Genomic DNA, 246,780 nt, shown 5'->3' on the forward strand with positions numbered 1-246,780 from the left:
TTGTCATAAAACCAATCATTCTTCAAATAGATGCTTCAAAAACAAGCCTCCTGCAAGAACAAAGATTCATCTTGGATGGATCACTTCTTGGCAATGGGCATCAATAACCAAGAAGATATTTCAGTCATATGTCTGAACTTGTTCTAGAGTATTGAACAGTCTTGCAGTTGAGTTTTCTCCATCATCTCACCTTGTATCTGACAGGGGAGGAGTGATGGTCATCTACAAGCTTCAAAGCCACATCAAGTGACCCTGAGCCACAACTTGCCATACCAGATTCAGAGTTGTAGCCAGAGACAAAGATGCCCTTGAGCATGCCTTCAGTTGGTGATGCCTCTTCAAAGAATTGGAGACACTTCCTCTAGTAGAAGACTTTAACTTCTTTCCAGTTTTGGAAGAGTTCCAGGAATTGCATTAAGTATTCCAGTGTTGGTGGTAATCCTTAAACCATCACAGGTTGAGACCTCCCTTTTCAGGTTGAGGTTCTCCCTTTTTATGCGGGGTGAGACCTCCCTTTTAAGGTTGAAGGTTTCCCTCTTCGAAACAACAAGAGCACTTCCTATAGCAGAATATCTTAGCTTCTTGCCAGACTTGGAAGAGTTCCGGGAACTGCACTAAGCGTTCCAGAGTTGGTGGTCATCCTTAAACCACCTCCCTTGATACCAACATTTCAGAGAGCACATTCAACCTAGTGTTGCCATGCATTTTGCACGTTTTGTATTACAACTCTCTTCTTGGACTCATACATAACCCTTCGGATTAAGGGGGGGAATGTTGGACACCTAATCCTCTAATGGTTGGTGTAAAAGCTGAATAGACAAAGGGAGTCCAAGAGACCACTTGGAATATGAATCCAAGGGTCACACTATGTACTATAAATGTATATCATTGTCAATAATAGATATACTCTCATGCTTATCATTCACATTCTGTCTTTTGCATGTAATGTGTTTAACAATACTAAATACTTCTTTGCAATACAATAGGATCTAAATTGATAGTCACTCAACACTATTGTGATTGCTTCACAGAATGAACGCAGAGATTGACCTTATAAATCGTCTCTTATGCTCAAATTTTGATGCCCTAGAGGGCCGAAACTGTTGCACCTTCAAATGAGTTGAGACTTGGAGAATTTGATGAACCAGGTCTTGATTGTTTCAACAAACTTCACTTATGTTTCTTCTATTAGGCTATGACCAAGTCACAGTTGTAGGCCCACAAGCATCACCTTTCGGACTTAAGAGGATAGACCTTAAGAAGAGTCAAAAGTATCTGCAAAGATTAAGGCAACAAAAATCTGATTTCGTTGTGTTCAGCTCATAACTTAAACATCATCAAGGATCCACAAATAAATTTAGGTAACCAAGCCGTATAAGTGATGAGGTTTCTTCACTATATAAGCACAAAATGAGGGTTGAATAGGTGTGTAGCTCCTTGAACCAAACCCTTGATAGATACCTATTACCAACCCATAAATCTCAAATGCCTCTCGTATGATCTATCACTGTCTCCATAGGGCCGAGATAGTTTATGAGCAAGATCAATCAAAAGATGTTAATTAAGTTCATACTTTGTGAGGACTAATTGAATGCCCTTATATAGTTTTACTCATGGATAGAAAGGGGCTTCCAAAGGAGAGTCAGAGGAATTTTAGGAGGGTATGCCTTTTGAAATTTGAATTCTATTTAAGTTGAAGCCCAAAGATAGGTCGTCTACTCTTTTGGAGATGAGAATTTAAATTTTACTTGAAGTCAAAGACCCTTTCATGATTTGATAATTCAAAAATAATCATTTAGACCTTCTGTGAAATAGTTTGAACATAGAAATTTTGATGAAAATCCCATCTTCATGATTTGACTAATGATAGGGAGCCACATCATCATCTTTTGTGGTTTTACCCACAACTTGGGTTCCTCATCTTTGGACTAGCATAGCTCACAAACCGTGAAGACTCTCGTGGTGTGCCACATACCACTGGAATTAGCTCAATGAGGAGAATCCAACAAGAATGATCTAGACTCGAAGAACCAAGAATTGCCATGTCATTTTGGTCAATAAAGGCGGGGCATCTCCTAGTGCTACTTGGGTTGACATCAATGACAACCACATATCAATAGGAGTCACATGCTGCCCAAGAGCCTTTTTTAGTCATGATACATGAAGTACATTGCGAATCTTGCTTGTAGAAGGCAGCTCCAACTCATACGCTACTTCACCAATTCTCCTGATCACCTTGAAAGGCCTGTAAAATTGGGGTTTAAGCTTTTCCGCTCCATTGATCTTCAATGAAGGTTGCCTATAAGGTTGAAGATGGAAAAATACCATATCTTCCACCTCGAAAGACCTCTCGAGTTGATGGTGATTTGCATATTTCTTTTGTTGTTCTTGTGCAATCGAATATTCTTCTTGAGTGTATTGAGTATATCTTGGTTCTCTTTAGCCCACTCAAGAGTTTTTGGAGCTCTGGAATCATAAATGACCAAATCCACAAATGTAGAGACTTCATAACCATACAAGGCTTTGAAAATGAGTCATGCCAATGCTCATGTGATATGTAGTGTTGTAACAAAATTATGCTAAATGTAACAATGTTTCCCATGTTTTTGGTTGGGGGAGGGGATGAGGTTTCGGGGGGGGGGTGAATCAATATTACTTAAATTTAAATTCTTTTCACTTAAAATAGAAGTCACACCACCACATCAATCATTAACACAATGCATGAACACAAACATTAATGTGTAAACCCAAACTGGGAGAAAACTTGTAATGCTTGTCTAACTATCTTCAATTTGTTACAATGTTACATGCAACCACCTGTGAGGACACCAATCCTCTATAAGCACCAACTTACAATGTTGCAAGCTTCAACCTACCAAAAAGATGAGGACATCTATCCTCTGTAAACACCAATTTATAGTTGCTCAAGCTCCATCCTGTTAATAGATGACAACACTCCTCTTCTGCAATTCAATTCAATCTAGCACTTTGTTGTTCATTGTTCAATTGTCAATATTTAGGCTTATAGACTGGTCAAAAAGTAGATTTTCCCACCTAGCAGATTGTACCCAACACTAAATTTGTTCCAACACTTAGCTTTTACAACCCTTATAATTTTGTTGTCACTTCTCTTTAAGTTGTCCTATAGCCCTATGACCTAGAGAGACCAAGGCTTGTCCTTCTCTAGAAATAAACAAGGATAAAAACGTAGAAAATTACAAGAGAATATGCAAAAATCACCTCTTGCAAACCTTCCTTAAAAACTTGGCATTCAACAAAATTCAGCCTCAACTTCCAACAATTTCGGCCTCTTCAATAGAACTCGACCTACTCAACGAAACTCGAGCTCCTCTTCTTGGTTCACAAGTTGTGAACCCTTGTTTTGTTGCCCTCTTCCTTTGCTAAAGACTTTTAGAATAAATCTAAATTGTTCAATTGATAGTTAACCTCTCCCACACATACCGCCTATTTATAAGCTTTTGGCCATTTAGGACAAGGCAAACTTATGTTCGCAATATTGACATTGATGTCAAATTAAGTTGATTGATTAATGTCAATGAATGTTATTGATGTCATTGAGCACATTGGTGATAATTTATGTTGAATGGGAAGTGTACATAAATGTTGAATGTTGAATATAAAAGGTTGTAAGTGATGTGAAGTGCAAAGACTGTGCTAATCAATGTGAAGGCTAAACATTGAGACAAAATTTGAAATGCATATATTTCTTTGAACATAAAATGTAGATAATACAAATGTGATTTGTCTCTTGTAATTATTACTGAATGAGTTGTTAGTTTAGCTCTATTTTATATTACAAATAATTTTCAGAACTGAAAGTGAAAAGACAAGCTTGTGAGTAGTTTTTGGAAGTCCAAGAGACTATGCTTCATCTCATATTCCTGCAAAGAATACAAATAGCCAAGATGGCTTGCTTATAAAATATACAATGTGGAATGAAAAATAGTATTTTCTTTTTGAGTGGAAGGAGTCTGCATCAAAGAGTTGATGAGCAGTAGCAGAAGAGAAAAAGAGTGAAAAGAAGAAGCAGTTCAGCAGTAAACTTGACAGCAAAATTGTATATGAGGTAACCAACATTTGTGACTTGATGTTGTGATTGAGAAATTTATGTTCTTTTCTATGTTGCAGCTTGAAAAAAAACAGGTTGTAGCCTGTTGAGGTAGGAGCCTCCTGTGGGTTGTAGCCTACAGAAAACTTGTGGGAGTTGGAGCTTCCTTTGAGGTAGGAGCCTCTTGTAGGTTGGAGCCTACAAAAATCTAATGTAATAAGGAGTAGCAGCTTTCCTTCACATCACTTTCAACTTAAGATTCGTGGTTTTCTCCCTTTGGGCTTTCCACTTATATATGGTGTCTTCGTGTGTTTGTTCTTGTTGTGTGAATGTTTTGAATTCTTGATAAATAAATCTACAAATTTCTCTCTTTGACACCTGCAAAAGGAATTCAATAATGATTGAGCACAAAAATAAACCATTAGCTGCATAAGAAGAAAATTAAGTTGAGCAAAAATAATGAATTTGAATAAATGATTCACCCCCCGTCCGCCCCTCTCCCCTGCCCCCTCTCAGTAATTCTCAATCATAAATATCATTGATAACTCTATAAACCTAACTTTTATTAAGAAGGTCATCAATATATACATATAGGAGTAAGACTCTTTGGATTCACATTCCAAGGTCTCCTCATATTCTCATTTTGTATTTACATATTTACAAAATATTTTCCCAATCCCGAAGGATTAGGTGTCAACATTCCCTCCTTTAATCTGAAGGGGTGTTTGTAAGTCCAAGCATCATTATGAATCTTTCAAACTTTTCTCTTCCAAGCACTTTGGTGAAGATGTCTGCAATCTGCTCATTTGTGGAACAATGGCATAGGTGAATAGTCTTGGCCTCAACATGATGTCGAATCAAATGATACTTTGTATTGATATGCTTGGTTTGATCATGGAACTTTGGATTCTTGGCCAATTTTATTGTAGAAGTATTTTCAATTAAAAGAGTAGAATGCACTTGTTTCTCCTACAAATCTTCAAGAATTTTCTTGAGCTGCACAATCTCCTTGGTTTCTTTTGTATCTGCCACATATTCTATCTTTGTTGTGGAATTTGTTGGAGTTGGCTGCTTTTGTGACCTCCAAGGTATAGCTCATGATCCAAAACTCATAACATTACCTGAAGTAGATACTCCATTTTCCTTATCTCCATCAAAGTATCCAATCAAGTTGAAGTCATCAACTTATGTATATTTGATTCCAAAGTCTTGACTTCCCTTCAAGTACCTTAGAACTCTTTTTGTAGCAGACCAATGACCCTCACAAGGTTTTTGCATAAACTTGGAAAGGATTCCAACAACAAATGAAATGTTTGGTCCAGTATTAGTGAGGTAGTTAAGACTTCCTATGAGCTATATGTACTTAGTTGCATCCTCAAATTCATTTCCCGCTTTGGATGTGAGCTTTAAATTTTGTTCCATTGTAGTGGACAAATGATTGCATTCAGTCATGCCAAATTTGTTTAACAAATCTTCAATGTTGAGAGAGCAATATAAATTTTTGATATTGGGTAAATTCAATACCCAAATAATAGTGAACATATCCCAAATCTATCATCTCAAATCCTTTCCTCAATTCTTTCTTTATGGATGCAATATAATTTTCATTGTTCCCTGTCATCAGTAGATCATCTACATACACCACAAGATAGACAACAATTTTGCCAACTTTCTTGACAAATAAAGTTGCATCATCAAGATCATAGTGTTTGAAATTTAGTTTTAGAATATGCTTAGTCAATTTTTCATACCAAGCTCGCGGTGCTTGTTTGAGGCCATACAAGGATTTGATAAGCTTGCATACTTTGTGCTCTTGTCCCTTCACAACAAATCCTTTTGGTTGAGACATAAAAACATTTTCTTTCAGATCTCCATTCAAAAAGACAATTTTTACATCCATTTGATGGACTTTCCATCCATTTTGAACCAAGACAAAGAGAGTCCAGATGGTAGCCCATTTTGCTATGGAGGCAAAAGTCTCTTCATAATCGACCCCTTCTTTCTGTGCAAATCCTTTTGCCACAAACCTTGCTTTGTGCTTGTCAAGAGAGCCATCTTATTTATACTTGTTTTTGATGACCCACTTGTAGCCAATTGGTTTGGTTCCAACTGAAGGTCCACTCGCGTCCAAGTTCCATTCTTTATAAGATCATTACACTCTTTCTGCGTTGCTTCTTTCCATTCATCATAGGAGCTATTTCTTTAAAGGAAGTTGGTTCAAAATTAGTAGACAAATTTAATTCACAATTATAAGAGGCATCCATATCAACAATTGAATTAGAATCATCTACATCACCCCCATTTTTTCGAGTGGAACTTGTCGTTCTTGTCTTTCCAACCTCATTAGGATGAACACTTTCAAGTGTCTTAATGAGCCATTTTGGAGGACCTTTCTAAGATGGCCTAGATTGTTCTGTTGATTGAGATGGGGTTGAATCAAGATTTAACCTTCCAATTCTCTCAATCACATCACTCAAAGTGTCTTCTTGAGAGCAATGTGGCTCGAGCATCATGAGGGGGAGCGAGTGTTTCAAAAGGAGATTCCATAGATTGATCCGGGATAGGGATCCCTTCTTCAAGATGTGGAATCTCATTATCAACTTAAAAGATTTTACATTCTTGAATCTATCTAAGCGATCAAGCTACTGCTCAACAACATTCTCAGTCTTGGAAGATTTAAGAAAAATCACATCTCTAGACATTATAAACTTCTTATTTACTTCATTGTAGAAACAATATGCTTTGGAGGTATCTGAGTACCCCAAGAAGATACACTTTTGACTCCTTGTACCAAGTTTGTTTCTTTGTTCCTTAGGAATCAAGGCATAATAGGGTAAACCAAAAAGCTTGTGATGCCTTACCGAAGGAATGTGGCCATACCACATTTCATAAGCAGTCTTCTTTTTTAGAGCATGAGATGGACATTTGTTTATAATGTACAATGCACATAGAACTGCATCAACCTAGAACATTACTTTACATTTTTGAAAAACATCATTGAACAAACCATATTTAATAGTGTGGTTCATTCTTTCAGCTACACCATTCTGTTGAGGATTATAAGGCACCGTTGTTTTATGTCGAATCCCATGCTAGTGAAGATAGTTTTCAAATCCATTTGAAGTATATTCTTTTCCATTATCAGTACAAATAGATCCAATATGAGATTGTGTATCATTTTGAATCCTTGGATGAAAGCTTTTGAAAGTTTCAAAAGCTTTATATTTATTCTTCAATAGATATACCCAACACATTTTGTTGTAGTCATCAATAAAAGTCATCATATGTTTATTTCCATTTGCAAAAGGAACAGGGATAGGGCCACACATGTCAAAATGAATCAGTTCAAGTTTTCTACGTGCTCTGGAAAGAGAATCATGAAATGGTTGTTTGCTATGTTTTCCTAAGATGCAAGCATCACATTGTTTCAGTTTCCCAGGAATGGTTGGCAAACCAATAACACCATTTATCTTTAATAAACAACGATTGTCATAATTCAAATGTCCAAATCTAGCATGCCATGAGAAACTGTATGGAAATGTACCTTCATTATACTGAGAATTGAATGCATAGTTTTGTGCATGAGCAGACATTCCATGCAACTTCAAGAGTCTTTCTTCTTTTATTCCCGCCATGAAAAGTGATTTGTCTAATGTTTTTATCACCTCAACTTTGCCATCAAACATGTGAATGGAGTGTCCTTAACGACGGATGTGAACCAAAAACAACAAGTTTCTCTGTAGCTCTGGGAGTTAGAGCACATCATGTAGAAGAAATTGAGGGAGTCCAGGCAGTTTGAGCCTAATGGTTCCAAGTTTGGATGGTTTGAGTTTCCACTTGTCTGCAAAGTAGACTGCTCCATCTACATTGTCACTAAAATCTTCAAAGAAATCTTTTTGAAAGGTCATGTGGCATGTTGCACTTGTATCAAGCAACCATGCATCTTTCCATGAAGCAAATGAAGTATTAAACAAGTCTTCAGTTACTCCAATATTTCAATGTGCCACAACATAATAAGCGGATTCAAGTGCTTTAGCTTTCCCTAGATCTGGTGTTTTACCTTTCTCTTTATTTCTTTCTTGCTTGATTATGTCCCAAGAGAGCTTTCATGTGGATGCATCATGTCCATCTTTGTTGCAGCATATACAATGAAGATCAAGTCTTCCTCCTTGGTAATGTTTGCCCCCCTTGTCTTTGTTATTTCTCTTTCCACATCCTCTTCTGCCACCTCTTCCTCTAGAAGAACCTTGTTTTTGATTCTTCTCTTTTTGTTCAAGGCAAAAAAACTTCTTCAGAAGACTAAGCAATTGTCTTCCATTTCCCAAAAACTTTTTCTCTTTTTGCAAACTTCTCCACAAGAGAGTCAAAAGTAATCTCTTTAAGTTTGCCACTAGCTTGTAATGATTCAAGATAGTGAGAATATGTGGGATATAATGCTTTGAATAAAATTGTGAGAGGAAAAGCCATTTTAACTCCAATGGCTTCTACATCGTGTATAATATTTCTGAATTCGAAGGCATGGAGAGGGAATCGTGATCTTTGAATTCAAGATTGAATAATTTGATCATTAGTTGGACTACTTCAAGCTCTAAGTGTGAGTTATATGTATTTTAGCTTCTTTAAAGCAGTAAAGGCATTAGTAATTGATGAAATGTGACAATTCACCTCTTCGTCTACTAATGCAACAATCAAGGCATATGCCTTATTGTTCATTTTATCCCATATGGCAAGCTCTTTGTTTGATGTAGGCTTTGCAGGTGGATTTCCATCTTCTCCTTCTTCGTTGAAAATGAGGGTATGCTTTATATTTATGGACCATTCATGGTAGTTCTCTTTACCAGTGAGAACTACTCCAACTATTGAGATAAGAGAATGCATTATTAAATAAAATTCTAAGCTGGTCTTGAATGGTCAAAATTCTTGCACCAATAGTCTTTGATAAAAAAATCTCAACAAAGATTCATCATACAAGTATGCCTTCAAAAATTAATCATAATAACCCAAAAAAACTTTGTTGGAATTAGGCTTCAAGTTCTCTACTTTGATACACACCAACACTATTGGTATATATACTCCAACTCATAATCTCATGCAAATCACTTGTATATGATAAACCAATTCACATACATTATATAACAACAACCCTTATTTTATAAACAATGGCATCTCTTTTATATACAACGCATATAACTCACATATACCAATGCATGAATCGGTATGAGAGTTCACAACCAGCATATGAACCAATGCATATAAGCTATGGAGAATCATACCATTCATGGTAGTTCTCTTTACCAGTGAGAACTACTCCAACTATTGAGATAAGAGAATGAATTATTAAATAAAATTCTAAGCTGGTCTTGAATGGTCAAAATTCTTGCACCAATAGTCTTTGATAAAAAAATCTCAACAAAGATTCATCATACAAGTATGCCTTCAAAAATTAATCATAATAACCCAAAAAAACTTTGTTGGAATTAGGCTTCAAGTTCTCTACTTTGATACACACCAACATTATTGGTATATATACTCCAACTCATAATCTCATGCAAATCACTTGTATATGATAAACCAATTCACATACATTATATAACAACAACCCTTATTTTATAAACAATGGCATCTCTTTTATATACAACGGATATAACTCACATATACCAATGCATGAATCGGTATGAGAGTTCACAACCAGCATATGAACCAATGCATATAAGCTATGGAGAAGCATACATGACCTTCAAACAAATGCACAAAGAGTATACACAGCTCTCAAACAAACGCACAAAGAGTATACCTCAAACAAATGCACAAAGAATAAACCAGGTTGCACATATATATAATCAACTCAAAACCAGGATAGAATATAATTGAATTTGGAAGCCAATTGGACCTCATAAAATATCTCAATCTCATCAAATATTGGGCAATTCCAGACTCTGTGCTCCTTGAATTTACAAGGTGAAGGCGTTATGGAAAAACATGACTAATCCGCATTTACAATGCTATATCCTTCCCAAAGATTGAAGGTCACTTTTCTTGTGACTATTTTCCTAGCAGACACATATTTTATAGTACACACCTTCTCTAGACATTTGACAGGGAAATCATTAGTGAGAACGCATCCTAGTTCTCTCCTTTTGCGTAATCCATGACAAGGTTGTTCTCATACAAAGCCACCAGAATATCGTTGTAACCTTCAATGCAAAAAGAGACCATTGTTATATACTGTGACAAAGTGGCAGATATACATGATTGAACGCCTCGGGACATTGAGTATGCATAGAGAGTGTTACATATATGAAATCGGTTGGGTTGTGTAGTAGGCAGCGAATTTAACATAGTAGAGGGGCTGATACCAATGCGTAGCAAGCAACAGACTTAACAGAGCAGAGGAGCTGCATAAGGAAGAACTCAGATTGAGTTTTCAGGCATTCGCAAGGACAACTCTCACCAAGGGAAGAAAAAATAGTAGAGGAGTTACAGGGCAGAGAAATTCCAGGTTGAAACCTGTGCTCTGATACCATGTTAGGTCGGGTATTTGGTAACTCCAAGAACTTAAATTTTATTAAGAATATCATCAATATATACATATAGGAGTGAGACCCTTGGGATTCACATTTCAAGGTCTCTTCGTATTTTGATTTTGTATTTACGTATTTACAAAATATTTTCCCAATCTCTAAGGATTAGGTGTCAACATATATATATATATATATATATATATGCACAACTTTCTCTTTCATTTAGACAACCTTTGACATGAAAAACAACCATTTTCAACAATATCTCTGTTTATTGTTGATGGAAATACTTTAATATTTGCTTCTTTTGACAACTTCTCCCCTTGTCTGTATTCTCTCCATACTTATTGTCAGATGCTCCCCCTATCTGCATTATCTCCCCCTTTGACATCAATAGCAAAGTGTGTTGGAAAATGTAACTAGTTTCGGTCTTCATAATTGTTATTGTACTCATGTCAATATGTATATATTATGTAACAAACAAAAGAAGAAAGAAAAATTATTATTTTAGAGCATGTGTTTCATGCTTCTTATTGATCGTCTTCTAAGTAAAAGCATGTTCTTCATGGTTCTAGGGTTTGTTAAATCATAGGCTCTATTATCGTTAGTCAAGAGAGTCAACATCATAATTATAAGACCCTTATGGATAAGATGTATCTTGTAAGAAAATTATGCTTTTTCCTCAGAAAAAAAGATGTATCTTGTAAAAGTATTTATTTTGAGTCTAGAAAGTCTTGGAAACCTTAAAAGTCCATGTCGGCCCTGGCAGCGTCAAGTCGGTCTAAAGGAAGGTACTTGAACCCTTTAGATGTGTATAAATAGAAGCATATTCGACCTCATTTGGCACTCACTCACTCACAAGTTCGATCTCTCAAGAAGTAGTTTGATTTGAAGCTAGGAAGACCTAGAAGGCTAGAACTAAGACCAAGGAAGCAAGAGGAAGTCTTGGAGATCTGTTTTTGGGCTCTATCTCTCTCACATGTGTGAAGAATGAGGGTTTCTGCAACTTCAAAGAAAGTTGAAATTGTACGTTCGAATTGCTGGGAATTGTATTGTAGTATCAAGTCGCTGGAAGGTCGCATATCCTAATTTGTCCTAGTTGATTGTCCTGATCAAAGTAGGAACCCTTGAAGAATTGTTTCATGGCAGAATTAGGGTTTCTATAACAACTACATCGCTGAAGTTGTAGGTCAAAGTTGCAGGTTGAAGCTGGGGGTTGAAGTTGAAGCTGGAAGCTAGTTGAAGCATGGATGAGCCTTGTTGATCTGATCTACTTGGAAAGGCTTCTTGGAGGATTTACTTGGTACTTAGAGGAGGACTTGGTCTAGGGTTTGGGTCTTGGTTGTCTCATTTGAAAGAGATTCTATAAGAAGAGGATTTTTTTTGGGTTTTCCCCTTGGACAGGTTTTTCCCTGGCTTGGAGCCTAATTTCTGTGTCCATAGTCTTTATTGTTTTGCTCTTGATAATTGTTTGATGAAGAAGATCTAATAAGAGAAACAAAAGAAGATAAATAAAGTTCACAAGCAATATTTACGATTAAGGATATTTTGAATTAATAACTAACCTATTGCATTCACCAACACAATATTAGAGCTAAGGTGAACAAGAGAAGGTGGCTTGAAGGACACAAAGAAGGGTTTTCTAGTCAAGGGGAATGAAGAAGACCTATTGACCTAGGAGGAGGTTTACTACATTGAAGAAGACCTCATCATCTTGATAAATGAATAAAGCAACAAGGAGTCTTGGGATCATCATTCCCTCTTTGAAGCTATGTGAAAGAACTTATTGTTGAATACATCCTAGAACACATCTAGGGCATCTTTGAAGTCTCCTTGGAGGTCTTGAAAACTTCAAGATAGTTGGAGACATTGTCTAAAAGGACTCTTGGTTGAAAACGTACCATCTTATATTTCTCAATCTACATATAACATGGCTTCATTTCGCAAGGAGAGAAACAAGTTTATTGGATCAATAAATTTCCTAGCATGGAAGAAAAGAATTGAATTGGAACTCACAAAAAATGAGGCCATGGAGTATGTTCTTTATGAAGTTGCTTAACCAAGCAAAGATAAGACTCAAGAACTAGCAAAGTACAAGAAAGGGGAAGTAAGAGCACAAAGAATCATTGTGGAATCAATAAAAGATCATCTTGTTCCTTTTGTTGCTAGTTGAAGACATCAAAGGATATGTATGATAAGTTGGTGCAGTTGTACTCTATAAGTACATCAGGTCAAAAGGTTTTCTTGAGAGATCAACTATATAGAATAAGAAAATCCAAGGATGAAGACATGACCACCTATTTGATGAAGATCTTCCAAATAAGGGATCAACTTGTAATAGACTAGGGCAATTTGGTCTAGGGTTTACATAATCTTTTTATTTTTATTTTCGGTCGATGTCAAAGATTGGGATAGTGTCGTTGACGATAACAAGTTACTTATGAGCAGTGGAAGTACCTCCCTCACAAGAGGGAGTGTTGGAATGTGTTGCTTGGTAGGTACTCCCACAACTCCTTGGGTATTGGGTTTGTGAGGAGTTGACCCACAAAATGTGGTTTGTGGGCAATGTACCCAAGTGGTGGGATTTGTACCCAAATTCATGGTTGAAAGACCAAGGATAAAATTATTTGTTTAATCATTGGATGCATGAGGGGCATCCTTGAAGGGCTAAGGGGCACCTAAGGCTTCAATGTAGTGGTGAAAAAGTCAAATGAAAGGATGTTATCTCTTATGATGATTGGGGTTTTTATGTGTGGGCTCAAGTCGACTTGGCGTACAAGACACAACCCTTGGTGAAGAATGACACCACCTAAGACACTATAAGAAGAGATGATGTTGAGACCATTTGACATCCATAAAAGCTAACATTTCTTATATTATTTATATCCAGGAGAAGGTTGGATACCTTAGTGAGCCGTGGATCCAAAGGAGGGACGAAATTGGAGCATGTGTGGTTTGGTCCAATTTTGGAATGGCGGTTGAGTTTGCTCAGGTTAGTGGAGGTTTATCTTTGTGAATTTTGGCCCTTGTTGGAGCTCCGTTCTAGCAAGTTTTGAGGTCATTCTTTGTGTGGTTTGTGCCCTAGATTAGGGCTTCTTTAATGTAGGTTTAGCCATCCTAAGATTTGTCCCGAAAGTTTGGTATTGCAGTTTGTTCCTCTGCATGAAAGAGAGGATTGAGACCATAAAATAAGTGGACGTATATCTCTGTGTTAGGGCCACATTTCTTAGGAGTGTTGTGCATGTGTTATAGTGGGTAAAAGAGGTTGCAATCTAACTCAGATAGCAGTGCGAGGAGGGCAAAGTTGGGACAAAGTGTAGGGTTTTCTTGACATGAAGGAATGAGGTTAGAATCATTGGAGAAGTGTTGAAGGTTGATGGTGTGAAGTTTGTCTTGCTCTGACGTGTTAGGACACATGCAATATGCCATAGGTCAGTCTCTTTAAAGTGTGTTAATGGACTTTGTGAGGGCTAGGTGTTAATGCCCTAAGTACATCGAATGCAAGACGTTATTCATTGTTGTGAGGGCTACTTCGTGAAGCCCTAATTTCTGTCATCTTTGGAGCAACAGAGAGATAGTTTGAGGGAAAACTTATTGAGCCCTAAGTTTAATGAATTTAGGATGGAATTCATTAATGTGAGGGCAGCGTGTTGAAGACCCTAAGAGCATAAATCTTTGGAGTAGAAAAGGACTGTTAGAGGGTATCCTATGTCCAATCTTCTTGGAGCGGCAAGAGGAATGATAAAAGGTAGTTTGTGGAGCTGAAGATACAAGAGAATTTGAAGTTACAAACCTTCTTGTGAGTAGTAGTGGTAGAGGCATTAGAGCAGTAGTACCTTCTGCAAGATAGGTAGCAAAGGACCTACCAGGTGTTCAAGTTACGTGGACTAAAAGGGTTGGTGTGAACGTTCCTTCAACAAGTCAACTGTGTCTTGTTCAAGGGTAGATTGATAGTCATGTGTTGTTGACATCAAACCCTAGCCTTTTCCTTGTATCAGGGCTAATTGTAAGGGCCATGATCCCTGGTATGGGAGCCCTATGTTTGTTGTATTAAAGTTGTAATTTAACAAGTTTTAGGTTGAAAAAGTTCTTGTGTACTTCATTGGTTCACTTGTGTACATTTTCCGTTGTGCAATGTGCTTGTATTGTGGCATTTTAGTGTGTTTTTTATCGTGTTTTAGCCAGACCTGATTCTGAAGTGATGAGGAAAAATTAACAATCCACATAAACACGTGTATTTAATAAGCTATCATTTTCCATCCTAATGTAGATATTGTTGTCAGGAACCCCTCTTTAAAGCCTAGTTGTTGAAGATAGTGGCCCAGCGTGGCATACCAAGCCCTTGGAGCTTGTTTTAACCCATAAAGAGATTTTTTCAATTTCACACAGTATTTATTTTCATACAAGTCAAAACCTCTTGTTGTTCAATGTATGCTTCTTCCTTTAAATATCCATTTGGAAAGGTTGATTTAACACCCATCTAATACAATTTGAAGTCTTTAGAACATGCAAATGTCAAAAACATTCTTATTGCTTCTAATCTAGCAACTGGAGCAAAGGTTTCTTCAAATTCAGTTCCTTCAATTTGTGCATAGCTTTTACAAACAAGTATTGCCTTGCTTTTGATAATTTGTTCATCTTCATCTTCAATTTATTTATTATTATATATTATATATATATATATATTTTTATTTTTTTTTTTTCTTTAGGTTTGTATACTTGCATCAACATCTCCAATAATTTTTTTCTCGAGGTGATGATTTTACACAAATTTAAAAGTTGTCTTGAATGAAGACTATTCTTCTTTTTCTTGTTCTTCCTTTGTAGTAATCTCGTCTTGGTCCACATAGATAGCATCTTGTGAATTCTCAATTATTTGTTCTGCTTCTTTCTCTAGCCATGCTTCATATATTCTCACATTAATAAATTTCACAAATTTGCGTAGTTTTTTTTTTAGCACTTGTTTGCTTTATTTCTAGTTGAGTATCCAAGGAAGATTCCCTCGTCAACTCTAAAATCAAATTTTCTCAATTTATCATTATTTATCTTCATGCAACACATGCTCATGGCCACGTATTCAAGTAATCAGGTGGAAAGCAGCTTAATCATGGATGAGAATATTATTTATACCTCTGTATAGAAGGGGATGAATCTAACCTTCAACAACAAGAAAAGAATGAAATGACCAAACTCTTCCTAATAAAGATACAGGTCAAGAAATTAAAAATTGATGCTCTATTTGACTTAGGATCACAAGCAATCTCATAGTAGCACATTTGGTCAAGAAACTGGGACTGGAGACTCATGACCATCCTAGCCCATATTGATCCAGGAGATTAAAAATATGCAAAAAAATCAAAGTGCTCAAAATCTTCTGAAACTAGTGCCAAATCGTAGATCTCATCGTTATGATTCCAACGACGCTTCAATTGCCTCAATCTGACACTGTATGTGAAAGTTATTACGTTCTGAAGTTTTTGGCAAACAACTAAAAAGTCAACTTGCAGGGTTGATTGGCCAAGGAATACGATCACGTGGTGTTGATGTCAGTAGGCTGACTGGGTAGTATGGATGTCAAACGGGCCAATCTTGTGTTGACACGTGGCATGGTCATACAGGTCGGATTGGAAAAAAATTATTGGTTTTGTTTTGGATCGGCCAATCAGGAGGTGCCACGTGGCGCTGGAGTCCCATGCAAAATTTTGTTAAGGGTGTGACCAACCCTATTAGGGGTCATCCCGCGACTACCATCAGAACAGCATAACGACTTACCGTTAGACCACCTAGCTAGTTCTTAACCATATAGATGAGCGCTTTGTAATAAGGTGTAACAGTCCGACAATTTGCCGCGTGTTATATGGAACGACACATGACCATGGAGTATGGTGGAGGTGGAGAGGTTGGGCAGATAGCCAAGCCCCCGATCCCAAAAGTTAACATAATCGTTGACTATTACAACAGAGGGGTGGGGCATGTGGCACCCTCCCCGCACCCCAGCCCACGGTCCTATCACATGTCACATGACCAGGAGCACAAAAGTCGGCAAATGCGTGGCCTCTGTCCTGCACCCCTTGCAACATTGGGTACCACATGACCGTTAAAAGGGGCAGAAGCTAGGGTCGTGGTGCCCAACTAGCGGTCCGACAAAACGCACCAATTTCGAAGCAATTTCCACTGCCCCTACGTCGGATTGTCGCCTAACAAAGACACCAAAGGAGGATTTCGTTGCCAATTTTGGTCATTTTGCAGGACATATAGTAGAGAAATGGAGGAGGAGGCCTAACTTAGCCATTTTTAAGCCTTTTTAAGCCCAAGAAGAGCCTACACAGGGGTTTTTAGGTGTTCTCGACACAATGGTAGCATCATTTTTGTGATTTGAGCATTATGTGTTGATGTAATTGACATTTTGAGCATATAATTTAAAGGGTCAACATTGGAAGCTGGACCTGGAGACGTAGCCTAGGAGGGGTGAATTCTTTCATCAAATTGTTGTTTTGTGATGTTGCATGTTGTTTATTTTTCTCTGATTAAATCTATAAAACTTGACTAAAATTACTAAGTTTATGTGCTTTTGCAATTTCAATCCATTGCCCACAAGATATATACTAACTTGCAAACTTTTTCAAGAAACCTTCAATATTTAATTTCAAATCAGTTTGGTATTATAGCATGGTTTTTTGAAGGTTTGACAATTTTTGCAAGTGTTTTCTTGAATGATTAAAGGTCTAAGTTGAGAAGAGGAGGAGTGTTTGAAGAACCAAACCTTCAAATTGGTTCAAGGAGGTCTCAAACTCTAAAAAATCCACTAGTCAAGACACATGAATAAGGATAAGAGACGATGTATGAGGATGAGAGAGATTTCAGAAAGGATTCTATGATATGTTTAAGATGGTGAAGGTGTTGTACAATGAAAAGGAAACAAGGTTGCAAGGAGAAAGTTCTACTCAACAAAAAGGTAATGGTGGTGATGGGAGCAAGCCTCCACCTTCACCTCCATCTTCACCTCCTTAAACACCTAGACATACTACTCCTAGATCTCCAAAAGGACATGCTAAGTCTCCTTTGCTTAAGCTTGATGTCAAGTTTGAATTGCCTATGTACAATGGGGAAGTATATGCTGAAAAGCTGGATAATTGGGTTCGTCATATTGAAGTATATTGCAGGATTCCAAAGATTTTTGATGATGTTACAAACATATAGCTTGCTTCTCTTCGTTTGGAAAGTGCAAACCTCATCTGGTGGGAGGCCAAAACTCAAGAAGATTTGAAGAAAAGTGGTAAAATTATCTCTTCTTGGAATGATTTTATGGTTGCATTAAGAAAGCAACTTTATCCATTAGCTTACATACAAAAAACAATTATGGATTGGCAAAATTTTAGACAAGCTAAAGGTTAGAGTGTCCAAAGTTACACACAAGAATTTAGAAGAAGATCTTTAATCTTGGATGTTGATTTATCTTCACAAGAGACTCTCCTTAAATACATAGGTGGATTACATAGTTATTTGAGACATACCATATGTTTAATCCCAACAATCTAGATGAAGTATGTGTTCAAGCGACTCATTTAGAATCAAAAGGCAAGAATGTTCCTCAAGAGACTAGCAAGAAACCATCCAAATCTGGAGACGAAGGAAAGGGGCAAAAGGAATGCTATAGTCAAGAAAGAGGGAGATAAACTTACCTGTAAACATTGCTCAAAAGAAGGCCACGATGAATACCTTTGTTGGAAATTACATCCAAACATGAGAGCAAAGAAGTTCAATAACAAGGTGAAGCAAAATATTGTTGCAACAACTCAACAAGATCTAAGATCTTACTCAAGTGATGAAACCAAAATCACAACCATGGGAGTAAAAGGTAAATTTTCTAATGCAAGTACTAGTTCTTCTAGTAAACCTATTAAGTCTCAAAACGATAAAGAAAGAAGTGAGCTTTTCCATATTAGGGTCATTACAAAACATACAAAAGTTGATACATTGTTTGATAGTGGATCCCAAGTCAATCTTATCGCTGAAGCAATTGCCAAGAAACTAAATCTAGAAATCATACCTCATACTAAACCTTACCCTTTGCGTTGGGTACGTGATAATGCCAAATTGCAAGTGGCAAGAAAGTGTAAACTGAAATTCACCATCACTGCAAATTTTATAGATGAGGTAGAGCTTGATGTTGTACCACTTGACATATCTGGAATTGTTTTAGGGAGTCCATACTTGTATGACCGGAAAGCCATATTCTATCGTCATGAGAAAAAATATCATCTTTTTAAAGATGGAATTGGGTATATTGTTAGAGCACATCGCAAGAAGATGAACTTATCTCTTGTAAGTGTTCGTCAGATGAAAAGTCTTGTAATGCTAGTAAGAATTTTATGTTGTTGATTATTAGAGCTAAAGATATTGTTGAATCTAAAGCTTTCACAGGATGTGATTCTAAACTCAAGCATAAAATGGTTGAAGTTGTTAATACTTGTGACAAGATGTTCCAGGAACCTGAAGGTTTTCCTCCTAAAAGGGGAATCCAACATGATTTCCACTTGCATAAGGATGCACCACTTCCAAATATTGGCATGTATAGAATGCCTATTTTGGAGAATGCAGAAATCAAGAAACAAAGTCAGGAGTTGCTTGACAAAGGGGTCATCAAGCCTATCACATCTCCTTGTGGGTCTCCTATTTTCTTGGTTCCAAAGAAGGAAGGTACATGGCGCATGTGTGTGGATTTTAGAGCTTTGAACAAGATCACTGTAAATAATCGTTATCCTCTTCATCGCATTGATGATTTGCGAGATCAGTTAAAGGATGTCATTTACTTTACTAAGTTAGATTTGAGAAGTGGTTATCATCAGATAAGGATTGTTGATGATGGTATTTGGAAAAGTACTTTTAAGACAAAGCAAGGTTTGTTTGAATGGGTTAGTTATGTCGTTTAGGCTTTGCAATGCACCTGCAACATTCATGAGAGTTATGAATGATGTATTGAGACCATTCCTCGATGATTTTGTCTTAGTCTACTTAGATGATATTCTAAAACTTGTTTCATTGTGAATTGGCTTAAACCCAACAATGTAACAGAAGTTAGGAGCTTTGTGGGAGCAACCCAATATTGGAGAAAATTTATAGCTGCCTTCTTATTCATTGCAACACCATTACATGCTCTAACAAGCGTGAAACAAGTCTTTTAGTGGGGAGGCAAGCAGCAAAAAGCCTTCGACACATTGAAAGAGAAAATCAATACAACACCAGTTCTATCACTTCCAGATGTTGAGAAGCCATTTGAGATTCAAACCGATGCAAGCAATTATGCTATGGGAGCAGGTTTGGTGCAACATGGTAAGCCTATTTGTTATCATTTTGAAACCTTTACTGATGTAGTAATTAACCATCCAACTTATGATAAAGAGTTTTTTTCTTTGATACAAAGTGTGAAGAAATGGAAGCATTATTTGATGGGTAAAGAAATGATTATTCATACTAACCATCAACCTTTGCAATATTTACAATCGCAAACCAAGCTACAACAAGCTAGACATTTTAGGTGGATGGGATTCCTACAACAATTTCATTTGGTAATCATGTACAAGAAAGGTATATACAACAAAGTTGTTGATATGTTATCAAGGCCTATTGTTAATGCATATGTTATTCTTAAGCATAACTCAATCATGCATGAAAGTTATATTGAACAGTATGCTCAAGATGAATATTTTAAAGATGTTTATGCAACTTTGAGTGAAGGAAATCATGTTGAAGAGTTGGATTATCATGTTCATAACAAGTTGTTGTATCATCTTGGCAAGTTATGTGTTCCACAGGGTGAAAGAGTCAATGTCATAAAGGAGTCCCACGCTTCTCTTATTTTTAGTCACTTTGGTGTAGGCAAAACAATTGCACAAATTCAGAGGTATTGTTATTGGCCTCGCATGAATGAAATTGTTTCAAGATATGTAAAAGGATGTTCCATGTGTGCTACTAGCAAGCCTAGCAATAGGAAATTGGGTTTATACACTCCACTTTTTATTCCTTCTAGTCCCTGGGAAAGTATTTCTATGGATTTTGTAGGGGGACTACCAATGTCTATGAAAGGTAATCATTATCTATACGTTGTTGTGGATCGTCTCAACAAAATGTGTGTGTTGATGCCATGTAAAAAACAGGTTACAACTGAACATACCGCAAAGATGTTCTTCCAAAATGTATGGGTGCACTTTGGGTTGCTCACTTCTATTATTTTTTATTGAGATTCTCAAATTTTCAGGAAATTTTGGTCAATTTTATGGGAACTCAAGGACACAAAGTTGAAGAAGAGCACCACATTTCATCCACATACCGATGGCTAAACAGAAGTAGTGAACAGGACTTTAGTGCATCTCCTTAGAGAATATTGTGGTGAGCATCCTAAACTTTGGGATGAGCATTTTCATTACATCTAGCATGCCTACAATCGTGCCAAACACTCATCTACGCAAGTATCTCCATTTGAAGCTTGTTTGGGTTATTTGCCAGAGTCTTCTTTGGATTTCATCTTTGGTACAGATATTGCAGTAGATGGACATATTGATGTGGACAAAGCCAAGCATTTCATTGAACAAATTCAGCTAGTGCATCAAGGAGTACAAGACTAGCGTGATAAAATCAAAGCAAAGTAAAAGCAAGGCATGACAATCATCGAGTTGATAATGATTTCCAAGTGAGAGATCAAGTTTGGTTTTATATCAGCGAGGAAAGAATTCAAGGTGAAGGTAAAAAGCTCAAGCCAATCAGATATGGTCCTTTCAAAATCTTGGAGAAGATTGGTAACAATGCTTTCCGATTAGATTTTCCACCTTACATGCAAATTTATTTAATTTCTTGTGAATGTCGAAAACTTGAGATTGTATGAGCCTCTAATTATTGATGATCATGAATAGAATCTTCAAATTCCATATATTGAAGATTTTTCTCTTGAATATTTAGATGAGTCGTAGGAAGACTCAATTCTTGACAGGTGCATCAGGACTTCACGTAGAGGCAATGTGGAGTATCTTTGAGTGGGGCTCAAAGGTGCCAATCCAACTAAAGTAAGGTGGATTGAGATGAGGAAAGTGAGGGAGTTTTTGGTAAACAGTTAAAAAGTCAACTTGCAGGGTTGACTGGGAAGCTGACTAGGAAGGTCGTACGATGTTGTGGCACTAAATTAGCAGGTTGAATATGCAGTACGGATGTCAGATGAGTCAATCCCATGCTGACACATGGCATGGTCATATAGGTCGAGTTGACAATTTTTTTATTGGTGTTTGTGTTTTGGATCGACTAATCAGGAGGTGTCGCTAATGGCAAGGTGCCACGTGGCCCTCAGGGCCTGTTCAAAACTTTTTTAAGGGTCCGACCGACTCCGCGACCACTGGAAGAACAGTGGAACAACTTACCGTTAGACCACGCAATTAGTTCTTAACCGTATGGATGACCACTTTGTAATGATGTGTAATGGTTTGACGGTTATACGGAACAACACGTGACCACGAAATATAGGAGAGGTGGTGGGGCAGGCGGATAGCCCAGCCCCTGATCCCAACAATTAACATAATTGTCGGCTATTACAATGGAGGGGCAAGGCGTGTTGCACCCTACACGCACCCCATCTCGTGGTCCTATCGCATGTCACATGACCAGGAGCACACAAGTTAGCGGGGGCGTGGCCTCTGGCTCACACCCTTGGCCACTTGACCATTAAAAGGGGCGGAAGTTGGGGTTGCATTGCCCAACAATAGTCCAACAAATTGCACTAATCTCAATGTAATTTTTTCCATCACTGCGCCGGATTGTCGCCTAGCGGAGACACCAAAGGAGGAATTCGTTATCAATTTACCCAGTTTTGGTCATTTTGCAGGGTAGATAGCAAAGAAATGGAGAAGGAGGCCTAACTTAGCCATTTTCAGCCTTTTTTAGCCCAAGAAGAGCCTACACGGGGTTTTGGGTGTTCTGGACACAATGGCAGCATTATTTTTGTGATTTGAGCATTGTATGTTGATGTAATTGACATTTTGAGCATATAATTTAAAAGGCCAACAGTGGAAGTTGGACCCGGGGACATAGCCTAGGAGGGGTGAACTCCATCATCAAATTGTTGTTTTATGATGTTGCATGTTGTCTATTTTTCTCTAATTAAATCTGCAAAACATAACTAAAGTTACTAAATTTTGTGCTTTTGCAATTTCGATCCATTGCACACAAGACATAAACTAGTTTGCAAAAAAATTCAAGAAACCTTCAATTTTTAATTTTAGATCACATATCCATCGGGATGGATCAAGAAGGAGGCAATGATAAAGGTAACCAAGAAATGCCAAATCAAATTCGCTATTAGTGTTGACTTTATTGATGAAGTAGAATTGGATGCAGTACCACTATATGTATGTGGTGATGTGTTAGGGAATCCTTATATACACATACAGGGTGTGATATTCTTACATAGGGCCAACCAGTGTCCCTTCATCAAGGATGAAAAATCCTTCATCATCAATGCACAAGGGCAAGTCAAAGATCTCACTGGTAAGTTCCAACCATGCCAAAAAGTTGATTAGTTCTAGCAAGATATATGATTTGTTATTTTTAAGAGAAAATTAGTCTATAAAAGAGTCCATGAGAGTTAAGCCATCCCTTGAGGGGTGTCCTAAAGAACGAAAAAAACAACTGGAAGAGTTGCTACAAGCATACAGGGGTGCGTTCTAGGAGCTCAAAGGGCTACCACCAAAGAGGGAATTGAAGCATGAGATTCAGCTATTGACAAACTGTCCATTGCTAAACATTGGTTTGTATAGGAAGTTTGTTATAGAGGCAATTTAAGTGAAGAAGCAGTTTCAACAACTAATGTAATAGGGTGTCATTTTGCCAAGTACCTCAAGATGTGGGTCATCCATCATCATTGTGCCAAAGAAGGATGGGACTTGGAAAATGTATATTGATTAAAGGGTATTAAACAAAATTACGCTCAAGAGCAACTACCCCTTGCATAAGATAGATGATTTGTTGGATCAGTTGCAACAAGACAAATACTTCATCGAATTGGACTTAAAGTGAGGCTATCACTAGGTTTGGTAAGAGAAGAAGATAATTATAAGACTACCTTCAAAACGAGGCAAGGTTTGTATGAGTGGTTATTCATATTGTTTGGCCTATGTAATGCACCAGTTAATTAGGTTAATTAATGATATAGTTCACTCTTTTATAGATCCATTTGTTATTGTTTTTTTGGATGATATATTGTTATACAATGCGACCTAGGAATATCACATCTCACATTTGATGTACGTGTTAGATACACTAAACAAGCACCTATTGTTAGAAAATATCAAGAAGTGTGAGTTTGCACAATGGTCTTTGGTGTATTTGGGATATGTGATACGTGTCGAGAATTCAAGATAGACCCTACCAAGATGGAGACCATCATGAAGTGGTTGGATCCTGCTAATGTTTCTCAAGTCAAGCGTTGGCTTGGGGTAGCATGGCACCTGAGGGATTCATAACCTCATTTTCAGCAGTAGCAACACCACTCCACGATATATCAATGACTGGCAAGAGTTTCTAGTGGGGGAAAGGTCAAAAAAGGGCTTTGAGGAGTTGAAGATCAGTCGAGCATTGGTTCTATCATTACCAAACATGCAACGTCCCTTCAAAGTGAAGACAAACGTGAATGGATGTGCTATGGGAGCAGTGTTGATACAGAGAGGAAGGCTTCTATGCTGCCATTTTGAAGTACTTCATGGGGTGGTTCTTAACTTCCCTACTTACAACAAGGAGTTTTATGCCCTCGTGCAAGTTGTGAAGAAGTGGAAACACTATTTGATGGGAAAGGATACAGTAATCCACGCATATTACCAACCACTACAATACCCGCAAGCCCAAAGTAAGCTAAACTAGTCTAGGAATTACAAGTGGATGGGGTTTCTACAAAAAAATCATTTAGTGATCAAGTATAAGAAGGAGAACACAAACAAGCTAGCCAACATGCTTTCAGGGCCACTCACATCAACAATCACAACTTTCGCAACTCTTATGCACATGGAGCCTTTTACCCATGATACATACAAAGAGGCATATATACAAAAGATGAGGATTTCAAGGAATTGTTTCAACGATTGCAAAGCCAATTTCATGTGCATGATGGTGCTAGCATAGTTGACTACCATCTCTAAAACAGGTTGTTATATAGGTTAGATAAGTTATTTGTTCTTAAAGATGAATGATTACAGTTGATCAATGAGGCTCACACCTCCAAAGTTCTAGGGAATTTTGGTGTAGAGAAGACAATGGCCAACTTCCAGTGATATGTGTATTGGTCCAACATGCAAGAAGAGGTAGTTAAGTTCATAAGAGGATGTATGATTTGTTGTACCAACAACCATAGTAACATGAAACATGGTCTATACCATCCCTTGCATGTACCTACTCATCCTTGGAAAAGCATTTACATGGCTTTGTGTGAGGTTTACCAACAACTAGGCACGGGCATGACTACTTGTTCGTGCTAGTTGACAGGTTCAACAAGATGTGTGTCCCTATAAAAAGACCATCAATGGGAAAGAAGGAGCAAACTTGTTATTTTGACAGGTTTGACTGCACTTTGGGATGCCAAGGAGCATTATTTTAGATAGGGACATAAGTTTTTTGTATTACATTGTGGGAGAAGATAGACATGAAGTTGAAGAGGTCTAAAACATTCCATCCATAGATAGATGGGAAAACAAAAGTATTCAATTGGACTTTGATGCATCTTTTGAGGGGTTACAATCAAAAGCATCCAAAGGCTTGAGGTGTAAATCTAGTACATATATATATAACACTCTTATAATAAAACAATCCACACTTTTACTGGTAAGTCCATAAGTTTAAACTCATTTTAGATGTTTCCACCTTCACCATTGGATATTGCATATGGAAAGGAAGATTCAGGAGGGATCTTATAGGGGATTCGTTAAGGGTAGAAAAATTTGTTGAGAAAATCAAGAAAATCCATACAAGTATAGGAGACAATGTAAAAGTCATTGGAAAACTACAAAGGCAGGCATGATCGAAATAAAACAAAGAAGTCATTTAAGGTGGGAGACAAAATATGGTTACAGATGAAATAGGAAGGTCTATAGGGTCATGGTAAGAAAATCAAGGCTCTATGATATGTTCCCTTTGAGATATTGAAAAATATTGGAGATAGTGCCTATAGACTCAATATATGCCCATACATGTGCATTTACTCAGTGTTGAATGTAAAGAATTTGAAACTCTATGAGTTTTCCATACTGGACCAAGAAAAGAACAAGTCCTAGCTTTTGTAGAGGATTTAGCATCAAATTCTGAAGCAAAGTTGACAGATGATACAGTTTTACAAAATAGGTCTAGAATTACAAGACATGAGCAACATGGCCTTTGGTAGATTAGGTTCAAAGGACAACTTCCTAACAAGGCTAAATGGTATTCTAGGGAGAAGGTAGAGGAAAAATTTCCTCCCCTCATTCATTAAAAGATTTTGTGGACCAAAATCCCCCTAAAATGGGGAAGTATGATCCAAATTGGATCAATATATTATTTATCATCTATCTTAATGCTTTTAAAGCGGAAAATTTTGAGGAATCTGTCAGGGCAGAAGTAACTCCAGTTTGGCAGAAAACTCAGAAAAACTGATTCAGTTTATTACATTAGGTAGCTATTGTTATATACAAGAATGTGACTGCTCAGTTCATCTTCTGATGACTGTTCACATTCCAGGTTCACCCAACCGCAGAGGATTAGGTGTCAACGTTCCCCCCCTTAATCTGAAGGGATGTTGGTGAGTCCAAGCATCATTCTGAATCTTTCAAGCTTTTCTCTTCCAAGCGCTTTGGTGAAGATGTCTGCAATTTGCTCATTTGTGGAACAATGACGGAGATGGATTTTTTTGGCCTCAACATGATGTTGGATCAGATGATATTTAGTATTGATGTGCTTTGTACGATCATGGAACTTTGGATTCTTGGCCAACTTTATTGCAGAGGTGTTGTCAATCATGAGTGGAGTTGATTGTACTTGTTTTACCTGCAAATCTTCAAGAATTTTCCTAAGCCACACAATTTCTTTCGTTGCTTCAGCTGCTGCCACGTATTCTGCTTCTGTTGTGGAATCTGCTGGAATTGATTGTTTGCGTGATCTCCAAGAGACAACTCCTGATCCAAGACTAATAGCATATCCTGAAGTAGATACCCCAGTTTCTTTGTCTCCATCGAAGTCTGAATCAGAGTATCCAATCAAGCTGAAGTCGTCCACCTGTGTATACTTGATTCCAAGGTCTTGAGTTCCCTTCAAGTACCTTAGAACTCTTTTTGCAGCAGACCAATGTCCCTCACAAGGCTTTTGCATAAACCTGGAGAGGATTCCAACAGCAAATGAAATGTCTGGTCTGGTAGTAGTGAGGTAGATGAGACTTCCTACAAGCTGTTTATACTTTGTTGCATCCTCAAATTCCTTTCCTTCAATAGATGTGAGCTTTAAGTTTTGTTCCATTGGAGTAGAAAGAGGATTGCACTCTGTCATGCCAAATATGTTTAACAAATCTCCAATGTATTTCTTTTGAGAAAGAAATATGGATTTTGGATGTTGGGTTACTTCAATGCCAAGATAGTAATGAACATAGCCCAAATCAGTCATTTCAAAACTTTTCCCCAATTCCTTCTTTATGGATGCAATGTAGCTTTCATTGTTCCCTGTCATTAAAAAATCATCTACATATACCACAAGATATACAACTGTTTTGCCAACTTTCTTGACAAATAAAGTTGCATCATCAAGATCAAAATTATTGAAGTTGAGTTTCAGAAGATGCTCAGTTAGTTTTTCATACCAGGCTCGCGGTGCTTGTTTGAGGCCATACAAAGACTTCACAAGTTTGCATACTTTTTTTTCATGTCCTTTCACAGCAAATCCTTCAGGCTAGGACATAAAAACATTCTCTTTTAGATCTCCATTCAAGAATGCAGTTTTTACATCCATTTGATGGACTTTCCAACCGTTCTGAGCTGCTAGTGCAAAGAGTGTCCGGATGGTGGCCCATTTTGCTGTGGGGGAAGAAGTTTCCTCATAATCGACCCCTTCCTTCTGTGCAGAACCTTTTGCCACAAGCCTAGCTTTGTGCTTGTCAAGTGAGCCATCAGCTTTGTATTTGTTCTTGTAGACCCACTTGTAGCCAATTGGTTTGGTTCCAAATGGAGGATCAACCAGCGTCCAAGTGCCATTCTTTATGAGGGCATCATACTCCTTTTTCATCGCTTCTTTCCATTCATCATGAGAAGCAGCTTCTTTGAAGGAAGTTGGTTCAAAATATGTAGACAAGTTCAATTCACAATCATAAGTAACATCCATATCAACAGGTGAATTAGAGTCATCTACATCACATCCATCTTGTCGGTTTGAATTTCTGGTTCTGTTTTTCCAATTTCATCAGGATGAACACTTTCAAGTGTCTTTGTCAGCCACTTTGGGGGACCTTTCTGAGATGGTCCAGACTGCTCTGTTGATTGAGTTGGGTCTTAATCAAGATTGAGTCTCCAATTCTATCAATTACATCACTTAAAGCATCATCCGTTGTTGGAGTTTCATGCAGAGGAGATTGTTCTTCAGAAGAAGATTCCACATGTTGTTCTAGTATAGGAATCCCCCCTTCAAGATGTGGAATCTGATTATCAAATTCTTGAAATGATTTCGTTTTTGCGAATCTATCCAAGCGATCAAGTTGCCGCTCAACAACATTGTCAGATTTGGATGATTCAAGAAAAATGACATCTCTAGATACAACAAACTTTTTATTTACTTCATCATAGAGGCGGTATGCTTTAGAGGTGTTTGAATACCCTAGGAAGATACACTTACGACTTCTAGCACCAAGTTTGTTTCTATGTACCTTTGGTATCAAAGCATAACAGGTGGAACCAAAGATCCTGAGATGTTTTACCGAAGGAACATGTCCATACCACAATTCATAAGGAGTCTTGTTTCTTATAGCATTAGATGGACATCTATTCTTTATATATGCAGCACATAGAACAGCATCAGCCCAAAACATTATCTTTACATTTTTGAAGAAAAGCATGGATCGTACCATATTCAAGATTGTTCTATTCATTCTTTCAGCTACACCATTCTGTTGGGGATTATAAGGCACAGTTGTTTGATGTTTGATCCCATGTTGGCGAAGATAGTTTTCAAATTCATTTGATGTATATTCTTTTCCATTATCAGTGCGAATAGACCCAATATGAGATTGTGCATCATTTTCAATCCATTTATGAAAATTCTTGAATGTTTGAAAAGCATCAGATTTGTTCTTCAATAAATAAACCCAACACATTCTGGTGTAATCATCAATAAATGTCATGATATATTTATTTCCATTTGCAGAAGGAACAGGCATTGGACCACATAAATCTGAATGAATGAGTTCAAGCTTCCTATGTGCTCTTGAATGTGAATCATGAAAAGACTGTTTGCTATGCTTTCCTAGAATGCAAGCATCACATTGCTTATGTTTCCTAGGAATTGTAGGCAAACCAGCAACACCATTTTTCTTCAATAAGCGGAGATTGTCATAGTTTAAATGTCCAAATCTAGCATGCCATAATAAACTTGATGGAAGTGTACCTTCTTCATGATAAGAAATATATGAGAAATGTTGTGCATGAGCAGAGGTTTCTTGCAGTTTGAGAAATCTTTCTTCTTCTATTCCCCTCATGACAAGTGAGTGGTCAGATGCTTTTCCTACCTCAAGCTTGCCATCAAACATATGAATGGAGTGACCTTGCTGGCGGATATGGACCAAGGACAGCAAGTTTTTCTTGAGCTGTGGGAGATATAGAACATGATCCAGAAGAAAGTCAGGAAGACCAGGCAGTTTAAGCCTGATTGTGCCAAGCCCTGATGGCTTGATTTTTGACTGATCTGCAAAGTATACTGCTCCATCAACATTGTCAGTGAAATCTTCAAAAAAATCTTTTCTATGAGTCATATGACAGGTTGCTCCTGAATCAAGCAACCAATCATTTTTCGAAGAAGCAAGTGGAGCATTAAACAAATCTTCATTTACTCCAATGTTACATTGTGCCTCAATATAGTGAGCGGATTCAGGTGCTTTACCTTTGTCTGTATCATCAGTTTTACCTTTCTGCTGGTTTCTTTTCTGCTAAATTTTGTCCCATGGTAGCTTGCATGTAGAAGCATCATGTGATCCATTTCGTTTGCAGCGAATGCAATGCAGATCTGCCTTTTCTCCTTGAGAATGTCTGCCCCCCTTGCCTCTGAAGTATCTTCCTCTTCTTCTTCGTCCACCTCTTCCTCTTGTAGAATCTTAAGCAGGATGCTTTTCTTTATGAGCAAGGCACACAGTCTCTTCAGAAGATTCAGAAGCTGTCTTCTTTCCAAAGGCTTTCTCTCTTTCAACAAACTTTTTCACAAGAGAGTCAAAGGTTATATCTTTAAGATTTCCATTTGCTTGTAAAGACTCAAGATAATTGGAGTAGGTAGGATAGAGTGTCTTGATAAAAGCAATAAGAGGGATATCCGGCTCAACCTTAGTGGATTTAATATCATGCATTATAGACTTTACTTCAGATGCAAGAGCAAGAGGATCATTATTTTTCAGTTCAAGAGTGAAGAGTTTAATCATGAGTTGAACAACTTCAAGTGCAGAATGTGAGTCATAGAGTTCTTTCAGCTTTTGTAAATCTTCAAAGGCAGTTGAATATGATGAAATATGGAGACTTACTTCTTCATTTACAGATGCTGCGATTAATGCATAGGCTTTGCTGTTCTTGTTTTCCCAAATGACGAGCTCTTTGTCTGATGTAGGTTGCACTAGGTCATTGTCTCCTTCTCTGACACACACTCCCTTCCACAACTCATTGAAGATGAGGGTGTGTTTTATCATCCGGGACCATTCAGGATAGTTCTCCTTGCCAGTGAGAACTATTCCTACCATAGAGATGATTGAATGCATTCTGTAAAAAATACTTCTGCTGATAAAAAAAAAAAACTTCTGCTGATAAAAAAAACTTCTGCTAATAAATAACTTCTGCTGATAAAAAAAACTTTCTGCTGATATACAGTGAAGTTGTACTCAAAAGGGCAACAAATTTCAAATTCTTTATGCACTAAGTTTTCTTCAAATGTCTCCAAAATTTTATAAAATATCCTCCATATTCCATATCCACAAACTATTCAAACAGCGTCCAAAACTTATTGAAACATCGTCCAAAACGCATTCAAAACTTATTCAAACAGCTTATTGAAACAGCGTCCAAAACGCATTTAAAACTTATTCAAACCGCGGGTCAATATATATATGCTGGTCAATCATTAACAAGGCATATACAAGCGGTTTAATACCAAACTTTATGGAAACGTATACCACTCGGGCGGTGCCAATAGTTCTCTGACAGGAGCTTTCAGGCCTTGTCTTCTCTCTCTCCGATTCTGTAAAGCCTCCGAAAAGAACCCCAATGTGGATGAAGACCCACGTTGAAGAAGCGCCTTCCCACTGGGTAACACTGAGAGCCACAATACAATTAGTGCGAGCAAACCACAATATATGAAAGACTGTCGTTTCCATGGTTTATACATTATACAGTCCACGGTTTTATGCACAATATACAGGCCACGGTTTAATACACTACGAGGTTTTTATCATGGCAGATGATCAAGCGACCCTCCACTACATAGGGAGATGCAAACAACATCTAGTCCTGGGATGCAAAGTCCTCCAGTCTTCCACCATTCATGACAGTCATGGCCCTTCAAATGCACAACACACCACGGTAATTCAACGCACAGTTATATTTGACCAACTGGCTTGAATCAAGGCACGACAATCCCCCATAGAACAACGTTCAACGCACAGGTATATCGGCCTCAGCGTTAGGTAGACAACATTCAGTGTTCGATCAATTAGGACAGAGAAGAATGACAGAGATTTGACAGAGAATAATGGTAGTAGAGAGGAGTTACAACACAGAAAATGTCAAAAATGGGGTGGCCTCTCATACCGTGACAAACGAGAAGTAATTCCGAATGAAATACAAAGCCTGCGTGCCACCTTAACCAGAGAGGGCGAGGAAGAAATTATGGCATGGTCTGACTGCTCAGAGAGCGACAGAGGCAGAGGCAGAGTAGCGCTCTGGACAGAGGCAGTGGCAGCAATGATCAGGACAGAGGCAGTGGCAGAAATGATCAGGAGTTACAACAATTTTTAAACCTGGCTCTGATACCATGTCAGGCTAGGAGTAACTCCAGTTTGGCAGAAAACTCAGAAAAACTGATTCGGTTTATTACATTAGGTAGCTATTGTTATATACAAGAATGTGACTACTCATTTCATCTTCTGATGATTGTTCACATTCCAGGTTCACCCAACCGCAGAGGATTAGGTGTCAACAGAATCATCTTGGCAGGGTAATTTTGACTAATGGTCCTAGTTTGGAAAATTTTGGATAAAAAACTTTAGGGGCCATTTTGAGTCCTTAAATGACCAATTTTTTTTGTCTATGGACCTAAGCTTCCATAATATACCCATCAATATCTTTCCAACAGTGAAAGAACTGCCTCAATCGAAGCTCGTATGAGAAATATATGCCTACCGAAATTGACCACCATAATTTGAGAGGATGCCACATCATCCCCGTTTACTCATGGAGAAGGGGCTAGCCACATGGACACTGAAGAATACTATAGAAGGGTCAAGTTGTAAATCATATTGAGGGTTGAATGGGCCAAATTTAAACCCTAATTATCTATTGGGTTGTGTTATAATTGGGCCACTAGGAGGAAAATGGATGCCATTCTATTTGAGTGCATTTTTCCCATAGATGAGAAGAGTAGTTGAGAGTGGATAGAGAGAGAGAAAACAAATATGGTTTGTATATTGTAGCAACCCACGGTCCATAGGTCTCACTCCTTTGTACTTGAACCATTTCCATTCGAAGAAAGAAAGTAGAGGAGCCTCACCTTCCAACTAGGTGTTAATATCAAAAGAAGCCTATCCAAAAGCAAGAAAGAGAAGGAAAGGCCCAACGAAGAAGGAAGAAGCCTAAAAAAATTCTATTCTATCACACTTGTGAAAGGATTAAAGGCTTGCAGGACGAAGGTACAAGATTATGATTACATAATGAATTACAGAAGGACCGAAGCCCTAATTGACTAGTTGGATGGATGGTTTGAGGTTTGACTTGATGGATGGAGGTAAGGTCTTTGTCTTAGGTCAAGATTGTCTCAATTTGATTTGGCTCTACTAGTGGAAGAGTTTCACTGGGTTTTCACCTTCATAGGGGTTTTGCCCTGGGTGAGTGCCTACATCTTGTGTTCTCTTTTGTGTTTGTGATCTAACATTATTTGGCATTTGTCTTAATGATAAGAACTTAATAATCAAAAAGAAGAATAATAAACTTCACAATAAAATGTCAAGATAAGATAAATCATCATAATAAAACTCTATCTCTAATGCCCTAAAGGATTTCTCAACAACATATACGAAAAATTTTCTTCTGAGTTGAGATATACATAGTCATCAACTTGAATTTTGACAAATCCCAATTCTTGGATATATATGTCAAATTTTTAGTACCACATCTTCGGTGACTACTTTAGACCAAAAATAGATTTCCTCGTAGAATAGCTTCTTCCTACCCTTTATTACAAATACTTTGAGCTACTTCATGTAGATTTATTCTTCCAAATCACCATGCATAAATGTTGTCTCTACATCTATTTTCTCTATCTCTAGATAAAATGTTACAAGTAGAGATATAAGTGCTCTAAATTAAGTTAAATTTTCTAGGATATTGCAAAAAGTGAAACTTGGTACATATTGAGGAGAAATCTCGATGAACATCTGGTTCAAATTTTAGATCTTGGTTTGCTATAATTTCATATATATGCTCTAAGCAAATTAGGGTTCCTAAATGCTCTTAAAATCAGTTTCAAATAGGTCACATTTGCATTTTCGCAATAACATTTTTTGTGAGGTTTTAGATAGTGAAACTTGGTTCATGTTAAGAAGAAATCTCATGGAACATCTATTTGAAATTTCGGAATTTGTTTCACTATGCTTTTGGAGTTATACCCTTTGGAAGTCAAGGTTTGTGAATAATCCTAAAATAGATTTTAACATGTCAACATATAATTTTTGCTATATCTTCTTTTCTGGGACTTTTTAGGCTATGGAATCTTTAATGATCTCAGGGGACATACAAAAGTACTTCACGTACAAATTTTAAAATTATATTTGAAGAATTGGACATGCAGAACGCTATACAAGTTTATTTGCGGGTAGATGCCAAAAATCAACAAATTTTGGGAAAGTTACTATAACTTTCACTTGGCTCAAATCCAAAATGACTTGAATCGCAGATATATATCAAGAAAATTTTCAACCATTAAGATATTCTCCAAATTAATTTTTTAAAGGTATGTAACTTACAAGTGACCTAATTGTTGATTAAAAGATTCTTTTTTTTTTTACTAAAAGTTGTGATAAGGAAGAGTATCCTACATGCCTCTAAAGAAAGCTACTATACCAATTAAACCTACCAAAGGCTCATATTGGACTTATGAAAAAAGTCTTGGAATTTAGGTTATCTCAATTAGACAAGAAAGTTAATGAAATGGATGGTAATATGTTGAAAAAGGTGGATTTATCAAGCTCTCAAAAAAATAAATGAGAAATTGAAAGGAAGGTGAATGAAAATAAAGAAGAAATGGAAAATGTCAAGGAAGATATACAAAAATCCATGAGGGAAGAAATAAAATAATTACAAAACATTTTATTAAAATCTCACCCAAAAAGGGATGTGGACATCCAAGGAAAACATGAACATAAAGAGAAGCATGGTGTTGAGACTCAACCTCATATGGGGAGTATTGTATCACAATGGGAGAACACAAATATCAATCGCATAACCATAATAATGAATTTTCAATCCAAGATCCATGTTATCAGGGCATTAAGTCAACATCAAGGAACTACGACATTCCAAATATTGATATGAGGAAGTTTGATAGTAATGATCTTGTAACTCAAATATTTCACATGGAGCAGTACTTTTATTTACACCAAGTGGCATCCTTACAAAAGTTAAATAGTGCATCCATGTTTTTAGAACAAGACCAATGTGTATGGTATCAATGGATTTGTGAAAGGAAAATTGATTATGTCGTATCTTGGTCCATTTTTACAAAGGAATTGATATTATGAGGATATTCAGAGCAATATGTTCTTTAGTCAATTTGTAAATCTTCAAAAAAAGGTTCAGTTATAAAGCACATTCAACAATTCCAAATGTTAGAGTAAAAAATATTTCATAGGATAATTTAAAGGAAAGCATCCAACATGAGGTGCATCTCTTTGAACCTAAATCTCTAGAACATGCTTTCAGTCTAGCAAGGAAAGTCAAAAGTAAAAACATGGCCACTAGAAAATTGGTCACTAATAACTCTAGAGAAAATCATGCTCCCTCTCCTAAATCAACAAGGTTAACTCCTCAACAAATGGATGAAATAAGAGTAAAGGGAGTTGTGACAACAATTATATTAAGGGGTATAAATGCAATGAGAAGAAAGTAATCTGCATAGACTATGAAGATCAAGAAGATCAAGAAGTGGAAAATTCACAAGATCTAGAGCTAGAAGAGACTACTTCAACAATTTCTTATCATGCATTGACTGACATCAATACTCCACAAACTGTCAGGATAGAAGGATATCTAAAAAAGAAAAAGGTAAAAATATTTATCGATTCAGGTAGCACCCATAACTTCCTCAATTACAAACTAGCAAACTTTATTTATATATCCAACACCAAAATTTTAAGTGATGATTATAGATGGAGGTACCATAAATTGCTTAGGGAAGTGCCATAATATTAAGCTAAATATGGGGGAGTATTTGTTGGTTAGTCCCATGATTGCAATCCAAATGGATGGTGTTGATGTTGTATTATGGGTCTAATGATTACAATCATTGGGAATAATGGCCCTTAATTTTCAAGATATTTTCATAAAAAAATTCTCAAAAGGAAAGGAAATTGAGCTTAGAGGTATCCAAGGGAAACTCAGTAAAGTGATAAAGCTCTAATAACATGACAAAATTTCTAAAAAAGAGATACCAATGTGTAATTTCACAATTGTGTCAATTAAATGTTTATATATATATATATATATATATATCCTCTGCTCCAATGGATCTCCAAAAAGTTATCAACAACCGTTCTAAGGTATTTGAAGAGATGTCTAAGGGTCTCCCACCTACCTGAGATCATGATCATGATATTCATTTGCAACCTAGAAGTATACAACCTATCATTAGGCCTTCTAGGTATCCACATGCACAAGATAATGAGATTGAGTGTATGGTTCAAGAAATGTTATAGGTTGGCATCATTCAACCCATCCAAAGTGCTTTCTCTTCACCAATGGTGATGGTTGTAAAAAATGATGGTTCATGGCATATGTGTCTAGATTACAGATAACTCAACAAAATAACAATCAAAGATAAGTTTCCTAATCTTGTCATTGATAAATTTCATGGGGAAATTTTCTTTATTAAGTTAGATCTTTGTTGTAGATAGCATCAAATGAGAATGAGGCAAGAAGACATTGTCACATTCCCAAAACAACCTTTAGAAAACATGAAGGTTATTATGATTTTTTGGTTATTCCATTAGGACATACAAATGCTCCTTCAACATTTCAAAGATTGATGAATTCTATTTTCAAACCCTTCCTTAAAAAAATGTGTTAGTATTTTTTAATGAGATATTGATCTACAACAAATATTGGGAAGAACAATGTTGAGTTCCAAACCTGCATCTTCCCTATACCCTTTTCAACATTTTTTCCATTTACTTGACCCACCAAGCTGTCAAATCATTGCATATTAGTTTCAAAAGAGCTTATAAAATGGTTTCCTAACTATGTTTGTGACTACTGTTTGATTTAGATTTTTGTTCAAGTAGCTGCGGACACTTGTCACTTTCTGCAGCCAGCCCAAGTTTCCGCAGCCATTTTGTTAAAGACTATGTTACAGGTGTCCAATGGAGAATCCGGCCACATGGCAAGCTGCAAATGACATGTACATGGAGCGTGTCCCCTTGGTTCAGCCGAATCACTCACAAACAACCATGGTCAAAGACGATCAAAGGAGTGGTCAAACCAAGAGTTTTGCGGTGGCACGGCTCTGTTTTGCCCACGTGAAGTTTTGCGTGGCAAGATCCTCAATCTCCGGAGGTATTCCAACACCTGTGGATCAATTCGTGAACCAAATCGAGCGGCCACCACTCCATGGATTTACTTGTCATGATTACCATACCGCTAGATCTCAGGCCATGGAGATTTACGTGTCTGTTTGGCAGCGTAGAATCTAGGAATCAGTTATAGCATTTTCACTTATAAATAACGCGTTATCATACGCTTGATAGTTTGCTTTTACATGTAATCTTGACTGTGTTTACGAGCCCATTGTGTCGTGCTCTATTTCTATGTTTTTACTGCACTTTAATATATGAGAAGACAACATTCTTGAGTTCAATCTGTGACTGAGTATTGACTGGCCGAGGTTGCAGAGGGCCCCTGTACACCAAGGCTCTGTATCTACTGTATAGTTTCTCGCTTTCTTTCATTATGTTATTGCTTTTATAATCACTTGCTTGTATATATTACGTTGTCATGATATTTATACTAACTGTTGTTCATCCTTTCTCTTATGCTTTTTCATGATTGCTAGCTGATCAGTGTTTTTCTTTCAGGTTCTTGTAGGCAGCTTGGGCAGATTACATAGTTTTAATGACTAATGACATGAGATCATCTTGTCCTTTCTGCTGATTCATTTACTGAGTTTTAATTCCAGCATTGTCATTTCTTTCAGTTTTGCTTTGCTTATTTACTTTTCTGCCACTTAGATATCATATTACTCATTTGTTTATGATTTCCTTCCTATAGTCAAGCGACTCAAGTAGTGAGGAATCAGAATATTACTTGATGTAGTATAATTTAGTTTCCTTTCCTGCAAGTTAGAGATTAAATTACTTATGTCATTTTCAGAAATTGAAATATGAATGAGTAGTTACATCTTAGTTTCAATTTATGCGATTTCATTTCCTGCAATTTAGATATCATGTTACTCAACTTGTTTATGATTACTTCCTATAGCCGGAGCGAGTCGAAAGGTGAAGGGTCAGAATATGGGTTGAAGTAGTGTGATTTAGTTTGCTTTGCTTTCAGTCTTTGAATTGCTTTAAGTTTAGTTTTTATTTTTCTTTTTATACAACAGTAAGGATACTGGGCTTCATTGTCACTAGTTCACTGTTTTGATACATTTTTATTTTTTTTTTAGAGTTGATTTCATCACAGTCAGTTTGAAACCTTCTTTTTGATAACTTTAAAGTTTGGAAAATCATTGTAGAAATCACCATTACCATCCATACTTGACCTTCAATTTTGCCATCTCACACTAGGGAATCCACAAAAGATAAACCCAAAAACAAACCAAAAACTCAAAAACGACAAAGAACTAAGGAATCGGTTATCTTGCATATACAATGCACTTCACTTCAGAGTTTACGACTCTCGGATTGACATTTTAAATAGCAATTTAGGACACACTAAATTGACCAAACATTTTGGAGCCGTTGCCAGAGAAGTGAAACTAGGTAGCCAATTTCTTAAAAAAAAAAAACAAGAAAATTTCAAGGAATGAAAATTGATAACTTCTCAAAGTATGCTCTCCTCTTGCACCTAGTGTGATCTGGAGGATCAGAAAAGAGAGAGTTATTGGTTTAATAATTTCTTGAGTATGCTCTCTTCTTGCACCTAGAGTGACATGGAAGATCAAAAAGGGAATTATTAGCCCGACTTGAAGAAAAAAAATGACATGCATAGAGAAAGAGATTTGAGGGGAAGGTTTTTAGCTAGGGCCAAGAGTTCGATTTTTACAACTCCATCTACTTTAAGGAATAGACAAGAGACACCTCCATCATCTCCAACTCACACTCCTAGCCTTAGGATTCCTGGAATTCAAGAGGCAGTGGTTGAATTAGGAGACTCTCCCACACCATCCATCGAATCTGAATTAGGAAAAGACCCTTTCTTTACTTCTACAGGAAAACACATTGTAATTGAAGAAGTAGAATCACCTGAAGAAGAAGAGGGGGAAATTCCTCCTCGTTCGCCATTAGTAGAAGAACCAGAGGACTCTGAAGTCTTTGAGGAAACTATCATGACAGAGGAAGTAGTAAACAAATTTGGTAGAGGTAGAGGTAGAGGAGGAGGAGGAGGAAACAATGGAGGAGGAGGAGGAAACAATGGAGGAGGTAGAGGTAACAATGGGGGAAATAGGGATGGGATAACTCATTCGGATTTCCTATAGTTGATGAGGATTCTCGAGCAACAATGAAAAATGTCTCACCATCTATCCTCCCAAACTTTCATGGGTTAAGAAATGAGGATCCTGAAACATTTCTATTTGAGTTTGAAGTCGTGTGTCGAACTTATGATTATTTAGAAGACTCTCAAAAACTCAAATTGTTTCCTTCAACATTGAAAGGAGATGCTTTGAAATGGTTCGTGGGATTAGTCACTCAATCCATTAGGACTTGGAATGATATGAAACAAACATTTTTGGATAGATACCTGGACTATTGTATGCCCACCAATCACAAGGATGAGGTATTCAAAATGGTGCAAAGAGAAGATGAAAACTTAGAGGATTTACTTGAAAGATTTCAATACAACCTGAAAAGAGAAAAAATGAATAACTTAGATGAGGAAACCTTGAAAGCCCTTCTATTAAAAGCCATTAGAGATGAATGGATAGATATTTTGAACATGATGGGAAAAGGAGATATATCTCAACTTCCACTTCATGATATAGCAGAGCTATGTGTCCATCTCTCAAGGGGAAAATCTAAAACTGGAAAAGGGCCTAGAGATCCTTCTCTCATTAGAGCAAACAAATCTGCAACTGGATTAGTAAGTAGGGCTGAGATTGGCAACATGCTTGATGAATTAAAAACTGATATCTTAGGGAGTCTTAGTGAGCAACTAGACACCTTTAAAATACAAACCAAGCAGAAAGCAGAAGCTAAAGCTTTGGCCATCTTTTGCTTGAAATGTAGAAAGAAACATGCTCTAAGGGAATGTCCCTTGGATGCAAAAGTTGTAGAAACATGTGTGATTTGCTTAGAAAACCATGAGACCAAGGATTGTCCTTCAATTCCTGGGCTCAAAGTTGTCTTTCAAGAAGATCCAAATTCAATTGAGTCTCTCTGTTTTGTTGCAAGGAGACCTTGGCAGGGGCAACAAAACCAAGGGTTTAATAACTCTATGAACTTTCAGCCCCCACCAAATTGGAATCCTTGGCAACAACCTTGGTCCCAACCTCAAAATTCTTTTCAATCATGGGTACAAGGTATGCAAAATCCTTATGGGAGATTTGCTCAATTTTATCAATATCCTCCATCTTTTCAAAATCAACAAGCTCCACAACTTCCAAATCAAAATCCAAAACTATCATTGCCATTTCCACAACAACAACAATCTTCTCAACAGAATCCAAATTCTCAACTCTTGCTTCCATCCCAACAAAATACAAATCAATTACCTTCCCAGCCATTGCTGAACCCCAACAATAAAAACCCTCAAAATGCTTATATGGTAGAAGGACAACAATTTCCTACCTATATGATTGTTCCTCTCAGTGATGTACAACTCAGATCTGGTAGAGTTTTAGATAAGCCTTCTATAGATGCTCAAAAGCAAAGCATTTCTGAGGAAGATTCTCTTGAAGTCAATAAAGGTTCTGAAACATCTCTTTAAAACCCAAGCACTCAAAAAGAAAAAGAAAAAGAGTCAACCCCCACAACTCCTATAGTTGAGCAACCTGCATCTTCATCCACACCTCCTTTTCCTGAAAGATTACAAATTGACAAAGGGGTGGAAAAACAAATCTTGTTGCCTGACTATGATTTTCTAGATGAATTAAAGAATGTCTGTATCAAGATTCCCTTGTTACAAGCCATTAGGGAGATTCCTATTCTAGCAAAAACAATAAAGGAGTTGAGTCTTAAAAGACCAGGAAGGAAACCGAGAGATACAAGAAGAATCCACTTGGTAGGAAAAATTGCAGATATCATGATGGGAAAAATTACTATGCAGAAGAATGTAGATCCCGGTAGTCCAATTGTCAAAACACATATCAATGGGATAGAAATTCCAAATACTTTGATTGATTTAGGGGCTGCTATCAACATTATGAGTAGACAGACTATGGAACAGCTGAAACTTCCTAATATTCTTTTTACACCTACTTTACTGCAACTTGCAAATCGATCAATTATCAAACTAGATGGTGTATTAGAAGACATTTCTGTCTCCTTAGACTCTTGGGAATATCCAATAGATTTCATGATTTTAACTCCCAAGAGTAATTTAGGAGGACACCCTCTCATCTTAGGAAGACCTTGGCTAGCCACAACTAATGCTTTTATCAGTTGTAGGTCTGGGGATATGTATATTTCTGATGGTAATTCGACAAAGAAATTCAATCTGTATCCTCCAGCAAAAGCAATTACAGAAATAGGAAATAATGAGTGGGTTGATGATGAGGATACTATACAACCTGTCTTTACCATTTCTGAAATCAGTGAAGATAGTGAAATTCTGAACACATTAGAAAACTTTGAAACATCTTCAGAATATGACCACACACAATTTCAATTAGATTCTGACATTGAGTATCTATCATATAGACAAATGTCTCTTTTCTCTATGGAAGAGTTTGGTAGTTCCGCCATTGAGATCTTTCCAAGTAAAACATTGAATATCAACAAAAACTTGGAAAAATCACAATAGGGAGAGCTAACCAAAATCTTGCAAAAACATTCTACTGCATTTGCATGGGAGTATACCGATATGAAAGGTATTGACCCTAAGACTTGCATTCATCACATCTATATTGAGGAAAACAGTAGACCAATCAGACAACCTCAGAGAAGGATGAATCCAAACCTTATGGAGATAGTGAAAGAAGAGCTCCAAAAACTACTCAATGTAAACTTCATTTATCCAATTTCAGATAGCCGATGGGTTTCTCCTTTGGTTATAGTACCTAAAAAGAATGGTAAATGAAGGGTATGCATTGATTATAGGGAATTGAACAAAGCAACTTTGAAGGATCATTTTCCTTTACCCTTTATCGATCAGGTATTAGATACTTTAGCAAGCAAAAAGTAATTTTCATTTTTGGATGGTTTTAGTGGCTATAATCAGATTCAGGTAGCACCTAAAGATCAAGATAAGACCACCTTTACCTGTCCATGGGGAAATTTTGCTTACCGAGTACTTCATTTTGGATTATGTAATGCACCCGCAACATTTCAAAGGGCAGTACTAGGAATCTTTTCTGATTTAATCCATGATTGTGTAGAGGTTTATATGGATGATTTTACAGTTTATGGTAATTCATTTGAAGAGGCATTAGAGAATTTAGAAAAATTCCTTATAAGGTGTAAAGAAACAAACCTTTCATTGAGTCATGAAAAATGCTTTATGATATTTACTGAAGGTATTGTTTTGGGACATCATATTTCGGGGGATGGGATTAAAGTTGATAATCAAAAGTTGAAGTCATCTCCAAGTTGCCTATTCCAAATTGTCAAAAAGATGCTAGAAGTTTTCTTGGATTTACTTGGATACTATGGAAATGGTCATACGTTTGAATGACTGACTTAACGCAGTTGAATCCCAAAAATGATAATATAGAAGATTTATCGAAAACTTCACCAAAATAGCATCTCCACTCTTCAAATTACTTACAAAAGGCTGTGAATTCAAATGGGATCCTGATTGTCAATCTGCATTTGAAACTTTGAAAACAAGAATATCTGAAACACCCATTTTGAGAGGGCCAAATTAGAAACTTCCTTTCCATATTTCTACAGATGCTTCAGATACAGCTACAGGAGTTGTGTTGGGTCAAAAGGATTTAGTTCCTTATGCCATCTACTACACCAGTAAAAATTTGACTCCCACCGAGTTGAACTATACTATAACTGAAAAAGAGTTCTTAGCTGTTGTTCATGAAATCAATAAGTTTAGACATTATATAACAGGCTATGAAACTTTTGTCCATACTGATCATTCTGCAATTAGATATCTAATGAACAAACCTGTTACTAATGGCAGAGTTACAAGATGACTCTTACTTTTACAAGAATTCAATATTACTGTGTTGGATAGACTAGGGAAACAAAATACAGTAGCTGATTTCTTGTTTATGATCCAAAATACTAACGAAGATTCTCCTGTAGAGGATAAGTTTTCAGATGAATATTTATTTGCAGTAACTACCAAGACTCCTTGGTATGCAGATATTGCTAACTATTTGGTTACAGGGAAGCTACCTCCACATTTATTTCCTTGTGAAAAAAGAAGAATCATTCAGAGAATTCGAATTATTCATGGATTTCTAACGAATTGTTTAAAATAGGGCTAAATTGTGTGATCAGAAGATGTGTTCGGGAAGATGAAATGCCTGACATCCTCAAGGCATGTCATGATGAACCATGCGGTAGACACTTTGCTGACAAAAGGACGGCCTATAAAATCCATTATTTAGGATATTATTGGCCTTCCCTCTTCAAATATACAAAACAATATGTCAGAAGGTGTGACAGCTGCCAAAGAGTTGGGAGACTGACTCTTTCAAATGAAATGCCACTACAACCACAGGTACTCATCGAACCCTTTGAAAAATGGGCTTTAGATTTTTATTGGACCCATTAATCCACCATCTAAATAGAAGAAGTCTATATTGGTATGCACTGATTATGTCACTAAATGGGTAGAAGCCAAAGCATTGCCTTCTGCCACTGAAAATTCAGTTGTTAATTTTCTTTATGAGGATATTTTTACTCGTTTTGGTGTCCCAAGAGAAATTGTGACAGATCAGGGAAGTCAATTTACATCTAACTTGACGAAGAAGCTGATGGAAGAATACAAAATCAAGCACAGAAAATCTACTCCTTACCATCCGCAAGCAAATGGCCAAGTGGAGTCTACAAACAAAGTTCTTGAGAGCATCATCACCAAAACTGTCCATCTACACAGAAGAGATTGGGCAGAAAGGCTTCCTGAAGCCTTGTGGGCCTACAGAACTACATGGAGGAATACAACAAGACATTCTTCCTATGAACTTGTTTATGGGAAAGAAGTTCTGCTCCCCATTGAGTTTCAAGTCAAGACTTTCAAGATGGCAGTTCAGTTGAGGATGAATCTATCAGAAGCCCAAAAGCACATAATGGAGCAGCTGAATGAGCTAGATGAGATCAGACAAGAAGCAATTTTAAGAACCGATCTAGTTCAACATCAAAGAGCCAAGTGGCATGACAGATACATCAAAGAGAAAAAGTTTCAAGAGGGAGATTGGGCACTACTGTTTGATTCCAAGTTTAAAGACTTCAAAGGTAAATTTCAGACCCATTGGCTTGGGCCATATGAGATTGAAAAAGTCTTTAACAATGGAGCGGTAAGAATCAAGACCATTGATGAATTTCAAACTCCTCTCATTGTGAATGGCCACCGATTGAAAATTTATCATAAGCCACTCTCAAAAGAGAAATTTGTCAAAATGTTTCAAGAGAATTCTGCAATAAGGCTGGTGAAGAAGAATCCTTCTTCCCCACCAGCCTAGCCTTTGTTTCTTTCAGTTAAAAAAAAATAATAATAATAAAAATAAAAATAAAAATTGTATAAGACTAAAAACCAATCACAAATTGGCGGTCTTATACAGAAAATGTAGAGTGAAAATCAGGGACACCGGACACTCTATATTTTCCAAAAAAAAAAATTCTCTCCTTCTTTTTCCATCTTCACTCCACCACATTTGCCATTCCACTCCATCTCCATCTCATTTTCATTTCACTTCACTCCGCTTCATTTCACTCCATTTCATTCATTTCATTTCATTTCATCAATAAAGGTCTTTTTCAGGACCATTTTCATTCAGTTAGCTATTATCTAACTATCTTTGTTCAGCTAAGTGGGTGCTGTGTCAGTTTCCACAGCTGGTAGCAGTTTCCGCAGCCAGAAGCAGTTTCCGCAGCCACCACTCTGTTTTTCAAATCCACAGTGAAAATGTTAGTGCAATAATCATGAAAATGCAGGTGTGATTGAGCATATGCTATGAAGACATGGGCATCTCCAGACATCAATGAAGAGCAGTTGGTTAAAAAGCTAATGAGCAACAAATGACAAGGTTTCCAAAGGTATGAGCAAAATTATTTTTTTCAAATAGCAATTAAAGTCACGATTATGCATAGTTATCAAACCATAAAGGCTCTACTATGTGCAATGATCGTCACGATCGCTCCATTAACCACTACCATCCCACGATATTATTCCGCACACCATGCATTCATTTCTTAACGGTCTCATAATTGATTTTTGGGTTTAAACTCATAGTCGGCTGCACTTTCATTCACCACCTGTAATCATGAGATGTGACCTATCTCATTACGGCTCCTCTCCACCGCATTTTCCGTAGCCATCCATTAAAACGTGTAACATTTCATACGCAGCCGTTTAATCCAAAATCTCGACTTCACTCCATTCCCTTACCATTCTATTAAGACCATGTTCTTCACATACGTTTGCACTTCATCTTGTGAACTCATTACGGCTGCTCATCCTCTGTTCCGCCTGTAATCCCGAAGCACCCCCGTTACCTGCTATCTATCTACTGATTGCAGCCACTGTATTTTGCCATAAACCCTGCAACCAAGCCAACTTCCCTCTGCTAAACCCTCATACACAATTGAATTTTCAGTTGAAATTCAAAACAGAGGAAGGAATGGGACGATTACTAACGGCAGAACCAGAAGGACCTAAATATTTAGAAGGTTACCCTCAAGCAAAAGATTTGCTGAAGAAAGCAAAATGGTTACGCTTCATCCAAAAATGCAAGGGCCATAATAAAGAGGTAACCAAAGCCTTTGCACGGTCTTTCGATGGCCAGATGGTAGAAATTGGAGACTTAAAGTTCACGGTGACTGAAACAACAGTAGCAGCTGCGACAGGCTTACCCCAGGAAGGTGAGCGATGGTTTAAAAACGAAAGCGTGGATGAACAGGCATGGAGAATTATGCTACGAAACCCAGGTATGGACACCACTGTGTTTACAAAAGGAATTCTTGTTTATGCATTGAAAGAAGAATGGGCCAGCCTGCTGTTAGTTATCCAAAAATTTATCACTTGCGAAGGACGCTTTGGTTCAATGTACATGTACCATGCTAGATTGTTGATGAATTTCTTAGAGAGTCAAACTCTTAATTTGCCTTATTTCTTATTACTGAGTTTGAAAAAGATGAGTATCACAGTCCAAAAGCACATAGAAAATATAGAACCTCATCTATATCATCATAGACTTGTAAAGATTCTCATTGAGGACCAACTAAAGAAAAACAAAGATACCTGGGAACAATTCTTAATAAGAAACTACTTTCAAGAGCCATCTGAGGCATCTGAAAGTAGTACACCAAAGACACCGAGAAGGAGTAGGAGAAAATAAAAGAGTGCCATAGTCCAAGACTCTCCTACTACTGAAACTCAAGAAGTTGGTCAAAAAGAAAAAGAGAACAGAACTAAGGACAAGAAACAAAGAAAAGTGAAAGGCAAAAGAAACATACAAGAAGTCTACCAATCACTTGAGCCATCTATAGAAGAAGATTATCAAACATTGTCAGAGAGACTAGTACATCTTCAAGAACAAGTTGTTACAGCAAAGAAAAAGGAAAAAGGGAAACAGAGCATACAAGAAGGGAGTACTAGTCCACCATATTTAAGGAGAAGCACCAGGCTTAGAGGAAAGGGGAGTAAAACACAAGTAAAACGGCCCCACTTCATTGACTTGGGTGGGGAAACACCCGAGAAACCTCCAGCTGGCCGTAGTCCACCTCGTCCTCAACCAAGTATTGAAACTAGTCCTCCACATGTTGATGAAAGCCCTTCTCGGCCAAAGCTAGAAAGCAGTCCTCCTCCTCCACAAGACTTTGAACTCAGTCCAAGAAAGACACCTGAAATAGATCCCAGTCAACAGGAGGTATATGACTACCTTGAATCTTTAGAAAAAACAGTTGCAGGTCGGAGTACCACTCTGCCCCACATGACACCAGATGCACAAGTTCAATCCTTAAAGCAAGAGGTGTTTGAATTAGAGGTTCTAAACAGGGATATCAAGCAAGAAAATGAAGCACTTAAGGAGCAGAGCAAAGTAGATAAAATTATTCATGATAATACTATGCTTCATCTGGGACTATGGCAAAAGAAGAACAAGAAACTAAAGAAAAAGTGCAGAAAGTTGAGCAGAGAATTGATCAATCTCAAATTCAGATGTCTAATAAGGAAACCTAGGATGGTGGTAGCACCAAGGAAGAATAAAAGAGGATTAGATGTCCTAGCAGAAGCTTCAGAACATATGGATTAAAGGGGAATGACTAAAATTTTGGTTGCATGAGGACATGCAACACCTTCACAGTGGGGGTATGTTGAGTCCCAAACCTGCATCTTCCCTATACCCTTTTCAGCCTTCTTTTCCATTTATTTGACCCACCAAGCTGTCAAATCATTGCATATTAGTTTCAAAAGAGCTTATAAAATGGTTTCCTAACTATGTTTGTGACTACTGTTTGATTTAGATTTTTGTTTAAATAGCTGCGGACACTTGTCACTTTCTGCAGCCAGCCTAAGTTTCCGCAGCCATTTTGTTAAAGACTATGTTACAGGTGTCCAATGCAGAATCCGGCCACATGGGCAAGCTGCAAATGACATGTACATGGAGCGTGTCCCCTTGGTTCAGCCGAATCACTCACAAACATCCATGGTCAAAGACGACCAAAGGAGTGGTCAAACCAAGTGTTTTGCGGTGGCACGGCTCTGTTTTGCCCACGTGAAGTTTTGCGTGGCAAGATCCTCAATCTCCGGAGGTATTCCAACACCTGTGGATCAATTCGTGAACCAAATCGAGCAGCCACCACTCCATGGATTTACTTGTCATGATTACCACACCGCTAGATCTCAGGCCATGGAAATTTACATGTCTGTTTGGCAACGTAGAATCTAGGAATCAGTTATAGAATTTTCACTTATAAATAACGCGTTATCATACGCTTGATAGTTTGCTTTTACATGTAATCTTGACTGTGTTTACAAGCCCATTGTGTCGTGCTCTATTTCTATGTTTTTACTGCACTTTAATATATGAGAAGACAACATTCTTGAGTTCAATTTGTGACTGAGTATTGACTGGCCGAGGTTGCAGAGGGCCCCTGTACACCAAGGCTCTGTATCTACTGTATAATTTCTCGCTTTCTTTCATTATGTTATTGCTTTTATAATCACTTGCTTGTATATATTACGCTGTCATGATATTTATACTAACTGTTATTCATCCTTTCTCTTATGCTTTTTCATGATTGCTAGCTGATCAGTGTTTTTCTTTCATGTTCTTGTAGGCAGCCCGGGCAGATTACATAGTTTTAATGACTAATGACATGAGATCATCTTGTCCTTTCTGCTGATTCATTTACTGAGTTTTAATTCCAGCATTGTCATTTCTTTCAGTTTTGCTTTGCTTATATACTTTTCTGCCACTTAGATATCATATTACTCATTTGTTTATGATTTCCTTCCTATAGCCAAGCGACTCAAGTAGTGAGGAATCAGAATATTACTTGATGTAGTATGATTTAGTTTCCTTTCCTGCAAGTTAGAGATTAAATTACTTATGTCATTTTCAGAAATTGAAATATGAATGAGTAGTTACATCTTAGTTTCAATTTATGCAATTTCATTTCCTACAATTTAGATATCATGTTACTCAACTTGTTTATGATTACTTCCTATAGCCGGAGCGAGTCGAAAGGTGAAGGGTCAGAATATGGGTTGAAGTAGTGTGATTTAGTTTGCTTTGCTTTCAGTCTTTGAATTGCTTTAAGTTCAGTTTTTATTTTTCTTTTTATACAACAGTAAGGATACTGGGCTTCATTGTCACTAGTTCATTGTTTTGATACATTTTTATTTTCTTTTGAGAGTTGATTTCATCACAGTCAGTTTGAAACCTTCTTTTTGATAACTTTAAAGTTTGGAAAATCATTGTAGAAATCACCATTACCATCCATACTTGACCTTCAATTTTGCCATCTCACACTAGGGAATCCACAGAAGATAAACCCAAAAACAAACCAAAAACTCAAAAACGACAAATAACTAAGGAATCGGTTATCTTGCATATACAGTGCACTTCACTTCAGCAGTTTACGACTCTCGGATTGACATTTTAAATAGTAATTTAGGACACACTAAATTGACCAAACAAACAAGTACAACATTCAGAGTATTAACACTATTGGAAGACCAACAACTATATGGAAAGCCTTCTATGTGTGCCTTTGGGGTTCAAGAAGTAAATTATTTGGGTCATGTTGTATCACATGGCGGTGTCAAGGTGGATCCTAATAAAATTGAAGCTATGAGGGAATGGCCAATCACCAATATCTTAAAGAAACTCAAAGGATTTTTAGGATATTACCGCAAGTTTGTCAGAATTATGGTCAAATAAGCATTTTTATTGAACTAAAGAAGTAATCAAAGCCTTTGAAGAAATTAAAGAGGCTATGTGTACAACTCATGTCATGGTGACAACTGGGTTCATAGTTCTTCATTGTGGAGTGCGATGCCCAGGCAATGGCATTAGTGTGGTTCTAATGCAAGAAAGAAGGCCACTTGCCTTTGAAAGTTGTGGACTTAAAGGAAAGAACATACTCAAACCCATATCTGAAAAAGAAATGTCGGTGTTACTACATGCAATTAAGAAATGGTGTCCATACCTACTAGTAAGGCACTTCAAAGTAAAACCAAATCATTACATTCTAATGTATTTATTGGAGTAAAGATTATCTTCAAAAGAGCAACAAAAATAGGTCACATAGATTTTGGGTTATGATATTGAAATTGTCTACAAAAAGGGGAAAAATATTGTGGCAGATCCACTCTCAAGGAATGAAGAAGACACGAATGGTTTACTATGCACTATTTCCATTCCACAATCTGACTAGGTGAAGGACGCAAGATGAGAATATATGCAAGATCATTTAATATGAAAACCCATTTTTCTATCCCTCTTGTAAATATTGCTATGAATTACAATTCATGCAAATAATGAGGAAATGTAAAACTTTGACTTGTTGAGGAAGTGGACACAGAATCAGAGATCTAAGGAAGAGGAGTTTCTTGTAAATGCAAGCCACTGCATTTATTCCACCACCTATCTCCTTGGTGGATTAATTGAGCCCATGTTGTATTGGTTCTTATGCAAATCATGGGCATGGTCAACACAAATGGAAAAACTATGTGAAGAAAAGCCCGACGAGAGACAAGCTATAGAGGGGGGCGGGTGTGACAGAGATATTAGAACGTAGACAGACTTCGTAGTGGTATCGAGCAAGAGATAACTGGCAAAAACAAGAATAGCGAATATGTAAGGCAAGAGAATACAGACCGTAGAACTAGAAGTGGATGTGGATCTGCTGGAGATAAATAACTTTTCTCTAGCATGTGTTCTATGTTTGGGATAACATTCCCTGTGTTTTGCTAACATCAGTGTGTTCATATGAATTGGTTGACGAGGGATATTTCGGTGGAGTTTAAACACTCAGTGCTAGCCTTCGAGCTAATAAAACAATGTGATGTTATTTGGGGTTGATAAACCACTTGATAGGTTGACACCCAGGTACTAGCTAAAAGGACTGATAAAACACTAAGTGTTAGCCTTGGGGCTAATAAACCACTTATGTACTTTTCAGTAACCCAATAAACCATATGGATAGTGGACTCTTGACTCCTGTAGTACTAGCTTAGAAAATCTAGCTAATAAACCTCTCAAATAATGTATTCATTCTCCTAGAATTGAGTTATAACTCACTAAGCCTTTGATGAACTCTTGTGGTTGATTTCCTACTGGGGGAGAGAGTCATTATGGTGTCACTATTGGAGGTAGTTAATAAACACCTGGAAAGTCGACTCCTCTTTTTACCATATGATGACTAGTTGTTGGTGAGAATTCTCTCGAGCAACTAACTCCTCAGACTCTGAATCAAGCTTGGGGGTGGTCTGATGCAAGAAAGATTGTAGTGTAGTTGGCTTATGATTGGGTGGAGATTTGAAGTCCCTCTTTTAACTACTAGACACTCAAGAAAAAAAAAGTATATTTACTTGTACACGTGTGGCACAATGAATGATGAATGATGTGTTGTGAAAGGAGACAATGAATGTATCATCTTGTGAATGGAGGAATGTGATATTTCTGGTTGTTTATAAGGGAATCTTGATATGAGTGTTCTCATGGTTGAAGGCTTGTAGACCCTGTATTTGTTGATATATATATATTCTTGTGTTGTAGTTTAATTTATACATTTATGCCTAATTCTCTAACCTGATCAGTTGACTGTCACTGTGTGAGACTTCTCATGGTTTAGTATGCTATGTGTGCCATAGATTTCTAACCTATAGATTGTTAAAAGTTTTTAATTGATGTTGTAACTGATATATAGTATAATATATCAATGGATTTGGTTGTGTTGCTTTGGACCCATTCAATGGGTTAATATGATGTTGTTGTGCTTGATATTACAAAAAAATGTTAGTTATGGTTTAGCTGGTTTCAACGTCTGATAACATGCATGTGTATAATTCCTTTGATTGCGTTATAGTCACATATAATGTTTGGAATGATCATGTTGGAGTGAAGGTCTCATTCCTATTTTAATAATGGTGTTGAGCATTTCTCATCATTGAAAATGGCTTCACAAGCCATTGAAGTCCTTAAGACTTCTAAGCCTGGTTGGCATTGAACAATAAGCTTGTGCTTGGGAAGAATGAGCCCTTTTTGACTTGCAATAGAGTCTGAGTCTACAAAGACTGAGAAATGTTTGTTTGTAGACAAATACATGTATGTCCTGATGAATGGAGATGTGCCTCAGTGGGATGGGAATTCTCAATGTCTGTGGATGGATACGTGTATGTACCAAGGAATGGAGATGTGCCTCTATGAGATGTTAATCTTGACATCTATTAACGGGAAACCATGACGTTCAAAGAACAAAGATATTCATGTCCCGGGGAACATAAATATGTTGGTTAACATAAAGTGTCACAAGTGACCATAAATTATATAACTTAAAAATGTGAACTAACTCAGGGGGCCTGGCCCTATAGGAACCTCTCTCGACCTAAGTTGAGGTGGACGCCATGTGGAAGTTCAGAGGACGTGACAAGTGACGTGGGTGGTTGCTAATGTAGCACCATTGTGGCAGTGAACTTGAGGTGCCAGTGGCTTGGGAGTGCCACTAGGAGCTTGTGTGGACTCTATGTGGATGGGCCCATGTCATCGAGGAGCCCAGCCTCCTAGAGATGTTTTATGGTGCCATTTCATAGCAGGGTGCAATGTTGAAAAAATTCACAGAATAGACAAAAGGCATGGGATAGAGATATCTTTGTTACCTAGTGGAAACATTTATGTCACGCTGCAAAGGTTGGAATGGAGCACACATGAAAAGTAGTGGCATAGACTAATGAAGGTGCTAGACATGGATTTCTTTGCCAGTTACCATGAATATGTTTGTCACAACACAAGTGTTTTGGAGCAGGATGCTCTTAGAGGTAGGCACTATGGGATGATGCCATCATGGTGTAATGTTGGACTAGGGGTATTGTGGTAGAGCCACATAGGCACTCATATTGCCACATGGCAGTACTTGCTAACATGGTAAGGAATTAAGAGGCCAAACTTTAAATAATTATAACTTTTGATTCAGGTATCGGATCGAGGTAAAATTTATATCACGAAAAAGCTCTCTAGGAGCTAGATGCAATGGTGATATCCAACGTTAATTTGACTATCTTTAGGAAAGGGGGATTTTATAACCCCATCTTCATAAGGATACCATGGAGTTCGGGTTAACTGAAAGCAACACCTCCTATAAGACTACGGAAGTCCAGTAGGTGGGAGGGAGCGTTATAAAGTGGTATCAGAGTGCCCCGATTTAGCACTCATTGAATGGGCCTAGAAGGATAAAATATAAAGCTTTGTTATAGGGTGTGGTGTTTTCTAATGATTGTTTGTTGTGCACAAATGGGTGCTAGTTGTAGCACTTTTACTGATGATTGTGTGTTGATTGCAGATTGTGTGTTGTATGCATGTCAATGTTAATATCAGAAATTTGAAAAGATAGAGATACCAATTTTTTGTATGTTAGTTGTTTTCTAACAACCCTGCTAACTTAGAATTTCGTTTTTCATATAGCCTTACATCAGCATGCATATTACAGATAAGCCAATGGTGGGTAAATTTGTTTAAGTATGTGTTGATTGGCTAATAGTTATGTGTGTGTAATAACACATAAGAAGACACCAAAGGACACCAATAGGGTGAGAGGATGAGCAACAAAATGGTGTGGCATAACACTGATAAATTCCAGCGTTGTCAGGAACAAGAGCCAATTGGAAAAAGGATTGAGGAAGACTCCCTTTACTAGATGAACACCCTTAGAAGTATAAGAGTTGGGCTTAGAAGTTATAAGGCTTCCAATGAAAGGATTTTCATGGCTCGGGAATAATAAGAAAGAGTAAACATAATTATACTATGGAATTTATCATACTTGCAAACAAAAAGGTATCATGATCTAAGTGCCAACTACCTACAAAAGGATAAAGGTCATCACAATCCATCAGGACTTGGAAGGCATGAATTAAGGACTAATGGTGTAGAATTAAATAGGTTTAAGAAAAGACGTAGGCAGGAAAATGAGGATACGGTGAGGGGTGAAACTCGACTAAGTACTCCAGAGAGGAGGATAGGTAGTCATGAGAAACTATCTAGTGATGCAACTAAGAGGCACTGCCAACATAAAAGGAAAGAAAAATGATTGTTTCCAAAAGAATTTATGAATGCAAGACTTCCTACATGTGATGGAGAGGTGGCTGAGGAAGGAGAAGCATGGTTACTGAGAATGAAGAAATATTTCAAGGTGCATGATTACTCTAAAAATATGAAGGCAGGTGATGGGAATGTTGAAGAATCTAGGGCAATTAGTATTATTCATAGTTTTAAAATTCGGCCGATTCGAAACGGAAACGGCCGAGTTGATCCGTTTCATTGCCCAGAAATGTGACTCGGTGGAGGAAACGGTTCAGTAGGCCGAGTCATGGCTGACTCGGCCAACTCGGCCGTTTCTGTATTGACTCGGCCGAGTCATAACCAGTGGCCTGTAACCCCATCAAAACAGCGATTTGACATTTTTTTAATGAAATTTTGAAGTGTTTGCTGATTGGTTTGAACTCCAATGTGTTTTATGAATTAGTTAAATGTTATTTGGGGTCCATTTCCCCCTCCCAAACCCTATTTAACACACTCAAATGCTCTCTACTATTGATATGCTATTCAAATTTCATGGTAATGTTAAATTCTTAAAGTAAAAGTGACATTCTCCTTAATCTTCATTTTCATCCTTTTACTTAAATTTTTAACATTACCATGAAATGACTCAGGATGTTTGAGAGTGGTTTCGACCTCATTGGATTTCATATGGAGAAAGTAGAATTTTAGATTTCATTCAAAATCCAGCAGACTTATCAGTTTTTCAGGATTTCAGGATTGGAGGATTGCAATGTTTCCATTGAATTTTGTCATGTATTAGGGTATGGAACTCGTATTTAATCAAGAGCACCAATCCCTCTATGTACCTTGATGTTAGTGACATTGGTTGTCGAACTCCTCTGGGATTCGCTCCCAAACCAGGAGCTTCTGAAAATGTCGCTCCCGCTCCCGTTTTTGCTCTCGCTCCCCACTTTTGCTCCTGCTCCCAACTTCCAAGTAACACTGAGCTAGATGACGTTGGCAACTCTAGCAGTAGCCAGTAGTACTGGTCATGGACTTTTGTTGTAGAGGCCATTTATAGCCTCCTTGGTTATGTGTTTTTGTTTTGATCTCTATATCATCATCGTGTATTTATTGGACAATGCATTGGGTGCCATTTTGATATAATGGATATATTCATGAGCCTACTTTGATCATATGTTGCCTTCTATCTATATTCTAATGCTGTGTGTTTGGAAACATGAATGAAAATCTTTAAAATTATGTGTTTTTATAAAAAATAAATATTTAATGTATTTTTTACAATGACCGAGTCATTGAAATCGAGCCGGCCGAGTCGATACCGAGTCGGAGTCGGAGTTGGAGTCGACCCTCGGCCGAGTCGGAGTCGAGTCAGAGTTTTAAAACATTGGTATTATTAGGATTCTTCTAGGCTTGATAACAATTTGTGAAGTGCTTTTACAATTTATCTTAGCTTGATATTCTTCATATTTATTAGTGTGTGTTTACTTCATCAAACTGCTACCAAAAACAAAGAGACAAGAACACAAGATGTTGGCTTTTTGCTAGGGCCAAAACCTCTGCCTCTTGGAGAGGAAAACCCACTCAAAATTCTTCTTATAGAGATTCCAATTGATGAATACCAAGACCCTTGACAAGAGTGTTTTCTTCAAGATTACCTCTAAGATACTTGTTACTATCCCCTGCAGTCTTCGGCCTTCAAGTTACAGACTTCTTTTTTCGCACTATGTTGCTTCAGAACTCTTCCTTCGCATTGTTATATCATTTTGTTGCTTCAGACCTTGGTCTCCTTTTTCCTTTGCTGTCTAGGTACATTCCTCAACTTCTATTATTCTCTTCTTCCTCAGCTTTTACAGTTCCATGATGAGAGTATCACTAACCTGTTGTGACATTGTCTTATAGAAATTTGTAAACCTTCATTGAGATGATAGAGATAGGATAGACTTCACCCAAAAACTTCTTAAGACATGTATCACCTTGCTTCTTGTAATGTGTTCTTCCTTCTTCGTTGTATTAATCAGAGAAGTCTGAGATTCCTTGATGATTATGAGGTGAAGTCACTCCATATATATAGTGAATAGCGTTATCATATTAGGCCGACATATGAATCTAGAACTAGGCCGAGATTACCTTGAGGAGATCACTATCTATATTTTAGCCGACTGCAAGAGGGATAGTGACAATAATTTTGGAGCATAGACTTTTACTTTGACTTCTAGAATATTTATGACAAGACAATAAATCCTAGAGACATCAAGAAGAAGTCTTTGGCCTATGGTAAACATATCTTGCTCATGAAACCCATGATGCAAGGAATAATAAATTCATTTGATTCTTCTTTACATAAAATTTTAATTACAAGTCATAATGAAAACCGAACCTAGTTACATTTTCTTCAACACTCCCTCTTAACTAGGGAGGTATTCATAAGGGTACTTGGTCAATCTCAAACTGAAGAATTTCTCATAAGAAGAATCAGATTGGTAATCCCATTTGTATAGCATCATATCAATCAACATTGTCATAGTGCAAGGCCTTGACTAACAACTCCATCTCTCTACGAGACCATGAGCTACAATGCTGATGAGACCAATGATTTATAGACACCTTCATCATTGTCTCTCAAGGTTCATACCCACCCAGGTGTTCATTGAGTATGACCTTCTAGGACTATTCTTATCTTGGGTTCCTAACCCTCAAAGAATATCGGTCCTCTTTCCTACTGTTATCTTAGATGCCCTACACATCCTCAAAGAGTATCAGATGCCAGATGATTATCCAACCCTCCATTCTTTCTTCCCAGGTGAAGACAAGAATGACGTGTCTACATTTCTCTTCATGGCCTTCATCTAGATTTACAATTGTTAGTCTTAGTCTAGTGCATGACAAATGAAATAGAAAAACACAATTGTCACTCCTTTGTAATCAGGGGTGATTTAATTCAAACTCCCTCTTGATTAGGGACCTGTCAGAGCTCCCTCTTAGCTAGGGACTCTTCTATATGTCAACAATTTCTTCTTCGTGGGTCCTTCAGCTGCTTGATCAACTTCTCTCCTTGATGTCATGAAATTTAGTTGAGTTTATTCCTTGTAGGGTATTATCCATCCATCACTTTCCTTCTTGGTTCGTTATGTCATTCCTTTCTTCATGGAAAGTGGCCTTCTTGATACATATATGGAACCTTCATCATATGGATACTTCTTCCTCATCATGTTTCTTTCAAGAGCTTTCATCCACCACATGAATGCTAGTTGTACTTGTACTTACAACTCTTGTGCCAGTAGCCCTACATGAACTCATCCAGATATTATTCAAATTGTACCTTTTGAGATGGCTATTCATCATGATATCTTCCTGTAGGTATCATCATCCTGCATACATGTTGACACATCTCCCAAATATATCCATTGTCAAGGGTCTTCATCTTTTTCATACTTTCATCAGAGTCCTCATATCTTTCCAGGAGATTTTATAGTCAAATCTTCTTGGTCTTTTGGATGTTGATTGCCTTCATCATGGTTCAATATCTCATGATCTCTTCCTTCCTCACACATTCCATTTCCAGGAGCTTTCAATCAGATTTTCTTATTCAAATACCTCATACTTCATATTAGGACATATTATGTTGATTTCATTTTGTGTGACTTATGCCTCCTTGCATTCTTTCAGAGGAGAAGATCCCTTTTCTCTTGATCATGCTTCTCAAGATAGAAGTAATGATCCATGTTACCTGCAACCATATTACATAACATTTTAATATTAAATACAAATATACATACCTCATTTTACCTTTAGGTCACCTAGGCTTCTTCCAACAACTTCCTTTATTGAAAAGATCCTCAATCCCTTGATTTGCTTCATGTTATCACACCATCATCCCATGAATTCCATAATTTGGAGTTCCCAATGAAACACTTGCTTCCTCTCTAGATTAGTGAACCCTCTGATGAGGATTCCATCATAGAACCATGAGGATCTTGCATATCCCCATCTAGCATATGTTTCCTTTTTGCCTTGATGTATGATGAGCCTTATCCTGGATGACATCTGTATTTCCTTAAATGTTCAATGATATTCCCAAGAGCTATATCCTTCATGTTTGACTGTCATGGATTTTGTCCCTTTTGTCCTTCATGATTCCCATGGTGATGTCACGAGCTCTTTCTTCTAATGCTTCCATGATGCCATGATGCATCTTATTATCATTGTCATATCTTATAATACAAGATCTAGGAGCTTATGATAGGACCTTTTTGTGAGGGATACTATCTTACTCATAGTAGAGATTTGTTACTCCCTCTTTCCTTGGCCATTTTCTTCAGCTTCCTCCATCTTTCAGTGATATGATATTCCAAAACCTTTCTATAGCATTGAATCTTAACTATACTTATTTTTTCTTGCTTGAGGACCAACCTTGCCTTCCTTTTCTGTGCATGGCCGAGTTCTTTTAACCGTCAATATTTTTGCCATCAACTTGTCATTCTCTATCGTGGATAGAGACTACAAGTTGTTGAATGAGGTAACCTTCTTGTTCATGGATATTTGTTACCTTGCCATTACATCAATGATGGTTGTCTTCATTCCTAGATCTTATATATAAGGCCTTGTGAAGATATACTACATCCTTTGATGCCTTTTTTCTTTCATGTAGATCAGATTTCATTTTACCTTCTTTATTACACCTTTAACAGAATGAGTTTATCATCTACATCAATTTGATGTCTCCAATTTTTCTATGTGAGAGAATCTTTCAGAAATATCCCTTTTCATAAATTCAAAGGAGACCTTTTGATGACTTCGGCTACTTAGAGGACTATGTCTATTCTCCTTCTTCGTGCAAGGAATTTTGATAACCCATCCAATTCATAGATGTCCTTGCAATCATGAAGTCATTTAACTAAACTTGAATATAGAATGAAAATATACTTACTTGTCATGTGAAGACGAAATCTTCACCTTGATGCTTTCTTCAGTGGTCTCCTTCAATGAAATTCTTGCTTGAGCTGCCTGGTACACTATAATTCCAGAACCTTTCTTGAGCCTTCTTTGCATTGTTCAACACCAAGCACTACTGCCTTTTATGATATGTTGAGATTATTTGATTCCTTGATTGTGAGGCTAGCACTGAGACTATGAAAGGTACTACGTTTTCTTCTTGTTGCAGTGTAGATTAGGACTGCTTCTCAGGTTTTCCACCTTCTCCAAGATGATAATCTGTCTTTCAGTTATCTTGCTTTGTAGTCATATTGATAAGGTTCTTGGTGACCTTTTTGATAATGATTGTGGAGAAAAGGTTCTTTGTTGATGTAGACTGCTTGTTTTAGACTTGATCCTTTATTCTTGACAAAACCCTTAACCTTACTTTGATGCCCTTCTTGAGGATTGATCCCTGTATGTCTCTTTTGTTGCCCTTCCTTTGACTTCTGCACCTTAGCTCTGAAACCATGTTGAAGAATCTAGGGCAATTAGTATTATTAGGATTCTTCTAGGCTTGATAACAACTTGTGAAGTGCTTTTACAATTTATCTTAGCTTGATTTTCTTTATCTTTATTAGTGTGTGTGTTTACTTCATCAAATTACTACCAAAAGCAAAGAGACAAGAACACAAGATGTTGGCTTTCTGCCAGGGCCAAAACCTCTCCCTCTTGGAGATGAAAACCCGCTCAAAATTCTTCTTATAGAGCTTCCAATTGATGAATACCAAGACCCTTGACAAGAGTGTTTGATTCAAGATTACCTCCAAGATACTTGTTACTATACCCTTCATTCTTCGGCCTTCAAGTTATAGACTTCTATTTTCACACTGTGTTGCTTCAAAACTCTTCCTTCACACTATTATATCACTGTGTTACTTCAAACCTCGGTGTCCTTTTTCCTTCGTTGTCTAGGTACAGTCCTCGGCTTCTAGTATTCTCTTCTTCCTCAGCTTTTATAGTTCAACGATGAGAGTATCACTATACTATTGTGACATTGTCTTATATCAATCTTCAAACCTTCACTAAGATGACAGAGATAGGACAGACTTCACCCGAAAACTTCTTAAGACATGTATCACCTTCTTGCTTCTTGTAATGCGTTCTTCCTTCTTCGTTGTATTAATCAGAGAAGTCTGAGATTCCTTGATGATTGTGAGGTGAAGTCACTCCATATATATAGTGACTAGCGTTATCATATTAGGCCAACATATGAATCTAGAACTAGGCCGACATTACCTTGAGGAGATCATTATCTATATTTTAGCCGACTGCAAGATGGATAGTGACAATCGTTTTGGAGCACAGACTTTGACTTTGACTTCTAGAATATTTATGATAAGACAATAAATCCTAAAGACATTAAGAAGAAGTCTTTGACCTATGGTAAACACATCTTGCTCATGAAACCCATGATGTAAGGAATAATAAATTCATTTGATTCTTCTTTACATAAAATTATAATTACAAGTCATAATGAAAACCGAACCTAGTTATATTTTCTTCAACGGGGAACACCTGAGGGATGTCAAGAATATTAAAGAGGAGGAGCTATCCTGGAGGAGATTGGAGAGATATTTTTAAGAAAAGTACTTGTTTGAAAGGTGCTATGATAGCAAGGCCAAAGAGTTTTATGAGCACAAATCAGGGCAACTGACAACTAATGAATATATAACTAGATTCTTGGAGTTGTTGAGGTATGTGTCTTACCTTAAGGATGAGAAGGAAAAGATTCAAAGGTATCTCAATGGGTCTCCACAATAATTTAGGGAAAAAATAAAGTTTGGTGAGCCATAAACTCTAGAGGATACCATTAGGAAAATGAAGTATTTCTATGAGCCATCCAAGCACAAGTTTGAATTCAGGGTTGATTAGAAAGTAAAAGGCAAGCCCAACTTTAAAGGGAAAGGCCAAAAACTATAGGACATCATCTAGGTACGAATGTGAGGTTCACCACTCCTCAAAGGGGCGAGGCTCAATTGAAATCCATTATTGTTAATCAATACTAACTCTCTAATCCTGCAAGACATGAAACAAACTTGGTCCAGGAGAAAACACATAGAGTGTTGGAAATGCGGGGAAGACCACTTATGGAGGGATTGCCCTCAGCTGCAGAGGAATTATCCAAGATTGTACATTATGCATGAAGTGGAGACAATGAATGATGTGGCTCAAAGTGTACCACACATCTATGCAACATTGGAAAAGAGGCAGGCTTACCACCAAGCATCAATATTTGAGATGGAAGGTATGATCAGTAATCAACTTGTTTCAATTTTGACAACCTCGGGTTCTAATTTCAACTATATTAGTCCAAAGATTGCAGAGAAATGTGCATTTAAAGATATCGCCCACAAAAAATCATGGTTGGTGCAACTAGTAATGGGGACTAAGAGGCGAGTCAAAAACGTCGTGAGGTCATGCCTAATAGAAATAAATGATATGCCCACACAAGTAGTCTTGAATTTATTACTGTTGGGCTCATACAATGTGTTAGTCACCATGGATTGGCTGGCAGGCCATAAGAGCAAAATCAATTGTTTTAATAGGTCAATTAAATGTGTCAATGACAAGGGGGAAAAGGTGATGCTAGAAGCAAAAATAAAATAAGTGATAGTGTTGTCACTCACTGCATTATGAATTTTCAGTTGTCCCAGGTGCCAAATAGCAATGAATTTTGAAGCCATTTTTCAAACCTCAAATGATCTCAAAGCTAAATTGGACCCTCTCCATTACATAGTGTTTGGAACGAGCTTTCCAAACGTATATGGAAGTCTGAAAATGGACTTTTGGATCAGAAGATATGGCATGTTAACGTTCAGAGGTTTTGTTGCCTTTAAAGTGAAGAAGAAAAGCATATTGGAGGTCTGGGAGCTCATTAAGATCGCAAATCGACGATTTTTTTACCGAAGTAGCAATGGGGAAGAGCAGTGAGATCAGTGATCGTTGATATCGCAAATTGCAATCGGAGTTCCTGCGATCCAGGCATATCGGCAATCGGTGTGACGACGGTGTTACAACTTTAAAACATTGTGATATCACAATGTTGCGATATGATAGTGGAAAGCATCGGGAGGGCTAAAAAATATTTAACAAAGGATTGTTGTGAAAACCCAAAGGTAGGTGGGCTCTTTCTCTCCCCTCTAGTAGGGCTACGTGCCAACACAGGATTGGTCCCAAGAAAGACACATGGCCGCTGACATCAGCATGATGTGGTGGTACAGAGGACATGTGGCATGCAAATCCGACTTTTTCAGGGGTCCTGTGGGGGTATATCGAGGCGACATGTGTCACCACTCAAGAAGCGACACGTGGCACCGATGACATCATCATTCCCGCAAATCGGTGATTGACGATCTCACAAGTCAAAATTCCAGTCCATATATGATATTTTATACAATAGATTTAAAGGGTTGTCGGGTCCGTCCCTTTTCAAAGGTCGCATATTGATTAAACACCCCCCATCTCTGATGACCCAGATTGACTCCGCCCAGATCGACGACTCCCAGGCCTTTTTGCCCCCTCTCCCTCGCCATGTTTCCCTTTATCGGCGAGGGGGGGGGTCCAAAAAAGCGGTTTGCCCACTGGGCCTCGCTGCTATGTGTCCCTCTCATATTATTTCGTACCCCCCCTCTCCTCACTCACCACTTACGACTCACGCCCCCCTCCGAAAGCCACTCATCCTCACACTCCTCCATATTACACCATAATTGCATCACCAGGCATATTAGGGTACCGATAGTGTTTTACAAGGATTATAGGAGGGTGGATGAGTTGGAAACCGTGTTCAGAGTCTGTTATCACCATGATGGGTAAGATCTTGCTTCGTGAAAGAGAAGGAACAATATTGTTAAAGGCTGAAAGTGACAAGGAACCAACAAAGAAGAGTGGCGTGGAGATATTTTCAGAACCATCATTTCAATTTTGTTGGTTAATTCTGTTTCTGTTGTTGCTATTATTCTGTTTTATTTTCAGGAAAGGTATCTTACAATTGTAATAATTAGAGGCTTCACTCTGTGACACTTAGTCATACAGACAACTGTAAACTCTAGCCAGGAGATATTTTTGTAATTGATTTCCTTACTCCCCCTTTCCTTATAAAAGGGAGGAAGAAACACTTAGAAAGGGTTCTGAATTCTATGGAAAAACAGGTGTAATTTCTTAAACTGTGTTAATTCCATATTTGTATCTTTCAAATTATAAATGAAATAGTGGTGATTCCAACCTTTGAGTATTACAATATGTTATTTCTTTGTTAAACTTCCATTATGTTCACATTTCCTCTCTGATTTCATGCAATGGTAGCTACCAGAAATATCTCATATGTTCTTACGGATTCATTTGTGTTGACTAGTTAATGCACATGCCTGTATGTAATTATGAGATTATATCTTTAAATTTGTGCTCCATGAATCATAGCATCCAATTCTCTTACATCCATATGTCTATCTTTAACTCAGATAAGTATAGAACTCTTGAGGTTTCAAGCTCTATGTGATGAGTTAGTCTTCTCCCTCTCTTCTTTCATTACTCTGCAAAAGCTGATTAAACTATAAGTCCTCGAATTACTTGACCTCCACTAGTTTTTACCTATATTCCTGTGAGTTGTATATGTGAAAGGATACCAGAAATACATGGCTTATATCCTTTGATGAAGGAACCAATCCATGTTATTTGTATATTTGTAATTACTATGTGTTTAAGATGTATATGATGTCTCTGGTTTCCTGAAGATCATATAAGACACATAAAGATAAATGTTACCAGAAACTGGTCTTGTAAGTAATCCAAGGTTGTCTCTGGAAGCGACAACAGATAGTTCGACAAATTTTAGTGCAGCCTGAAGGGGTGTGAACTATACATTGTCCAAGTGACCAGTGAATTAGAGTTAAATAACAAGAGTTTGGAAGAGCACCCAATTTTAAGATAATTCAAGGATGTGTTTCTTGAAGAAATCCTGGGATTGCCACCAAGGAGGGAAATCAATTTCTCAATAGAATTGTTTCCAGGAATGTCACCAGTGTTAAGAGCCTCTTATTGCATGAACACATTGTAGTTGGTGGAATTAAAATTGTAGTTAAAAGAGACGTTGGGCAGAGGATACATCAAACCCATCGAATCACCCTAGGAAGCACCTATATTATTTGTAAAGAATAAAGATGTCACGTTGAGACTTTGTATTGAATACAAACAATTGAATAAAGCCACCATAAAGAACAGGTAGCCCTTTCCAAGGATTGATGACCTGTTTGATCAGTTGAGAGGGGTTGTCATATATTCAAATATTGACTTGAAGTCTAGGTACCATCACGTACGAATCAAAGATGAGCGTATTCATAAGACGACATTTAGAACCAGATATGGGTACCATGAATTTGTGGTTGTGTCGTTTGGACTCACAAATGCCCCAACAACATTTATGTGTTTAATGAATAATGTTCTCAATCCATATTTGGACAAGTTTGTGTTGGATTTTTTTGATGACATCTTGGTTTATTCAAAAACCAAGGAGGAGCATGAAAAACATTTAACAATAGTGTTGCAATTGTTGAGAGAGCACAAGCTCTATACCAAACTCAACAAGTGTGAATTCTTCCAGTCGCAGATTCAATATTTGGGACATGTTCTTTCCAAGGAAGGAGTGGCAGTAGACCTAGAGAAGATCAAAACCATTATGGAGTGGCTTATTCCTTAGAATGTGACAAAAGCCAGATCCTTCGGGGAATTGTTCAGTTATTACCGAAGGTTCATCTGCAATTTCTCAAAAACTGGGCACCCAATCACAACATTGCAAAAGAAAGGAATTGGGTTTTAGTGGGAAACAAAATGTGCAACCAACTTTGAGCAATTAAGATATCTGCTCACACATGCACCAATAGTGAGAATGACAATCCTAAACAAAGATTGCGTGGTGTGCACGAATGCTTGCAAGGAAAGGTTCAGTGGATTCATAATACAAGAAGGACAGATGGCTTGTTATGAATCAAGAAATCTAAATGAACATGAGTGAAATTATGTCACTCATGAGTCAGAGTTGGCAACGATAGTACATGCACCAAAAATGTCGAGGCATTACCTGTTTGGAAGGAAGTTTATCTTGATGTCAAATCATTGAGGGATAAGGTATCTCTTTGATCAACCAAATCTTAATGCGATATAGGTAAGGTGGCTAGCCTTGATTATTGAATTTGATTTTGAAATCAAGTACATCAAGGCTAGTGTAAACAAAGTAGTTGATGCGCTTAGAAAAAAGCTACAATTGACTCATGTGACAACTATAAGTACTTGTGAAGTTGATATCCAAGAAAAAATTAAAGAGGCAAGGCAACAAGATGAGCATTACCAACAAGTAAAATAATTCTCCAGAAGGAACATTGAGCAAGAATTACTCACTTGTAGATGATGGGTTGCTGAAATTTAAAGGCAGGTGGTATAAACCTTGCATGGGCGACTTGAAGAAGCTCATATTGGATGAATTTCATAAAATACCATATTCTGGTCATCTAGGCTATCACAAGATGATAACAACTGTTGTAGCATCCATTGTTATTTCAGTTTTATTTTCAGTTTTATCACAAAATGAAAGAAAATTTAAAAAAATGAAAGAAATGGTTAATTTTATATTATTAATGGCTTTGAAAGTGATAAACTCGCGAAAATATCTGGGTCATTCGATCATCAGGCTATAGATCCGACGACAATCGCGTAGTTAACTAGAATGGGGTTTATTTTGGAGACCGGACGCGATGGTGTATCAAATACAACTTAATTCGCTTAAGTCCAGGCTAAATGTCGGGTCGGAAAATCCAATCAGGTTCTATCTTTAACATCGGACCCGATAAATAATTCACTGGCAATTTTTATTTCCTATCAGGTCCATATATTGGGTCGGCAAGTAATCAGGTTTTATCTTCCAAATCGGACCCGATAAATCATTAACTAGTAGTTTTTATTTCCTATCGGGTCCGTATGGGAGTGAAAGAGGCGTTGAAAAGGTAGACGCGACAGGTTATGAACCAGAGTGTTAATTCTTTTGAGTTTCGTGGTAACCAAAGGTTTCCCATTGTCTAAAATTCATGCAGGTTCAAGAGGCGCGATCAAGCGATAGCTTGATGAGTACATTGAGGTGCGTTGTGGGGAAGTAATGAGCATGAAGGTTAATTAAAGCTCAACCCCTATAGTTGACCGTGACGTTAGCACAGTTGATGGCAATGTGTGGCCTGGAATTACTACGGGAGTTCAATCTCGTCGAAGCTCCTGTACATTCTTTACCCCCGTGGTGGGCTACCAAAGCTTTCTGCCCCACGTCGCTCATTCCACATCTTCCACCGTTTTCATCTGTTAATTGCCCACGTCACTCACCATACCCCGCCACTTCATCCACTACTCCATTAATGCACAACATTTATTTCACAGCATTCATTACAATTTTTTCCCCCGTTCAGCTATTATATGTAAATAAAGTAAAGGAGAACGTTGTATTGATCATTTGCTTGTAGAATGAAGCAGTTTTCTTCCTAATTTGAATTTTTGAGTTAGCAATTATCTTCAGCAACTGTATTCTGAGTCAGCAACTGTCACCCACCAGACGCCATGACTAAGCAAGTAAGTTCTTCCTCAATCATTCATACCCCATTAATGGATGTTGAGCACGATATTTCTGATACCCCTTGTACCATTAAACACCTTCCATTGTATCAAGAGGTCATGCTGAACCACAAGAAATCTCTTGTAGCCATGGCAATGGTTAGGTCAGGTGTCCTAGCCGCTTTTGTTCCCAAAACTCATTTATTTCCTAAATTTGTCCAATGGTTAGCCTCAGCAATGTACCCTAAGAAATGTTTTGTAATGAACCAGTCAGGGGAAAATGTTTTCCAGGTAACTTCACAGCTAATTCACCAAGCCTTGAATTATCCTGTGTCAGGAAACGACACTGCTTTTATTGAAGAATCCCTAATTTCTTATTATGAAAACATGTCTCCTCAGGAGCTTTCCCATGTCACTTCTTTTTTAGCTCCTAAATATGGTCAATTCTCCCTTGATGGAAATCTTTTCTCTTTAGAGATGTTTGCAGTTGATATAAGACCTGTGTTGCAAATAATTGCTAAAATTATAGGAAAGGAAGACTCCAAGCAAGTAGACAAAGTTGTGTTGGGATTCTTCTCCTTAATGATGAGGCCTGAGACAGTGCTAGACATCCCAGCTTTCTAGGTAGAGGTTATCAATACTCAATTTATGACTTTACCTCTCACTGGTTCTTTCAAATTTCCTTCAGTCATCACTTATTTATTTTTGTATCAAAATGTTGATCATTTCTCTGGTTTAGGGTTGAATATGGTTGATATCAATAAAAAGAAGCAGTCAGTAGTGTTCTGGACAAACCTAATAAGAGGTGATCCAGAAGATGGTGGTTTATTTGAGTTTGTTTCTTTATTTCTTCCAGTGGCTTATAAGATTCTGAATGGAAGCCTACCCCCAACTTTCTTTCCTAAAGCTCAGGAGTATCTTCAGTTGAGTAAGGATGTGAGATGTGGAGATTGGTTTATTTTTGAAGAACATGCAGAGATTAGGCTTTATGGGGCCTCTGTCAAGCCATACAGGTTACCTAAGTTCGTGCCAATGAGGCTTTTTGCTCTTGAATTCATAAGGCAGAGCTTAGATGTTGATCAAGTTCATTTTGTTCCTATGAAGAAAGGCTTCTTTTTCAAGTTGCCTAAAGCAGTGGGACCCTTCATTGTAAATACTAGACAAGCCGCTCTAGAAGTTGAAAAATTGTTGAATGATATGGGTTTTCAACAGGAGGTTGAGTGGGCTTATGACCCTCACCAAATTATTTCAAAGAGAAGATTGGAGAATGGCTATTCAGCTTTTCTACATGAAAGCAGACCTGAAACTGAACAATTGGCAAATGGAGGTTTAGAGAAGAATCTTCGGCGAAAATCACATAGAGAATTTTTTGTCGACGCGTTTCGAACCAACCAGTGTGTTTCATCGTCTTGGTTCGAAACGCGTCGACAAAAAAATATCTCTATGTGATTTTCGCCGAAGATTCTTCTCTAAATTGATATGGATCACAGAAGCCTAAATTCAATAAATGGAGGTTTGCAAAAAATTCAGGGAACAAAGGTTGAAACCCCTAGCAAGAGAGCTAGAGAAGAAGTCATTGATCTGGATGAGGAAGAGTCTGAAACAACAAAGAGGATCAAGCTGCAGGATGCAGTGTCTTTGTCACAACCTGGTTTGGTCATTCAGTTGGGAGAGACAGAAGGTGCTCCTGCTTCCCCATCTTCTAGAGAACCTGTTCATGATCAGGTTCCTTTAATACAAAATATGTTTGCTCAAATAGCTGAAAGAAATTTGAAGATAAAGCTGAATATGGAGGCTCAAGCTGAGTCTCAAGTAACCCCTGAGCAAACCAGATTGCTATCCACCATGGATTTGGAGAAGAGCCAACTAAAAATTGCTTTCTCTCACCCTACAGAAATATCAATGGGATCTTCAAGCAGTTTTAAGACTGTGAATTTGATTGTTGACACTCACAAGCTCCCAATGCTTGACAAGGTCAATCTACATATGCAAACTGGGCAGTTAATTGTAAATGATCTATATAAGACAAATGCAGCAATAGTCAAGGTAGAAAAAATGCTTAATAAGGTAATTCAACAGTTGAAATTGGAAAAGGCCAACTCTAGAGCTTTGAATGCTCAGGTTGAAGAGTTAAAGAAGATTATCATTAAAGTAGGGGTCAATCCTGATGACCAACCTGTTGTTCAAAAGTTATTGCAATCTGCTAAGTCAGAGATTGGGATCCTGAAAAAGAAATTGAATTTACCTACAGGTGAGCATCCCATAGCTGCAGGGATAGCTGAAGTGGAAAATGAAAAAGAAAAGCTTTTGCAGGATGTGTTACAGAAAACTGAGGAAGTTTCTTTACTTAAAGAAACTCTTGACAAGTTGCAAAAATAGTTGGACACTCATGTTTGTATGGTAGTAGTGCCATCCAACACAGATGATCCAGCAACACAGGTTTTACAACTGGAAACAGAGCTTAAAATGGCTGAGATTGATGCTAAGAAAGCCCAAAGAGAGCTGGAAACAACTTGGAAACTATTGAATTTAAGTGAAGAGGAATCAAGAAGGGAAAAAGATAATGCAAAGAAGTACAGAGAGGATCTCTTGAGGGCTGAAGATGAAATCAAAAGATTAAAAGAGAAAATGAAAGGTAATGTGTCCTTAATTCAAGCCAGAGAAATCTTATGGGATGAGATTATTGAAGTTATCAAAGGCATCTGGGGATTTCTAGTGATTATTTCAGAAGAAAAGACACTCATTCGGGATATGGAAGAGGTGGTCACTAAAAATAAGCAGAAGGATCTAGATAGATCAAAGTTTGCAAAGAAAATGATAGATTTCATTAATTCTAAGTCTACTGCAGAATTGAAGGAACATGAAATGCCTGACAGAATATCATGTGCTATTGATTTTAATAAAATGATTGTTAGAAATATCTGCAGGGTTACAGCTTGCAAGATAGCACTTAACAAGTTAGAAGAAGCACCAAAATCACATGTGCCATTATGGAGAAAGTGCAAGGAATGGATGATAGAGCAACACAAAGATACACCAGCAGAACCACAGGCTCAAGCTATAGATTCAAACAACGAGCAACAATCTCCCATCATTCTCTGATTTCTATTACTTCTTATTATCTTGTTTTCTCGAAATGAATGAGGTGTTTTTACCCTCAAATGTAACATTTTGTAATGATCTTTACTTTAAAGCAGTTAGAGGATAGTTAGGTAGTTTGACAGTTTTGGGTGGTTATTAACTATCCTATAATGTATAAAAGAGGAAGATTATAGAAAAAAAGGGGCCAAATTTTGGAGAACCTGGAGACAACACTATTTTGTACTTGATGAATAGATGATTAATAAAAGAATCAAGAGTTTCCATACATGTTGGGTACGATTTTGTTATTTCTCAATTGTGCATCATTTATGTTTATTCATCTCTTTAAATATGGTAATGAAGCAGCAGGTCTTTATTTGTTGATGTAAATGAAGTTAAAATCCTTAAAGGCGCTCCCATATTTAAAACCTCCTTTCATATGTTTCCTCTAAATTATAGAGAATAGTTCTTGTTAAACACAACATATTGTCTTTAATTTCCTTACATATTCTTCTCATCACATTCATATTCAGCATCACATGGCATTTTGAAACTTTCTAAGTCATCTAAATATTGAGAATTTAAGGTCAAGTCCTTCAAACTCTTCAAATAAGGAATTGAATAGAGATATAAGTGACAAGCATAATAAATTATTAATGTCTTAGGCACAATTTCTACACAGCCAGGAAATTGGTTTCCTAAGGGACAACAACAACCATGAAAAATAGATATTATTGGCTAGGCATAAAAAAGGATGTGGACAAGTATATTGTTGAGGGCTTGGAGTGCCAACAAGTAAAAGTGGAGTGTAGGCACCCAACGAGATTGCTACAACCAATCCACATTCCTAAGTGGAAGTGGGAAGTCATTTCAGTGGACTTCATCACCAAGTTGCCAAGGATGTTTAGGCAACATGATCACATAATGGTGGTGGTAGATAACTTGAGCAAGGTAGCTCATTTTGTAGCTATCAAATTCACCTACAAGGCAATTGATATTGCACAAAAGATAAGATATTTAGATTGCATGGTATACCTAAGAAGATCATCTTGGATCAGGGTGCCAAATTTACCTTGAAGTTTTGAAAGCATTGTTTGATGGTATTGGGATATAGTTAGCTTTCAACACAGTGTACCATCCTCAAACAAATTGGTAGACTAAAATAGTTAAGAGTTAAGAGTGTTGGAAGACATGCTCTGAATTTATGTTACGCATCAACCTAAAATGTGGGAAGAGTTTATTCCTTTGTAGAGTTTTCCTATAACAATGGTTACCAAGAATCATTGAAAATGAGTCCCTTTAAGGCTCTATATGACAAGAAATGTAACACATCCATGAGTTAAAATGATCTAGTGTACAAAGTACTTCTTAGGCTGATATGTTGAAGGAAATGGAGCAAGAAATAGTTGATTAGGCAGAATTTAAAAGCAACTCAAGATAAGGAAAAGAGATATGTAGATCAATAGAGAATTCATAAGGAGTTCCAAGTGGGGGAACATATTTACCTCCACATCAGGCCAAGGAAAAGTTCACTAAAAATTGGATCTTATGCAAAGCTAGCACCCAAAATGCTGTTCACCATTTCAAAATATCGAAAGAGTGGGGCCAATGGCCTATAGGTTGGCCTTGCCACCCACAATGACGACACATGATGTTTTCCACATTTCTTTGCTCAAAAGGTATGTGCATGATGCTAATTATGTTGTTGAATGGTTTGTGATATATGTGGAATATGAGGGAGAATTTCAGCTAGATCCATAATGCATTATGGATCAGAGGTAGAACATGCTCCAGATTAGAGTAATCAAGCAGGTCAAGGTATAGTAGATGCAATTTGGACTAAATGAAGCCACTTGGGAAATGGCTGATTAGACGAGGGTATTACACCCATTTTTGTTTGTTGGGTAAGCAAATGTAAATATAAATGTAAAAAGAGTTGTGTATAAAAATCTCACTATAAATTCTATGTTTGGGTATAGAACACTAAGGACAATGTTCCTCTAAGGGGATGGGGTCTGTGGTAGCCCTTTTTGTTATCCCTCTTCTAAATATTGTTATGAATTGTATGTCATGTAAATAACAAGGAAATGTAAAACAATATTTGGTTGAGCGAAGTGGACATGGATTCAAAGGTTCGAGGAGGAGGAGTTACTTGTAAACTCAATCCATTATATTTATTTCACCACCTATCTCCCTGATGGATTTATGACATTGCTGGTGCAAGCATTGAATTCATGAATGGTCTTCCTAAGTGAAGGACAAGCCTATGTAGTCTTGGTTCTTGTGGGAAGCATGGGCGTGGTCAACACACATGGAAAAAAACATGTGAAGAAAATCTTGATGAGAGACAAGGTGTGGAGTGGGGGGGCGGGGTAGGAGGCAAAGATGCTAGAGCACAGACATACTACTTAGTGGTATAGAGCAAGAGATAACTCGTAGAAAGAAAAACAAGAAACGTGTAAGGAAAGAGAATGCAAAGCATGGAAATGGCAGTGGATATGGATATTCCTTAGAGAAATAACTTTTCTCTAGCCTGTATTCTATTCTTGGGATAACATTCCCTATTTTGCCAATGTTAATGTGTGTGCCTGTGAATTGGTTGGCCAAGGAGAATTCAGTGGAGTTAAAACACTTGGTGCTAGCCTTGGGGCTGACAAAACACTAGGATGATAGATTGGGTTGATAAACTACTTGACAGACCGAGACACCTAGGTACTAGCTCAAACGATTGATAAACCACTTATGTACTTGCTCAATAAGTTGATAAATCACTTGAATAGTGTACTCTTGACTTCTGTATTGCTAGCTTAGATAATCTAGATGACAAACCTCCCATATTCTGGGAAAGGAGGATAAACCTCCCATGCAATACACTACATAACATTATACTCCAAATGTCCTTTAGTATTAGTCAAACTTGACCTCGATCAACTATCTCAGTTTTCAAGTCATCCCCTAGGTAGACATCCCCTCCATATTTTTCATACTCGTAGAACCACTTCCTATGGAGTGTCATGTGATAGGATGCTCCTGATTTGATCAATCATGCCTCATGATCTAACTATGCACTTGTAATGCCCCCAAGCACCTGTTGGGGCATATCAATACCGTTATCAACTACTTTTTTTATTTAAATAACGGGATCAAGATGCCCAAGTCCACAAATAACAACATCCATAAATAACTCTTCATTTCAAGAATCACAATGTCTATCCAAAAATAGAAGTTATGATTTTTCATAAGAATAGGAATATTCGAAAAATTGCAGAGTGTTATTCTTAGAATAGCCACATCCATAATAACATTTCTAAAATATATGCCCCAAAATAGCAACATCTCCTTGTGAGAGTCTTTGGCACCATGCATACCCAAATCTAAAGTTGGGGTGAAGAATCTCACCCTTGTTCCATCCTTTATGATTGCACCAACTTCAGAGCACATAAAAAGATATATCTCATTCCATGTATTGATGAGGTGATAATAGTAAATAGATCTTCCCCGTCTTGAAATTACCTTGGATTTTGACAAAATTATTTCCTCTGGATGGATTTTAATCTTAAAGGCAATAATAAATAAGATTCTCAATAGAGATGTTAGGGGCTTGACATGCATTGAAGAAGCATACCCATAAAAGCTTTAGTCTTGATTTACGTATATGTCAACTTCACAACTCCGATGTTTTACTAGAAAGAGCTTATAATCTTTTTAATCATGGACATACAAACAAATAATGTTTCCATTTATTGAACGTTGTTACTCCCTATGATTGGTTCTCTTTAACGATTCACTAACCTAGAATTGTAAAAGAAATCACCTTTTTGAGAACAAATGTTGGGGAATAATTTCTTCATATCATATTATTTTATGCAGTGTGTTGTTACTCCTTATGATTGTTTCTCTTAAGCTATTAACTAACCTGAAAGTGTAGAGGAAATCGCCTTTATGATAATAAATGTTGGTGAATAATTTCTTCATAACATCCCATGCAGTGAAGGGTTCCATATAACCCATATACATATTGGTTTCTAAACAATTATACAATCCTTATACAAATCTTTCACAACTAAGACCACCATTTCACCATTTCATTCTTGCCCATCTTAATTGCCAAAAATAATATGAAAAGTTTTACAATCCAAACCACAAATATAGTACTCAAAGATTTATTTTCAATGCTTAGAAATATACTTTCTCGATATTTTTCTATTTCTTACTTGAACCTTCTTCTACCATGTCTTTTCATGTAAACAATCACAGGGGAGATAAATTCTCCATTATTATTTGGGTGCCATCATATCTTGTTGAGTTGGGTCACCAACTTCCTACTATGCTTAATTTCTTTCATGTGTTTTAGGTATTACTTTGTTTTTTACCAAAAAAAATTGCAGCTTCTCCATAGTTTAACATTATGAATTGAATTTTGTTATTTTTTTATTAATATTTAAAATTATTGATCTGCAATAAGATTGGTTCAGGTTTTATTCTAGATTGTTATTGCAACCTTTGCACAACACAATGGCATGTGGATAATTGCCTCAAAATTTTATGTCATCATTTTGGGATGTAGATGCAATATTTTATGTCATGATTTTTCATTGTTAAGCTTCATATGAAACCACCAAGATGCAGTTGCAATATTTTATTCCATGATTTTTTAAATACTTTTATATTTTTCATTGTTAAGCTTTGTTGACACCTATTCATTGGGATTGGGTGAATATATGTAAATAATGGAGAATAGGAATATGAAGAGACACTGGAAGGTGAAGCCCAAGAGTCTCTCCCTCCTTGCATATATACATGAGCAATCTTAATGAAGAAACACAATACATTTGAGGAGTTATCTCCTGGCTTGACATGGTATCAGAGCTAGCTCCATTTTTAGCTTTCCTGCCCTTGTAAATCCCTTCTCTCATTTATGCAGTCCTCCCCATTTCTACAGTTTGCCATATTCTCCGTCCTTTTGTATCTGTGTTAGTCTTGAATGCATATTTCATTCCGGTTTCACTGCTCTCTCTCTCCTCTGTGCTTTTAGCCAGAGATAAATATTGTCTTCTCCAAAAAATCACATTCGGCCTGCACTGTGTTATTACCACCTGTAATATGAGTGTTGCACGTTGTTTTAAAAGCGTTGTCGCGCCTCCCATACGCTGCCCACTAGGTTGTCATACCAATACAATCCACCTCTCCTCCACATTACCTAGCCTGACATACGCTCCTGGTTGGTTGTTATACAACCCACCATATCATTCCAACCCACAATACCGCTTCCCACATGGGCTCTCGTTATAACGTGACTGGTATATAACATTGGTATATAACGCGACCCCTCCACATTACCTTCGCTCTCGGTTATAACAGACACAGTTGGCCTGTCGTGTATTACTTTGTCATATATAATGCTAGCCATCCGCGCTCCCCTAAATCCACACTCCCATACACCACAACCTCCATACACCTCGGCCTCGACCTCCATATGCTTCTCGACTCCACAGTTGATGCCTCACCTGCATACCTCGGCTCCTCCCACACACAGTGGACTCCACAATCCATACAACCCCATTGCGGTCCCCACAAACCCCTCCTGTATTATGCCCATTGTTTAAGTGATACGTTGTAATTGGCATATGTATTGGTCTTCCCCTCGGTCGAGCTCATGATATGTAGTGGTATATGTTGCGCAACGAAAGCAGTGATGAACCCGATGTTGCATTGACCATGTTGTGGTATGTATTGGTGGTATAACTTATGTTGAGTGATATTACATTGAGACATATAAGTCCACCTTCATATATCTCCATTGTTGAATGATATAACATATAACTCCTACAAACTGTGATAATAATACGTAAATCCGCCAGTCAATATTCCACCTCCATACGTTGACTCCACCATTTCAAATATCCTCTCCACCGCATAACCCCTACCCCAATTAATAACTCTGATATATTATCGCTCACTATTTTCCAAAATTAAACAGAGTTTGCCACAAAAGTGCATTTTTTTACAATATATTGCCAGAAGTAAAAGAAATTATAGTACACACATTTAAAATGCATCATTGATATCTATTGTTGGAGAAGTTCTCTCGGGAAAAGAGAACTATCCTTAATGATCAAGGAAGATAAAGCAAAATCTCATTTTCAATGAGTTGTGGAAAGGAGTTTGTGTAGGAGAAGGAGATAATGAACTTTCAAAGCCCACCTCAGATAAGGAGATAGCCATTTAGGAAAACAAGAACAACAAAGCCTATGTCTTGATTACATCATCTGTAAATTAAGAGCCCAGTCACCATATTTCATCATTTACAAATGCTTTTGAAGCCTTACAGAAGTTGAAGGAACTTTATGACTCACATTGAACTTGAAGTTGTCCAATTAATGATTAAATTGTTCAGTCTTGAATTAAAAAATGACGATCCTCTTGCTTTAGCATCAGAAGATCGATCTATTATTCATGATATCAAAACCACTGATGTTCAACTAAACATTCCTCTCATAGATTTTGTCAAGGCACTATATCCCACTTACTCAAATTATCTCGAGTCATTGCAAGCAAGTGGAAAACTCAAGGATATTACCTTTGACTCCCTTCTGAAGAAGTTTGCTGAGAGAGAGAAGGCTTTTGGGAAGAAGACAACTCCTCAGTCTTCTGAAGAAGCTGTGTGTCTTGTACATAGAGAGAAGAATCATCCTCAAGATTCTCCTAGAGGAAGAGTTGGTTGAAGAGGAAGAGGAAGAAGAATTTTCAAAGGCAGGGGGGCCAGACACTCTCAAGGAGAAAAGTATGATCTTCATTTCATACATTGCAATAGAGATGGACATGATGCATCTACATGTAAGTTTCCTTGGGACATAATTGAGCATGAAATAAATCAAGACAAAGGTAAAATCAATGACAAAGAGAAAGGTAAAGCACTTGAATCTGCTCACCATGTTGTGGCACATTGTAATATTGGAGTAATTGAAGACTTGTTCAAAGCTTCACTTGCTTCTTGGAAAAATGATTGGTTGCTTGATTCAGGGGAAACTTGCCACATGACTTTTAGAAGAGATTTTTTTGAAGAATTTACCGACAATGTTAATGGAGCAATATATTTTGCAGACAAATCAAAACTCAAGCCACCAGGGCTTGGCACAATCAAGCTCAAATTGCTTGGTCTTCTAGACTTTCTTCTACATGATGTTTTATATCTCCCGGAGTTGAGAAGAAACTTGTTGTCCTTGGTCCACATCTGCCAGCAAGGACACTCCATTCATATGTTTGATGGCAAGGTTGAGGTCAGAAAAGCATCAGATCACTCACTTTTCATGATGGGGATAGAAGAAGAAAGACTTATGAAGCTGCAAGGTACCTCTGCTCATGTACAAAATTTCTTATATAGTTCTCATTATGATGAAGGTATATTTCCATCAAGTCTTTTATGGCATGCTAGATTTAGACACTTGAACTATGACAACCTTCACTTGTTGAAGAAAAATGGTGTTACTGGTTTGCCCTAGAATTCTTAGGAGACTTAAGCAATGTGATGCTTGTATTCTAGGAAAGCATAGCAAACAATATTTTGATGATTCACATTCCAGAGCACATAGAAAAATTGAACTCATTCATTCAGATTTATGTGGTCCAATGCATGTTCCTTCTGCAAATGGAAATAAATATATGATGACATTTATTGATGAATACACCAGAATGTGTTGGGTTTATTTATTGAAGAGCAAATCTAATTCTCTTCAAACATTCAAGAGATTTCTTACATGGTTTGAAAATGATGCACAATCTCATATTGGCTCTATTCACATTGATAACGGAAAATAATACACTTCAAATGAATTTGAAAACTATCTTCGCCAGCATGGGATCAAACATCAAACAAATGTGCCTTTTAATCCCCAACAGAACGGAGTAGCTGAAAGAATGACTTGACAATCTTAAATATGTACATTCCATGATGTTTTTCAAGAATGTAAAATTAATGTTTTGGGTTGATGCAGTTCTATGTGTTGTGTATGTAAAGAATATATTTCCATTTAATTCTATTAGAAACAATACTCCTTATGAAATGTGGTATGGCCTCATTCCTTCGGTAAAGCATCTCAAGGTCTTTGGTTTCACCTGCTATGCCTTGATACCAAAGGAACAAAGAAACAAACTTGGTGTAAAGAGTCGTAAGTGTATCTTCATGGGGTATTCAAATACCTCCAAAGCATATTGTCTCTATGATGAAGTTAATAAGAAGTTTGTTGTATCTAGAGATGTAGTCTTTTTTGAATCTTCCAAAGCTGACAAGGTTGTTGAGCAACAACTTGGTCGCCTGGATAGATTTAGACATGCAAAATCATTTCAAGAATTTGATAATCAGATTCCACATCTTGAAGGGGGGATTCATATATTAGATCAATCTATGGAATCTTCTTCTAAAGCACTCTCTCCCCCACATGAAGCTCCAGCCACCAACGATACTTTGAGTGATGTGATTGATAGAATTGGGAGACTCATTCTTGATTCAGTCCTAACTCAGTCAACTGAGCAGCTTGGGCCATCTCAGAAAGGTCCTCCAAAATGGCTGACAAAGACACTTGAAAGTGTTCATCTTGATGAGGTTGGAATGGTAGGAACAAGAAATTCAACCAGGTAAAATGGAGGTGATGTAGATGATTTTGATTCACTTATTGATATGGGTGTTTCTTATGATTTTGAATTGAATTTGTCTACAAATTTTGAACCAACTTCCTTCAAAGAAACCGCTTCTCATGATGAATGGAAAGAAGCAATGCAAATAGAGTGTGATACCTTGATAAAGAATGACACTTGGAAGCTGGTTGATCCTCCATTGGGAACCAAATCAATTGGTTGCAAGTGGATCTACAAGAACAAGTATAAAGCTGACGGCTCACTTGAAAAACACAAAGTCAGGCTTGTGGCAAAAGGTTTTGCATAGAAGGAAGGGGTCGATTATGAAGAGACTTTTTCCCCCTCAACAAAATGGGATACCATCCAAACACTCTTTACCTTGACAACTCAGAACAGTTGGAAAGTCCATCAAATGGATGTAAAAACTATTTTCCTGAATGGAGATATGAAAAAGAATGTTTTTATATCCCAGCCAGAAGGATTTGTTGTGAAGGGCCAAGAACAAAAAGTATGCAAACTTGTGAAATCCTTGTATGGCCTCAAGCAAGCACCGCGAGCCTGGTATGAAAAGTTAACTGAGCATCTTCTAAAACTCAACTTCAAACATTATGATCTTGATGATGCAACTTTGTTTGTCAAGAAAGTTGGCAAAACAATTGTATATCTTATGGTATATGTAGATGATCTTTTGATGACAGGGAACAATGAGAGCTATATTGCATCCATAAAGAAGGAATTGAGGAAAGGTTTTGAAATAACTGACTTGGGCTATGTTCACTACTATCTTGGTACTGAAGTAACTCAACATCCGAAATCTATATTCCTTTCTCAAAAGAAGTACATTGGAGATCTTTTGAACAAGTTTGGCATGGTTGAGTGCAATCCTTTGGCTACTCCAATGGAACAGAACTTGAAGCTCACATCCATTGAAGGAAAAGAATTTGAGGATGCAAAAAGTAGTCTCAACTACATGACTACTACCAGACCAGACATTTCATTTGTTGTTGGAATTCCTTCCAGGTTTATGCAAAAGCCTTGTGAGAGACATTGGTATGTTGCAAAAAGAGTTCTGAAGTACTTGAAGGGAACTCAAGACTTTGGACTCAAGTATACACAGGTGGGCGACTTCAACTTGATTGGACACTCTGATTCAGACTTCGATGGATACAAAGAAGTTGGGGTATCTAATTCAGATTATGCTATGAGTCTTGGATCAAGAGTTGTTTCCTGGAGATCACGCAAACAATCAGTTCCAACAGATTCCACAACAAAGGAAAAATATGTGACAACAACTGAGGCAACAAAGGAACTTGTGTGGCTCAGGAAAATTTTGGAAGATTTGCAGGTGAAATAAGTGCATTCAACTCCACTCATGATTAACAACACATCTGCAATAAAGTTGGCCATGAACCCAAAGTTCTATGATCGAACAAAGCACATCAATAAAAAAATACCATCTAATTCGACATCATGTTGAGGCCAAGACAATCCATCTGCGTCATTGTTCCACTAATGAGCAGATTATAGACATATTCACCAAAGCGCTTGGAATAGAAAAGTTCGGAAGGTTCAGAACAATGCTTGGACTCACCAACATCCCTTCAGATTAATGGGGGGAATGTTGACACCCAATCATTGGGATTGGATGAATATATGTAAAAAATGTAGATAGTAAATGATCTATGAAAACGGATTCGCTGAAAGGAGGCTACATGTTTGAATCCCACGAATCAGACATGATTTGTCGGGGATTCGAATCCCAGAACGGGACACGTCGTGTCCTAACAAGACACGTACGAATCTTATACGTGTCCCATTAGGACACAACGTGTCCCGATTTTGGGATTCGAATCCCCAAAAAATGAAACCCGCGGGCATAAAAAGGCGTTGTTCTTTCAGTCTTTTACCATTTTTGTCTTTTAGTTTTGCATACATTGAGTTGTGGGCAAGGAGCTAAGGGTTTGGAGCAAGGAGCTAAGGGTATGGAGCATTCGACAAGGAGATTCAAGCACCAGGTAAGTGCATTTCATCTCTATTTTTTTGCATTTCTATTACAAAAGTTTGTATATGATTTATTTTTTTACAAATTTGTGCATGTTTTGTTTTTTTTTTTTATAGTATTCATGACTCAATCAAGGGCAACAGTTAGGGGGCAAAGGAAGGGGAAGAATGTCTCCATTGGAGATGCCCCTCTTCCCCCAATATCATCAAAGCCTACTGCAAGTAATGTTGAGGGAAGAGTAGGACCTAAAGACAGCATTGAGAAATATCCCTTGTGGAAATATGTCACAAGAGAGGATGGGACAAGCACTAAGGGTAAGGGAGGTGGCAATGTGCAATGGAGAGGCAACTTTTGCCAGATTTCTTTCAAAAGCACATATTACCATGTGAAAGGCCATTTGTTGGTTTTACCAGGTTGTGGAATTGGAGCTTGTAAAGCTGTTATTTTACAAAAGAGGAAAGAAATGGAAAAGGAGTTCACTGTTGGTATGGAAAATGTGGTTGCAAAATCAAGAAAAACCAAGAATGATGACCCCCTTCCATTTTTTAGGAAAGGCACCAACAAATTTCCATTTGAGAGTTATATTGGGGGACAAGCAGCAAAAAGAAGAGCAATTACACTTGGTCCAATGGACAATATTTTTCAAAAAGAGAAACGGGAAGAGCTTGATCTCACCATTGTCTTCTTTTTCTATCAAAACTTCATATCATTTAATGTTGCACGCTCACCTCTATTTATTGAGATGTGTCGAGCTCTAACTCATTGGTCTCCATCATGGTATGTGCCTCCTGGTTCAGAGAAGCTTAGAACCACATTGTTGACAAAGGCAAAAAAAGAGGTTAAAAAATGCTTGAGCCTATTAAAGCATCATGGCCAACATTTGGGGTTAGCATTGTTTCTGATGGATGGACAAATCCAGCATGACACCCAATCATCAACTTCATGGTGTCTTCCTTGAATGGTCCAGTTTTCTTGAAAGCAGTGGATACACTTGAAAATACAAGGATGCACACTTTATGGGTGAGTTATTTATTAAAGTTATTGAAGATGTAGGTGTTGATTCTTGTGTGCAAATCATTACAGATAATGCACCTGTTTGCAAGGCTACTGGCATGATTGTGGAAGCTAAATATCCACAAGTGTTTTGGACACCTTGCGTTGTCCATTCATTGAACTTAGCACTAAAATCCATTGCTTCTAATGTGCTTTGGATTGGTAACATTATTGAGGATGCACGACATATCTGTAACTTTGTGCAAAATCATACAAATGCCCTCACTATCTACAAGGAGTACAACAATCTATCATTGTTGAATATTGCTAATACACGGTTTGCCTCTTCATTCATGATGTTGAAGAGGTTGAGGGAGGTCAAGACCGCTCTTGGGGCCATGGTTATTTCTGAGTTTTGGTCTTTTGGAGAAAGATAGATCAAGTAGCCTCTAAAAGAGTGAAGGACACAGTGCTAGATGATGCTTGGTGGGAGAGGGTAGATCTAATAATTCAGATCATGGACCCTATCATTTCTTTGCTTCGATTTGTAGATACAGACAAATCCATCTTAGGACAGGTTTATGAGGGATGGGATTCCATGATTAAGTCTGCGAGGAGCATTATTCTACAGAGTGAGTGCCCCGAGTATGAGACATCACCAGAGGCCTTCTGTGGTACTATACAGGATATTCTTATCAGCAGATGGGACAATAATTGCACACCTTTACATTGTTTGGCTCACTCATTGAACCCAAAATACTACAACCATGAGTGGTTGAATGGTGGACCTTCCCGCAGATTCCCTCCTCACATGGATGGTGAAATCTCACAGGGGAGGAAAGATGCATTCAGGTGGGTTTTCCAAGATAGAGCATCCCTTGATGAGGTGGAGGATGCCTTTGCAGAGTTTTCCACTAACATTGGTTGATTTGCAGGGTATGATGTGATTAGAGATAGGGGAGCTAAGAAGCCCTATTCTTGGTGGGCAAATCATGGGGCAACAAGCCCTCCTCTTCAGCAGTTAGCCATGAGGCTCCTCTCTCAGGTGACTTCATCCTCTTGTTGCGAGAGGAATTGGAGCACATATGGGAATTTGTATAGTGTGAAGAAGAGCAGGCTTGAGCAGTCCAGGGCAGAGACAATGGTGTATGTGCACACCAACCTTCGTCTTATTTATAGGCAGAGGGAAGAGTGGTTGAGGGGAAAGACAAAGATGTGGGATGTCTTTCCTGATGATATGGGTCTGGACAACAGTGTTGAGTTGGCATTGGCCAACATGGATCTCAATGATCCAGTGCTAGAGCCTGTTAGATTTGATGATGGTGATATTTTAGAGGGGTCATCCTCCACACCAGCAAATGCAAAGGCGACTATGGATACAGGGGAGGAGGAGGATGCAAAGGAGAGCAGTGGTGAGTCTGGTGACCATGATGATGAGGACATTGATGTTGATTTTGATGACGACTATGAGAATTGTTGACTCATGAGTCATGGGCTACCTATTGCCTTGAGGCTTGTATACCTGTAGTTGTTTTATATTTTCTATTTCTATTTGCCATTTGCCATTGGCATTGCAATACCTATGTAACACATTTTGATTTGATGACTTAATGAGAAAACTACAGTTGTCAGTGTCTTTATCTTACTATCTTGTAAGTTGTCTTTCATTTATGAATCATGATTTATGTGACATGTATTTGAATTTTGTATGCACTATGCATGCTATAATGTTATTAACTTATTGTTGGAAATAATACTGAGGGGGGGGGGAATCAGTATTATCTAGCAATTTACCAAATCTTCCTTATTTGATCTTTTGAAATATTCTTGCATATCAGTACCATAAAACAATGAGCATGAATAAAGAAAATAGACAGTCACACCAAAGAACACAAGATGTAAGGTGGAAACCCAATGCGGGAGAAAAACCACCTGCTGCAATAATGTCTCTATCTTCTTTCAAGAAATTCTTTTTACAATGATTTTGTACTGGTGCAGTCCTTTACCAGCACGCAGGCTGCAACCTGCAAAGAGCTACAACTCTTTCTTGTTTTCCAGACTTCTCCTGGAAGGGAGCTACAACCCCCTACTTCTTTTCAAAATGATCAACAAGAATACAACAGATACAGTCTACTACAGATATCAGATCAGTAATTACAGAAACAACCCAGAACACCTTATGAACAGAAATATACAGTTAACAGATCATCTTGAGACAGGGACGCATATTTTCTTTCTGTGGCCTGCGACTGGACGCAGTATACCTTATGCTGTTCTGCGTGCAGACGCACTGTTCCTTTTGCTTGTCTGCGACCGACGCACACATCAACACTATCGCGCCGCGTCTTTCGCTTCAGAGACGCACCCAATACCACAGTCGCGCCGCGTCCTTCGCTTCAGAGACGCACCTGATCCTTTACTGTAATGCGTCCCGGCGCACTTTCCCTTCACTGAATCTGCGTCCCTTTAGATATAGAAGATAAGAGGACTTCAGAACCAACCCAAACACTCAGATCCACAGATCTGATCATGCGCCATATAGATCGTAGTCCATTAGAAGATTTACCCTTAAAGATATGGACTAGATCACACCAAGAGATGATCAACCAAGATGATGCCTAATCCAAATGAACTCCTTTGTTTTATATAGGCAAGCTTCTCCCCAAAGCGTGGAACAATACCACGAGCCGACACCAGAGAAACACGCAACCATCGGCTAGATACCACACAAGAAGCCCCACGAGTTTTTCTCTACCTTGAAATGTGTGCACTGGGCGGACGCACCTTCTGAACGGCTGGCCGGCGTCCCTAGACGCGGGTTCTGTATGGAATACCTGCGGGGATGCGCTTGCTAAACAAAATTTCCTGCGTCCTTCTTGATTTACCACCTGAAGGCGTTTGCCATCAAGTACAACACCTGAATCATAATGCCAACAAACTCCCCCTTTGGACTTGATGGCAACCACATAAACTTTCAGCTTCATCATTCTCCCCCTTTGACATCAAGAGCAAAGGGTATGCTCCCCCTATGCTCATGCTTCTCCAGAATTGTAACCAGAAATCCATCATGAAGAAGACAGAGACATATTGCAGCTATTTCCAAGATCTCCTTCTCCATAATGCCAACAATGCATTATGTGCTCCCCCTGAGCCTATACCATCAATAGGAAGATGGTCAATAGTGAGATGATGCATCAACAACCCCCAGCTTTTGCCTGAGGTATTCAAAAGTGTCCCTGGGCAACGGTTTGGTGAAAATATCAGCAACTTGTTCCTTAGAAGGAACATACTCCAACTTGACCTTCTGTTCAAGTACTTGTTCCCGGAGAAAATGGTACTTGATTGGTATGTGCTTGGTTTTTGAATGCATAACCGGATTCTTTGAGATGCTGATTGCACTTGTGTTGTCACATAAGATAGGAATAGGAGGTGTACAAGTGATTTGATAATCCTGCAAAGTCTGCATCATCCAAAGAAGTTGGGTGCAACAAGATGCAGCCGCAACATATTCCGCTTCAGCTGTAGACAAGGCAATTGAACTCTGTTTCTTGCTGAACCAAGATACCAGTCTAGAACCCATAAAGAATGCACCACCACTTGTGCTTTTCCTGTCATCCACGCTTCCGGCCCAATCTGCATCTGTATAAGCATGAAGAGTGAGATCTGGATCTCTAGGATACCATAGGCCATAATTTTGAGTCCCTTGAAGATATTTGAAGATTCTCTTTACTGCTTGAAGATGAGTCTCCTTTGGATTTGCCTGAAACCTTCCAACTATTCCAACTGCATGCATGATGTCTGGTCGGGTACCTGTCAAATATAGTAGACTTCCAATCATAGATCTGTAGGTTGGTTGATGAACTGCTGCAGATTCGTCATTTGCACTGAGACTACATCCTGTGACCATGGGTGTACATACTGGTTTTGCATCTTCCATGCCATATTTCTTCAAAATCTGCTTGAGATACTTGGTTTGAGATAAAAGGATTCCTCCTTTCTTTTGTTGGATTTGCAAACCAAGAAAGTATGTCAGTTCTCCTAGCAAGGACATCTCAAATTCTTTCTGCATGACTGAGGCAAAGCTTTGACTCATAGCTTCTTCATTACTGCCAAAAATAATGTCATCTACATACACAACAAGTATTAGTAATTTGTCATTTTCAACTTTTATATAAAGATTGCTATCTGCTGAACCTTTTGAGAAACCTTGTTGATGAAGATATTTGTCCAACCGGTAGTACCAAGCCCTTGGAGCTTGTTTGAGACCATAGAGAGCCTTTTTTAATCGGCATACAAGATTTGGATCGTTTCCAAGAATGAAACCATCTGGCTGTTCAATGTACACTTCTTCATCCAAGTCTCCATTCAGAAAAGCTGATTTCACATCCATTTGAAATACTTTGAAGTTCTGACAACTTGAGAGAGCAAGAAACATTCGGATGGCCTCAAGTCTTGCAACAGGAGCAAAAGTTTCTTCAAAGTCTATTCCTTCTTGCTGTGCATACCCTTTACAAACAAGTCTGGCTTTGTTTCTAATTACTTCTCCATTTTCATTCAATTTATTTTTGAACACCCATTTTGTTCCGATAACATTCTTATCCTTTGGTCTAGGAACCAGCTCCCAAGTATTGTTCTTTTCGATTTGCTCAAGTTCTTCATCCATTGCTTTCACCCAACATTCATCTTTGCATGCTTCTTTCACATTTTGTGGTTCAGTAGAGGAGAGTAATGCCAAATAACTTGAAGCTTCTGCAACTGTTCTTCTAGTTTGTATACCTGCTTCCTTTTGTCCCATGATCTGAGATTCTGGATGGTTCTTTTGAACATATCTGGATGGAGTCTTTTCTTCTATTCTTGTTCTTTCTTCTGCTTCTTCGTGAGGTCTGTCTTGAAATTGTTCTTGCGGTTCTTCTTCTTCATCATTCTGTCTTTGAGGGTAGCTTTCATCTTCTTCAATGTCTTCACGATGTATTTGCCTAGGAATGTATCCTTTCTCATCAACCACTACATCAATGCTTTCAACAATTCTGCCAAGTCTTTTATTGTAGCATTTGTATGCTTTGCTATGTGGAGAGTAGCCAAGAAGAATTCCTTCATCTGCTCTAGGATCAAGTTTGCCAAGCTGCTCCTCAGTATTTTTGATATAGCATTTGCTCCCAAAGATTTTGAAGTGCTTTACTGAAGGAGTTTTACCACTCCAGAGCTCATGAGGAGTTTGAGTGCTGTTCACTCGAACATTTGTCTTGTTGAGAATAATAACTGCCGCATGTGCAGCTTCACCCCAGAAGGTTGCAGGAGTTCCTGATTCATCAAGCATAGCACGAGCCATTTGCTGGACTGTTCTGTTCATTCTTTCCACTACTCCATTTTGCTGAGGAGTTCTAGCTGTAGAAAATTCTCTCCTTATTCCATGTTCATCACAGAAATCGAAAAATTCATTTGAAGTAAATTCTCCACCTCTGTCGGATCTGAGGCACTTAATCTTGTGACCTGATTCATTTTCAGCCAAGGCTTTGAAGGATTTGAATTTTTCGAAAGCTTCATCTTTGTGCTTCATAAGTCCCAACCAAACAAACCTGGAGAAATCGTCAATAAATAATATCAAGTATTCCTCTCCTCTAGGTGTTCTTTTTCTGAATGGACCACATACATCTGTATGTACTAGCTCCAGAGGCATACTGGCTGATCCTTCTTTCTCTGGAAAGTTAGTTCTAGTCTGTTTTCCAAACTGACATGATCTGCACATGGTGTTGTCAGGAATTTTGATATCTGGAAGATCGCGAACTGCCTGATATTTGCAAGCTTTCCTTATTTGTGAGAAACTTAGATGTCCCAATCTTCGATGCCATAACCAGTGCTCTTCATCCTTGCTTAAATAACATTGTTGTTGTTCTTCATCAAAAATGTATAGATTATTTGAAGTTCTTTTTCCTTTGAGAACTGTTTTACCTGTATCAAGATCACGAACAAGACATCCATTTGATCTGAATATAACCTCGGTTCTTTGATCACACATCTGGCTTACACTTAGAAGATTATGCTTTAGTCCATCAACAAACAAAACATTTCCAGCCTTAACATCTTCTTTTAAAGGAGCAATACCTTTTCCTTTTATAGTTGCAGGAGTATCATTTCCAAAAGAGACTTTCTTTCCCTTTTCTAAATTAGAATAAGATTCAAGTTTTTCTTTATCACCTGTCATGTGCTTTGAACATCCACTGTCAATGTACCATAGATTTTCTTGTCCTTCTGCATAGAATGCTATCCCACATCTTTCTGTTTGAGGTTCCTTTATTTTCAATGTTTTGGTGCCTGAGGTTTGTTCCCTTTTTTGTTCTTGTACCTTTCTTTCCGGAAACCTGCTTCTGCATTCAACATCTTCATGTCCAAAATTATTGCAAATAGAGCATTCAACTTCATTTTCAAGAGCTGAAAAATTGTTATAGGTCCTTTTTGTATTCCCTGTCATGCTTCTTTGTTTTTGAGCTTCCCTAGTCATGATTGTTTTATACGCAACACATTGGGCTGCTTTGTGACCAAAGTTATGGCAAGAAAAGCATTGTCCATTGAAGAAGTTTCTGCGATTATTGAATCTACCAGCCGACTGATTGTAATTTCTATTTTCATCTATTCTTGAACCAAATTGAGAAGGTTTTACCTGTGGCTGGTTGTGGCTTTTGTTCACCCTTAAGCTGGATTGCCCCTGATAGTTTGAAGTTTGTCCCTGCTTTACCTGATGATCTTCCTTGTGTTCTTGCTCATTTCTTCTTGCGGCATCAAGATAACTTTTTGAAGTGGAAGCTTGAGAAGTTTCTCCATTGTAGCCCAGACCTGTCTTATTTAGAGGAGATCGCTGCACACTGATAATCTCATTCAACGTTTCAGATCCTTTGACAAACTTGAGATTAATAGTTTTTGTTTTCTCAATTTCTTTTCTAAGACCAACAATTTCACCTTCTAATTTTTCAAGATGTTTTTCCTTTTCATCAATCTGAAATTGTAGAGTATCAATAATCATGTTCTTTTCTTCTATACATCTCTTGAGTCTAGTAATTTCATCATAAAGGTTATCCACATCTATAGCATCCTCATAATTGTCATCTTCAAATGCCATTAACAATCTATATTTGTTACCTTGTTCATCTTCATCACTGTTTGATAAGCCATCGCTATCTTCATGGGTGTAGTAGCTTTTCTTATTTGTACCCTGTTTCTTGTTCCATCTAACTGGTTCCTTTCCTTTATCCTTATAAGAGCATTTTGCAGCATAATGACCTACTCTTCCACAAGCAAAACATTTGAAAGGTAGCTTACCTCTGAACCTTCCAGAACCCCTTTGAAGATTTCTGACAAAGTTTGATTCTTCTTCCTCTTCTTCTGGAACATGACATGCTTCATAGTGATCTTCTTTGCCTGATGCTTTAAAAGCAGCTTCCCTTCTATCTGATGGACCTCCCTTTCTCATTTCATAAGCAGTTAGAATTCCATGCAGCTGAGACATAGTGAGAACACGGAGATTTTCCTTTTCTTCTACTGCAGATACTTTAGATTCAAACTTGGGAGATAAAGATCTTAGAATCTTTTGAACTACTATAGTCTCTTTTATTTCTTCACCCAAATTTTTCATACAATTAACAATCTCATCTACTCGAAGAAAATAATTAGCCACACTTTCATCATTATACATCTTGAGAGTCTCATATTGAATCCTGAGAGTTTGAAGTTTAGCTTCTTTTACCTGTTCATCTCCTTCATAGCTAGTGATCATTTTGTCCCATATCTCTTTTGCTGATTTGAAGTGCATGACCTTCATGAACTCTGTTTGAGATATACTTCCTAATAGAGTGCTGACTGCTTTTGCATTTGTTTCATACTGCTTTTTCTCAGCTGGATCTGTAGGAGTAACTGAAGGAAAGGCATAGCCTGATTCTACAATGTTCCAAACTTCTGTACCAAGAGATTGAAGATATGCAGTAACTCTTACCTTCCAATAATTGAAGTTTGTTCCATCGAAGACGGGTGGCCTGATTGATGCTTCTCTCTCGTAGTTGCTCATGATGAACGATCTACCTTCAAGCGATCAAGCTGTTCTGAAGGACCTGCTCTGATACCAATTGTTGGAAATAATACTGAGGGGGGGGGAATCAGTATTATCTAGCAATTTACCAAATCTTCCTTATTTGATCTTTTGAAATATTCTTGCATATCAGTACCATAAAACAATGAGCATGAATAAAGAAAATAGACAGTCACACCAAAGAACACAAGATGTAAGGTGGAAACCCAATGCGGGAGAAAAACCACCTGCTGCAATAATGTCTCTATCTTCTTTCAAGAAATTCTTTTTACAATGATTTTGTACTGGTGCAGTCCTTTACCAGCACGCAGGCTGCAACCTGCAAAGAGCTACAACTCTTTCTTGTTTTCCAGACTTCTCCTGGAAGGGAGCTACAACCCCCTACTTCTTTTCAAAATGATCAACAAGAATACAACAGATACAGTCTACTACAGATATCAGATCAGTAATTACAGAAACAACCCAGAACACCTTATGAACAGAAATATACAGTTAACAGATCATCTTGAGACAGGGACGCATATTTTCTTTCTGTGGCCTGCGACTGGACGCAGTATACCTTATGCTGTTCTGCGTGCAGACGCACTGTTCCTTTTGCTTGTCTGCGACCGACGCACACATCAACACTATCGCGCCGCGTCTTTCGCTTCAGAGACGCACCCAATACCACAGTCGCGTCGCGTCCTTCGCTTCAGAGACGCACCTGATCCTTTACTGTACTGCGTCCCGGCGCACTTTCCCTTCACTGAATCTGCGTCCCTTTAGATATAGAAGATAAGAGGACTTCAGAACCAACCCAAACACTCAGATCCACAGATCTGATCATGCGCCATATAGATCGTAGTCCATTAGAAGATTTACCCTTAAAGATATGGACTAGATCACACCAAGAGATGATCAACCAAGATGATGCCTAATCCAAATGAACTCCTTTGCTTTATATAGGCAAGCTTCTCCCCAAAGCGTGGAACAATACCACGAGCCGACACCAGAGAAACACGCAACCGTCGGCTAGATACCACACAAGAAGCCCCCACGAGTTTTTCTCTACCTTGAAATGTGTGCACTGGGCGGACGCACCTTCTGAACGGCTGGCCGGCGTCCCTAGACGCGGGTTCTGTATGGAATACCTGCGGGGACGCGCTTGCTAAACAAAATTTCCTGCGTCCTTCTTGATTTACCACCTGAAGGCGTTTGCCATCAAGTACAACACCTGAATCATAATGCCAACACTTATTTTGTAAACAATAAAACTAACATCTAGATGAAGATCTATGTTTGAAATCAATGAATTTGTATCATTAATGAGAATTTGTGTAAGAATTATCTAATTTTAATATATATATATATATATATATATATATATATATATATATAATGAATCCTAGAGGTCAACGTCTCTGAATCCAGACTCTTGAATCCCAAATCCCAGTGACTTAGTAAATAATGGATAAAATGAACACTAGGAGGTGAAGCCCAAGAGTCTCTCCCTTCGTGTATATATCCATGAGCAATCTTAATGAAGAAACACAATTCATTTCATATAAAACCACCAAAAATTAAAATCCTTGAAAATAGCTCATACTTACTTAAATAACATATTTACCGTCAATTACTGCCCACCACAATAAAAGCAAGTATTTGCATAAAAAATAGATACACTCACCATTACGACGTGGATTGATTCTCAATGGAATATGCTCAGCATATGCTTAGTCTTAAAAATTTTTAGGCCGCATTGACTTTTAATAAATTTAAAAAATTAGATTCATGTCACATGCTCCATACCCACCAATTTTTTAGGGATTTGAGATTATTCCAATTCTAATAAGTTCCTCATTATATATAAACAAATGTATTTAGCAAAATGGTCCATTACTTTTAATAAATTTAAAAAAATAGATCTGTACCCACCAATTTCATAGGGATTTGAGATTACTTTTAATAAATTTAAAAAATTAGATGCGTGCCACATGACTCCCCACACACCAATTTCCTAGGGATATGAGATTATCCCAATTCTAATGGAGTCGTTTTAAAATCTTGTAGAGGCTGTGTTTGAATCGTGTTTTTGATGGTGGAAATAGATTCAGCACCATCAAAAACATCTGGGACACTTAAAATTTTGAAGTTTAACAACTATAACTTAGATTTACAAAAATCCTTGGCGGATTTTCTCTAAATATCAGCAGAATTTCCGTAACTTTCTAGGCAATTCCTCCCGCTAGTTAGACTACGGCAATTCTAATAAGTTCCTCCATGATAAGTTCATCATTATTATTTATAACATTCATTTAAAAAAAAAATATTCTTAAGTTAAAGTTGACCCATAACCTTTTTATACATGGTTGATCAGGGAAATATGTGCATTAGTAAGACATTTTTAGTGTTGCAATAGTTTTTTTTTTTGTTATATTTATAGATCCTTGGGCTATATCAACCACATTAATATTTTTAATGTGGTTGTACTAGTTGTAAAAATGTCAATGTGTAGAGTAAAAATCTGAATGTTCAGATGTAATAAGTAGACTAAAAATGTAAATGTGGAGGTTTTTTGGTGGTTAATACCAACCAAGATTTATGCAAGTCTTGGCCCCTTAATATCGACCAAGGTTTATGCAATTAATTTTTCAGTTTCATATATCAATTTGAAAAAAAATTTAAAGCTTAAATAACAGGGACTAAGTTGCCTACAACACTTTTTCTTATCCATTTTTTATGCAAAGGCCCACCTAAATTATGCTGGAAAGTAGATGATGGTAAATGTGTTATTTACTTCCTTCAAAGCTTACACAAATATCTAAAAATAATGCATGAATATTGCAACTATATCCATAAATTATGGCAATAAAATATGTGAGGCAATTATCTTCTTTTTTTTCAGGGGAGGGCGAACCCCCTTGAAGAAGCTATATAAGTCTAATTACAACTGTACACAGTACATCATATGCTGCAGCGCAGCCTCTGCAGGATTCCATACCGGTCGGGGGGCGTGAAAACCGACCGCCCCGACCGTCCCAACATACACTCATGTGTATGTGAGGCAATACACAGTACATCATATGCTGCAGCGCAACCTCTGCAAGATTCGATAGTCGGGGGGCGTGAAAACCGACCGCCCCGACCATCCCAACATACACTCATGTGTATGTGAGGCAATTATCTACATGGCATTATCTTGTGCAAACGCTGCAATAAGACCTTCAAGTTATGGTCCAATCAATTTTTTGAAATTTAATTTTAAAATAATATTGAAAATTAAATATTTATTTTTGAAAGTTAAACAATATAAGTTGCATTGGACAATGTTAAACTAATAATGGTCAACGAACAAACCACTTATTAAGGTCCTACCTTGCCAAGGACTAATAATAACAAAATGAAATACTATTAACCATTAATTAATTAAAATGGGACTTAATTATTTTATAGTATTTAAATTACTTTTATAATAAACACTATTAATTAACAATTTCAAAATTAATAAATATTGCTAGATAGATGGTTTAAATTTTTATTAGTGAAATTAAATAACTTTATTTATAAACAAATATTATGGATAAACTCATTAATAATTAAGTGAAGATTGATTCTAACCATAATTTTGTATTTACTATATATTACAAATAGTTAGACATTTAAAGAAATTAATATAGATTCATTTAATTATTCTATAATTATTTTAGAAATAAAAACTATTTATTTGTATTATTTAGGTATTTATTGTTTATTATAAAACTTGGTTTAAGTCCATAAAAATGAAATGAATTTTAACAAATATTAAAAAATTATAATAACATCTTTAGGAAAAAATCACATAAGAGATATTCTCGTCGACGCTTTTCGAACCAGCGAGTGTGCTTCATCTTTAGGACAAGATGAGGAATCAGATCCAAGCATTGAGATAAATAGATGTAGAAGCAGCGAATGTGGTTCATCTTCACGACAAGATGAGGAATCAGATCCAGGCATTGAGATAAATAGATGTAGAGAGTTGCTAACCAGCCATTAGCCGTTAGGGGTAACAACTAGTCTGACTAAGGGTGTTTACATCATTCCTTGTTCTTGTGGAGCTCCTTATATTGGTGAGACTTGGTTCATCTTCTAGACAAGATGAGGAATCATAGCCAAGCATTGAGATAAATAGATGTAGAGAGCAGCCAGCGTGGTTCATCTTCAAGACAAGATGAGGAATCAGATCTAGGCATTGAGATAAATAGATGAAGAGAGTTGCTAACCAGCCGTTAGTCGTTAGGGGTAACAACTAGTTTGACTAAGGGTGTTTACATCATTACATCATTCCTTGTTCTTGTGGAGCTCCTTATATTGGTGAGGCTTGGTTCATCTTCAGGACAAGATGAGGAATCATAGCCAAGCATTGAGATAAATAGATGTAGAGAGCAGCCAGTGTGGTTCATCTTCAAGACAAGATGAGGAATCAGATCTAGGCATTGAGATAAATAGATGTAGAGAGTTGCTAACCAGCCGTTAGTCGTTAGGGGTAACAACTAGTTTGACTAAGGGTGTTTACATCATTCCTTGTTCTTGTGGAACTCCTTATATTGGTGAGACCGGTTAATCCATAAACCAAAGGATTTGTGAACATGCTGTTGACATCAAACATCGAAGGTCTCGCTCCTCCGCTTTGGCAAAGCATGCAAAAAAAAAAACCATCTTCTCTCTCCTCCGCTTTGGCAGAGCATGCAGAAAAAGCAAATCATCACATATGCATTGAAGAGGCTAAGTTTATTGTGAGGATTTACCATTTTCATCATCGTAAATTTAGGGAGGCCTTAGAAAATTGAAAAGAGGTCTGTTAATTTAAATAGAGATGATGGCTGGAGTATCTACATTCCTACTTTCTTCCTAAAAAATTGTTTATTTATGTTTTTTATAGATTTTTTTTTAATCCCTTTTTTGATTAGTTTATGGCTCTCTTAAATTATTTTTATGCTTGGTGATATGAATAGGATTAAACCTTAATATTAATATAATATTGCCATGGGGCTTTGGATTGACGGTGAATGGGTGCGCTCTTAAGGCACTCCTTGCGATAGGTCACTGGTTCAAATCCCTTGTGGGTACTTAGATTAGTCTATATATATAAATATATATATATATATAGATAATATTATATTCATTAATGAGGTTATATAGGAAGTTATATAATATTTTTTATTAAATTAACTTATTATAACTTCTTACTTTATAATAATTTATTTTCTTTAATTAGTTTCCCGTAAAAACCCTTACTATTTTTTACCTATACAATATTATTATATTATATAGTTTTATAATACTATTTGATTTATGACTATCTAAAATTATTTAATATTTATATGAATAAGATTAAAATATTAATACTTTTGAGAATATCATTTATAATAATATTCATTAATAGTATCTAATTTATGACTCTTAAAATTATTTAATAATTATATGATTAGGATTAAACCATTAATATATTTTTTTAGAATAATTTATGCATTAATATAGTTATAAGAGATTAATTTTTTTTCTAAATTATAACTTTTTGTATCATTATTTTATTAAAATTATTTTCGAATTCTATTCCCTTAATTTTTTTGTGGTCAAAACCTTTTCTAATTCCTACCCTTAGTCAAATTAGCTTTAGCAGCTCTCTACATCTATTTATCTCAATGTTGATTCCTCATCTTGTCCTAAAGATGAACCACACTGGCATTGAGGAGAATATCTCTTATTTGATTTTTTCCGAAAGATGTTATTATAATTATTAAAAATAATATACTTTTACTTAATATCACTAAGAAATTAGTAAAAAACTATTAATAATACATTAAAATGGATATCAATTCAAACAACAAATAATTAAGTAAATGAAGCAACTCCATTTATAATATTTATATTTTTTTAAAGGGAATACATTCAAGCTATCTTGATATATCTAGCAAGAACAACTACCCTTTAAAATATATCTCTCTCTACTGTACACATAAAAACATTCACTACAATAAGATATTGTTATTGTCATAAGGTAGGATTGGATTCTCCACCCCTACAATGACAATTAACTAAATACCTCAATTTACTCATCAATAAAACCTAATTGACTAGATTCTAAACCTTAACATTAACTTGAATTCAATATTTTTACTTTAATTTAGCTACATTTAAACTAAGCTACAAGTACTAGCTGCTATGTAACACTTGTTAGTGATTTGAGTTCACTTCTCTAGTCTTGCATACATTCTTTGTGTTTGGTTGAAAGCTAAGAGAGAATTTACATGTGAATGATGTCCAACCAATTTATTTTTAAGAACGCAGTTTAGTAAAAAATAGTGAAAATGGTCAAACATCATATGTTTTACTAGTAATGTTTATTCGAGAATTGAGATAGTGGAAGGAGTAACTAAAACAATATTGCAACTAAGTCCTGTAATGCAGATAGATGATTTAAGTACATACATTGTTGGAGTAACAAAAGTGCAACATGGTTTGCATTAATACAAGACATGCTTAATGAAAGCATTAATACAATGAGCCATTTTCACTACAAGTACGTTCAAATTTCTATTTTGGGCACACATAAGTGGACTAATGGACTTTTATAATTCATTATCCTCCTATAGAGGTGATATGGAGAGTGCCCTAGGTTATTGAGATTGTTGGGTGAAACTGTAATTGGATAGATTACGATGATCCAAAATTGCAGAAAGCCTAAACCCTCCGAGACATAGTGAAAACTAAGGTGATTAATAATCACAAAGTTATATTAAAGATCACATTAATATTATTCATGAATCATGTGGAAAGGCTACCGTAAAAAGTTTCCTTTTGCTAACTTCATGAATCTTTTTTGGAAGATTTTTTTTTTTGGAAAACAAACTTATTGCAATATTGATATAAACTCTCTCTTGGTGTGGTTCCCAAAAAGGATTGACAAGGACATACTCTTACTTGAGACTCGTATCACTACTCACTTGACGTAGTAGTTAGAATATCAGCCAAAGTTTGAAAAATACATAGAACTTGAAATGTGTTGACATGAACCAACACTACATAATACACATGCTTGAAAACTAATACATAGAGGAGTGTTTGTAGGTTATATAACAAAATAGAACCAAAAACCATGGTTCTGCCCTGCGTCCTAGCATTGGGGTTCACTTTGCAATTCTCCATGCCTAATTGATGTATGTCTAAGGCCATGTTGGCTTCAAAGTGTGCACAATTTTTTAGAGTGCAAGATAAAAAACATGGAGCTTTCCATGAGATCAATGCAATGATGTAACTTATGATCTTTCATGTGAAGGTTGGTTGTTCCCAAAGAGTTAAGGAGTACCTCTAGATGATTATTGATAAATACAGATCTAACGTGACTAGAGAGGGATCCAATTTATTCACGTGCAATTTTTTTTATGAACCAACATTATCTCAATATTTTGTATAATTATTTATTTATTTTTGGCCCACATGAGCAAAATTTCAACTTTGATGACGGGTGAACAATGTTACACATCATATTGGGCTGTAGAATGAGCCTCTCAGCTCAATAATCTTCAAAATCTTAGTGATGCAACTTAATATAATTTTTTGAAATTCAATGTTATCTTTCATGAGGTTGTGGTTATAGCTTCGAAAAAATGTTTAACCATGATTTGGAGGTCTACAACAAGGAAAAAAAATGATTTGTGAATTCCTCATATTAGAGTTGTAGGCTTGACATCCTCCATGGGCTCCTTGCTATTTGCTTCCATAACCTCTTTACGATATTTGATCCAATGCACAACACTATCAAGGGTCTCTTCATTAACATATTTTTACTCCAATATCACATGCGATACTATAGCCTTGGTGTTATAAGGGAAGGTCACCTCCTTTTGTCGAAGGGTCAATGAGGGAAGGCATTCATGCTAGGGTGTCATGCAAAGTAATGTGTAAAGAGATTAAAGAGAGTAGAGACATAATGGGCTACGTATGTAGCATAGAGAGTAGATAGAGAATCTTATGTATTACGGAGAGGTTGAGGGGGCTTTGAAGATGGAAGTGGATCCATCGTTGGAACCTAAAGCACATAAGAAGCTTAGTGCGAAGTGGTGTGGGGATCCGCATTGATATCCTTAGATGCAAGGATATAGAAGCATTTACCATGATGAGACTAGAGGTGTAAGAAATAAAGCTTGGCAAGAAGGGAAGTGATGCAAGAGCATTCGACTGAAAAGGCGACAACTGGAAATGGTTTTTTATTTTCTGCTGGAAAGGAAGAAAAACATTACGAATTTTGTTTTATTTTTGTTTTACCTAAATTAAGGCTGATACGACAATTGTCCTTTAAAAATTAAGCAAGCAAGTAAAATAGGATTAGTTAAGAGTATGTTTAAAGAAACTGTTAGATAACTGTAAGGTAACTGAAGGACAAGTTCTCAACTGTAAGGGACTGCTGGTAAGGCATAAAAGAAAAACCAGATCCCCATTGTGGGGGGCTGCCATCTAGAGAGAAGAAAGAATACAAAATTTACAATTACAATTTGTTTTCTTGAGCATATGTGAAAGAAAATGAATCTAAAATCTTTGTCATTAAGAAAGAAAGAAAATTTCTTTTTTCCTGCGCATTAGTGTTTCAGATATTGTTTTAAAGCAAAATAGTGAAGTATTTCATTAAGAGGCCGAATGACATCGACAAAAATCTCGTGATTGAAGGCATTTCATACCAGGAACCAGACAAAGGCAAAGCCAACAAAGATATCACATTCTTTCTCAAAAACCCATATACATTTACATTCAGTATTCAAGCACACATGTGCATTTGTTACATTTCAAATTTTAACAGTTCAATATACATTTATGAAACCAAAACAATAGAGGGTTTCGAAACCCACAAGTGTCGAAAACAACGCTTTGCAGGCCAAGACCAGTCTGATAGCGAGGGTTTGAAACCCATGAAACCATACAAAACATAACTGAGAAAACGAAACCCCAAGGGTTTATGCCTGACTAAGGAGAACGCAAGCAAAAACAACAAGACAATCACGGAGGGATCCTACCCTGTTTTCCCAAGTCGCAAAGACTCCCAAGAATAAGGTCATGGAGCAGCATTCTCCAGGTACGACCTGCACATCACCATGAAAACGAGATGGGTAGTCAAAAACCGGAAAGGCAAGTAAAATAAGGTGACAGAGAGCAGATAAAAGAAGGGAAGAGCAAGGATTTACCTGGAAAAAGCCTATCTCCGAGTCAGAGGACGAGAACCGAGTCTCTAGCCAGAGGGTTTCTCCCAGCAAGAATGCCATTGGTAAGTTTACCTGCTCACCAAGGGGCCAGAGGGTTAGAATCACAAAAATGAGATGCAGAAATGAAACCAGAACAAAAAATTACCTGAAGTAGCGTTTGCTGAGCCGCCCACAGAAGTAGCAAGGGAAGAACCTGTGGTTACACAGAGCCAGGTCAACACCAGAACCAACATCGGAAACCACCACGAGCAAAACAAAAACGAAGCATAAGCCAGGCAACAAAGAATAAGTTAAAAAACTTGCAGATTGAAAGTTGACTTGAAGCCTCAGTGGACTAGCAAACAAACCACCACAAGAAACAAGTGAAGGCACAATGCATACACAGAGCCGAACCAAACCAACAACGGATGCAATAATGGAGGCCGACTCTTAGTTTTCCCTCGACAGATGTGAATTGGCTACATTTGCGAAATCAAGGCCAGTACAAAGGCGCAGGTAGAAACAATTAAAAGTGCATTAAACCCTCCCACCTAAAACCCTGTTTTTTATTCGGAAGATCTACGAAGTTAAACAATTTGTTGACATGTTTCCTTTCCTTGGTATTGCCACCAATTTTTGGTATTAGAGCGAGGTTAGTTCCTTTTCTCAGTAAAGATGGAGGTAGGTAGAAGAGGTCGAGGTAGAGCCATCTGAAGAGTAGCAGATGAAGGGCTATAAGAAGAGATCAGGACCTTAACTGCACGTTTGGCAGCAGTGGAAGCAGGAAGGCATAGAGATCCAGAAGGTGGGGATGACAGTGAGGAAGAAAACGCAGCCACGACGGATGGGTCAGATGAAGAGGGACCAAAGATTAAACTGTTGAGATCAGTTTTGCTGGCTAGTAGCAAGCCAAGACCGAAGATTTCTAATTATGATGGCAGTTTGTCCATAGAGGCATTGTTGGACTCGATAAGTGAACTAGATAAATATTTTGAATATGAAGAAATCAGTGAAGACAAGAAGATCAAGTTTGTTGTCACCAAATTGAAAGGACATGTAGCACTGTGGTGGGACAGTGTGCAGGCAGAAAGGAGAAGATGGAACAAACCATTGATTAAAAAATTGGACAGGATGATTGCTAAGATGAAGAGCAAAATTTCTGCCTAAAGATTACCAAATTTCCCTTTGTAGACAAGTACAGAACCCGAGACAAAGAATGATGACTGTAAAGGAATATACTGAAGAATTTTATAAAGTAAACCTGAGAGTTGGCTATGTTGAAGATACCCTTGAGAAAACAACGAGGTTTGTAAATGGTCTACGGATGGAGATCCTAGACGAAATTAGTATTCTTTCCCCTAAGACCATAGAGGAAGCTTATCATAGTGCTTTGAAGGTGGAGGAAAAGATCGCTAGGAAACAAAATGCCAGAAGAGGACGTGGTTCTTGTAGAGGTAGGGCACAGTCCTTTGGCAGAGGTAGAACTGCCAACAACAATGAAGAGGGCAACAGTTCGAAAACTTTGGGACTGACTGAAAGGGAAGGTAACACTAGAGGAGGAAGGTCATACCAATGAGGAAGAGGTAATGGCAGAGGCAGAGGAAATGCCTATCAATGTTACAAGTGTCACAAGTGGGGACACAGGTTCTTTGAATGTCCTGAAAATGAACAAACTGGACAGAGGGGAGCATATGTTGCTCAGCTCGATGAAGCAGAGGCACTGCCATAGGATGTGGAAAATATGCCTGAAACTGGGGAAGCCTTGGTGTTGAACATGGTGTTATTGAAACCAGCTAAGGAAGTAGCTGATCAGACACAAAGGAAAGCAGTGTTTCGGACTGTGTGCAAGTCGCATGGGAAATGATACAAATTAATCATAGACAGTGGAAGTACTGATAATATGGTAGCTACTGAAATGGTGGAGAAATTGGGTTTGAAGAAGTTGAAGCACCCAACTCCATATAGGGTGTCTTGGTTGCAGAAAAGACACCAATTGCTGGTCGATGAGCAGTGTGAAGTAGAGTTTCATATTGGCAAGTACAAGGACAAGGTGACTTGCGATATCATGTCGATGGACGTGTGCCATATTTTGTTGGGCAAACCATGGCAGTATGATAGGAAGGTCGTCCATGATGCGGAAACAAATTGTTACAAGTTTGTTAAAGATGGGATAAAGCATACGCTAGTGCCCATGAAGGAAGAGGATGTTGCAGAAACCAGTGGAACAAAAGCATTATTGTTAGGTGGAAAAGAGTTTCTGCGACAGATTGAGGATAATAAGGTAAAATATGCAGTTGTGCAAAGGCCAAAACCAGTGTTGATACATACTAAGATTACTAACTTGCCTGTAGAGATACAGGACATGTTGCAGGAATTTAGTGATATTGTGGTAGATGATCTACCAGACAAATTACCACCAAAACAAAGCATTAGTCACCATATTGATTTCATTCCAGGAGCCAGTTTGCCAAACAAAGCTGCTTACCAGATGAGTCCGAAGGACAATGAGGAAATCAAGAAGCAGGTGCAGGAGTTGTTGGATAAAGGGCTGATTCGGGAAAATCTAAGCCCTTGTGCGATTCTAACTGTTTTAGCTCCCAAGAAAGGAGGTGAGTGGCAGATGTGCACTGATTCCCGGGCAATTAACAAGATCACTATTAGGTACAGGTTTCCTTTACCTCGGATGGATGATATGATGGATTGTTTGAGTGGAGCAACATACTTTTCAAAGATAGACTTGAAAAGTGGCTACCACCAAATCAGGATTCGAGAAGGTGATGAGTGGAAGACAACTTTCAAGACTAATGAAGGCTTATATGAATGGTTGGTTATGCCATTTGGACTGAGCAATGCCCCCAGCACATTCATGAATTTGATGAACAAGATGCTGAAAGAATTCATTGGTAAATTTGTGATTGTATATCTGGATGATATACTTATATTCAGCAAAATGAAGGAAGAGCATTTTCGACATGTCAGGTATGTATTGGAAAAATTGCAATAAAATAGATTACTGATAAATTTGAAGAAATGTTCTCTTTTCAAGAAAGAATTAATTTATTTGGGATTTATGATTTCCGAGAATGGACTAAAAATGGATCCGGAAAAGGTGGCCTACTTCGGTGCGAAATTAAATGAAAGTAGACAGAAGTACACGTCTTATGACAAAGAATTTTATGCAGTGGTCCAAGCACTAAAGCCTTGGAGACATTATCTATTGGCCAATGAATTTGTCTTATTTTCAGACAAATTTGCATTACAGTATATTATGCTACAACACAAGCTGAACCATAAACATGCGAAGTGGGTGGAGTACTTGCAAAGTTTTACATTTGTGTTGAAACACATCAGCAGTCAAGCCAAAAAAGTGGCAAATGCATTAAGCAGGAGGAATTTGATCCTACAATAAAGTACGATACGAGTATTAAGATTCGAACATCTTAAGGACTTGTATGAAACATATGTAGATATTAATGAAGCCTCTGAAGCTTGCCAAAATCCACTGTTGAGGGATAACAGTTCATGGCTGGACTATAATATGCAGGAGGGGTTGTTGTTCAAAGGAGGGCAGTTGTGTATCCTGGAATGTTCTATGAGGGAGAACTTAATCCAGGAAAAGCATAATGGAGGTTTAGCCGGGCATTTTGGCATAGACAAGACTTTGGATCAGTTGACCCTCTTTTACTATTGGTTGAAGATGCGTAGAGATGTAAAGATGTTTGTGACTAGATGCAAAGTGTGTCAGCTTGCAAAGGGACACAACCAGAACATAGGGTTGTATACGCCCTTACCTATCCCGAACAGACCATGGGACTCAGTCAATTTAGACTTTGTCTTAGGTCTGCCGAAGACACAATGAGGATTTGATTCCATCATGGTGGTGGTGGATCGTTTCACCAAAATGGCACATTTCATTCCTTGTAGGAAAACCAGTGATGCCACACATGTAGCACACTTGTTTTTCACAGAGATAGTCAGATTACATGGCTTGCCGAAGTCTATTATTTCGGACCGAGATGTAAAGTTTACAGGTCATTTTTGGCGAACCTTATGGAAAAAGTTAGACACCAAATTGAACTTCAGCTCAGCTTATCACCCGCAGACCGATGGGCAAACCGAAGTGGTGAACCGAAGTCTAGGAAATCTACTAAGGAGTCTAGTTGGTGAAAATTCTCGACAGTGGGAGTGTGTACTTGCACAAGCGAAATTTGCTTATAACGATTCGCCCAACAGAAGCACGGGCAGTAGTCCTTTCTAAATCCTATACGGAATGCACCCACGTGGAGTACATGAGTTGCGGGATTTGGGTTAGTTGGAGTGCAAGAGTGCTGATGGTGAAGATTTCATAAAGGTAATCAACGATCTTCATGAACAGGTAAAATTAAAATTACAAGACAGCAGCCAAAGATACAAACAGAAAGCAGATTTGAAAAGGCGGGAGGTACAATTCAATGTAGGGGACCTGGTACTAGCACACCTACGCAAGGAGAGGTTTCTTAAATGCGAATACAAGTAGTTAAAATTGAAGAAAATTGGGCCTTGCAGGATTCTTCGAAAGTTTTCTACAAATTCTTATGAGTTGTAGTTACCTCCAGGTATAGGAATCTCGCCCATTTTTAATGTGGTAGATATGTACCCATACATTGCTGCTAATGAAGAAGACAGTTCGGAAAGACGAACACGGAACACCTAGAATGAGAACGACTCATGGATTAAACATATGCCCCTAGCAAAGCCTTTAGAGATCAAACAGATCCTAGACACCTAGGTGGCCAGATGGACTTGAAGAAAAGAATATTTGCGGTACTTGGTCAAGTGGAAGGGCCATCTTATTGAAGATAGTTCTTGGTTTGATGCTGGCTAGATTCAAAGCACCGGGTACTCTATTGAAGAGCTCATGGACAGGAGCCATGAGTTTAATTTACCCCGGGAGCCTGATGCAAGAGCATCCGACTGAAAAGGTGACAACTGGAAATGGTTTTTAATTTTCTGTTGGAAAGGAAGAAAAACATTACAAATTTTATTTTATTTTTGTTTTACTTAAATTAAGGCTGATACAGCCATTGTCCTTTAAAAATTAAGCAAGCAAGTAAAATAGGATTAGTTAAGAGTATGTTTAAAGAAACTGTTAGATAATTGTAAGGTAACTGAAGGACAGTTTGTCAACTGTAAGGGACTGCTGGTAAGGCATAAAAGCAAAACCAGATCCCCACTGTGGGGGTTGCCATCTAGAGGGAAGAAAGAATACACAAATTGAAATTACAATTTGTTTTCTTGAGTATATGTGAAAGCAAATGAATCTAAAATCTTTGTCAATAAGAAAGAAAGACAATTTCTTTTTTCTTATGCATTAGGGTTTCAGATATTGTTTTAAAGCAAAATAGTGAAGTATTTCATTAAGAGGCTGAATGACATCGACATAAATCTCGTGACTGAAGGCATTTCAGAACAGGAACCAGACAAAGGCAAAGCCAACAAATATAACACATTCTTTCTCAAAAACCCAAGTACATTTACATTCAGTATTCAAGCACACCTGTGCATTTGTTACATTTCAAAATTTAACAGTTCAATATACATTTATGAAACCAAAACAGTAGAGGGTTTTGAAACCCACAAGTGTCGAAAACAACGATTTGCAGGCCAAGGCTAGTCTGATAGCGAGGGTTTGAAACCCATGAAACCATACAAAACATAACTAAGAAGACGAAACCCCGAGGGTTTACACTTGACTAAGGATAACGCAAGCAAAAACAACAAGACAAAGAGCAGATAAAAGAAGGGAAGAGCAAGGGTTTACCTGTGAAAAGCCTGTCTCCGAGTCAGAGGACGAGAACTGAGTCTCTAGCCAGAGGGTTTCTCTCAACAAGAACGCCATTGGTAAGTTTACCTGCTCACAAGGGGCCAGAGGGTTAGAATCACAAAAATGAGATGCAGAAATGAAACCAGAACAAAAAATTACCTAAAGTAGCATTCGCTGAGCTGCCCACAAAAGTAAGAAGGGAAGAACTTGTGGTTACGTAGAGCTAAGTCAACACCAGAACCAACATCGGAAACCACCACGAGCAGAATAAAAACGAAGCATAAGCTAGGCAACAAAGAATAAGTGAAAAAAATTGCAGATTGAAAGTCGACCTGAAGCCTCTGTGGACCAGCAAACAAACCACCACAAGAAACACGCAAAGGCACAACACATACACGGAGCCGAACTAGACCAACAACGGATGCAAGAATGGAAGCCAACTCTTAGTTTTCCCTTGGCAGATGTGAATTGGTTACATTTGCGAAACGAAGGCCAGTATAAAGGGGCAGGCCGAAACAATTAAAAGTGCATTAAACCCTCACACCTAAAACCCTGTTTTTTATTCGGAAGAACTACAAAGTTAAACAGTTTGTTGACATGTTTCCTTTCCTCGGTATTGCCACAAGGAAGCGTACGTTCAAATAAATAAGTCATGTTGTAATTGATCAAGGATAAGCACTACATTAATCGAGTTGATAGGGGTGCTTAATAATGTCATTACATAGGATTATCAATTTCTCCTTTGATGACTTGTTAGCATGCTTAATAACCTTTGATGACTTGTTAGCATGGAAAATTTGATAGGTTTAGAGGCGGTACATCACCATGTTGGCGAAAAAGGTAACATTTATATTGAGGCTCTTAAGGGTGTTGATCACGACAACATTTTGAAATTATTGGGTTGAGAGCTCAATGCCTTTAATTCAGGCCTTTGATTCCCATTTAAATTTCGCGTTGTCTAATGAGGTCACAATTTCGCTTGGATGACGAATTCCTTGTAGGAATTTGGTGATAAATTCTTCAAGAAATCTGACTATAGGAGTGTTTAAATCATTTTTTTGATGGCAAAAATGGATTCATCACCATCACGAATCCTTGGAGTATCCAAAATCTTGAATCTTGACGTAACCCAGATTTTAAAAAATTTCCACCATATTTTCTAAAAATCATGAGAGTTTCTATTATTTTCCTAGCAAAATTGTGCCTTATTTAAATTAAGCATGTAAATTTTGTGTCTATAGTAAATTAATGATAATCTTGAAATCAACTTATATTGTAATTATCATATGTGTAGGGCCCTTTCTTTACTCAACCCCTCCAATAATGCTTTAATCTCGATGTAGTCACTAATTCATTATTAAAAAAAAATGCTTGAAACAAGCTAGTTAAGATGACCCTTCCACAATCCTCACACCTAAGTGTCTTGGGGCCTTTAAGATTACCTTTCCAAATCCTGCTTGCTTAGAAGCGCTTATGCCGAGTGGATTTCGACTTCAACGAACAATTTTCCCATTTTTTGGGAATGCTTTTGGCCTTGCCATTAACTACCGTAACTTCTTCTTGTAGTTAATTAGTCACAAGCACGTGAAGACTTTCAAAGTTGCGATTAGGGCGTTCATGACTTATTTCAAAATTTATCCAACCCCATGTTCCATACACATGAACGTTATGTGGTGGAAAGAATGGAAAAACCACGGTAGTGCCACTTTTCATTTTGTAGCACAGGCAAGTTGTGTACAATCATCAAATTGCGATCACCAGCTTTATCAGCGCACGGCATTACAGTCATCAATAACAGAGATTAAACCGAACCCCGTCAAAGAACTGGTTTAAAGATCAATGCTCAAAGCCCGGCTCTATCTTTCTCCTAGGGTAAATGCGGGTAGAGCGTGCTATTCAACGACTACTTGATGGGCATGGGCATGCGTGGGGAAACGGGTCATTCATCGTCCTCCCACATTAAAGGCAAACTTCAAACGAAGTCCAATTGGACCACACGAAAACCCACCCACTCGCTGGCTGTTCGCTTTATTGCTCTTGCTCTGTGCTTGGGACGTCACTCCAACTGGTAAGACAAACGTTTTCAACGTCTTCACTCCCTTGAAGATTTATTTCAATTTCCCTAGGGTTTCCAGGGTGGAGATTTCCGCAATATTATAACTTTCACTGATCTGCATTTGCAGACATTGCTCTGAATGAATTGAAGAAATTCAAGGCCGAGATAAATTGGAAAAGGAAGGAGTTTGAACAAGATGGGACGACCCCCTCAACGCGAATCTCAGTATTTTCGTTTTACAAAGAAAGAAGTGAGTTTTCTCTTCTGAAAACTCGTTCAATTCCAATGTTTCTTGTGATTGAAGGTTATTATTTATTGGGAGATGTCTCTCTGTAATCAGTAAATTTCTTCCTGGAATATGATGGAATATTTTCCTGTCATCTGGGATGCCTTCTTGGCTTCCTGAATCTACTGCTTTTGGCATCGAGTTGATTATTAAGAGAGTATCTTCCGGTGCTGCTTATCTATACAATTTTTATATTTGTGATAAAGTGCACTGCCTTCTACCAAATTGTGAATGGTTTTTCCCCATAGTTACCAGGTTTGAAAAGTTGGGTAGATTTGAGAGGCGAGGTTTGGAAAAGATCAAAATTTTGAAAGAGTTTGAGAGGTGAGGTTTGAAAAGGACTGGAATTTCGGAAAAGTTCAGAAATATGGAGCGTATAAAATCATGTTTAAAATTATGCATATCACTCAGAAATTCACTTAATCACAGAAAAATACATGAATCTACACCAAAAGTGTTTTTTCTTGCTTTTTTCTAATGTGTTTTCTTTTAGGAAAGTTTCACAGTTTGAGCCCAGGTCACTTCAGGCTGTCCGAAAGGTTCAGCGTCAGGTCGATTGGTAGGTATTGGCTTTTCCCAAAACCAGACTGAAAGTTTTGATGATTCGGAGGTTATGGTCATGAACTGTTTCCCTTTCTCCTGCTTTATCGGGATTTTTCTTCACTACCCCTTCAAATTGCAGAGGGAGATATTCATAGGGACTTTGGCTTCTCTGTTATGAATTTATTATCCTTATGAAGGTTATCTGTATTTTCAAGGTTTTTCAGTTATCAATAATTCTGAGAACAGAAGGGTTTTAATCTGAATACAGGAAGATGACTGTCATTTGTTGTTCCCTTGACAATCCATTTTTAATTTTTCTTTGTTGTCCATGGTTGTCTATGTGTTCTATTTTTTTTCGTGAGATCATGGTACTATGATGGTACTGGTGTTTAGATTGTGCCATAATAACCCTGCTTTTAAAATGAAATTCTTTGCCTACAAAGGCAATAAAAGTTCACAAAAGCAATCCGGGATGAACTGGCTGTTCATCACGTACAAGGGATTCTCAATGATTTATGCCATGGTGTTTAAAGTTTAAACCCATGGAAAATGTCCTAATCTATACAGACCCAAATTGGTTTCTTTTCTTAGATGCTCAAAAGTGCTTCTGAAATTTGCTTAGTTGATAGTTTGAGCTTCTTGAATTTTTTTCTCTGTTTAACCTTGAAATATAAAAATAGAAGGGAAATTAAGGAAAATTTTTGTTAGTAATTCAGCAGTCATTATTAACATAACATATGCATGCATGGTCTCCTGTTGATGTTTGTAGCTTGGGCAGCACAGGCCTATGCGTCTAGGCGTGCAAGAAGTCGCCCATGATTTTCTTAAAGCATTAGAACATTTGCTCAAGTGTGAGCAAGTTACTAATGTAACTTAGTCTAATCTTTTAACTTAGGAAAATCACATAATTATTATGTTGGCTAATTGAGCTAAATAAACTTAGGAAAAGTAAAGGAAATTACTTTAGTGATTATGTTTTAATCTCAATTGTTGATCCCAAGTGAGGCGAGATCTAAGATTGTTAATCACTTTGGAGATTAGGGTTAGGGTTAGGGGTTTAGCTCATTGTAAAGTTATAAAAGCACAAAAGACACAAAAGAAAAGACAACATCGCAAGATTGAGAGAGGTTTCTCAGTGATTGTGTTGGGTCTGAGGAAGGGGAAACAAAGAGATCTGGATCAACCAAGGAGGGTTGATCAGCTGGATCAGATCAAGGTTTGTATGTAATTCCTCATTTGGGCCATTATCCTAGGACATGAGCCCAAATAAGTTTGGATTGTTAAATCTAAATCAACAAAATATATCCTTCAAAAGTAAAGATATATGACATATAAATAGCGTACATGAGTGTACTAACCAAATATATCTGTGTTTTTTTGTTAAGACTTTTGGTTAGAGGGGTTCCTTTGTTAAATTACTTGCTGTCTTATGACTACAGATTGTAAAATCTGCAGAAAAAAGAGATAACAGCAACACAGCCCCTTGAAAACAACTAACCAATAGTGCCTTAGCACTCTCAATGAAAGATCTAGGGGTGGGGAGGCTAGGAGATGAAAGACAAACCATGCTGAATCAATCTGAAGCCTTAAACTGGCAATAAAATGCAATTTTCAACAAACTGAAAAGTACTTTGTTGAGGTTATGGGGTCAAAACCAGAAAATATTCCAGCAAATAGATTCAAGTTATAATGGCTGGAAATGAAGTATAAAGCCTCTAAATGAAAGATAATCAATTTAGAGACTTTTCACAAGGTTTTAATGATAAAACTTACTTGGAATATGCCTTGTATATTGAAAAATATGCAGATTCTATTGTAATATAGCAAGATAATGTGGAATAAAGCTAAAACAACAAGTATATTGATCCTTGGTCTAGATCTATCTTTTATGTTTAATATCCCAAGGTTACCGTTAAACTAACTAATTAATGATGAAACTTGAAGCACAGACCAGTAAATAAAACTAAGCTGAAATAAAAGCTAACATTTTTTGATTTTAAAATAACAATGGTTGTCGAGAAATGACTTGCCCTTTACCACAAGACATTAGTCAGGATTGTTGGGTTGTGAAGCACAATCACATTCAAATGTTAGGATATTCCAACACATAGGAAATAGTTAAGTGTACCTTGGTCTAGTGTAGAGTTAGGTAAAGTGTGTTTTTTTACTATGTACTTTTGTAACTTACAATCCGACGGTCACAATATGTAGTGATCCGACGGTTCATTCTCTCTTCGGTATTACTGACACTTGATCCGTGGCTTAACACTCGATTGGTCCATGATCTCTATTTAAAGAGCATGGAGGGTCATTTGTAGGGTAACCGTTCATGAGAGAAGTTTATGTAAATTTTCGTTCTTTTATTAATAAATTGCCTTAAGTGGCCGCGTTGGCTCAGGCCGTGGACTGTTTCCCTCTTTGAGGGTTTTAACCACATCAACAATACTAGTGTATTGATCTGTGATCTGTTTGTGAGTGACGTCCTTTGGTGTTCTGTTTGAGGAACTTACCCTGTAAATTCTTACATGGTATCAGAGCCAGGTTGAGGGCCGCATCCATTGGTGATCCAAATCTGACGCTGGTAGAACTGCATCTGACTGCCGTTTCCTAGATCTACTGTTTCTGACTGCTTTCGGGCCGAGAGGATTGCTCTATTGTGTTAGGAGCATCTGTTCCAGTGAGGAACCCCTTTCGTTTCACACGAAAAGGTTTCCGGTAGCCCTAGCTACGTCATTTTTAAGATCTGGATGTATACAATGTTTATTTGTAGTTTTTAGTTATTTTCTCTCTGTTTATTTCGGTTTATTTAGCTCTTTGTTTTTTTATGACCAGATCTATATCTTTCATTTCTACGTATGCTCTTTGCCCCGTGACTTTGTGCGATCTGGGCAAATCAGAAACAGAAAGGAAGGATTTTTCTCATGTGTATGCTCTTTTCTGCCGCGCCTTAGTGTGATCTCGGAAAATCAGAAACATTGAAGAAAATATTTAGTTTCTAGCTAAAGCTAACTTCAAGCCGTAAGGTTTGTTTTTTTTTGTTTGTCCCTGTTGGATTTTGTGTTTTTTGTTTTGTAGGCAAAAAAGAGCTTTCTCAAGTAAGCACGCACTTTACTAACCTTTTAATCTAGCTCACTTGGTCCAAAGCTACTTTATGAGAATAAAGGTCTTGAGTTCAAGTCTTTCTTTTTGTTGAGCTAATTAGATTAAGTTTGGAAAGGGGGCAGATTTTTTTATTTTTTAAATATAACATTATCATTCATTTCCGCACATTCCCGCACTTCGTCGGCATCTTCAACGACTTTTCTTCAAAAAGCCATAACTTCTTCATCCGAAAGCCGTTTTTAGAGGCGTTTTTTTTTAATCAGTGAATTTTTTCGAGATCTTTCGAACACTTATTTTCAGCATTTACAGCGTCAGTTTCTGTTAAAATGGAAAGTTCATGCCAAGTTATTCTTGACAACATTAACTACTTCCAATGGTGGTCCTACATTGTGGATTTACTTAGAAGTAAAGGTCTTTACAGAATAGCCTCAGGCCAAGAAACCAAACCGAAAGATGAAGATAAGGCAACCAAATGGGAAAATAGGCAAGATCAAGCACGTGGGTTGATAGGGATGTCTATTTCTCCAGACCTTAGATTCCATATCGCAGAACTTGATACTCCTAATGAAGCAATGAAACAGATCACTAAAGTTTTTGGAATTAAAAATGAACTTAGAGCCCATCAACTCAAAAATGAGTTGCTTACATTGGACCCCAATAATTTTTCTTCCATTGAAGATTTTCTGTCCAAGTTCAAGACCCTTAGACTTCTCTTGGAAGGTGTTAAGGTTAAGAAAGAAGATGGTAACCTTATCTATTCCATTCTTACTAAGTTGGGACCAGCCTACTCTGTGTTTGTTTCCACCTTCCATTCTATAAGAGAAGCCTTCATTTCTCAAGGACAAGACTACAAGTCCCCTTCCTTTGATGCCTTTTGTGATTCTTTAATAAGAGAACAAGAAAAACTCTTACACCTTGGTCTTCTTAATCTTGGAAACTCTTCTAAGAAAGAATCCTAAGAAATCGTACCCTAAAAAGAATGGTTCTAAACCAAACAAGGGTCCTAAGCAATTTCAACCTCAAAATGAAAAATCATTTCAACAAAATGATAAGGCAAATAAAAACAAAGGGAAGAAGACTAATAGACATTGCCACTTTTGTAATCGAGATGGCCACTTAGAATCCAAATGCTTTAAGAAGATGGAAGCCTTGGAAGCAACAATGAAGAAGCATAACATCCATTTGGAGCACTCTTCAACTTCAACTTCATCTTCAGGAATAACACTTTCTGCATGTGGTTGTCAAACATCTCGGTCTGGATATGCACTAAATGTATCTTCTTCTTCTAATTCTCATGAGTGGCTCATTGATTCTGGAGCTTCTTATCACATGGCCAAAAACAAAGCCATGTTTTCTTCTTTAAATGATTGTAACACCAAAAATATATATGTTGGTGATGATAAATCTCTTAGTGTTGTAGGGACTGGAACTGTTCATATAGACAATGGTCAATTTAATGATGTATTATGTGTTCCAACCTTATCCTGCAACCTTTTATCTGTATATCAGATAACTCATTCAGGTGAAGGTAAAATCATTGAATTTTCACCTCACGATGTTGTAATTAAGGACCTAAAAGATCCTAGACAGATTTTAGCTATTGGCATTGCTGATGATTCTACAAGGTTGTATAAGTTTAACAACTTTGGATCATCAAATATTCCCTCAGTATTTGTTGCTCATAATGATGAAATGAGCAAACTTTGGCATGAGTGATTTGGTCACTTAAACTATCACTCCCTTCAGAATCTATGTGAAGAAAATATGGTGACAGGTCTTCCAATGGTATCTTGCAAAGATAGTGTTTGTTCCAAATGTGTACTCGGAAAACATCATCGGGATAGTTTTGAAAAACGTGCCTCTTGGCACGCTTCAGCCCCTTTACAGCTTGTGCATAGTGATTTATGTGGTCCACTTCCAGTTGTTTCATTCTTTGGCTACAAGTATTTCTTAACTTTCATTGATGATTTCTCTAGACGCACTTGGGTATACTTCTTAAAACTCAAGAGTGAAGTATTTAACATGTTCTTGGCCTTTAAGGCCTTTGTTGAAAAACAATCTGGACATCAAATTCTTGAGCTAAGATCTGATCATGGCGAAGAATATGTTAACAACAAATTCATCAACTTTTGCACTGAGAATGAATTCAAATGCAACGAAGAATTGCACCTTAAAGGAAATGGCTAATTGTATGCTTCAATTTAAAGGACTTAGTCTTAATTTTTGGGCAGAAGCTATTAATTGTGCAAATTACATAATAAATCGTACTCTTACTAAGGTTTTAAAGAATATCACTCTAAAAGAAGCATGGAACTCAATTAAACCAGATGTAAGTCACTTTTGTGTTTTTGGAAGTGAAGCATGGGCCCATATTCCAGAGGAGAAATATAAAGCTTTAGAACCTAAGAGTGAAAAATGTATTTTTGTTGGATATTTTGAAGATGTCAAAGGATATAGACTTATTCCACTTAAGTCCAAAAATGTTATCATTAGAAGAGATGTAAAGTTTGCTGAAAATATATTGGCCTACGAGCCTAGTTTGGCGGATGTGCCACCTCTCTCTATCTCTTCTACTTTTGAAAATATTTCTTCTTCAGATGAAGAAAGCGAGGATGACAATCCTCCCCCACCTTCTCAGGATCCTCCTTCAGCTCCTCAGCTTCCAAAATGGGTCCGTGCTACTCGGGATGCAACAGGCGCTCTTGCCGGTGATCCTACAGATTAATGACGTACACGTTTTCAGTTTGATAGAGCCTTTTCTTTACTAGCTCAAGCTTCAGCAAATTATGATCTTGACACCTTTGCAGAAGCTTCAGGCCATCCAGATTGGGACGCAGCTATGAATGAAGAATATCGTTCATTATTGGCAAATGATACATGGGATCTTGTTCCTCTACGAAAGGGACGAAAACTTGTTAGATGCAAATGGGTTTACAGAACCAAGTATGGACCAGATGGAAAAGTTGATAAACATAAAGCTCGTCTCGTTGCTAAGGGTTTTTCACCAGTTGAAGGCATTGACTATACTGAAACCTTCTCCCTTGTTGCCAAAATGAACTCTATCGGCCTTGTTCTTTCCCTTGATGCCTCTTTCAAATGGGAAGTCCATCAGATGGATGTTAATCTGCCTTCTTGCATGGGGACTTGCATGAAGAAATATATATGGAACAACCTACTGGCTTTATACAAACAAACTCCAACCTTGTATGTGGCTTAAGAAATCCCTTTATGGTCTCAAGCAAGCTCCTCCGGCTTGGTATGCCAAAATGGATAGCTTTCTTTTAGAAACTGGCTTTTCTAGGTGTCACTTTGACAATACTATCTACACCAAGAAAGTGGGCAAGTCTCTTATCATTCTTGTTTTTTATGTTGATGATCTTATCCTTACTGGTAGTGATCCCAACCTTATAAACCATGTGAAGTCTAGCCTTAAAAAGAAGTTTGAAATGACAAACTCAGGGCACTTGCATTATTTTCTCAGTCTTCAAGTCTTGCAATCCAAGGAAGGTATTTCCCTTTCCTAGTCCAAGTATGCCTGTGATCTTCTACGCCATTTTCACATGGAAGACTGTAAGCCAACCCCTTCTCCCTTTCAGTCTGGAGCCAAACTTTCAGTCACTTGTACTTCCCCTGAAGTTGATGCTACCTTATATCGTTAACTTGTAGGAAAACTTTTGTATTTGACCCATGCTCGTTCTGACCTTTCCTTTGTTGTTGGCCTTATTGCTCGTTTTATGCAAAACCCACATGAAAGTCATTGGAAAGCAGCTAAAAGAATACTTCGTTATGTTCGAGGTACAGTTCAGTTTGGGATTCATTACAGTGCAGAAGCATCTCCTCTATTGGTTGGTTTCACTGATTCTGATAGCGCTGGTGACCCTGATGATCGGAAGTCTACTGCAGGTTATGTGTTCACTCATGGTTCAGGACCTATTACATGGGCTTGCAAGAAACAAAGTGCCATTTATTTTTCTTCAACAAAAGCAAAGTATCGTGGTGCTGTAGAAGCTAGTAAGGAAGCCTTGTGGCTTCGTCAGATCCTGTCAGAGTTTGGCTTTCAGCAGCAGCATCTGACTACACTGTGGTGTGATAATCAAAGTGCCATTCGACTATGCAAAGATCTAGTCCAACATTAGCACAGCAAACACATTGAACTGCACATGCACTTCATCAGAAAGCTCATTCACGACCATGTTCTTGAAGTGCAATATTGTTCAACAGATGATCAAGTTGCAGACATCTTTACAAAGGCTCTCACAGAGGCGAAGTTTACTAAACTTCGATTTATGGTTGGAGTTCAGGAAGTTGTCTCTAAGGGGGGATAGGCTCTAATGCCTCCTTCCTTCTCCTATTGTGTCATATTTGTACATCCTTCAATCCTATCCCAAGTTGTTGTTAAGGGGGGGGGGGGGTGTTAGGATATTCCGACACATAGGAAATAGTTAAGTATAACTTGGTCTAGTGTAGAGTTAGGTAAAGTGTGTTTCTTTACTATGTACTTTTGTAACTTACAATTTGACGGTCACGATATGTGGTGATCTGACGGTTCATTCTCTCCTCGGTATTACCGACACTTGATTCGTGGCTTAACACCCGATTGGTCCATGATCTCTATTTAAAAAGCATGGAGGGTCATTTATAGGGTAACCGTTCATGAGAGAAGCTTATGTAAATTTTCATTCTTTTATTAATAAACTGCCTGAAGTGGCTGCGTTGGCTCAGGTCGTGGACTGTTTCCCTTTTTGAGGGTTTTAACCATGTCAACAATACTGGTGTATTGATCTGTGATCTGTTTGTGAGTGGTGTCCTTTGGTGTTCTATCTCAGGAACTTACCCTGTAAATTCTTACATCAAATTGACAATTGTTTATTTTCTAACCTTTAGTAACTTGGCTAACTACTTCCTAGTAGATCATACCTACTAAATAAAAAAATATGGTTGAGATTTTAACACTTAAAATATAATTGTAGAAGCAAAAACAATACATATGAGATTTTTGCCTTCAAAAACTTCTGTTTCATTACATAAAATCTTCCACATATAGGGCCTCCCCTCCTTAGGATAATTATCCTATGAAGAAGAATACCAATTCAACAATAATCCTGGAATTGATCTAGCTAATCAAATCCTTGATGTGTCCTTCACTACTGGTTGATCTAGATCCTTTCCGTGTTGCCTCTTGCACTCTTCCTTGGACCCTGCACTCTTCAATGGAAGTCCTTCTCCACCCAATCACTAAGATCCCTCTCTCATTGTGTCTTGTGCTCAAGATGTATCTTCTCCTTTAACCTAGCCTTCCTTTTATGAGTTTGAGTTATTGATTGTCTCCACAACCTTAATCTCCAAAGTGATTGACGGTTGAGATTAGATCTCAACATTACCTGAGATCAATGGTTGAGATTAGATCCCAACATTACTTGAGATCAATGGTTGAGATTTATCTAATTCACTAATGCAAACAACAATTGCATCTCATTAGAATAACTCCTTTTTTCTTATAAAGGTCAATTACTTTAATAAAAGTAATTGTTAAACTTAAGAGTCAATTAGGCTATTTCTGCATGTCTAGACATGTAGACTTGTGCAGAAGTGCATGCCCATTGCTGCAAACATAAACAAAAATGTACTTTGGAAAATGAGGTGGGCTTGGACTCGATAAGAGTGTATTGCTCCTGCCTATGTCGAAAACTCATCGCAACTTTCCAAATCTAACTAGGTGTGACCTCTAGCAAGATGTCTCCATTATTCGGGTCAACTAAGTGATGGAATGCTTTTCACTCTGTTGAAACTATTCCCTAAAAGGATTGGTCCAACCCTTGGCTCCAAGTCGCTCCACCTATAACAAGAGTCATGAAGTAGACTAACTCTTAGTCCACCCTCTCCTCATGGCTATGTAGCCCCTCAACTGATTGTCCCTTCAACACTTGTGTGATCTTTATTAATTGTGAAAAAATCTATTATGAGCTTTGTTACTGTTGAAATATGTAACTAGGTTCAGTCTTCATAATGACATATGTAATCATGATTTTATGTATTTGATGAAAAGAGAAAAATAAATTTATTATTGTCATTCTTGAGGCATGGGTTTCATGCTCAAGGGAAATTTATTTTTAGGTCAAGCACCCATTGAGTGCTTCTAGGGCTTGTCATTTAGTCTACAAGTCAATTGAGTCATTGTCATGTATGGAAGACCCATTTGGGCATGTTACATATTGTAAAGAAAAAATTATTTGAGTCAAATTAGAGTCAAAGACCCTCCAAGACCTTGTCATGGTGCCTCAAGCAAGTCGGCCTACATGAAAGATCAAGTTGGCCTCAAGGAAGCAATTCGTACCCCTGGAAAGCCTATATATAAGAAGGAACTCGACCTCATTTGGACACACAACAAGCAAGTTCGATCTCCTCAAGAAAGTAGCTGGAAAAGGGTGAAAATCAAGAATAAGAAGGCAAGCAAGATCAAAGTTTTTGGATCTCTACGTCTCTCTTGTGTTAGGGTTTCTAAAGTTGCTGGGCAAGTCGAAGTGCTGGAAAGTTGTTGGGGTCGAAGGAATTGCTGGGGTCGAAGTTGTAGAAGGAATTGTTGGGCTCGAAGTTGCAGAAGAAATTGCTGGGGTCAAAGTTGCAGAAAAAATTGTCGGGGTCGAGGTTGCTGAAGAAACTGCTGGGGTCGAAGTTGCAGAAAAAATTGTCGGGGTCGAGGTTGCTGAAGAAACTGCTGGGGTCGAAGTTGCTGAAGAAACCGCTGGGGTCGAGGTTGCTGAAGAAACTGCTGGGGTCGAAGTTGCTGAAGAAACCGCTGGGGTCGAAGTTGCTGGAAAGAAATCTCATCAAGGAGAAAGGTTGACTTGGTCTTGGAGGGATTGTTGTCAAGGTTCTTAGGTCTTGGAATTCGTCATTTGAAGATTCTATAAGAAGAGAATAATTCTTGTGGGTTTTCCTTTGAATAGGAGAGGTTTTGGCCTTAGCTGATAGCCTATATCTTGTGTCCTGTTGTGTTATTGATATTCATTGTTTGATGATAGAAAACACTAATAATAATCAAGTGAAAGAAGAAGCTAATCAAGTTAAGTAAAAATATGTCACAAGCAGTTATCAAAGTAAGAGAAATCACCTATTCTAGCTGCCCCTAGATTTCTCAGCATGGTATGAGAGCTAAGGTGACAAGACAAGGAAAGGCAACTTGAAGAAGGATCATCAAAAGGAGTATCAAGAAAAGTCAAGACATCAAAGAGGACATCGTACCATCAAGAAGGGATACACAAGGGCTGAGTACAAGGAAATCATCAAGGACTAATTCACTCATCATCTTGAAGGAAGGAACTAAGAAGGCCTGAAAACCCTAGCTCATCCAAAGAAGGGTTCCACACATGAAGTTGGGAAACTTACACATTTTACAATTATCATCTTAAGGAAAAGAAAGACCTCAAGGACCCTTCCTCCACTCAAAGGACTACACATTTGAAGCATCTTGAAGTTTCCATCTCAAGGAAGCGTTGCCATCATCATCAAAGGAATCAAATTGTTCTCCCTCATTTGAATCAAGAATCTCATCACAAGCATATTTGAAGAAGGACATCTCTACAAGAAGCATTGTCATCTTCAAGGCAATGTTTTAAAACTCCGACTTCGACTTCGCTGAGGGTCGACTCCGACTCTGACTCCGACTCGGTATCGACTTGGCCGGCTCGATTTCAATGACTCGGTCGTTGTAAAAAATACATAATTTTAAAGATTTTCAATCATGTTTCAAAACACACAACATTAGAATATAGATAGAAGACAACATATGATCAAAGTAGGCTCATGAATATATCCATTATATATCAAAATGGCACCCAGTGCATTGCCCAATACATACACGATGATGATATAGAGATCAAAACAAAAACAGATAACCAAGGAGGCTATAAATGGCCTCTACAACAAAAGTCTGTGACTAGTACTACTGGCTACTGCTAGAGTTGCCAACATCATCTGGCTCAGTGTTACTTGGGAGCGAGAGCGAAAGTGGGGAGTGAGAGCGAAAACGGGAGCGGGAGCGACATTTTCAGAAGCTCCTGGTTTGGGAGCGAATCCCGGAGGAGTTCGACAACCCAATGTCACTAACATCAAGGTACATAGAGGGATTGGTGCTCTTGATTAAATACGAGTCCATACCCTAATACATGACAAAATTCAATGGAAACATTGCAATCCCCTATTCCTGAAATCCTGAAAAACTGATAAGTCTGCTAGATTTTGAATGAAATCTAAAATTCTACTTTCTCCATATGAAATCCAATGAGGCCGGAACCACTCTCAAACATCCCGAGTCATTCCATGGTAATGTTAAGGAGAATGTAAACATTACCATGAAATTTGAATAGCATATCAATACTAGGAGAGGGGAATGGACCCCAAAGACCAAAAAACCAATTAATAAAACTATTTGGAGTCCCCCACACTTAGAAAAAACATAAAAAAAGAATTTTTTTTTTTGCGTTTTTGGGGTTTATTGGCCGCATGAATTGACCCGGTCGAGTTGATACGGACTCGGCTGACCGAACCCGTTCGACGGCCGAGTCGCAAATTTTTTAACCGGCTCGGACCAACTCGGCCGAGTTGGTTCCGTGTCGGCCAGCTTTTAAAACACTGCTTCAAGGAAGTAAACATCATCATCAAAATCAAGAAGGCATCGAGTTGAAGATATCACCATCAAAGGAGCATCTTCACTTGACAAGTATCCTTATATCTATGACTTAATCAACTATCAAAACGACTTCATTCTGCAAGGAAAGCAATAAATTGGTTGGGTCATCAAATTTCCTTGAAGAAGAGGACATATTTGGTCCTCATAGAAAATGAAGTCATTGGACATGTTAAGGGTTTAATCGTCGAACCACCAAAAGAGGAAACTCAAGCTCTAGTGAAATATATGAAGGGGGAAATAAGGGCTCAAAGAATCCTTATAGAGTCAATCAAGGATTCTCTCATCCCCTATGTAGCAAAATTGGAGAAGTCAAAAGACATCTATGACAAGTTGGTAGAATTGTTCTTTGTAAGCAATACAGGAGAAGAAATATCTTTGAGAACTGACCTATATAAGATGAAGGTATCAAAGGAAGAAGGGATAGCCTCATATCTTATGAGGGTGTCACAAATACGAGACCGACTGCAAGAGTTGGGGGAAATAATGTCTGATTTAAGATATGACCATCGTGGTGCTCAATGCACTACTTGATGAATGGGGCAACTTTGCATCAAGCATCTAAGGAAAGAAGGAAGCCACCCCATTCAATGAAATTTGGTCATTGTGTAAGATAGCATAAACTAGGTTGAAGGCAAAAAGCGATGTAGGACCTAGCGAACAAGTTCAAGCATTTGCAGCCATGGCTATGGGGAAAGGAAAGTTTGGGAAGTTTGGTCAAGAAGAAGAAGATTGATATGTCGAAGATCCAATGCTATGGTTGTCAGGAATATGGGCAGGAGAGATTGTCTTAAATTCAAGAAGGACAACAAGAAAAGGAAAGAAAGGAATGAAGCCCATATCATTGAAGAAGTGGAAGAACTTGATGAGAGGAAATCCATAGGGATATATCTTCACTATTAAGGTTTCTTAGATGCATAACAAGGAGAAGTAGGAAGTTAAAAGACCTCTACTTTGATTTAAAGATTGATTTAAAGATTACTCTCAAGATGAGAAGCATTATAAGTATGACAGGATACATCTTAGTAAAAGATCCTCCATTGGAATCTTCATTAGAAGATAAACAAGATCCTCCATTGGAATCTTCATTAGAAGCTTCACCTCTACTTGGAAGAAGCAAGTGTCTTGCTGATGGTCTACATTCCACCTTGTGTGGGATCCTTTGTTTAAAAGGATTCACCTGTACTTGGAAGAAGCAAGTGTCTCGCTGATGGTCTACATTCCACCATGCGTGGGATCCTTTGTTTAAAAGGATGATGGTATGATGACATAGGAGTGCAACATGGTTGAAGTACTTTCAAGAAAGGAAAGGAAGCTGCCAAAGGAAGTCTAGATGACCAAAAGAGAAAAGAAGTATGTATGTACTTGATAGATTAAGTCATGTCATCATATAATTGCAGACAACATAGTTGAATGCTCTATCTTATGAGCATGATGGAAAAAGAAGAATCTCTTCTTGATGCATGAAGGTGTATACCTTGAAGTAGTTCACATATTGATAAGATAAAATCAACATAATATGTCCTCATATGGAATATGAGGTGGTTGACAAGATGAAGGGACTATGTATAGAAATTCCTGGGAAGCAATATGTGAATAAAGGAAGAAGAGTTCGTGAAAGACGCAACTATAGTCACATAAGATAAGTAATCAACATCTATGACTAAAAGAATTGAATATGACATCTCCATAAAGAAGGTATGAAGACTCTGATAAGGAAGGAGATCCTTGACATTAAATGTTTTGGATATGTGTTTATGAATATGCAAGATGTTGATGTTGCAAGCAAGCAGATGTCATGATGAAAGGCCATCATAAAAGGTAACTTTGATTTGATGTTCATTTTTATTTTTGAACAACATCTGGTTGGGTTAATACAGGGCTACCGAAAGAGAGTTGTAGATGTCACCTACAACTAGTACTCATGGGAATGGATGGAAGATCCTGAAAGTAACATGGCTTGAAGAGGTAGTTGAATGAAGAAAAGCTAAATGTGGACTAGAAGATCACTTTCCAATGAAGAGAAGGATGACATGACTGATATGGTTTGTGAAGGAAAGTGATGGATGGCTGATGCCCTACGAAGAAAACCTAGAAGATGAAGGCTCCATAATGATGAAGATGAAATTCATGACATCGAAAGGAGGAGCTCTACAAGCAACTGAAGGTACCATGATCTCCACCAAAGAGCAGAGAGTTGCTGTTGGAAACAAGTCCCTAGTTAAGAGGGAGCTTGGAATCAAGTCCCTAGTTAAGAGGGAGCTTGGACAAGTCCTTGGATAAGAGGGAGTTTGGGTATATTCCTTTTATAGGAATGAGTATATCTTCCCTAGTTGAGAGGGAGAGATAGACACATCATTCTTGTCTTCATATTGTGAAGAAATAATGGAGGATTGGGTAAGCATTTGAGATTGATTTCGATACTCTTTGAGGATATGGTGGGGCATCCAAGATGTAAGAGTAGTCGAAGAGGAAATTTCTTGAGGATGTGTTATTCCAAGATAGGAATTGTCCTAAAAGGACATACTTGTGAACACCCAGGTGGGGTATGTGCCTTGAGAGACAATGATGATGGTGTCTGTCAGTCATTGGTCTCGCCAACATTGTGCTCTGATCTTGTGGAGAAATAGCTCTGATCTTGTGGAGAAATAGAGCTGTTAGTCAAGGCCTTGCTATGTGACAATGCTGGTTGGTATGATGAGATACTTTGGGATAAGCTAAGGAAGTAACTTATGAGGTGGCTCACCAATTCGTCTCTTCTTATGAAATTTCTTCAGTTTGAGAATGTCAAGTACCTTGTATGAATTATGAAAGCCTCCCTAGTTAAGAGGGAGAGTTGATATATGTAACTAGGTTCGGTCTTCATAATGACATTTATTATTGTCATTCTTGAGGCATGGGTTTCATGCTCAAGGGAAATTTATTTTTAGGTCAACCACCCATTGAGTGCGTTTAGGGCCTGTCATTTAGTTTGCAAGTCAATTGAGTCATTGTCATGTATGGAAGACCCATTTGGGTGTGTTACATATTGCAAAGAAAAACTTATTTGAGTCAAATTAGAGTCGAAGACCCTCCAAGACCTTGTCATGGTGCCTTAAGCAAGTCTACCCACATCAAAGATCAAGTCGGCCTCAAGGAAGCAATTTGTACCCCTAGAAAGCCTATATATAAGAAGGAACTTAACCTCATTTGGATAGAAAACAAGCAAGTTCGATCTCCTCAAGGAAGTAGTTGGAAAAGGGCGAAATCAAGAATAAGAAGAAGGCAAGCGAGATTGACGTTTTTGGATCTCTCTCTCTCTCTTGTGTTGGTGTTTCTAAAGTTGCTAGGCAAGTCGAAGTGCTAGAAAGTTTCTGGGTAAGTCGAAGTACTGGAAAGTTGTTGGGCAAGTCGAAGTTGCAGAAGAAATTGCCGGGGTTGAAGTTGTAGAAGAAATTGCTGGGGTCGAAGTTGCAAAAGAAATCACTGGGGTTGAAGTTGCTGAAGAAATTGTTGGGGTTGAAGTTGTTGAAGAAACTGTTGGGTTTGAAGTTGCTGAAGAAACTGCTGGGGTCGAAGTCGCTGGGATCAGAATTGCTGGAAAGAAAGCTCATCAAGGAGAAAGGTTGACTTGGTCTTATCTTAGGTCCTGGAATTTGTCATTTGAAGATTTCTACAAGAAGAGAAGAATTCTTGTGGGTTTTCCTCTCAAGAGGAGAGGTTTTGGCCCTGGCTGATACCCTATATCTTGTGCCCTCTTGTGTTATTGGTCTTCATTGTTTGATAGCTGTTTGATGATAGAAAACCAAAGTTCCACCGAGTTTCCGGGACAGGGAAACACGAGAGCGGGGATACGCACAAGGGGGATGTATATAAGAAACCCCAAAATTTAGGGAATTTTCAGGGAAATGGGGGATGTCAAAGTCATAAAAATTATTAAAAGTTTAATATATAAAAATAAAAAAATAAAATCCCAAAAATATGTCAATAACTAAACAGAAAATCTTAGTAATTATGAAATGTACATCTAAAGACTAAATATGATTATCATTACATATTAGACTATTATCATTTATGAATTATCAATGATCATTTGGCATGATGCAAGGTACATCTAAATCAAATTAATAAATTCGTCATTTGACAATTGAAATTATGCAATGCACATCAAATTTTCAAAAACGATAAAAAGTAAATTTATCATATGAAAATGACAATGACATTTTGTTGAAGTCTAAAATAGCCATAGAATACTAATCTAAAAGTAAAAATAGAAAGCACTAAGCAATCAAATACTAGTAAATTTCTCAAAAATTACTAAATAATATTAAAAATTATTAAGTTTTAAGTTTTAATATACTTTTTTTATTGTTGTTTTTTTTTAAGTTTTAAATTTTAATATAATTTAACTAATTTATTTACTTTAAAAATAATCAAGTTTTGACAAATTATAAGTTCGAATATAGTTTCATTTTTTTGTTTATTTATTTATTTTATTTTTTTCATATATTTAAATTTGTATTTTTTGAAATTTTTAATGCTTAAAAAAATTATTAGACAAAAAAATGGGGGGACACATATGCGTCCCCCTTGCGTCCCCTCGGCGTCCCCCCGTCCCCCTTGCGTCCCCCTTGTGTCCCCTTTGAAGGAGTCATGTTTTGTCGCCAGAAAAAAACGTCCCCCCGTAGTTTCCCCAAAAAGGGGACGTGGGGGAAATGTTTCCTAGGAGTTTTCCCAGCTCGGAAGCATGGGGGAGCGCCGGGGTGCATCCCCTTGGGGGACGCGTCCCCGTGGAACATTGAAAACACTAATAATAATCAAGTGTAAGAAGAAGCTGATCAAGTTAAGTAAAAATTTATCACAAGCAGCTATCAAAGTAAGAGAAATCACCTATTCTAACTGCCCCTAGATTTCTCAACAATTACAACATATATCAAGGGAACTTAAAATAGGAAAACCAACACACAATAATAACAAGGTGCTTGCAAACATGAAACTCTAAATTATCGTATTAAAATCTCACAAATCAACAACACCTTCAACTAGAGGAGAGGCTAGCCTTTTATAATTTCTATTTAACGACTAGATAATGAATAGTTGATTTTCTCTAGGAAAATAATTTACTTGTTGTCCACATGGCTGAGACTAAGTAAGATTTCTAATAAAAATCTTAGATTACAATGCTTTTTCCCATTGAGGGGGTTCGACTTGGCTCACAAGTCCCTTAGTAATCTAACATTTCCTTTGCCTTTGACCCGAAAGTTGTAGAGATCAGGAATAGTAGCCCAAACATGCTTAATGTTCCACCTTTGAAGCTCAACGTTCCACTAACAGCTAGGAAAACAACTCAACTTGCTTAGAAAATGGTATGATTTGGTGCCTTAAAGCTCAATTTGCTAACATATGGTCGAATAATGTTCACCTCTTGACCTTGCAATGGCTACCTTTGACCTCAAATTACTACCATTTTTGGTCCAAATGACTAGTAGTAATCCGAACTTGCCACCTTTAGCTTTGATCTCCCATGTCCTAGTGTCTTTTGCCTTGATTTCCACTGTCACTAGCCCCATCAAGGAAAATTTTAAAGATGGAAATTTATTTTAAATTGTAAAATCCATGGCATATGTTACTAGTCCCTGTATGTGAAATATAAAATGTTTGGTGAATATTTTTGTAAAAATATTCAAATTTCTAATTATTTTATATGGTCTCTATAAAATTTTGGCAAGTTTTAAGGTAAAATAATTTTATCCTATAAAATTTGGGCAAAATTATTTTTTGAAAAAATGGAAATTAGCGAATATTCTTTGGAAAAAGCATGGAAAATTAGCCCATCTGTGAAATTTAGCCCCAAAATTTTCCTTGAGTCACATTGGCTAGAATAGTGCCTTGCTTTGCCACATCATCACCATATATTGCATGTCATCATGCCTAATCATGAGATCTGTAATACCCTAAGGAATTCTAGAAATTTTCCCCATGGGGTTTGTTTCTCTCATCTTGTAGGCCAAACTTGATGTAATGCATGAAAAAGTATGACAGGTCTTGCCCTTGTTTTGCCACTTGGAAGCTTCACAGGCCCTTTGACCAATTTTGACCACTCCTTTTTGCATCATGCCTTCACTAGTTGGAGAAATTTCAACATGGCATTTCATCTTATTATTTTAAGCATTTTGAGACCCAACTGATTTTTTTTTACTTTCGGGAAACAAAAACTGCCTCGGGAGATGCGAATGTGCTAAATTTGTGAGACTTCCATGTTGAGAACTGTCTGAGGAATACTGTGCCAAGGTCAAGGCCACATACAGACTCAATAACACAAATAACCATACTGTAAGACATAGGTGCACCCTGATGTGGGTTGGACTAGCCCATACATCGGTGATCACCCTCTACATAAACCAAGGCTCCTTTGAACCATGAGTCCTTTTGAGATCTATTCATAGTGCCTTGATCCTATACAGGACAAAGAGAAGAACTTAGCCCAAAGTGACAGACCATGGCTGACCATCACAAAGCCTAGAATATTTACATACAAAGACTTGTATGATTTTTACAAGGCTTTTGACTTGTGACCTCAGGCTTACAATAATGATAATGCGAAGTGTAAAAATGTATGTACCCCTATTGACATGAGGGGTAACAGGATACATATAGTGTCTGACACTTTATTCTATTTTGCTATATTCACTCACATCAATGTAAATCTAAACAATTGAACACCAAATATGCAATGCTTGCTTATGTATATAGCAAATACTAAGCTTTAACATAGCAATATATATATATATATATATATATAATTTTGCATATTGTATGTGTTTTTTAGTAGACTGTTACACTGGTTGGTTCTGATTCCATACTGGTCAGATCTTGACTGGTTCCAATTCTGATAATTTTGGTTACACGTAATGATAAATGTTATGGTTGCATTGTTATGTATAACAGTACAAGATTTCAATGAATGATATTTTCGGTTTTCATATATTTTAATTTATATTTCTTAGTATTATGGGTGAGACCCCCTTTGTTGGAGACACCATGTCCTCTATGACGTTCCCTAAAATTTGGGGGTTGTTACCACATGTCCCCTGGATACATTTCTCCACTCTCTTTTCATGGAAACTCAGTGGAACATTGACCAAGTATTGATTCCTTTTTTCCAGTATATGAGATAGTACTCTGATAATACTAAATATTGTCAAATCAACATCACATGCCTTGTTTCAGGAGTTTAGCTAAGTGCACACTTTTAGAATTTATTCTTAATCTCCTTCCTAGATTCCTTTAATGACTTACTCTGTCATGTTCTTTTTTGTGGACTTGTTTTGAGAAGGTTGAACAGATGGAAAAAGCCCTAGAAGAAATCAAGGGTGCAACCCCTGCTCAGGATGTCGTCCAGTCCCTTGCCGAGAAGTTCAAGTAATTTAATTTATGTATCAACCGATGCTTTTAAGATCTTTCAATCCAAATGCAATCTAGCTTGATCTTGAAAAGCTTTGGAAGTAATGTCTTTGGTAACAATCAACATTTTAGTTCTAAATATTTTATTGGCTCCACAGGCCATGAGTGATCTCCCATGGATAGCTGTAAAATACAATTTTATTGTTGATGTTGGAAGTATGTAGGCTTGACTCATGCTCCAGATAAAGTGCTTTTTTGAGTAATCATAACGAATGCTTTGTATAAGATGCAGTGCTGCACCTGAACGAGCTGGAAAAGTTCCTGTACAAGCAAAGCAGGTCCTGTAACACTTTTATTAAATCTTGATTGATTATGCCAATAGGTATTACAAGTGTTAAATATTTAGTTGTGATTGATTTAAAATGCGCTACAGGTATTAGGCTGGTTCAACCACAAGCGACGGCCACAGAAAGCAAAAGGTGATCTAATGCCAATGACATCAAATTCTACGCCTTCACCTCTTAATGATTGTCCTGCAAAAAGTGCAACAGCAAATTCTGATAAAGTACCTTCAGGTGCAATTCTAAGCTATTTCCTTTCCATTACCTCCTTAAAACATGTGTGCATGGATGATACCAAATGCTTGCACACACACTTCTATAGTTGTTGGGGAGCTTTCTTAAGAATCTCAGCCAATTTTCAAGCTTCTTCATAGAGAAACCCAGGCCAAAATTTAAACTTCTATAATGTTTAATTTTTGCATTGGAAATAAACTTTTCCTGTCAAGAGTTTTTTTTGAATTACAGGCCTTTTTCAGAAAGTTTATAGAGCTCTTGATTACATGCTCATTTTTGACTGGTTCTCTAAAGGCAGACTACGTCGCTTGTGCTGTATATAAACAATCAGTGTTTGCAAGTAATCATTTTTTATCTGGAAATAACTCCAAAACTAATATGCACTTTGCCACATAGATAAAATGGCCATTCATTGTGGTCCATTAGATAGTACTATTCTTAATTGTACATTAGTATAGAGTGTAGACACTTTGATGCTATTTTCTCTTGCCTACAAGGACCTGAGTGAGCCCTGTTGTGTCACTTGTGACTTTTCTTCAGCTTCATCAGAAGAAAAGAATCATTTAGTTTTTGCACTTTTCTTTGGTGATGTAGAACATCGATTTTCCTTGAAAATTTCTTTGTTGTTGGGTTTATCACAAATCAGAAACCTGTTGAGCAACTGCCCCAGGATCCAGTAAATATGGTTAAAATTTCAAGGATTGTGCATGAGTCAACCCTTGAATGAAGGATGCCTAAGCTAAAATACACATTTTATAAAGCTCAAAAAACGAGGAGCGGGAGCGGGAGCGACATTTTCAGAAGCTCCCGGTTTGGGAGCGATTCGGGGAGTGATATATATATATATATATATATATATGCATTAGATATAAAAAACATAAAAAACATAGATTGAACCATATAACAACAATCATCTAGAAGTTATAATCTTCATCAACCACCTCCACAAGTTAGTAACATACAACATACTGAGTCTCATGATTCATCAATCTTGAAGTTTCAAGCTTTCAAAATTCAATATATAACATTTATCATAATTGATCACCAAAGTTGTACTTGTAAGTTAAGTGTAACCATTACAACAAAGAATATCTAACATGATTTGAAACAACTTTCAACTTTCACGAAGCATCATATTCATAATTCATTACCAACGAGTTATAATTACCAACTTCAAGCTTCAAACTTAAATTGTCACAATCATATATTGTTTACAAAAAATATCATAATAAATATGAAAGAGTCAACATTTATTAAAACTACTAGAAACTAGAAAATTCAAAAGACAAGTAAATCTATTATCTACAACTTCCTCTTGCCGCCACAAGAAATGTCTAATTTCTGAGCAGATCGTGGTGGTATTCTAGGAGTCTCCTCCCGCACAGTCCCACGATCAAAACCAGAAGCCACATGCCCTCCACGTGAGGATGTAGATGGAGGAGATGTCGGCAACAAAGGAACAATACTTGGAACTAGAGCACTAGCACCGCTACTGGATGGTGGGGGTGGCATGGTTGTTCTTTCATCTTCATCTCTCATAGGCTCTTCTTCCAATTCTTCAAGATGTATAGTGACATCCTCCAAATTATCGTCCTCTGGGTGGTTGTACCAAATTTTATATGTCAGATCCTCATAAGCCCAATCACAGTAATGACTCAACAACCTCAAGTTGTAGTGCAGATAAACCAAGCTTTCTGCCCGGTTTTCATTGAGTCTGTTTCTTCTCACATTATGTATGAAGCTGTAGGTGCTCCAACACCTCTCTGTAGAAGAAGTATTTACAACCTGTGAGAGAACATTTTTTGCCAATTTTGGCAAAAGTCCCATGCCGCCATATGCTTTCCACCATCTCTATCTTCCATTGCATGCAAAGAACCAAACAAACCAGTGCAGTTGAAGTATCTGCCTAATTCAAGATGCACATTAGTACACTCCACCCTGTCAGGTACCAAATTTTCTAATGCTTCCAAATATCTTGTAGGATACCTCTTCATCTATATGGGGTTTGACCCTAATCCCACCCCCAGGTGCAGGTTGGCCCAACCAAGATGGAGAGTGGTATTTTGGCGTAAGGATATACGCCAAAGCATGTAGTGGAACACTGTTTTTTCCATCGTGTACACACACAATCGTGAAATACTGTATACAAGTTGGGATCATCTTTCTGAAGAATATCTTTTATTTGCCCCAACATGGTATCCATCTGCTCATACACCTCCCCAATCACCGGTTTATTTGTATCTGCAAAATGAATCATGTGATAAATGGGCTTGGTGAATTCACATATTTGCCTCACACGTGCCCAAAACAGACCATCAAGAGCGATCTCCTCCACCCGTTCAAAACCTTGCTTGTCAGCTGCATTTGTAGCCCTGTCCTTTAAAACCTGTTAGTGTGGACTTGATACCATGCTAGCCAATGACTCTTTTACCTTCAAAAGGCGCTTGAAGGTGAGGTAATAGCTAGCAAATCTAGTCTTCGCAATCTTCAACAACTCCAATCTTGAGTGACTGCGGAAAAGCCCATGGGTATTGCTATGATTTGTAATAAATTTTATCATTTGTTTGCCTCTCTTGTACAAATCACCAATCCATTTGTATTTTTGGTTTCTTTTCTTAATAATATCATGCAGCAAAAGGTTCATTGTGTGAACCAAACCCCCAAACCAAAATATGCTGGGGTATTTATCCTCAATAATTGCTCCCGCTGCCTTATAATTAGCAGCATTATCAATGATGACTTGGATGACATTGTATGGCCCAATATGTTCAATTGTTTCAAGTAAATGGTTTTGCAATGTTGATGGCGGTCTTGAACTTATCTGAATAATCATATGTTGAAAGAAAGATGGCACCACTGACAGACACAACAAGAACACTTATCAATGGCTTGCCTTTTACATTTTTCCATCCATCAGATACAATGGACACCCCCTGCTCAGTCCAAGAATTTGTCATTCTACCCAAAGTATGTGATATTTTTGCTTTTTCATGATTAAGTCCAATGGTTCTAGCCTTGTCATGCCCAGGGCTCTTGTATCCTTTAGGGACATCATTTATGGTAGAAACTATTTCATGCCAATAAGGTGATTGGAGAACATTGAATGGTATCCCACATGCATAGAGAAACCGATAAACTTTTGAATCCACATCATTCCTATACCCTTCATCAAGGAAATTTGATATGGTTCTAAGCCTTAAAGAGATGTTTGGTGACCCTGTGCCTCCATATCTGCTGCCATGGGAGGATCTTGAAGGAGTTCTTCGTGCATGTTGATGTGGTTGTGAGCTATTTTCAAAAAAACCCTTTGATTTGTTAGATTTGTATTAGACTTCCTCCTCTTCCCTTATATTTGGCTCTATCTGTTGCTGACACACTTGCACAAGTTTTGATTCCTGTTTGTTTATCTCCATCCCATGGCCTTTTCCCATAGAGGTGCCTTCTGGCACGGGTGTATGAACTTGTGTAAGTATTGTTGCAATGGGGGCAATGAAATTTAGTTGTTCCAACCCCTTTCCCTGTTTCAGACCTAGAAACAATTTTCCACAATGGGGTTTGGTCTTGTTTAGTTTTTTGGGTTGAATCATGTTCAATCTCTTCCTCCTCACCAAAGTACTCTGGGTTTTCATCAAATCCACTATAACCCACTTCTTCATCCTCTTCTTCATGTTCAACCCTCCTTTTTCTACTTTCCAACACCATAATAAGCAAAAAAGGAACCAAGAAGAGGAACATGCCAAGCCATATAACCATGATGTTTGAAATTTGAAGTTTTGAATCTGCAAAAAAATGGATGAATGGGAATGGGAAATAGATTATTTATTTATTTAGCAATGAACATAAAACAAAAGTGCTAGATTAGAGTGTAGATCCTACCTCTTTGGCCTTCAATCTCAAGCTCCAATCTCCCCTTGCAAGCTCCTCAAACTCCTCCAAGCTCCTCTCTCCAAGCTTCAAACTCTCTCTTGCTCCAAACTCTCTTGCTCTCTCAATGGATGAAGTGAATAATGGGAGGGGAGAGGGTCTATTTATCCCCCCCCCTTTCCCTCTCTCTTGTCCCCTTTTCTCTCCCTTTCCCCCTCTATGCTGTCGTCGCCCTCCCTCTCGGTCGTGCGGGCTTCCTTTTCGCTGGATGGGAGCGATTTTTTCAATGGGGGAGCGGTCGGGAGCGATCGCTCTCCCATTGAAAAAATTGCTCCCAGAGTGGCGGGAGCGGCGCTCCCTAATTCGCTCCCGAAAAAACCAGGGAGTGATTTTTTTTTTGGTCGAGAATGCGCTCCCGAGTTGCTCTCGCCTGATGCGCAAATTGGGAGCGGGATCGTGAGGGGGGGGAGGGCGCTCCCCCAACCTTGGCTCAAAGTCCTATCCAGAGAGCTTGAATGCAATCTTGACACAAAATTGAATATTCTGTGGAGTTCATGTTTCATGTTTATATAAGCACAAATTTCCATCGTATTCTGACTATCATAGTCTTTGTGCAACATATCAGTTATAATTTTGTGAACAAAATTTTATACTTTTTGTTGTCATACATTGTCTATTAGTGAGATAAGATGATTTTATTAATGTTCGATGAATGTCTACAGAAGGAGCTCAATGGGCCTGAAGAGTACAAGTATGAATATAATGTTGGTGTGCAAGCACAACTATTAAATATCTAAAATAATATGAAGAAAGAAAACTACATAAGCATAACATCAAAACATATGTAAAAAACTGTGACATAGGTATGGTGATACAAAATACTAAATGAGTTTGTCCAAAACTGGAAAGGTGGGCAACTCAAGGACCTGTTGAGATAGAGAAAGATCAGATGATGTCAAAGTCTCCTGAGTTTGATGGCAGAGGACAAGGGGGGAGATCTGGGCACTAGCTTGTTGTCGAGGTTATATGGAACCATCAGAGGGTTTGGCTGTATGATCGAGGGGGGTTGTATGAGTGAGGGAGATTCCTAGCATTTGAGGTTGAAAGAAGGAAACTCCGAATGGATCTCTGGCTGCTCCTTTGGAACTAGGTACTAGTTTGATGGGCAGGAGGCGCTCTACTCTAGATCTGTTTGGAGGTGATTACTCTAACACTCTGAGAACATGTGGCTTGATGTATGTTCCAACTTCCAACACCTCCAAGCTTTTCTCAATAATATCGGTTGATCTCCTAGAGGGGGAAGTTGAGGAGAAACCTGGGGTCTCACCTTTTTTTTAGTCTGGTACCCTTTGGAACTTTGCCTACCACCTGTTGTAGTGACCCAATGGATCAACAGGGAAGTATGAGGTGATTGGCTTGGTCATCCCAGGGTGGGTTATGGCGTGTAGGAACTGAGATCTTGTTGATTTTGTAGCTTAGGAAGGTCTTATGGATAGGCTGGTGTCTTGCATGCAGAAGAAGTCCTCTTTAGGTGATTGTTTAAGAGGAGGAACTGATATGATCTCCTTAGTTTTAACTTAAGAAAAAGTACATTGATAAATTATTTGATTAATGTTGACTTGGGCTAATGTTTTTTAAGGACAAATAATTAATTATTTAAGTGACTTAGATCTAATCTCCCTCGTTGATCAAAGAAAGCTAGGATTTAATCCTAACACTCAATCACTTTGGAGATTAGGGATTTGGTCTATGGAGAATCATAAAAGTAGCAGAAGGGAGATGATGAAGACAGAACACAAGCAAGAGGGAAATTCATAAAGAGATTTTCTAAATAATTTGCAAGAGTAATATTGCAGATTTTTGTGAGAGATTCACAAAGGCTAAGGAAGAAGGAAAATGACAATAGGATAATATTCTGTAGCTGAATAGATTAGTAGGGGCTTGCATTATTTAGACAACCAACAATCGTTTGTGGATGTGGATGGGCTTGAGGAGGCCATGTGGGTTGTTGATTTTGCTAGAAGAATTATCTCAGGTTTTGCTGTAATTTTCTTGTAAATTAAAATTATGAGGTCCAATTTCCCTTGTTAGGGAGCCCATGATTTCTTTGAGAAATTAAATGATGGGTAGTTGGAGGGTTAGTGTCTGTTATTTTTCTTGGCTAATTCTTTTGGGTTCATTTTCAGAAATATTTTCTATTGCTATTTGTTAAGTGCCAAAGAATCTTTTCTTTGTAGTTTTCAGATTTTCTTTTACTGCGAAAATATTCGTTTACTGGGTGAAATAATTTTTGAGTGTAAAATAACTGCATGAGACATTAAATTTGAAACTGGTATTTGAAAAATTAACATGGTATCATAAGCAGGTCAAGCAAGTTTTGTGAAGGAAGATCACTGGACATGGGTTTCAAACAACAACATTTTTTTTGATAATTTTGCAGCAAGGGTTTTGTGGCTGAAATCGTTTTGGTGAGATGGCATCATCTAGTTTGAGATTTGGAGACAAGTTGGAGGGGGCTACAAACTTCAGCCCATGGAAGGAGAGGATCACCATTTTTCTGATGGAAAATAGCATGGGGGAACTTGTAGAAAAAGAGATCAAAGTTCCTTCAGATCCTACAGAAGCAGTCGAACGTAATCTGAAGGATGTGAAAGCTAGAGGGATCATATTGGATACTGTGAAGGATCAGATAATCCATCCCATATTAGGGAAGCATACAATGCACCAAATGTGGTCAACATTGATGGTCCTATACCAAAGTAACAACCAAAACAGGAAGATGGTGCTAAGAGGGAAACTAAGAAACCTAAGGATGAACTTATCTGCAACTGTAGCCTCATACTTTACAAGATCCAATAGGTTCGTGATGAACTGTCAGCTGTTGGGGAAGTCGTGGAAGTCATGGGCAAGGATGAACTTGTCAAAATAGCCTTGAGTGGTTGTACCAAGCAATGGGCTACCTTTGTAATAGGTATCCCTGCTCAATATAAGCTTCTTGATTGGACTTGGTTGTGGGATGACTTCATCCAAAAGGAGATATGGGAGAGTTCAATATCTAATGGACAATGTAGAGGTGGAGGTGGAGGTGGAGATGAGAAACTTGCTCTTGCTGGGCAAGGAAAGAAAGGCAAGGGAAGACATCAATAGTTGCATCTGCACAATGGATGATTTAGCTGAGAAATTCCAGAAGGAGCTTGCATTAGTGTCATGTCTTTCAGGGACCATGACTCGTGGTGTATGGTTTGTGGACAACAAAGCTTCTCATCGTATGATAGGATCTTGTGACCTCTTAACCAGTATGGCCAAGGAGAAATGTGATTGTCATGTGTAGCTTGGTGATAATGCTAGGTATGAAGTGGAGGGTATTGGTAGGATATGGTTCTAGCTAAACTCTGGGAGTCCTATGGAGGTGAAGGAAGTATTGTATGTACTTGGGTTGGAGATGAACTTGCTTTTCATTTCGGCTATAAGGACTTGAGATTAGTTTCATGGGAGGTGAGGTATCTATCAGTGTGAAAGGAGATGATCCTAGCATGAGGTGAGTGATAGGTGACAAAGAGAGAGCAACCTATATCTGTTGAGAGTACAACCAGTAAAGGCCTTGTACATGACAGTGACAACCAGAGTGAGCTTTTGGCACAAAAGGATGGGGCATCTACACTATAGTGCTCTACCACTGTTACGAGAGATGTTCATTGGTTTTCTGAAGTTCAATGTGGTGTAGGATGGTGTGTGCAAAGGATGTGCGCTTGGCAAGCATGCCAAACAATGTTTTGTAACAGCGAGGCCAGGTCCAAGGAGTGTTGGATTTGGTGCATTTCGATGTTTGTGGTCCTATGTACTCGTTATTTTGTGACCTTTATAGATGACTATTCGAGGAGGACATGGATTTATTTCTTCAATGCTAGGGATGTACGATCACTTTCAAAAGTTTAAAGCTCTTATGGAAAACTAGATTACAAAGAAGATCAAAGTCTCGAGATTAGGCAATGGGGGAGGGTATACCTCCAATGAGTTCAAGGGTTTCTACAGGGAGGCAAGAATCAAGAAAGAACTGATAGTGCCCTACAATCCGCAGTAGAATGGAGTGGTAGAGAGGAAGAATAGGACCATACTTGGAGTAGCAAAGGCAATGATCCATGATTAAGACTTGCCTATGTTCTTGTGGGCGGAGGCTTGTAATGCAATAGTGTACCTATAGAAAAGGAGTCCTCATAGGGCAATGGAGGACAAGTCTCCTAAGGAGGCATTTATAGGGGTGAGACTGAAGGTGAGCCATCTTCGCATCTTTGTTAGTTGATTGTATGTCCACATTGCACCAGAGAAGAGGACTAAGTTGGAGACCTCATTTTAGAGGGTTTTTGTTGGATATAATGAGATCTCAAAGTCGTACATGCTCTACATTTCGAGGCAAAGGAAGATAGGAACTATTCAGGATGTCATATTTTGTAATATTCTGAAAAATATAGACTAAAATTTCCAGAATTTTGCACCAATTTTTTTTCTTTAATTATAAATTTGGAAACCAATCCAATAACACAATTTACACCATTAAATTTTTGACACAACAAGCAGTATGGAAACCTAGAAATACAACAACTCAAAATAAATATGAGAAATAGTTGCAAACTCGGCTAAATTCAGCCTTATATCTTATATGAACCTGTTACAAATAACAACAAATTGTTGACAATTGCTCAAAATACTTGAAACGAAGCCCGAATGATCCCCACTCCAATCCACAAATTTGCCCCAGATCTGCTCACCAACTGATGCCGATGAAACTCTGTGAGATTTTTGGATGAAATCTCCACGAGTGAGTTGGGGTTTCATCCAACACACCAAGAAACCTAAAGGTTTTCGTTCTAGGGCACTCTGAACTTGAAAACCAAGTTCACCAAAACTCTGCAAGAGAAAATATTCCAAATCCAAGATATCCCAAATGACTTCCTTTCCTCATTTTAAAGATTTGATGGATTTCTGTTCAACCTTCTAGAAGCACTTTTATGTTATTATTTTATTCCCACTCTAGAAGCCTCTCCCTTTTATTTTATTTAAGTGAATTTTCATTTTATTTTATTTAAGTCACTTTTAATCTTGGAAAATGGTAAATCTCCCTCTGATATCTCTGACCACTGAAAGTCACTTTTCATCATCCCATCTTGTAGATCTCTTCATCCAGGTTCCAACGAGCTATTGCACTAAGTTGTTTCTCCAAATAATCTGTTCCAAGGAACACCTTTAGCGTATTCAATTAAAATATGCTTGAAATCACCCAGTTTTACGTGAATTGTTGGAATGCGACGAACCAAGAATAAACTGTACGAAACTGACCCCGATGATGAAATATACAAGCGAACCTTGTCAGACTCCATAAAACTCGTCCCCATTGATGACATAATCTTGCTCCTATAACCTGGTTGACACAGACTTGGGAAATCCATCTTAATTGCATCATAACGGAAACCAAGAAAAGGATATTACAAATCCTCGAGCCCCAAGACTCTTTGCCCTCAAGCAATCCACATCTGCCAATTGTAAAGGCATTTGTACACCAATACTAGGATCCCATATGAACCATTGTGTCACGTCATGCCTCCGTGCCACCCAATTATGAACGAATCCCTCAATACTTGGATCCCAAACAAACCTTTGACTCAACCTGCCACCAATAGATCTACCTGGATTCAAACCCCACCTTGGTCGTCCCTCGTTGCCCATGTCTAAGGGCTCATGCTGTGCTATGCCCGTGACTATCTATGATGCTTAATAAATTATCCACTCAGTAGGATACCAACTCATCACTTCTGTCCAATCCATTCCCTAACATGGATCTGGTGTATAAATACCCACATGAGAAACAATCCTACCGCACTGATGTTGTGCCATTTTGATTCTAACTGGGATGCTCCTAAACTGTTGTCCTATCGCTTGATCTTGGTCAACTTGAAAAACCCATCTAGAAGGCTTTGCCTGCTCAACCCACAAGGTCCAACTATAAAATTTTTCTTCTTTCTCTCCAATTTACAGAGGTGGGTTGATGGTTTTGCAAGCCCTATCAATGTACTCTTGAAGAGGGTTATTCTGAAACTCACAAGTATACTCCTCTTGTTGCCTTGCTAGGGATTTTAGGTGTCCCGCAATACTGGAAAGCTTGGCAGCGGTCTTGGCATGCCTAGCTCGAAGGACCTCAAGCTCACTGATCTACTACAAGATGGTGTCTCAAAGTGTCCAGGTCTTCTTCTTCATTGTCATAATAGTTGTCTTCAGATGCTCAACCTTCTCCTGGTGGCTATCATTTGGAAGTCCTGTAGCCCTACTGGATGCCTTGCACCTACTTGCACCTCATCAATGGCTGCCGCAAAGATGGATGTTCAACTTCTTTGACCACGACTCGAACTTGAGCTTTCAATGGGCTCTCCAAAGAGGACTCATAATGCACACTAGGCATGCCATATTTCTCATGTTCATGCTCCTTTGAGTGCTCTTCAAGCTGGATCATCACTAGTGGCTCATCCCTCAAGTCTTTCTTGGACTCAACTATAGTAGAAGAACTCATTTCATCCTCATCAGAATTATCAGAAGGAATCCCCTTTTGTTCTACCCCTATCATCTCTACTATTTTACCCAAGCATGAGTGATTAGGCATCCAATGTCCCTTGCAACTTAAGCAAAGATTTTTCCTCATTAATTCGTTCTTGTTGCTTGTTTGAACCTTTACATCCTTGTTTTCACCAACACTATCAAGTGATTAGATGGACAAATTTGCATCCTCATCAGTTCCTCCTTGGTCAGCTTCCCTTTGAATAGACTTATGTTTCGCTCAACCAACCTTCTTGCTAGTTCATAACCAGCGCCTTATGGAGTCAACGATCTTGTTAGGGAAATTAAGACCAAGTAATCGATTAGTAATTGCTGCTTAGATGAATGACTATTTTATATGAAATGCAAATCCTAAAACTAATGTGAGATGCAAGAATCTTGGTTAATTTTAGTTAAATGCCTATTTAAATGTGAACCCTTCAATCCTATCTATGTTGAGCTTGATTTCTTAGTAATTGGCAGAGAGAAGGTCAGGAGAAGCACACTAAGGTGTGATTAACGATACCTCTCTTGAAATTCTAACATACCTGGTGCCTCCGGCGCTGCAAAGCACTGTGGCTCTGACGACTGCAAGGTCACTGTTTTAAGTACTATTAAAACAAGCTTCTCAAGAAAGACGGATGGAGATCTATCTGTCTATCGACCAAGCTTATGCTTGGAAGTACATTTTATCTATGCAAAGTTAACTTATATGCAAATGCACCGGAAGATGAGATGGAGTTAGACTCGAGAATGGGAAAACACTTATGCCGCAAAAGCCCTCAATTACCCAAATGAAATGCTCCCCTTTTCTTAGATGAAGACTTAGAAAATAAACTCTTGAAGATACTATCGTTAAAACACCAGCTTATTTCAAATCTACACCAGCTTATTACAAATCTTCTTGATACAATTTAGCTCAAAGAGAACAAAAACAACATTGCAATTCGATATCAATGCCAACAGATGCTAAAAAAAATACTTAGTTTATGAAACAAAGGATATGCAATTTATCACAATTTTATGACAGAGTACTTAATTTTCAGAAATTAAATTTTAGGACAGCAGTAGGAAAAATTTATGACAACAACAATATGACAATGAAAACAGTAAGCTATCAATGATATTTTTATGAGAAAATTTTACCGAAATTTTTCCAAACTTGCCCACATGAATTATAAAAAATTTTCAACCTGTTATGATGTGATTTGCAGAATTATGTGAGATCTGATATACTTATTACAACCAACAATTAAAACATGAAATAAGCCTAATGATGAATGCCCAACTCAAGAAAGTAATTCCTTAATGTATTAGACAACTTAAGAACTGATTTTAGGCTAACCCACATGAAATTTTGCCATTGTTATATTTTAGACTTCAGAAACAGAATTATTCAGAGATAACAATCACCCAAAATGTAGATTTAGGCCAAATTCTTGATACACATCAAACATAAATGACTTATTAATGTATTTAGCAATTTTTTAGTTAATTTCAAACCACTTAGATGTGTTTTTCACCACTATTAAAAAGGTATATGACTGTTGTAGCAAACAGTGAGGAAAAATATGGTTTAGAGATCAAACCCTTAGGTCCCAGGCCTTGAAGATCACTTGCCCAAGTTGCCAAAAAAATTTCAATATCTAAAACACAAACTTTTACCAAACTTTCTGCAAAAACCCACCAATGATTAGCTTCAGAAAATCAAATATTTAAATAAGAAATGGAGCAAAGGGAATCTAGGCCCAATAGAACTAGCGTTGGGCTAGGAGAAGGCAAATCTGGGCTTAGAAGCCCCAAAACTTGAAACCCTTGTTCTGAAAAAATTTATTTTGCTTCAGATCTTCAGATTTATTGCAAAAACTTTAATGGCTGGCCTTGTAAAAAGATTTGGGATAAGATATTGCCCTCCAGGGCTTAGATCTGTCTCAAAACCCCTAGATTTGCATGAAAAAATTTCAGATCTGAAGATTTACTTGGCCGATTTCTTAGATCTATTCCTACAAACAATCTTTGAGCCCAGATCTTGCCCTCCAGGGTCTAGATCTAGCTCAGATCTGAAGTTTTAATTAGCTAATTTCTCATATCTATTCCTGCAAACAATCTTTGAGCCCAGATCTTGCCCTCCAGGGTCTAGATCTAGCTCAGATCTGAAGATTTACTTGGCTGATTTCTCAGATCTATTCCTGCAAACAATCTTTGAGCCCAGATCTTGCCCTCCAGGGTCTAGATCTAGCTCAGATTTGAAGATTTTCTTGGCTGATTTCTCAGATCTATTTCTGCATAAATGAAAAGAGAAAAACCCAATACCCAATATGTACAAAATAAAGAAAATCCCAAAAACCCAAGAGTTAAAATTAAAAATTATGTTACAAATTTTCAGATCTACACAAGTAAATAGCAGATCTATATAAATAATTTACAGATCTATCAGATCTGAGGAGTATGAGTCCAACTCTGCTCCCAGATCTAATGATCTAAGGCTCTTAATAGCCAGATTTATCAAAATTTCCACAAAATATTTAAAAGATTTTGAAATTTTAGAGAGGTACTAGCCCAAAAACACTCTGCAGAAAAAATATTATTGTTAGATAAATCCTGAGGCTTATATGAAGTAGGCTCTTCAGAAAATATGTGTTGAGAGTTGGTTGGTCCAATCGAAGACTATCCCCAAACGCTCAATGAGAACCAGAGAGATCTTCTGCAAACATTAGATCAACCATCAAATCAAGTAGAGAAATAGAACAACAATAAAATTCTGAAGAAATAGAGATACCTGCTACTTCAATCAAAATTAAAAATGTTATCCTAGATCCAAAAAACTGAATAAGATACCTATATTCAGATTATTCTAAGAGAGCTATTGATTAATAGTTTTCACATAATATTAAGTAGAAATTAAAACAATGTTACCATAAATTCATGAAGAAGAACACTACAACACGTTGAAATCCCAAAGACTTTTGCATTAATTCAAAAAAGTATACAAGAGAGCTTGAGAGCTTAATACACGATCCAAAATTCTGAAGAAATAGAGATACCTACTACTTTAATCAAAATTAAAAATGTTACCCTAGATACAACAAACTGAATAAGATACCTGTATTCAGATTATTCTAAGAGAGCTGTTGATTAATAGTTTTCACATAATATTAAGCAGAAATTATAACAATGTTACCATAAATTCATGAAGAGGAACACTACAACATGTTGAAACCCCAAAGACTTTTGCATTAATTCAAAAAAGTATACAAGAGAGCTTGAGAGCTTAGTACACGATCTAGAGATCGGATGATATTCACTAACAAATGACCTCCTATTTAAAGATAAATCCGCCAATGGCTAGTTCGAGTGATCCGTGTCAAGGCAATCTCGACTGCTGATGAGGATCAAAATTTCTTTTAATCTCATCCGTCAAAATTTTGAATATTGAGGAAATTTTGAATTTTTCAATTAAATGCATTTTAATTAATTCAAAAATTAAATTTTTGAATTAATTTCCTGAAAATTTTGACTTTCACTTAACTGACTTTGACTTAACCCCAGGGACCAAAGGCATAAAATTTAGCAAAATAATCAATTAACCTTAGTCCTTGGACCTCTTAAAATTTAATTTTTAAGGACCAACGAATTTTGTCTTCGAAGAATTTAAATTTACCTGGGACCTAGAATTAATTAAATTTCTGGCTTAGGATTTTAATTAATTTTGGGTAGAAAATTTAATTAATTAACCTATGAGGGGATAAATTATTTTTCCAACCCTCAAGATCCTTTACATCATGATTTTGACATTTTTTACATCTCAAGGGGGAAAACCCATCTGAAAATGACCCTCACAAACTACCCAGTTCCGTGACACAAATATAATCTAGTAGATCAAACAATTTGTAATAAAATAACATAACGAAATAGTTAGGATTATTCCCAAATCACTTTTATATAGACTCGATCTAGAACACTAGGACTCCCCTAAGATCCCAGTTACAAAATCCATTTCGGCTTTGGGAAGGCTGAAGGAAAACTTTGCTGACTATCCGAGAATGGATTGGTGAGACAAAAAACCTCCTGGAATGCAGATTGTCACCAAAAAATTAGGTTTACCTAGGTAATTACATATACGACACAGATTTGCTGAGATTATTTACAATTTACACATGCAAAGAGGGTTTACAACATAACATGATGATCAGGTTGATGATGATAGTTGAATGGCATGGACATGTCGATCAGGCGCTATCCCTTTTGCGAAATCCCTTTTGCGAAAAAAGGGGGTGTACTGCTGTGGGTCGTTGACACGTAGTGGTTAACACACACTTCGATCCACACTCTACTCTGCCTCCATGATCATCAATACAACGCTATCAACCTTCAAACTTCTGCCATCACACTATTCTAGTCTATCAATCTCACACATAGGTATTGCTCTGTCAACACATCAACGAACTGATCCAAATGCAGGACATACGTATTTAATCTTCAGATTGCTCATTGGACCTTTTGCACACTGCATATGCACTCTACAACCACACATTGGTATATGCCTCCCACTGAGAACCGTCTTTTCCTTTCGCACCTTGCTATTACACATTTAGCATACTAACTTGACAGGTGCGCACAACTCCTAATTCATTGAAAACTCAATATTGCTTTCAGAGCACACAAATTTAGCGATTATACATTACACACAGAGCCTTTTTCCTTGATCAATCACACTCCTAACAAATGCGCTCTGCTATAAGGGTTTGCATTAGCGGCAAATCGTTCACACTTCCAATAAAATTTGACTGATTCAAGGCACAACATTAAATTAACGTGCCTTAAACATCACTCGACGGACCAGATTGTAAGCTATTAACACCATTCAAAACCATGGACTAGGTATACTGGGTAACTTTTCGACACACATTCTTCAATCGTGGGTTCAACACACATCGCTCTGTCACTCCATTTGCACACAAGCTCTTTAATTATTGAAAACTGATAACACGAACAACCTTCGTGCAATCCATACACCATTCAATTGCATTCGATCCCCAACATTTGATAAGACTGCAGTTCTAAACACGTTCTTTGCGTAGGGTGTCTTTTTATTTAGTTGATAAATACAAAGCAATGCAATTTACACCAAATCCTCGATGTACATTCAAAATGCGGGGTTTTCTTGATGAATCTTAGCGACCAGCTTGGGATATCGCGATACCACAACTGGAATAAAGTTTGAGATTGACTTACTTCTTCGTTTATGGCTGCATTGAATTTGTTCTTTTTTATGCGAAAACGAACTCATGTCGTGGTTTTTTTGATCAACAATATTAAATATTTTGCATTGACGTGTTGTAGCAATGTGCATCTCTGCCCAGTTAAACGATGAGACTTAGCTTGATTGGCTCAATGAAAATCTAGATAGGATTCAATTTGGAAAACTCCGATCGGGGTAGCACATGAATCTTCAACTCCTGATTTGCATAGTATGGTGCTTAGTTACACGTCACACGATTTAGTAAAACACTCGATTGCTACACGAAGGGTAGTACCACTGCAAACAACGAATTTGACCCACTGGAGATATGAAATTCAGCCTTGGCACAATGACAATTTTGACTCCTGCAACCTGCATTAAAATTTCTCGTTTCAGAAGTAGATGATAATCCTTCCACTACTCAATCCCTAAGGATGGAAGGAAAACCATCTCTTATACCATTTTAATATTCTGAAAAATAAATAGACTAAATTTTTTGGAATTTTGCAATAAAAATTTTCTTTATTTAAAAACCAATCTAATAGCAGAATTTACACCATTAAAGTTTTGGCACAAGAAGCAATATGAAAACCCATAAATACAACAACTCAAAATAAACATGAGAAATAATCGCAAAAGCGGCTAAATTCAACCTTAGTATATTATATGAACCTGTTACAAATAACAACAAATGACTGACAATAGCTCCTCAAAATACTAGAAATGAAGCCCAAAATGGAAATCTGACTCCTGAGTGATCCCCACTTCAATCCACAAATATGCTCTAGATCTACTCACTAATTGATGTCAGTGAAGCTTTATGAGATTTTTGGATCAAATCTCTACATTAGTGAGTTAGGGTTTTGTCCAACACTAAGAAACCCAAGGGTTTTCATCCTAGGGCTCTCTGAACTTGAAAATCAAGTTCACTAAAACACTCCATGAGAAAATATTTCAAATCCAAGATATCCCAAATGACTTGCTTCCCCTCATTTTAAAGATTTGATGGATATATCTCTAGCCTTCTAGAAGCACTTTTATTTTATTATTTTATTCTCACTCTAGAAGCTTCTCCCTTTTATTTTATTTAAGTGAATTTTCATTTTATTGAGACAAGAGGCTCATTCTACAACGTGGTATGAGGGGGTGTGTAAGTTTGTTCGTCCGTTGAGTTGACACGTGCCTTTAAAATAAAAATAAAAATTATGCTCTAAATAGAAAAAATAGTGTCGACTACAATAAAAAAAATGAATATGTTATAATGTAATTAGAATTAAAAAAAATGTGTGAGAAAAATATTTAAATCTTATACTTTTCAAAAATGTTTCAACAGGAGATTTAAAATAACTAATTTATGTTGATATCAACTTCATATATATCTATATACAGAAGAGAAGTTGTTACAATAAAATATTTTAATGTTGTATATAAAAAATATTCAATGTGGGTTATTAATAAAATATTTTAATATGAATTAATATTGACATATACTTAAAAATATGTTAATAATAAAAAACTATTTTAATTTGTACTATTATCTAAAATATTTTAATGTCAATTGTGTATATATTATATATCATTTAAAAAAATATTATGTATATACCATGAAAAAATTAAGTTTTTATGGTTAAAACATATATTACACATTGTATTTTACACTCTAAAGAAGTTTGTACATGAAGAAATTTGATCCCTCTTGACTCATTAGATCTGTACTTAAATGGATCTATGTTGGTTTTATCTAAGTCATTTTTAATCCAGGAAAATGGTAAATCTGCCTCTATGATCTCTGTGACCATTGAAAGTCACTTTTCGTCATCCCATCCTGTAGACCTCTTCATCCGGGTTCCATCGAGCTTCCTTATCCAAATAATCCCACTAGCAGCTTCCTTATCCAGATGGCTTTGCATGCCGCCAAACTAGCAACTATATACTCTGTCGTTGCTAAGCTCAATGAAAATTGGTCTCTGACCCTATTGAACCAGGAAACAATTGCTAACCCAACACTGAAGACGCAACCGCAAGTGCTCTTCTTGTCTGTGTAGCTACTTTCCCAATTTGCATCTATGAATCTCTCCAACTTCATTCCATCCGTTTGTGTGTACCGCAGTCCAAACTCAACGGTGCCCTTGAGATACCTCAAAACATGTTTTGCAACAATCCAATGAACCTTCTTGGGTTCAACCATGAATTGATTAATATTGTTTTCTGCAAAACAAATGTTAGGTCGCGTGTTCAGCAAGTACATAAGTGACCCAATCAATTGCCTGTAAAGCGTGGTGCTCATTGGCTCTGACTTGGATGTATCCACTTTCCTCCAGTTTGTGACTAGAGGCGTAGACATGGGCCTATAGTCCTACTTCATGAATCTCCTCAGGATCTCAATGATGTACTTGCCCTACCCTAGGAAGATCTCTCCATCCCCTTGCCAGACCTCCAATCCAAGGAAATAGTGCATAAGCCCTAGATCCTTCATCTCAAACTCACATGCAAGATCTCTCTTGCACTCCTGGATGAGCTTCTTTGACCTTGTCATGAACAAATCATCAACATATGGTACTAGAACGAGCAGTTTGCCTCCAACAATAATGTAGTAGAGGTTGGAATGCACCTTAGTCTTTGTGAAGCCCAATCCCTATAGATAGTTGTTAATGCAGACATACCACGCTTGTGGAGTAAAGAGCCCTCGTTAGCCTGCACACGTGTCTCCCTACTATGTGCTTCGAACGCCCTCGTTAGCTTGCACACGTGTCTCCCTACTATGTGCTTCGAACCCATCCGGTTGCTTGATATAAATCTCTTCCTCAACAACCCTATTGAGGAAAGCTATCTTTACGTCCATTTGGTTGGTCCTCCACCCCATCTGTGTTGCAATCGATGTGACTGTCCCAATGGACGAGTATTTAGCCATAGGGGCGAATGCCTCATCATAATCTATGCCCTCCTTTTGTGAGAAACCCTATTCTACAAATCCTGCCTTGAATTTCTCAATGCTCCCATCAACTCCATACTTGATCTTATAGATCCAGCGTGATCCCACCACATATTTGCTCTCTGGCCTTGGTATCACCTCCCAGACATCATTCTTCATGATGGAGACATACTCCAGTAGGGAATTTCTCCACACCTGCTACGTGGAAGCCTCCTGGTATCTGGAGGGTTCAACCTCCAACAACTCTGTCATTAGGGCCATATGCCCTGTGTATTGCTGTGTTGGTCTACTCTCTCGAACTGAAGTCTTAGGAGCTCCCACTTGCTCCCGAGCCTCTCTGATCAAGCCCATCTCGTCGTCATCCTCCCAGTGCTCGGAGTCACGGGGTGAGAGGGTTGTTCTTGCTCCTCATTTGTGTCGAACTCGGCTTTGACCTACCCATCACCTTGTTTTACTATTGTTTGAGGAACTGGCTAAGCTTGCCGCTTGGGAACTTGTTACTTCTTCTCCTGAACTAAAACTTGCTCATTATCAAAGGAATTCCTCATAGCCCTTTCTTCCTCAAACTTCACATCTTTGTGGATGACTGTCTCCTTGAGTGCTAGTACATATATTTTGTATGCTTTAGAAGTCTCATTGTAGCCCACAAAGATGCCCTTCTCTGTTGTGGGCCCCAAATTTGACCCCTTCTCTATTGGTACATGACAATATAACATACTGCCATATATCCTGAAATGAGATACATTTGGTCTTTTGTCTATGAAGGCCTCCTCTGGTGTGACTTGCCCCAATACTCGGTGTGGTCTCCTGTTCTGTGGGTAGGTAAAGTGCAATGTTGCATGTTTTTGCCCATAGAAACACGGGAAACTCTTGATCATGCAATATGGCTTTGGTTGCTCCAACTATGGCCTTGTTTTTGCGCTCTACCACTTTGTTCTACTGAGGGTTATAATGTGTAGTGAGCCTCTTGATGCCCTCCTTGGCACAAAATTCCTTAAAGACATTGGAGGTGTACACCCCTCCATTATCAGATCTTAGTGACTTGATTTTCATTCCAGTCTAGTTCTCTACCAAGGCTCTAAACTCTAGGAATTTTGATAAGACCTCGTCCTTGTTCTTCATGAAGAATATCCAGGTTTTTCTCGAAAAATCGTCAATAAAGGTGACATACTACTTGTAGCCACTAAGGGATATAGAAAACATGGGCCCACACATGTTTGAATGTACAAGGTCCAAGGTGCCCTGTGGTCACAGTTGGGAAATGAGGTTTTGGCATACTTGCCAAGTATGCACCACTTGCACACGTCAAGGTGACATAATACTTGTAGCCACTAAGGGATATAGAAAACATGGGCCCACACACGTTTGAATGTACAAGGTCCAAGGTGCCCTGTGGTCACAGTTGGGAAATGAGGTTTTGGCATACTTGCCAAGTATGCACCACTTGCACACGTCATGAATATCTGTGTTGCATTTTGGCAGCCTAATTGCTATCTTATTGAGCACCTTCAATGCCCCATGGTGCAGATGCCCCATACGCTTGTGCCACAACTCACCCATCTCTCTCCTTGAGTCAAGACCATCTCTGCTCATAAGTGCTATGGATGTCTCAAACTACAATCTGAACATGATCTTCTATCTAACCCCAATATGCTTGGCGACTTTTGAATTTTGGGGCTGGATGAAGACTTTTCCCTCTCTAAAGGTTACTTCACATCCCTTATCTTTAAGTGTTGAAATTGAAGTGAGGTTTTTCCTGAGGCTTGGAACATAAAGAAAATCTCTGAGATATAAGTATTTTCCTGATTCCCTTTGGAACTAGACTGTACCAAGCAAGGCTGCACGGAGCGACCCCCACCTTTGAATCAACTCCTGAAGCGCGCTTTGCTCGAAAGTGCTAGGGGAGCGACCCCGAGAGTGTGCTCCTGCAAAAATAACTCGCTCCCTGGTCGCTCTTGCCAAAAAAAAATTGCTCCCAAGTGCTTTCACAGGGGTTAAGATTCTCAACCCTGGCAATGTTGGCAATCAATGGTAATGTTAAATTCTTAAAGTAGAAGTGACATTTCCTTTATCTTTCATTTTCATCCTTTTACTTAAATTTTTAACATTACCATGAAATGACTCATGATGTTTGAGAGTCATTTCGACCTCATTGGATTTCATATGGCGAAACTAGATTTTTAGATATCATTCAAAATCCAACATTAATGGTTTTTAGGATTTCAAGATTTAGGAGATTGCAATGTTTCCAATTGATTTTGTCATGTGTGAGGGTATGAGATTGGCATTTGATCAAGAGCATGAAGCCCTTTAAGTACCTTGATGCTGGTGTCATTGATTGTTGAACTTCGTTGATGTTGGTGGTATTGCTTGTTGAACTCCTCTACCATGGCCTTAACTAAAATGTACCCTTCACTCAATTAGGCATGCTAAGTTTTTTCTACCATATTGCAAGGTTGATGAGATGAACCCTTCGCTCAAACCAAAATCATTGGTTAGGCATGTTAAACTTTTTCAATTTCTACCATATTATAAGGTTGAGCAATCCATGTCTAAAAACATTGAGCTAGATGATGTTTATGTAGCTCTTGTTGATGATCCCATTTCTAGTAGTGCTGAATCAGTGATGAGTTTCATGAGTGATCTTGTGATCAGTGATTTGTATTTTTGATGTCTAGTTTTGCTACTGCTACTACTACTGAGGTTGCAAAGGAGTCTGACAAGCTAGATGATGTTTATGTAGCTCATGTTGATGATCCTGTCTACTAGATGATTGATGTTATATGGTCAAATCCACATTTTTATGCTTTTTATAACTAATTCATCCTTCTAAATGCTTTTGTTGACATATATGCATCAAAATATATATTATATAAAATTGGCTCCTGACCCAAAAGCTTCTGAAAATTGTTGCTCCCCACTCTCGCTTCCACTCCCAACCAGCATAGGTACCAAGCCCTTTGGCTCGATAGTTCCCATCATCTCCCAGCTCAATGTGAAACTTCATGTCTTTCTTTGTTAGTTTGCAAAAGAACTCCTTGTTTCCTGTCATGTGACAGGACTCTTCACTATCAATGTACCAAACATTGGTACCAAAAGAATTTGCCATACAAGCAATGAGGGAAAACTCCCTCTCATATTTGGCTGAGAACTTGTCAATCTTTGCAGAGGCTACAACCTGATCCTTCTTGGAACCCTTCTTCTGGTTTGGGCATTTAGTAGCATATAATGCCTTGGCTGATGGCATGAGAAACATTTGATTGTGTTGAGGTATTTCTTCTTCTTCTTTCCCTTGGAGCTCAACTCATCCCTTTTCTTGCCCTTCAATTTCCCCTTTTTACCAGCGAGGGCAAAATTTTCTTCACCTTCGCTCTTGGCATGAGACTCTGTCAAAGACCCTCTCTGAATCTCCTCTTGGACGAAATCATTCCATAGTCTCTCCCAATCTGGGAGTTTCTCCTGAGCCCCAACCCTGTTGACAAAAGTCTCCCAGGGTTTGGTGAAGCTTCTTGAAAAGGAGTGAAGGAATGGATTCCTTGATCTCTTAGGGGTTACCCTCTTGGGTGGGTAATAGGTCCAATGTTCCATGGTACCGTCAACAAATCGCACTAATGTGATGAAAATCATTGTATGGAACCTCATACAACATGAGTATAATACTTGAAAAGTCCACCTTCTCACACTCCTTTGGACAAAACTTGACCAAATCCATGGATGCTATCTTTTATGTTGACATGTTGACCATCAAACGTAGCCAAACACTGCAAATCTGTATGCAAGAAATTGAAAAGCAGACTCTTCATTAAATTATGAATGTACAAGACATAATCTAACTCGAGAACATGACTTGAAGGCATCTACAAAGATATGGAGCCTAATCCCTTAATAGGATACATGGCAACATTGCTGAACTCCACAAGCATTATTCCATCTCTTGAAACATGCTGAGGATCTTTGTCACAAAGCATGTCTTGATGCTCCATTACCTAAATACCATCCAATCCTTAAACTGTGTACATGGAAGGATTGGTCACCATGGTGGAGTGTGTATCTATCTCAACAGTGAAATCGTCTACACAGGAGAAATTTGCTAACACACTCCTGTTGTTGTTGCTATTGCTTACCCTTTTCCTTCATTCTCTAAAGATATTGACCATGCCTGTCACACTAGAAGCACAGTGACCATGTTTGTCTTTCATCCCTTGACTTGAAGACTTTGATTTCTTCTCCCTGACTCTCTGAACTCTCCTGGGTCCTCCATTTCTACCACCTCTCCTCTCCTCTCCTTACTGATGGATCAGGCCTAGTTCATCATCCTAACATGTAATGTCCTAGTGGCTAGCTTCCAAGTTCAACATTTAAAGCTTGAGTATGAAATAAACATTAATAGTCCTATTAAAAGTGTTCATTGGTCAATTTGCAATGTGTGATTATTCTCTTTAGAGTTATGATATTGGTGGTACTTAATTTCTGATTGTTTTGTTGACAGAAAAGGAGCCTTCAGATGCTCCTGAGTGGGAATTTGAGGCTCGATCTTCGAAGGATGGAGCTTGGTGAGTAGCTTGCTTTTGCTGTACTGTCAACAAGTGAATATTTATTGAGTGTTTGCATGTTTTTCTTCTTGCATTTTGCTTGACTCATTTAATGGTCACTTTACAATATATCATTCGTAAGATCTCCAAATTTTGGAACTTTAATAGGTGGTTTATGTTTAAGAGGAACACATTTCATACATCTCTAAAGCTTGTTATTTGAATGGTTATTGACATTTTTTCTGCGTTAAGCAGGTAAAGGGTGTGGGAAATAAAATATTAGGGTCTTCCAGAAGTTTAAAAAAAAAAAGCAAGCATAGATGGCAAACTGTGAGTGGAAAGGAAAAACGATGCAAATTTTATTTGAAGGACAGAAACAATGAGCTAGGAAAAATGAGGGCCTGTGCCTAGGAAGCAAGTGATGGGTTATGGATTTTGCAGGTAGCAGCCATGGGAATGAGATAGTCAAAAAGACTTTGGTATTCTTGACGTGAACTGGCTCTTAAAGTAGACGTTTATGTAATCTAGCATTGAATCCCTATAAATTTATTTCTTCTAAAGCAAAACATATAGGAGCGGGCAATGTCGAGAACAGTCTTTTGATATCTTCTTATTTTCTATCTTAGCTACAAAGTTTCCATTTCTAAATTTTAGCTACAGACTTTCCACATTCTATTTTTCGTTCAGTCGGTCTGTATACATATTACAATTATCTCTCTTTGTCTACCCATCTTCTCTGGTAAACCGTAAAACTCTCTTTGTGAAATTGTTATTCACTGAATTTATGTTTTGGTTACTATATACTGGATTTAGATGTGCAAACGTTACATGCTATCACATGTTTTTGTAATGGAAACCTTTATGAGGAAAAGTAGAACATTCCTTAAAATTGTGAAATATTCTAATGTCATCCAACATTCTGGGATCCCCTTGAAACTCTGATTGGATGCAAAGTCATAAGTTAAATGACTATACTATTTCTTAGAAGGTAGTCTGGTGAATGAATCTTCTCTTTCAGGAAAATGCGGCATCTGTTTCAGAAAGGAGTTGGAGGTCTAAGTTAAAGAAAGACTTGGGGAAATAAGTGTGAGGTCTTATGCTAAGACCTTGCCCATCCTTTCACTGGCAGATAAACTTTCAGGACATTTGGGAAGTTCACTCATCTTTGAAGTCTAGAGTTAGTTGACAGTTCGTAATAATATGCAAGCTGTTAAATCTAGCCTACACCAAATCGGGTTTACAGGTGGCTATTGCCTGATTTGTCAAAAAATAGAACAATTAAAACATTTTTTGTGGGAATGCAATGTAGCCAAAACCTTCTGAGTATGAGTTTTTGTTGAGTACTTCATTCTCTTTTTCAACCCTTCATTGGGCAGAGGATGTCTTTTGAGACACATGGATGTTCAGATAGGGAGGTAAAACCATATGGGACACCCTTAGGTTGACTTGTGTTTCCCTGTTGTTGACTGGTATCTTCAAAGATTTCTAGGCATTTGGAAAGCTGATTAATATTTGAAGTCTAGAGTTCCTGGGTTGACGGTTCTTAATAATATGCAAGCCGTGAAACTAGGCTCCACCAAATAGGAATTACAGGTGGCTATTGACTGATTTGCCAAAAAATTATAAACAATTAAAACATTTTTTTTTGTGGGAAAGCAATGTAACCAAAACCTTTTTGGGAATGGATTTTTATTGAGTACTTCATTCTCTTGTTCATCCTTTCATTGGCCAGGGGACACCATAAGGTCGAACCAGGGACACCATAAGGTTGACTAGTGTCTCACTTTCGTTGACTTGTGATGTAGAGCGACATTTAATGGTGAAACCAAGCTACTTCATTTGGGTGAATTAAAAGATTTCAAATCAGATTTAGCAATCCAAATTTCAGCTACTGTAGGGTTCTTACAAAAATACAAATTCTTTTGGTGCTGGAGCCAAAACAGATATGCTGCCTTTTCTTCCCTGGGCAGGAAGAGTGGATGTGCATTGCATACTCAAGCTTTGACCTAATGATGTACTTCCTTTTGTTCATTAATGAAATTTAAGATGCATTTTCCAAATGAAAATTAGTTCTTGAGATAAGAATCTCCCTTTCATTGACTTGTGATGTAAGTCGACATTTAATGGTGAAACCAAGCTACTTATTTGGGTGAATTAAAAGATTTCAAATCAGATTTAGCAATCCAAATTTCAGCTGCTGTAGGGTTCTTACAAAAATACAGATTCTTTTGGTGTTGGAGCCAAAACAGATATGCTTCCTTTTCTTCCCTGGGCAGGGAGAGAGGATGTGCATACTTAATCTTTGACCTAATGATGTACTTCCTTTTGTTCATTAATGAAATTTAAGATGCACATTCCAAATGAAAATTGATTCTTGGGAAAAGACTCTTGCAAAAATCTCTGATTTCTCGTGGTTTGCACTGGAAAATTTTAGGTTACATATTTTCCATGTCTTCCCAAGATTTTTAGGTATGAGTTTATGTTTACTGAGTTTTTCTGATTTTTTGCCATCATTTTCTGATTTTTTTGATTTTCCTTGTTGATGACCCGCACCAATTTTTTATTATGTTCTATTTCCTTATGTAGGGATGGGCAATTTGCATACTCAATATTTGGCCTAATGATGTAAATTGTGCAATGTCTTGTCGTTTGTTCATTAATGAAAATTATTATGCATTTTCTGAAGAAAAATTCATTAGTGGGATAAGGTGTATAATGATGTTGTTAAAATTGGCAACTAGGGCCAAACTCCATGTGGGTCATCTTATTTATGGCAGCTGATATTTTTCTTGGATTCCTCTTGTCGAGAGGTGTAGGATTGATCTAATGATCTAAGATTCCGACAAGTATTTATGGAGATATGAATTTATTTGTATTTACTTGACAAATTGTCAAGGTCGGCCAGCAGCTAAATGTGTGGCACACATGCTCAGCGTTTCATATAAATACAAGTGAGGTTGAGGCATTATTCCATCATCTCATCTCACTCATTCTTCTCTCTCTCTCCTTAGCATTGGGTTTACACAAGGAGCAGCTCACACTTGGGAAGGAGGACATGATAGAACATACCATAAATTAACAGGTGTTGCTTCCTATGGACCATTATGATGTTGGAGAGGATGAGTTTTTTGTAATAAGCTCCTGCTTTGTGTAGAATGAGATACATATGTTGAACATCACTATTATCAACTTACTAATCTCATATATAAACATGACATGGTAGTTTTGTAAAGTCCTTGACCACTATCGGCTGCAAACTCTTGACAATAATTACCCTGATTCCGTGGCTGTAAACTGTATGGGTTTCCTTGCTGTCTGGTATGGTTTTGGAATTTTTTGTGATTTAAATAGTTTGATGGTCTTTGCAAGTTTTATTTGCGTTCATGAGAAACCAGCATCCACACAATGTAACAAGAATAATAGACATGTAAACAGAACTGGTAAAATTTTATTGCCACAAATGAATCAAGGAAACATGTCTGAAACAGGCTGAGGCATGAGGCTGCCAGTCAGATCTGTTGAATTTTCTACAAGATGCACAGTAGAATATAATTTTCTGCCAGATAATTACTTCCTAATGATTTTCACACAATATTCTTATGCCATTGATATCATTGAGCAATTACACTTCAGAAAATATCAACAGTAAATGCAGCGGAAACAGTAAAGATCATAGAAAGACAGCCATGCACAACAGAAACAATATTTTTACCCTGGAAAATCCAACCTTGGGAGAAAATGCAACACCTTTTTCTTTAGGAGAAATTATTCTTCAGCAAGGTTTACAAATCAGCAATTTGTCTAGAAATCTGTGCCAATATCCAAGTCAAAATAGCAGTCAAACCTGGTCAATCTCCAGCAAATCAACAGTGGTCAAACCAGCCATAACAGTCAAAAGTCAACAATGGTCAAACTGCAGTGTGCGGTCAAATGTGGCCCTGCGGTCAACTCGGCGTTGCAGTCAACTTTTGTGGTCAAATCTGCACATGCAGCATGTGGTCAAACCAGCACGTGCGACCTTAAAAAATCAGTCAAACAGATCGGTCGAACAACAAATAAACAATCCAGTCAATGCTGATCAAACTTGCTTTTTCTCCTCACACATACGAGCAAGAGAGATAAAATGAAGAAAAAATGAACTCCAAAATCAGATTTTTCCTTTCTCAGACTTTCTTTTTCTTGGTGAGAAAATGAAATGTCACATCATCTATATATACTAATCGAATGGGGTGAAATATCAAATAACCCAAGGGACACGTCCCTTCACCCTTTTGGACTGACTTGTCATTCAAAAATTAAATTTTTGTTGTAATTCTTCATAATTCTTCTAGGCCGACTTAGGGATGCGAGAATACCTCTTCATAATACCTCTTGATGCTACATAAAAAATCAATACTCCCTCGATTATCCTTGGCTGCAACAGATTTCTCCTTTGCTCAAATTTCTCCTACGCAAAAAAAGTTCTTGAGCTTGCTATGTTGATGTAGTTTTTTCACATGCATGTCTATAGATCACTCCATCGTGGAGTAGGCAATGTGACTCCTCGCACATCAATAGATCACCCCATTTTGGAGTAGGCAATGTGAGTATCCTGGGCCATTAACCCTTGGCCAAATCAGAATGGCTCTTCAAGTAAATGTATCAATCTCCTCTAGTCAAATTGGCATGACTGAAGCGAACAAAGTTCTTCTATAAATTAATTACTCCAAAAGACGTGGAATATCAAGATATCCATGAGGATACAAATATTATATTAAATATATGAATAAGAATGAATGAATAGAATTTACAAATGAGAACGAGAGGCTTGCTTATATACCAAGCAAGTGTCTCTTCATGAAGAGTCATGTCCTATTAGACATGCCTCTTCAACCTAATTACTAGCTTAACTAACTATTATTTATGATTATTATCTTTTACATTATATTTATATTATTTATATATTTTATTTGTTACATTGCCTCCTTCCTCAAAAAGCTTTGTCCTCAAAGCTTGTCGATGAAAAAAGGCTTGATCTCTTTTTCAGCTTCGAACGTCCTTCTCTCTTGGAATAGTCATCCTCGTCGATACAAGTTGATATGATATTCTTAGTGACAAACAAAATTGTCGCACTGAGAAGGGATCAGACCATCCTAGATTAATTTTCTGTATAGTATTTTGATCACTGGAATTTTGTAACGACTTGTTAGCATAAGACTGGATTGAGATTACATCACTATTATCCGGAGCATCAGTTTGTTGTCTCGGTTCTGATTGGTTCAAATATGTAGCATGGTTGATTCATCTGTTCTCATGATTCGGATGCCGATATGGAACTTTTTTGGTTTGATTTCTCCTTACTGGGCATGTGCCAATTTTTATATTTTCTTCTGGCAAAAATGTTGTTGAGATGGTTATGGAACATTCACTTGGGATGTTCATTGTTTGAACTACAACATCTACGTGTGTTGTTTCTTCAACTGACTTGTTTTCTTGAGTTGTCATATTCACTGGATTGGTATTTGTTGTTTTGTCATCAATTTGAATTCCTACATTTGATACTTTTTTCTCGATAAATTGTTGTACTTTGTTTTCTAATGACTTCTTATCCTTCTTAAGTTTCTTTATTTGTGTCAATAATTTTTCACTATGGTTTTTAAGTCGAGAAACTTCTTCATTTTTGTCAATAGTGATTTTGTCAATTTAATTTTGCATATTTTGTAATACTTTTTTACCTTCTTGAGAAATTACTTTTGAAATATCCGATATATCTTCTGGCGTTACTGAATTAGGTTTCAGTGTAACATCTTGGAGTGTTATTTTCTTCTTCTTGTAAGAAAGTGTTAAAAACTTTTTCGTAGTATTTAGAATAAAGGAACTTAGTGTTTTCATCCATGGTGATCCCAAAACAATGTCACTATCGTTAAAACATAAGGTTTTCACAGTGAATTGTGAGGTAAAAGTATAATCTCCAATATTTAGGTGTAGATTGCTTATATTGTATTGTTTGCCAAAAATATTTGTTTCAACTATATTTGATTCAGGAATCACCAATTGATTAGCACATTTAGGATTAACATAATTACTTCTTTCAGTATGACTGATAGAGATTATGATGTCTCTTCCTGCGAGTGATCCTTTGATTTTAAATAGTGTGTAAACACATGTACTATAGGTTTCAGGAAACCTTTCATTACTAGTCTCCTTTTTTGCCTTGATGTTTTTATGTAAACAATATGTCAACTGGAGCTATTTTTATTATAAAATATCACTTATTTCTTCTATATATATTTTTCAAATATTCTCCTTTAATGTGGATTGTTAAAACTTGAATACCCTTTTATTAAAAAATATACTCCTTTATATTGTTGCCCTCTATATATGTATGTATTTCTTTATATTAAGACCCCTTTTCAAAATAACTTTATTATCTTATAATAATAATAGTTTCACTTTTTTTTTAAATAATAAATTGGTCCCTTTTTTATACTCTTAATTACTCCCTTGATAACTTTTTAATGTCACCCCACTTAATATAAAAGTCACACTTAATATAAACTTTTATGATGTCACCACACTTAATAAATATAAAGGTCATGTCTTTTCATATGACACGGTCACGATGTTCACAATACTTTTTAAGTAAAAAGTAATATTTACCTTTCATGTAAGAGCTTTTGTATCCCTGTTTTTTCTTTAACTTTTAAAATACCATGGGTTGTTTTTAAAACCTTCTGTAAAAAGTAATATTTACCTTTCACGTAAGAGCTTTTGTATCCCTGTTTTTTATTTAACTTTTAAAATACCATGGGCTATTACCATGGGTTGTTTTAAAACCATGGGCTTCTCCACGTAAAAAGTTTTAAATATACTTGGTATGAGATTTTGTATCCATTTTGTTTTTTTCTTTTACTTTTTTTCTTCTTTTTTATTTTATTTTATTTACTTGTATATATATATATATATATATATTTTTGTTTTAATTTATTGTTGTTATGGCCAAAAGCCTAGAAAAACGGAGAAAAGGAAAACTCCCAAATTCTGAACAAAATGCTTCAATTGTACGACAACAAGGTTGACAAATTTTGATCGGAAAACAAGCTCTGTGCACCAGTTAAGCAACCTAGAGGACCAAACTGCTTTGATACCAAATGAAGCGAACAAAGTTCCTTCTATAAATTAATTACTCCAAAAGACTTGGAATATCAAGATATCCCTGATGATACAAATATTATATTAAATATATGGATAAGAATGAATGAATAGAATTTACAAATGAGAACGAGAGGCTTGCTTATATACCAAGCAAGTGTCTCTTCATGAAGAGTCATGTCCTATTAGACATGCCTCTTCAACCTAATTACTAGCTTAACTAACTATTATTTATGATTATTATCTTTTACATTATATTTATATTATTTATATATTTTATTCGTTACAATAACCCAACAAATTCCTTCATGGCTGCTCAAGGGAGGACTTGTCCTTGGACCATTCTCCACTGGCCAAATCAGCGTGGCCAAGCCAAAGTCCTTTGTGGCTTCTCAGGTGAAGTACATCAATCTTCTCTAGTCAAATTAAGATGACCCAACCAAAGTCCTTCACGGCTTCTCAGGAGAAGATCTGTCTAATCCTGTAGTTGCCTTGGGTTATTCAGCCTAGATCAAATCAACGTGACGCAACCAAAATCAACATGGCTACTTAGGTGAATGTATATGTCTCGCTTGCTCGAATTAGCATGGATTCTTAGGAGATGGTTTGTCCGATCCTGCAAAGACATCCACACTCCTCAACGAGGGAGGCGTTCGGCATCATCCCAATATTGTCACCGAAGTATATGAGATCCACTCTAGGCAAAGGCTTGGTGAGAATGTCTTTAATTTGTTCACTGCAGATATGTATTGGAGCTTCATTGCTCCCTTTTGCGTGATGTCTCAGATGAAGTAACTTGATCAAATAGTCTTGAAAAAAAATTGCTTCCTGCTAAACCAAGAAATCATGGCTGATCCCAAGCTGAAGTAGCTCCCCGAGGTGCTCTTTTTGTCCTCTGCACTCCTGGTCCAATATGAATCGCTATATCTCTACAGTCTCACTTCACCACTTGAAACATATCTCAAACCATATCCAACTATACCATGCAAGTACCTCAACACATGCTTCGCTGCATGCCTTTGCTCAACCATAAACTGGCTAGTTTCCTTCATTGGATCCATCACCATAGCTGCTTTATGGTCACCTTGATTGGGTGTTCCCTTTAACATTGAAGCAGATGCTCTGTGACAATCTTGGCTACCCCTTTTGCTAATGGTTCTCCCTCTGTCACTGAAGCGTATCTTGTGGTCTGGCATGGTCTCCTCATAGAAGGCATACCGCTCCTAGAGTCCTCCCGTCTAGTTTGACAATCTCAACCCATTACATCCTCTTGGAAGGCTACTCTTTCCACTCTGCCTGATTGTTTGCTTCCTCAGAATTGGAAGCTCTTTTGGTCATCTGGTACTGTCCTAGATGTTCTAACAATTTGTATAATCCTCCCTCTTGAACATAAGTCACTGTTGCTGAGTGTATGCTCGAGCCCAAGAATTCGACCATCTGGTGACTGGAGAAAAATACTTTTATAGTCCACTCCCTCTTTTTGGGAGAACCCTCTTGTCACTAACCTCGCTTGTTACTTCTTGATGTTGCCATCTGCTGCATGAATCATTACCTTTGACAGGCTTCACAATGGATCTATTCTTCCTTTTTGCAAACTCCATTCAGGAGGTCATGGAAGAAAAATTATAACCAAGCAAAAAATAAAAGGACAAGAGGTCGACTAAAAAATAAAAATAACAATAATAATCAAGGGAGAAAAATATGATTGGAAGTACTTTTCTCTTGATTAAAGAAGAAGTTGCTGAGGGTTTTAGGAAATTGTCAACTCTGTATCTGATAGATCTCTAAGAGAAACTCAGAAAAATGTCATGAGCCTAGAGGCATAATATTCCAAACATCACTACAATTGGTAATAGTTCCTAAAGGAAAAATTACTTTGACTTCTTATGAGATGGATGCTCATCATCATCATCATCATCATTAGCATTGGCTGCTGATACACGCTGCTTTTCCTTCCTTTTCTTCTTAAGACACTTGGAGGCATAGTGTCCAAATAAATGAAGCAGTTGACCTTTGACATATCCTTCTTTTCTTGACCCTGAACATGAGTGGGTCTTCAAATTATCCAAAGTTCCTTCTTCCTTTTCCTTTCCTTGTATGAGTTGCAAAGACTTGTGTTTCTTCATCCTGTAGATACAATTAGTCCATAGCTTATCAAACTTGGGTAGTTTTTCTTGTGCACAAATTCCCTAAATAAATGGTTCCCATGAGGAAGGGAATCCATTGAGAGTCATTGTAACAAGCTCTATATCATCAATGGTATCTCCAATGGCTACAAGCTCATCTCTAATATGGGAGAATCTCATAAGATATGAGACAATAGAATTTGATCTAGTCATCATGACATTATGGAGATGATTTCTCAAGGTTAACTTCCTACTAGTGTTGCTGCTCATACAATCCTACTAGAGCATCATATACTTCCTTGGTAGTCTTCAATGTAGCAACATGAGGAATCAAGTGGTCCTTTATGGAATCTACCAAGATTCTCTTAGCCTTGGCTTCATTCTTCTTATACTTGGCTTTCTCTTTAGCTCGCTCTGGCTATAAAATGACTTTCTCCACATGATCTTGGCACTCATTCTCTTCCAAAGTAAGGAGTATTTTGGTCTTCCAAGATCTGAAGTTGATGGCACCATCTAACTTGTCTTCAACTCTGAGACTTGGTGCCATTTTGACAAGAGATCTCAAAACCAAGTTGCTGAACAATTGTCAAGTTGCTGAACAATTGTCTTTTAGGTTGCTCTTTAAATAAAACTCTAATACTATGTTGAATTTTCTATAAGACGCACAATTGAATATCATTTTCTGCCAGATAACTACTTCCTAATGATTTTCGCACAATATTCTTATGCCACTGATATCATTGAGCAATTACACTTAAGAAAATATCAACAATAAATGCAACAGAAACAATAAAGATCATAGAAAGACAACCATGCACAATAGAGACAATATTTTTACCCTAGGAAACCCAACCTTGGGAGAAAACCCAACAACTTTTCTTTAGGAGAAATTATTCTTCAACAAGGTTTACAAATCAGCAATTTGTCTAGAAATCTATGCCAATATCCAAGTCAAAATACCAGTTAAACCTGGTCAATCTCCAACAAATCAACAGTGGTCAAACCAACCAAAACAGTTAAAAGTCAACGCTAGTCAAACTGCGGTTTGCGGAGAAATTTGACCTTGTGGTCAACTTTTGTAGTCAAATTTGCATCTGCGGCTTGCAATCAAATTTGACCTTGCAGTCAATTTTCGCGGTCAAATTTGCATGTGTGGCTTGTAGTCAAATTTGCATGTGTAGCCTTAAAAAGTTAGTCAAATAGATTAGTCAATGCTTGTTGACACCTAATCTTCATGATTGGGTTAATTTTATGTAAATAATTAAATTAGGAATGTGAACAGTCATCGGGAGATGAACCGAACAGTCACTCCCTATTGTATATAACAATGACCTACCTATGGAATAATACGAATCAGTTTTACTGCCTATTGGAGTTACTACCTGGCCTGACATGGTATCAGAGCCAGCTCCTTGTTTTAGCTATTATGCTCCTGTAACTCCTTTGTCCTGGCCTCTGCCTCTGCCTCTGCCTTATTCCCCTCAGTCCTGAAATAACCTGCCTCTGCCAGCGCTGCACATCTGTCCATGCTGTCAATTTTTTATAGCGCTGTCATTTCCTATTTAAGCGTTGAGCCATGACGGTGCCACTGCAGAGATACACCACCATCGATGAAGGTTCGAAGTTTTCCAGCGCCTGGTATGCGTTATTGAATGATATTAACGCTGTGGTATTGAATACGTTTACAGTTGAATGCGTTTGCTGAATAATAACATTTGAATAAGCCACTGGTCCTTCTCCCCAACTGCCATTCATGAGTCACCATGAGCCATGGGCGCAACACGAAAATGCTGTATCAGTCATCCTTTTGCTGAAAGTGGTATCTCTGCGTGGGAGACAGCTCATGGTATCAACATTTTAACGCTGCGGTATATGTTGAATGCTCTGATAACGTTTGGTAACACTGTCCCATTTTAACGCAATGTTTGAATTGTTGAGTGGTATCGGTATATGTTGAATGCTGTATATGTTGAATGCTCTGATAACGTTTGAATGGTATTTGAATACTTGAATGGTATTTGAATACGTTATTGAATGGTATTAACGCTGTGGGTTTATACATATGCCTGTGTTGTTGAAGCAATGGCGCCCGTCCAAAATCTGTATATGCGTTGAACTATACAACGCTCTGTGGTTTTTTTAAAATCATTTAAAATCATTTGAAATCATTTGAATGGTAAGCTTTGGCGGTTTTCAGGCGCTCATTGGTATTCTTTTGATTTGGCTGAGAAGAGTTTTGGTGAATACAAAAGTGGTGTATGTGTTGAACTAATTTGGTGTATACAACACTTTTTTTTTTTTTTTTTTTTTTTTTTTTTCTGTGTAAAGACTAAGCTATTGTATTAAAAAGTAGAAAAATATTTACAAAGAGGACTTAACCTCTGAGGATGCATGAGCCCACCCTCTATCAGAAAAACAGAGCAGGTGCAAGTGGCCACCTGAATTACAAAAAGAGACCCCATCAAAATGAACATAAGCAGAACAGGTGCAAGTGGCCCCCTGAATTACAAAAGAGACCCCATCAAAAGAACAGCAGTAAGCAGAATTGTCTGTCCAGTAACTCATAAGCTTGTGGCTTGTGGCTTGCTGCTTGGTAGCAGTGTTGCAGAGAAGAGTAAGGAAACCGTCAATTCTAGAGTTCTGGAGACACCACGAGCTCTGAAAGGTCCCAAACCCACTGACAAAAACTGGGAGCCACGCATATAGAAGAACCCCCACAAAAAAGCTCCAAAACATGAAAATCGATCAAGAGATGCAACAAAAACTAAGCCTTCGGAGGCTCACCTTGTACGCTATTATTGGCATCTTGCGGGAGAGGAAGCCAATCGAGCATAATTCCATCTCCCATATCTTCCAGGCGAACTTCCAGTGGAGGAACCGGATGCGGATGAGTGGCCAATCTATCAACAGGAGCAACAGGAATAATGTCATCCGGAGGAGGGGCTGCTTCATTACTATCCTCATCATTCATCTGGACGTTCCGTGTTCGAACTTGCTCCCCGTGGTCGCCTCCGGGCTAACAGTTTCCTCCTCCTCAGAAGCAATCACCATTACAATGACTGAAATAAGCGGTTGATTTCGCCGGCACTTAAAGGTGAATCTGGAGGTGTGTACATGGCTGTTCTCAGAGGGGTCAGACTCCTCTGAGGGGGAAGAGGGTGGCGCAACTATAGCTAGCGGGGGAATTGCTTTGGCTCGAGCTTCCTGCCCTCTTCTTACACCCCATACACCCCCTCTTCTCAGAACTCCTCTTTGACGCGGGGCCATGAGTAGGGGAGACCACAAGCAATTAACACAGAGAGACTTAATGCCAAAACTGGCCACAGAACCAGTAAATCCTGAATTGAGAGGCAATTCAGTGACCCTATCTCTTAGAAAATCTCTGAAAGAGCTCGAGACAGGATTTTTACACCGCACCTTCCCCTGCACAGCCGAGAGCGAAGAATTTCCCACCCTGAAGATGACAGAGGGCGCACGCTGGTCGGAAGTGAGACCTCTGAGACTCCTCACAGAGCTAGAATTGGGCACCTTCCTACCATTGGCACTTGAACTCAAAACAACATTACCTGAATTGCAAACCTGGAGCCAATACTCCATTAAATAGACTTTCGCATGGAATAATCTGGAACGAGACAGGGCATCGCCAGCCGGATCAGAGGACAGAGCGATTAAATTCGCCATACTTGAAACCATAACCCTTATTACTTTCAATCTCATCAGCATTTAAAATCCTTAATGTGAAACCAGAGCCGTCCAATCGTGACGTGCGCCTGTGCCATCTGCCTTATGTATATGATTTACTCGCTCCTCAGGCTGACACCCGCATCCGGGTCTTGGTGTATACAACACTTGCATTCACTTGCTATATGCGTTGTTCAAAATTTTATATGTTGAATGCGTTTGAAGTGATATGTAATATATAAATATATTACATTTTAAAACATTGAAGTGATATATCAATAAAATGCTGGATGCTTTTATCAAACATTGGAGGGATTTGAAGAAAATAAGTTTGAAGAAAATATAGTGCATAAAGTTGTAGTGTAAGGAAGAGATTTGAAATTTTTTGAGAATGCCCTTTTGAGTACAATTTCACTGTACATCAGCAGAAATATTTTTTCTATCAGCAGAAGTATTTTTTTTACAGAATGCATTCAATCATCTCTATGGTAGGAATAGTTCTCACTGGCAAGGAGAACTATCCTGAATGGTCCCGGATGATAAAACACACCCTAATTTTCAATGAGTTGTGGAAAGGAGTGTGTGTTGGAGAAGGAGACAATGACCCAGTACAACCTACATCAGACAAAGAGCTCATCATTTGGGAAAACAAGAACAGCAAAGCCTATGCATTAATCGCAACATCTGTAAATGAAGAGGTGAGTCGCCATATTTCATCATATTCAACTGCCTTTGAAGCTTTACAAAAGCTGAAAGGACTCTATGACTCACATTCTGCACTTGAAGTTGTTCAGCTCATGATTAAACTCTTCACTCTTGAACTGAAAAATAATGATCCTCTTGCTCTTGCATCTGAAGTAAAGTCTATAATGCATGATATCAAATCCACTAAGGTTGAGTTGGATATCCCTCTTATTGCTTTTCTCAAGGCACTCTATCTTACTTACTCCAATTATCTTGAGTCTTTGCAAGCAAATGGAAATCTTAAAGATATAACCTTTGACTCTCCTGTGAAAAAGTTTGCTGAAAGAGAGAAAGCCTTTGGAAAGAAGACAACCCCTGAATCTTCTAAAGAGACTGTGTGCCTTGCTCATAAAGAGGAAGAGGAAGATATTTCAGAGGCAGGGGGGCAGACATTCTCAAGGAGAAAAAGCAGACTTACACTGCATTCACTGCAAAAGAAATGGATCACATGATGCCTCTACATGTAAGCTAGCATGGGACAAAATTGAGCAGAAAAGAAACCAAGAGAAAGGTAAAACTGATGATACAGACAAAGGTAAAGCACCTGAATCCGCTCACTATATTGAGGCACAATGTAACATTGGAGTAAATGAAGATTTGTTTAATGCTTCACTTGCTTCTTCGAAAAATGATTGGTTGCTTGATTCAGGAGCAACCTGTCACATGACTCATAGAAAAGATTTTTTTGAAGATTTCACTGACAATGTTGATGGAGCAGTATACTTTGCAGATCAGTCAAAAATCAAGCCATCAGGGCTTGGCACAATCAGGCTTAAACTGCCTGGTCTTCCAGACTTTCTTCTGGATCATGTTCTATATCTCCCACAACTCAAGAGAAACTTGCAGTCCTTGGTCCACATCTGCCAGCAAGGTCACTCCATTCATATGTTTGATGGCAAGCTTGAGGTAAGAAATGCATCTGACCACTCACTTGTCATGAGGGGAATAAAAGAAGAAAGGCTTCTCAAACTGCAAGGAACCTCTGCTCATGCACAACATTTCTCATATATTTCTCATCATGAAGAAGGTACACTTCCATCAAGTTTATTATGGCATGCTAGATTTGGACATTTAAACTATGACAATCTCTGCTTATTGAAGAAAAATGGTGTTGCTGGTTTGCCTACAACTCCTAGGAAACATAAGCAATGTGATGCTTGCATTCTAGGAAAGCATAGCAAACAGTGTTTTCATGATTCACATTCAAGAGCACATAGGAAGCTTGAACTCATTCATTAAGATTTATGTGGTCCAATGCCTATTCCTTCTGCAAATGGAAATAAATATATCATGACATTTATTGATGATTACACCAGAATGTGTTGGGTTTATTTATTGAAGAACAAATCTGATGCTTTTCAAACATTCAAGAATTTTCATAAATGGATTGAAAATGATGCACAATCTCATTTTGGGTCTATTCGCACTGATAATGGAAAAGAATATGCATCAAATGAATTTGAAAACTATCTTCGCCAACATGGGATCAAACATCAAATACCTGTGCCTTATAATCCCCAACAGAATGGTGTAGCTGAAAGAATGAATAGAACAATCTTGAATATGGTACGATCCATGTTTTTCTTCAAAAATGTAAAGATACTGTTTTGGGTTGATGCTGTTCTATGTGCTGCATATATAAAGAATAGATGTCCATCTAATGCTCTAAGAAACAAGACTCCTTATGAATTGTGGTATGGACATGTTCCTTCGGTAAAACATCTCAGGATCTTTGGTTCCACCTGTTATGCTTTGATACCAAAGGTACATAGAAACAAACTTGGTGCTAAAAGTCGTAAGTGTATCTTCCTGGGGTATTCAAACACCTCCAAAGCATACCGCCTCTATGATGAAGTAAATAAAAAGTTTGTTGTATCTAGAGATGTAATTTTTCTTGAATCATCCAAATCTGACAATGTTGTTGAGCGGCAACTTGATCGCTTGGATAGATTCGCAAAAACGAAATCATTTCAAGAATTTGATAATCAGATTCCACATCTTGAAGGGGGGATTCCTATTCTAGATCAACATTTGGAATCTTCTTCTGAAGAAAACTCTCCCCCGAATGAAACTCCAACAACGGATGATGCTTTAAGTGATGTAATTGATAGAATTGGGAGACTCAATCTTGATTCAGTCCCAACTCAATCAACAGAGCAGCCTGGACCATCTCAGAAAGGTCCCCCAAAGTGGCTGACAAAGACACTTGAAAGTGTTCATCCTGATGAAATTGGAAAAACAGGAACCAAAAATTCAAACCGACAAAATGGAGGTGATGTAGATGCCTCTAATTCACCTGTTGATATGGATGTTTCTTATGTTTGTGAATTGAACTTGTCTACAGATTTTGAACCAACTACCTTCAAAGAAGGTGCTTCTCATGATGAATGGAAAGAAGCGTTGCAAAAGGAGTATGATGCCCTCATAAGGAACAACACTTGGAAGCTGGTTGATCCTCCATTTGGAACCAAACCAATTGGCTGCAAGTGGGTCTACAAGAACAAGTACAAAGCTGATGGCTCACTTGACAAGCACAAAGCTAGGCTTGTGGCAAAAGGTTTTGCACAGAAGGAAGGGGTCGATTATGAGGAAACTTTTGCCCCCATAGCAAAATGGACCACCATCCGGACACTCTTTGCACTAGCAGCTCAGAACGGTTGGAAAGTCCATCAAATGGATGTAAAAACTACCTTCTTGAATGGAGATCTAAAAGAGAATGTTTTTATGTCCCAGCCTAAAGGATTTGCTGTGAAAGGACATGAACATAAAGTATGCAAACTTGTGAAGTCCTTGTATGGCCTCAAACAAGCACAGCAAGCCTGGTATGAAAAACTAACTGAGCATCTTCTGAAACTCAATTTCAATCATTTTGATCTTGATGATGCAACTTTATTTGTCAAGAAAGTTGGCAAAACAGTTGTATATCTTGTGGTATATATAGATGATCTTTTAATGACAGGGAACAATGAAAGCTACATTGCATCCATAAAGAAGGAATTAGGGAAAAGTTTTGAAATGACTAATTTGGGCTATGTTCATTACTATCTTGGCATTGAAATAACCCAACATCCAAAGTCCATATTTCTTTCTCAAAAGAAATACATTGGAGATTTGTTAAACAGATTTGGCATGACAGAGTGCAATCTTCTTACTACTCCAATGGAACAAAACTTAAAGCTCACATCTATTGAAGGAAAGGAATTTGAGGATGCAACAAAATATAGACAGCTTGTAGGAAGTCTCATCTACCTCACTACTACCAGACCAGACATTTCATTTGCTGTTGGAATCCTCTCCAGGTTTATGCAAAAGCCTTGTGAGGGACATTGGTCTGCTGCAAAAAGAGTTCTAAGGTACTTGAAGGGAACTCAAGACCTTGGGATCAAGTATACACAGGTGGACGACTTCAGCTTGATTGGATACTCTGATTCAAACTTCGATGGAGACAAAGAAACTGGGGTATCTACTTCAGGATGTGCTATGAGTCTTGGATCAGGAGCTGTCTCCTGGAGATCACGCAAACAATCAGTTCCAGCAGATTCCACAACAGAAGCAGAATACGTGGCAGCAGCTGAAGCAACGTAATAAATTGTGTGGCTCAAGAAAATTCTTGAAGATTTGCAGGTAAAACAAGTACAATCAACCCCACTCATGATTGACAATACCTCTGCAATAAAGTTGGCCAAGAACCCAAAGTTCCATGATCGAACGAAGCACATCAATACTAAATATCATCTGATTCGACATCATGTTGAGGCCAAAACAATTCATCTCCGTCATTGTTCCACAAATGAGCAAATTGCAGACATCTTCACCAAAGCACTTGGAAAGGAAAAGCTTGAACGATTTAGAATGATGCTTGGACTCACCAACATCCCTTCAGATTAACGGGGGGAATGTTGACACCTAATCTTCATGATTGGGTGAATTTTATGTAAATAATTAAATTAGGAATGTGAACAGTCATCGGGAGATGAACTGAACAGTCACTCCCTATTGTATATAACAATGATCTACCTATGGAATAATACAAATCAGTTTTACTGCCTATTGGAGTTACTACCTGGCTTGACAATGCTCAGTCAAACAACAGATAAAAAATCTAGTCAATGTTAGTAAAACTCACCTTTTTTCCTCACATGTGCGGCCGAGATAGAGAGATAAAAATGAGGAAAAGATGAACTCCAAAATCAGACTTCTCCTTGCTCAGACTTGCTCCTAGTTGGTGAAGAAAAATGAAATGTCACATCATCTATATATACTAGTCGAATGGGGTGAAATAAGCCTAGGGATACATTCCCTCCACCCTCTTAGGCTGACTTGATTGTTCAGGGACTACTTGTCATTCTTTTTGTGTAAGTGAGAAGATTATATTATATAACAAGTATAATACAAAAAACTGCCTGAGCAGTGTGAGCAGGGATGTGCAATATTCCTGGGCTTATCGCCTGCTCTGAGGAAGTGATACAGGTAAACCAAAACGTTGCACACCTCGCAGGGTGGCGAAGAACAGAACAAAGCATAACAAAACCACAGTAACTACCGTAAGTAGACAGGAGAAGTAACAACATAACACCAAACACAAACTAAAGCCGAGATAGCAGAGTGAAAAGATAACAGGGGAGCGAGAACCCGAGTCTGTGAGAGAGCCAACATAAAGACCTTAGAAGTTGTAATTCCCCATCTGGGCGATGGTGTCCAAGCCGATGTCCCTGATGTGGCTGTCGACCTTCAGCTGCATTTCTTCCAAGGAAGCAGGCTGAAACGCTGCAGAAGTGGCTGGCATGGCAGCCTGGTTCGCATTTGAAGGGCCTGGTTGAGCCGCAGGAGCAGTGTTGATGGAGTTTTTGAGAAGCTGGATGAGCAGTCTGAGCATACGGTTGTTGGTTTTGATCTCTTCATACACCAAGGTGATTTTTCTGTCCAGGGAGCTATTGAAATCCGTAATCTTGGCCATCTGTTCTGTAGTGAGATTAACCTCAGTAACGGATTCCAACGCCTTTGCAATTAAGGTCTTCGTGCGCCAACTCTCCGCCTGGGTGCGCACAAATTGAGAGGCTCTCTTCGTGGGAGTACCGGGGTCAATTAACCAGTTGACCTCAGCAGCAATTTCTTTATCCGAACGACCACCTTCCTCAAGTTTCGCCTGAGCCTCTAATTCTGCAATTTTGCGTTTGATTCTGGTCGCGGTCCTGGTTTCGTAGCCACCTCTGGCTGCCTGAAGTTCCCTATTAGCTGCCTTGTAGCGACTGCCCCCCGCCTCCATGGTAAACCTCTTGTGACTGGCCCGAAGTAAACCAAACTCGTAAGCAGACCCGCTCTCAACACAGACTCTAAGAACAATGAGGAGAACAGGGCAATTGCCCATGTTTTTATAATGAAGGCAATGATGTTTCCTCAGGAGTTTGGAGTAAATGCCTCTGATAGTTGCGGTACCTTGCTGATGGGTGAGCTGAAGAATCGCACAAGCGAGCCTGTCATTAGAAGAATTGGAGCTAATGATGTAACTACCAAGCTGATGAACCGGGCGCCAAGTGTAAGGTGAAAGCCTTCTCAAGGGATGGTAACGCGTGAAGGGAGAGGTGCCCCGTATGCTTGCATGCTTGGTGCTGTTCCTTCGGGCCTTGTTCCGCCTCCTTCCACTTAGATTTGCCATTAATGGTAATGAAACCTCTTCATACGGATCCTCTCCATGCGTGCTGAAAGGACGGTGTCTGAAGTGGTGGATCTCGTCGCTTGACTCGTCATGATCGCCTAACTGCAGGAGCCGCTGCCGCCAGGAGCTCCATCTCCCCCTATGTCCCATCAACCCATTGAGGGCTTTGGGTTGATAAACCTTGTCGATCTCCTCATGATTCCGGGACTGTGGCCAGATGCCGTCCGCGATTAAGGTTGGGTGACCTGGATTAGGTCCTTCGCTGCCAGTTGTGTGCATGCTTCTTTTATGATTGGGTCGTCAAACTCCCGCCAGCACCTGTCCATGGTAATGTTGGGATTGTCTGCTCCACAGTTTGCCAGATGGTCAGCAAGACCATTCGCCTTTCGCCTGATCGTTTGAAAGATTAGACCTTTCATCCCCATAATGAGCTCAGCTATGTTTTCCGTTGCTTTGGCAAGCCTCCAATGCTTGGTTGCTTTGCTTATGGTCGTGCCTGTCTGAAGGCGTTTAGCCACCACAGGGACTACTTGTCATTCAAAAATCAAATTTTTATTTAATTTTTCATAATTTTTCTAGGTCGACTTAGGCATGTGGGAATACCTCTCGATGCTATGGAAAAAATCAACAAGATCTAGAGTTTATTGGAATCCGTAGGTTCCCATCAGCTGTTGTAGGTTCCTTTGATGATTGGAAATGGCCTTCCCAGTTGCACTGACCCCCTTACCTCATGCTCTTGCCTCCTTGGCCGAGATTGAATTATGGCTCGTGGGCACAACTGAATTCAACCTCTATTTGGTGCATAGCCTTCCTCGATTTATATGCACAACCACCTTGTAAGTTCTTGCAGCTTCGACACAGTGGGTGCGATGCCCCTCCTTCACACTCAGGCCATAGGAGATAACATATGGACCATGTGTTCTCCTGTATGTAATTCCAATCTTGTAGGTAGCAGAGTGGTCCTCCCTCTCGACCCCCAACATATCCTCTGTTGGCTTCTCTAACTTATCACGGCCATGTGTATGCTCCCGCAGCTGGCAACTGATCGTTGATGGCCAATACAGGCCCGTGATTATTCCCTTTATGCCTTAGGTGATAGTGGTTGTGGCTCCTTTTGTATGTGAGTACAATATTGAACCCGCCCACAACCCCTCTTCAATACGCATAAGAAACCATAGGAAACGAATTGTCTCCCCCTCCTTGTCCTTAGTTGATTACAACCTTCCTATGGCTCACACAGACCCCCAGTCCATTACACAAACACCCAAAACTTCTCGTTCCTTCTCTGGCTGCTCTGGCAACGATGAATAGAGGGATCAATATAATGCACAGGTGGATCCTATGCATGCATGCATTCACCAAATAATGTATCGACCTCCCTCTGAGTATACAACCATCCAAACGTAGGTAGAACAGGCCCCTCTCATGCACAACTAGTGGAATGGTAGATTTGTCTGCAATTAACCATGAGTAGGGGGACAACACTTTGTCGATACACTCGACCCACCACAAGTTAAGTAGTATGGCCCAACTTTCTCCCTCGCTGCAAACTCAACTTGCCTGGCACTATTGTAGGTCCGACTGCAGCTCAACGTAGCTTGAAAACTCCTTTGACCAACGCAACCCTTGTACCCATCAGTGATCATGATCAATAACATGTCACTATTCGGTTGACACTTCATAGCCCACACACACAACCCTGCCTCCTAGTATCCCACACATACCTATATTCTCTTACCGTTATGCAGTGAGCAGATTAACCCTCCAAGCAAGTCGATCTCATCTTGCACACACCTGTACAACAACAGTTCGATTACTCTATAGTATGCTCACACTACGAATCCGACCTCAAGGAGTGACAAATATGCTCAACAGAGAGAGTTTGCGGCCAACTGATAAGAATTTGCTCTGAGTTATAGAATCACTTCCTTTAGCTAATCCGAGTCACTTGGTCACATGCTTTTATCCCTGACATTACAAGATTGACTCCATCAATGAATCCAATTGAAAGATCTAGATGATCTTTCCTTAACACCATCTAGGATGGATGGTTGTCCACCGAAACTAGTTCTCAATCCAAGGGTTTTCGTCCAAAGAAGAGATAAGCGCTAAGCTCTCCAATCTGATCTCCACAAAGAAAAAATGCATGATCATATAGTCAAGATGATTTCCCTTTTTAAAACTCCCTTTCCCTTTTCCCCCTCTTTTCTAAAATCCAAATTACTTTTTTTGCTCATTTTGATTTTTAAGTGACACCTAAGGTTTTTCACTTTCCTCAATGTCACTTTATAATGTCTCTTTTAATTATTAAAAGTCACTTTAGCCTTGTTACAACTCAAACTAGCAGGGGTCCCAGGAGGGGATCTTATAGAGCAATTACTAGGTCAAATGGCAACAATGGAGCAATAACCCATTGTCACTTCAGCGAAAGCTCCTTGCTGTTTACGGACTTTCATCGATGGGAGGAGTCCCAATATGAGAGGAATCACTAAGATAGATGGATCAATGATATGATGTATAGTGATTCCTAACTATTCACAAGAAGAGAGGCTCAGATAATGGGGGCTTACTTGCTATAGAAGCAACATGGATGGTTCTTTTAGAAGGGCTAAGAGGATACCTAGACCTAGGGTTTAGGGTTAGGATGCTTATATTTACTGAAGATGTATCTAATTCCTTTTGCTTCTGGTCAACTGTAGATTTGTACCTTTGATTAGATTCCTTTAAATTGCTTGCCAAATCCTTCTCTTTCTGCTCTGCTTCCCGTACTTGGAGTTTCAAAAGAGCAACTTTGTCTTTGAGTGTACGACTCTCTGACTTTTCGACTTTTCTGGCTTCTTTTAACTGGATTCTCAGATTGTTGAGAATAGGTTCGTCATTCTTCTTATTAAGTTTTTCAGTACATCCTTTTGCTATTTCCAATTTTGCTTCCAGAAATTTTGCCCTTTTCCTTTCACTCTTGAGTTCCTTTATAACTTTAACCACGTCATTTTGAAATTCGATCTTGCTCATTTCCTCAACTTCTTCACTATCATCATTGTTTGATTCTTTGATATCAAGATCTGCATGATTATTAACATCTATATCTTGACTTGCATGCTTCCTTGAGTGGAGATTATGGAGCCTTTCCCAAAGAATTTTGGCTGTTGAGCATTGACCAACTTTTGCTTTTACGGGATCTGAGAGAACATTAAAAATGATATTCATGGCTTTGGTATTGTACCTTCTAGGTTCGTCGGTAGATGTGTCTCTAGAAATGACAGATTTCCATACATCATGAGCTTGAAAATGGACTTCCATTCTAGATTCCCATGTCCAGTAATTGTCTCCATCAAATTAAGGAGTTGGTGTGCAATACTGATTTTCTTTAGATGTTACTGTACTTGAAACTTTCCTTTGAATGATTGGTGGCTTTCTTCTTTGATTTTCTCGTCTCTGTAATTTGAGGTCTGCCTTCTGGTGGTTAAACTAATACTGAAGGAACCAAGCTTTGATACCAATTGTTGGAAATACTGGGGGGGTGAATCATTTGTTCTTAACAATTAACACTTTTTAATCTTTTTTCAGAGCATTAGTTAATCTTCAGTTATTATTATAGTTCTTCTTCAGATAATCATAAACAATAATCAACATTTGACAACACCATACAACAATGCAGAAAAATAAAATAGTGGACACAAAGGTTTTAGGTGGAAAACCCCCATTGGGTCAAAGATCACCGAACGCTTCGTGGTAATTGCCTTCTCCTCTTTAAAAGAAAAGTGATTACATCAAATTTTCAGCTACAACTGAAGGAGGCTCCAACCCCCTAATTCACAAGCGACTACCTGTAGGACATTACTAGACCCTAATAACCTGTTGCAACTGGAAGGATGCCCTAACGCCCTGTAAGTCAGGCCGCAACATGATGAGTGCCCCAAGTTCCAACACTATGTTTACCAACCGTTGTCGGAAAGAATGCTTTGTCGTCCTGTAGTTTATCAACCCCAATTGAAAGGACACCCCAATGCCCTATGCAGGCTACAACCTGCCCTAGCACCACCCTACCGCCCTGAAGTGTTTTTAGGCCACAACCTGAAGGTGACTCCAATCACTTGCCTTGCACCACCCTGCCACCTTGAAGAGTTGACAAACCATGTTTCACAATTTTCGGATTGGATCCCCTTGTGCCTTGAATCAATATATGAAGATAGTAAATAAGAGAATGTTGCTCTGTTCAAAATGAGTATCCTATCAAGTCTTGTAACTGCACTGCTAATCACACTCTATGACACTCACACTCTACAACACTGCTCAATCTGACCATTGCACAATCAAACTAATCACTGCATAGTGCTGCACATCAAAACTCACTTCTCAACTGCATATCACTGTCACTGCTCGAGTGTGCATCACTGTCACGACACAACTGCACATCACTGTCATTGCACATTTGATTACTGCTCAACATCAAGAGCTCACAATGCTGGCTACCACTGCACTGCTCATCAATGAGTAATCGTCATAGGCTCATAAGCAGATTGCCACATCACTGAACCAATCACACTATATTACTGCAAGTGTCGAATACAAGTGCCTGAGAATGGCACAATCCCAGAATGAGTAATCACCATAGGCTCATAAGTAGACTGCCACATCACTGAACCAATCACACTATACCACTGCAAGTGTCAAATATAAGTGCCTGAGAATGGCACAATCCCAGATGCCACAAGTCATCCCTATATCCTGCTACCATTGCTCTCAAGCTCTGCCTACGAACAACTACTAGCATATGTTCCTTCACTGCTAAGCATCGCTCACACACTGCTATTCATTGTTACTTCAATAAGCTATACAACAAGGTGATGTATCCTCAGAAACATGTTGCCCTGTAAGGTCATAATTATATTACTCAAGTTATCTAGGTTATCATAGTCCTTGTTAGCTCAAGGTTCTAGTGGTCAAAGTCAACATATCAATAACTTGTTATGTCAGTCAACCATCATTTTGTATGTAGAGTGTCAAGTCTAGTCAAAGTCAAAGTGTCAACATATGTGTTATGTCTATAAGGTCTACTCTTACTAAGTCAAAGTCAAGGCAAAATGTCACCACTCAAATCCAGCCCATTCTTAGTAAGTCAAAGTCAAAATAGTTGTCACTTGCTGTAGATAACATCCACTGTCATTCATTTAATAAGTCAAAATCAAAATGTCAATATACTTGTTATGCCTAGGTCTAAGTATCTCAAAGGTGAATGTCAAGTCAAAGTCAAATTGTCAACTGTTATACTAAATGTCATTACATAATATTAAGTCATAGATGAGACATAGAACAAAAATCAAAGTCACAATTAAGTGAGGTCACGGTCAACCATCACTTGCTGTCCATTAGATGTCAGCATTGTCACTATTAATGTCACAATCAACAAGTTAAGTTAGGGAAAGCAACGACTATCAAGTTCATGTAATAGTTTCATTAATGTGCGAAGTCTTGGTCACCTGCTGTAGATTGCCTTCTCACTATATAAGGTACTACAATCTTCCTACTATCATCAAATTCTAAGACAGTCACACCTTTTTCAACTTTACGTTAATCAAAGATGTTCTTTCAATGTTATGTCACTGTCATATTCAAATCATTCACTGGAATAACTTACAATCATTGCACAATGCATATTAGTGTTGTAGGAGGTTACGGTACGCTCAAAGTTTCAAGAAGGGCTTTATTTTTCATGAAACGTCATTTATGCAGGTCATGAAGGATGTCGAGTTCTGTAGGGAGATCAAAAGAGACGTTTGCAAGACGAACTAGAGGACAATTTTTTGTCAAGCTCTAGCTCTCAAGAGAGATGCCACTTGTAATAACAATCAACCCACAAAAAGAAGTTCTGATCCCAACGAATCACCAAAACAAAACAAGTAAACTCTTCGCTACTCATTTTGGAAGACAAATTTTTTTTTCAAAGGTAAAGTTTGATGCTTATGCTGAAAGTAGGCCGAGTCCAAATGCAAGAGGAGAATTTGCATGATAAAAAAACCACCCAAAAAGAAGATAATCCAACCAAACCCTAGTTTTGAACATCACTGCTCATTTCAAGAGGTCGAAAACCTTAGAAAGGTAAGTCAAATTTTAGAGGTAAGTCTCAATATTATGAGTTGAGATGTCATATCTTTAAGGTTAGATTAGGTCTCTTTTATAGAGTTTTGAAAGGGGCTCTATGAAGTGAACGTTGGAGGAATTTTAGACTTAAGCATTATTAGTTATAATTTACAATGATTTATTAATTCTTCTAGACCCCAAAAAAAGTCAACTACCCTTAAGAAATTAGGCTTCTAATGAGGTGTAGGATTTTTATGACACTTGTGATACCCTTCCTAAGATGATACTTCCACAAAGAGAATAAATGACCCTTATATTAATATTTGTTTTAAGAATCATGCCTAGAAATATTTTCAATTCCACAAAAAATTAAATATCAATGATTGGCTTAGTGTATATGGTCCTACGTGGTTGTGAAGTCAATGATTGGTTTATTGTTTTTGGTTCTTGAAGTTTTTGAAGTTATACACAATGAGATTGCGACAAGAATTATTGTCATATATTGACAACCGTAGGGAAATTAATGATAAGATGTCATGTCACAGCCCTTTGGGGTTTTAACCCACAAAACTAGGTCTTCAACTTCAAAATCAATTTTCTCTCCAAATAGAAGGAACCATGGGGTGCACCACATATCAACAGAAACATCTTTTCGGGGAGAATCTAATGATCTAGATCTCCAACCCAAACTCAATGGTTTGATCCCTCAAAAACCCTCGACAAAGTCGGGGTACATCCTCAATCCAGGGAACCCAAACTCTAGGACTTGGGTTTTCAACCATCCAACAATGGAGCTGCCAACTTGATGTAATCCGATAATTACTAGGAAGTGTGCATCAATTGTTTGACGTCAATGAATGGTGTTTTTAGTCAAAGTCAAACCCAGTCAACTCCATGAGTTGAAATCAATGACAACACCATCCAACAACCTTGAAGTAGGACGAAGTCATCTTGATAAAAAAACTTTGGTAGCAAGTGGGGTCTCTTCAGGTGATCCCTGGTTTTCTTGGACTAGTCTTTAGCAAGGCTCTGATGTTGGGCATTGGATAACCCAACGCTCCTCGTGTGTTTTGCGACATGGCTTAACTGCCTCGCGTGGATCCGTTAACTTTGGCGATGCGACCGTTTACTAACACTTGCGGGTTTTGGTGTAATGACAATTGTGATTCCAACAAGTGGTATCAGAGCCAAAGGTCTCGAATTCGAATCACACTCGGCTTGTGTTGGGCGGAGATTGTTGGGCATTGGATAATCCAACTCTCCTCGTGTGTTTCGCGACATGGCTTAATCGCTTCTCGTGGATCTGTTAACTCTGGCAATGCATCCGTTTGCTAACTCCTACGGGTTTTGGTGTAACGACAATCGTGATTCCAAATTTCCAACATTTGACACACCATTGTTAAAATTTGAAAATTCTATGCAGAAATTTAAAAATTCTTTGCAAAAACTTGAAAGTTTTATGCGGAAAACTAAATTTACCTTGCAGAAAATTGGAAGTACTTTGCAGAAAACTAAATGGAAATGAATGTACTTTTTAGAAAGTTGAATGCACTTTGCAAAAAACTGAATGTTCTATGTTGTTACAATTACTTAGAATGCAGATTTCTTCTTCAAAACTTTTCAAATCAGCAATTGTAGATAGAACATAAACTTAAGGATCATATGAAGACAACCAAGCACAAATATGAGACACTGAGACTTTGGTACAATGACCAACACAAAACCCTTCAATGGGGAAAACCCAAATGATTCTTCTTCTATTAGATTTCTTCAATTATTCAACAAAGTACAGAGAGAGAGAGAGAATGAGGATGAATAAAGTCACCAATCTCTGATCAACTTGCAGTTGAAATGCACTTTCTCTTTGCTTGAAGATCTCCTCTTTCTCTTGATTAGATCATGTCCTTCACACTTGCTCTAGCTCTTCCCTTGCTCTTGCTCTTCACTAGCTCTCACACTTCTCTTGCACACACTCAACACTTATTCTCCTTCTTCACAATGAACATGCTGCTTTCAACTCTCAAAAAAGATGAGAAAGGAGAGGAGTTACAAAATGAATTCATGCCTTGAGCCAATAATAAGAGAATTGAATTCCACGAGGGAGGAGTTTCTTGAGGAGAAGTGTAACTCATCCCAAGAATAGAGTGAGAGGTACACTTGTGAGGAGTTACAATTCGGATTAGGGGGAGAGAGAGTTACATTTAGACATGAGAGAATATTTGGTGAGAGTTGCAAATCGAATTGAATGAGGGAGTTACAAGTGCATTTAATGAGGAGTTACACTTTTGCCATACATTGAACTAGTGAGGGAGAGTTACATTCTTTTAAGTGTGGAGTTACTATTTTATTCCAAGAGAGAAGTTCGATTTGCCAAGTAAGAGATTCTCAATTTAATTTATTTATTTCATGAGAGAATTCGTTTTAATTAATCCATTAAAGGTGAATGACTTTAAACTATTTTATAAATAATAGTATCATAATAATAATAAATTAATAATACTAGTAAGGATAAAAATATTAATTTTTGACTTGTATAATCATGATTGATTTGATTTTAAAGTAGATTCCATATGTCGAGATCATCCTTGATCATTTAGGCATGACTTTCTATTTTTGGAAAAGCACTTCCAAATTGAGATGTGACTTACTATTTTTGGAAAGTCACTTCCAAATTGAGAAGTGACTTACTATTTTTGGAAAACCATATTAAAATATTAGAATATTAGAAATGAAATTTTATTATGGGTGGTTCAGAGAGAACTGAAAGATATGATTTCTTCTAGGAGAAATTCATCCCTAAGTTGCCAAATTTTAACAGTTGCCTTAGCAACTTGCTCACACTAGAGCAGGTACTTAAGGAGACTGGGCGAATTTTGCATGCCTAGACACATATCCCTGTGTAGAAGTACCTGCCCAAGCTACAAACATTAACATTGTTCTCTGTGCATAATGTGTCTTTGTTGAAGGTTATGTGTATTATGTTGTTTCAACATTTTATGTAAAACCTACAAGAGTTGATGGCATAGTTTGCTATGTCAGGATCATCATTAACCTTTTGGCAATTTGTGAACATGAAATTGGCCATTAAAGACATACTCACCAAAGAAAATAATTTACACTATCAGTAAAACTTAATCTGTTTGCCCATGCACAATGAACATGCTTGAAGCAATGTTGTGAAAAGCGCGATCGGGATTAAAACGGCGCGGGGAACGAATTGGAAAAATCGGGAAAAAATCGTTTGGTACAAAAATATTCTTTTTTTTTTCAAATTTTTAAATATCTAAACCATCTACAACATAAAATAAATACATTGACACATAAATATGATAAAAAAACTAATATATAAGATGTTTAATATCATTTCTAGCGCTAAAATCACACATAACATTGAATCATGTCCTGAATAGTAAGTCCTTACTCCTGAGTCCCAACTCAGCCTCAAAATATCAACAAAAAATATGATAATGTATCTCATCATGTCATAATGTCATATACAATAAAATGAAATTCTAATCCTATTGATTTCCTCTGCCCCTCTTGCGAGAAAATGCCACAACGTTCCCTTTCCCTCTAGATGTAGACGCTGGTGCCTGTGCTGGTGGAGATGGCAGCATAGTTTTAAAAACCGCTAAGAAAAACTGGTAACCGGTCAAACCGGCCGGTTAGCTCGCTGGCCGGTCCGAACCGGCCTAAAAACCCGGTCAGACCCTTCATGTGCCCGATTTTTGGCCCTAACCGGTGAAATCCGGCCGGTTTAGGCCGGAACCGGCCAGTTTGTATCAAACCGGCCGGTTCCGTCCTAAACCGGCCGGTTTATAAACCACAAACCACCAGCGCTTTTTTTCATGAATCGGTGGGCATGCCATAAACCGGCCGGTTTATGGCATGCCCACCGATTCATGAAAAAAAGCGCTGGTGGTTTGTGGTTTAGGGGTTTTGGGGGGGAGGTAAAGGTATTTTCCCTCCAAAAACACCTTCTCCAAGCTATAAGAGACCCCTCTCACTCTCATTTGTCTCACACAACTGATTTGGAGTATTTGTGAGTTTGTTTGTGAGCTTGGAGAGTGTGGAGTTTTTGCTGAAGTAGTCATCTTGGAGTTGGAGTTGGAGCTATTTTGGAGATAGTGTGTAGCTGTCAGTGGAGTTGCCATCTTCAAGAGGAGGCTAAGGGAGCTAGTTTGCATTTCCAGGTAAGGATTTGCACTTGATAATTCCTCATTTGAGTCTGTTGTCCATGAATTTTTTTTTAATGTGTTATACTTATAAACTTCTCACTTCTATGATCTATCATGTATGCTATAAACTCTCTAGCTCTATGCTATCAAATTTTGTAGCTTGAGCCTTGCATGTGCATTTGTTTTCCTACATTTATCTTTGGTTTTCCATTTTGCTTAGCTGCAATTTTTTTTTTAAATGGCAGATTTTTTTGCAAATTGTTATTATTTCAAGCAAACATGGATCCAAAAGGAAATGACAGTGCATGGGCTCATTGTGATGTAATTGAGGGAAAAATGATATGCAAATTATGCCATAAATCTATTGGAGGTGGGGGTATTCTTAGGTTGAAACAACACTTGGCTGGGGTAAGAGGCCAAGTAAAGCCATGTGATGCACCAAATGCATTGTTAGGTCCTATTAGGGCAGAATACATTGCCAAGCTTGAAAATTTTTATGAGGATAAGGCTAGGGAGAAGGCCATCCAAGATGAAATTGCAAGGAAGAGGGAATTAATAGAAGCCATGAAAGAGAGTGGGTATGATGATTATGAGATTCAAGACTCCACTTTTATCCCTTCCACCAATGACCCCTTTCACTATGTTCATCCTTCTGTTGGACTTGGCCAACCATCAAAAGGAACAAAGAGAGCAAACATCCAAAGTTATTTCTCATCTTCTGCCAACATTGCCTCTTCTAAATCTAATCCCACTTCCTCCCAGCCAAGTTCTCAACCCACTTTGGATCAACATTGGAAAAAACAATGCAAAGAAACTTCTCACCAATACATTGCTAGATGGTGGTATGATTCAGATATCCCATTTAATGCTGCTCGCTCACCTTATTACCAAGCTATGTGGGACTCTGTTATAGCTGCAGGAAAGGGCTTCAAAGGCCTTAGTATGCATGACTTGAGGGGGGCTCTTTTGCAAAAAGAGATATCTTCCATTGATGAGTATTTGGTTGAGTTTAAAGAGTCATGGCTCAAAACAGGTTGTTCCATTATGTCAGATGGATGGACCGATGGAAAGAACCGCACTATCATTAATTTCCTTGTTTCTTGCCCTCAAGGAACCATGTTTTTGAAATCAGTTGATGCATCTGATAAGGTAAAGGATGCAATCCTTCTATTTGAGCTTTTGGATAACGTTATTCAGGAAGTTGGGGAGCAGCATGTTGTGCAGGTCATCACTGATAATGCCTCAAACTATGTTCTTGCTGGAAAGATGCTTGAGGCCAAATATAAGACCATATTTTGGACTCCATGTGCTACACATTGCATAGACCTCATGCTTGAGGATATAGGCAAAGTGGAGTGGGTAAAAAACACTGTAGAGCATGCCAAGTGCATTACAAAATACATTTACAACCACTCATGGGTATTGAACCTAATGAGGAAACACACTGGAGGCAAAGAGCTTGTTAGGCCTGCAATTACGAGATTTGCAACTCACTTCCTCACGTTGCAATGTCTCAATGGTCAACATAAAAACTTGCAGAAAATGTTTTCCTCTGAAGAATGGTTTGAATCTCGGTGGGCTCGTAGACCAGATGGAAAAGACACCAAAAAGAAAGTGTTAGACACTTATTTTTGGAAAAGGTCTGTAGAGCTTGTGAAAATTACCGAGCCCCTTGTTAAGGTGTTAAGGTTGGTGGATGGGGAAAGATTGGCCATGGGCTACATTTATGAATCTATGGATCAGGCAAAGGAGCAGATACGGGCAGCTTACAAGGACAGGTTAGCTAAATATGGCCGTATATGGGAGATCATTGATAACAGATGGAACAATCAACTCCATTGTCCTATACATGCAGCCGGATATTTTTTGAACCCAAGGTATCACTATACAAATCGGCTAGGAGATCAGCATGATGGGGAGGTCAAAGCTGGATTGATTGATTGCTTGGAGCGCATGGTCCTTAACCATGTAGACCAGTTGGAAATACATAGACAGCTTACTATTTTTAATATGGCAAGTGGTACTTTTGGCAAAAACTTGGCAAAGATGGCAAGAGATGTGGACCAACCAGGTAAGCAATTCCAATTTCCATTTTGTTTTTCATTTCAAGTTAAAATTGTTTACGTTCTTTACAATTCAAATTATAAACTAAGTTACTAATTATTGTCTTTTTCTTTGCAGCACATTGGTGGGAGTCATTTGGTGGCCAGTGCCCTCAATTGCAAAGGTTTGCAATTAGAGTGCTTCAGGTTGTGAGCGCAATTGGTCTATTTTTGAGCGCATACACACGAAGAAGAGAAACCGTTTGGAACAAAAACGGTTAAATGATCTTGTTTTTGTGCAATACAACCTTCGACTGAGGAGGAACCAAATGATGAGCAAATCACCTGATCTAGATCCCATTGTGTTGGACGATATTGATCCAACATCAGAATGGGTGGAGGAGACTGAAGATCCTGTGTTTGAGGCTGATTTTGATATCGACATGGCTTTAGCGGGGGATGAGGCAGATTATGTGGCGGCATCAGAACCAGGATCAGTAGCGGCATCAAGGAAAGGCAAGGAACCAATGGAAGGCACTAGTCGTGTAGGTCGACAAACTCGTGCTTCCATTAGGTCCACTTCTATTGTCATTGGTGGCATTGATACTGATGTTGCAGATCAGGCTGAGGCATCCTCAGACTCTGAACCAGACGATGTCTATGTAGCTCCTGATGATGATCCTGTGTCTAGTAGTGGTGATGGACTTGATGATTGATCATGTGTACACTGTAGACTTGTAGTAGGCCAATGGCCTCATAGCTTGCAACATTGTTTTTGGACTTTATAGGCCATTTAGAGCCTCATTTCTTATGTATTTTGCTATTTTGTCGATGATATGTATTGCACTCGGTGCCATTTTGATATATTCACCTTTGCATGGTATATAAATGAGCAAACTTTGCATATTTTGTCTCTATTGGCTTGGAATCATGGTTTTACATCTTAAAAATAGTTTTGTTTCATTAAAAATTAATTATTTAATGTATTTTTTTAAAACCGGTTCGTTTAGACCAAACTAGTCCCGGTTAGATCGGTTCCGGTCGGTAAACCGGTTCATTAGGTGGACCGGTCCGGTCACCGGTTCTGGTTTTAAAAACATTGGATGGTAGTGGAGTCTGATGTGCTCTAGAAGCTGAAGAACTAGAAGTAGGAGCTATAGGAGGTAGACCACGTCCTCTACTGATGGCAGGGGTAGCTCGGGCAGGTGGTGTCACCTGGAAACATTACAATCTCCCAATCCTGAAATCCTGAAAAACTGATAAGTTTGCTGGATTTTAAATGAAATCTAAAATTCTACTTTCTGCATATGAAATCCAATGAGGCTGGAACCACTCTCAAACATCCTGAATCATTCCTTTTACTTTAAGAATTTAACATTACCATGAATAGCATATCCATACTAGGGCCCAGACTTGATCCCTCCGCGCACGCCACTGCCCAAATGAGCAACTGAAAAAACAAAAAAAAGTTTATAAAATCGTGCTGCCCCACCCCGCACGATTTTTTCAGTAAAAATCGCGATTTTTTGGAAAAAATCGCGATTTTTTGAAAAAAGCAAAATCGCGATTTTTTGAAAAAAGCGCGATTTTTGCGTGATTTTTTCAGTAAAAATCGGCAAAAAAAAAGTAGGCGATTTTTTCGTATAAAAATCGCAATTTGATCGGCAAACTGAAAAAATCGCGATTTACACTACACTGGTTTGAAGTGTCAAATGCGATCTGATCCTATGTTAATAGTAAAGTAAAAATATCTACAATTTTATTATGTTTGCCTGGACCTTTGTTGCTTTGTCTTTTTCCAAATAGTGAACTAGAATGAAATCTTTGACATTTGCTATAAGTTTTTGGCTGACAACATCTTTGACATTTGCTATAAGTTTTTGGCTGACAACATTTGGTATTCTACTGACACAGGTATGATGTTGCTACTTTCCTTACACATAGGATACTAGAGTCAGGTGAACCGGTAAGTAGCATGACTGCTGGTATCTTTGGGCCTGCAACCTTGCATTTACATACATTTTGTAGTATTATACACCATTTACTGGCAGCTGCTGTAAATATATACTATAGAGTTCGTACACTTTCTTAAATTTGCCATCCTGTGTTGGGATGGGAGGTGCTATTGGAGGATTCTATTGCCATGATGATTGTATCATTGAAAAATGTAAATGCACACAGAAACCTGCAACCTTAAGTTTGAAGATAGTCTAATCCCATGAGCAAAAACAAAAAAGTATAAACTCAGAGAGAGTAAAACTATATTTAGTCAAAATGTGACCAAAATAGGTCAATAGGGATAGAAAACACAACTCATAATGGTAATTTACTAATTTGTGTGTGTCGAAGGAAAGCTGCAGTTGCAAAAATAAATACAAATAAAGATAGATGAGTTATACAGATTGGGTAAACACAAGAGGTGAACCTTGGGAAAAAATAGCTGTTAGTTTTTTTTCTTATCGCTCCAACTTGTTGCCCACATGGAGGATGCACTACTCTAGGGTAATATTCTTTCACTCATGAGGTAGTTTCATTTTTATTTTTGGCACTTGTAAGAGAGATTTCGTTACACCTATGACAATTACTTACACCTAAGACAGATTCTCCTATAAATGTAAGGTGCACTACTATCAGAAAGCTTCCTTCACTCGTGATGCATTTACAGTAGGAGTTACAGATGCTAAGTCAGGTGCATTCTCTTGAAGAGAGATATAAAGGCTCATCATTTAGGTGCTATTTTTAGCGTATATTGGCCCCAGTAGGTGAGATTACCTGGGATGCGGAGCTCTCAATTTAAGGCTATTATTAGCCAACTGTACAAAAAATGTTTCTTCAAGGAATGTGCCTTAGCAGCTGCAACCCCTGTTGTAACCTCCTTCCTGATCAAAGGCCAGGAGGGAGCACTGGGTTGAGTAGTTAAGCATTCAGTTAGTGTGTGCTTGGGAGAAGCTCTTTGTTTTTGTAATATTTATTATGAAAACTGAACACAGAAAGAAACCAAGAGCACGAGGAGAAACAAAAGAGAGAAAATGATTCTTGGACATAAAGTGCAGAGATCAACCCTCTCTTTATAACAATGAGATGACACAAACCCTAAGACAATTTACATGTATTTTAAGTCATTAATATAACTCTTAATCGTAAGGTAACCTAATGTGAAAAAAGTGATTTTATTAATATGCCTAAGTCTATAGTCTAGATGGCCTTTATATTCTAACATCCTTCCTTAATGGTCAATCTAGGAAATATACCAAGTTTTTCTCTGAATTTTGCAAATTGTTCTCGACCCAAAAACTTAGTTAGAATGTCTATAGTCTGATCCTTTGAAGGACAGTGTTGGAGCTCAACTGTGCCATCTTCTAGAAACTATCATTTGAAGTGTTCATGGAAGATTGGATTCTTTGCCAGCTTGAGAATTCCTTGATTATCACAGTACAATTGCGTAGGATTCATTAACTGCTCCGGTACCAACTCTGAAAACATATCTTGATGTGGATTTCCTGTCATGCACCAATCCTGCCCAATTTAAATCTAAATAACCACACAAGTAAGGTTCTTTGTGTCTTCAATGTAGAATGCATTTGCTTGTGCTAAGGGCTTCAAAGTCTATCAAATGGATGTGAAATCAACAGTTCTAAATGGTGACCTAAAGGAAGAAGTATACATGGAACAAGTAGAAGGATTTGACTTAGCAGAAGGAAAATATTTTGTTTGCAAATTGAAGAAGCCCTTGTATGGATTAAAGCAAGCTCCAAGAGCTTGGTACGCTAGACTTGATCACTATCTTCAAAAACAAGGATTCAAGAAAGGAGTTGCAGGAAGCAATCTTTACATGAAAATGGACAAAGACAATCTGCTAATCACACTAGTATACGTGGATGATCTGATTTTTGGAAGCAACAATAATGAAATGAGTCATGAATTTGCCCAAAATATGTCAAAATAATTTGAAATGTCAATGATTGGTGAGTTGTCTTACTTTCTTGGACTCCTAGTAACTCAAACTAAGGTAGGTATGTTCATATCACAAGCAAAATATCTCAGGGATATGCTTAAATTATTTGGGATGGAAGAATGTGCTATTGTAAGCACGCATATGATTACAGGTTGCAAGCTAAGTAAGGATGACGAATCTCCCATGTTGGATGCTACTCTTTATAGATCAATGATTGGACCAAAAATAATTGCGTCAAAGCTTCTATAAATGACTGTGTATTTTTCCTATCAGCTAGAAAACCAAAAGAACTAGTAATGTTTTTTTTTTATTATTATTATTATTATTATAAATTTGCTTTGAATTTATATATCAGCTTAACATGTGGGGCTGTGGGAATTAAACCAAATGCAAAGAAATTGAAACAAGGGGGGGGGGCTACAGGAAACACTTCAATTTTCTACATGGTATCCGAGCTTGAACCTACAACAGTGAACTTTCAGTACAAGAAATCATACCATCAAACAAACTTTCTGCTAAAATAGTGAACAGTGATTGAGGAATTTGTGTTGGTTGTGGAGGTCAGATGGCTATTGGTTTGAGGACGGAAGATAGGCTGAGTGGGGCTGAAAATTTTGGCCCCAGGAAGGAGAGAATAATGTTGCTGCTTGAGGAAGTTGAGGTGTGGGACACTGTGGAGAGTCCAGTGCAACTTCCCATTGATCCAACTCAATTGGTTGACTTCAACAATCGAAATGTGAAGGCAAGGAGAATCATTCTCGATGCTATTAAAGACCATCTATTTCCTCATGTGACAGGGAAGAAGTTTGCTTATGAGATGTGGGATTCCCTAGTCACACTTCACTAGAGCTCCAATGCAAGTAGGAAGATGGTGCTGCGTCAGAAGTTAAGGAACACCAAAATAACCAAGACTGACACGATGACCTCATACCTAACCAAGATCACATAGATGAGAGATGAGTTGGCTGCATTGGGAGAGGTTATCCCTGAGGACTAGTTGGTCAGGATGGCATTGGATGGTTTTACCAAGCAGTGGGATGGATTCATAGATGGCATTGTTGCCAGAGAGCATTTTCTTGATTGGAGGAGGATGTGGGATGATTTCATCCAGGAGGAGACCAGGAGAAGTGCCAAAAGTGGTAGCCAACGTGGTGGGGTAGACGCGGAGGAGAATGTTGCCTTCGCAGCTAAGGGCAAGAAGAAGGCCATGAAGGGGTCTTCTAGTGGGGCCAAGCAACATAAGGGGAAGCAAAAGGCCAAAGAGAAGGACATGAGCAAAGTGAAATACTTTTCTTGTCAGAAGATGGGTCATTATGCCTCTTGGTGTCCCAACAAGAAGGGGAAGAAGGGCGTAGCAACTTCAACAGAGGTGGATGAGTTCGCCTCTAGGTTTGACACAGAGTTTGCTTTAGTGGTGAGTCTTGCCACTAGTGTCACGTCTTCTGGTGTGTGGTTTGTAGACAGTGGAGCTTCTTGCCATATGATTGGAGTGAGAGAACACTTCACGAGTCTCACAGAGGATGATATTGACTTGGAGGTTGTGCTTGGAGATAACTCCAAGGTTAGAGCAGTAGGAGTGGGGACAATATCCTTTTAGAGGGAGTCATCACCTCCTTTGAAAGTGACAAATGTTCTTTATGTTCCAAGGTTGAAGAAGAACTTGATTTCAGTCTCTAGTATTGAGGATAGGGGGTATGTAGTGGTGTTCCAAGGAGGATAGGTGCTTATATATCTGAGGGGATCCAATATTACTTATGCTAGTGATTGGAGTCCATAGTGGGAGGCTTTACAGGTTTATGTTTCGGCCTTCGAGAGCCTTAGTGGTGCAGACCAACAGTTGTGAGTTGTGCCAGATATGGCACAGGAGGATGGCCCACTTGCACCATGGAGCATTCAGGATGTTGAGCGAGATGGTTACAGGTTTACTCGAGTTCAACATTGAGCATCATGATGTGTGCAATGGGTGTGCTTTAGGAAAGTACACAAAGACACCTTTCTCGAGTAGAGACAACAAGGTAGCAGGTACTTTGGATTTGATACACTTTGATGTGTGTGGTCATATATCTCATGTATCGTGGAGTGGATATGAGTACTATGTGACTTTCATTGATGATTACTCTAGGAAGACTTGGATTTTCTTTCTGAAGACCAAGGATCAGGCCTTCAAGAGTTTCCAAGAGTTTAAGGCTTTCGTGGAGAACCAGGCGAGGAAGAAGATCAAGGTCTTGAGGACAGACAATGGGGGCGGGTATACCTCAAAGGAGATGAAGGTGTTCTCTAGTAGTGCAGACATTAGGAGGGAGTACATAGTGCCTTATAATCGCCAACAAAATGGGGTGGCAGAGAGGAAGAACAGGGCCATAGTGGGTGCAGTGAGATCTATGTTGCATGATTAGAGGGTACCTTTCTTTTTATGGGCCGAGGCTTGTAACACTGCAATGTATCTACAAAACAGGAGTCCCCATAGAGTCTTGGGGGGTAAGACTCCTGAGGAGTTTTTTTTTTGGGAAGAAGCATGAGATTGGGCACATTAGGATTTTTGGATGCCTTACATATTCACATGTCCACGAGGAGAAGAGGACAAAGCTGGAACACACCGCAGAGAAGGGTATCTTTATGGGTTACAGTGAGACCAACAAGGCCTACTGCATATACATTTTGGCATAGAGAAAAGTTGTCTTCAGGCGAGATGTGAGATTTGAGGAGGAGAGGGCCTTGAGGAGGTCTCAAGAGGTTGATTGGGTAGAGAAGTAGGCTCCTCAGTAGGGGGCCACACCACAGGTATCAAGATCTTCAAGTGGGCATACATTTTGGTGTAGAGAAAAGTTGTCCTGAGGTGAGATGTGAGATTTGAGGAGGAGAGGGCGTTGAGGAGGTCTCAGGAGGTTGATTGGGTAGAGTAGTCTCCTCAGTGAGGGGCCACACCCGAGGTATCAAGATCTTCAAGTGGTACACCGGGGTCAGGAGGATCACCTACTTTTGGGGTGTCTAGTTCATAGAGTCCAGGATCACCAACACATGATCTCAGAGTACAGGTTTGCCACAGACCACGGGAGGGGCTTTCTCATCAGGAGGAGAGGCTCTAGCGGAGGGTTTTCCCCTACTAGTAGAGGAGGCTACTTTAGGGAAGAGGAAACCAAAATGGCTTCGTGAGACCCTGAAGGAAGCACCAGAGATAGTGGGGAGACCCAAGTGGTTAGTCAGGGAGAGCAAATCACCAAAGATGTTGGGTGACTAAGCCAACTAGCTATGAGAAGGCTACTAGTCAGTAGATCTGGAGGGATGCAATGGTGGAGGAGTATGCCTCCATCACGAAGAATGATGTGTGGGAGATAACATCAAGGCTTGAGGGGCAGTCATTGGTGACTTCCAGATGGCTCTACAGGATCAAACATGCTATGGATGATAGCATGGAGAAGTTCAAAGCTCGTTTTGTGGCAAAGGGTTTCTCATAGGTAGAGGGAGTTGATTATGAGGATACCATCACACCAGTTGCTCGTTATACCTCTATTAGAGTAGCGATCTTTATAACAACTAAGATGGGTTGGAAGATTCACCAGGTGGATGTGAAGACTGCCTTTCTCAATGTTGTCATACAAGAGGAGGTGTATATTGAGAAGCCATAGGGCTTTGAGGTGCATGGGAGAAAGTCTCATGTGTGTAGGTTTGAGAAAGCCTTATATGGACTGAATCTGGCGTCGAGAGCATGGTACGAGAGGATTGATGCTTAGTTGTACTAGATGGGTTTTCGAAAAAGTGATGCAAATCATAACCTATATTTCATTATGGTTGGTGACAATCCACTCATTCTGGTTTTGTATGTGGATGACTTGTTTAATACAGGAGAGGAGAGACTCATCCAACACTGCAGGAGGGACCCCATCTGACTCCGATTTAGAGTCTAAGCCAGATGATGATGGCTTCTCTAGCAGTAGTGACTAGTGATGTTTTGTTGTAGAGGCCATTTAAAGCCTCCTTGGTTATGTGTTTTTGTTTTGATCTCTATATATTACATGTATTGGACAGTGCACTGCGTGCCATTTTGATATAATAGATATATTCATGAGCATACTTTGATCATATGTTGTCTTCTCTCTATATTCTAATGCTTTGAGTTTGGAAACATGAATGAAAATCTTTAAAAATATGTTTTGTTTCAGAAAAAAATAAACATTTAATGTATTTTTTAGAAAGACGGAGTCATTGAAATCAATTAGGCCGGGTCGATACCGAGTCAGAGTCCAAGTCGGAGTCGACCCTCGGCCGGTTCCGATTCCGAGTCTGAGTTTTAAAACTATGCGTAGGAGGTAAGGCACGACGCAGGTGGTGCACAGGAAGGAGGTAGTGGCACCCGAGGACAAGAGGTGCATACAAGGAAATATCATCGATTAAGATTTCGTAGCAGGATGGAGTTGACAAGGGATGTCGTGGCAGGAAGGAGGTTATAGATATTTTGTAGGAGGAATGGCAGAGTGGAGTAGTTCGACGGGAAGATATTTCAAAGGGCCGTTAGTATGCATGGGCCAGCTCAAAGATGGGATCAGGAAATATGCCAACGGTTTGTAGGACAACTAGAGCTATCAAGGAAAAGGCCGAGAAGATTTGAAGGGCTTCCAGACAAGGATAAGAAGAAACACTGAAGGCATAACGTGGGTTGGACAAGGAAAAGGACAAAACCGAGGAGTTTGTATCAAGTCGTCGACTGTTGGTACTCTTGGGGTCTGTAATGTGGTATCTGTATGTCTGTGGCCTTAAGCGTTGTTGACATGGTGAATTTTCACTATACCAACAAGGGGAACTAACCCGATCACAGACCCCAATTAGATCTGCTTTCGTTTGGGATGGCTAGCTCCAACGGGTTTTAAAGGATCCCGTAAACTGTTAAATGTGTTGAAAGATTGCTTCTGGGAGGAAGACTTCAATTAAATCAACAAAATGAAAACAGTTAACCTCTAAGTATCAAATCCTATCTACACTACTTCTAGCTACTCTAGTCTAATCCTAACTATCCTAATCTATCCTACAGGAGCATAACAAAAGAGAGGTTAACATCATATATAAATTCCAAGTCCAAATGAATCAATCACTGGTTCACATAAGAACAAGGTGGCATTAAATCTGAATTGCAATCCAATTACTCATACAGGAATACACATTCCTTTTCATACAAATAAAGCTTGCAACTGATGTCTAACACAGTTTCGAATCAAGGACTGCTCATGAGTCAACTATGATGAAGAATTACATTCAAACAGCCAAGGTTAATCACAAGCTATATTGTCATCAATATGCACAGAAACAAAACACATTTGTATTTATGCCAGCAACAACACCCTGTCTCAAAACACATAAAAGCAAAGGAAAATAAATCAGAAACCAAAGGCTCCTCATTCAACCAAATAGTCCTCTTTATTCATAATAAATCCAAGCTGTTCCACTCAAACAAAAAGCCCCTCTCTCCTATCTGGAGGTAATATTTATGCCTCAGGCCATGACCCTTCGTCTTCACCTATTCTTTTCAATACACTGATTAGAATACACAGAGGTAGAGCCATCGGTGTCACCGCTGACACTTAGAAGGCATTCCTTGTCACTGGAGCGCTTCATTTCCCGGGGAAATGAATAGATATTGATTAGAAGAGGATGACTGTGTGTCATCTCTTCATGATGAAACTTGGGGCAATTTCACCTTCAGAATACACAGGGAACACCTAGAAACATGACCGCGAACGCCTGAAGCCAGATCTTTAAATAAAACGTGTCCACATAAATAACTCCTCGTATTCGCTCATGCATCTTTTATCTGGAGTCATACTTGAAGTTTATGCATTCACTCTTCGACCTTTCTTGCCTTCCCTCAATCCTCGCCTGCAGAGATAACCAACATCAGTCATACTCATACAAATATGATAAAATGCTTAAAAAAAACACAAATCTTGCCTTCATGAAGCGTTTGTAACATCAAAAGGGATAAGCGTGAAAGAATCGCCCCCTGGTTTTTAACCCATGCATTGATCAAGTCCCGCAGGCGAAAATCCGACTTACACTGAAAATCATTGCATAACACCGAACCGGATCCGAAATCCGGACTTGAAACATTATAGATGGGAACCTATCTCTTATCAGGTCTTCCATATGGGATTTTCCATTAAAAATTGCGACACAACATTTTATCGAATGCACAGGAATATACGTGGAAACCCGCAGCCGGGTCGTACAGCCGGACTTCAAAATTTATGCATCGAAGCCTATAATTATCGGTGGGTCCACCGTATTGCAAATCGCTTTATATATAAACCATGAACTCTGTCGATTGCGATAAGTGATTGGGGAGGCAGACCCGATATACATATGAGCTATGGTTAATAATCCTTTCGGATCCGCAACATAAGCCTTCCCTTTGAAAAACCCTGACTTCAATGTTTTTCGAAAAACACAAGGATATACAGGAAAACCCGCGTCCGAGCATTAGGCTGGACTTGCAATTTTATATGCCCGAATCTATAATCATCGGTGGGTCTGGGCGATAGCAATGTGCCTTATATATAGGCCCCGGACCTTTCCGATTGCGATAAGCGATGGGGTCCCGGACCCGAAACATATATATTGTGTTTAATAAAGCCATTGGGTCCAGTAAATAGTGGCGCGTTAGATATATATAAGCGTTGGACCTGGCTGATAGCGATATGCGATATAGCTTTGGACCCGATATATATATGTAATATGGTTGATAATGCTGTCGGGTCCGGAGTATAGGGGCGCGCCTTATATATATAAGCCTTGGACCTCGCCGATAGCGATACGCGATATGGCTCTGGACTCGATATATATAAAATATGGTTAATAATGCCGTGGGGTCTAGAGAAGAGCAGTGCGCAGTGTTGATTGCGATAGGCCAAAAAGGGGTGATTTATGCATATTTGCGAAGAGTTTCCCTTGTAAAGGGTTATAATGGGAATGAGGTGCGATAGAAGCTTTTGAGGGTTGGAAAGGTCCCGATGGGGGAAATGAATGGGCTTAGAAAGGGTTATAGATGAATCATGCGAGGGATTTATTAAGGGGGCCTTAACCATATATGAATTGAAGATTTGGCTCCCCAGAGAGTTAAAATCCCTCGGATAAAACAAATCATTCAGAGAGATGCAAGATCAACTTCTAGGGGACCTATTCAAAATTGCTACCAGGGCAAATTTTAATAGAGTTGTGGTTGTGGCCACAACAGGTGTGTAGGCTAGAGTCTTAAGCTGCTGGCCAACCCTGTTGTAATGATCATGCATATATTTATATCTAGGTTTTGTACTATAAGTTTTTCTCTTTGTTCTGTAAATGGTGTGGATCTGAAAGGTTGGTGAGCCTGCTAGTCACATGGTTGTAATGCAGCGCATAGCGCCTTTTTCTTTTATGATATTGTGATCTGATGCAAGGTTGAGTTGCCCCCTATATTTTGTGTTGATGCCTGAATATATGATGTTGTTTATGCCGTATGGGATTTTTGTGTGCTAAATGGTTTACAACAGTTTCAAATACTTGTGAATTTGTTTAATGGTTTAGATATTTATAAGGCGATTAATGTTGTTAGATAGCGTTGTTTGTTTGTAAAGGCACTGATCTTCGATATTTTCGATATAACCATTAATAGCTAAAGGTGTAACTTTTGTGACCTCTCGCGCATTGTCACTTCTGATTTGTGCACTGTCTAGTGGGCTGAGGGGCTTAAAGCATTGCGTGATGCACAATATTAGGGCGATGGTGAAGTGCCTGTCTTGTGGGGGGGGGGTCCAATGCCATAGGTCATAGACAATCTTGTCAGAATGTGTAAACCTGGTTCCGACAGTCACCCATTAGCATTTCGGAGGAGACTTCACTCACCTCGTGGGTGTTGCCGAAGGGGCCAATGTTGATCGAGTTTTTGTTGGCTACTGCGTAACTAATCTTGCGTCTGTTAGAATCTCGCGGGCCAACAAATGTTTCTATTACCGGGACCAGGGTGGTTGTGTGACTGAATTGTCTTGTAGGAATGTGAAAGTCATGGAACCCTACCCAGAAGGAGATTACCTGGTGGCTTAAACAGAAGGAACACTAGTTTGCAGCGAAGGAAATCAGGGATGTGAAGCACAACATGGAGAAATGGTTGCAAAAGTAGGTGTATATTGATTTCCATGAAGCTTTCTTGGTGTAGAGTTCCCAAATATCTTGATAGAGTGGAACTAGCGATTAAAGGACAATAACCGACATATCACCACGACGGACCACAAAAGTGGACAACAAAGGAAGTACGCCAACTCCAAGCAGTAAGTAATAAAACCTGTCATGTTGTTGATTTCTGGTTTGAAAATGTGTTGGAAGGATATACTTTGTCGAGTTTATAGGGATCGAGAGGCATGTTCATAAGGTCGATATAGTTACTTATCAAGATGTTGTTATATGACCATGGAGTTCTGCCCTTGGAATATGATAACATGAGCAACTAGGCCGCTCGTGCGCAAGGGGAGGAGGGGGAGAACTAGGAGACGGTCTGAGCAAAAGAAAAGGAGAAGAGATAGAAGGACTTTGATGGAAGCTGACAGTAGGCCTAGAATTGCGCATAGGAAGGAGAAGGGATAGGATGGAGCAAGAGAGTTACGAGGGTGGCACTTTGAGGAGTGGAAGGAGGATCTGAGAGGGTGATGTGGGAGGAGGCCAGTTAGCATCGATCTCTGTCGAGAAAAGCCTGAAGGGAGGGGCGAGGAGAGGCCACTGAAGGACAAGGAGTAGTGTTAGTGACCAAAGCTATAAATAAAGGGACATAGTTCGGTACGCTGCGAACAAAGGAAGGAGAAGGAGAATAACTGAGTCCACTCTGTACAGAAGCTTTGGAACCGAAATAGTAGAATTAGACCATGCCTGGTGTTGAGCCCACAACCCTACACACATCTACGATCTAGGAGGTAAGTACTTTGCCCACTAATACAACTAGCATGGAGGGTAATTGTAGTCAAGGAATGAATACTAGTAGTAGTGGGATTGGTCAGACTGTCGGAGGATCGACACAGGGTAACCAAGTTCAAAGTGGTGCGCAGTTGGGCGCACATTTTTCTGGTAGCTCAGCAAGTGCAAGTGGGATTACTTCATCATGAAGTACTTTGCAAAACACAATGGTCAGGGTAGATATACGGATGCACATGTTTCATGGTGCTAGGATCGAGGACATAGAACAACATCTGGACAGGCAAACAAGTCTAGGAAGAGACTACAAAGATTGCGCAGCTGGAAGCAACTTTTAGGGGCTGTACATTGATGTGGTATATGAAGTTCAAAAGCGCGACTCTAGCTAGGCAAAATAGGACTCTAGTGGAGATCAAGCAAGTGTTGATCAGGGAGTTCTAGAAGCCAAAGTCAGAGTCCCAATGCATTAGATAATTGAAGGAGATCAAGTAGGTCCAAGTGAGTTAGTATGGAACTTTGACCAACGATTCAAAGTCTTGAAGGATAGGCTGACATTTGAGATCCCGGACGTGCATCATAAAGAATGGTTCATTGCGAGATTGCTGCCGCATATTAGGATACCATTGACATAGTAGCGAGTAGGTACACAGTGAGAACCTCTAGAACTTGCGTTGAAACTAGAGGCTTCATCAGCAGGAGGCAGAGAGAATAATGGCATGGCGCAGGTGCAGTGACATATGGCTGCGTTAACCTTGTGACTTTAGGATTTGACGAAGTGGAGGGGAAAGTGGGAGGAAGTTTGGTGTACCATCTGTTGGACAGAGGGCCTCCATAGAAATAAATGGAATTTGTTCACATATTACATGGCAACCCGCTCAACGAATCTGCTTGTGCAAGGCAGAGGAATGTGGTGTGAGATCTGTTGATTGTGGTCCCATATATCGACCAGTGGCCCAATGATGCAAAAATGTGAGGCTATGACTTGCACTCTGTTTTGTGACTTCTGCAAATTTGTAGGGCATGGTATTCATCATTGTCGTGCACTCGAGTTGATGTGTGAGCACACTTTTGACTCGTTTTGTGTGCAGGGACCCAAAGGGACTAAGGCCCCGTTAGTTGGCTTTAACCAACAAAGGTATAACCATGGTGGACAGTATAACTAGCAGGGATGAGGATGAGGAGCGGTGACTCAGGGACTTGGAGGAACGAGTCGAGGAAGAGGAGGATTTGGCGTAGGACAAAGCACCATAGTTTGTTATAATTGTGGGCAATAGGGGCACTTGGCATGAGACTACACTAACCCTTGCTGCACTTGCATTTATTGCAAATCATTAGACCATCTGACTGAGAACTGCCCCCAACTAATCCCCAAATGGCACGAGAAGAAGGTACCCAACGTGCAGTTGATAGCAGTCGAAGCTCGCAGGATGCAACAATGGGTTGGTGCAATGCCTCGGGGAGGTGTTAGGACAGGGGGGAGATGCTACAAATGCTGAAACCCCAGACATAACAACCACAATAGGTAAGGAGAGCACTTGAAGCTCCTCTGAAGTTCGACCCTATTCAAGAAAAAGGCAACGTATAAGGAGGCCACACGGGAGCTGGCCGCGATAGAATGGGATAGGTTGGAGGGAATGCGCGAGGCAACCATGCTGCCAATATACTATAATAGTATAGGTGACGAGCAGACGACAACAATAGATCCGGTTTGGAGTTTGCTGGAAAGTTGCCTAGAGCTACTAAAAGACCCCCAGGCTTTGGAAAAGTTTAGGAGGATGGTGGAGTAGTGTGCCAATGGACTTGAGGTGACCACAATGCGAACTTTGTTGTGCGCAGTAAACCAAGTGGTTTGCAGGAAGAGTTCTGGTTTGGTGCACAGATTGGGGAATACGAGATGGATAACATCATCTTGTAGTTGGGGTCAGATGTAAATATCTTACCCAAAAGCACGTGGGAGATGATGGGGAAGCTGAAACTTGGTCTTTGATTCAGCTCAGGCTGGCAAACCAACATCGTATATTCCCAATTGGACGACTGACAGGAGTGCCGGTGGACATCGACAAGGTGTCGAGCACTGTTGATTTTGAGGTGATCGAGATCATAGATGACACTAATCCCTATCTTGCTTTGTTAGGGATTGATTAGGCTTTTGATAACAAGGTAATTATTAACTAAGAAAAGACATGATTTTTGAGGGTAGAAATATCTGAGTTAAAAAGACGTTGGATCTGTGCGAGGGAGACCGAAATGCCAAGCCAGTCAAAGGTGAGCTTATTCGAGAGTTGGACAACATATATAATGTCACTGCTCAACCAGAAGACTATGTAAACCCCACAACTTGCTGAGTGCTGAGTTGGCAGAACATTGGATCTTGCCCCTCAGATTTGGAAGAAGCCTTGGAGAATTGGCAGAATCGATTACATGAAGTTAATATGTGAAGATGTGCGCACATCACGAGGATGGTGCACTGGATAGGCACTGAGGTGCATAATCCACATCGCTTCTTGGATTATCTGAGGCAGATATTTTTGGCAGTATGAAGGCCAAATACCAGAATGTCAGGGTTCCTATGTTGGAAGTTGCATTGCATGCAACCCCACCCTGATGGTGGGCTGTGCATAAAGAACAAGTTGTAGGATGGCAACAATGTAAGCAATTGATGAAGGTTAGATTCAGGACTAGTTTTGGGGTATCTGGGGAAACGTATTTAGGCATGGAGTGCCTCAAGACACACCTGAAGCGGTTTGTTGTAGCATGGACCAAGGGATGAGTGCCATAGCAAGAGTGGGTGCATCGGTTTATACACACCTTGGACAACATCCCAACGAATTGTTATATTGAGTTGGAAGTGCGCAGAGGAAGACAGGATTGGAATGAAATGGTGCAAAATTTTAGGACCACGTTCAATTTTGAAGCGGAAGAGTGAATGGTTAATGAAGCATTGAAAATGCTGAGACAAAAGATATTCGTTGCGAAGGAATTGACATGGTTGGGAACATGCCACTGTGTGCTGCGCATCGTCATTTGCAGCAGGGGTAGGAGTTTTTTGAGTGCTACAACATAGCGGAGCAAGGAGAGGATGAAGATGATCACTAGAACATTCAAATTTGAGAAGTGGAAGGAGAACACACAGTCGGTGGACCGCCATTGCAGTTTGCAGAGTATGCACAACCTATCAAGACCCAGAAGGTGAACATTGGGACAGGGGAAATTCTTAAGATGGCAACCATTAGGGACTATTGCGACGACGACACCCCATGACCCCTTTCTCACCCCATTTATAGATGAAATTTTGGAAAACATGGGTGGACAAGAGGTTTATTCCTTCACCGATGGGTTTCCGGGGTACCACCAACTGAGGACCGCTAAAGAAGATCGCCATAAAACCAACTTTGCAACAGAATGGGGTTGTTTTCAATATACAATGATGTCGTTCGGTCTGAAGAATGCACCAGCTATATTTTCGAGGATAGTGGTGGCGACGTTCAAAGAATTTATTCTCAAATTTTTGGAAGTCTATTTGGATGATTCGACAATGTTCAATCTATTAAAGGACTTTGAGGTTCTGCACCTAATGTTGGACAGGTGTAGACAGGTACAATTTTTTTTTAAATCTTAATAAGTGCATACTTTGCGCTCCTTTTGGTATTCTGTTGGGGCATGTTGTCTGCCAACAAGGGTTGCTGGTGGACCCAGCTAAGACTGCCATCATAGTGAATTTGGCGCCACCTACCTCAGTGAGACAATTGAGATCAATCTTAGGGCATACTGGGTATTACTAGAAGTTTGTACAAGGATATGCTAAGATTACAACACCCATGGAAAGGTTATTGAAGAAAGGAGTAGAATTCTAGTGGACAAAGGAGTGTCAATAGGCCCTGGACACTTTAAAGGAGAAGATGGTGTTTGCACCTATCTTGGTATTTCCAGATTGGAGTAAATAGTTCCATGTGCATGTATATGCATCATCTATCGCACTAGGAGTGATCTTGGCTCAACTTGGGGAAGGAGAGATTGATCACCCTATCGCCTTTGCTAGTCGGAAACTATCAACTGCGGAACAAAACTATACCATTACTGAGAGAGAAGGGTTGGCGATGGTGTACACCCTCCAGAAGTTTAGACACTATCTATTGGGCAATAAGTTCAAGTTGTGCACTGATCATTTTTCCCTAAAATACCTGGTCAATAACCCTGCGCTGGAGGGGGAGGGGGAACCTGTTGGTGGTTGCTATATTTTCAGGAATATGATTTTTAGGTGGTGGTTAAACCAGGAAAACTAAACATGGTACTTGATCATCTATCGCGTTTGACTTTGGGCGAAGGCGCACAAAATTTCGAGGATAACTTGCCAGACGCATAGTAATTTGCAGTAACTATGGTGGACAACTACTTTGTAGAAATTGCGCAGTTTTTGAGTACTGGGACGACACCAAAAGACTATACAGTGGCACAAAAGAAACAACTAGTGGTTAAAGCAACAAATTATTAGTTGATTGCTAGAGTGCTATATATGTTAGGGGTTGATGGAATTCTGCGGAGATGTGTTATGGAGCACGAGCGACCAATGGTCCTAACAGAAGCACATGCAAGAGTTGCAGGAGGACACTATGCATGATGACTTACAATGCAATAGATTCTACATGCTGGACTGTGGTGGCCCACAGTGCATGCTGATATTAAGGAGTTTTGCAGGACGTGTGTCAAAGAGTGGGCAGGCCGTCCAGATGAGACGACATGCCCCTAAATCCTTAGCTCATGTTACAACCGTTTGATAAGTGGGCAATCAACTTTGTTGGATTGATTGACCCACCAACACGAAGGACTGGTGCATAGTACATCATTACTGCCACTGATTATCTAACCAGATGGGCTGAGTTTGCGCCAGTGAGGGATTGCAGCGATGAAACAACCGTGCAGTTCTTGTTCGAAAACGTGGTGACTAGGTTTGAATGTCCAAGAATTTTGATGAGTGATGAAGGGACACATTTCTTGAACAAGACTATGACGGAGGAATTTGAGGTCTATCATCAGAAAAATACTCCATACCACCTCCAAGCTAATGGAATAGTGGAGGCTTTTAATAAGATTTTGGAGACCACACTTACCAAGGTATGTAACATGTAGCGCGAAGATTAGGATCCAGGAATCCCCGCGGTCTTGTGGGCTTATAGAACTTCATGCAAAAAGCAAACCAAGGAGACACCTTTTCGATACGGGATGGAAGCTGTCATGCCAATGGAATTTCTGGTACCTAGTTTATGCATCACGCTAACCCCACACAGATGATAGAAGTTGATGCGGTGGAACAACGACTACAAGACTTGTTAGAAGGACCGAGCTAAAGCGTGGCGCGACCAAATGATTAAGCGTCAAAGTGGGGGATTTAGTATTATTTTATGACAATAAAATTCGAAGGCATCCAGGTAAATTCCAGATGCACTTGATGGGACCATATGCCATCCAACATATGATTGATGCAGGTGCGGTGCAGTTTAGGAACTTGGATGGTACACTGCGCGAAGAGTTTGTTAATGGGAGTAGTTTGAAACTTTATAGAGACCATTGGGCTCGCGCACACTCTAAGTAGATGAGATAAAGGGATAGTCTACCAGCTGTATATAAATAAGGTACACTGATGTTAGGTGGTAGGGAAATTAGAATAGTAGGAGCTAAGGTTAGGAGTTACTTATTCAGTTCTATTTATAAAGAGCTTGAACACTACGCACTAAAGAGTTATTGCGTCAAACTGGACAACACGCAGTGTTGGGGGCCACCTTACCTAGAGTTGGTGATTGGCAGTGATAATGTGGCTAAGTGAGTGGTGCAGTGATTACAGTAGAAAGGAGTCTGGGTCTCATCAATACCACTGTAATTGATAAAAAATGGTCATTGGGAACTCAATCGGTACAGAATCTGATAGACAGTTAGTGGGCATACCTTGGGCAAATAAATCGTAATCATGAGACAGAGAGGGACTTGGCAAGAAAATTGTCGTCGAAAGATTGTAGTCACGGTGGGAAAAAGGCAACTGTCCTCTCCCCCTACAGTGAAAGGACACCAGTTGTGGTGGCATATTGTGTTGATTATGACACCATAATGGAATTATGGCTTAGTCATGTGAGGAAGAGGAATATGAGAGTACAAGTTTGATGAATGAATGCATGCCAGGAAATGGTACCGGTTGGCTAATTGGAGGAAACAAATGAGTAGTAGTAGGTTAAAGAGGAGTTGCAAAGTAAGGGAACTAGAACCAGAGCAGAACTGAGTGGATAAGTGAGAGTTTGGGAGGGCAAGCGACGTAGATAAAACTATGGGAAGAGAAAGTCATGTAACTGAGGAACGAAAGTCACACACCAAGCACCATTTATTCTCGTTGAAGGATAAGGTGGAACGAGTAGCAAAAGGTGAGGTATCCCCGAGGAAAGAAGACTTTGAAACAATGCAGGAAGATACTAGTCCAGAGCCGAGTGTAGAAAAGGTTGAATCGACGACAATCATTGGTTGCAGGGAAGAGCCAAAATATGTGCCACCATTTTTCGAACCTTAAGTGTCAATGTCAATATCTAAGGGATACAAATATACTGTACAAATGCCACCTCTTCCACTGGGGGTGCATCATGAAGGGAAAATGAGGAGTTTTTTAGAATGCATCAAATACTCAGATCATGATCTTTGCGGCCCTTCCTGACAACCCGATCTTTAGGATTATTTGCAACAGGTGCCAAATCCAGATAACATCCCTAGTTTGGAACCACAAGAATGGGCCCACGGCTTGGAGACTGTCGACATTTTAAATTTGTTCCACATCTTATGCTTTGGACAGGGAGGCGAAGTAACATTCGTCATAATGTGTCTGTTAGCCCATGTACATGGTGGATTTTTGTGGCTTGACAAACCTGTGCCACTAACTGAAGAATTTATCCAATAGGATTACAAGTCTCTTGGTTGAAGGAGAAGACTTGGGGCCCCTCATAAATGACAAGACTCTTGGCGACAAAGTGACCAAAAAGTCTAAAACAAAGGGAGGAAATCGAGGTTTCTTGATTTCAATAGTGAATGATCAAGCTACTAGATTTGCGGCACATGCAATAACCTGCAAGCTACTTCACAAATGTCAGATGAATGAGGTCCCTATTACCACACAAAATAGTATGGGTCCTAAAAGGCGAACCTAAAGGGACACCTATTAGGGTACAACAACAATTTGGGACAAAGGCCCGCTGTCACCTTAACCTATGCCCCCTTCTCTTCTCGGACTTTAACCGACAGGAGGATTCCCAGTATCTCTCTCTTGTGATACATATTCCTATGATAAAGTTTGAAATGAGGCAAGGTGGCTCATTCAATGGAAAAGGTCAATAAAGGCGCAAGATTTGGGAGGAACTAGAAAGGCTTTCCATGTAAAACCCCTTGTAATAGATAACTACACAAGACCTAGGGTTGATGTATATACCAAAGTATGTGTTCATCCAAAGTCAGGGTAGTTAAGAGAAAAAGATTTGTATGATGTACTTCAACAAATAGTTAAGCATAAACCTTCAAGAAGTCCCCAAGTCAAGCCAGCTTCAAGGGTTCTCAATTGGTACAAAGTCTAGGGCATCAAATATCCTGAAATCCAACTGAGAACGACCCCAAGATTGGAGGAGACCTGGAAGAAGCACTAGTGCAGGGACTGTCAAATTAGTTTTGAAAGATATTACTCCCAAGGAATCTCTCACCAAGCCCTAGAGGGACTTTACCTCTTGAAAGGACGAAGAATGAGGTGATAGAAAAGAAGGTGAAAACAATGATGTTTCGTTGAGTTGATATGATCACCAAGGATTTCTAGATCAATGCTTGCTTATTGGAGAAAAGGGAGTCAAGTTTTACTTCAATTTATGAATTTCGCTCTATCAAGTAGTCCTAATGCAGCTTTCGCTAATGCTAATGAGGTAGCAAAAAACTACAATAGAATTATACACTTCGTTCACAGTGTATAATGCAGTTTCAAGGATGCAAAATGCAATATAACTTGCTAGGAATATTCATTCGTCTTCATCAATGAGTAATGCATGCGATATTTCCAAAACCATAAATGCTTTCATAATTTCACATCAAATTACGACACATTTACGATCTTGAAATATCATTTTATACATTAGACATATAACAATGCAAAATATAGCATCAAAATGTAATTTACAAAGAGAATATGTCCATCCATCACCATTGCAAAAATAAGCTCCAAGAATAGATAGCGAAAATTATCAAAGTGCATTCCAAACACCCAAAATTTGTCTAAAATTGTAGGTTTGAGTTCCTTCTCAAGAGAAATCGAAATCCAAGTGATGATCATTTGAGAGAATGAATCTCTCTCTTATTTATACAAGTCCTAAAAGGTTCGATTTATCCTAATTTGGACTAATTAAGTCCCTAGTGATATTTTAATGTGCAAATAACACTAATTATTGGTGGTAAGCCCACCAAATAGTTCAAAAGTGAATGATAATCCATCCAAGAGGGCTGAAAATGATAGAATAATAGTGCAAAAGGGCCATTGGATGGCCAAGATGAGTCTTCCATGTGCCAGGATGAAGAGGAGGGCTCTCAAAATGATGACCAAGGGGTTGGCCCCTTGGTTTCCAAGCCAAACATTTGCGGTCCTCCCAAGTGGATGTGGGGCACAATGAATGGTCTCATGGGTCTCCAACTAGATCAAACATGTTGATGCTCCATCAATAAGAGCTGGGATGATGATACAAGCCCTCCCATGTTTCTCCAATGAGACAACACCCCCATCTAGGCCCTAGATCAATTGCCAATTGTCTAGTGCAAGTGTGTGGCTGGCTTGGCATCATGGTCCAAGTGCATCATCACCTCTGTATAGCTGGGGCATGAGCAAGCAATATGTGTTGCTGAAGAAGCCCATGGCGTGGTAATCAATGCTTTGTTGTAATGGAGGCCCATGGCTCTCAATGCTCACCCTATAAGTGCCATTATGACCCTTTGGAGGGTTTGGATCCCGTATAGGGAGGCCAAGCCCAAGATGATGACCCGCTTGCAATCCTGAATAAGATCCAATGTGTCTCTTAATCTCACCTTATAAGTGCCATTATGACCCTTTGGAGGGTTTGGATCCCATATAGGGAGGCCAAGCCGAAGGATGACCCGCTTGCAATCTTGAATAAGATCCAATGTGTCTCTTCATCTTCCATTAGAACAATTCATTAGTGCAATTGAATAAATAGGCTTGCAAATCAGGGGCAAAGTGGACACTTTATAGTGGCATGCCGCTCCAAATGGGCTTTAGAAGGTACATATGTCAACAAGCTCAAGAGGGAGGTTAATGAAGGACCCTATTAGGTGGTTTCAACCTCTAAGGGAGTAACAAGTCCATGGTAGATCTATCAAATGGTAGGTGTCATGTAAAATGATAGTGGAATGGAGTGGGGCAACAAGGAAGGCTCCAAGCCACATGCCATGGTACAAGTGTAGCTATAATGAGGGAAGCCCACTCATTGGGTGTATAGATGTAGGAGGGACCAATCATGGTACATGACTTACCCCAACCTTTGTTTTTCCACCTTTCTTCATATGCCTTTTGCCTTTTATTGATTTTTTTTTTTTAATTGCTAGGGGCTCTAGGGGATGAGAGCATGATGTGTGTGACAAAGCAGTGATTATGCCTTTAAGGTTGGGCAGTTCATCACCCACCAGGGGTTGGGACAATCATGGGTTCCTTAATGATGCAAGGGGGCACTCACAGGGGCCCTAGAACTAGGGTGATGACCATAATGATAAGAGTAGATCTCATGTTTGGTTTTTAGCCCACATGTTAAATTATTATGTCCCCACCATCTTTTTTCATTTTATGGTACATTTCCTGTTATCAGTGGCCAAATTATGCTTTTAATTTTTTTTTTCTTCGCTGCGTCAACGTTTGAGCCATCGTTCCAAGCATGACCCAAAATGTGGACAAGGGGAGGGGGAGGCTAACACCTTGTGGACCCAATGGACAAATGTGGACCCAGATGGGAAAAGTGTGAAAAGGGGTTATAATGAGCGGAGGGGAGTGAGATGTATGGTGTCGGGAAGCGGGACCACACCCAAAATAAGGTTTTCCAATGTAGGGCCACTCCTAAAGCTAGTAGCAATAGAGGGGATCCCACTGGACTAGGATACAAGATTAACCACTAGGTTGGGACTAGGGGATAGGAGTACAAAGCAAGTCCATTCTTTTTGCTGAATGCTCCCACTAATCGATGTCCAAATGTGTCCAAGAAAAGTAAGCATAAACACCCAATTGCGTAATGAAGGGTTGGAAGGCACACCTTCAAACATATGATCATAACAGATGGGTGAGGGCACATAATGGCTAGCTCAGGTGGTGGAGAATGGTGGCACATTGAGCTATCTAGTGGCTGCCGTTTGAAGACAAATCTAAGAGAAAAATTCTCCTATAGGGGTCACCCACTAGTGGTGGGTAACAGTCTTTGCATGATTTATTGTAGTAGCTAATCGGTGCACTCTAGGGGATAGGTTTGCATGGGCCCCCTTTTTGCTGAGGGAATTCCAGCAAGATTGTCTAGACACCTGGGAGTGGAATGCAAAATTGTAGTAAGTGTGGCTGTTGATTTTGATATTGTTCGTCACTTGAGAGAGGCTAGAGAACTTCCAACCGGTAATTGACTCGGCTAAATCAATTGCAGCAGCCAAATTCCAGAAATTATGGGGCCTCAGACAAACTAGAATGCTAGAATCCCAACACGTTAATGTTTTAACTTCCGCCTCTATGGGGACATGTTGCGCAAGGTCATTTAGTAGACACCACACTTACTTGCAGAGAGCATGACGAAGTTTAAGGGCATGGTGTGGTTCAAAGCCGACTCACATTACATTTGGATGTTATCGTGAAGAGACCTAGACCAATGTTGGCAAAAGGAAAATTACAAGTTGACAACAGAAGAGATTCAAGGTATAATTGATTCATGGCAGCTTGCTTGGAGAGTACTGAGGCAGGACTCCCCACAGGTTGAAAAAATCTCAAATGGGGAGGAGATGATCGAAACCTCTTTTAGGATAGGGCCAACATGAATCACATTCCCCAGTTGTTTCGAAACAAGAGTCGCAAGAAGGATCGATAGCTTCAGGGGAACAACCGATATCAGGAAAAAAGAGAGTACTTAGAAGTAGCTTCGGGAGTGTGTCGACAAGAAGAGCTAGGCAAAAGCAGAAGGCTACTTGTGCGTCCCCAGTTCAAACGGTGCTAATTAAGGACGATTTCAACCGAATTGGTGATCAGATGAAGGATGTGGCAATGACCAAGCTAGAGAAGTTGCAACAAACCATAGTTTAGGTAAGTGATAAGCCGACCTTTCAAATAGTCATGACAAAATTTTGAGGCTTGACTATGGCATATGGATTCCAGCCCCAGGCCAGCTCGCAGGCCACAACCTCGCAACATTGTTCCTACAACCTAGAAGGATATGTGGTGTACCAAGCACTGTCGTGGAAATATGGGAAGGAGTTGCACAACAAAACCTTGCTGCATCAGCTCAAGTCAATTTAGTATTATCAGGATTGGGTGCGGAAGAACTGACACAACTACAACACAACGCAACTCGCGAATTACAGGATAGACTAACAACAACCCAAGCAGACTTGGAACAAAAACAAAAAATTGAAGAGCAGCTGCACCGTTAACAATAGAGTCTAATGGAAGACAACATTGTGTGGCGCATTGCCTTGACCCAGGTATATGAGGTGTGCATAGAAGGATCAATTGATGAAGCGGTTCCTGCCAAAGAGGTAGCCGTGAAGGTCAAGGAGGCGATACAAGGATTGAAAGAGCAAGTGTCAGAGGCTGAAGCCAAATAATAGCTGCAGACACCACCGAAGGAACAACAAAGTAATAAAATTGGCCCAATAAGAGAAATAACAAAGGGTTGAGTTTGAGAGAAGGTGTTAGGTTATTATTGAGCAAGGTGACTAGTTGTTGAGTGCTCTATTAGATGTTCCAACTATGAAATGAGCCACTGAGCAGATATTGAAGGTCGACGAGCAAGTTCGTCTCAGCGGGTAGGCGCTATGAGTTTTGTTGATAGAAGGAAGGTGTGCATGAGAAGTCGTGCCTCAGAGAGTTAGTGGACAAACTCTGTGAAGAGTAGAAACCCTGGACGGATCTCCAGGGCTAGGTGTTGATGGTAATCGTTGAGTATAGTGAGTTATTAAAGAATGTGCAGACTACAAGCATTGAGGATGTCGATGTTGTCACTCAGGAATTGGCCGTCGTAATAGAGCACTTGAAGGACAAGGTTGAAGCACAGGAGGAAGAATGGAAAACCTTACAAAGGCTCGTGAACTAAGTTGCATGAAGTGCCGAAACGTTTCAGAAACTCCAAATGGGTACGTTTAGAAACGTCAACTCCCAAAAATGGAAACGTCGACTGAAACGTCGTTTGAAACATCATATATGTTTATATATATATAAATAAATTTATAAATAAGTGAATAACATAATTATTATTATTATCCAATTTTAAGGTCATGGCGAAGCCAGACACCAAATTGGTGTATGAGACCCCCTTGTTTGTGGAACAAGGGAGCCACCTCCACGCAACAATTTCACTGCTAAGTCTACGAAGGCATACATACTCTACGAAGGAATAATATTTTGCAAGAAAAAAGGGAATAAGGTCCATAGATGACAATTTAGAAGGAAAACCAAGTCTATATTAACTATCATAGATGATTACTTTATGGTCGAGTTTCGTTCAAGTTTCCGAGTTTCAGGTATGGGTACGTCCCAAAATGTCGTGTTCCTAGAAGTTTCGTGCAACATAGCTCATGAATGAAAAGTCACTTCAAAGACGAAGGAGTGAGTGGCTTGAGACGAGCCACATTTTGTGGTGGGGACCTATTGGATCCTAGAAAACCTTTTGTTTAATTTTGTTAAGTTTTGGACTGCGTGGGAGGATTGAGGAGTGTGAAAGGTAGGGTGGTGTGCAACATAGGGTTGGCGTAGGAGGTAATGCATGACGCAGGTGGACTCCACGCAAGGAGGAGGTATTAGCGCTAGAGGATCGGAGGCACATACAAGGAAATATCAACGGTTAGGATTTTGTAGTAGGATGGAGTCGACAAAGAATGTCATGGCAGGAAGGAGGTTATATATATTTTGTAGGAGGAATGGTGGAGTGGAGCAGTTCGATGGGAAGATATTTCAATGGGCCATTAGTACGCATGGGCTAGCTCAGAGATATGATTAGTAAATATCCCAATGATTTGTAGGATAACTGGAGCGATCAAGTAAAAGGCCGAGAAGATTCGAAGGGCTTCTAGGCAAGGATAAAAAGAAATTCTAAAGATAGAACGCGAGTTGGACAAGGAAAAAGGAAGACCCGAGGAGTTTGTACCGCGTTGTCAATTGTTAGTACTTTTGGGGTCTGTAATGTGGTATCTGTATGTCTGTGGTCTTAGGCGTGTATGCTAGAGTTTGATGCTGTTGGGTAGCCTTGTTGTAATGATCATGCATATATTTATATCTGGGTTTTGCAGTGTAAGTTTTCTCTTTGTTTTGTACATGGTGTGGATCTAAAAGGTTGGCGAGCCTGCTGGTCTCATGGTTGTAACACAGTGCATAACACCTTTTTCTTTTATGATAATATAATTTGATGGAAGGTTGAGTTTCCCCCTATATTTCGTGTTGATGCTTGAATATATGATGTTGTTTATGCCGTATGGGATTTATGTATGCTAAATGGTTTATAACAATTTCAAATACTTGTGAATGTGTTTAATGGTTTGGATATTTATAAGGTGGTTAATGTTGTTAGATAGCGTTGCCTGTCTGTAAAGGAATTGATCTTGATATTGTCGATATAACCATTAATGGCAAAAGGTGTAACTTACTATGACATCTTGCACATTGTCGCTTTCGACTTATGCGCTACTTGGTGAGCGAGGGGCTTGAAGCATCGCGTGGTGCACAATATTATGGCAATGGTGAAGTGTTTGCCTGGTGGGAGTCCAATGTCATAGGTCATAGAGAGTCTTGTCAGACTGCGGAAACATGGTTCCGACAGTCACCCATTAGTAGCTCGGGCGAGACATCACCCACCTCGTGGGTGTTGTGGAATGGGTCGATGCTGAGTGGGTTTTTGTTGGCCACTTTGTAACAAATCCCGGGTCTATCAGAATCTCGCGTGCCAACACTGGGCATAGTGGAAGTTGAGTATAGTGCAACTAGTAATGCCAGTTGCGAGGTTGTTTGGCTTCGCAAGATGATGTGGCTTATTTGGTCAAAGGCTGAGACCAACTACGATATATTGTGATAATTGCATCAAACTCACGGAGAATCCAGTATTTCATGATCGGTCAAAGCACATATAGTTCAAGTACCACTTCATCAGGTATTGGGTTCAGAGAGGAGCAATGAGGCTTGAGTACATATCCACTGCGAAGCAAGTTTCAAACATTCTCACCAAGTCATTACCAAGAGGCAAGCATGTGTATTTCAGCAAGTGACTTTGAGTTAAATTAAAGTCATGGTATAAAGTCACTTTATGAGGTACTATGTACTTTCTAATATTAAAGTCACTTTATGTTTTTAATCTGCATTTATTTGGAGGAAAGGTACAAGGTACAAAACAACTTAAAGCGACTAGGGATTTCATTAATGAGGGGGACCACATGTAAAAGGGGGTCAAGTGAGTGAATGATCTCCACCATTGATCTAGAGGGTTGAGATCTAATCTCAACCCTTGATCAAAAGGGTTAGTGTTCTCCTATCTTAATGAAGTTAAAAAGGGAGAAAAACACTGAGCTCATTATTCATTCTTCATGAGCATTTGTTGGAGAAGATAGTAAGGAGCAAGAGAAGGGGGTTGAGACAATCATAGTTGAGAGGAGATATCTACAACAGACAAACTTGAGTTTCTAATCTTGGGAGTAGCACGTAGTTTGAGACGGATGACGACTGTGCCATGAGTGCTCATGCACCTCTAGAGAAGAGGTGGGGTAACATCGAGCTGTAGTCAGGAGGACTACAGAAGATGAGGGGCAGGATCCTTGAGGTACCCAAACTCTTAGATCATATCCGGCTATGGGAGCCCTGAATGACAGTGACAGGATGACAGATGTTGGTAGAAGCAAGATGCGGATGGAGCGACAAGGCAGTGCTAGAGTGTAGAGGTCTGTAGCAGCGCAGTGGGAGTTGCAGCAGTGCGAGTGCACAGAGGTGGTTGCATAAGTGCAGAAAGGCACTGAGGAGGTTGCAACAGTGCGAGGGGCACATAGGTGTTTGCAACAGTGCAAAGGCAGCAGAGAAAGCACTAGATATCATCAACAATAGCTTCAACATCAGGAGGCTTCTAGGTTGACAAGGATGTCAGTAGTTGGGTAGATCAGTTACTTACTTCTTGGTACCTGAGTTGCAGTGCAACAGTTAGCAGTAGTAGTGCTATGGGCAACATGATGTAGCGTGTTGAGAGGGAGTTGCAATACAGATGTAGCAGTGGCAGTGGCAGAGCCATGGGCAATAGTATAGGAGGCAGTAGTGTAGTGGATGTTGGGCAACAGGCCAAGCATCGGCACAGGTACCGGTGCTGGATGATCAATGTGATGTTCAATGTTGGAACATTACTAGAGCACATTCCTCGCTAAGAGGGAGTGTTGATTTGGGGTAGCATCGAATGTGCTCTAGCCATGAAAATTGGTGGAGAGGCCTAAAGCACATGAGATCTCTAAGACCCAGAAATGGTTTGGAGAAATTCCACTCGGTTAGAGAGATATTAAAATAATTAATCTTTTTAATGGGGTTCTTAAGTCTAAACTTAGGAAAATTAAAATATTAATGGGTATTAATATAAAACTGGGTGAGAAGGTTCTAAATGACATGGATCAAGCCAAATCTAATCTTAGCCGTTGATTAGAGAATTAATCTCGGCCGTTGAAGACTCAACAGGAAAATTATAAGAGGAGGCTTGAGGGTCAGCTGGAGACACATCAAGATTGATCAGTCAGTTAGATTTTCTGGAGTGGGGTTTGCTAAGAAAATGCGAACAAGTGATCTGAGTTGCAGCGAGGGGTAGTGAGTACATAGCAGAGAGGCAAAGATAGTACCAGAGGGTCAGTGCAATGACTGAGGAGGCTATGCAGAGGTAGCAGGAGCCACATAGAGGCAGCTAGAGACTGCGTAGAGGCTGAGGGGCCTGCGTGGGTGACACAGAAGGCCAGAGAGTTGACGCAGAGAGGTAGAGCGCTGACGTAGGGGGTTCCATAGCTACACACAGGGTAGCAGGGCTGACGCATAACCTTGGAGAAGCGCTAGAAGGATTTTCATGGGGCAGACTAGTGCTGAGAAGCTGAATATCTGCTTTCGAGAAGAGGTATTGCTGTTGTGTAGAAATATCTGTTGGGTGAGCCAGTTTGGCACCCTACTCAAGAACTCTGCTTAATAATAAAACCCTCAGAACTGCTGCACCAGTTTTCCCGCATTGGGTTTTTCCGGGGACAATTGTCCAAAAATAACTGTTTCCCTTGTGCATTTGTCTATTATTTCAGTTGATGATCTGTATATGAGTTGAGACTGCATTTGTGTTTATTTTTAGTATTTATATGGATAAATAACTTGTTAAGGAATAAACAAGTAGGTGAAATAAACCAGATAATGCAGTAGGAATTTCGGACGTGTCAGACTTAGAAATTTCAACAGAGTCCTTTCTTCCCAGATGCACCCAATTTGCTTCTTTTCTCTTTCGGCGCAAACACTTCTTGTCTTGATGGGCCATCAATGAAAGAGAAATCCATCCATATAGCAGAAGGGGGGGGGGCTGGCTGTGTGGCGTATTATTTCTGTAAATCAATCAGTTCGAACGCCAAGGAGATAAGGGCGGCTTGTCCATCAAGTGGTAAAGTGATGAACGGTAATGACCGGGGAGGCAGGCCTTTTTCCTTGCCCTCAGAAGCGCAAGCCCTCCAGACCTTATTTCTTTTGGCCTTTATTTATGAAAGGGCCTGCCCTTCTTGGTTGGCCAAGTAAACCCCTATCAATTCCATTCTATGAAAAAAGAATAAGGTTCAATTTACTTATTGGGTGGGGGGGCTTATGGTACATGAAAATATACAAGACATTCAGAAATTCTAAAATGAGAGACATCGAGTTTCTTAACAGTGAACATTTCTTCGAGAGTCTTGGAGTCCAATGCTTGATGAGGGCAACGATTTTGAACATACACAACGATATTTGCAGCTTCAGCCCATAGGAACTTTGGAAGGCCTTGATCATGAAGCATGGCACAAACTGCTTCTACAATAGAGCCATTCTTCCTTTTAGCCACACCATTTTGCTCAGGAGTGTATGGCGTTGTAGTCTCCCTCTTAATGCCATCTTCTCTGCAATAATCTTGGAATTCACTGGATTCGTACTCAGTCCCATTATCAATCCTCAATGTCTTGATTTTCTTCTCGGATTGGTTTTTGATCAAGGCTTTGAAGTGTCGGAACCAGGTGAACACTTCATCCTTCTTCTTCAAGAAGTAGATCCAAGTCTTGTGAGAATAATCATTCGTAAAGGTGAGATAATATAAGTATCCTCCCAAAGAGTTTACGGGCATCATACCAAATATGTCACAGTGGATCAATTGCAATATATCTGTGGTCTTGCTATTACTTGAGGGGAATGGTCCCCTTGTAAATTTTCCTTTGTCACATCCCGAACATACACCTTTATGCTCTACTTTGAACTCGGGCATACTTGTCACCATCTGTGTCGCATCAGGTAGGGCCTTATAATGAAGATGGGAAAACCTTTGGTGCCATAGTTCAGATTGTAGAGATGTGTCACAAGACATGGCTCCCAATGGACTTCCTCCAACTTGATACAAAGTGTCGACCCTGAACGTAAGAGTAAAAGCATCTTTAATTTTCTTTTCCAAACATGTACCTATCCATCGATGAATGCCACCTTGAATCCTTTGTCTTCCATGACTGAAATGGACACTAGGTTCTTCTTGAGATCTGTTACATATAGTACTTCTTGCAAATGAATAGTGTTACCTTGATTCAATTGAAGGGTAACAATTCCTACTCCCTTCACGGGATAGGTGGCATCGTCTCCAAGGATGATCTCTAAGTTTCTCTCCTTTTCTATCAAATTAGAGAGGGCTTCGTTGTATCCAGTGAAGTGCCTGCCTTGAGGCACCATTATCAATCAGCCAATTTCCCAAAATGTTTGGAGGAGAGGCAGTGGAGAGGGTCGATATAAGATAACACTCTTTTTGCTTATTGTTAACAACATTTGATTCTTCATACCTGGAGTTCCTTGATTTCTTGGAGGGTCGACCATTTCCTTGATGTCCCACATTCCTTTTTCCTTTGCCTTTGGATCTGCCATTCCTTTGATTGTTGTTGTTGAAGTTGCCCCTGAATGATTGTGATCATCATCATGCGATGTGTCTCTTGAGATCAGGTACATATAGTACTTCTTGCAAATGAATACTGTTACCCTGATTCAATTGAAGGGTAACATTCCTTACTCCCTTCACGGGATAGGTGGCATCATCTCCAAGGATGATCCCCAAGTTTGTCTCCTTTTCTATCAGATTAGAGAGGGCTTCCTTGTATCCGGTGAAGTGCCTTGAGGCACCACCATCAATTAGCCAATTTCCCAAAGTGTTCGGAGGAGAGGTAGTGGATAGGGCCGATATAAGATAGTACTATTTGTGCTTATTGTTAACAACATTTTATTCTTCATACCTGGAGTTCCTTGATTTCTTGGAGGGTCGACCATTTCGTTGATGTCCCACATTCCTTTTTCTTTTTCCATTGGACCTGCCATTCCTTTGATTGTCGTTGTTGAAGTTGCCCCTGGAATGATTGTGATCATCATCATGCGATGTGTCTCTTCTGTTTGGACACTCCCTTGCATAGTGGCCAAATTTATTGCAAACAAAGCACGTGCCCTTCCTTCCTCCCTTAGATCTAGGCTTTCCATGGAAATGACTTTTAGACCTTGCATTATTTCTCCTTTTGGCATGAGTGGAGAATGCAGTGCAGTTGCTTCTATTAAAAGGCATTTCTTGCTCCACCATTCTTGTTTCTTCTTGAATGCATCTTGACATCAATTCTTCAAACCCTAGAATTCGACCATTGTTGAGGACAATGGTTCTAAATACATACCACTCAGGTGGGAGTCTTCCAAGGGTGGTTAGAGTAAGTTCCCTATCAGGAATGATTTCTCCAATCGAGAGTAGATCATTCTTGATCATAATAATCCTCAAGAAATAGGATTGAATATCCTCGTCCTTGCCCTTTTGAATATCCTTAACTTATTCTTGAGAAATAGAATTTCATTAGCATTACTAACCTTGAACATGCCGACCAACCTGTTGTAGATCTCCTTGGAGGTCTTCAATTCAAAGATGTAGGCCACCAAATGCTTGTCAATGGAATCCCTAATAATCTTCTTTGCTTTGACTTCAACCTTATTGTACTTGGTCTTCGCAACAGCCGGTGCATTTGAAGGAGGTTCAAGGATTTTAGCCTGCACATAGTCCATCACTTCTTTTTCATCCAAGGTCAAATCAAGAGACATCTTCCATCCATGATAGTCAGATTTATCACAGAGCTTGTCTTCAGCCGGGAAGTAGGATGAGGAACCCATTGAACCTTTTGTCCTTGTCCAACTGCCATTGGTGATTGCTCTTTCATTCTTGCTTGGGCTTTGTCTTCACCTCAGCGCTGATACCATGTTAATTTTAGGCAACGATGGTATGTTCTATGCTTTAGAGCAATTTTACTTCAATTTCTTTATTAGCCTAGTATCAATATTCAGGTTAGCAATAACATCAACATGATAGTAAAATGCAGATAGAATATAATCATAAACAATAGAAGATAAGCCAAGACAAGAGGACACAAGATGTGGCACCAGCCAGGGACAAACCCCAATGTGGGGAAACCCTTGATCAAATCTTCTTTTAGTCTTCAATAGTTCAGCAGAGAGAGATGTACAATTTACCAATGTGGAAAATGTTGAAGTCGAGATTAAATCGACAAGGGTCCAGAAGTTGAAAAGGTCATTAAAGTTGAGAGTTTTTTGAAAAAGTCGCCAAAATTTAAAAAAAAATACAAAAATATTCATTTTTTAAAAAATCCCGACTTTTTCAATAAAAGCATGATTAAAAAAAAACAAAAATAAAAAATTGATAAAGAAACTACCTCATTCACGATTTTTTGGAAAAAGTCCCTATTTAATCGGCCAGCCAAAAAAATTTGTGTTTTGGGGATTTAATCCCGATTTTTTCCCAACTTTTTCCACACTGCAATTTACAAATTTGATAATTTATAATAGCTGCAAAAGAGCCCTAACCAGAAATGTCAACGCTAGTAATTATGGCAGATTTGACCCTCAGCGAATCGGTCAACTTCAGCCTCCAAACAGCAAGATAAAACAACCCCCAAAACAGTGAAATTCAGCCCAGTCAAAGTCTGGTCAAACAATCTTGAAATTCGCTCTCCTAAAAGTTCGACCTCCTGAAACTTCGCTCTCCTAAAAGTTCGGATGTGTGGAGAGAGAGAGGCCCAAAAATCTGTACCCAATCAATGAGGAGACAGAGAGAGAAGTGTGAACATGAGTGTGTCCAAATGAGGCTAAGTCACCTTCTATTTATATGCAATGTTGAGGATGAATAGATGTGACTGTTGGGCTTCCGAGCCTATGTTTGCTGGCCGACCTTGACAATTTGACCATAATCAAAATAAATTCATAACCTCATCTGTTCATGTCAGAATCAGATGATCTTTAGATCAATCCTACACCTCTTGGAGAGAGGAATCCAAGAAAAATATCAACTGTCATAAATAAGATGACCCATGTGGAGTTTGGCCCTAGTTTCCAATTTTAACAGAAGGCTTCTAGGAACTAGTCCAAGGGGAGGAGGACTTTGAGGATGTTTTCAGAGTAGGTGGCAGAGAAGACTTCTAGTTCGGAGGGAGAAGATCAAAGCTAATTCCTGGGGGGAAGACTTCTAGTTGGTAGCAAGATCAAAGCTAATTCCTGGGGGCAGAAGTACCTCCCTTGGTATGAAGGAGTGTTGATGTTTTTAGCTTGGGCAAGTACTTTTGCACAGGCCTAAGTGTCTAGGCATGCAAGAAGTCACCCACAAATCTTTTTAGGACACTTGCTCAAATGTGAGCAAGTTGCTAATGTAACTTAGCCCAAGTCTAACTTAGTAAAAACACATAATTATTATGTTGTGGAATTGAGCTAAAGAAACTTAGGAAAAATAAAGTAATTTACTTTAGTGATGTAATGACCCATCATTAAAATAGAGAGCACGAGAATATTAGCATGCATACGATGCATGCATATGATAGCTACATATGCATGTATCGCATGCACTGCACTATTAACTATATTCTAAGTTACCTAAAATATTAAATATCCTAACTCACCCCTTCATATAGAAAAGTCGCATTTAACCATCAGCACATATTTCTTAATGCCTCATGATTAATGAGTGCTCACCAATGATATTAAGTTTAAAAGTATAAAGTAAAAGAAAAGGGTTATAAAGGAAATAAATGTAAGGAATTATGTAAAGCCTTAAAAAACAGGTTATATAATTATCTATTTAAGAAATTTTAAAATAAAGTATATGAATGAATTATTAAAGGGATAATCTAAGTCAAAATAAAGCATAGGACAAATAATTAAGCATATGACTTAAGACTTTAATTAAACATATAAAAAGTATAATCAAAGTGAAATGGCACATGTTAAAATATCTTGAAGATAAAATCCGATTCTGCATGTTGAGAGGTGTCATTGAGAAAAGAAGCGGTGGGCTCATAGGTGGAGGGAGCAACCACCGTCAATAAAGGGTACATAAGGAGAGGTCGAGGGCAGAGAAGGGGATCGGTGTTCCTTGCCCTGTGAGTGTATTTGCTGTGAGTAGAAAGGAAACTGATGCGGGTGCCATAGGAGGAGGAAGGTGCTGTTGGAGGAAGGAGAGGAAGATTACACATTCTGGTTTGTGAGCCTTGCTTGTTTTGAAGTTTCTGGGCACGGAGGGACAGAGAGCTTCTGTTGTGAAGTTTTCTGGATTGAGCAGCTAGGTTTGCTCAATCTGGCTGGGTGGTTTTGGTTATTCGGTAATGAGAGTGCGGGAGCAGTTTTGAAGCACCCTCACCGCAACAGCAGTAGCAGGCCAGGTAAGTATTTCTTCAAATCAATAATGGCTCTTTATTTAGCTAGGTCACTACATATGGTATCAGAGCGTTCGTTCAAACCCTGCGACCTCAGAGGCCCTACGCAATTTTTTCATAGAAATGACTCAAAACCACATTGATTTGGTTAAAATTGATAGCTTATTCAGTTTTATCTGTGATTTTAAGGCCTTGCTGGTTTCATTGCTGTGGTTTTACGTATTCCTTTTATGAAACCCTTGAAACAAAACATGGATGTTACGATTTCTGTATTATCTTTGCAAGGGTTTTGTAAATCTGCGCGTCCCACTTGCTTGCAACATAACTCGCAATGTTCGTTGCGTTTTGATTTTTAGGGTTCGTTTAATAGTCTGCTATGATTTATCGACTGTTTCTTATAGACTTTTAATTTAAACTCTAACAATAAGACGTCAGATCCTTCATGCAAGTAACGGCATCATAAGGAGGCCCAAATAATTAAATGAATTCTCTTAGCACAGCTCTGCACAATTCTTCAAGCCAGTGCGAATTGCAAAAGTATTTCTTCAAATCAATAATGGCTCTTTATTTAGCTAGGTCACTACATATGACTTTAATTAAACATATAAAAAGTATAATCAAAGTGAAATGGCACATGTTAAAATATCTTGAAGATAAAATCCGATTCTGCCTGTTGAGAGGTCATTGAGAAAAGAAGCGGTGGGCTCATAGGTGGAGGGAGCAACCACCGTCAATAGAGGGTACATAAGGAGAGGTCGAGGGCAGAGAAGGGGATCGGTGTTCCTTGCCCTGTGAGTGTATTTGCTGTGAGTAGAAAGGAAACTGATGCGGGTGCCATAGGAGGAGGAAGGTGCTGTTGGAGGAAGGAGAGGAAGATTACACATTCTGGTTTGTGAGCCTTGCTTGTTTTGAAGTTTCTGGGCACGGAGGGACAGAGAGCTTCTGTTGTGAATTGCAACCCAAATAACGAAAAAGAGAACAATGTGCAATTCTTTCTAGCTCTATCATGTAAATTAACATGCTGCACAAACTAAATCACTAACTCCATTTAATGGATCTCTTTTGGGGAAATTCATCCCAAATCTGCCCCAAATTTCAACAGTAGATTCTAGCCACCTGTGTTTACAGATATTGGTGCCACCTGTTGTTACAGCTTTTGATGCTATGCCTGTGCAAAAAAAAACATTTTAAGTTGCTTCCTTCAGGTCCTCTGATATTTCCTGTATTTCTCTACCGTTAGATAAATTTCAGTTTTCACATAGATGTATTTGTTGTTTTTGTAACGTTTTCATAGACTTCTAGATATGCCTTGAGCACTCCCTTGATACATCATAAACTGAAGTTTTCAGTCCTTTTGATCAATTTTGGTCATGTACGACAACAATATAATTTTTTTTTTTCATTCTATTAAGACAGGATAAAAGTTATATGATATTTATCTAGAAGGGTTATTAGTTTCCTGACTTGAATTTATTGTTGTTCCTACCTTATTTCAAACTCTCATGGTAGAACTAGATCAGAATGCATTATTCACTTTGCTTATAAGGTTTGGAAGCATTGTAAAAATAAATTCTTCAGCTTTCTGAAATTGGAATATTTCACTGTTTTATTAGTAAATATATAATTTATAATTATAAAATTTTTTTATATGTTCTAACTATGTTATAACACACCAATCACCGTGTCTAATCGGATAGCAGGGTCGCCACTATTGACTGGCGACGTATCGGCTGTTTTCTTGGTGACCATTGCGTCTACGGGTTTTCCGATATGCGTTATTATGTGTCGTGGCGTATTCGAGCCTGCGAACTGCAACCCACCTCTGCATTCTCCCCGATATCTACACGCCCTTCATTTTTGCCGCTGGCGGAATTTTCGTCGCTCATAGGATTGTGAATTTGCCGCACAAGATCCTCCAGTTTACGGGCCCTCAGATAATTTAAGAGCAATTTCTCGGCGGTCTTTCGAATTTTGGCCTGTGCGTTCTCGCGCTGTCGCCGGCGTGCAATTATCGTTCTCCTCTTCAGCGCAGGGGTTCCGCCATCGAAGACGAATACAGGCTTCACGCGGAGGAACAAAAGCTTGCAAATTCGCCTGAAGACGCCAATTAAATGGGCATTTCTTACCATTTCTCCCCTGTCGTCTCTCATTGCCTTCATGAATTGAATTATCCATATGCTTGCATCAATTGCAAGTTTTCTCCCGGCGAGAGTTTCCACTGAAACACGCCTGCCCACTGGTGTCAGCAGCTCCCATAAACCCTGAACCCCCATGGCCTCTGCTTCGTCTGCCCTTTGGATCCCTGAATCTGTTGAACCCCTCGGTGACTCTCGCGGGACCTTTCAACTAAAACTCAGGGCAATTTTATTGAGTTCAAAGAGTGATGACCGATCTGTCCCCAGCAATACAGATCCAAAGTTGCCGTCCCAAAGACGGATGCTATCAATCAACCCTTACTTCCTTTCTAAACCAGCAAAGATCCATCCTCGCCAATTTTAATGGCCCTCCCTCAATCTAACTTTCATTAAGATCTGTGCTCCTATGCAAAATATTCCAATTTAATTCATCGGGAAATGGAAGTGGAAGAGATTAGGAAGGATAGGATGATGTAGTGATAGCCTGGGGGGGGGCCTGATGAAGTAGAACATGATCATTAAGTTATAAACCTAAAAGTATTCAAAACACCAATTTTATAGTGTTCTCTCATTAAGTAAAAAAAAAAATTTAACCTCAATACTCAATCCGAGCAAGAATGTACTAATCACTATTATAAGTATTGAACTCTAACTTCGGGACGAAGTTTTCTGAAGGAGGGGTGTATGTAATGACCCATCATTAAAATAGAGAGCACGAGAATATTAGCATGCATACGATGCATGCATATGATAGCTACATATGCATGTATCGCATGCACTGCACTATTAACTATATTCTAAGTTACCTAAAATATTAAATATCCTAACTCACCCCTTCATATAGAAAAGTCGCATTTAACCATCAGCACATATTTCTTAATGCCTCATGATTAATGAGTGCTCACCAATGATATTAAGTTTAAAAGTATAAAGTAAAAGAAAAGGGTTATAAAGGAAATAAATGTAAGGAATTATGTAAAGCCTTAAAAAACAGGTTATATAATTATCTATTTAAGAAATTTTAAAATAAAGTATATGAATGAATTATTAAAGGGATAATCTAAGTCAAAATAAAGCATAGGACAAATAATTAAGCATATGACTTAAGACTTTAATTAAACATATAAAAAGTATAATCAAAGTGAAATGGCACATGTTAAAATATCTTGAAGATAAAATCCGATTCTGCATGTTGAGAGGTGTCATTGAGAAAAGAAGCGGTGGGCTCATAGGTGGAGGGAGCAACCACCGTCAATAAAGGGTACATAAGGAGAGGTCGAGGGCAGAGAAGGGGATCGGTGTTCCTTGCCCTGTGAGTGTATTTGCTGTGAGTAGAAAGGAAACTGATGCGGGTGCCATAGGAGGAGGAAGGTGCTGTTGGAGGAAGGAGAGGAAGATTACACATTCTGGTTTGTGAGCCTTGCTTGTTTTGAAGTTTCTGGGCACGGAGGGACAGAGAGCTTCTGTTGTGAAGTTTTCTGGATTGAGCAGCTAGGTTTGCTCAATCTGGCTGGGTGGTTTTGGTTATTCGGTAATGAGAGTGCGGGAGCAGTTTTGAAGCACCCTCACCGCAACAGCAGTAGCAGGCCAGGTAAGTATTTCTTCAAATCAATAATGGCTCTTTATTTAGCTAGGTCACTACAAGTGATTATGTTTTAATCTCAACCTTTGATCTCAAGTGTGGCAATATATAATCTCGATTGTTAGTCACTTTGGAGATTAGGGTTAGGGAATTAGCTCAATGTAAAGTTATAAAAGCAAGGCTAAGGAGAGGAGGACACACCATACAACAACACTGGCCTTTGAGAGAAGGATTTTCTCAAGTGAGGAGTATGATGCTTAAGAGTGCTAGGTCCGAGGAAGTGCAAAAGGAAAGATTGAAGGTCCATATTAGCCATGGAGATTGACGAATCTAGAGATTGATCTACTAGAGCAGATCAAAGGCATATTGTATCTGTAATTTTCTCAGTTGGGCCATTGTCCTAGGATGGGAGCCCAAGTAATTTTAGAATTTTAATGAAGAACTGTGGGTAGAATATGTTTTGTCATTGTGTTTGAGATAGGTTATGTGTTATTTTTCTTTGCAAATTAAGTTAAGAACTTAACTGTGCTTTCATTCAGTAGATCTGCAATCTGTTAGGCTAATGCATTAACAATGAAAAGGGTGGAGGAAATCACTAGTTTATTTATTTGATTTCATTGTAGATGATTCATGATGATGAGATACCTTTATCATATTTTTTTTGTTGATATTTTGACGTTGTTTTAAGAGTGAGAACTTAAGAGTGAGAACATCATTCAGTGTTGATGTGTGATGTAGCATTTGACATCCTATACATCTATTGTGTTCTGTTATGATATTTATGTGTCTCTGCATTTATTTGATGTTGCTGTTGCTTTAGATGGTAAAAAAATGAAAAAAATTAATAACTCTGTTTTTTTATTTGTTGATATTTACGATATTTTGCTTTTTCTGGACCCTCAGCAATATCTTTTCTTTGCTGACATAATGTCAGCAACATTGCATAGGAAGATCATGGTTGGAAAGAATGAAAGCTATTCATAGTTGAGGAAGAAATGCACTGGCAATAAAGGATTGTGGGAAAGCTTTATTAAATTGAGTTAGTGGAAAAGATAGATAGTGAACGGTTGCCTCAACAAATACCAGTTCTGAAGATTCTAGTGTAATGAACAATTACTTATCAGATGGCTTATAGGAACATTCTGAACCAGTGGATCAGTTATTGTTATTGTGAATGTTATGAAATGGAATAAACTTAAGTAATGGCCTCTTCCACTGGCAAATAGAGCATAAAATGTTTAAAACAACATGTTTTGGAATGTCCATGAAAGTTAGACATAAAGACAAATGTGATGAAGATAACAAAGATGAAGGGAACTTGTAAAGATGTATGTGAACTGAAGCGATAAAAGGAAGTCTTGCAAGGATGATCTATAGAGAGGATCCTGTGAAAGCATTCGGTCCAATGTTAAAACAAACTAATTTCTTTGATTGAACATTTTGCAAGACATACAACTCTATGCCTTACTCTGCTATGGCCATTTACAAATTTTTAAACTACAATTTGACTTTCAAATTTATGTCTATGTTGGGTTCAATGGTGTGTAGGTGGTGAGACACCAAGTTCGTTAAAAAGAGGTGTAGGACCATTTTTTTAATGAACGGGGTCTTCGAAACAAGTGATGATGTTAGCCCATATCAAACAAGTGATAATGTTATGAGGTGGCCTTAAAAAGAGGTGTAGGACCATATTTTTGATGAATGAGGTCTTTGAAACAAGTGATGATGTTAGCCCATATCAAACAAGTGATAATGTTATGAGGTGGCCTTACATGTTTCTTTTAAATAAATTGACTTTTATATTTTTTTTTCCCACTATATCCCCTAAGATAGTGGGCACTCATATCAAACAAGTGATAATGTTATGAGGTGGCCTTACATGTTTCTTTTAAATAAATTGACTTTTATATTTTTTTCCCACTATATCCCCTAAGATAGTGGGCACTTGAATTGCAAAAGGAAACTATTAAAATCCAAACCCGTAAGTGACTTTTGAGAAACAGTCCTTGATGTAAGGCTTTAACGATGACGAGCCTTGCATCACATTTGAACATGGTTGCTGACTGTTGGCATTTATCCTGCATATAAGAGCCATTTAGTGCTACATTTATGTCAAAGTTTCATATTGGACATAAACAAGTTTCAGGAGCTTGTGTTCTGATTTATAATTTTGAATTGATATCAACTGTAACATTCTTATACCTGATTCTCATATACTAATGGGATGGTAATACGTTTATCTTAATATCTATCTCACACAAGGCGCAATCACATGGATTCAATTGTTGTTTCTTATCATTGATTTATTACTGGTACAGGTGAGTTCATGATCTATTTCCACTTTTCAGATAATAGTATCATTTGCAATATTTAATCAAATAACTCGTGACATTGTAGCATTCTTGAAATTCCTGTATCAATAAACTTCCCAATTTCAAATGTAAGCTTTGAAATATACGTAACTACTCCTATAAATGTTAGTGTGTTGCATTAAATGTCATGTCCACTATGTGGATTTTCGGGCTAACTTAAACTGGAAGAGAAATTAATTTCACTGGATATTTTGCATTTTAGGAAGTCCGTGTGAGATTTGCTGGTTTTGGGGCAGAAGAAGATGAGTGGGTCAACGTGAGAAAGGCTGTTCGTCTACGTTCTCTTCCTTGCGAGGCAACAGATTGTGTGGCCATTAAGCCAGGAGACCTCATACTTTGTTTTCGGGTATCATTTATCTGCATTATCTATGTTCCTTTTTGCCTTGCTGTTTTGTAATTTCAGGGTAATTCTCTGTGTTACGAAATTTGACGGATCTCTATAATGTTTTGGATTTTAAGATTTGCCTCACCTCTCTCTGAAATTATATCAGGAAGGCAAGGAACAGTCTATCTATTTTGACGCCCATGTCTTGGATGTCCAACGAAAACGCCATGATGTACGGGGGTGTCGTTGCAGGTTTTTAATTCGTTATGACCATGACCAGGCTGAGGTATATAATCATTTTGGTTGAAAATCTAGCATGGTTTTGTATAGGACATGAGAATTTTCGTTTATTTCATTTCCAATTTAAGTAAAACTGAATGTGAAGTAGAGAGTTTGTTTCAAATTGCAGGAAAGAGTGCCCTTGCGAAGAGTTTATCGCCGTCCGGAGGGGTTATTTTCTTGGGAGTTTGCAGAAAATGTTTAACTACTGAGATTCTCAGCATCCAAAAATGTTATCGTACATGCTTGAAGGATTAACATACTGAGTTGGACCAATGATATCCTTAGGTTTCAGGATGTTACAACCTCTCTTGTAACCCCTTCTGAATAAGCAACTATTAAAGATTCTCTTCTGTCAGATAGATACAGAAAAGCAGTTAGAGTGGGGTGTGTAGGTACTTGTTCCCAGTAGGCAGGTACTTGAAGGATTTCTGGAGCTATTGATTGTCATTTTTTCTACTCTTTAAAATCTAGAATCTTCACGCATAAAGTAATGTCCTTTATTTATGGGATTTGCATGACCCATGTGCAATATTTGATCTATGGAACTTATAAGATGACTTCATCACCTGCATTTTATGGGCATGTTCTACAAATTTGCATTCATTGTCAAAAGGATTCAGACTTTTCCATCTCAACTTACTATTATGAATTTCAGATTGAGGCTTAGCAAAAGATTTTTCATCATGATTGTGGCAACGATTTCTTAATATGATTTCATCTGAGACCTTTGTCAACGTTGTTGAGTCTGTTGGAACTGGCAAGTGAGAGAAGATTTTGATGTTGACTGTAATTTGAAATGATTTTTTGTATACTAAAACCAATGTGAATGAAACATGAAAACATTGTTATAGGACTGTGGTGCCTCTGGTAATGTAATTTGAGTCAAGAAAGTTAAAACTATAATAATTTAAATTTTGTTGTTCAAACCATTTCTTGTTGCCACATTCATTGGATGGGAGCAGATTGCATAGGAGAGGACTATCTCTCATTTTTCATACTGACCTATTGTGATGTTTTGGGGCATATTGTAAGTGAAATTTTCCCATCTCTAGAGTGCTTTGTTCGCAGTTTTGTGTTGGCCTTTAGTTTCAAGGGACCAAGGCTTGAGAAATGAAAGAGCATAGAAAACATGCAATCTTAGGGGTGTCTGGTGATGAGTATGCAGAGTAATTAAAAATGGGAGAAATTGATTATCAATGACAATCATGCTTCAGCAAATGATGCTTCCTTGGAGTGTTTAATGAAATATGTATACGATTAATTTTAGATGCTTTCATTTGCTGGTTGTATTTTGTCCATCGGATTCACTGGTATAAATTCACACTTTATAATTATAGCTATCATTAAAATTTAGGATTCAATTTTATAAACTCTTTTTTTGGTAACAAAGCTGTTTTTGCTCAACAGTAAGCCCTCACGCACAAATTTTGCTCCTCACCTGTTGTAGTAGTTAGATCTAGGAGCAAGTTGCATGCACATTCAAGTGGCACGTTTCTCAATAGGAGAATTTGATTGCAAGGAAGCTGGTACATCTCAGATCCTACAACAGCTATCCTTTGATTAAGCAACTGCTCTTTAAATTATTTTATTTTATTTTATTAGTAAGGGACACTTTTGGTCAACACAAGCAAGTGCCATTTTTCTGTATAGGTGATTACAAGGAAGCTAGTACATCTGGATTCCTATAACAGCTATCCTTTGATTAAGCAACTGCGAGTTATTTTTCCCAAGTAAATAAGGACTTCTGCCTGGCCCTAGCGGCTTATTTGCATGATCTTCCACTTATGTGTGGCTTATGTAGGTAGTTTACACAACCCACCTGCGTACGTGACCTACCCACTTATGTACGACTTATGTGTGTAGTTTACATAACCCACTAATGTATGTGAGCTACCTACAAGGTAAACAAGGCTCTGGAGGGATTTCAATGTTGGTGGGGAAATAACAACACCCTCATTACCTATCAACAAAGCCCCAAATGACGAAGATATGCTCAATTCCATTGCTCATGTTAATTCAAACCTTTGCTTTTTTATTCTCATTTGAGATTCACCTAAACAATATGAGTACAAGTATTGTGTGGAGAAAATCCATATTGGATAAGATATAGTTTGTTTGCTAAGCAAGACCCAACTTTGGAGTTCTTGTGACTGCACTGTATGCTTCTTTAGAATAATGCCTTTGTAAACATTTTTTTGCACTATGGTGAGATAGTAGTGACAGTTTATGATAATTTATGATAGTCCAAAGATAATTGGTCGCCTTTCTGTTTGGTTGTGAAATTTTTTCTCGCCTTTCTGTTTGGTTGTGAAATTTTTTCTCTTACTCTTTCTTTCATGTTCAATGATCTTATCTATTTTTCAGTGTACTAGGAGTTCATGGCCATAGTCAAGCCTCATGTTATTGAGCTATGAATTTGATTCAAGGACTCAAACATGAGATGGTTTGGAGATTAAGCTCTCTTGTTTGAAGACTCATTTCCTTTTTACCTTTTATAGTGAGGCAAGGATGAAATTTTAAGAAAGGAAGAGCAAGTGATGTGTGCAAAACAAGCACTAGCTGTTTTAGGTGTATTAAGTGCTTCAAATTAAAGAAATTAAAGATTCCATGGTGGAACACAGACATATGATCCATAAATTATCATGGATATTCCACTAGACAGTTCGTCACAACAAATCTGACAAACTATATTTAAAAATATGAAATTTATATTATGGAGTTTTGTTTCTCTTTAGATTTTTGGATCGGTAAATCATTGTTTAGTGTATGCGTGCAATTTATAATTATATAGAAATTAGAGAACACTGAAATAAAAACTCACAAATCACAATTGACACAAGATATGTCTTGGGAAACCCTTTTTGGGGAAAAATCTAGCTAGAAGGTGAGGTCATTTTGCACTTTCTCTAAATAGAAAATGATTGGAAGTACAAAAAAATAAGGTTTGTGGCCCATGGGCTACTATAGTGCACAAATTGTCTTTATGTGCTCTCTCCCTATCCCTCTTAGTTACTCTACTCGTCTATGGAACAAAATGAATTGAAAAAGAATTGGAACCCTTTTTCCTCCTAGTGGTTTGGTTATAACACAACACGATAACCTACTGGTGGTTAGGTTTGATTCCTTCTTAACTAGAGTTGCGATATGGACTATTCCAGAGTTTTCCTCGTTATGATCACGTTGCTAACCCCTTTTCTATGAGTAATGGGAGTTAACGTGGCATCCTCTCGAATTATTTCAAGTGACATAATTTTTGCATACAAACCTTGATTGAGATGACTTTTGCACCATTAGAGAGGTCTCTGTGTATAATAGGAAAAAAAGATGCAATATCGATCTTGAGTACTTAGGGGGGTAGGGAATCAATGTTCTTATTGCACAAAAATAATTTTTCATTTTATTTCTTATTTCTTTTACATTTAGGAAATAAACAAAAAATCATTACATAATTAAATGATCACATGGGACACCAAAGGTTTAACATGAAAACCCTTTAAGGGAGAAAACCACAAATGGTTTATTTCTTTAAATGATTATTTTAGGCAGTGAACTACAGTTACAGAATTTGCAAGCACTCACTTGCAAGAGATACTATCCCCTTTTTTCTTTTGCAGGGTTCAACCCACTAGAGACACATATATCTACGATTTAGTAAGGTACTCGGTTATCGAGAACACGACCCCCTCGTTATATCTATAGTTTATGAAAATTTGATCTGTCCTGTTCAACTCTTTCTTTGTCTTACCATGTGGTCATATCAATAGCTATTGTTAGTTAACATTCACTTTTCTTGCATACATATTTCCCTTTTTTGTGTCTTACACATTCACATAGGTCCCATTGTACACATACTTTTTGCTCATTCTTTTTCACTTTGTATTATGATCTCTTGGTCACCTTTCTTTGCTTCAACAATCTGATCCCATTATTTTTTTGTTTTTTTTTACTTTGATCCCTCTCATTACCATGGGTGTAGGTCCATGGTTTTACCTAATGAAATCCTCCTTGCACTGTATCAACACATAACGACTTCTCATCTTGAGCTCCTTTTCTTTTGGCTTTTGGCTCTTTTCTCCATATGGCCATAGGTCAAGATCGAGGGCTAGGTTTAATGGTGCTAAGGTCCAGACTTGTGCAATTCGCCCATTTGTTAAATAACCAACGGTTTCTAGAATGCACCCAATGATTTGATTGAAATTAATGGTAGAGATTTCACTTCGACACCAACCCCTCGACCCCCTTGTTAGAGATTTAACGAGGGGGGAGGGATCCACAATTTGTCATATGTGTTTTAAATAACCGACACCTTTTTAACCCAAGTGATCTTGTGAGTTGATCAAATTTGATGGCAAAGACATCTCTTTGGGGCCCTCTTGCCTATTTATGGGGTCCAAAGTATTTTGTCTTGTACAATGTGGTGCCACAGAGGTTAATCAAACCCATTGCTTGTCGTTGCTGATATGCATCAGTGGCTTATGGTTAGTGGTCCATGTCATGCCACCTCACTACACCATCACAACTTGCCACTTGCCATGCCTTGCCACTTTCCATGCCACGTCACCACCACATAATCACCATGTCACTGCCACATGTCACTTGGAAAAGAGCCACTTGGACACCCAAAAGGATGAAATCTACTTGCCATGTGTTTGCACTTCAGTGTGCCACGTGATCATCTCCCATTTATCTCTTCCAAATCACCTTGCCATGTCAGTTGCAGTCCACTTGAACCATCAGAACCATGCTTGGACTCCATCTCTTCAAACTTAGGTTTCTCCTCATTCATGAGTAGTTAGACTAAGTGCCATATGCCACCAAAAATATTTATGAAAGGACTATCCAACCAAGCATTTTTCATGTGCTATTGAAGAAGTTACCTATAGACAAATTGCCTTCAAAGATGGACTATTAGGCTACACATCCGTCAATCAGTAAACACAACACATTACAACACATTGGACTTTCAAATAAGCATCATGCATGAAGACTAAAAAAGCTCCCCTTAACTTGACATTACTTGACATCAATGACTAGACTTGACATCAATGACCACTGCCAACAGACTCAACAATCTCCCCCTTTCGTATTGATGCCGACACCACCAATTATCTACTAGTCATTGATGCTAGACTCAACCTATGTCGCTGTTGATTCTCTCTTAGCTCCGAAGATCCAATGTTTTTTCATTCTACCCTTTTGACATCAATGACAAAGAGCCTTATTGCTCTTGCTGAAGTGCTACTGAAACTAATGATTACCACCACCAGTGGATCTACTCCCCTTGAGCTCATGCTTTCTTTCAAATTTCCATAGTTGCACAATCATATTTCCCTTGTGAATGGGTTGTAATTTGAATTGATCCCTATTAGCAAATGTCTTTTTCTTCCCTCTTGCTCATGTGCCAATATATACCAATTTAAATTTATCTCCACTACAGCTAAGCTCCCATTGTCAAGGATGCGATCAATTGTTCTTGCATGCGTCATTATTATTTCTTCTACTTTGTTTTCGAGGTCTTCTCCTCCTAAGCTTGAGATTCCTTCAATATGTAGCACAATCAACAATATAATTCTTGATAACAACATCATCATTTCATCAGTAACATGATCTTGCTAAGTTCAACAAGCATAATTTATGTAAGCACAATGAACCTTTGACTAGTTCCATTAACAAACTACTTTCCTCATCTAACTATTTACTCTTTTGTCTACAATATCCTTTTGACTGTTAAGTGCTCTCCCTTAGCTTATGTTCCAATCCAATGTCAAGTGTGGAAGATTAGCTCCACGGCTTGGAACGTTATATGAACAAATTAGATGCAACCAACTTCACTTTTTCATTGAGATACATGATTCCGTTGATGTATACTGAGTGAATTAATTCCGATGAAACATCCTTTTTGATAGTTGCTAGTTAAAGCCTCACTAGCATCCTAAGTGAAATCTTTTTCCCCTGAACACATGCTGCATTTTCCGGTCAGGCAGTAAGTTGGTCTTGGGGGTTGACCTTTCAGGACCTTACTGGGTTGGAAATTGCAACTCCCCCTGAGTTGATGTTATATCATTCTTTTGAGCTTCTAGCATACAAATATCCCTGTCCCATGCTAGGACAATCAACCTCTTTCATGTACAAGAAACCTAAGGAAGAGATAAGAAAGATATCATTCCTAATCTTTTTCTAAGATATTCAAAAGCTCTCTTGGAAGAGGCTTAGAAATATGTCTATAATCTGCTCCTTGGTACAAATTCCAACTTTAACTATGTGATCCAATACTTGTTCTTTGAGAAAATGATATTTAATATGAATGTGCTTGGTCCTGGGAGTGCATCACATGATTCTTTGATATATTAATAACACTTGTATTATCACAAACGATAGATATAGGTTGAGTGCAATCTACTTGGATGTCTTTAAGATTTTGCATCATAAAAAACAATGGTGTACAACATGATGCAACTACAATGCATTCTGCTTCAAGAATAGACAAGGAGATTGAGCTCTATTTCTTGCTGAGCCAGGAGACAAGACAATTTATCATAAAGAAAGCTCCACCATTGGTGCTTTTCCTGTGATCAATACTACTTGTCCAATAAACATCAGTGAAATCTTGTAGAGTATGTATCCTTGGGATACCACAAACCAAATATTAAAGTCCACTATGGATATTTAAATATCCTCTTGACTTCCTTGAGATGCGTTTCCATAGGATTTGATTTAAAACATCCCACCAATTCAATTGCATGCATGATATCAGGTTTTGTAGCTACGAGATAGAGTAAACTTCCAATCATTGATCTATAGATACATTGTTTGACTTATGGGGATTCATCATCCTTGCTAAGGCTGCAACTTGTTGCCGCGATTGTACTTATAGGTTCTAAATTTTCTTAGACTTTTTCTAAAGTTCTTAGTTTGTGAAATAAAAAATCCTCTCTTTGCTGAACTTGTAGTCCAAGAAAGAAAGATAATTCTCCAAGCAAATACATTTCAAATTCATTTGCATATGTACCTGATCTCAAGAAGAACTTGGTGTCCATTTCAGCCATGGAGGACAAAGGATTCAAGGTGGCATTCATCGATGGAAAGGTACGTGTTTGGAAAAGAAATTTTAAAGATGCTTTTACTCTTGGGATCAGGGTTGACACTTTGTATCAAGTTGGAGGAAGTCCATTGGGATCCATGTCTTGTGACACATCTCTATAATCTCAACTATGGCACTGGAGGTTTGCCCATCTTCATTATAACGCCCTACCCGATGTGAGATAGATGGTGACAGGGATGCTCGAGTTCAAAGTAGAGCATGAAGGTGTATGTCGGAGATGCGCTGAAGGAAAATAGAGATAACCCTTACAAAAAACACAGTCAAAGGAGGTCAACGCATGCTGGTCGATGCTTGGTCAAACTATCTAGAAATTTTGTCTCCTAAAATCTCGGCCTCCTAAAATTTTGCTATCTTGAAATTTCAGACTCCTGAAATTTCGCTCTCTTGAAATTTTGGATGTGTGGAGAGAGAGAGGCCCAGAAATCCGTACCCAATCAATGAGGAGACAAACTTGGAGATCATCCTTAGAGACGATGCCACCTATCTCGTGAAGGGAGTAGGGAATGTTACCCTTCAATTGAATCAAGGTAATACTATTCATTTGCAAGAAGTACTATATGTACCTGATCTCAAGAAGAACCTAGTGTCCATTTCAGCCATGGAGGACAAAGGATTCAAGGTGGCATTCATCGATGGAAAGGTACGTGTTTGGAAAAGAAATTTTAAAGATGTTTTTACTCTTGGTTTCGGTGTTGACACTTTGTATCAAGTTGGAGGAAGTCCATTGGGAGCCATGTTTTGCGACACATCTCTACAATCTGAATTATGGCACCAAAGGTTTGCCCATCTTTGTTATAAGGCCCTACTTGATGTGAGACAAATGGTGACAAGTATGCCCAAGTTCAAAGTAGAGCATGAAGGTGTATGTCCGAGATGTGCCGAAGGAAAACAGAGATAGCCCTCACAAAAACACAGTCAAAGGAGGTCAATGCATATTGGTCAACTCTTGGTCAAATTGTCCAGGAATTCGCTCTCCTGAAATTTTGGACGTGTGGAGAGAGAGAGGCCTAGAAATACACAATATATGCTACAAATATTTGACTCATTGATTCAATATTATTGCCGAAAATTATATTATCAACATATACTAAACTAATAGTAGATTATTACCTTTAGCCTTGATGTAAAGATAGTTTTGAGCTATTCCTTTCTTAAAGCTTTGTCGCTACAGATATCTATCTAACCTATAATGTCATTTCCTTAGAGCTTGCTTTAATCCATACAAATATTTCTTGAGTTTACATACAATCTTTTTTGTTGCTCAGTAGAATGTCTTCCGGTTTCTCCACATAGATTTCCTCTTCTAGGTCACCATTTAAAAACGCTGACTTAACATCCATTAATACACTTTGAATTTTCGATAGAAGAAAAATGTTAAGAACATTCTAATGGCTTCGATTCTTGTAACATCGGTAAATATTTCTTCAAAATCTATTCCTTCTTTGTGAGCATAACCTTTACCAACAAGTCTTTCCTTGTTTCCAACAACCTGTCCATCTTCATTTAACTTATTTTTGAAAACCCATTTAATTCCTATTACATTTTTATTTTGGGATCTTGGGACAAGGATCCATGTTTCATTTTTCTCTATTTGATTTAGTTCTTCATTCATTGCCTTGATCTAATGTTCGTCTTGGCTTTCTTGTGCAAAACTATGTGGTTCTGTCATAGATAACAATGTTAGATTTGCATGAATGTGCCTAGGAAATTTATTCTAGTTTGTACCCAATTTCTCTCCAAGAATTTGACTCTTAGGATTATGTTTTTGTACATACCTCGATGGAGTCTTTTGTTATAGAGATTATTCTATGTTCTCTTCCTCTAATTATTCACATTCCTCTTGTTCTTGATGCTTCTTGATCTAATTCTCTAGTGACTAAGTCACTGTATTCATTGCGTTGCAGTGGACACTAGTGAAAACATGTCCTTCAAATTTTACATCTATGATTTCAACGATCTTGTAGCGCCTCTTATTGTAACACTTGTAGCCTTTGCTCCTAGAATAATAGCCAAGCAAGAAGTCTTCATATGCTCTTGAATCAAATTTGTTGAGATTGTCCTCATTCCTTTTGATGAAGCATTTGCTGCCAAGGACCTTAAAATGCTTTATAGAGGCTAGGCTTCCATACCACAATTCATAAGGTGTTTTATCACTATTTACTCTAACACGAGTCTTGTTGAGAATGCTAATCGTTGTTTGAAATTATCCCTAGAAAGTGTGTGGCACCTTTGATTCATCGAGCATAGCTTGGGCCATTCCCTGGACTTCCGTGTTCATTCTTTCAACTGCCCCATTATGTTGAGGAGTTTCAAATATTGGGAATTGTCTCTTGATCCCATGTTGTTCACAAAAATCATAAAACTCATTAGATGTGTACTCTCCTCTCTTTGATCTCAAACACTTATTTGTAAGATCCATTTTGTTTTTAGCCAATGCTTTGAATATTTTGAAATTTTCAACACATTCATTTTTGTATTTCAACAAACTAACCCAACACATTATTTTATAATCATCAATCAACAACATAAAATATTTCCCACCTCGTGTATTAGGGTGGTTTGGGTAAACTTGACTCGGTCAAGCTATTAGTAGTTTTCGAGCTCCAGGTTTATGAGAACCCATGGTTTTTCCCATGGTATTCATCTCTAATGTAACTTATTTAAAGGAAATAAGACTCCGGGTTAATTGGTCCTCATGACGAGTGGGACCCTAGCAATAATGTCTTTAGAAACCTCCACTTCTTAAGTGTTTCGTGATCCACCACTACTTCTCTCAGTGTTCTGTGATTCTAACAACTAGTATCAGAGCCTGGTGAATAGGGAGGTCAAGTAGTATGAAAGGCCAGGTCAAGGTATGGATCAACAAGGCTATAGATGTAGCAAGATAATGGTCTTATGGAAAAGAAAGAATGAATATATATAGTTTGAATTTTAATGGAGGAAGTGTGTGATGAGAACACCAGTGGTGTGTAAACACCCTAAGGGTTTTGGTCCAAAGTAGGTGTATTTCCTCAAGAAGTTATAAGACCTGTTGTTCACACATACATGTTACACAGGAGCATGTATTGTTGTAAGGCCTTAAGACTTTGATCAAGAATACATGTAGTGCAGTGGCAAATGGAATCATCAAGTTGTGGAATGGACCACTTGGATATGTACTAGGCTGGCAGGTGTATTGGTGTCCTTGATTGAGGGGGGGAATGTGAGATTTCAAGTGGGATGGTCGATAATGATTGAGACCAAGTCAATCTCCATGAGTCAAGTTTAAGAGTTGATTGCTAGGGTGGTTTGGGTAAACTTGAGTCGGTCAAGTTTTCGAGTTCTAGGTTTATGAAATCCCATGGTCTTCATCTCTAATGGAACTTATTCAAAGGGATAAATACACCATGTTAATTGGTCCTCATGACCAGTTGGACCCTAGCAACAATATCTTTAGACACCACCAATTCTCTAAGTGTTTCATGATCCACCATCTCTTCTCTTGGTGTTATGTGATCCTAACATCGTGGATATCTCATTTTTATGGAACCTTTGCTTTGAACTGAACTCTTGAATGTTATCCAAATTCGTACGATTTGTAGACATTATTTTCAAGTTTGATGATTTTGGGCATGTCTCGTAAAACACCCTTTTTACCTAATTTAACCAGCTAATGGAAATTGAGGTGGCCCTAATCTCTAGTGCCATAATCGACTCTCATCAATTTTACTCAAAAGTAGCTTTCTTTGTCTCCTTCCAACACATACATGGAGTCCTAACTACTGTAATTATAGTTTCTCCCGTGTCCAACTCTTTGACCTCACACTCATTTGACTTGAAAGTTACCTTAGGTCCTTGGTCACACATCTAATTAAGATGTCATCCTTAAGATCGTCTCTATACAACACATTTTGAGGCTTGGTCTTTCCCTTTTCCAAGACGACTATCCCTTTACTCATTATTCTTGTTGATGCATTATTACAAAAGGTCACATTTCCACTTCTGACTTCATCAGAGGATATAAATATACTTATATCACCTATCATGTGTTTTGAACATCCATTGTTAATGTGCCTTGATTCTTGGCATATAAAACTAGTCCACATTCTTATGAATATATAGTCTTCGTTTTCCAGATATTGGTAAATTCTTCCTTTATGTCCTCTTAATAGGAAGGCATCAACTTGCTTATGCATTCATCATCCTTATACCCAAATTTGTTGCAAATGAAACATTCAATCTCATCCATATGTGGGGAAATGCATTATTGAATGATTTTATAGTTGTCATTTCATGCAAATTTGGTTTAGCCCTTGCATTTCTAGTCTTGATAGCTTTGTATGCTGTGGAATGTATTGTTTTATGACCAAAATTATGACAAATAAAACAATGACCATGGAAATGAAAGAAGAACACAATAATAATCTAAATAGAAGAATCTAATTCTCAAAATTTCCTTGTACTTGATTGTTTTAATTGATGGAGTTTGTTGTGTTCTGATAATATTTTCTAAGGTTTTTGATCCCTTTACAAATTTTAAGTTTATATCTAGCTATGGCTTAGTCTTCTTGGGTTTTCCTCAAAGCCACAATTTTTTATTCCAATTTATGTAAGTATTTATCCTTTTCTTATAGTTGCTTCATTAAAAGTTTCTCCACTCATTTGAATTATTCTAATTGGACTCTTAAGAGAACCATTTCTTCATCCACACACTTTTCTTCTTCTTATTAAGCTTGGATCTCTTCTTTCTGATTTTTTTTATTTTTTTGAGCCTCTCTATTTCCTCCAATGCACTTAGAAGTTCACTTTCCATGTCAACAATTGCTTCAATTTTTTTTGAATTAATTTTATTCAGACAAAAAGTTTGACTATCAACTACCATAAGGATCTTCTCATCGAGGTTTGTGTTAGATTCATAATCTACCTCATCTTTTGATGCACTGTAATTGTCTTCTTGTGAATATAAACTTTTCCTTTTAGCAAACTTCTTCTTGATAATTTCATTAAATGTTTTCTTTCCTTTATCTTCTTGAAATTTTTTGAATGGTGACATATCTTTTTATTTTCTAGTGCCCTTTTGTAGTCTTCCGAAATTTTTTCTTCCTTTTTGTCTAAAATGTGCAGTAGAAGGCATCATAAAGAAAACAATCACAATAGAGAGGGCCCACAATGCAAATCTAGGCCATGTTAGTTCTAGAATGAGGTGGAGGTGGGGGGCAGATATGGGACGTCTTATAGGTGCAACTGTTGGGAGTTGTGTCGAAACATCAAACACAGATACAGTCATATATATAAACGAAAACACCAGAAGTTGCAGATCCTTTAGATTCAACAACCACCACACCCCAAACTTGGATCGTGGGCAGAGAGCATGTTGACACCTAATCCGAAACGGATGAGGTGAAGCCGGACAGTCATCTAGAAGATGAACTGATCCGTTTTTGTATATGTATAAATAATAATAGTTGAATGAATAATATCACTCAGTTGTTTTGCGCTCATTAATTTCTGAGCTAACCTGGCCTGACATGGTATCAGAGCACAGGTCCCAGGTTCCAGAAATTAGCTGTAACTCCTGCTGGCCACATCTGCTCTCTGCGCTGCCTCTGACATACCTGTCTCTGCGCCTCTGTCCATAACTGCGCCCTTTGTCATGAGCGCCCCTGGAATGCGCTGTTGTATGTCAGGCTCTGCTGCCTCTGCTCCCTGGCGCACCAGCGCTGCATATGCTCTCTGCGCCCTCTGCCATTAAGTACGTTGCTGCCAGTACTTGAATTGAGGTATCGTTTTTGGAGGTATGAGCTGTGGACTGTGTTGTTTAACGTTTGGGCTATTGTTCATATGGACTGCGTTTTTAAAAAAAAAGACTCCTGCGTTTTGTTGCTGAAGACTCCTGCATTTTAATGTATTGAGAGCTGTGCCTTTAATGTTATTGAAACCTGCGTCTATTGCTGCGTGTTTATGGACTGAACGCTGCTGGTGTATCCTGGTCGAAACTCCATTGATCGGGTTGTGAAGCTTTGGTGAATGGTGAACTGTGGTGACTGCGCCTTAATACATTGAAGCCAGCGTTTATGCGCATCGAAACAGAAGCCTTGGATCATGATCCCACAACGGTCGGTATTGAAGCTTTGGTGAAAGAAGTGACTGCGTTTATAGTTTTGGTGACTGCGTTTAATGCTGAGATATATATAACGATGTATATTAATGCTGAGATTTTATGCTGAGATTTAATGCTGAGATATATATAATATATGCTGAGATTTAATGCTGAGATATAGGCCTGCGGATATATATATTAATGCTGAGATATATATACCTACGTGTGCTATTGACCTGCGCAGTGATATATATTGAGACCACAGTGATGAGCGCCCTTTTTTACAGTGATTTTCATATGAGCGCCTTTGTTTAATATATGTAAGCAGTGACATATATATATGCGCCCTCTTTTTGTTCAGCAGTGATATATGTAAGCAGTCATATATGTGAGCGCTATTTTTTTTGAGATATTGATATATGGAAAAGCAGTGAGCGCCCTTATTTTTTTTGTTAAACAGTAATACAGTCATATATGTGAGCAGTCTTTGAGCAGTGAACAGTGTATTGAGCACCCTTGTTTTGTTGAACAATGATATATATATATGAGCAGTGATATATATATACTGTTGCATAAGGCAATCATATAAGGATTTTTTTTTCTCTCAACAGAAGTGTTTTTGGCAGAGATAATTTTTTTTTACAGAATGCATTCAATCATTTCAATGGTCGGAATAGTTCTCACTGGCAAGGAGAACTATCCTGAATGGTCTCGGATGGTGAAACACACCCTCATCTACAATGAGCTGTGGAAAGGTGTGTGTCGGAGAAGAAGACAGAGACCCTGTGCAGCCCACATCAGACAAAGAACTAGCCATTTGGGAAAACAAGAACAACAAAGCCTTTGCATTGATCGCAGCATCTGTAAATGAGGAAGTAAGTCGTCATATTTCATCCTATTCCACTGCCTTTGAAGCTTTACAAAAGCTCAAAGAACTCTATGATACACATTCTGCACTTGAAGTTGTTCAGCTCATGATTAAACTCTTCACTCTTGAACTGAAAAATAATGATCCTCTTACTCTTGCTTCTGAAATAAAGTCTATAGTGCATGACATTAAATCCACTAAGGTTGAGCTTGATATCTCTCTTATTGCCTTTCTCAAAGCACTCTATCCTACCTACTCTAACTATCTTGAGTCTTTACAAGCAAATGGAAATCTTAAAGATATAACTTTTGACACTCTTGTGAAAAAGTTTGCTGAAAGAGAGAAAGCCTTTGGAAAGAAAACAGTCCCTGAATCTTCTGAAGAGACTGTTTGCCTTGCTCATAAAGAAAAGCAGTCTGCTCAAGATTCTACAAGAGGAAGAGGTGGACGAAGAGGAAGAGGAAGATACTTCAGAGGCAGGGGGGGCAGACATCCTCAAGCAGAAAAGTCAGATCTGCATTGCATTCGCTGCAAACGAAATGGATCACATGATGCTTCTACATGCAAGCTACCATGGGACAAAGTTGAGCAGAGAAGAAATCAGCAGAAAGGTAAAACTGATGACACAGACAAAGGTAAAGCACCTGAATCCGCTCACTATATTGAGGCACAATGTAACATTGGAGTAAATGAAGACTTGTTTAATGCTTCACTTGCTTCTTCGAAAAATGACTGGTTGCTTGATTCAGGAGCAACCTGTCATATGACTCATAGGAGAGATTTCTTTGAAGATTTCACTAACAATGTTGATGGAGCAGTATACTTTGCAGATCAGTCAAAAATCAAGCCATCAGGGCTTGGCACAATCAGGCTTAAACTGCCTGGTCTTCCAGACTTTCTTCTGGATCATGTTCTATATCTCCCACAGCTGAAGAGAAACTTGCTGTCCCTGGTCCACATCTGCCAGCAAGGTCACTCCATTCACATGTTTGATGGCAAGCTTGAGGTAAGAAAGGCATCTGACCACTCACTTGTCATGAGGGGTATAGAAGAAGAAAGACTCCTTAAACTGCAAGGAACCTCTGCGCATGCACAGCATTTCTCATATATTTCTCATCATGAAGAATGTACACTTCCATCAAGTTTATTATGGCATGCTAGATTTGGACATCTAAACTATGATAGTCTCCGCTTGTTGAAGAAAAATGGTGTTGCTGGTTTGCCTACAATTCCTAGAAAACATAAACAATGTGATGCTTGCATTCTAGGAAAGCATAGCAAACAGTCTTTTCATGATTCACATTCAAGAGCACATAGGAAGCTTGAACTTATTCATTCAGATTTATGTGGTCCAATGCCTGTTCCTTCTGCAAATGGAAATAAGTATATCATGACATTTATTGATGATTACACCAGAATGTGTTGGGTTTATTGTTTGAAGAACAAATCTGATGCTTTTCAAACATTCAAGAATTTTCATAAGTGGATTGAAAATGATGCACAATCTCATATTGGGTCTATTCGCACTGATAATGGAAAAGAATATACATCAAATGAATTTGAACACTATCTTCGCCAACATGGGATTAAACATCAAACAACTGTGCCTTATAATCCTCAACAGAATGGTGTAGCTGAAAGAATGAACAGAACAATTTTGAATATGGTACGATCCATGCTTTTCTTCAAAAATGTAAAGACAATGTTTTGGGCTGATGCTGTTCTATGTGCTGCATATATAAAGAATAGATGTCCATCTAGTGCTATAAGAAACAAGACTCCTTATGAATTGTGGTATGGACATGTTCCTTCGGTAAAACATCTCAGGATATTTGGTTCCACCTGTTATGCTTTAATACCAAAGGTACATAGAAACAAACTGGTGCTAGAAGTCGTAAGTGTATCTTCCTGGGGTATTCAAACACATCTAAAGCATACCGCCTTTATGATGAAGTAAATAAAAAGTTTGTTTTATCTAGAGATGTCATTTTTCTTGAATCATCCAAATCTGACAGTGTTGTTGAGCGGCAACTTGATCGCTTGGATAGATTCACAAAACCAAAATCATTTCAAGAATTTGATAATCAGATTCCACATCTTGAAGGGGGGATTCCTATACTAGATCAACATGTGGAATCTTCTTCTGAAGAACAATCTCCCCTGCATGACACTCCAACAACGGATGATGCTTTAAGTGATGTAATTGATAGAATTGGGAGACTCAATCTTGATTCAGACCCAACTCCATCAACAGAATAGCCTGGACCATCTCAGAAAGGTCCTCCAAAGTGGCTGACAAAGACACTTGAAAGTGTTCATCCTGATGAAATTGGAAAAACAGGAACCAGAAATTCAAACCGACAAGATGGAGGTGATGTAGATAACTCTAATTCACCTGTTGATATGGATGTTACTTATGATTGTGAATTGAACTTGTCTACAGATTTTGAACCAACTTCCTTCAAAGAAGCTGCTTCTCATGATGAATGGAAAGAAGCGATGCAGAAGGAGTATGATGCCCTCATAAAGAATGGCACTTGGAAGCTGGTTGATCCTCCATTTGGAACCAAACCAATTGGCTGCAAGTGGGTCTACAAGAACAAGTACAAAGCTGATGGCTCACTTGACAAGCACAAAGCTAGGCTTGTGGCAAAAGGTTTTGCACAAAAGGAAGGGGTCGATTATGAGGAAACTTTTGCTCCCACAGCAAAATGGGCCACCATCCGGACACTCTTTGCACTAGCTGCTCAGAACGGTTGGAAAGTCCATCAAATGGATGTAAAAACTGCATTCTTGAATGGAGATCTAAAAGAGAATGTTTTTATGTCCAAGCCTGAAGGATTTGCTGTGAAAGGACATGAACACAAAGTATGCAAACTTGTGAAGTCCTTGTATGGCCTCAAACAAGCACCACGAGCCTGGTATGAAAAACTAACTGAGCATCTTCTGAAACTCAACTTCAAACATTTTGATCTTGATGATGCAACTTTATTTGTCAAGAAAGTTGGCAAAACAGTTGTATATCTTGTGGTATATGTAGATGATCTTTTAATGACAGGGAACAATGAAAGTTATATTGCATCCATAAAGAAAGAATTAGGAATTTTTTTTGAAATGACTAATTTGGGCTATGTTCATTACTATCTTGGCATTGAAGTAACCCAACATCCAAAGTCCATATTTCTTTCTCAAAAGAAATACATTGGAGATTTGTTAAACAGATTTGGCATGACAGAGTGCAATCCCCTTTCTACTCCAATGGAACAAAACTTGAAGCTCACATCTATTGAAGGAAAAGAATTTGAGGATGCAACAAAGTATAGACAGCTTGTAGGAAGTCTCATCTACCTCACTACTACCAGACCAGACATTTCATTTGCTGTTGGAATCCTCTCAAGGTTTATGCAAAAGCCTTGTGAAGGACATTGGTCTGCTGCAAAAAGAGTTCTAAGGTACTTGAAGGGAACTCAAGACCTTGGAATCAAGTATACACAGGTGGACGACTTCAACTTGATTGGATACTCTGATTCAGACTTCGATGGAGACAAAGAAACTGGGGTATCTACTTCAGGATATGCTATGAGTCTTGGATCAGGAGCTGTCTCCTGGAGATCACGCAAACAATCAGTACCATCAGATTCCACAACAGAAGCAGAATATGTGGCAGCAGCTGAAGCAACGAAAGAAATTGTGTGGCTCAGGAAAATTCTTGAAGATTTGCAAGTAAAACAAATACAATCTACTCCACTCATGATTGATAACACATCTGCAATAAAGTTGGCCAAGAATCCAAAGTTCCATGATCGTACTAAGCACATCAATACTAAATATCATCTGATCCGACATCATGTTGAGGCCAAAACAATCCATCTCCGTCATTGTTCCACAAACGAGCAAATTGCAGACATCTTCACCAAAGCGCTTGGAAGAGAAAAGCTTGAAAGATTCAGAACGATGCTTGGACTCACCAACATCCCTTCAGATTAAGGGGGGGAATGTTGACACCTAATCCGAAACGGATGAGGTGAAGCCGGACAGTCATCTAGAAGATGAACTGATCCGTTTTTGTATATGTATAAATAATAATAGTTGAATGAATAATATCACTCAGTTGTTTTGCGCTCATTAATTTCTGAGCTAACCTGGCCTGACAGAGCATTACAAAAACGCACAATAGAAAACTACATTGAACACAAAACAAAACCTCCTGCGAAATATAAACCTGCAGAGTCTGTAGAGCACAATAAGATATAGAAGACCATAAACATTTCCTCCTAGACTGCATCGCCTATGAGCCAGCCCATTACAAGTAAATACATAAATATTTACAATTAAAATTCTCTCCAATACATTTCATACGAAACGAGGAAATTTCATTACAGGGATGTTAATCAAAGAAACAAACTCTTCAAACCCCCACATTCTTCAATAAATTCGATTTATGATTTTGACTCTAGGTGCTACAGACCAAGCAGGTCTGGTAAAAAGATAAGTATAAGCATGAGACAGAACCAACCTATCACTTTTCACCCAAATGCCTGCATTGGACTTCCGAATAGAAAGAAACTTAACCACATTCTAAATATTAAATCTCTATCGCCCGTCTCTTATAGATGGGTGTATCAGTTTAACCAGCAGGGTCAAGTTGCGTAGCATTTGACAAGACCGCATTCTACATATTAAATCTCTAATAACCATTTCTTGTAGTTGGGTGCCCTATTTTAACGAGCAGGGTCAAGTTGCGGAGCATTTGACAAGTCTAAAGGGTGCTATCATAACATTTTTTTGGATCATTCTCAGTTGTCCATTTTTGGGCAATCCCAGAAAATCTGTGTAGCACGAATCTCACAATTTTTGGTGAAAAACTGTTACAAAAATTTGAGATAGTGACAAAGCATTTACCAATTCGAAGACCCTGAGATTTCCAATTTGAGCGCACCCTATCAATCGGTTCACTTTGTGGTACTCAGTGGGAGATCCGCTGAGTGGGTTCTGTAAATTGTGGCAAACACGGCCTGTTAACACGGAATAAATGTGTGGGAAACTGCCCGATCTGACTGCCCTACGCCCTTGTCGTTCGGTCTGGTAAAGTTGTGGCTACTCGGCCTGGAAGTAAGGAATAAAGAGACTGTAAAACAAAAATAAAAAAATAGAAAAGTTGTGAGATTATTAAATTTGCAGTTGTCTATAACGCGACTTTTTGAAAGTTTTTCCGGCGGGTTTTTCGGTCGAAATCCGGCAGGAATTTATTGGAATCGCAAGTTTGATAGCTAGTTTCTGCACAATGAAAACGTCCCAGGGGTTTTTCAGAGTGTTGAATCCAAATATGCAGTTAAAAAACCATTTTAACTGCAACAAATCAAGATTTAACCTCAATTTCTTCCGTCGGATTCAGTCACCGGAATCTCCAAAAAATCGCATTATAGACAACTCCATTAAATTTTATGAGGAGGATATTCTTGGTAAGTATTCCATTGGATTGTGTGCTTTTAATATAGTTTTCTTTGAGAGGATCATCGTCTTAGCTTTAAAGGCACTGAGAGCGTTTTTGTCATGTGAAGTGAAGCATCATTAATGAAAAGAGGAGGTTAGAACAAAGTGGAGGGTTAGTGTTTCCTGTGTGTGGTGGTGGTCTTTTTCTTCTCAATGGCATGTCAAAAAGTGATAGTCGAGTTTGCAAGCCTGGAATCATTCATAAATGTGTCGCAAGGTTGCCATCCAAGTCAAGGAACTTAGTGTTTGAGTAGCATTGAAATTTGATGTTATTTTTGTTGGTTTTAATATAAGGAAAAATTATGGTTGTGATTGTGACATACATATATATATATATATTTTTTATGGAGTGTATATCAATTTATATTTATTTAAATGTAATATAAAGAGTGTATATTAATTTACAAGATATAAGATATATTGTATAAGTCTAAGTTATAACATCAAGAATGATATAATATGTGGCAAGAGGAAAACTAGCAAAGTAGGGGCAGTGTTATTTTTTATTTTTCTGAAAATTATTATTTTTAATTAAATTTTTTAAAATGGGTGTTGGTAGAGGAACAAAGAATTAAGTATAATTATAATATATATAAATATAAAGAGTGTATATTAATTTACAAGATATAAGATATATTGTATAAGTATCAAGAATGATATAATATGTGGCAAAGGAAAACTAACAAAGTGGGGGTAGTGTTATTTTTTTTTTAAATAAATTTTTTTTAAAATGGGTATTGGTAGAGGAACAAAGAATTAAGTATAATTATAATATATATAAATATAAAGAGTGTATATTAATTTACAAGATATAAAATATATTGTATAAGTCTAAGTTATAATATCAAGAATGATATAATATGTGGCAAAGGAAACAACAAAGTGGGGGCAGTGTTATTTTTTTTTAAATAAAAAAAATTAAAATGGGTGTTGGTAGAGGAACAAAGAATTAAGTATAATTATTGGCATGTAACTTTTTATTGGTTTTTGTAAAGGAGAAAGGTTATGATAAGATTTAGTTTATGTGATTTTTTTATTAGTGATAAATTGGATTAATGGAGTATAAGAGTGTAGAAATATTATATTTGTTTTAATTTTGGATGAGATTATCAACTAAAATTAACTTTTGATAATGTTTTATACAAATTTATTCACAAGGAAAGGAACTCTCAAGTGGACTATTTATTCAAAGAAGGTTTAGCTCTCTAGCAAGACTTATAACAGATTACTAAACAACAACAAAAACTCTTCTTACGAGTTCTATCCTAGGCCATTTATAGATGAAATCAAAACTCTCAAGTTGACCACTTATCCAAAGAAGGCTTAGCTCTCAAGCGAGACATATGACAGATTACTAAACAACAACAAAAACTCTTCTTATGAGTTCTATCCCAGGCCATTTATAGATGAAATCAGACCAGTTGCTCCAATGAAATGAAAGACTATATATTTATGCCTTCATCTTTATTTACAGTTTTTATACCATAGTAATACACTACTTTTTAAAATAGTTTTAGAGGCGAAGTATATCTTCACAATTTTGAAATTTTAATGTAAATCTGAATATGCAAGGGCCTAAAGGCAAACATGGCTATTTTAACAAGCATCAGTTTTGAAGACACTTGAATCTATGATATCCAACCAAATGCACACAATGATGTGTATATATAGAATGTAATTTTGTATCATTTTCCAAATGACATAAAAATTATTGTTTTTTCCCAAGGAGAAAAAATAAAGTGTGATATAATATATGTATTTTGATTTAGCCCCAAGGGTTAGCTTAATTCGTCTAGTCCCTGTTGTTAAAGCACCTTTACTATTGAGAGGTCATGGACTCAATTCTCTTGATAGTCTCAGGGTCAGGCTTATATATATATATGTAATTTGTTATTCAATTTATAGAATTCATAAGGTGGATAGTTAATTTATGTTAATTCATAAGAAGGAGCGGGAGGGGTGATCCTTTGCCATGGAAAACAACAAGACATTAATTATGCTTGGGGATTAGGCACTTCAAACAATAATCTGGCTACATATTTAGCACTTTGGAAAGGATTGGAGCTTGTCATCAATAAAGGCATCAAGAGAATGATAGTCTTAGGAGATTCAGTGATTGTCATAAGGCAAGTCCTAAAATTAAAGTCTAAGAGAGGATCTCTTCATTCCGCAATATTGAATAGGATTGCTTTGCAGTTCGAGAAAGTCGAGATGATTTCTCTCTACCACATATATAGCAATCTAAAAGCAGTTGCAGATAAACTTGCAAATCAAGGGCTAACACTAAGGTAAGGAATATTGGAAATAAACCAAAATCATATGATTATCTCTCATCTTCCATGAGGTTCATTCATTTGTTCTCAAACGAAATAGTGGGCCAATCTAGCCATTCCTTGAAAAGAGGACGAATTAAAGTGTTTGAAGGCCTCACCATCGGAGGTGACGTTGGCCCCGAGATCTACGCAAATGGTGTAGGTTATTGTCATGCACTTGCACATGGAGGTGGTGTGTAAAACATTCCCTGCTCCTTGATTACAAGAATGTGTCGACTCGACAGTTGGCAGAGGAAAAATATAAGTTTTAAATGGGATGTGAACTAGTATATCTTAACGGCGATCCAATTTCAAATGTGTAGCATTTTGGTCTTAATTTCAAAGCTTTTTAGTCCAGGTCAAGGATTTAATACCATGGCAGTTCCCATCAGTTTTGCAAGGATCTAGATTTGGGCAGATTTGGAATATAATGCTTCACTCGCTTGTCATCACCTTTGGCTTCATGAGTCTCCATTATATATGCAGGGGATCCTAGGGGTCATCTCGCTAGTTTTAGCAACCCTGAGGTTTTCCCTCTGGTACTACAAAATGAGTTCAAAAAGGAAGGAATTGGTTATCCCTTAGGAGTATGTTGAGGAGAAAGACTGGGAGCGTTGGAGGAAATATGTGGAAAGCTTGTTCAAGGAAGTAATGGGGATGATAGAAATCTCCAATAAAAGACTAGAGTTGGTGGAGAAAGAAAAGGAAGCTAGGTTCCAGTTACTTGAAAAGCGTTGTGAATCGTTGCATATAAAAAAGGATAAGAAGTTGGCAAGTTTAGAGGCTGAGCTATTAATTCTAAAACTTCAATTCAATGGGGATGCCCCGTCAATTGGTGAATCCAATGCCAAACAGATAGATGCAGAGACAGGGAATGGAGAGCAAGCAGTCGTGGTTCAAGATGTGCATGGAGACGTCACAACCCGTAGTCCTAGAGAAAAAATGGTATATGTTGTAGAAGTTAGGCCTTCTAAGGATTTTTAATTTTCTTTAGTTATTATGTATTGCAAGTATGCATTTTTTTTTTTTTTTTGGGGGGGGGGGGGGGGGGGTTGCAGAATCTATGTAAATCTCAATGTTAAATTGTAGGTTAAGAAGCCCGCAAAGGCAAGAAAATTATGCTATGGATATATTGGAATATTGAAGCCTCTAAAATCACTGAAGAATATAAATTGTTTTGGCCATGCATCTAGCTTTTATAATATAAATGCTAATAATCCATGCCATTAAAAAAAAAATTGTTTCATTTTCTAAAATGTTGGATAGACAAAATCAATACATAATTCCCTTCAGGAAATCTCTAACAAGATAAATAAAAAGTGTGTTGATATATATATGTATATATATATATATATATATATATATATATATATATATATATATATATATATATATATATATATCACAACACTATAAATATTATAAATCTTGTTAGAGATTTCCGGATATATCTTAATTTAATTAAACGAGTGTTGTGGGTAGTTTAGTACTTGTCATTCAACTTAAAAATTATGCTGTTAGAAAAATGCATATAAGATGTTTGTATCTAACTTAACTCAAAATCATTTGATGGATTAGCCAAATGCTAGGAATTTAGGAGATTTAGGGGAAATGAATACCATATGAAGATTGAAAATTTGAAACGAGTATGTGTTAATCATTGTGCAAAAAGTTTATAGATTGTATTCCTTATTTATTTTTCAATGTTAAATAGCATAGCATTAGTCAATGCTAAGCTTACACATTTACATTTTTACTCCTAGTTATTAAAGTGCTAACCAACACATAAATAATGGCGAACATGGTATGTACGTTTAT

General features: G+C 38.3%; 1 protein-coding gene across 2 annotated transcripts; it reads left to right on the top strand.

Moving 5' to 3' along the window:
* Nucleotides 1-105,569: 105,569 nt before the first annotated feature.
* On the top strand, nucleotides 105,570-223,684 carry LOC149233422 (protein SAWADEE HOMEODOMAIN HOMOLOG 2-like). Of its 2 annotated transcripts, none has more exons than XM_089379750.1 (10): nucleotides 105,570-105,987; nucleotides 106,103-106,225; nucleotides 125,908-125,993; nucleotides 126,268-126,313; nucleotides 126,409-126,550; nucleotides 149,660-149,723; nucleotides 183,256-183,307; nucleotides 222,704-222,847; nucleotides 222,993-223,112; nucleotides 223,215-223,684. In XM_089379750.1, exons 2-10 carry the CDS (start codon nucleotides 106,172-106,174, stop codon nucleotides 223,308-223,310), a joined length of 804 nt encoding a protein of 267 aa, XP_089235876.1. In that variant the 5' UTR covers nucleotides 105,570-105,987; nucleotides 106,103-106,171; the 3' UTR covers nucleotides 223,311-223,684. The 2 variants fall into 2 exon arrangements, with proteins under 2 accessions (XP_089235876.1, XP_089235877.1); XM_089379751.1 differs by having other exon boundaries at nucleotides 105,575-105,987; nucleotides 223,236-223,684.
* Nucleotides 223,685-246,780: the final 23,096 nt, after the last annotated feature.

This window comes from Pinus tabuliformis, chromosome J (genome assembly GCF_031772625.1).
Source record: "Pinus tabuliformis cultivar Carrire ecotype Pingquan chromosome J, CPIR1, whole genome shotgun sequence".
Lineage (NCBI taxonomy): Eukaryota > Viridiplantae > Streptophyta > Pinopsida > Pinales > Pinaceae > Pinus > Pinus tabuliformis.

Bases quoted from the DNA above. Each gene is read 5' to 3' on its own strand.
- LOC149233422 (XM_089379750.1), top strand. From the start codon at position 106,172: ATGGGACGACCCCCTCAACGCGAATCTCAGTATTTTCGTTTTACAAAG. The intron at 125,994-126,267 runs GTAATTTAATTT...TATAAGATGCAG, and splicing joins TCCCTTGCCGAGAAGTTCAA to TGCTGCACCTGAACGAGCTG. The intron at 126,551-149,659 runs GTGCAATTCTAA...TTTTGTTGACAG, and splicing joins TTCTGATAAAGTACCTTCAG to AAAAGGAGCCTTCAGATGCT.